The sequence below is a fragment of the Carassius carassius genome, chromosome 49 (genome assembly GCF_963082965.1).
Source record: "Carassius carassius chromosome 49, fCarCar2.1, whole genome shotgun sequence".
NCBI lineage: Eukaryota > Metazoa > Chordata > Actinopteri > Cypriniformes > Cyprinidae > Carassius > Carassius carassius.
Genome location: NC_081803.1, coordinates 17,336,721 through 17,625,078, shown reverse-complemented (window position 1 = coordinate 17,625,078; position 288,358 = coordinate 17,336,721). Strand labels below are relative to the sequence as shown.

At 39.0% G+C, this 288,358-nt stretch overlaps 3 protein-coding genes, 1 long non-coding RNA gene and 6 pseudogenes across 9 annotated transcripts; 7 read left to right on the top strand and 3 right to left on the bottom strand.

Annotated features, from left to right (window-relative positions):
- The first annotated feature begins 3,909 nt into the window (after positions 1 to 3,909).
- Positions 3,910 to 4,968, top strand: LOC132132614 (trace amine-associated receptor 13c-like; annotated as a pseudogene).
- A 14,136-nt stretch (positions 4,969 to 19,104) lies between these two features.
- Positions 19,105 to 27,107, top strand: LOC132132844 (uncharacterized). The gene is made up of 4 exons (XR_009429091.1): positions 19,105 to 19,147; positions 24,768 to 24,826; positions 25,561 to 25,653; positions 26,623 to 27,107. It is a non-coding gene; the product is annotated as an uncharacterized LOC132132844 (long non-coding RNA).
- Positions 27,108 to 64,700: 37,593 nt separating this feature from the next.
- LOC132132697 (trace amine-associated receptor 13c-like) lies at positions 64,701 to 65,738 on the top strand (annotated as a pseudogene).
- Positions 65,739 to 69,059: 3,321 nt separating this feature from the next.
- On the top strand, positions 69,060 to 89,367 carry LOC132132321 (trace amine-associated receptor 13c-like; annotated as a pseudogene).
- Positions 89,368 to 109,887: 20,520 nt separating this feature from the next.
- Positions 109,888 to 117,686, top strand: LOC132132875 (trace amine-associated receptor 13c-like; annotated as a pseudogene).
- A 16,383-nt stretch (positions 117,687 to 134,069) lies between these two features.
- On the top strand, positions 134,070 to 135,114 carry LOC132132666 (trace amine-associated receptor 13c-like; annotated as a pseudogene).
- Positions 135,115 to 143,416: 8,302 nt separating this feature from the next.
- Positions 143,417 to 144,434, top strand: LOC132132320 (trace amine-associated receptor 13c-like; annotated as a pseudogene).
- Positions 144,435 to 145,895: 1,461 nt separating this feature from the next.
- LOC132132956 (ARF GTPase-activating protein GIT2-like) lies at positions 145,896 to 154,139 on the bottom strand. Of its 2 annotated transcripts, XM_059545581.1 has the most exons (20): positions 153,936 to 154,139; positions 152,877 to 153,010; positions 152,361 to 152,473; positions 152,170 to 152,275; positions 151,931 to 152,017; positions 151,465 to 151,595; positions 151,264 to 151,358; positions 151,128 to 151,173; positions 150,882 to 150,933; positions 150,664 to 150,736; positions 150,470 to 150,567; positions 150,266 to 150,377; positions 150,038 to 150,180; positions 149,814 to 149,966; positions 149,472 to 149,681; positions 149,187 to 149,276; positions 148,285 to 148,367; positions 147,997 to 148,188; positions 146,750 to 146,813; positions 145,896 to 146,622 (listed from the first exon to the last, which is right to left on the bottom strand). In XM_059545581.1, exons 1-20 carry the CDS (start codon positions 153,988 to 153,990, stop codon positions 146,443 to 146,445), a joined length of 2,217 nt encoding a protein of 738 aa, XP_059401564.1. In that variant the 5' UTR covers positions 153,991 to 154,139; the 3' UTR covers positions 145,896 to 146,442. The 2 variants fall into 2 exon arrangements, with proteins under 2 accessions (XP_059401564.1, XP_059401565.1); XM_059545582.1 differs by lacking the exon at positions 149,187 to 149,276 and having other exon boundaries at positions 153,936 to 154,137.
- A 4,426-nt stretch (positions 154,140 to 158,565) lies between these two features.
- Positions 158,566 to 223,535, bottom strand: LOC132132135 (protein Aster-B-like). 5 transcript variants are annotated; one of them, XM_059544420.1, is made up of 22 exons: positions 205,826 to 205,942; positions 198,013 to 198,565; positions 196,061 to 196,138; positions 171,495 to 171,711; positions 170,753 to 170,773; positions 169,691 to 169,711; positions 165,119 to 165,203; positions 164,802 to 164,905; positions 164,471 to 164,566; positions 164,320 to 164,400; positions 164,112 to 164,227; positions 163,176 to 163,329; positions 162,821 to 163,013; positions 162,578 to 162,724; positions 162,374 to 162,492; positions 162,121 to 162,263; positions 161,875 to 161,978; positions 161,180 to 161,383; positions 160,998 to 161,088; positions 159,880 to 159,987; positions 159,372 to 159,492; positions 158,566 to 158,821 (listed from the first exon to the last, which is right to left on the bottom strand). In XM_059544420.1, exons 2-22 carry the CDS (start codon positions 198,375 to 198,377, stop codon positions 158,738 to 158,740), a joined length of 2,652 nt encoding a protein of 883 aa, XP_059400403.1. In that variant the 5' UTR covers positions 198,378 to 198,565; positions 205,826 to 205,942; the 3' UTR covers positions 158,566 to 158,737. The 5 variants fall into 5 exon arrangements, with proteins under 5 accessions (XP_059400403.1, XP_059400405.1, XP_059400404.1 ...); XM_059544422.1 differs by lacking the exons at positions 198,013 to 198,565; positions 205,826 to 205,942 and adding an exon at positions 223,142 to 223,535; XM_059544421.1 differs by lacking the exon at positions 170,753 to 170,773.
- Positions 223,536 to 227,952: 4,417 nt separating this feature from the next.
- On the bottom strand, positions 227,953 to 287,496 carry LOC132132235 (CXADR-like membrane protein). The gene is made up of 7 exons (XM_059544571.1): positions 287,203 to 287,496; positions 239,427 to 239,584; positions 238,205 to 238,403; positions 236,631 to 236,798; positions 234,466 to 234,588; positions 230,670 to 230,811; positions 227,953 to 229,183 (listed from the first exon to the last, which is right to left on the bottom strand). The coding sequence occupies exons 1-7, from the start codon at positions 287,231 to 287,233 to the stop codon at positions 228,832 to 228,834; spliced, it is 1,173 nt and encodes a 390-aa protein (XP_059400554.1). The 5' UTR covers positions 287,234 to 287,496; the 3' UTR covers positions 227,953 to 228,831.
- Between the last annotated feature and the right edge of the window lie 862 nt (positions 287,497 to 288,358).

The following is a 288,358-nucleotide window of genomic DNA, read 5'->3' as shown; positions in this document are numbered from 1 at the left end:
TGCAGATTCCCTGCTGGACAGCTGCCCAGAAGTGGTTGACTCTTCCACTCTCTGGTGTATGAACAACTCTGGTGGAGGCACTTCTGGGTCACAGAAAGGAATGTTCCTTTTACAAATTTGATCACCTTGCAGACTCTTGAGCAGGTGGGGCAGATTTTAAAAAGCTCAAGCAGGCACTCCTCATATATCAAGTATTTCACCATGTCCTGTGGTGGCTTGGATGGTGCTCTATTGACAAAGGAAACCACAAAAAAAAAGTCTTGTAACAACTTGTTTGTATTTTTCTAATTTCTCAACTTCATAGTAAAATTACACTACAATCACATCAAAATCAATTCAAATTATGCTGAGGAAGAGATTGTTCATATGTTTGATTAACAAGGATCTACAACAAAAAGTTAACTAACTGTTCACTGCTGGTGTCAACCAATTCAGACATGCTGGGGAGGTAGGTGGAGTCATCAGGATCTGCCATGTTGAAACTGTTTACGGAGTCCTGAAAAGAGGGAAACTCTAAGAGAGAACGCTTTGGTGGTCTATCAGGTGATGCTGCTTTCCGCTTAAGTGGAGTTGAAGAGCAGAGCGGAAGAAGCTTGGCTGTGGTGTTGCCAACAGCAACACTCTTTGTGGCCACCTTAGCTTGAGAACCTGGAAAATATGAGGATAGTAATAAAAGTTATGTATAGCATTTATATTTGTAAGAAAGGTGGAGCTATGTAAATAGAACAGATTTAAAAGAAAAAAAAAACATCTCTGTACTTGCAAGATTTCATATGACGCATTACATTCATCAGAATGTTACTAGAAGTAAAAAATGAACGATAACCGTACTGTCTGTGTTCCTTGGTGTAAGATAGTGGTCCAAGGAATCACAAAACTCACAGTTCGGATCATATTACTTTTTATGAGCCACAAATCATCATTTTTCGGATTAATAAGAAAAAAAAAATCATACTTAAAGCTTTAGCTGCTACTCTGATAGAAGAGCATAGACTAGTAGCCTAGCTAATAAAGTTAAAACATTATCAAAGCAAGTAATCACTATAAAATGCATTAATTAAGCATAGATAAATACAATATAGTATATCGAAGCTACAAATAAAGTAAGGTTTACTCTTTTATTTCAGGTACAAAAATGTAATTATATGTTAAAAAAAAAAAATAATAATAACTCGGTGTTCACTCGCTCTCTGAAACGCGCCTCGGGTTTGCGCGGCAGTGAGCACACAAAGCGCGCGAGCTGTGAGAACGGAATTAAATTACCTTTTTCCTCTTTTAGCGATGAAATGGTTTGAAATCTATTGAATGTGAAAACAAGCAAGACAACACGTACAAACTAGGCACTTTACCTCTCAACATACCTGTATTCTTTCTGTTGGCTAGTGTTCTTTTAGACAGTTGTGTGGCCACAGTCCTTTTCCCCACAAAGTAATCTGTCTGACATCCAACTTCTCGGGTGACTTTTTGCATGTTGTCACACTGGAACTCTATCTCTCTTGTGGTTGGAAGGGACTGCTTTGTGAAGAGATCATAGTTGAAATTACTTGACTAAGGAATCATATTGATGCATAAACAAACAAGAAAAAAAATCACGTTAGAGAGTTTTACAATTTAGTAGTTACGGTGGACTACCAACTATAATTATAACATATTAAGCAAGCACACAAGGCAACTTACACTCATTGGTGGGCACGCACTGCCGATGATGGCACCAGTTGTCGGTGCGACGGGAGGATGAAGGCCGAGGCGGGAGATAGTCGGTTCGGCCCCATTCACCAGTAACAGCGGATTATCAGTAAATCCCAGTTGTCTCCGACTAAAGTTAATAAAACTATCTGGTGTAAAATGATCACTACAGAGGCGGGTTTTGGTGGTGATCCTGAACTCTCCATCAAGTTGGCTCTTCACAAAATTAATCCACCTTTTCTTGATGTGATCGTTTTTCGGAAATTTAAACAAGGACACCGATCTGTTTTGAACGCGATCGCATCCAGGTAGTGCGCATTTCCGTGACGAAGGCATAGCTAGTTAGCAAACTGTAAGCTGTAACAGAGAATGTAGAAAGCTGTAGTATGTAATACTGACAGTAACTCGCGATTGAGCGGCAAACTGATGTGAATCTGCTCTATTTATATTGTTAGGGGAGGGGCCAGCGTCAGGGGCTCCAGTGCGTCATCAAGTAGGGGCGTGTCCAATAGCCCAGGGGGCCTCAGTGCGTCATCGAGCCCCCGTTTTAGCCCCGCCCAGAAAATCCGTAACACAGCAATGGTGAAAAACTGTTTAACGGTCTAACGCCACAATTCAGCACTTCACAGTTCACAGTCTTTGTAATATGTTTTAGCAATACATTTCTAACATTTATAATGTGTTTAGAATTTTTTTTTAGAATTGCCTTTACAGGGTCTTTAAGAACAAATACGGAATATTTAAAGCAATCTTTCTCCAAAGGTTGAAATCTCTTTCACTAACTTTGTGTGGGCGGAACAGCAGCGTGGCCTTCTCCAGCAGTGATGTACTCTCCCTTTGGCCCCTTCGGTACCAAGGTCAGTGAATTTGCACTGGGGCTTTGGGAAGGTTAGGACCTTAAGCATAGCTTTTGTGGCACGCCATGGCTTGTCGACAATTGCAGAGCCGCAGGGTTGTGACGGTGTTCATGTTGTGGCGTTTTCCACAGGACCCCATATGTCGTTCGACATAACTCGTAGTGAGTTAGACAGATAGGGAACGTCTCGGTTACGTACATAACCCTCGCTCCTTGATGGAGGGAACAGAGACTTTATGTCCCCATGCCACAACCTTGAACTGGTCGCTGTTGCCGGGACACGTTCTCGGCTCCTCAGCGTAAAACCTAATGAGAGGATGCTCCTGTCGCCCTATTTATACCCGTTGGCACGGGGAGTGGCTCAGGTATGTTAAATCCACTAGCCAATTTTCATTGTTTTTTTTTCTTAAACTCAGAGATGATTGGCTTCCCTCGTTCGACATAACGTCTCCGTTCCCTCCATCAGGGAACGAGGGTTACGTACGTAACCAAGATGTTTTCTAAATACATGATACAGTTACAGCTGTGATGTGTATATCAGTATGTAGTATACCCATATGCCACACTCACTCACTGTTTGAACTGTGTTTTCATTCTTTGCACCAGTTCACTTTGTTGCCATTGTTGTTAACTGTGACATCATACAGTTCAAAAATTAACCTTATTTTACAAATATGGGATTACAGTATATCTTCCGGTGTGTGTGATTAATAAATTGATTAATAAAATAGTGTTTCAATTGAGTATATATTTAATTTATTATTTAAATGATTTAATGTTACAGTAGCCCTTTAAAAAAATGAATTACTGTATATAACTATATATTTTCGATATAATAACTATGTATAACACTCATATCAGTTAAATTGCTATCCAGAGGCTAGTTAATATCGGGAAATACCCTACCATTGTGAGTAGTGTTATAATGTACAGTAAATAATTAATATTCATACATGTATTTGTTAAAAAAATACTTTAGTTTTTACCCTTTATTTTAGAGTCCCTTAACTAGTTGCTTATTAGTATGCATATTATCAGAATATTAGCCATTTATTAGTACTAATTAAGCAAATATAAATGCCTTATTCTACATGACCTTTTTCTAAATCCCTAATCCTACTCAATACCTAAACTTAAAAACTAACTAAGGAACTATTAAGCAGGAAATTAGGATTTTATTGAGGGGAAAGTCATAGTTAATGCTAAATAATTATTCCCTATTCTAAAGTGTTACCAAATGCATTAGTATGGGCTGTTAAACAGATTACTGTGTGAATAAATGAATACATACAATAACTAATTAAATGTCATGCAGTATCAGAGTGGGCGGTAGATGGGTTGGTCAGTCTGATCCAGACACTGTATAAATGAAAGGACAGTAAGGAAAGCAGAACAAACTCCCAAAAGGAGGAGACTCACACATGGCCTATGAGACAGAGGATCATGAGACTCAATACTGCTTTCCTGCTATCAACTCATCGTGTATCAGGGGAAAACGGTCCAGACATGAATCCAATATCATGTATATGTTTTCTTCATTGGTGTCAGCGTGGACTATGTTTCTGAATCTGCTGGTGATCATCTCCATCTCTCACTTCAAGAAGCTTCACACTCCAACCAACCTGATCATTCTCTCTCTGGCTGTGGCAGACATGCTTATTGGACTTGTGATGCCCATAGAGACCTCGAGGCTGATTGAGATGTGCTGGTACTTTGGGCATACTTTCTGTGGACTGTTTTTGACAATAACATGGCTGCTTATTTCAGTATCTCTAAGTAATTTAGTTTTAGTTGCTGTTGATCGTTATGTGGCTGTTTGTCACCCTTTACTATACCCACAGAAAATAACCACGACTAAAACATTAATAAGCATATGTTTGATTTGGGTTTTTTCCTCAACTTCTAGCACTGCCTTTGCAATTGGTAACGGTTATTTTGACATTTCACGCAAAACAAATATGTGTTATGGAGAGTGTTCTGTTATGATAAGTTTTGCTTGGAGAGTCACTGATCTGATCTTGTGTTTTATTTTTCCTTGTATTCTGATCATATCTTTATATCTGAGGATTTTCTATGTTGTACATCAGCAAGTGAAAGTTATAAACACCCTGATGAAGGGTGGCAAATGTGTAAATGAAGGTTCAGTGAGAAGGAAATCTGAGAGCAAAGCTGCTCTGACATTAGGAATCATTGTCACAGTTTATCTGCTTTGTTGGATTCCTTACTATATCTGTTCCATATCAGCAGTTTCTTCAACAATCATAAATGTTTTGACATGGGTCATGTATACTAACTCAGGTCTGAATCCTATGGTCTATGCTTTATTTTATCCCTGGTTTAAAAAGACAGTTAAACTCATCTTAACTCTGAAAATATTTCAGCCAGCATCCTCTCTGGTCAATATTTTTACAGAACATCAATTGTAATTAAACTGATAAAGCCATCATTCTGAGAAAATTTTCACAAAACCTGCAATGGTCATAAAGGTAAATAATCATAATGGTTCTAATTTACACTACATGCATTTTAGTATCATTGCTACTGTACAAAATTGTTGCAGGTTTTGTCAGAATTTAACAATTAAGCAAACTTATTTTTACACAGTAAGTTTAAGTGACAAAATGTTCAGTTGTGTTGCATTACCTTAGGAAAATTGAATCCCAAATCTTCAGACTAATGGAATAAAAGATAAAGATGGATATTATATACTTTATGCAAAAACATAATGACAGACACAATGGCTATGTTTACATGGAACCAAATAATCCGTTTGTAATCTGATTGACTGCTCATTCAAACTGAAAAGCCTTCATGTAAACACCTTAAATCGGATTGAAGCGGGTGGTTTATTCCTCTTCTAATACGATTGAGAGTGCATATAAGCACTCGATCAGATAGAACCCAGAAACTGAAAGGACTGTAATGACGCAGAAATAATGTTATACTGATGATGCACGGAACGAGTGGCTCTTCCTTTTATATTTAAAGTGTTGTATAAACGTGTCCTGTCATTATAAAACTCTCCTTTCACTCAATAACTGTGAAGTGGAGCAGGACAACCTTGTTTCAGATACTCATCCACAGGGGCTTTTTTTGTGATTATTACAAGCAGCACAGCACAGTGGTCCATAAATGAATAAATATTAATTCTGCTGTCAAAAACAAATAAAGAAACCATGTAGGAGAGTGGTTATTATGTGCAAACAGTGAGAAACTCTATATTATCTATATGTCATTTTCACTTTTCACTTTCAAAACTGATTCCGATTTGAAGCCTTTGGCATAACATGCACATCAACCCGATCACTTATTTAGCATTCGTGAAAACGCTACATTCAGATTCATCAATCGGAATGAATTCAGTCCAATTGAATCAAAAATTTGCATGTAAACATAGCCAAAGAGGACAGTCATATAGAAGTATGTGTAAGTGTCAAATTTATTACCGTATCATGGTGGTTTATCACAAAGTGAATAATTAAAATGGCTCACAGCACACCTCAGATTAAAACATCTGAAACAAAGTAACTTAAGATTTATCCAAAATGCATTTAAAGGCAGGAGCTACACACAAAGGTAAAGCCTAAACATACAAATATTAAATATTTTATTGTAACTTTTCAAGTAAGTTGAAGTAATATTTATTGTTTCATTTAAACTGATGTGAATAAATACTGTAACTGCTAAACATCACCTCATGTAGTCCGATTTGTTTTTTAATCCAAACAATGGCTAAAATTATGCAAACCATTGTTTTGAAAGCTCACACACTTTTATTTTATTTTTTTATTGGTTTAATGAAATTTGTTTATGCAGTTTAAGTTAAAAAAAAAGAAATTAAAAAACCATTCCACATAATGTACATTATTGTTGCTCCTCTATGCCTAAGCCTTACTTTCTTCCCGATATCTGCCAGGGTGGCGCAACTCATCCTGAAACCGTTTTTGCGCATCACATTGATATTCCGTACTCATATGCTGGAATCGATGGATGCGTATGAAAAATGACTTCTTCCTTTTCTAGTCGATCTCAGAATGGAGATCAGGAAGAAATGGAAGGCTCACTTGAGCTGGAGGGCAATGGCCAGAAATATAATGCTCATAGAGATGACCTCGCGGCATCACCTTCTTAGAACGCTTCCACGGCAAGTCCAACCTTGATCCATAACCTCCAGCATAAACAAAAGGAAATTACTGATAGGAAGAAATTTCCCTTCAGATCCTTTCCATGTTCTCACAGCGACACAATGCGCAGCATGCATTCTGCTCTAGTGGGAATTAAACATGCTGCGCCCACTCGCTAGATTACAACAGAAATCAATGGCAGAGAGAGGTCAACATGGCGGCACGTTGATCGCACGCGTTTATCTGAGCTCTCACAGCATGCGGCAATTTCATTCTTAAACAGCCTCACATCGTTCTGAAACTGAAAAAATACATATACGTTAGGTCACTGTAAACAACTCTACTACAAAAAGACATCGCGAACAACAAAGAAAAAACATGCAAATCAAGACGAATCCAATGTCGAGTCTGCTAATCCTCATGCTAACATGGCGCCTGAGGATGAAGAAGTCAGCACAAATAGGCTTACTGATAAAAAATCAAGAGAGCAACATTATAAGTGCAATTACAAGCATGAGAGAAGACTTTTCAGTCCAATTTACATACAGGAGGTTCAACAAGAAGTTAGGGAATTTTCTGACAGACTGTCAAATGCGGAACAACGTATCAGAGATACAGAAGACCAGGTGTCCGTTTTGCAAAATACTGTAGACACTCTTCAGCAACAGGTGAAACTTCTCGGAGTTAAATTGGAAGACCAGGAAAATCGAAGTCGTTGTAATAATGTGCGTCTCGTTGGCCTCCCTGAAGGCGCTGAAGGCTCAGATATGGTGGGTTTCCTTGAGAGATGGCTGCCTGAGGTACTGGGACCAGAGTCTTTTGCCAACCCGATAATCATTGAAAGAGCTCACCGCTTATAAGACCGCCAAGATCGGAACGCTCCCAGAATACTCATTATGCGCTTCTTGAATTCTAAGGATAAAGACAAAGTGCTGCAAGTCAAGTCAAGTCACCTTTATTTATATAGCGCTTTAAACAAAATACATTGCGTCAAAGCAACTGAACAACATTCATTAGGAAAACAGTGTGTCAATAATGCAAAATGATAGTTAAAGGTAGTTCATCATTGAATTCAGTGATGTCATCTCTGTTCAGTTAAATAGTGTCTGTGCATTTATTTGCAATCAAGTCAACGATATCGCTGTAGATGAAGTGACCCCAACTAAGCAAGCCAGAGGCGACAGCGGCAAGGAACCGAAACTCCATCGGTGTCAGAATGGAGAAAAAAACCTTGGGAGAAACCAGGCTCAGTTGGGGGGCCAGTTCTCCTCTGACCAGACGAAACCAGTAGTTCAATTCCAGGCTGCAGCAACGATCATCGTTTCAGGACCACTGCCCACGTATCGACGAGGACATGAAAGGTTCAGTAGACTTTTTGCTTTAAATGAATGGTTGTTGTCATGGTGTAAAGAACAGAAACTGCTATTTGTTAATAACTGGAATCTTTTCTGGGAGCGTCCTAGGCTGTTTCGCGCTGATGGTCTGCACCCCAGCAGAGTCGGAGCGGAGCTGCTTTCTGACAACATCTCCAGGACACTTCGCTCCATGTGACTAGTAAGACAATTCTCAAATAACTATTATGATGAGTTTTGTTCCACCAACTTAAATGATAAAAGTACTTGCGCTTTAAAAACTATTAAGACTGTGTCTGTTACCCGAATAGTGAGGTCAAAATATAAATATAAGGTAGGATCTAGAAAAAATCTTATCGTGATTAAACCAGAAACATGTAAAGTAAATGAACAAAAACAATTTTTAAAGTTTGGGCTCATAAATATTAGATCACTCACACCCAAAGCAGTTATTGTAAATGAAATGATCACAGATAATAGTTTTGATGTACTCTGCTTGACTGAAACCTGGCTAAAACCAAATGATTATTTTGGTCTAAATGAGTCTACTCCACCAAACTACTGTTATGAGCATGAGCCACGTCAGAATGGTCGTGGCGGATGTGTTGCAACAATATATAGTGATATTCTCAATGTTACCCAGAAAACGTACTCGGTTACTAAACGTAACCTCTGTTCGCTCTAGAAGAGCGAACGAGTACTGCGTCTTAGCTAAGACGCTACGGGAAAAGTCTCTTTTCACGAAATACTGAAGCAAAAAATTATCCTTAATTTTGTATTTTTGTAAAGCGCATTTGCAGCAGTACACAGCCATAAGCAGGACGGCTCGTTCGCTCATTGGCTTGTTCTGCGGCAACTGCACAGCCTATCGAGCGCGGGCTAATGCAACATCAGACCAATAAGGGCGCTTCGCGCCCTTCTTGCCACTTCCCGCCGAAACGGGTGTGGCCCAACCTATAAAAGGAGCTCGAAAAGGCTGACTCACCTGATTTATTTCATCGCCGAAGCGAACCAGAGTGAATTGTGCGCACGGCAGAGAACGCAGTACTCGTTCGCTCTTCTAGAGAGAACCGAGGTTACGTTTAGTAACCGAGTACGTTCTCTTACGAGAGCTCTCTTGTACTGCGTCTTAGCTAAGACGCTATGGGAACCCAATGTAAAACGCAGTGCGCGCAGGGATCACACACCAATAAACCTGAAGCAACGCCCAGGATTTACAGTGCACAGTCACCTGAGGGACTCACAGAAATTCCAGGACAGAAAAGGGAAAAAGCCCTCCGTCCTATATCTAGCAGCATCCGTAGATGCGGCAATATGACATCACACAGCCGAGGCAAGGCCTGACCAATGTGGCAATGCGGGTCTTACGCAATACTGCCCATATAACAGTCGGCAGCGCATAGCGCTCGTGAACTCAGAATTCCCCTCTGGGCCCTGATTCGACTATACCGACAACAGCCTTGCTTGCAAGGCGGGGACCTCCAGGTTATAGAACCTGATAAATGTAGACGGCGAGGCCCAACCTGCCGCCATACATATATCCTGCAAGGAGATCCCAGTAGACCACGCCCACGACGAGGCGACGCCTCTTGTGGAGTGTGCTCTGACGCCCAACGGGCACTGAAGGCCCCTGGAAGCGTAAGCTAACGCTATGGCGTCAACTATCCATCTGGATAGAGTCTGCCTCGAAACAGCCATTCTCTTGGAACGTCCACCGAACGAGACAAACAGCTGCTCCGTCTGCCGAAAGGCAGCAGAGCGAGACACATAAGCTCTTAAAACCCTGACAGGGCAAAGAAGACTCGAGTCTCCATCCTCCCCTGACACCGGCAGGGCAGACAGGGCAATAACCCGAGCCCGAAACGGTGTGTTGAGGGATTTCGGCACATAACCATGCCTAGGTTTGAGTATGACCCTTGAGTCATTGGGCCCAAACTCCAAGCACGACTGGCTCACCGAGAGCGCGTGCAAATCACCCACACGCTTCACAGAAGCGAGAGCCAACAAGAATACTGTCTTGAACGACAGATGCTGAAGGCTAACCGATTGGATAGGCTCAAAAGGGGGACCCTTCATGGCCTCCAAAACCGCCGCGAGGTCCCGCATAGGGACTGACGGAGGTCTGGGAGGATTCAGCCTCCTAGCTCCTCTGAGGAACCGGATGACTAAATCGTTCCTTCCTATTGACCGACCGGACGCCGTTTCAGAAAACGCCGCGATGGCCGCCACATAAACTTTGAGCGTGGATGGGGCTCTGCCCTTATCCAACAGCTCCTGTAGGAAGGAGAGGACCTCCATCACCTCACAACTAAGGGGTGAATAACCTCGAGCTGTGCACCAGCTGGAGAACACCGACCACTTCGAGGCATACAGACGTCGTGTCGATGGAGCTCTAGCCTGAGTGATGGTATTTAGCACTCCCACTGCGAGATCAGCGGGTAACCGTTGAGCGCCCACACATGGAGGGACCACAACTCCTGTTGAGGGTGCCAAATCGAGCCCCTGGCCTGCGAGAGGAGGTCCCTCCTCTACGGTACCTGCCACGGGGCGACATCTGCTAACTGCATCAAATCTGGGAACCATGGTTGGTTCTTCCAAAGAGGTGCTACAAGCAGTATTGAACATCTCGTTTCTCTCACCCGTTCTATCACCTGCGGAAGGAGGGAGACGGGAGGGAATGCATAAAGCGGGCAGCACGGCCATCTCCGTGACAGCGCGCTTTCGTTCTTGGAAAAGAACGCGGGGCAGTGAGCGTTTTCGTGGGACGCCAAGAGGTCCACCTCTGCCATGCCAAATCTCTCCTACAACAGCCGGACTATTTGCGGGTGTAGAGACCATTCGCCCGTAAGAACATTGCCTCTGGACAGCCTGTCTGGACCCAGATTCTGCAGTCCAGGCACATGCACTGCTCTCAGCGAGCGCACGTTGCGCTGAGCCCAAACGAGGAGGCGTTCATTCAGCCTGCACAGGTTTCGGGACCCGAGACCGCCCTGGCGATTTATGTAGGACACCACTGACATGTTGTCCGCACGGACTAAGACATGGTGATCCTTGATATGGGGACAAAAGCGCGTCAGCGCGTTCTCCACTGCCAGTGTTTCCAGGCAGTTGATATGATGGAGCTTTTCCCATTCTGACCATAGGCCAAAGGACGGTCTGCCTTCGAGCAGCGCTCCCCATCCCGAAGTGGAGGTGTCCGTCGACACCATTTTCACACTCGGGGAAGTCCCCAGGCTTACACCTGATCGGTACCAGCCGTTCGCTGTCCAAGGTGCTAGAGCCGCAACACAGCTCTGATCGACCTTGAAATACAGCCGGCCAGACGCCCACGCTCTGCGCGGCACCCGAGCCTTCAGCCAGAACTGCAGGGGGCACATGCGGAGCAGGCCCAGCCGCAGAACCGGAGACGCTGAGGCCATGAGACCCAGCATCTTTTGACAGTGTTTGAGCGACACGGTCGCGCCGCAGCGGAAAGAACTCGCTGCGCGCTGAATGCCAATCGCGCGCTGTGGTGACAGCCACGCCGTCATGGAACACGAGTTCAGAACTATACCCAGAAACAGGATCGTCTGACTGGGGTTCAGCGAACTCTTCGCCCAATTGACACTGAGGCCGAGCTTCTTGAGGTGATCGAGTAAAACGGCCCTGTGGTCCACGAGCTCCGCTCGTGATCGGGCCAGAACCAGCCAGTCATCCAAATAATTCAGCACTCGCATGCCTCTGAGTCTGAGAGGAGCGAGCGCTGCATCCATGCACCTCGTAAACGTACGAGGAGCCACGGAGGACTGTAAACTGGTATGCCTGGCCCTCGAAGGCGAATCTCAAATATCGCCTGTGGTTTGACGCTATCTGTATTTGAAAATACGCGTCCCTCAGATCTATTGACATGAACCAGTCCCCTCTGCGAATCTGCGCGAGGAGTTTCCTGGTCGTAAGCATTTTGAAACTGCGTTTCATCAATGCCTTGTTCAGCTGTCTTAGATCCAGTATGGGCCTGAGACCCCCGTCTCTCTTGGGCACCAGAAAGTATCTGCTGTAGAGCCCCCCCCTCGCTTTGAGCTTGAGACACAGGCTCTACAGCCCCTTTGCTCAACAGTTTTGATATTTCGGCCCGAAGTATGTGTGATACTTCTATTTTGACTGATACTTCTGAAAAGCGCGGAGGGTGCGAAAAAAAAAAACTGTAGCGAGTAGCCTCTCTTTATAATGCATAGCACCCAATCCGAAACCCCTGGCAGCGCTGACCATGCATCTGCATGAATGGCTAAGGGCTGGATGCGAAGCTCGCTCTGTTGACCGGGCAATGGCGGCGCTCGGGTGTGCTGCGCATTTGAGGCGGGGAGCGCGCTGATCACAGCGGGCAGATCGCTCCTCCTCGACCCCGTCCCAGCGCTTAACCGACTGGGGGAAGGCTGAGCAGGTCCCGTGGGACTCGATATGTCTGTGAGTAACAGTGGGCTGCATATGTGCACATTTACCACTTTCAACTCGCTGTCTGCCTGTGCAGAGCATACGTGCACGGGCCTCGTTTTTACAGAAGCCACGCGCCGTATGTGACATAGTGTATGTGGGCACTGGGGAGTGGGCACGTTTACTATGCGGCGCGCTCGACCGATCTGTGTCGATCTTATGTGCGCGAGCCCTGTGTGCAGGGCTGTGCTTACATGTGGATATGGGCACTGAGGAGTGGGCATCGTCACTGCATTTATAGCACCATCGGCCGTGGCCGGACGAGCGTGCACGGGTTTTGTTTTTTACAGAAACCACATGACGCGTGTGACATAGTAATTGTGGGCACTGAGGGGTGGGCACGCTTACTATGCAGTGTGCGCGATCAACTTGAGTCGCTTTTATGGGCGCAGGCCCTGTGTGCAGGGCTGTGCTTACATGTGGAGATGGGCACTGAGGAGTGGGCATCGTCACTACATTTATAGCACCATTGGCCGTGGCCGGACGAACGTGCACGGGTTTCGTTTTTACAGAAACCACATGACGCGTGTGACATAGTGATTGTGGGCACTGAGGAGTGGGCACGTCTACTATGTAGTGGGCGTGATCGACTTGAGTCGCTTTTATGGGCGCGAGCCCTGTGTGAAGGGCTGTGCTTATATGTGGAGATGGGCACTGAGCAGTGGGCATCGTCACTACATTTATAGCACCATCGGCCGTGGCCGGGACACCAGAAATTACACCTTTTTCGGGAAATATCTGGGTAGCCGTGATAACGGTTTTCGTGTGCAGGCAAGCGGGCAACCGTACAGGCTTGCGCATTGCAAAAAACGCTGAAACAGTCACAATCGCTGGAACTGAAACAGCGGCGCGCTTAGGTGAGAGCCCGGCCACAGCGGAACTCGTACACCGGCGCTTCGATGAAGCAGCCATCGTGTGTAATGCCGACGCAGCGTCATGCAGCATGCGTAAATGGCTTCCCTAGGATGGCTTCGGGGCTCCCGGCCTCACCGTAATCCTCTGCCGCGGTCCCCGCGGCGCGGGGCGACGGCCGGTAGAGCGAGAACGGGGGTCTCGAGCTGCGTTGCTGAAGCTGTTGTGATAACGGCATTTGTGTGCAGGCAAGCGGGCAACTGTGCAGGCTTGCGCATTGCAGAAAACGCTGAGACAGTCACAATTCCTGGAACTGAAACAGCGGGGCGCTTGGGTGAGAGCTCGGCCATAGCGGAACTCGTACACCTGCGCTTCGAGTCAGCCTTTTCGAGCTCCTTTTATAGGTTGGGCCACACCCGTTTCGGCGGGAAGTAGCAAGAAGGGCGCGAAGCGCCCTTATTGGTCTGATGTTGCATCAGCCCGCGCTCGATAGGCTGTGCAGTTGCCGCAGAACAAGCCAATGAGCGAACGAGCCGTCTCGCCTATGGCTGTGTACTGCTGCAAATGCGCTTTACAAAAATACAAAATTAAGGATAATTTTTTGCTTCAGTATTTCGTGAAAAGAGACTTTTCCCGTAGCGTCTTAGCTAAGACGCAGTACGCGAGAGCTCTCGTAAGAGAACAGGATACAGGTTTAACTCTTTTGAAATACTTCTGCTAAATGTTACACTGTCAGACATGCAAAAGAAATCTAATGTATCTCTTGCTCTGGCAACTGTGTATAGACCACCAGGGCCGTATACAGAATTCCTAAAAGAATTTGCAGATTTCCTCTCAGACCTTCTAGTTACAGTTGATAAGGCGCTAATCATGGGAGATTTTAATATTCACGTTGATAATACAAATGATACATTAGGACTTGCGTTTACTGACCTAATAAACTCCTTTGGAGTCAAGCAAAATGTCACCGGGCCCACTCATCATTTTAATCATACACTAGATTTAATTATATCTCATGGAATCGATCTTACTGCTATAGATATTGTACCTCAAAGTGACGATATTACAGACCATTTCCTTGTATCGTGCATGCTGCGTATAACTGATATTAACTATATGTCTCAGCGTTACCGTCTGGGCAGAACTATTATTCCAGCCACCAAAGAAAGATTCGCAAATAACCTGCCTGATCTATCTCAACTGCTATTTCTACCCAAAAATACACATGAATTAGACGAAATGACTGACAACATGGGCACTATTTTCTCTGATACATTAGAAACTGTTGCCCCCATCAAATTGAAAAAGGTTAGAGAAAAACGTACTGTGCCATGGTATAACAGTAATACTCACTCTCTCAAGAAAGAAACTCGTAGTCTTGAACGCAAATGGAGAAAAACTAACTTGGAAGTTTTTAGAATTGCATGGAAAAACAGTATGTCCAGCTATAGACAGGCTCTAAAAACTGCTAGGGCAGAGCATATACACAAACTCATTGAAAATAACCAAAACAATCCAAGGTTTTTATTTAGCACAGTGGCTAAATTAACAAATTACCAGAAGCCACCTGATTCAAATATTCCACCAATGTTAAATAGTAATGACTTTATGAATTTCTTCACTGATAAAATAGATAACATTAGAAATACAATAGCGAATGTAGATTCTACAGCGTCTAACACTTCAGTTTAATCCATCGCACCCAAAGATAAACTGCAGTGCTTTACAACTATAGGACAGGAAGAGCTAAATAAACTTAGCACTGTATCTAAACCAACAACATGTTTATTTGATCCTGTACCCACTAAATTACTGAAAGAGTTGTTACCTGTAGCCGAAGAACCACTTCTCAATATCATTAACTCGTCGTTATCTTTAGGTCACGTCCCAAAACCATTCAAGCTGGCGGTTATCAAGCCGCTTATTAAGAAACCAAAACTAGATCCTAGTGTACTGGCAAATTATAGGCCTATTTCAAATCTTCCATTTCAAAAAGTTCTGTCTGCTCAATTGAGCACCTTCCTGCATAAAAATGATCTGTATGAAGAATTTCAGTCAGGTTTCAGGCCCCACCATAGCACAGAAACTGCACTTGTTAAAATTACAAATGACCTGCTTCTTGCGTCAGATCAAGGCTGCATCTCATTTCTAGTCTTACTTGATCTTAGTGCTGCGTTCGACACCATAGATCATGACATACTCATAGATCGATTACAAAACTATACAGGTATTCAAGGGAAGGCTCTAAGATGGTTTAGATCCTACCTGTCCGATCGCTACCATTTCGTTTACTTAAATGGGGTGTCATCTCATTTATCATCAGTAAAATATGGAGTGCTACAAGGATCCGTCCTAGGTCCCCTTCTATTTTCAATATACATGTTGCCCCTTGGTAATATTATTAGAAAATACGGAATTAGCTTCCACTGTTGTGCTGATGATACTCAGCTATATATCTCAACGAGACCAGATGAAACTTCTCAATTATCTAAGCTGACAGAGTGTGTAAAAAATGTAAAAGATTGGATGACAAATAATTTTCTCCAATTAAATTCGGATAAGACAGAGATATTAATTATTGGACCAAAAAGCACTACACAGAATCTTGTAGATTACAATCTGCAACTAGACGGATGTACTGTTACTTCCTCTACAGTCAGAAATATGGGTGTTATATTAGACAGCAATTTGTCTTTTGAAAATCACATTTCCAATGTTACAAAAACTGCATTCTTCCATGTTAGAAACATTGCCAAGCTACGAAACATGTTATCTGTTTCTGATGCAGAAAAGCTAGTTCATGCATTCATGACCTCTAGACTGGACTATTGTAATGCACTTCTAGGTGGTTGTCCTGCTTCATCAATAAACAAGCTACAGGTAGTCCAAAATGCAGCAGCTGGAGTCCTTACGAGGTCAAGAAAATATGATCATATTACCCCAATATTACAGTCTCTGCACTGGCTACCTATTAAGTTCCGTATCAGTTACAAATTATCATTACTTACCTATAAGGCCCTAAATGGTTTAGCTCCTGCGTACCTAACTAGCCTTCTACCATGCTACAACCCATCACGCACCCTAAGGTCACAAAACGCTGGACTTTTGGTAGTTCCTAGGATAGCAAAGTCCACTAAAGGAGGTAGAGCTTTTTCACATTTGGCTCCCAAACTCTGGAATAGCCTTCCTGATAATGTTCGGGGTTCAGACACACTCGCTCTGTTTAAATCTAGATTAAAAATGCATCTCTTTCGCCAAGCATTCGAATAATGTATCTCTTAAATTATGAGTGTAGTTGCATCTGATCAAATGTGCATTTTTATTCATTAGCTTGGGTTAAACTAATTTTACTTTGTTGGATCAGCAGCTATGCTAATGATGTCTCTATTTTGTTTCTATGTTTTGCCACGGGATGTAACTAGGATTTACACAAGCTCCAGTCTGGATCCAGAACACCTGAGAAGAGATGATGCTGATCCTCAGAGGACCTCAGATGATGCTAACCCTGACACAAACAGAACTAACAAATATTGCTACATGTGTGACTGCATCATATAATAATTATTAATTAATAATATTAATAATGTTCATCGTCTAGCTGACTATGTCTTGTATTAATTTTTTTCTAAAAATACTGTCAAACGTGCACAAACTGACAGCCACCACCATAAGCTCCTACTAAATATTGTAGAAACATAATTTTCTGTAAAGTTGCTTTGTAATGATTTGTATTGTAAAAAGCGCTATACAAATAAACTTGAATTGAAAGTCAGATTGTGCAGAAGAATCATCTGTTTCCTGTGGTCTTGTCCTGGTGGTCGTCTGAGACAAGGTCTTTACAGGGGATCTGTATCTGGGGCTCTAGTTGTCCTGGTCTCCGCTGTCTTTCAGGGCAGTAGAGGTTCTTTCTAGGTGCTGATCCACCATCTGGTCTGTATACGTACTGGATCCGGGTGACTGCAGTGACCCTCTGATCTGGATACAGACTGGATCTGGTGGCTACGGTGACCTCGGAATAAGAGAGAAACAGACAAATATTAGCATAGATGCCATTCTTCTAATGATGTAGCAAGTACATAGGGTGTTATGGGAAGTGTTTCCGGTTCCGGTTTACCTAATTAATGCAGCCTAAAATCCTTTAACGGATTTGGATATTAACCCTCTGAAGTCGATTAACGCGGATACGCGTTAGGAGTCATTTTCTCCTGATAACCCCCGAAAAGAACTTAAATTACACTTTCAGTTTTAATCGTACAGATAAGAGCAATACATCAATCGAATCTGTAAAGGGTCTACTTTTTTTTGGATACAGATATAATAACAACAAAACTTTGTGCACTCATAAAATAAAGATAACAAACAAGGTGTGCTGTCTGCAGCCTTTGTCTCCGCTGATCTTCATGTACAAACACGTCATTAAAATGAACTGTAACTCCGTGAATACTCAACAAAGAGACATGAGAGAGATATCTATAGAAAGCTTGACATGTCTACTTTTAAACTACACTCAAAAAATGAAATCTGGGTGTTGTTCGATAAAAATAAATAGAGCATTTTGAAACAAATACAATTTATCAGTTTAAGGGATGTACACAATTATTTTAAATCAGTGTGAACTAAATCCATACAACCTTAAAAGAGCTCAATTCATTTGTGTCGAAACAACGAAAAAGAAAGATTCGAATCAAACTACTACTTTTGCGCATGCACAGATGACAGGAAATCCACGTGACCTCGTCAGTTACAGCGGGAGCCATTAACGTGGTGGAGTCCAGTCTATGGTGGAATGCTATAGAATTGGTAAGTTCAAAAATCCTTTATCGTCTTTGTCTGCATTGTGCTGATAGAGAGTAAAAATATTATATTATTTAATATTTGAACTACTCTATTAGTCACATGTTCATACTCGATAAAAACATAGTAAATCGATATAAACGCCTGCTTGTATGTACATATTTTAACATTAATGCGGTAGTCGCTTAGTTCTAACTCCTGTTGCAAGCGTTATTTTACTAGATTGTTTCAGTTAACATGTTCGGGCGACTGTTGTTGAGCGTGCTGTAGATGATGCTTCTGTACAAGTAAAGACGAGAACACTGCGAATTAATGTAAAAACGAATTAAGAAACAATGATGTCAATGTAAATACAATTATATGCTTGATGTAAATCAACAAGCAGCCAGGCGGTGTGGAATACAGTATAGAGCACATGCGCACTAGGCCTGTGTCATTTGACTATGGTCGCACAGGATTAGGATGCACACGTTTTAATTTCGCACAGATGATACTGTGACCGTAAGTGATTCCCTCACTCCTGTTACATGTTCAAATTCATAATGTGTTATAGTTATGATCTTAAACGTAATATACTTTAAACTTATCACTGTGTGTTATAATTGCCACTGCACATTATTGTATTACATTTTATTATTGTTACAGTTGCTGTAAAGAAATGAGCATGATTTAAAGACAAATTGATATTTGTTTGTATGAAATATAATGATTGAAACTTGTCTTCCGGGCAGCATTCACATTTTATATTGATTTCAGTTATAATGCATATTGCACAGGAAAATGTGACATTAATCCTCGGTTTCATCGGTAGAGGAGGATGGCCCGTTTTCTTCATATATATATATATATACAGTTTACAGAGTTGCTGAGCATGTAATAGGTGAAGCATCTGTACAGGTAAATACAAGAACACTGAAAATTTATGTAAACATTTTTTATTTTATTTTACAGGTTTTTACAAGGGCTCATTAAACTGCTTCCTATGCTTGGGTTGTAGTCAACTTTTTCACGTGGTAAGTTTCTTAACCCTTGTGGATTGTTCAAATTCACTACCCTTTCAAGTTGTTCGGGATGAAAACATCCACTCAATTAAACTGCTGTAAAAATGTATCAGATTCATATTTTTTTCAATTTTTTTTTTCATAAATCTGTTAATCAACCTCAGTCCTGATCAAAACTACCAAATGTTTTTAAAAAAATCCAAGATTTTAACTCTTTAATTGCCAAGTTCATAAATGATGTCACTGATTTGGGGGAAAAAAACACACAAAATGACTTATTTTCAATATAAAAGTAATTGTGGCTGGATTTTTTTTTTAGTTTTTATAACAGTCTTGGGCATGTCAAAGTTTAGTAGCAACATTGGCTTTGATGCATTTTTAGTTTTTGTGCAACATTAGATTTAATTTTTTTCTCCCTAATTAGTTGTTGGTGGCTGTTTTTGCCCCATTGACTTCCATTATAACGACATTTTTTGATTGCAAAGCCATGACACCATGTAATCATGCATTCTTGATTGTTTGTGGTTTTCCCTTTTGGGAAGAGGTAAAATTTGTTAATTTTACAGTTGATCACTAGGTGGGACCATTAACCCTTTAGATAGGCCTGTGCAAAAAAAGGCTTAGTTTCTGGCTTGTATATGGAGTTATATGGAGTATAACAGCAAATTATAGTGTTTGTGTGTGTGTGTGAGATTCTTGATTGTTGGTGGTTTTCCCTGTTGGGAAGAGGTAACATTTGTTATTTTTACAGTTGATCACTAGGTGGGACCATTAACCATTTAGATAGGCCTGTGCAAAAAAAAGCTTAGTTTCTGACGTGTATATGAAGCTATATGGAGTATAACAGCATATTATATTGAGTGTCAATGTCAATGTCAATGTCACCTTTATTTATATAGCGTTTTAAACAAAATACATTGCGTCAAAGCAACTGAACAACATTCATTAGGAAAACAGTGTCAATAATGCAAAGATGATAGTTAAAGGCAGTTCATCATTGGATTCAGTTATGTCATCTCTGTTCAGTTAAATAGTGTCTGTCCATTTATTTGCAATCAAGTCAACGATATCGCTGTAGATGAAGTGTCCCCAACTAAGCAAGCCAGAGGCGACAGCGGCAAGGAACCGAAACTCCATCGGTGACAGAATGGAGAAAAAAAACCTTGGGAGAAACCAGGCTCAGTTGGGGGGCCAGTTCTCCTCTGACCAGACGAAACCAGTAGTTCAATTCCAGGCTGCAGCAAAGTCAGATTGTGCAGAAGAATCATCTGTTTCCTGTGGTCTTGTCCTGGTGCTCCTCTGAGACAAGGTCTTTACAGGGGATCTGTATCTGGGGCTCTAGTTGTCCTGGTCTCCGCTGTCTTTCAGGGATGTAGAGGTCCTTTCTAGGTGCTGATCCAGCATCTGGTCTGGATACGTACTGGATCCGGGTGACTGCAGTGACCCTCTGATCTGGACACAGACTGGATCTGGTGGCCACGGTGACCTCGGAACAAGAGAGAAACAGACAAATATTAGCGTAGATGCCATTCTTCTAATGATGTAGCAAGTACATAGGTTGTTATGGGAAGTGTTTCCGGTTCCGGTTTACCTAATTAATGCAGCCTAAAAATCCTTTAACGGATTTGGATAATAAAAGCATATTAGTATGTTATGTGTATGCCAGGTTAAAGAGATGGGTCTTTAATCTAGATTTAAACTGCAAGAGTGTGTCTGCCTCCCGAACAATGTTAGGTAGGTTATTCCAGAGTTTGGGCGCCAAATAGGAAAAGGATCTGCCGCCTGCAGTTGATTTTGATATTCTAGGTATTATCAAATTGCCTGAGTTTTGAGAACGTAGCGGACGTAGAGGATTATAATGTAAAAGGAGCTCATTCAAATACTGAGGTGCTAAACCATTCAGGGCTTTATAAGTAATAAGCAATATTTTAAAATCTATGCGATGCTTGATAGGGAGCCAGTGCAGTGTTGACAGGACCGGACTAATATGGTCATACTTCCTGGTTCTAGTAAGAACTCTTGCTGCTGCATTTTGGACTAGCTGTAGTTTATTTACTAAGCGTGCAGAACAACCACCCAATAAAGCATTACAATAATCTAACCTTGAGGTCATAAATGCATGGATTAACATTTCTGCATTTGACATTGAGAGCATAGGCCGTAATTTAGATATATTTTTGAGATGGAAAAATGCAGTTTTACAAATGCTAGAAACGTGGCTTTCTAAGGAAAGATTGCGATCAAGTAGCACACCTAGGTTCCTAACTGATGACGAAGAATTGACAGAGCAACCATCAAGTCTTAGACAATGTTCTAGGTTATTACAAGCAGAGTTTTTAGGTCCTATAATTAACACCTCTGTTTTTTCAGAATTTAGCAGTAAGAAATTATTTGTCATCCAGTTTTTTATATCGACTATGCAATCCATTAGTTTTTCAAATTGGTGTGTTTCACCGGGCTGCGAAGAAATATAGAGCTGAGTATCATCAGCATAACAGTGAAAGCTAACACCATGTTTCCTGATGATATCTCCCAAGGGTAACATATAAAGCGTGAAGAGTAGCGGCCCTAGTACTGAGCCTTGAGGTACTCCATACTGCACTTGTGATCGATAGGATACATCTTCATTCACTGCTACGAACTGATGGCGGTCATATAAGTACGATTTAAACCATGCTAATGCACTTCCACTGATGCCAACAAAGTATTCAAGTCTATGCAAAAGAATGTTGTGGTCAATTGTGTCAAACGCAGCACTAAGATCCAATAAAACTAATAGAGAGATACACCCACGATCAGATGATAAGAGCAGATCATTTGTAACTCTAAGAAGAGCAGTCTCAGTACTATGATACGGTCTAAATCCTGACTGGAAATCCTCACATATACCATTTTTCTCTAAGAAGGAATATAATTGTGTGGATACCACCTTTTCTAGTATCTTGGACAGAAAAGGGAGATTCGAGATTGGTCTATAATTAACTAGTTCTTTGGGGTCAAGTTGTGGTTTTTTGATGAGAGGCTTAATAACAGCCAGTTTGAAGGTTTTGGGGACATGTCCTAATGACAATGAGGAATTAATAATAGTCAGAAGAGGATCTATGACTTCTGGAAGCACCTCTTTCAGGAGCTTAGATGGTATAGGGTCTAACATACATGTTGTTGGTTTAGATGATTTAACAAGTTTATACAATTCTTCCTCTCCTATGGTAGAGAATGAGTGGAACTGTTCCTCAGGGGGTCTATAGTGCACTGTCTGATGTGATACTGTAGCTGACGGCTGAATGGTTGCAATTTTATCTCTAATAGTATCGATTTTAGAAGTAAAGTAGTTCATAAACTCATTACTGCTGTGGTGTTGGGAAATGTCAACACTTGTTGAGGCTTTATTTTTCGTTAATTTAGCCACTGTATTGAATAAATACCTGGGGTTATGTTTGTTTTCTTCTAAAAGAGAAGAAAAGTAATCGGATCTAGCAGTTTTTAATGCTTTTCTGTAAAGCATTATGTGTGTATGTGTGTGTGTGTGAGAAAGAGAGAGAGAGTGTGTGTGAGAGAGACCTTTGCGCACTTACCTTAATGTATTTCAGAAAATCACAATGTACACCTCAGCTCTTAGAACTACATGGAGTAAACAAAAGTGTATTTATACACCTGCTGCCTTTTAATGGTGGTGAAAGTATTCGGTTGTTAAGTGATGACGTAAGAAGCGCAGTTTCCGGGTCCAGGCCTCAACTTGCTTCACTTGAGAATATGACCTCAGCAGCCGTTTATGAGCACTGTTTATTCATATTGATAATTTAAGTTAAATGCTTTCAAACTTACGATATACACTACAGTCTCCGTGCTCACAGCGTCCCAAACACAAATAATTTTTAGATATTTTTTTTATATTTATATTTTTATTGTCTGGCTATCTGGTACTTCGGTATGGAGTTAAAGGTTAATATTATAACTTTTTCGCTAGTATTCTATCACATTGTGAGTTTATATTAGCACCTTTTGTTGTTTTCTTGTGGTAACTGATAGAGTGTTTGGACACGGAAGCACTGCTACGTGACGTCGGATTTAATAAGCGAATAGACTAAACAAAAGCAAAGTACGTGGATTTAAACCCTTGCATGCCATCGTGCTGGATATTTAATGGTGAGAAGAGCAGCAAGCAACACGAGAAAGGGCTTGACTTTTACCAAAGTTTTAGAAATGATTATGTAGCGTGACCCCTCCAGCGAGCTGCAGCTTATTTGAAGTTGGTATTGCATTTTGGTTCATAATACATTATGTTCATAAATTTGATGCAAAGTAGATTTTTTTACAGGATTTTAAGGTTTTAAACTGGCTTTACCATCAAGAAAAGAAGAGCATTTCACATATAGGCCATCTGTACTTTTCACCATCAAAAGGAAGCAGGTGCATAAACACACTTCTTTTTTTATTGTTTACTCCATGTAGTTCTTAGAGCATGATGTGCATATTTTGATTTTTTCAAATACTGTACATCAAGGTAAGTGCACAAAGGTCTCTCTCACACCCTCTCTCTCTCTCTCTCTCTCTCTCTCTCTCTATCACTCACACACACACACACACACACAACCACACACACACACTATAATTTGCTATTATACTCCATATAACTCCATACAAGCCAGAAACTATGCCTTTTTTTGCACAGGCCTATCTAAAGGGTTAATGGTCCCACCTAGTGATCAACTGTAAAAAAAAACAAATGTTACCTCTTCCCAACAGGAAAAACCACCAACAATCAAGAATCTCACACACACACAAACACTATAATTTGCTGTTATACTCCATATAACTCCATATACAAGCCAGAAACCAAGCCTTTTTTGCACAGGCCTATTTAAAGGGTTAATGGTCCCACCTAGTGATCAACTGTAAAAATACATTTTTTTACCTCTTCCCAAAAGTGAAAACCACAAACAATCAAGAATGCATGATTATATGGTGTCATGGCTTTGCAATCAAAAAATGTCGTTATAATGGAAGTCAATGGGGCAAAAACAGCCACCAACAGCTAATTAGGGAGAAAAAATTTAAATCTAATGCTGCACAAAAACTAACAATGCATCAAAGCCAATCTTGTTACTACTTTGACATGCCCAAGACTGTGATAAAAGGTAAAAAAAAATCCAGTCCACAATCACTTTTTATATTGAAAATATGTAATTTTGTGTGTTTTTTTTCCCAAATCAGTGACATCATTTATGAACTTGGTAATTAAAAAGTTAAAATCTTGGAATGTTTTTAAAAATTTGGTAGTTTTGATCAGGACTGAGGTTGATTAATAGATTTATGCAAAAAAAATTGAAAAAAATATTTATCTGATACATTTTTACAGCAGTTTAATTTAGTGGATGTTTTCATCCACGAACATCCCGAAAGGGTAGTGAATTTGCCCAGAGTGTACCGTTGAGTTTTTTAAAAATTTCAAACACAGAGAAAGTTGTGGCCAAAATAAGACTCAACTTTACCCCCTAGTGGACGAAAACGTCCCCAACAACCCACAAGGGTTAAATGGGTTTAGAAAAATTGAGATTTCTGTTCAGGTAAAGATGAGAACACTGCAAATTTATGTAAAAATTATTTTGATATATTTTATTTTATTTTACAGTTTTTACAAGAGCAATAAACAGCATCCCATGCTTGGGTTTTAGTAAACTTTTTCAAGTGGTAAGTTGTATTAGTGATGTTCTTAAAGGGTTATTTCAGCCAAAAATGAAAATTCTGTCATTAATTACTTACCCTCATGTTGTTCCAAACCCTTAAGAATTTTGTTCATCTTTGGAACACAAATGAAGATCTTTTGATGAATTCTGAAAGATTTCTGTCCTTTCATGAACAGCGACACAACTGAGACTTTGATGCTTTAATAACTTCGATGTTCGAAAGTGTGATAAACAGATTTAATTTAGGCTTTTACTTGCATACAAACATTGATCAGCAAACATAAACAGAAGGTCAACTGAACCTGCTTGATGCCCAAAAACAGAAGATCAAACTTGCTGCGTAACGAGAATGAACCTCATTGGTTCTCGCATGTCAAACAAACATGCTTAAGCTTCCGTTCACCACAACTGATGTGCGAGTTGATGAATGATTATATGTGAATAAAAACCTAAATAAAATCTGTTCATAATATAAAGCGTTTTCAAAGCTTTTTGAAGTATCAAAGTCTGTTGCATAGCTGTTTATGGAGGGACAGAAAACATTCAGAATTCATCAAAAAAATCTTCATTTGTGATCCAAAGATGAACGAATGTCTTCCAGCATGACACGAGGGTGAGTAATTAATGATATAATTTTTATTATTGGGTGAACTTTCATACAGATTGTATGTACTGTTATACTTGGTTATCGATATGCTATGGTCAAATAATCAATGTTTTTGTGCCTTTTTTTTACAGAATAACAGCATAGACATGGAAAGAGAATGCATCCTCAAAGCAGGGTGTGTATACTTAAAGGAGGACCATGTACAGCTGTTCAAGGAGTAAAATGTAAGCAAAAGCTTTTCTCTTCTTCACTTTCATGTTTACGTTATGTTTTGTATGCTTGTTACAGGTTTCATATGTTTACTAGGGGTGCAACGGTTCTCCTTAAAAAATCGAACCGTACCGTTCTCTACTTATGGTTTGGCACGCACTTGCACCGTGGTCCACCTCGAATGACGATGCATCTGTAGGCTAATACAGCTCTAACGTCCAGTCATTAACGCTGTTGCTATCTTTGTTTAAACTTATTTAAGCCTTGCTAACTTAAACATTCAGGAGCAAGAAGCAAAAGAGAACTGTGAGATAATTTGTGAGTACACTCATACAAAGCGTGCACATGCTTTTTTCAGACAGTGTGCAAATACAGTCTTGTGTTTCAGAGGCCAAATTCACACAAAAATTATATCAATATGCCCATCTTGGTGAGTATCCTAGCAAATATTGTCTGTTATGTCTTAAGTGAAGTTATATTAAAAGATGTTTAACAGTATGTACTGGATCGTGAAAAAAACTATTCCTGCTGCCTGTGTTTTTAATGTTAAATCACACAACAAATGACAAATGAATCACTAACTTCTCTTGACTGAATAGGTTATGCTACTTCAATAATGATTAATCTTTAATTTATTCAGTGAAGATAATATTCAGTGTTATTTTATATTTGATTATCCATTTTCTGTACCTAAAAAAACTACTGTTAGATACCTGAGAAAACTGAAAAGCACTGTTTATTTTATTTGAATCTTTTATCTATTGTATTAATTTGTAATGTTGCTTGTAATTTGATTATTTGTTCTTATTTTCTTAATTTTTATTTTACAGTAGTCCTATTTTCCCTGAACATAGCACATACTGAACCGTACCATGATACGAACCGAACCGTGAGCATTTTGAACCGTTGCACCCCTAATGTTTACTGTCATTAATAAATATTGTTGTTTTACACGTGAAACACATTTTATTTGTCTTGCACAGGATTGCGACTGGGTGAATGCTAAAGAAGCCATAGAGCAGATGGTAATGGGGATCTACATCGTCCGATCCGGAGGACACCAAACAGGAGATAAACCTGTGGACGTTGGTATTGTGATTGAAGGGACTGAGGTTCTCTGCTCTTTGAAGAACGTAGCTGTAGCAGTGGCCATGCTGTTTGGACTTACTTACGCCTTGAACCTCAGCTACCCACGAGAACGCAAAGCTTCATTTGAGGTCATCCGGAAAGTGTTCTTTAACTTGGATGGACAAAAACTTTCACCAAAGGTACAAGCCCTCAAGAACAAGATGCTGGAGTAAGTTACCTTATGTGTGTATTCTCCAAAGACTAAATCTTGACTTCAGAAGGTATTAGCTGTGAATATACATTGAAATATCAATATTGTTCATCTTGGATGATATTTTTTGTATTTTTTACCTGAACATTTGCCTTGAAATAAGAATAAAGAGAAACTTGTGACATTCACTTTGAGAACATTTTATTTGTCCATTAAATTACATTTTGATAGACATATATTATATATTTGATTGACAGTCAATAATTAAACATTTGTTCGAAGTAAATAAAGTTGTACAATTAACTTAACAGTAGTAGTTGACACTATTCCTGTTTTTCTAAATTAAGTGATTAAGATTAATTGGCTCAACAAGATTAAATAGTTTACAGATAAATTCCGAAATATGATTAAAATGAAAATGATTTGATCTTGTTGGTTCAAAATGAATTTTGCTCTTGGGTTCCATTTGCCTAAATTAAGTTGAGACAACACCATTTAAATTGTGGAAATAGGTGTCATAATTATATTAAGATAGACCAACGATTTATTTTTTTGAGTGTAAACAAGTGCCACCGAAAACAGATATTCTGTGATAAAGTAATCCATATGAAAACAACGCGATGTCCGTTTTTCATGTCTCCCTTCATTATATCTAATGTGACCACGCCCCCGCGCTGAACGTGCTTTTCAGATTCAAACTGAAGCGCGCGGCTTGAATACGCCCACACAGAAGAAAAAGCAGCGAGACTATTCTTCAAGTTTTTTTATTTTACTGTTTGCTTCACGATGAGAGGAATGAGACATAAATCACCCCAAAAAGATGCGATGTGGTTGAGGATTTGAGAAATGGATTTCCTCAGAAAAAAAAAGAATGAAGCACTTTATTCAGCAGAGATCATAAACATGAGTAAGTCCCTTTTTATTTATTTATATACTTGTACTAGTTTTCACATAACGTGTAAACATTTTACTAGTTAGACTTTTTCCAAACTATAACTCCTGACTAAATGTATAATCAAATGAAACATTATGAAGTTTCAATAACAATATACAATACTATTCAAAAGCTTGGTGTAAATAATATAAATTTAACAAATAAATGTAACTGTTTAACTGCCCCCCCTAAGTGGATATTAAATTATGTTGTGGGATAATTAAATATATTCTAAATAAACTACAAACATAAAATTATATACATTTATTTTGTTCTCAAATTCTTTCTTTTAACACCTTCCTCACAGTGGCACAGCTGACTGAAAGGCTCATTATGCAGCTCATTATGCAGGCCTTTGTCTTCTCAGGTGTAAATCACAATTATATTCATGATAGTTGACGCCTACTCGCATATGACTTTTACCAACAAAAAGTGTCTTAGAAAATTTAAATCAATATATTGTTTTCTGTAAGTGAGTAAACAAGATGATTTTCACATAATTTAGAAAGAAAAAATCTAGGCTACAAGCTCCAGTTCTCAAAAATCCCGGGAACCATTGTTCTTTATGTGTTTTTTTGCCTTATTCAAGTGTTTTAACATTTTTTGTTTTTCACTAACCACGCATAACATTTTTTTTCTCAAAAACAAAATCATGTACATACATGCTGCTCACATATTATTATAGCCCAGTTTGTGCTGATTACAGTGAGATTAGACTTTAACCATTTAGATATTTATAAGAAACTGAAAAAAGCACAAATTTCAGGGCATGACAAAACTTCTCCAGGCCCCAAAAATACCCTTAGACTCCAGAGGGTTAAAAGCATATTAGTATGTTATGTGTAAGCCAGGTTAAAGAGATGGGTCTTTAATCTAGATTTAAACTGCAAGAGTGTGTCTGCCTCCCGAACAATGTTAGGTAGGTTATTCCAGAGCTTAGGCGCCAAATAGGAAAAGGATCTGCCGCCCGCCGTTGATTTTGATATTCTAGGTATTATCAAATTGCCTGAGTTTTGAGAATGTAGAAGATTATAATGTAAAAGGAGCTCATTCAAATACTGAGGTGCAAAACCATTCAGGGCTTTATAATTAATAAGCAATATTTTAAAATCTATACGATGTTTGATAGGGAGCCAGTGCAGTGTTGACAGGACCGGGCTAATATGGTCATACTTCCTGGTTCTATTAAGAACTCTTGCTGCTGCATTTTGGACTAGCTGTAGTTTGTTTACTAAGCTTGCAGAACAACCACCAAATAAAGCATTACAATAATCTAACCTTGAGGTCATAAATGCATGGATTAACATTTCTGCATTTGACATTGAGAGCATAGGCCGTAATTTAGATATATTTTTGAGATGGAAAAATACAGTTTTAGAAATGCTAGAAACCTGGCTTTCTAAGGAAAGATTGCGATCAAATAGCACACTTAGGTTCCTAACTGATGACGAAGAATTGACAGAGCAACCATCAAGTCTTAGACAGTGTTCTAGGTTATTACCAGCAGAGTTTTAAGGTCCTATAATAAACACCTCTGTTTTTTCAGAATTTAGCAGTAAGAAATTATTCGTCATCCAATTTTTTTTTTCGACTATGCATTCCATTAGTTTTTCAAATTGGTGTGTTTCACCGGGCCCCGAATAAATATAGAGCTGAGTATCATCAGCATAACAGTGAAAGCTAACACCATGTTTCCTGATGATATCTCCCAAGGGTAACATATAAAGCGTGAAGAGTAGCGGCCCTAGTACTGAGCCTTGAGGTACTCCATACTGCACTTGTGATCGATATGATACATCTTCATTCACTGCTACGAACTGATGGCGGTCATATAAGTACGATTTAAACCATGCTAATGCACTTCCATTGATGCCAACAAAGTGTTCAAGTCTATGCAAAAGAATGTTGTGGTCAATTGTGTCAAACGCAGCACTAAGATCCAATAAAACTAATAGAGAGATACACCCACGATCAGATGATAAGAGCAGATCATTTGTAACTCTAAGGAGAGCAGTCTCAGTACTATGATACGGTCTAAATCCTGACTGGAAATCGTCACATATACAATTTTTCTCTAAGAAGGAATATAATTGTGAGGATACCACCTTTTCTAGTATCTTGGACAGAAAAGGGAGATTCGAGATTGGTCTATAATTAACTAGTTCTTTGGAGTCAAGTTGTGGTTTTTTGATGAGAGGCTTAATAACAGCCAGTTTGAAGGTTTTGGGGACATATCCTAATGACAATTAGGAATTAATAATAGTCAGAAGAGGATCTATGACTTCTGGAACCACCTCTTTTAGGAACTTAGATGGTATAGGGTCTAACATACATGTTGTTGGTTTAAATGATTTAACAAGTTTATACAATTCTTCCTCTCCTATAGTAGAGAATGAGTGGAACTGTTCCTCAGGGGGTCTATAGTGCACTGTCTGATGTGATACTGTAGCTAACGGCTGAATGGTTGCAATTTTATCTCTAATAGTATCGATTTTAGAAGTAAAGTAGTTCATAAAGTCATTACTGCTGTGGTGTTGGGAAATGTCAACACTTGTTGAGGCTTTATTTTTCGTTAATTTAGCCACTGTATTGAATAAATACCTGAGGTTATGTTTGTTTTCTTCTAAAAGAGAAGAAAAGTAATCGGATCTAGCAGTTTTTAATGCTTTTCTGTAGGATAGGTTACTTTCCCGCCACGCAATACGAAATACCTCTAGTTTTGTTTTCCTCCAGCTGCGCTCCATTTTTCGGGCTGCTCTCTTTAGGGTGCGAGTATGCTCATTATACCATGGTGTCAAACTGTTTTCCTTAACCTTCCTTAAGCGTAAAGGAGCAAGTGTATTTAAAGTGCTAGAAAAGAGAGAGTCCATAGTTTCTGTTACATCATCAAGATGTTCTGAGGTTGTAGATATGCTAAGGAATTTGGATACATCAGGAAGATAACTTAAAAAGCAGTCTTTTGTGGTAGAAGTGATGGTTCTTCCATACTTTTAACAAGAAGTAGAATTTACAATTTTGGCTATATGAAGTTTGCACAGAACTAAATAATGATCTGAGATATAATCACTTGGCTGAATAATTTCAACACTATCAACATCAATTCCATGTGACAGTATTAAATCTAGAGTATGATTTTGACAATGAGTAGGTCCTGAAACATGTTGTCTAACCCCAATAGAGTTCAGAATGTCTATAAATGCTGACCCCAATGCATCTTTTTCATTATCAACATGGATATTAAAATAACCAACTGTTATTAATATTAAAACTTTATCTGCAGCCAGAACTAACTCGGATGTAAAATCACCAAACTCTTTAATAAAGTCTGTATGGTGCCCTGGTGGCCTGTATACAGTAGCCAGTACAAACATAACAGGGGATTTATCATTAACATTTGTTTCTCTGGATAATGTTATATGAAGCACCATTACTTCAAACGAGTTATACTTGAAGCCTGCCCTCTGAGAAATCCTGAAAACGTTGTTATAAATTGAAGCAACACCTCCCCCTTTGCCTTTTAGACGCGGCTCGTGTTTATAACAGTAATCTTGGGGGGTGGACTCATTTAAAATAATGTAATCATCAGGTTTTAGCCAGGTTTCTGTCAAACAGAGTACATCTATATTATGATCAGTGATCATATTATTTACAAAAAGTGTTTTCGTAGAAAGGGATCTGATATTCAATAAGCCAAGCTTTATCATTTGTTTATCCATATTGCATCTGTTTTTTATTTGTTGAACCTCAATTAAATTGTTAATCTTAACTTGGTTTGGACATTTTTTGTATTTTCTAGTTCGGGGAACAGACACAGTCTCTATAGTGTGATATCTAGGTGAAAGAGTCTCTATGTGCTGAGAATTAACTGACCTCTGTGACGTGAGGCAGCTAGCAGACGGTCGGTTTAGCCAGTCTGTCTGCTTCCTGACCTGGGCCCCAGTTAGTCAAGTATAAACTCTAAGACTATTTGCCATATTTCTAGAGAGAAGAGTGGCGCCACCCCAGGAGGGATGAAGACCATCTCTTTTCAACAGGTCAGGTCTGCCCCAAAAGCTCGTCCAATTGTTGAAACCTATCGGGCACCACTTAGACATCCAACCATTGAGTGATGACAATCTGCTATGCATCTCGTCACCACGGTAAACAGGGAGGGGACCAGAGCTTATTACAGTGTCTGATATCGTGCTTGCAAGTTCACACACCTCTTTAATGTTATTTTTAGTGATCTCCTACTGGCGAAGTTGAACATTATTAGCGCCGGCATGAATAACAATCTTAATGTATTTACGTTTAGCATTAGCCAGCACTTTTAAATTTGCCAAGATGTCAGGCGCTCTGGCTCCCGGTAAAGCAAGTCATGCGGGCCAAAGGCAAGTTAAAAAATGACGAACGCGAAGTAAAGTTTTTTCAGGATATCGCCAGAGAAACGCATCTGAATAGAAGAAAATTCTATGAGGTGAAGCAACAGCTTAAAGCCATGGACATCCGATATGGAATAATTTTTCCGGTGAAGTTGCGCAACACCCATGCAGGACGAGACCACATTTTTGAGAATCCAGCTGAGGTGGAAAATTTAATTCACAACCTAAAGGATTCAAGCTCTTAATCCTTCAACCAAGAAGACCGAATACAGAAGAAAGGCACTGTCTTGTAACGAAATATATAAACCTATATGGGTTTATTATTTTTTACGTTTGGGACTGATAATGGATGGAAATATGATTGACAGTTCAAAGTAACTTGGCTGATGGAATCCGGTGAGGTTGTGGTCAGTGACTTCTAACTTTTCATATTTGAATTTAGTAGTTCTCTTTATTATAATTCGCTTAATATTGTTAACTTGATATAATGTTTTTTATTTATTTATTTATTTTTCTTTGTGGTTATTCCAGTTTCTATTATAGGCTGTTCTATTTCTAATATGTTTAGCCGCTTGTTTGTGGGAGCATATAGCAGAGAATATGCTTGTGATCCGTGTTATGCTGCTCCTAGTGGTAGGCTCGGCGACACAAAGTGTTGAATCTTCAGTTAATGGGTATGTACGGTTAAAGCACTGGCGAGTTCAGGGAGCCAGCGCTAAGAGAAGCATCCTATTTATTTTTTACATTTTTTCAGTAACAGGGGCAATTGCATTTTACTGTAATAGGCTAGGGCACAATCTTGTAATAATAAACAGCTCTCGATTTAGGCACTAACACTGTAATGGGCTCCAATTCAGAACTAAAAATAACATCGTGAAATGCGAGAGGTTTGGGGAAACTAACTAAAGTAAAACAAGTAATGACCAGAATTTAACAACTTAATCCCTCAATTGTATTTTTACAAGAATGTCATATATCTTCAAATGACATGACACCAATACAAAGACGATGGAAAGGCCACATTTATTCAGCTTTATTTTCTTCTAACTCTAGGGGGGTTATGATTTTAATACACAAGTCAGTTCCATTTCAATTATCCAAGGTTGTACAGGACACAGCAGGATGTTACATAATAATTCAAGGATCCATTCTTAATGAAAACATTATTTTGGCAAATGTGTATGGCCCTAATACAGATTGTCCAAGTTTTTTTGAAAAATTATTTCTTTTACTGTCTTCTTTATCAGGAAAACTGATAATTGCTGGAGACTTTAATTGCACATTATCTCCTAGCCTTGACCGCACAACAGGAACAGATACAACCCACATACAGTCTAGAATAAATATATGGAACTATATAAGAGAACTTAATCTGTGTGACCCATGGAGAAGGTTATAAAAGAACATATTCATGTTGCTCTACAGTGACGAAGGGTCATTCTCGTATTGATTATTTTTTAATTTCTAATGACCTTTTTCCAAGAGTAGCAATTTGTCAGTATGATACTATTGTCATTTCGGATCATGGACCAGTGTCTTTAGTTTACAAATCAATATGCGATATGAAAGAAACTCGCAGAAATGGCTACATGATTGTGATTTTATCAAATTTATTGGACAACAGATAGATAATTTTTTCAAAGAGAATAAAAATGAAACATCAGCTACTATAAGGTGGGAAGCATTTAAAGCATATATCCGAGGTCAGATCATTTGTTTTACAAGCTCAAAAATGAATAAAATAAAATTGGAATTAGATTTATTGGAAAAAGAAATTAAGATTTCAGAGGGAAAGGCTTATTTAGACACTTCAAATACAATACATCATGAACTTCTTAAACTTAGGGCTCAGTATAACACTCTCTCCATAACAAAAGCTGAAAACAGTTTAATAAGATTGAAACAATCTTTCTATGAACATGGAGAAAAAGCAGGGAAATTATTAGCATGGCAGATAAAAAAAACTGGACACAGAAAAAGCCATTAATAGTATTCAAATGTTGAATGGAGAAATAACATCTAATCCTTTAGAGATAAATAATGCCTTTGTTTTGTTTTATAAATATTTATATAAATCTGAATCGGCACATTTTACTGAAGACCAAACTCGGTTTCTCAATGATCTCCAGTTTCCACTTATATCAGAAGAAGATAAAAATTATTTAGACCGTACATTTGAAGAAAGTGAAGTCATGGAATCTATATCAAAGCTGAAGAATGGCAAATCAGCTGGCCCTGACGGTCTGCCAATTGACATATATAAGCTCTTTAAAAATAAATTGGTTGGCCCCCTGAAGGAAATGTATATAATGTAATAATAATTTCAAAATGGTTATTTGCCACCAAATTTGAGAAATGCCTTAATTACTTTAATTTTGAAACCTGAAAACTCTCCTACCAAGTGCGAGTCATACAGACCAATCTCTCTGCTTAATACAGATGTAAAGATCGTTGCTAAAATCTTGGCATCAAGATTGGAAAAATGTCTTTCATCTGTAATAGGTTTAGACCAAAATGGATTTATTAAAAATTGTAAGGATACTCATAATGTTAGGTGCGTTTTAAACATTCTGTATGAAAAAAGGGAAGCCCATGAAACATGTATCCTATCACTTGATTCGGAAAAAGCGTTTGACAGGGTAGAGTGGCTGTATATGAATGAAGTATTGACTCGTTTTGGTTTTGGAGATTCATTTCTATGATGGGTCAATATTTTATATTTTATACCAATAGCAGAAGTTAGGACTAATAATACAGTATCAAGACCTTTTAATATATATAGGGGCACACGTCAAGGATGCCCACTGTCGCCAATGCTCTTTATTCTTGCATTAGAGCCTTTAGCAATTGCGGTCAGAAGTAACTCTATCATCAAGGGCATTCAAATTAAAGATAGTGATCACCGAATAGCACTATATGCAGATGACACTATCTAACAAGGCTTGAGAGATCCGTTCCAGCACTACTCCAACTGATTGATAGATTTAGAAAATGTTCTGGCTATAAAATTAACAAGACCAAATCATCAATACTGTTTTTAAATAACCAGGAAAGACATCAACAACCAGTTGGACATCCATTTATAAATGCAATTAATGGCTTTAAATATTTAGCCATAGTTATTACCCACACAATTGACAAGTTAGTTTCTGCCAATTACAACCCAGTTATAACCAAAGTCTGTGAAACTGTAGACAGATGGTCCTCCCTACCAATCTTGTTAATTGGTCATATAAACATTATAAAAATGAACATTCTTCCCAAATTTTTATATTTATTTCGTTCTATTCCACTTTCTCCACCATTAGGCTTTTTCTCTAATTTGAAAAAAAAAATTACCAAATTCATCTGGAATAATAGACGTGCAAGACTTCGCCTAACATTGTTATATCTCTCTTATGACAGAGGAGGTTTACGTTTACCCAATTTGCAGTGGTACTTTTGGTCTGCCCAGTTGACTTGTGCCACTTATTGGTTCTCCTTACAGCCGAAATTACCCTGGGTAGAAATAGAATCTATAGTTGCAAAAGGTATAGGGATGGATATGTTTCTGTACTCTGACTTGTATAAAAATCTAAAAAAGACTACCAAAAATCCCTTGTTAAAAATACTTTGATAGTATGGTATGATGTTCCACACACATTCGGAGTAGTCCCAACTATTTCCTACTTCTCTCCTATTTGGGGCAATAGGGACTTCAGACCAGGAGAAAATGACTCTGGCTTTAAACAATGGGCAATAAAGGGCATTCGTAAGGTTGGGGATTTGTTTGAGGGAGATACATTGATGTCCTTTAAAGATCTTAATGAAAAATTTGGAATCCCAATGAAACACTTTTTTAAATATTTGCAAATTCCCAGCTATATCAATGTCAAGCAAAATCATTCACTATCTAGACCTCTACTAACAGAATTAGAAAAGGCTATGTTTTATGAGTACAAACCAAATTTCACTGTTTTATTGCAAATTTGTAAACAGTTCTAAGGAATCATCTGATTCCAAGAGAATTGCTTGGGGTATAGATTTGCAATATGACCTTCCAGATTCAGAATGGAGCCAGATATGTGTTAAAGCCCAGAATTTGTCAATTAACACTAGATTTAGGCTGATCCAATACAACTGGGTAATGCGTACATATGTCACCCCTGAAAAGTTAAACAGGTTTAATCCGGAAATCCCAGATATCTGTTTTAAATGCCAAAAACATAAGGGAACATTCTTCCATTGTATCTGGGAATGTGAGGTGATCAAGACATTCTGGCAAAAAGTGACAGCACTAATTTCTTCAATTATTTCAAAACTAATTCCAACGACCCCTGAAATTTGTGCTTTGGGTTTAATTCCTGTAAGTCTATCATTATCAGGTTATCACACTAAAATGATTGACATTTGTCTCGTTATTGCAAGACGTTTAGTAGCATTTTACTGGAAGAACATAGAAGGTCCATCTATTGATCATTGGTTAAAAGATCTGTCACATTGTATTGCATTGGAAAGAATAACCTACAGTATAAAGGGCAAACTAAGAGGTTACCATAAAATATGGGATCTTTTTATAAATTTTCTGGAATATAACCAAATATCAATACAGGCAAAATTAGATACCTCTTAATCCACTGATTGATATGTGTATATATGATGTGCTTATTTGAAAATATGTGGACATGTCTGTCTTAGCCTTTGTATAATAACTATTCCTGTGTAACTGTTTTTTATTTTATTTTTTTGTTTTTTTTGGGGGATGCTGTGGGTGGGTGTGGGTGGGAGTGGGAAGATATATATAAAATGTTTAGTTTTTTTTGGAAATGTTATTGTTATGGCCCATGTCTTTCAATAAAAATATGTAAAAAAAAAAAAAAAAAAAAGAAATCAAGGGCAAACAAAAACTGCTGCTGCATATGCATCGCTATTCCCGTGAGAGGCGAACCCACTCATGAAAATGTTGCTACAAACTCTGGTAAAATATGATGAAATACTCATATCCCCTCAGAGTCTCACGAATGCATCACAATGAGCGCAGCAGAGCTCATCCAATTTCTGCGAGAGCTGACCCTTATGAAAGGAAAATATATTTACCAATATATTTCTTAAAATATATTGTGATATATTGTAATATATTATTTGCCCTTTTTATTTTCTAATATTTTATATATTTGAATACATTTAATAATATATTGATGATACATATATTATATAATATATTGCAAAATATACAAATGATTTCAGCTTTCAATATATTGCAATATATTGGAAAAAATACATATAAATAAGAATATATGCCTAATATATTACATGATATTTTCCAATATACTGCAATATATTTTTGTTTCATAAGGGGAACTCTTGCGTTTACTCTTCACTAAACACACACACCACAGTATGCAAGGCATGTGAACTGCAGGTATCAGAGCAAAGCCTCTGGCGAGAAACATGCACTCCTGCTGTACACTTCAAACAAAACAGTCTATTATCTATAGTCGCACCGGTAGTGACATCAGGGGCTGTCGTCGGCCAACTTGTTGGTGTTTTTTCAATGTATGTTTCAGACACTGGTCAAAATTTACCATAATGCCCTGAATCTCTACTAGTATTTGTAAAGGAGGATTCAAATAGGCCAGATATAATTATATTGTTTTTACAAACAGGTAAATTCAAACCACAACCTTTTTCTCTTAGTTGTTGCAACAAGGGTTCTATAGTAAGTGAATACAACATTCCAGACAATGAGCAACCTTGTCTTATACCACTAGAGACCTTAAAAGGAGTGCATAAGCCACTGTTTATTTTCAGTACACTTTCAACGTCACCATAAAGTACTTTCAATTCATCAATAAAATTCTGAAAAGGTTCTAGACAAATAAAAATGTTCAACCCTATCAAAAGCCTTTTCTTGATCCAGTGAAACAAGACGATATTAAAACAAGACAATATTAATACCGAGCAACTTGGAGAAATCAAAAATATCCCATAAGGGTAATATTATCAAAAATAGACCTACCCGGAACACAATAAGTCTGATCTGAATGCACCACCTGATCTATTATCTTCCTTTGCCTATTAGCTAAAACCTTCAAAAGTAATTTATTTTCAGAGCACAGAAGTGAAACAGGATGCCTGTTCTTGATTTCTAAAACATCCCCTTTTTTAGGGAGGAGTGCAATGACAGCTCTACTGTTACTCTCAGGCAACCTGCCTGTGGCCAAACTATCATTAAGCAAAGAAAAAAGATCCTCCCTTACTACGGTCTATAAAATAATTTATAAAATTCAACTGAAAGTCCGTCAATTCCTGGCACTTTTCCAGAATCCATACTTCTCAGACGTACAAAAAAAGGACTCTCAGAATCCCAACTTGTACTAATTTTCATAAAAATTACAAGCTCTTTCACGTATTTCTGCATAACTAGTTAAAATATTAACTGTCTCAGAGTGTAAAGCATGCAAAAAAAAAAGTTTTTGTCCTTTTTTTTCAAGACTAAACATTTTTTTAGATGTGCATCCATCTGTTCAAGACTTAAAAAACGAGAAAGAATCAGAGCTCCTTGTGTTTTCAAACCCAGCAGGTCTGCTAACTGTGTTTTTCTATTCGAAATCATCTCAATTTTGATTACTCGCTACATCAGCTAAGTTCTGGGATTTAACTATCTCTGTCTCCAAGGCTTTCATAGAATTATCTAAGTCTTTGGTGACATTGCAAGTGTACTGTTGATAAGTCTTATTTGGACCTTTCCAAAATCCCAACACTGCTTTAAATCTTGAAACAAACCTTTTTCCTTTTTAAAATCTTCCCAAAATACCTCAAAGACATCCTTAAAATACTTATTATACAATAGATTTGTTTTAAAATGCCAATAGGCACTCTGAGACCTAATTTGATTTAGAAAAAAAGAGCACTTACTGAAGAAATAACACAGCTTTTAAAAATACCCAACTGATGTTTAAAACTATAAAAGCGATCTAATCTTGCAAGAGACAGAAAACTATCACAAGCATGAGCCCATGTATACTGTCTCTGTCCATCATGAAAATGCCTCCGAATATCACATAGATCATTCGTGTTTATGACCTTAATAAGATGTTCACAAGAAGGCATGTGAGGCTCAGTATGATTCCTGTCAATATGACTTTCTGTCTAATTAAAGTCACCACCTAAAAATAGATATTCTTAAGTTTTACAATTTAGTAACGTGAAACCTAGTGTACCTGGGAACAACAAATCTTACCATTGCTGATGTTGGAGCATAAATGTAGATAAAAATTAGAACATATTTTTAAAAAATTGAAGAGTCTTCCTTTCACAATCTCAACAACTTGATATGAAACCAGACAAAAACTTTTTTAAAATAAAAATGGAAAATTTTTATTTGAAAATAAAATTCCAACACCACTGCTAAGTGTGGTGTTGTGACTTAGAACAGAAAACCCATCCCATTTCTGCATCCAGTCAATAGCATTTTAAACATCACTGTGTGTCTTTTGAATGAAAGCAACGTCAGTTTTTTTTTCTGCTTAATAACTTCAAACAATTCAGTTCTTTTTCTGCTATTTCTTCCACCATTCACATTCAAAGATGCAATACATACTTCAGTCATGCTTAAAAGTAAAAAACAAAAAGACAGACTGCTTTGAATCATATTCATTGATTTAAACTTTTTCACTGCCATCATTCAAATCTACATTAAGTTTCCTCACTATTTTCCTTAACCAAAAATGCCCTTCAGCCATAAAACTATGAGTTTTTTCCACAAACTGTCCTACATCTGGGAAATTCTCACTAACTAAAACTCCTCTCTTATTTTTCATTGACTTAAGGAACAGTTTGATGTCATCTACATCATAATTGCGGCTGGAAAACTCACTCTGTGACAGAATAATATGAAGGTATATTAATGCCAAATAAATATATATTTTGTAGGCAAACATCAATGTCTTAAAACATCAATGCTTGTTAAAGACTACTCCTGCTGCCACATTCTGGTTTAGCTGCAGAGGTTCCCTTGTGAAAAAAAGTGTGTTTAATTGTATTAAAAGTTCACTTTTTGTGTACTTCAGATCTTAAAAGTATACTTTTTAAAAGTACATTTGCAGATAATATCATATAATTTAAATTAAAGGCCACTTAAGTGTACTTAAAGAGAATACACTTTAATGACAATAGGTCTTAACATAAGTGTACTTTATAAAAATTTACTTTAAGATAATGTCTAATTAAGTATTACTTAAGCATACATTTTACATAATTATGATTTTATTGTGTTTTAAATAAGTACACTTATTTTTATATATTTATCAATATACTAAAGCACATGTAAAATAATTTATTTTAATTTCAACTTAAGTGTTTTCTCCAAAATTGCATTTGTTAATTTATTTTAAATGTATTTCTATTTAGTCTATAATGGCCTGGTTTCAGAGACATGGCTTAGCATAAGCCAGGAGTAGGCCTTAATGTGTACTAGTTAAACTGGGGCATTTAAGTACCTTTCATGAACGTGGCTTAAAATAATCTTAGTTAGTCTGAGACTACAGAGTCCTGGAGTAAATTAAGTAATCTTAAATGAAAACACCTGGGATAGGCCTGATTAAGTTGAGTATAAGCACATGCCGTTGGGCTGATGGTGCTCATAAAAACCTGGAATGGACCAGAAAACATTATTATCGGTGTACATTTTGACACAAAGCAATGGCAGATGCAAAAAGAATTCGTTCCAAAAATTTCAGTGAGTATGAAAATACACTACTGAAACAAATTTTGACCAACCATCCAGTTATTGAAAGTAAAATCCACACTACTGCTAGTGAGCAAAAGAAAAGGAGTGCTTGGAATGCAATTTGCAATTAATTTAATGCAAATGAAAATGCAACCACAAGAACAATACAACAACTTCAGGTGAGATTTCTTAATTATTATCATTGCTCATTTCTCATATTCATAGTTTTGGGACAATTTATAATTAATGATTTTTGCCTGTATAGACTCTGTGGAAGAACCTTAAACTGGCTTTAAAATGACAGAATGCAGAGATCAGAAGACGGCGATTTACTACTGGTGGTGGACCACCAAATAAAGACAAAACTGATGAATTGAGTGACTTGCTGTCTGGAATAATACAGCACCAGCAACCTCTGTATGGTATACCAGATGATGATCACTTGAACAGTTCAGAATTCAGTGGTTCCCAACCACATTCCTGGAGGCCCCCCAACACTGCACATTTTGCATCTCTCCTTTGTCTAACACACCCATTTCCGGTCTTGGAGTCTGTACTAATGAGCTGACGAACTGAATCAGGTGTGTTTGATTAAGGAGACATTGAAAACATGCAGTGTTGGGGGGCCTCCAGGAACGTGGTTGGGAACCACTGGTTCAGATGAAGATCTGAGCACAAATGGTATGTTAGAAAGAAATCGATTTCTTCCTTTGGTACATATGTTCCACTCTGTCAATTTTTATTCTTCTTTCATTGTAAGGATCATGTGAATTTATTTGTGCCTCTGTTTTTCCCCACAGAAGAAAGGAATCTGAACGGGTTGGAAAAGCCAGAGCACAGTGAGTGTGTGCCTTCCACATCTGCTCCTGCATCCCTGAGAAAAGATGCTGCCACCACCTTTCAGCAGAGAACAAGCAAGATGACCATCCATGAAAAGTTAGCCAGAGAATTTCATGAGGAAAAAATGAAATATCTGAAGGAAGAACATGAAATAAAAATGAGAATTCTACAGGTTGAATTGGATCTGAAGTTGGAAGAAAGAGGTATGATCCAAAAACGATACAGTAAGGAGGCAATTGTGATTACCAGCCATGGTGAACAATATGATGTATAAACAATAAAAACAAAAATAAACCTTTTGTCATTTAGATATTCATGACTGAGTGTATTTAAACAACCACAAACTACATTTTCAACCAGTATTGGTTTAGTAATTTTTTTTAATTTTGCTGCACACTATTTTAATTTTGTACAGAACAAAAATTATCAAGGCAAAATAAGGCATAATGAATACATTCCATATTGAAATACATCTCATCTAGCTGCAATGTGAAAGCAACTCTGTGTGCAAGTTCTCGTTGGTCACTGGCTGCCTCAGTCATGGGCACATCTGCTTCATCGTCATCTTCCATTGGAGGATCAGGACAGCAGCGCTGCTTCAGGTAGTTGTGCAGCACCGCTGTAGCAATGATGACCTTGCAGCATCTCCCTGGCCTGAACCGAAGTGTATTACGTAAAGACTGGAATCGATTTTTCCATATTCCAAACATGCGTTCAACCATGCCTCTTGTTCGGATATGAGCTCTGTTGTATCTTTGCTGCTCAGCTGTTGTGGGATTTATGTATGGAGCGAATAAAAAGTTACTCTGACCATATCCACTGTCACCAAGTAGAAGTCCACTATACTGTCCACTCTGAAACTGAGCACATAATGAAGAGTTGACAAAAATCCTTGAATCGTGAGTTGAACCTTTCCAGCGCGCAACAATGTTTGAAAACTCTAAATTAGGTGTGCATACACCCTGAACGTTGATAGAAAACCAGTTCTTACGGTTCCTGTACTCCTCAGCATCAGGGGTTGATGGACACTTGACAGGAACATGACATCCATCTATACAGCCAATGACATCTGGGAAGTGCCCATATTCATAGAATTGCACTTTATATTTGGCTTGGTCAGCAGCATCAGGAAACTTTATGTAAAGACTCCTCAGTTCACAAATGGCTCTGCTGACTTTGTGAACTATTCTACACACAGTTGCTTCACTGGCACCACACAAATCACCAGTTTCACGGTGAAAGGTCCCGGACGCAAAAAACCTCAGTGTGAGCAGAACTTGGAGAGAAATGGGTAAAGGCCTTCCTCTCAGAGACAGACAGGAAAGTCTAGGCTCAAGCAAAGATATTATCTCCACTGCATTTTCTTTGGACATACGAAAGCGGTCTTGAAAAGCTGTGTCATCAAAGTAATGTAATGGATCACTCCTATCCACAAGTACTCTGGCTGGCCTCTGTTGTGCATGTTGGTTTTCATTTAGATATTCTAAATATTCCATGCTCCCTCACAAACAGTACTAAGCAGGAGTTAAACCTGCCTCTTTGAAGGATTAATTTAAGATTCAATTTAGTCATAGACTAGCTATAATCCTTCCTCTTGCAATCGGCTTTGTTTAATCCAGAACAGGCTAAATCTTTGACTATTTTAATATATATCTGTGCAAGTCGCTTTGAGTTAAGACAGCTCAAGTGGGCAGTTTAGTCTGGGACTAGGCTTAAGCCATGTCTGTGAAACCGGGCCAATATATACTATGTGCATTAATTCAATTCATGAAAATAAACTTCAATACACTTTCTTATACAGTATACGCCAATAAAACTTATTGTTGAAATCTCCATCACCAGCTCCTGTTCTATGAATTCTATAAATGTAATTTTCTACATAATATTTGACATACAGTGTCTTTTATGAGAGTACTGCATTTGTATGTAATAGTACTATAATTTACATCTGTGTACAAAATACTTTCAATATCATTATGTTGTTTTAAGTCACTTAAACACATATAATTGCATTAATTGCAAGCAAAACTTTAACAAATCTAAACCATATTAATTTGCCTTCAAATAGCCTACATTTGGTTTCTATTATAGACTAAACTGCACTGTAAAAATGACTTTTAGTTAGGTGAATGAGTCTAACCATAGTCTTTGGACTAACCACACAACTAATTAAACGACTTGAATTTGAATAGAAAAGGACAGCTTTAAATAATAGGTAACCACGCAGTGTCTCTATTGTTTAATGTGCGCCAAATTATTACATCATGATGGTACACTACTTCACCAGATTTTGAAAAATGCGTCATGCACCATGTTTGCGTAACCGTGTTGTGTGAGGGAACAAACAAGAAGAGAACAATGGAGCATCATGACATTATGTACTGCAGACGACGAATCAAGTATATCTTGATATAAGTTTTCTTTATTTTTAATTTAGTCTTGTCATTCGTGCAGCTTTCACCATAACGTGTCAGTTCTTGCTAAATGAACTCAGGAGGTAAATTAATCGCCTAATTTATCTCTGACTGCATTCTGATATTGGAATATTATCGCATGTGTGGACCAAAAATAAACTGCCTGCTGAAAATACAATATTTTATTTTAACTGAATGATTTAAGATAAGATTTTACGTTACTGAACAAAATTCTGAGATCTGATCTTGTAATATTCAATGTACGTTATCAATATTATAACCACCAGTAATATTCAATATATCAGCCACCTCTAGAAATAATGTGAGATGTTCCGTTACAAATTGTGTTTGTAATATGTAGTATTTTTTCAGTTATCTGGAGTTATTAAATTTGCAGGATCAGTACAGTTTTGTTACTGGAGATACAGTGTGGAGACTCAGACCAGTACTGAAGAGATGATGTTAGAAGTTTTTAAGTTAGTTGTTTCCTAGTCAGCTCACCCTGATCACACATGACAAGTTAAAAATGCTATATTAAGTCACTATACCTATGGATTTGAACTGCACACACCTGACTGAGAGGCTCATTATGCAGCTGGGTCATTATACAAAAACGTGCCATTTTGTGTCCCTCAGAAAAAAAAGTTCTGTAAATCTTAATATACCATAAAACAAATAAAATATTTTATAATTTAGTTTCCATAATATGTCTCATAATATAAGAATGAATAAATTTCTGTTTCTTTTGTTTTTAAAGGATTTTAATCACATTTTTGTGCAAAGCATCTTGCAGAAATGTTAAAAATGGCCTGTCCCTCAGTATGATTTTTCTATTACTACTTGCTATCGAGGCCAAAAAAGTCAAACTATCATAAAAAAACATATAATAGTATAAAGCCTTAAGTGTCAGTTCATTAGTCATGAATGGATTTTATTCTTAACGTGTCAAAAAAAAAACATTTTAGTCGGGTCCCTAGGTTCTCGTCAACCCTGTTACTTTTTTAAAGATAACGGACTGTTCCAAAAGTTGCATCAGTTCCAGGAAGTGACATAATCTGCCTTTCATGAAGTTGATGGTAGAAGACAAGTAAGTGTTCTCTTCTTTTTAATGAATTTTCTTTGAGTTTATGTAATGTCTGAAAGACAGGGACACACTCATTGTGTCAGCCATGTTACCAGAAAAGCATACCTTAAAAAGTTATTTGTACATATCTAAAAATGTACATATATAACAACATTTAAGCCTCTCATTAAGGCACATAATGTGGTGTCATTTCCTATACCTCATGGCTAGTAATGGCCGCCAATAACCTATTTCGTCAACACTGTTACCATCAACACTGTTACCATTCCAGGGTAACGGGGTTGACGCAAGTATGCTTTTGTGTGTCTTACCATTGTTGTATACCCAAGAAGGGTTAAATCAAGGGCGACTGGACTTGGTTCTTCCATATTTGAAGATATTGCCTCTCATCCAAGGGGTTTCTTCAGTTCTAAATGACTGATGGGGAATGCCAGGTTAAGTAGGTTGACAGCCTATTTCGGCATTCGCGGCGGTGCCACGGCATTAACTGAATTCAGTCGTGTGTTAAAATAATTTGCTTAACTACCGCCAGGTGAAGCAAAGGGACGAATTTTGAACTGACTGTAATAATAAAATGAGGGTTTGTAAACGAAGATGAAAGGACAAGTAAAGCATCAATAGCATTATATTATAACATTTTAACATCCTTAAAAACCATTATAAAATTTAAAGTAAGAGTTAATTAAAAACATGGGATAGTTTTAGGCTGCAGTAAAAATGTAAAAGAAAGACCTTTACACAAAGCCTTACTGCATGCTATTGTCATTAAACAGTCGTTACTATATATATATAAACAAACCAGAATAAAAATATAAAATGTTCTAATCCGTGTGTGTTCCTATATATATATATATATATATATATATAGCCTATATATATTTATATATATATAGGAACACACACACAAGGATTAAAAATATATATATATTTTCATTCTGGTTTGCTCTTAGCAAAAATAAATAAATAAAATCATTCAAGTTCCATATGAGGAACGAAATGAGAACGGTCCAGCATTAAGACCGCACTAACAGCAATAATTCTTATTAACTGCTATTGTTCTTGATTTTTCAAACTGTCTCCAATTATGCCTTAACTGTGTGAGCAAAAATTGTGTATGGTATATTTCAGCTGTTTTATGCGCTGGTGTCTCACGCGCACATGTTCATTGTAAACAGCGAAGTTCAGCATGAGCAGCGGTCTACTGTGGCATATTTTTGCTCATTATAATATTTTTCCGTCGATACTGAAACACACATGAACCACAAAGCCTATTTTACCTAATAAATAATAGTTTAGCTGCAAATACGCAACATCACGAATATGGAAACATTTGGATGGGTCCCAAATGAGAGAGTTAAACCCAACAGGTAAGCTAAGTGGATACTGTATATCAATTTATTTTATTTACTTATTTATTTCGTGTTTATCACATTTTTTTTCATTGCATATGAAAATTTAAGAATAAAAAAAATCCTCCTACCCCCTAAAAATTCTCTTCACATTCACTTGTGCGCTCTTGCACAATACCTTCCTCTCGCATTGCTCAATTGTGGATGACGTAAAAGTGTTTGATATAAAGGTTGCTGTCCCATTTTATACATGAATTTGTTCATTAAAAAAAAATTGAATTATTCTGTTAGTTTCATAGTAACATGCAATCAAGGTCTTCTGTTATATAGGCTATATTTAATATTCACTGTGGCATTTTCACCCGTTTAAACTTAAAATTCCATGAGATTTTAAATTCAGTTTAACAGTATTAAATATTCTGATTTAAACTAGTATAAAAACACATTAAATTGCTTAAATTATTTCTATAAGTTAAAGTAGCCAACCTTAAAAATGTATTGTCATATCATTATATTATTATGTTATACATGTTTGTTTATTTATATGGATATTGCTTATGAATTGCTGTCATTTTAATTTTTTAATTTTTTTATGAATTGTTCGAAATAAAGATTAATTCAATTCAATTCAATTGTCATGACTTTTTCATCGTATTTTTTTTTACAGTCTGATAACAAGCTGTATTCGTTTTCCTTTTTTTTAATTATTTTTGTTTTAGTTTATCGAAAATAAATTGGCTAAAATAGAAGCAGACACGTTTAAATTAAAACAACTTCAAAAACATGACTAGTCTTGAGGGAAATATAGGTTTTATTATTTTTATCAATCGCAGATCTCACAGACGAACGTCTTAATATGATCGCACATTAGAAATGTTTGGTGAGATAAAATGTGCACGATAACATTAAGCAAATCTCTTCACCATCGTCACTCTTTATTATTAAGCAGGAGTTTACGTACAGTTAATGCCTGTGCGTGCTCCGCGCTCGTTGTGGTGTGTGTGTGTGTGTGTGACTGACAGACAGCCTCCGCGGCGTGCAATAGAGATCTCGCAGATCTCACAGACAAACGCCTTAATATAATCGCACATTAGATATGTTTGGTGAGATAAGATGTGCATGATAAAATTATTAAGCAAAAATACATAGTACATAATTTTTTTTTCCCTTGTTCCAGTACCGAAAGCAGAACCGATAGCGTCAGATCTTCGCCTACTGATATGGTCAGGGCCGGCTTTGCCGACAGGGGCGACACAGGCGGCCGCCTGGGGCGCCATCTGCTGGACGGGGCGCAAAATTGCAGAATTAAAAAGAAGAAAAGTTAATTAAATGCATGTATCGTATAATGAAAGCTGCGCACACGCTGTACACTTTTACTGTGCACTGTACGGGGGGGACTCTCGCCTTGGGCACCAAATAACCTAGAGCCGGCCCTGGATACGGTCTTTCATAATTTAGCCCCAGGGCCAGTTTAATACCGGGTTTCGGTACACATCCCTACTTATACCTGACTTATATTTTTCCTCTCACAAACTCTGATTTATTTTTTAGCGTGTAAAAAAAAAACATGCAGTAAACAGAGAATAGGTGATGAATCCGTTAAAATGCAACTATAGACGACTTATATATTTTTTTCCTCTGACAAACTTAATTTATTTTTTAGCGTGTTTAAAAAATAAAAAATAAAACAGACATGCAGCAAATGAAAATAGGCGATTAATCCGTTAAAATTTTATACTTCAGAGCAGAGCCTGGGCCTATAGGCTATCCAGGTTTTTTTTTTTTCATTGCATCTGAAAATTACTTGATCAGCCTCCCGCGATGCTCAGCTGTGGACGATTTAAAAATGTTTGATATAAAGGTTGCTGTCCCATTTTATACAGGAATTGTTCATTAAAAAAAAATCGAATTATATTGTTAGTTCTAATTATATTGTTAACACAAGTTCATTTAGACTATTTAACATGCACTGTGACATTTTATTCTTTTTTACTTATAAACTCCTTGAGAATTTAAAGTTAGTTTAATAGTATTTAAATTCAAGTTTAAAAATAGGTTTTAACTGCTAAATACCAACAACCATACTGCATGTTAATAAATAAAATGCATACTTTTCATAACATTTCATTATTCATAAAATGCATAACGTTTCTGGTGTTCTGGATTTGTACTTCAATATACTTTGTACTCTCTTTCTCTATTTAACAGCATTAGCTCAATTAAATACGTCTTCCTTCAGGTAGAATTAATGTTTTCCTGCTTGCTAAATGTTGGTCTCATGATCAATAAGTTGTATTCGCCTCAATCTGATTTAGTAAAACCGCGGACAGTGAAGCTGCATTCCGCTTGGTCTGAAAGCCTTCCTCAAACATCCACGATCACAAATAACAATGATTTTCGTAAAATAATTATTAATTATTAATTGATGATTTGTTATTATCATTATGGTCTTGTGAAAATATATATATACGGATAAAAAGCTAAATGTTTTCATTTCATTTTCACTTCGGTTCATTCTTGGTTTTAAAAAAAATCTTCAGGTTCCATATGCAGAGCGAAATGGGAACGGTCCAGCATTTAGCAATAATTATTATTAACTCTGTTTTTATTCTTGATTTTTTCAAACTACTAACACTTTACATTTTTGAATTATGCCTTATGTGTGTCCAAAAATTGAGTATTTTCTGTTTCAGCTGTTTGTTCGCGCTGGTGTCTCGCGCACACAGGGCCGGCGCGTGCCTATAGGCGAACTAGGATAAAAAGCGGATAAAAAGCTAAATGTTTTCATTTCATTTTCATTTCGGTTCATTCTTGGTTTAAAGGGCGGCAAGAAAGAGAGAATGTGAAAATGTAAGAGAGCGAGAGAGAGAGAGAGAGAGAGAGAGAGAGAGAGAGAGAAAGAGAGAAAGAGAAAATTATTAATTTATTTGTTTGTTTTACATTAGGTTACAGTTATCGCACTTATATCAAAAGCATTTTTTTTACCCACTCCATTAGTATAAATTTAAATTCACTTTAAATTTAGAATAAAAATTCCTGCCCGGCCGCGCTCTATTAGTATATGCGTGCAAAATACTTTAATGTATATTCAAAAATGTCAAAATGAATAAAATTAGGCTATCTGGTCATGAGTAAAAAAGACGACCGCTTTTAAATGAGAAACAATGAGGCTCCTTTTTTAAATTCATTGCCTCCGTTCTGTGAAAGAGCACTTTTCGCTGCTTCGAGACCATGGGCGCGTATTTGGATTTTAAAATGACATCGCATCCCTCAAAGAAAAGGAGAAAACAATAGTTCTTCAGGATTGCTTAAGACTCTTCAGGATTGCTTAAGACTGGAAAAGGCCCTGACTCATGGAGACTCGCGGGACGTTGATGGGCATGAATTGTTCGAAGAGCTGACTTTGGGCAGACGCCTGGTTGCTGGAGCCTGGTTGCTAAACCACTGGATGCGCTTAAATTCCTCTGTGAAAAAGGGATGGAATACATTTTTCCAAATGTTTTTGTAGCATTGAGAGTGCTTCTCACTGTCACTGTGATCTCTGGAGAACGCGGTTTCTCAAAGCTTAAACTGATTAAAAATTATCTCCGACATACAAGTTAAACTCAAGGACGCAATCAAAGCATTTGTCGCTGCGAAAGCCCGACCCGGCTTGTTGTGTGAATGTGTGTTTGTGTGTATCAGTCAAGAGAAAATCGAAACCTCCAGTACTTATGAGCTAAAAAGTTGTGTGCATATGTTTAGTTTTATTCTATAATAATATGAGCTGCAAGAATATAATGAATACAAAGAGTAGTGCTGCTGAGTGCAGGCATGTTTCAGCCCAGTAACACACCGTTCCTCAGAGCCAAAACACAGACCGAATTCTGTTCAGCTGGAGGGGGTTGGGTTTTTGGGGTTAGTTATGTGTGGCTTGTGGGGGTCGAGATAAAGGTGTGAATTGCTCTTTCAAATGGACAGTGTCTTATAAGGCTTTCAAAGTTGCTGAACCGGTTTATATAGGACTGTTGTTTTGGTTAGACAAAAAAATGGTCTGTCCCCAAGTAAGATTCTTCTAGTTCTAGTCGTTCATTTGTTATATTCAACTAATCAGAGGTTTATATAAAATGTACATAATCAAATCTTAATATATTCCGCGCTCAAGCACATCCATTAAGTTTGCCACAAAGTACATGAAGTAGCCTAATAATTGTGAAAAATGAGACATTTTAATTATTTATTAATAAACAAATGTTTTCTTGTCTGCTGCAAGATGAAATTCACAGTGCTGGCTCTCTCCGACAGAGAAATGGGGTTGAAATGCAGCTGCAGTTTTTTAGTGCTACTACATTATCAGTATGCTATTTGATTTTGAAATCTTGAATAAAAATTAATCGATCTGTTTAGATAAAATAACTGACAAAAATGTACTGTTATTTTCCTCACAAACAAAATTTGCACAGCTGATGGGCTAGTATTAACAAAAAATAAATAATAATAAAAAATAATATACAATAAATAATAATAATAAAATAAAATAAAGGTCTTTCCAGCATTAAGGTAATAAAATCACAGTTGTTTTATCATCTTGTCTCAGTTATAAGTTTATAACTATATTAAAACTTGTTTTGAAAAATGTCTTTGTCATTTGAATATTGATTTTAAAATCGATTTAAATCATAAATCGGATTTTTTTTAGGCCATATGCTATCGCCCAGCACTAAAAGCAAGTAAAGAAGGCTCCCTTTAAAATCACTTATGTTGTCAGTTAATGAAGCTCTTTTTTTACATCGTGTGTATTTTGTTGATTATAATGAGAGAACTTGAGTTTAATCGTGAGGACAGTTTATTAATCCGTCCATTTATTAGAGTTTCAAAGATTTAATCGTGCAGGTTTAATTTTATTCGTTTCTTGTTTTAGGCTAATTAGGCCTAAATAATGGGAGCGAAATTATACAGTGCTTCATGTTTAAACATGCAACAATTTCTTAATCAGTTTACAGACAAATGTTTTTTCCCCAATAAGTTAAAGGACAGGTAACGAATAGCAAAAATGCATGTTGTTTTATTAAAGGAAAAAATATATTTATACTGAAAATATAAATTAAAATATAGGCATAATATATGAAAATATTGACATTTTGCATATTAATCCATGTAGCCAACCCTCCTAAAATAGGCTACCACTTTTAATGCTCCGATGCAAATTAAACCACAATTTCTTTTGAATAATATAACGCATAATTAATATAATATAAATAATACTGCACACCTTTTAAATGTGTCAAATCTAAAATATGGTTTAATACCATGTAGATTAGAGAAAATATAATCACAGGTTCAGGCACAGGCTTGACATTTATCCTGCTTGAATTCGTTCTAAGAAATGCACATAACTTCATAAGTACCAAACTTTCGTCTGTGGATATTAAATATTAAATATTTTAACTACAGTGTTTTTCTTTCATTTTCCCTGACTGAAGCCATCAAATCTAACACATCAGTGAGGCAAAACTGATGTCTATTAGCGAAAATGTGCTTTGATGCGCTTTTTTGATAACTTTTGGTTAAAGCGCCACTCAGCGGTCAAAGGTTGCAAATGCACTTTATACCGCCGCCGCCGCGGTATGTGTGGCGGTAAAAAGGGCCTTTTGGATGTCTACTTAGTGTATTTAACCTCTGTGGGGTTGTCACCCCTGAGCCAACCCTTCTTGGATAACTATGACCTGGATGACTGAGAATTTTTACAGACGTACTTTTCTTACTAATAGTATTTACATAATATACATGTTTTTACAGTTTTCATCCATAAAAATCATGTTTTTGTATTTATTCTACTGATAGGTAGGCTAAAATGTGTTGAGGTTACTGATCTATACTGATACACACAAGTGCATTGGGTTTTGTGCTTTATAAACCAAAAGTCATTATCATTTTTATTATGTGAAGTCAATTAATTAACAAGTTTGTGTTTTATGTATTTGTATTTTGTTAGGATGCCTCTTTCTTCAGCTGAGAAACAGCGCAGAGACAGACAACGTAGAGATGCTGATCCTGAGAATATTTAGGAAAAGAGAGGGCAAAATGGAGAAAGGACTGAGACACAGCGAAAAAGCAGTCAGTTAGTGAACTAAATGACAAAGAAGGGAGAGCAGAGCGGCGGAACTGGAGAGCAGCACAAGTGAAAAGCAGAACAGCCAAAGCAGCAAGTACAAGTGTGTGTGTGTGTTCACTGCTCTGTGTGTGTGCACTTTGGATGGGTTAAATGCAGAGCACGAATTCTCAAGTATGGGTCACCATACTTAGCTGAATGTCACATTTTTTTCACTTTCATTTTAAAGTTAAAGTTCATGCAAACAGATATTAATAGGCAAGTTTTGGTTTTTACCTAAATTTACCATTTATATGCTAAAATATCTCAATAAAGCTGTCTACAAAATATGCTGATTAGTCATGCTGAATTAAAGGAGCATTTCACCCGTGGGAACATTGATCTTCATTGAAAGTGGGTCATATATGTAGTCAAAATCTATTAAAATTTTCGAATTTGGTGCCTTTTTGACCGAGTTATTACAGAAAGTAACTTTAGGGCTCATTTGTATGGAAAACCACAACTCCCACAATGCAACACATTTGCACAGCTTCACAAGCCACTCCCACTCCCAAGACATTGAGGACACAGTTAGCGATAATAAAAACACTTACTTTACAGTTAGACGTCCATTTGTCCCTGCAGGATTCGGCTTTCGTTTCCAGTTTACCTTCGGAATTCTGAAATATGTCTCCAGGACGCCTCTGTCCATATGCGGGGCGAAACTAGGATGGTTCACAACGCAAACATCCGTGTCCTTGTCTGCCTCGGACATTTCTTCGAGGAGAAATTGGCATCTTTGAAATTCTTGGCAGCAGACGGACTCTAGCTCTGTGTCCGTAGGCGCACAACGAGAGCACAGGCACCACCAGTCCGCGCCAGCTCGAGCACGCCCGGGCTCCTCGGACGCAACAGGCAGGTCTCCGGCCTCGGCTGCAGCCGCCGCCTCCTGTTCCTCCTCTGCGCTATATTGTGGCTCGTATAGATAGCCACGAACATCTGTTTCGAGCAACAGACTTTGAAAATCCTCTTCTTCCATATCATGAGTTGTTCCTCCAGCCATTCTCGTAAATCTGACTCCATAAGTGCTTGTTAGCTTAGCTACATAGCTTCCAAACAAGATGGCGGATTTTCATTTTCGTTTCTGTAAGTTTAGTCCCACCCACTGATCTGTAAAAGGCCTGTAGGGTGAGTGGGTCCCACCCCCTGGAATAATAATAAGCTAGTGTCTGTAGTCTATACACTTTTCAATGAATTTTGACTTCCTGCTTATTATGACGCAAAATGATGATTTTTACGTCATAATAAGCAGGAAGTAAAACACTTAAATCCTTATTTCTCCCATCTCAGGGAAAAATAAAGGAAAAATCCATGATCATTATAATATATGACTGGGTTTCTAACAATACAAAGCTAAATGCAAATGGGTGAAGTGTTCCTTTAAAGGTTTATGAATGTCCAATTAAGACTCCATTACAACCATAACTGTAACTCAAAACAAGCAGTATAACCAATACGGTAACTGTTGTCAACCCTGTTACTTATGTGCCAACCCTGTTACTTGTATAATATTCTAATATAATTTAAAAAATTAAAATAAACATGTAATCAACTAATTTTAAATGTTTAGTAAGAGAGGCTAATAATCCACTGAAAATTGAATTGAGGTGTTTTATTTTTGTTTACATACATTTTTTCTTAAAACAGAAGATGCTGGGAGAGAGACATTTGGAAATTAACATATTCATCCACTAAAAAAAAAAAAAAAAATTCAATATTCTCAATTCACAAACATTCTTAATGTAACAAGGGGGGGGGTTATCTTTCACAATATATCAGATTTGTTCTATTTATGTATTTAAAACATTTTCAGAAAGTAATGAACATGTCAGTAACAGGGTTGACCAAGCACAAACATTTAAATTGGTTATATGAAAAAAAAAATAATAATAATAAGATAGCTTGAGATGGCACGTCACATTTTCCTGAGAGGTAAGGATCTACTTCATCCAAAAAGGGGCTTAAAGATTTTCAAAACAGTACTTTGAAAATCAAACATTAAAAGTGGGAAATGGCACGTTTTCGTATAATGACCCAGCTCATTATGTGGGCCTTTGTCTTCTCAGGTGTAAATCACAATGATATTCATGATAGTTGACGCCTACTCGCATATAACTTTTACCAACAAAAAGTGTCTTAGAAAATTTAAATCAATATATTGTTTCCTGTGAGTGAGTAAACAAGATGGTCTTCACATAATGTAGAAAGAAAAAATCCAGGCTACAAGCTCCAGTTTTCAAAAGTCCTGGGAACCATTGTTCCTATGTTCTGAGCAGACATCGTGCAAAAACTTAAACCCTCCTCCTCAAATGCTGTAGCTCATTAGTGTGGATAACATAAAGTCATTAAGACACTGTGCTCTGCACTGTGGGAGTAAATTTGGTTTGTTTTCACTTCCAAATGATGAGGCTGTGAAGAAACAGTAGGTAAAATGAATCTTTACTACTTTACCACCTGTCAATTCACTGATGACTACTTCTGTAAACTAAGTTAAAGGGGTCATATGATGCTATTTTAAAGATCATTATTTTTGTATTTGGTGTAACAGAATGTTGACATGCTTTCATGTTCAAAAAACACATTATTTTTTAAATACTGTACATTATTGTCGGTCCTCTATGCCTATGTTTTCTACAAAATCCCTCCTTCCGACAAGCACAGTATGCTCTGATTGGCCAGCTGACACAGTGCATTGTGATTAGCCAATCACAACAAGCATGAGACAGGAAATGTAAAACCCCTTTCCATAATCATGAGCTTCAGCTTTCAAAGTAACTTTAACCCTTTTAACTGTCACCTCCCATTTTTTTAAATAGGCATTAAAGTGCACTATCCAAACTAATATAATATAAACCTAAGGTTGGTCTCTTTTTAAAGAAGAAATTTAGCAGATTTATTTTTTTTCAAAAAAAATAAATTATCAAAAAGTTCTAGAAGTTCAAATGTACTGTAAATAAAATGTGCTATATTAATTTTATTTTTTATTTATTATAAATATTTTACATAACAGGTTTTACTCTAAAATTGGTATAAAATCAAAGCCTTGTGTCTAAATAAATTAAAAATTGAGGTTCCTGTGAGATTTTATTTAGAGGCGTCATACCACACACAACCACTGGGTGTCATCAAAACTACTTTGAATTTTGCTTAATGAAATTTTCTCTAGATTTCTCTGTGAATTTACTTCTATCTCAAAATAACCACCAAATATGAAATCCTGAGACTCAAGACCTTTCCAATGATATGTTTGTTGCCAAGATTATAAAAAGTTTTGATTCTAAAAGACCTTAATGCATTTTGTAATATGACACTTGACCCTGCCCACTAAGGGGGAGGAGACCGCCATAAGATTTTGAAGTACCATTTCCATGGTAACGCAATGTCCGATTTCAAAAGGGTTTTCACAGGATGGATCTTGGGCTTCTAAGCTTTCAAATGATATATAATTGATGATTACTAAAAGATTTTATAGAGAAAAAGACAACAACAACAAAGAGTGCCAAGCGTCCCACAGGTGGGACGGTGACAGTTATGGGCTTAAAGGTTGTGATTTAGAGGAGCAAGCTGGTCAAAACAATTTTTTTTTTTTTGCAAATCTTTTAAGAAACTTATTTTATGGTGTCATATGATGTGATTTCTATTTTTCCTTTTCTTTGGTGTGTTATGTAGTTAATATGATTAATAATTGATGCTTTAATGTTCTGTCCTGTGTGCAAAATATGTAATTTGTGTGTTAAGTATTCAGTCAGTGCAGCTGTAAGTCTCCAGGTAACTCGTGTTGTAAAGGCCACAATCAACAACCCGATCAACTATGCGAAGGATATGTGTTGCACTGTGTGAGGCAAATGGTGGTCATAACAGATACTGAATGGTTTTTAGACCCCCTAATACAGTAAAACTGCACATTTTAGAGTGGCCTTTTATTGTGGCCAGCCTAAGGCACACCTGTGCAATAATCATGCTGACTCTTAACAGGGCATAATAAAACATAATTTGATGGGCATAATTTGATTAATTTAAAACCAACAAGTGAAACAAAGAGCATCTCTCCGGGGTGTCCCAAAGGCCAAAATAACAAACAAAACAAATCTAAAAAGAAAAAGAGAATAATAAATAAACTAATCGAGTAACAAAAGTAAAATACATTCTTCTTCCTAACACATATACATTCAACTTCCTAACACAAAACAGAACCCAAACAAGATAGCCAAAACAAATCTGCAGGACACGCCTTTGCTCCACGTTCTTAGTACATAATACTGAAAATGAATGAACGTGATCAATAGATTTTACATTACACTTAAAAGTAACAAATCTGATCATCGGCCGGAGAAGGGATCCAGGAGCTCTCAACCCAACCGCGTCCGAACCAAAAATGAGCTCACCATTGAATGCCGGCAGGGTCCTTTTAAAGCCCACGCCTCATCTCCACCACCAATGGTGATCGTACATCCCATCAGCGGGGATCCTATCAGATACCAGAGAGAGTAAGAGGGAGGAGAAAGAACACACACAACGACACTACAAGAAACGAAGGTCGTAACACCATATGTCACACTCACTTACTGTTGAACTGAGTTTTCATTCTTTGCACCGGTTCACTTTGTTAGCCTGGTTTTTAATTGTTTATTCATTTAGTTTTGGTGTGCGTGTCTCATTATCAGTTCAGTGTCAGTTCAGTTGTCTGGTGCCATCAGTGTGTACCAGGACCTACTCATTGTCAAAATCATACTCTAGATTTAATACTGTCACATCGAATTGATGTTGATGATGTTGAAATTATGCAGCCAAGGGATGATATCTCAGATCATTATTTAGTTTTGTGCAAACTTCATATAGCTATAACTGTAAATTCTACTTCTTGTTACAAGTATGGTAGATCCATCACTTCTACCACAAACGACTGCTTTGTAAGTAATGTATTCTTTGTTCCTGATGTATCTGAATTCCTTAGCATATCCAAAACCTCAGAACAACTTGATGATGTTAAAGAAACTATGGACTCTCTCTTTTATAGCATTTTAAATACAGTTGCTCCTTTACACTTAAGGAAGGTTAAGGAAAACAGTCTGACACCATGGTACAATGAGCATACGCGCACCCTAAAGAGAGCATCCCGGAAAATGGAGCGCAGCTGGAGGAAAACAAAGCCAGAGGTATTTTGTATTGCTTGGCAGGAAAGTAATCTATCCTACAGAAAAGCATAAAAAACTGCTAGATCTGATTACTTTACGTTTCTTTTAGAAGAAAACAAACATTACCCCAGATATTTATTCAATACAGTGGCTAAATTAACGAAAAATAAAGCATCAACAAGTGTTGACATTTCTCAACATCACAGAAGTAATGACTTTATGAACTACTTTACTTCTAAAATCGATACTGTTAAGAGATAAAATTGTAACCATGCAGCCATCAGCAGTACAGTATCGCATCAGACAATGCTCTACAAATCCCCTGAGGAACAGTTCCACTCATTCTCTACTATAGGAGAGCAGGGCTCTGAACTGGTTCAAGGAACAAAATGGAACGGAAACAAATGAAATTTTAACAGGAACAGAAACAGAAACAAAATCAAATTTTATAATTCCGAACAGAATCGAAAATTTGAAATGGCCATTAACCGGTTAATAACGTTATTTTATCATTCTAGTTAATATTTGAAATTTGAAATTTTCAACCAATCACGGATTCCAGCAGTACGGCATATGCAAATGTGACACTGAAGCCAATAAGTGAAATGTCTGCTCAGCTGTGAACTTATCATAGGCAAGTCTCAATGGCAATGCACCGCTTTCAGGGCCGGATTAAGACCAAATTGGGCCTGATGCTGCAGCACAAAAAGGGCCTATTTTTTCTCTGTGTTGGTGCGTGTGCATTCGACACTCAAGCGCCAGCATGCTTAGCTTTTCCTGCCCAACTGAGGACCGCAGCTCTCCTTTGATTAATTAATGAAGTTATATCATTTTGACAAGCTATCATTTTGAGGAAAAAAAAAGTCATTTGTTTGAGATCTTGTTTGTAAGCTCTTTACACAAGTGGATATTTTAATCCTATTTTTTCCACCAGAGTGACTGCCATACTTTCTCCTATAATATTAAAATCCAGTTTTTAATTTAATTTTATAAAAATTCATATAGTAAATGATTTAATATTTCATTTGATTTTTTTTCACTTAATTTAACTATTTTAACCAATTTCTCATAATTTTAGTATTTTTTCCATGACATACCTCTTTCAGTTTAGTTTTTTATTCTGTCTGATGTATTTACACTTTTTGTATGAATTGATACTCAACTCTATTTTACTATCAATGTAAATATGTATAAGAATAATTATTTATTTATCTTTACTTCTCTTTATTATTTTGTCTGCACACATTTTTATATATATTAACTTGATGCCTTGCTCTCACTTCTACTGCACTGATCTCAGAAAATGTTATCCTTCTCTTTCACACAGACATCCAAAATGCAAAAGCCTATTAAAGATCTTGATTTAAATTTTATCTAAACTATTTTCCTAAACACATTCACTTCTTCAAATTCTTTCATTTAGACAAGGCTAATGCTTTCATTCTATGTCCCATTATTCATAGGGCTCACCATTCAGTCATACCTCTCGGTGTGGCAAGAGCTTGTCACGGTTCATGGATGCACCGTCTCCTGCTAAATTCATGTTATGTCATGTTGCTTGTTTCATGTGGGTGTTGCAGGTGCAGCTCATTCCAACAGCCTACTTAATGCCCTGTCTTTCGTCTCTTGTTTGTTAGATCATTGTTTGAGGTCCTCCGTGTTGATGTCAGTTCAGTCTCTCGTGTTCCTGCCCTTGCTTTGTCTCCTGTTTGGTCGTCTCTGGATTGTATCACTCACTCACGGATTATCTTCACCTCTCACGGATCTACCACCACCATCATCTCTAGCAGCGCACTCAAACCACCTACTCACCAGTCTGTGCTGCCGTCGAGGTCCCTGCGTCACTCTCCAACCTTCATCCATCACACCTCTTGTCAATAAACTCTGTTTACTCGCATTTGCCTCCTGTCCTCCATACGAGTCGTTACAGAACGATCTGACCATTATGGAGGCAGCGAGTAGTCAACATTCCGCCCTCGAAGAGTTTCTCAGCGCCAGTGTTCGGAGGATGGACTCCCAGGAGAGGAGTCTTAACGAGACTGGTTGCACGGTTCAAGCCTTGGTGATGCAGGTGTCCGAGCTCACCCAACAGTTCCAGCTACTACGAGCTCCCACTGCGCCGCCCACACCGCCTGTTCTACCAGTACCATCGGTGACCCCCTCCCAGCCGGAACCACGTCTCCCGATTCCGGAGACTTACTCGGGTGAGCCCAACTTCTGTAGAGCATTTTTAACCCGCTGTGACATGCACTTTTCCCTTCAGCCCAGAACCTTCGCCAATGAAAGGGCCAAAGTGGCCTTTGCGCTAACCCTGCTTTCTGGGAGGGCGGCATTATGGGGGACAGCGGTGTGGGAGAACCAGGATCCATGCTGCGCCTCGTTTCAGGCTCTCTCCGCCGAGATGAGATGGGTCTTCAATCGGGCCGCCGCCGGGAGGGAGGCGGCCAGGAGGCTGGCGGAGTTACGTCAGCATGAAAGATCCGTCTCAGACTATTCCATCGAGTTCCGAACCCTGGCGGTGGAGTGCCATTGGAACGAGGAGGCGCAGTGGGACATGTTCCTGCATGGGCTGGCTGACCGCGTCCAGAAGGAGATCTACGCCCTGGATCTCCCCACGTCTCTCAATGGGTTTATTGAACTGGCTTTGCGGGTCGACGCACGTCTGACGTGGATAGAGAGGAGGAGCTTACCCAGCACCACATCCAGAACACCGGCGGACGTGCGATTCAGCAGCAGGGACGCGGCCAGCCCCTCCTACGATCACGAGCCCATGCAGGTAGGGCGAGCTCGGCTTTCCCAGGAGGAGGAGAGGCGGAGGTCCCTTGGCCCTTGGCCTGAGCCGGACATCAAGCCTACACCTGTCCGGTAAAAGGGCCAAGCCCGGTAGTACGTATGAGGCTACTATCGGGTGGGATCTCCGCCGAGAAGACCTCATCATCATCTACGCTCCTCCCGGTAAGACTGAGATGGTCAGCACAGACCCACCACTGTCAAGCACTACTGGACTCAGGGGCAGAGGGTAATTTCATGGACAGCACACTGGCACACAGACTCCACATTCCCCTCAGAGCCCTTCCGCACCACATCACGGTTCACGCCCTCAATGGACAGAAACTCCCAGCCATTTCGCACATCACTGAAGACATCACCCTCATCACGTCAGGCAATCACTCTGAAACTATTTCCTTCCACATTCTTGACACTCCCCTGGCACCCATAGTCCTCGGTCACCCTTGGCTCCTCCTCCATAAATAGACTGGTCCTCCAATTCCATTCTTTCCTGGTGTAAAAAGTGTCATGAGTCTTGTTTAGTGTCTGCCTGTCCGTCTGTGTCTATGTCTGTGTTACAGGAGGAGACGGTGGATTTGTCTAACGTGTCCGCGGAGTACCTCCATCTGAAGTAAGTGTTCAGTAAGTCTCGTGCTGCTTCTCTTCCTCCGCATCGTCCCTACGACTGTGCCATAGATTTATTGTCAGGTAAGTCTCCGCCTAAAGGCAAATTATATTCACTTTCTGTTCCGGAAAGGGAGGCTATGGAGAAATATATTTCTGATTCTCTAGCTTCGAAGTTCATCCGCTCTTCCTCTTCTCCTGCGGGGGTGGGGTTCTTTTTTGTGGGAAAGAAGGACGGATCACTGTGACCTTGTATTGATTACAGGGGACTGAACAACATCACGGTAAAGAATACTTATCCTTTGCCGTTGATGTCTTCGGCCTTCGAGAGGTTGCAGGGAGCGTCAATTTTCACAAAACTGGACTTATGCAATGCTTATCATTTGGTTCGTATCAGGGAGGGGGATGAATGGAAGACCGCCTTTAATACCCCCAGAGGGCACTTTGAATATTTGGTCATGCCCTTCGGGCTTTCCAACTCCCCAGCGGTCTTCCAGGCACTCGTCAACGACGTGCTGCGAGATATGATTGATCAGTTCATATATGTCTACCTGGACGACATATTGATTTTTTTCTTCTTCTCTCCAGGAACATGTGCAGCACGTCCAACGAGTGCTTCAGAGGTTGCTAGAGAATGGGCTTTTTGTCAAGGCGGAGAAATGCAAGTTTCATGCACAGTCAATTCCATTTTCTGGGGTATATCGTGTCGACTGAGGGAATACACATGGATCCCGAGAAGGTTAAGGCTGTAGTAGAGTGGTCAAGTACAGATTCCCGTAAGGCCCTACAGAGGTTTCTGGGGTTCGCCAACTTCTACCGGCGTTTTATTCGCAACTTCAGCCAACTAGCCGCACCTCTGACCGCCTTGACCTCCGCCAAGACTGCGTTCAGGTGGTCAGACACAGCTGAGGCTGTGTTTGCCAAACTGAAGAGCTGCTTCGTTTCAGCCCCTATATTGATCACCCCTGACCCAACACGTCAGTTTGTGGTGGAGGTCGATGCGTCAGAGGTGGGGGTAGGAGCGGTGTTATCGCAACGTTCTCCCTTAGACGACAAGGTCCACCCTTGCGCGTATTTTTCATATCGTTTATCTCCTGCCGAACGAAATTACGATATTGGTAACCGAGAATTGTTGGCAGTTAAGATGGCATTGGAGGAATGGCTACACTGGTTAGAAGGATCGGGGGTTCCTTTTATTGTATGGACAGACCACAAGAATCTAGAATACATTAGCACTGCCAAAAGGTTGAACTCCAGGCAGGCTTGGTGGGCACTTTTTTTCGGACGTTTTGACTTTACTATCTAGTACCGCTCGGGTTCCAAGAATATTAAACCCGACTCTTTGTCATGTATTTTTGACCATTCCGAACGCCCGTCCACTCCCGAGTGTATTTTTCCTGAGACATTAGTGGTCTCCACACTCACATGGGAGATCGAATCGAAGGTCAGAACGGCCTTAGAAGGGGTAACGCCTCCGCCCGGGTGCCCATCGAATCGCTTATTTGTGCCGGAGGGATTAAGGTCCAACGTTATCCAGTGGGGACATTGCTCTAATGAAGCTTGCCATCCAGGGGTTAACAATTCTGGTGGCAACTTATGGCTCGCGACATTCACAGTTTAGTTTTGGCTTGCTCGATTTGTGCCACTGGAAAGACTTCCAATCGGCCCCCGGATGGGTTACTTCAACCGCTGCCGGTCCCTTCGAGACCCTGCTCCCACATCGCTCTAGAGTTTATTACCGCCCTCCCGCCCTCCCAGGGCAACACGGTAGTTTTAACCGTGGTGGACCAGTTCTCGAAGGCAGCCCACTTTATTCCCTTGCCCAAATTACCCTCAGCCAAGGAGACAGCGTTGACCGTCGTAGATCATGTCTTTCGTTTACATGGCCTCCCGATAGACGTGGTTTCCGACAGGGGACCCCAATTTGTGTCCAAATTTTGGCGAGAATTCTGTAGATTGCTGGGAGTGACTGTAAGTCTGTCCTCAGGGTTTCATCCCCAGAGCAATGGTCAAACCGAGAGAGCCAACCAAGATTTGGAAAGGGTGTTGCGATGTTTGGTCTCCAAGAATCCTTCCTCCTGGAGCCAACAATTGTCTATGGTGGAGTACGCCCACAATACCTTACCAGTATCAGCTATGGGCCTATCTCCTTTTGAGTGTAGTGTAGGTTACCAGCCACCTATTTTTCCCAGTCTGGAATCCGAAGTCGCGGTCCCCTCCATTCACGCCTTTGTCCAGAGGTGTCACCGCACTTGGACTAGAGACCGCAAGACTCTACTCCAAGTGGGGGCGCGCACTAAGGCCAAAGCCGATCGCCACCGGTCTAGGCCTCCCGTATACGTCGTGGGTCAAAAAGTGTGGCTTTCTACTAAGAATATTCCTCTCCGCTCCGTATCTAATAAGTTGGCTCCCAAATTTATTGGCCCGTTTACTGTCACCAAGATCATCAACCAGGTCCTCCGTGTTGATGTCTGTTCAGTCTCTCGTGTTCCTGCCCTTGCTTTGTCTCCTGTTCGGTCGTCTCTGGATTGTATCACTCACTCACGGATTATCTTTACCTCTCACGGATCTACCACCACCATCATCTCTACCAGCGCACTCAAGCGCTTTCTTACTATATCTGCTTCACGTTTATTGCCATCCCGTTTAGGCCCAGTCTACAATAAACATAGACCATTTCATGCAATGTATTTCTGCCTACACCATCTAGTTTCAATTTAGGTCTCCTGTCAAGGCTTTCCTAACAGTAAACCAAATATCTGCATGCAGTTATTTCTTCTGGAATAAAAAAACCCTTTTTCATTTATTTATTTAATCATTTATTTCTACATTTGGAAGAGCAGATCCTAACCAACCGGCAAGCAACACACTCTTATTATATAAGCAAAAATGCTTCCCTTATTTTATGGTGGCCACCGTTGTTTATGTTACTCGTCAGTCAGTTCAAAAGTGGTCCTCCATTCTGCTGCTCTTTTCCAGTCCCATCTGAGGTGCCAAAATGTAGTGTCGTCTGCCGCTAATCTGAAGAATCACACTCAGTCTTGGGGTTTTGTTTCCAGAAAAGTAGACTTTATTTCAAAGAATTTCTGATTGTTATTCAGCTTCTCCTTTTATATAGTTTTTTTTCTGTTTATACAGGGTAAGGCGTGTTCTATACATTTCATAGAGTTTTCATTATGCACACAATTCGATTACTAACTTACCTTACTAACTATCAATAAGCAGCAAATTAGGAGCTTATTGAGGGGAAAGTCATAGTTAATGTTGAATAATTATTCCCTATTCTAAAGTGTTACCAAAAACAATATTATGAGCTGTTGAACAGACTACTGTGTGAATAAATTAATACATACAACAAATAATTAAATGTCATTATGCAGCATCAGAGTGGGCGGTAGATGGGTTGGTCAGTTTGATCCAGACACTGTATAAATGAAAGTATAGTAAGGAAAGCAGAACAAATTCCTAAAAGGAGGAGGCTCACACATGGTCTATGAGACAGAGGATCATGAGATCCAGTACTGCTTTCCTGCCATCAACTCATCATGTATCAGAGGAAAACACTTCAGGCATGAATCCAATATCATGTATATGTTTTTTTCATTGCTGTCAGTGTGGACTGTGTTTCTGAACCTGCTGGTGATCATCTCCATCTCTCACTTCAAGAAGCTTCACACTCCAACCAACCTGATCATTCTCTCTCTTGCTGTTGCCGACATGCTTGTTGGACTTGTGATGCCCATAGAGGCCACGAGGCTGAATGAGATGTGCTGGTACTTTGGAGACACTTTCTGTGAACTGTTTTTGGTAATAACAGGGCTGCTCATTTCAGCATCTCTTTATAATTTAACTTTAATTGCTGTTGATCGTTATGTGGCTGTGTGTCACCCTTTACTGTACCAAAAAAAAATAACTACAACTAAAACTTTGATTATCATATGTATCTGCTGGATGTGGTCTTCAGCATACAATATTTCCTTCGCAACAGATCCATCAAGCAGAACACATGGGTGTTATGGAGAGTGTTCCTTAATGTCTAACTATGCCTGGAGTATGACTGATCTGTTCTTGTCTTTCCTTTTTCCTTGTACTGTGATTATAATTTTATATCTGAAGATATTTTATGTTGTACATCAGCAAGTGAAAGCCATAAACACCCTGATGAAGGGTGGCAAATGTGTAAATGAAGGTTCAGTGAGAAGGAAATCTGAGAGCAAAGCTGCTCTGACATTAGGAATCATTGTCACAGTTCATCTGCTTTGTTGGATTCCATACTATATTTATTCCATATCAGCAGTTTCTTCAGCAATTACAAATGTTTTATTATGGGTCTTGTATATTAACTCAGGTCTGAATCCTATGGTCTATGCTTTATTTTACCCCTGGTTTAAAAAGACAGTTAAACTCACCATAACTCTGAAAATATTTCAGCCATCATCCCCTCTGGTCAACATTTTTACAGAACATTAATTAAACTGATAAAGCTATCATTCTGAGAACAATTTCATGAAGTCATAAAGGTAAATTATAATAATTATAATATACATTCCATGCATTTTAATATTATAGTTTGTTTCGAATATCATTGCTACTTTACATAACTGTTGCATGTTTTGTCAGAATTTAACCCCTTTGCTGTCAAAGATCATCAACGGCCCCAGATTATTGTTGTATCACTTTCACAGCATGTTAAACATCACCTTCTGGACAAACTGTGCAATCAGTAGAAAGATTAAACACTCTAGCTTTGATATTTGAGTACTGTTTTGGGAAACTCTATATTATCTATATGTCACTTTCACTTTTTACTTCACTATTTATCTATTCACTATTTAATCACTATTTATATGCAGAGTGTGCATGTATTGTAACTTTTCAAGTACATAAGTTGAAGTAATGTTTATTGTTTCATATAAACTGATGTGAATAAATGAATACTTTAACTGCTAAACATCACCTAATGTAGGCCGATTTATTTTATGATCCAAACAAAGGATAAAATTATGATTCGTTTTCAAAGCTCACACACTTTTCCTTTTATTTATTATTTAATATTTGTATGCCACTTTTGGATTAATTTAGTGGATTTATTAAAGGGGTCATAATGTTTTGCTAAAAAGAACATTATTTTGTGTATTTGGTGTAATGAAAGTGTTTTTGCCATTATGTTCAAAAAACATTATTTTCCACATAATGTACATTATTGTTGCTCCTCTATGGCCTGCCCTTCTGAAACTAGTTATTTTTTTTTTACAAAGCTCATTGTTCTGAAAAGCTATGTGTGCGCTGATCTATCCAGTTCATTGGAATTGACCGAATACTTCAAGCATGTGACGGAAATGATATGCCTCTTACCATACTGTAATGCTGCCTGTGTCCCAGCACAATGGCAGAAAACCAATAATAATAATATGAAATGTGTTGCATCCAGTGGGGACATATATATTCAGTAATTCAACTCAAATGTGAAACTCATGTATTAAATAAATTCAGTGCACACAGACTGAAATATTTGAAGTCTTTGGTTCTTTTAATTGTGATGATTTTGGCTCACATTTAACAAAAACCCACCAATTCACTCAACAAATTAGAATACTTCATAAGACCAATAATAATAATAATAAGAGTGATTTGTTGGCCTTCTGGAAAGTATGTTCATTTACTGTACATGTACTCAATACTTGGTAGGGGCTCCTTTTGCTTTAATTACTGCCTCAGTTCGACATGGGATGGAGGTGATCAGTTTGTGGCACTGCTGAGGTGGTATGGAAGCCCATTTCCCTTTCGAAAGGGAACCCCACGTTGCATCCTGTAGAGTGCACTATGGGAATGCTGGCAGCGTGACTGGTGCCTGAAGCATGAATGAAATAACAACAATAATCTTGACATTGGCTGGCGGAAGCCTATGATCACATCATCCTCTTTTTTTGTCTTTAACAGACTTTGTGTACGAAGCACATATATGTTTGACTCACAAGAGAGAAGGATGTTGCATTCGCAGAGCTACTAGAGCAGAGGTCTGTACTCTAGCTTTTTGCCAGCGTTTGCACAAGAAAATGCCTTTTCTTCCAGAATTCCTTTTTGTTTCAATTTTTTACAGAATAGGAACAGTGTATAATGTGGGTTATCTACAGTACATTACTGGTGAAAGAGGCTCGTGACTTGAGCCTCCTCATCCTCTCAGCACAGGTTGTGATGCTCTCTGTGAGCCTCCCTGATCAACTGTTCTTGAGACTGGTACAGAGTCAGCGTCAGAGCAGATCTACACTGTAAAAAATCCAACTCACAAAAAGTTAGACTAATTATTATATTTAAGTTAACTGGACAATTAAATGCAAAAATGTTGGCTTAACTAGTGAAAAGTCGTTGGTTCAACAATTGTTGAACAGTGGAAAGACGAATGAGCCATTTTGACCATCAGCGTGCGAGACCTACGGATTTACTTGCATCCAACGTGTTTCTTCTCAAAGTCATCATTTTATGTAAGTAATAAGTAGAATATATGCATTATTTTGAAGTTGTTTGTAAAATTAGTATGTATTATTGATCGCAAAGCCCTGTTAACGTATGCATGGTATGATTTTTTTTTTCTACGAGCAAGATTAACTGTTAAACAAGTCTCCTAACTTCAGCATTCGGCATGTAAAATGTTTATAATAGAATCTGAGGTAATCGTTTTGAGTTAAGAAGTTCGAAATCGCCACTTATTTTAAACTAACTTTATTTAGTTTGGGAAATTTTTGCAATAACGTGACACCAAAGAAATATTTTAAAGTCGACTCTTTATCTTGAATTTATAGGCTAATGTTATTCACACACGCGCTGCCGTGGGCTAATATAAATTTCCCATTTCAGACAACTCAAAGTCAGTGAAAATCTGCACATTTTGTCCTTGTGCCCTTTGCCTGGCTAGGCATTGTCACGTGTTTCTACTCATCGGAATCGACAAGACTGCTGACAAGACTGCTAAGTTAACGGCTCATTTAAAGTAAGTATCATTTTATGTAAGTAATAAGTAGAATATATGCATTATTTTGAAGTTGTTTGTAAAATTAGTATGTATTATTGATCGCAAAGCCCTGTTAACGTATGCATGGTATGATTTTTTTTTTCTACAAGCAAGATTAACTGTTAAACAAGTCTCCTAACTTCAGCATTCAGCATGTAAAATGTTTATAATAGAATCTGAGGTAATCGTTTTGAGTTAAGAAGTTCGAAATCGCCACTTATTTTAAACTAACTTTATTTAGTTTGGGAATTTTTTGCAATAACGTGACACCAAAGAAATATTTTAAAGTCGACTCTTTATCTTGAATTTATAGGCTAACTCCCTACGTTGCTAGGTTTACGAGAGAGTGAGTTCTTTTGTTCATGCAACCAAACTTGCTTCGCCAACCTCTTTTTCTTTCGGCGAAGATTTTTTTTTATCGAACGTTTCAACGTTATATCGAATGCGTTTTTTCTTGATATCGATTACGTGTCTATCGCAATACATATCATTATTGTTTTATCACCTAGCTCTAATGCTTTTGTATTCATTTTGGGTTTTAAGGTTACATGCATACAGTTCTGCTCTAGCAGTGTCCTTATGTTTGCATTTCAGATTTTGGCACTCATCAGCACATGCAATGCAAAATTTGCTAATTTTCCCACTCTGCTCAAGATGTCCTTCTGAAACATATTAGTCTACGACATGGAGAAGGAAGAAATTGGCCCTGTTTTTATGACAATTGTGTCTGCACCTTCAAAAACCCAAGTTCACTTAAATCACATCTTTCCAAAATACACAACATGGTAGAGGAAATGAAGAAGAAAACCAAGAATGAAGTGCTTATCAATCAGAAAATGAGCTTGACTTTCTCCCTCCGACGAAAGGAGATTGTGGAAGTAGTGCCAATGGTATCTGAAGTGCTGGAACGATGCCCTGCCCTGTTTCTTCCAAATGAGGTAAAATGAAGATGGTTGAAGTGAAATTATTTGGGTGTAGATGATCTTTAATGCATTTTATTGTTCTGTTGCTTGTAAATGTCTGTTGTAAGCCATTTGAAGCCAGTTAGTCAATGTTTCAACCAAGACCTGTTTTATTTCTATCAACAGTTATGTAATGAATTCAAACGCATTACCAGTGTGGACCTCCTCGATACTTTCAGATCAGCAATACACCAGCACACTCCACAACTCCTCAAGTTGTACAGAGCAAGAAAGGGGGCATTTGGAAACGAAATGAAAGATCTTCTCAACAAGCTTGATCAGCAGGTAACTTGTTAAAGTTACCAATAGATAGATGTTTTAAAAAAACGATTTATAAGAGCCATTTGCTATTTTATTTTCAGAAGATATTTTTGAAGAATTATGACAATGTATGTCAAGTGTTCACTAGCTGATTAGATTTTGGTTCTGAACTTACTGCATACAATACTGATTTCCTATTAAAGCCATCTATTTTGATTCATGGGCTCATTAGCAGAGGCTCTGTGACTTAAAAATACATGCAAACTCATAACAAAATTAAATTAATAACAGTGCATTACAATATTTTTGTTGTTGTTTTGTACCCATTTTTTTTTTTTAGACCACAAATATTGTGTCTCATAGAAGGCAAACCGTCCTGGAAGGTCTCCCAGTGTTTCTCAGAGAAGACTCTTCAGCACGTTTTAGAACATGCCAGGTGAGTCATGTTTCATTACTTATACATCATCTTGCCATGGTAATGGGATTTTTTGTGTTAAAGGGATGGTTCGGAGTAATTTCAACCTTAGGATCCTTTGCACCATGACCTTGAGCCAGTGTTATCCTGAAATCAGTGTTGCCTACACGTGTTATCCTCTTTTTAAAATTTGCACCCTGTTGACTTAAATGGGACTAGTTTTAAACCTGCTTTTAGCCTCTTAACATCCTTGATATGACATTTCAAGTGCCCAGCCATTATGAGTGATTCCTTCAAGAGGGAGTACGGTGAATATGACTGACTGCATTAGATGTAAAAGATATGAATAAAAGTGATGTTCATTCAGCCAGCACACACCGTGTTTACATCCTGTTTTCGGTCAACTGTTCGACTGTACCCAACAGTGTACACTGTTCTATGTACTGTAAAATTATCTCAATGTTAAAATTGACTGAAGTTCTCCTTTAACAACAAACAGATTGTTTTGATTATTCATTAGTTATTGATTTAAAGTATATTTTTGCAAATACACCATGATTCAGTCAATGATTTTGTATGCAATTTGTTAATCTCTAATATTTTGAATTTTAATGAAACTGAAAATATACCATCTTGGTTATTATAATTGCTTTTTTGTGATGTAGCTTATTCAGGGCAGTACTAAATTGAAAAATAGCCAATTGTATTTTGTGTATTTATGTACTTTATAAAATTATTAACATCTTGCAGATTCTGCAGGTGGGATTGCAAAATTTAGAGCACATCAATTACTTAATAGTTCCTTTTTTGTTGTTGTTGTTGTTGGTGTCAAGTGATACTGATTAATTCTTTTTTTATTATTATTATTATCATCAGGAAAAGACTCCAGAGGACAGACAGACCAGAGGGATGAAGGTGGGAATCCTTATTGTAATTGAAGATGATGCCTGCCCCAGCACACTGCCCAGTGTCATCAAATTTTCTGTTGTGTTGGAGGAGGTAATTGTACTGAAAGATGCTGCAGATTTGCAGTCTGCACTTGCTTACCTCTTCGGCCTTCTGTTTGCCTTGGATTTTGAGTACCCAAAGCAACTAAAATACACTTTCGAGGTTATTGAGAAGGTGTTTATGGAGATGGGCAGCACTCATTGTCCTCCTAGGGTAATGTCCCTAAAAAATAAGCTATTACTGTGATGTTGCATTTATCTTAAGCATTTAAGATGCAAGTACATAGTTTTTTTTGTATTTTTTGAAATGTGCTTGCACTTTGTTTGAATTTAAAACATTTTTTTAACTGTAAACTTGATTGTGATAAATATTGTGCCACTCTTTCAGCACTTTAAGGCCAAACGTTAACCTGCACTTGCATATACTTGTTCGGCTTTCTGTTTGCCGTTGATTTTGAGTACCCAGAGAAACTGAAATACTCTTGAGGTTATTGAAGGTGTTCATGGAGATGAGCTCTCATTGTTCTGCTAGTACCTCAAAACTAAGATTTTACTGTGACTTGTTTTTAAACTGTAAACTTGAGGTTGTGAAAAATTGTGCCACTGTTTCAGCAATTTAAGCCCAAACGTTAAAGGGACATGCCAACATTTTAGGCCATTAGCTTATTCACAGTATACCCCAGAGTTAAATAAGTCCATACATACCCTTCTCATCTCTGTGTGTGCTGTAACTCTGTCTGACGATCCCACTGCCAGCCTAGCTTAGCACAAAGACTGGAGGCAAATGGCTCCAGCTAACATACTGCTCCCGATATGTGACAAAAAAAACAGACCTTGTTATTTATACTAGCTGTAACTATACAAATCTTAACATGTAAATAGGAAAATGTTGGTGTTAAGTCAAGTCTTTCTCGAATGCATGCTGCACTAACCTGGCCTTTCTCTCATGTAGCATTGTGCGTCTGTGCTCCGAAAAAACATTTTTCAGAGTGGAGAATGAATTGTCACACATTGCTGTGGATGCACCAAATGACAATGCATGTTTAAAAGCAGTCAGCACACTGGGCATGGCAATCAGATGGTTGTGGTACGTTGAGATGATGTGCTGTATGGAAGACCGTGGTACTGGTGGTCATGGCCGGAGTATCTAAGTCTGCTGATTGACGAGGCTGCGAAGGTCTAAACCATTTTCGTAAATACAATTTTTTTTTGTTGCAATTTTTAAAATTATCTGCTAACAACTGTCTATAATATAAATGGACAAACTGTTCTTCAACTTGAAATGGATTTTGCATGCACTGCAAATCAAATGTAACAAGTTTACTCGGCGACCAATAAGCATTCACCATGACAAAGCCTAGTAACGTGCCATGAACAACCAAAATTATGCATTTCCCCCATTCCTTTTATTTTATTTAATTTAAGTTACAGTTTAAACATTTAATATTAAAATAATAACTAAAAGGGATATTTTTGGGGGGCCACGCCATGGCCTGTAGGAGGGGCATCAATGAATGCTGGGGGGGCATGGCCCTCGAATGCCCCAACATAGCGCCGACGCTGGACTGGTAGCTCCCCTCCTTTGAGGGTTGCTATACTGAGATCACAGTTCCTAGTGCTATCTGTTCACAGATCTGTGGCCCCTCATCTGAGGGCCTTTGTGCCGATTTTGACACTTAGGAGCATGGTTAGTACTCTTAGCTTAGTACTCTAGCTTCTGAGTCTTTGGCAGTGTACTCCACTTCCTAGAGCTCCACTTAGACAGAACTATTAGTATGTAGGCTCTATTGTGAGCTTCACTAAATGTGTCTAGCATTTAGTAGTCAGGTCTCCTCTCATTTTAGAGAGTCGTTTGGTTGAGACCTCCACTCTTGAGAGCTCCTCAACCAGGTTGGGTGTTGTTAGGCTTCCTCTCGTTTAAGAGAGTTATCCCGCTGAAGCCTCTGCTCCTTATATCTCCGATTAGACAGCACTTTTGATTTGTAGGATCCTTTTATGTGAGCCTCACTAATGGTCTTTAGCGCTGAGTGTTGTCAGAACTCCTCTCGCTCTAGAGAGTCGTCATGCTGAGGCCTTCACTCTTAAGAGTTTCTTTAAGAGGGTTGAGTGCTAGGCTTCCTCTCATTTATGAGAGTCATCCTACTGAAGCCCTCGCTCATTAGAGCTCTGTCATGGGCAGTGATATGAGTTGTAGGTTCTTTCTTTGAGCCTCGCTAACTGCCTTTGGTGCTGAGTGTAGCCAGGTCTCCTCTCGGTTAAGAGAGTCGTTATGCTGAGACCTCGACTCCTAAGAGCTCCCCTACCAGGGTTGAGCATTGTTAGTTTTCTTCTCATTTTAGAGAGTCATCCTGCAAGAGCCTCCGCTCCCCAGAGCTCCGCTTAGACAGTTCCACTGGTATGTAGGCATCTTCTTGTGAGCCTCGCTAACTGTCTTTAGTGCTGAGTGTAGCCAGGACTCCTCTCAGTTTAGAGAGTAGTTATGCTGAAACCTCCACTCTTAAGAGCTCCCCTGCCAGGGTGAGCATCGGTTTCCTCTCGTTTTATAGAGTTGTTCTGCTGAAGCCTCCGCTACCCAGAGCTCCGCCTAGTCAGTAAAAGAGGGGAAGTTGTGTCCTAGTGGTTAGAGAGTTTGACTTCTAACCCTAAGGTGTGGGTTTGAGTCTCGGCAATCCGTGACTGGTTGTAGCCAGGTCTCCTCTTGCTTTAGAGAGTCGTTATGCTGAGACCTCCACACTTAAGAGCTCCCATGCCAGGTTGAGCATTGTTAGGTTTCCTCTCATTTTAGAGATTCGTTATGCTGAGTCCTCCACTCTTATAGCTCCGGGCGTGGGCATGAGAAGGCAATGCATGCCCTTCTGCAGCCGTCTCCAGAGTGAAGGCTGCTGCTGTGGCCGAGCGGGAGCGGCGGAGACCGCAGGGGGGCGGCCTCGGCGACGAGAAGGCTGAGGTGGCTGAGTCGGCGGCAGAGGGCAGCAGCAAACCACCGGGGCAGGATGGCCTCAGACTGCTTCTCGACAGCAGAGAACTGCTGGGCAAAATTCTCTACCGCGTCGCTGAAGAGGCCAGCCTGGGAGACCAGGGAGTTGAGTCCGATCAGACTCCCTCATGTCTTCCAGGGTCAGCCATAGGTGGTGCTCCTGGACCACCAAAGTGGAAATCACCTGACCCAAGGAGCACATAGTAACCTTCGTCGCCCGGAGAGCGAGATCGGTAGCAGTGCGCACCTCCTGCAAAATCCCTGGGTCAGCACTGCCCCCGTGCAGCTCTTTGAGCAGCTTGGTCTGGTAGACTGGAAGGGTGGCCATGGCGTGCAGGGCAGAATCGGCCTGACCCGCAGCTCTGTAAGCCTTGGCCACAGCGTGGATGAGAATTTACAGGCCTTGGAGAGAAGCTTGGGACCACGCCATGCAGAGGTGCTCTGAGGACACAGTTGCATCGCAACAGAACACTCCAATGGGGGAGTCCCAGCATACCCCTTCTGGTGCTTCCTCCGCCTTCGCCGGCCCTCGATGGCAGAGGAAGCACCAGAACAGTTTCGGGCAGTTAAAGGTGCCCTCCATGAACTGGACACTCCCTGGTGCACTTACGGAAAGAAAGAAACCAGGAGGAGGTGATGGCGATCAGCACGAGCAGCCCCTAGGAACCAATCATCCAGCCTCGAGCACTCAGGGCAGAGTGGAGGATTCCAGTCAAGCCCGATGCTCTCAGCTGCCCGGGAAAGCCCGGCTGTCAGCTCGGGATTGGACTCGGGCAATGCTGGCACTCCCGAGGGAGGCAATGCAGCCGAATCCTCATCTCCCAAGGACTCAAGTCCATCTTGTGATGCAGCGATCGACCGCACCCAGAAACACATGGGTGAAATTACGTCTTTAAAAAGAAACAAATTCAACCAGTTACTTTTTTGTGAGAGAAAAAGCTCTTTCAGTGGCGCTGAAGCACTCAGGGGAACGCGGGAGCTGACTGCAGGAAACCCAGACGAACCACTGAATCGCGCCGTCACACCAACACCAGCTGACTCACTTCTAAACACTCTGGTGAAAGCAGCAAGCGATGTGCTCGGCTCCGAAGCATAAGCTTGACCCATTCTGCCGGGCGGAGCTCGCGATGCAAATTCCACAGACCAAGGTACTCGGCGTACCATTGGCTCATTTTTTAACCACGCAAAGGTGATTGGGCTCTCGGGCGAGATCCCATTCGTCAGTCTCTTTCTGGCCTAATGTAGAACGTGACCGACTGAAAGGGAAACATGGTTACATGCATAACCTGAGACGGTTTCTTTTATAGTGGCCTTCAGCTCATCTTCATTTTTGGTCTCTTGTTTCTCAATTTACTCTTGACAATATCCCATTGATTCTTTATTGGGTTCAGGTCTGGTGAGTTTGCTGGCCGGTCAAGCACACCAACAACATGGTCATTTAACCAACATTTGGTGCTTTTGGCAGTGTGGGCAGGTACCAAATTCTGCTGGAAAATGTAATCAGAGTCTTCAAATCTTCAAAAAGCTGGTCATCAGAAGGAAGCATGAATTGCTCCAAAATTTCTTGGCAAATGGGTGCAGTGACTTTGGTTTTAAAACAAAAACACAATGGACAAACACCAGCAGATGACATTGCACCCCAAATCATCAAAGACTGTGGAAACTTAACACTGGAGTTAAAGCAACTTGAGCTATGAACTTCCTCCAGACTCTATGACCTTTGTTTCCAAATGAAATACAAAATTTGCTCTCATCTGAAAAAAGGACTTTGCACCACTGGGCAACAGTCCAGTTCTTCTTCTACTTAGATGTCTCTGACATTCTCTTTGGTTCAGGAGTGGCTTAACAAGAGGAATATGACAACTGCAGCCAAATTCCTTGACACATCTGTGTGTGGTGGCTCTTGATGCCTTGACCTCAGCACCAGTCCATTCCTTAATAATAATAATAATAATTCATTATATTTATATAGCGCTTTTCTAGGCACTCAAAGCACTTTACATAGTCAGGGGGTATCTCCTCATCCACCACCAGTGTGCAGCATCCACCTGGATGATGCGACGGTAGCCATATTGCGCCAGAACGCCCACCACACACCAGCTTATGGTGGAGAGGAGACAGAGTGATGAAGCCAATCTGCAGATATGGGGATTGTTAGGAGGCCATGATTGTCGGAGGCCAATGGGCAAATTTAGCCAGGATGCCGAGGTCACACCTCTACTCTTTTCGAAAGACATCCTGGGATTTTTAATGACCACAGAGAGTCAGGACCTCGGTTTGACGTCTCATCCGAAGGACGGTGCTTGTTTACAGTACAGTGTCCCCATCCCTACACTGGGGCGCTAGGACCCACACAGACGACAGGATGAGCACTCATCCTCACTAGCACCTCTTCCAGCAGCAACCTAGTTTTCACAGGAGGTCTCCCATACAGGTACTGACCAGGCTCAGCCATGCTTAGCTTCAGTGGGAAACCGGTCTTGGGCTCCAGGGTGATATGGCTGCCTTGTGAAGTTCACTGAATTTTTAATCAATTTTGCTTTGAAACCTTTGCAGCTGTTTTGAATTGATTAGCTGATTGGCATGTCACCATATTCACCATATTAACCAAAGAATACCTCTTTGGTTTTGAGACTTTAGTCTTTGCAACTTTAAGGATCTTATCTATGCACAAATAGCTTGTAACACTCCAAAGATAAATTAAAACTTGAAATTGCATAATATGACCCATTTAATTTCTACAGTAGGTGGACAAACAAAATGGGTAATACCACTGCATGTACTGTTGCCACAGGGCCAAGGCATTAACTGCAAGTCAGTTGTGTGTTAAAATCATTCGCGAAACTACCAGTGGCGCAAAGGGACAGATTCCAAACTGAATGTTATTGTAAAATGTTGGTTTGTAAACGGAGGTGAAAGGAAGATGTAAAACAACAATAACTTTATAATATAACATTGTAACATCCTTAAAAATCATAAAATAAATTACAGTGAGTTAATTTCAAAACGTGGGATAGTCTTAGGATATAGTCTACACATCAGAAATTAAAAGAAAGACCTTCAAACAAAGGCTCTTATGCATGTTATTGTTATTAAACAGTCATTACATAATGCCTATACAGGCCCGTGCAGAGACCTTCGGTGGGGCAGGTACTCAAAGTATAAAAGGGGCACATGGAACAAGACTTTAAATAGCGCGGTTAAAAATTGCAATACAGCAATATAATGTGATGCATTCCTTGTCGATTCGCGTATCGATATTGATGATTATGTATTGATACGGCAGCAAATGCTGTGATGCAGTTTTGAAAAAGAAACAGATTAGAAGAGACAATTTTAAGTTTAAAATTTAAAAAAAACAATTATTTCCACCTAATAATAACTCTGGGATAAGAAGCTGAAATGTCTTAAATTGTCCCAACCTGATGGCCTTTCTTCTCTGTTCTACAGAATAATTAAGAACAGCTGTTATAGTGAAAACTATAGAAAACACTTGTGCCTCTGCATTTTCCTCTTTCTCACCAGCCTCTGTCTCCTGGCTCCTTGCTGTTCCCTGCTCTCTTTCTGTCACTTGTGCCTCTATATTTCCCTCTTTTTCTTCCTCTATCTCCATCTCCTCATCTGATCTATTACTCTCCTCTATCTGTCCATCTAGGAACAAGGCTCAATTTACTATTTCAGCATTAATCTATTATTTTAACCATCACTACTACTCTTGCACCTAATCAATAGGTCCACCTTAAATATTGATACAAAACATTAAACAACCGATACACTGGAATATAGTGATTAATATTATTATTACTGTTGTAGTTGTCTAAAATTTAACATGTTTGCAATGTTAACAAATGACAGGCTACATGTGTTATTCATCTCCTTGACACTGCACTTTGATGGCAGGTCAGGTATATTATTAATTTTATATTGACATTGATATTTGTAAATTTATTTCCAGAGAGATATTGAGTTTACAGGCTAAAGTGGTCTTGCTGTCGTAAACACTGTTGCTATTGTAGAAAAAAAATATTTGTGTCACATTTAAAATATAATTATATTTTAATTCATTTCTGAATTGTTTTTATTTTCATAATGATAATTCAGAGAATGGGAAAATCAGAATAAGCCTTACCAGTGTTGTGATAATTATTTTTAAGGCACTCTACGTGTTAAAAAAATAAATAAATACTGTACTATAATAATAGTTTAGTCAAATAACATAAAAGACCAGACCCCTCGATCAGGGTGCCTGCAGTCATGATTTTTGAGGGGGCACATTGGTGGTGGGGGGGAAGGGTTTTGGTTATAAGTCATGCTAAGAAAGCACTGTATAACTGATATAGGCTTATGTTTTATTTATTTTTCCTTTTTATTCAAAACAATTCCAAACATGCTTAATATATCAGGAAATATCTCGATTCTCAAACGTGTAAGTAAACGCGTTTTGCACCGTTATAGATTGTTATTTGATCAATATATGGAAAAGTAGTGTAATGACCCCAAGAACTAGTTAATTATAGACCAATCTCGAATCTCCCTTTTCTGTCCAAGATACTAGAAAAGGTGGTATCCTCACAATTATATTTCTTCTTAGAGAAAAATGGTATATGTGAGGATTTCCAGTCAGGACTTAGACCGTATCATAGTACTGAGACTGCTCTCCTTAGAGTTACAAATGATCTGCTCTTATCATCTGATCGTGGGTGTATCTCTCTATTAGTTTTATTGGATCTTAGTGCTGCGTTTGACACAATTGACCACAACATTCTTTTGCATAGACTTGAACACTTTGTTGGCATCAGTGGAAGTGCATTAGCATGGTTTAAATCGTACTTATATGACCGCCATCAGTTCGTAGCAGTGAATGAAGATGTATCAGTATGGTGCAGTATGGAGTACCTCAAGGCTCAGTACTAGGGCCGCTACTCTTCACGCTTTATATGTTACCCTTGGGAGATATCATCAGGAAACATGGTGTTAGCTTTCACAAAAAAAAAAAAATTAGAGGAAATTTTGCTTTGACAAAAGGGCACTTTGGGCACCAAGGGGCAAAGGGGCAGGTGCTCAAGCACCCAACGATGATTAATAAGTAATGAGTTAACATTTTAGTAATGTTTTATTAATTCAGTTATAAGTCACTTATAAGTTAATGGTTAATGATGAACGAATCATTTACAAAACATAACTATATGTTCATAAATGATTAATGAGTGGTATGCTAGCGATTTACAAATGTGTTGTAAAGTCTTAAAAATAGTTGAAATGATGAAATCATTCAAACCGATCATTAGTAGATGGTTTATAAGTTATTAGTTGGTAACATTATTTATCACTTATAAATAACTGAAGTATATATGTCAAAATCGTTTCGTATGATAATCTCAATAAACAATTGTTAATCATGAACAAATGATGAACAAACCATTAGTAAATGATCAGTAAATGATTTATTGGCGAATTTTTTAGCTGGTCTGTGTTCAAAAGCACAAATATGCAGGTATGCTAAAGAACTATTTTTAAGAGTAACTCATTTGTTTTGAAGTGGATACACATTTAAAAATGCCTTAGTCAGGTGATTCCAGTGGCTTGTGTTAAATCCTTTCTCTCATCAGCACAGACTTGTGTTCTGTGTGTTCAATTATTTGTATATGTACACAAGTCATTTATAACACTTTCTGCATCCCCTAATCTAAAGTGTAAACTATTCATCATTTCTAAATGTGTAATATCATTTGGGGCAGGGTTTCATATCTTAATGAAGCACCCCTGGGCACCGCCATTGGCTAGCAGACCGCCACCTGCTGTTAGCATTCCATTGACTCCCATTCATATTGACGTCACTTTGACAGCGAATAACTTTATATCTGAGGCGTTTAAAGACTCCATTTTTCCATTAATCATTTCTAAAGAAACACAAAAATGTAAGATACCATTACCTTGTATTTTACGTTATGGTCAGGTTGCTCACGTGACATCTACGTCATCAAGCTCAGTTTGAGTCTGTGCAGTACGCTCGACCCCCAGGAAGTGTGTGCTTCTAATTAAGTTCACTTGTCTCCGTTGAATCCAATGGGGTTGCTGTGTCCATTTCTTTTACTGTCTATGGTTAAAACTTTCAAAATTGTCGCTTCAACACAACGACACTTGTTTGCGGCAGTGATGTCAAACCTCGCTCCTTATTGGCTGTCACTTGTGATTTGCGACCACCATAGATTGTTTGCGACATGCCAAATTGTGTTTAGTGAGATGAGGCGCGACGCTTTGAAGGGTGGAATGCTGATCAGGAGAATGTTTGCAGCGATTAAACACTTTAATTTCATTCTGTAACTTACACAAAATTGTTTTGCTGTCAGAACATTGGTAATGTAGCACACTCGTCATTTTATGTGTTCTTTATACTGCTTTCTGTAATGTTTTAAATCAATTATTGTGACTAACGTACATTTATCTGCCTGTTACACTTTGTATATTGTAATGGTTATGTTTAAGATTATAGAGTGGAGTAGGGAGATTAAAATGATATTTTTAATACAATAGTATATTAACTAAGATAATAGTCTCTGTCAATATATCTATAATGTGTTTTTATTTTTGTGAAGTGGCTAAAAAGTTGTGTATAAGGAGAGAGTTAGAGGCTCAAAGATATCTATATAATAGTAAAATATATTTGCATAAAAATATGTATAATTTAAATATAAGGGATTTGCATATACTGTAACAGAAAGGTATACCAGAACCTTTGCATATGGCAACTGCAGTTTGTACATAATTTATAAAGATCTGCAAATGATATGTAACACATTTAGAAGTGATGAATAGTTTACACTTTAGATTAGGGGATGCAGAAAGTGAAATAAATGACTTGTATACATATACAAATAATTTGTAACAGGTAAGAAAGGTCTAAGAGTGATATGTAACACATTTAGAAGTAATGAATAGTTTACACTTTAGATTAGGGGATGCAGAAAGTGTTGTAAATGATTTATTCTTGCATTTACACATCATCTATAACAGGTGTTGAACAGTGTGTAGTGTGTACTAAGTACTGACTGGTGAGGATATAGACAGCTGTCTTCTCTGATACACATGGAGTCTTTAACTCTGTGCACCTGATGTGAGCTTCAGTGGAAGGTAAAAGCCAGTTAAGAGGTTCACTTCATCACTAGATCCCACACACTCCACACAGAACACAACTCTGTGCTGATGAGTGAAAGGATTTAACACAAGCCACTGGAATCACCTGACTAAGGCATTTATAAATGTTTATCCACTTCAAAACAAATTAGTTACTCTTCTTAAAAATAGTGCTTTAGCATACCTGCATGTTTGTGCTTTTGAACACAGACCAGCTAACAAATTCGCCAATAAATCATATACTGATCATTTACTAATAGTTTGTTCATCATTTGTTCATGATTAACAATTGTTTCTTGAGATAATCATACAAAACGATTTTGACATAAATTCTTCAGTTATTTATAAGTGATAAATAATGGTATCAACTAATAACTTATAAACCATCTACTAATGATCAATTTGATTTATTTCATGATTTCAACTTTTTTTAAGATAACTTACAACACATTTGTAAATCGTTAGCTTACCACTCATTAATCATTTATGAACATATAGTGATGTTTTTTAAATGATTTGTTAATCATAACTTATAAGTGACTTATAACAAAACGTTATTATAAAGTGTTACCCAATTTTATATCAGTTGAAACAGCTCAGAATTGCATTTTAGTCTGGGGATAGTCTTAAGCCATGTCTGTGAAACCAGGGGTACAAGTAACCCATTTTGGTAATGTTTTACAATAAGGTCTCATTTGTTGTATGTGGAATGATAATTTTCTTTATTTTTTTTTTTGTATTAAGTGTATGTCTGTTTGTGTGTTAGTAATCCTATATGTTATGGCAACCAAATGACACCACAAGTATAGTAATACCAGTACTTTTTGACCTTGAGGACATTTTTAGGTCCCCGGTGAGGAAACAGGTTTACACATCTTAAAGAATGGTGTTTTCTGTGATGGTGAAATTAGCATTTTTCTCCAGACTCTTTCTAATAAGTGAGTTGAAGTGTTGTAACTGTAGAGTGTTGGGTTTTTCATGTGCATCAGCAAAAAGCATTTTTGTGTATTTGTTTTAGAGATTGTTTTTTTTTTTTCAACAAATGTAGAGGGTTTTCCATTTTGTGTTTTTGCGTTGATTGTAGCTAGGTTATTAAGAGGTTATTATTATTATTTTTTAATATACTCAATTTCAACTTCATTGCTAGAGATATAGTACATTGAAGTATATTTTAGTTCACATTAATTGCTTATCAGAAGTGCATATTTACCATATTTCAAATCACATGTAAAATATACTAAAGTCCCATTTAAGTGGTTCAAAAAAATCACTCAAAAGTTAAACTAATTGCAATTAATGTAAGTTTAAATTGTAATATATTTTAAATTAACTACAAATAATATGCATTGGTGTGGTCAAAAACATTAGATTTAATTCAAACTTAGGTTTATTGTTAACTGACATTAAAATACATTTTAGTTCACATTAATTGTTTGTCAGTACATTAGTAGTACACTTTAAGCATATTGCGCTGATCTTCATTTACAAACGTGTCATTAAAATGAACTGTATCTCAGTGAATACTCAACGAAGAGACACGAGAGATGTATCTATAGAAAGCCCTGGCTAAATGTATAATCAAGTGAAACATTATGAAGTTTCAATAACAATATACACTACTATACCATTCAAAATCTTGATGTAAATAATATAAATGTAACAAATAAATGTAAATGTAACAAAAGTAACAAAAAATGCTGTTCTTTCAATTTACCCCCCCCCCCCCCCCCCAAAAAAAAAAACCTGCAAAAATATTCTCAGCTCTTTTCAACATTAATAATAATAATGATATATGATAATAATAACAATAAATGTTTTTGTTTGTTTGTTTTTTTTTTTGTAGAAAATCACATTGTTAAAAGGATTTCTGAAGGATTGTGTGACTAAAAAAAATTTAGTTTGAAAGTCAGCTTTGATTGTTCTTAATAAACTGTTTAACTGCACTCGCAAGTGGATATTAAATTATGTTGTGGGATAATTAAGTATATTCTAAATAAACTACAAACATAAAATTATATACATTTATATACATTTATTTTGTATTTATTAACTCAGCCCTCTCAGTCACACAGCTGACTGAAAGGCTCATTATGCAGCTCATTATGCGGGGCTTTGTCTTCTCAGGTGTAAATCACAATGATATTCATGATAGTTGATGCCTACTTGCATATGATTTTTACCAACAAAAAGTGTCTTAGAAAATTTAACTCAATATATTATTTTCTGTAAGTGAGTAAACAAGATGATCTTTACATAATTTAGAAAGAAAAATTCTAGGCTACAAGCTCCAGTTCTCAAAAGTCCCGGGAACCAATGTTCTGTATGTGTTTTATGGCCTTATTCAAGTGATTTAAGATTTTTAGTTTTTTACTAACCACGCATAACATTTTGTTTTCTCAAAAACAAAGTCATGTATATACATGCTGCTCACATATTATTATAGCCCAGTTTGTGTTTATTACAGTGAGATTAGACTTTAGCCATTTAGATATTTATAAGAAACTGAAAAAAGCACAAATGTCAGGGCATGACAAAACTTCTCCAGGCCCCAAAAATACCCTTAGACTCCAGAGAGTTAAAGACACTAGAAGCAATTATGAACATATAATTGTACTCATAAAGATGTTCTAAAAAGTCCCACTTTTAAGTCCCACTTAAGTTGTTCAAAAAATCACTCAAAAGTTCAACTTATTGCATTTAATATAACTTAATTTTAATTTTCAGAAATGTGAAATATTTGAAATTAATTACAAATACAATGTACTTAAGCGGCAAAAATAACATTTAATTTGCACTTATGTGTGTTCTTTTAAATTATATTATTTCCGCAATAAGTACACTTTATAAAAGTATACTTACTGTAAGTGCACTTCTTTTCACAAGGGTTTGACAGAACTAGCCGGAAGACCTGCAGAGAGTGCGTTGCAATAATCCAACCTGCACAGAACAAGAGCTTGAACAAGGCATCTAAAATATAATGTGTATAATGTGTGCAAAATATGTAGTTTGTGTGGTGAGTATTCAGCAAGTGCAGCTGTAAGTCTCCAGGTAACTCATGTTGTAAAGGCCACAATCAACAACCCGATCAACTATGCGAAGGACATGTGTTGCACTGCGTGAGGCAAATGGTGGTCATACCAGATACTGAATGGTTTTCGGACCCCCCAATACAGTAAAACTGCACATTTTAGAGTGGCCTTTTATTGTGGCCAGCCTAAGGCACACCTGTGCAATAATCATGCTGTCTACTCAGGATCTTGATATGCCACACCTGTGAGATGGATTATCTCGGCAACGGAGAAGTGCTCACTAACACAGATTTAGACAGATTTGTGAATAATCTTTGAGAGAAATAGGAAATGTACATAGAAAATTTGTGTACATAGAAAATGTCTTAGATCTTTGAATTCAGCTCATGAAAAATTGGGGCAAAAACAAAAGTGTTGGGTTTATAATTTTGTTCAGTGTAGTTTTGCTAATCAGCTGTGGGACTGCTTTTGTGTAGAAATGTATCGATTAATATAGAGTGTCTGTCATTTTGATTATCTGGAGTCATGATAAAGGATAAAGTATGGCGCAATTGGTTTACAAATGGCAGTGCTTTATCAGTACTTCCTGTCTGTGTCCAGCTAACGCATACCGTTATTGGGTCTTTACTACCAGGCTGTGGATCCGGTTCACTAACATAAGTGTAAAACAGCATTTTTTCCTCAGATTCTTTCTTTTTAGTATAAAAAATCGAATCGACGTGGCGGATGTTGACTTGGTGGGCAAGTGAAGTAAACAGTGTTGCGGCTTAACACCGGTAACACCATCAACGCCGACTATCGGAGCAAGCCTAATCCTAGCATCTTTTAGCAAAAAGTTTGTCTTTGTTTTAAGCTCCTTATGTGAGTGGCATGTGCGGCAGGATTTGAAGAGCATCCTAAATCACCCCAGAATATCACCAACTGGAACTGACGGTGTGCGTACTCTCATAGATAAAACACTAGGGGTGTAATGGTACGTGTATTCGTACCGGACCGTTTCGGTACAGGGCTTTCGGTACGGTGCACGTGTGTACCGAATGACAGAGTGCAATATTTTGTACGCGGAACAAGTAAATTTTCGTGTTTCCAAACGAACATATTAAGTCGCGGAAGTCTCCGCGTTCAGCGCAAATCCCGCCCTGCAGCTGATTCTAAGGCCGGCGACATACTGGATGCGTGGCTTAAGCGTCTCAACTGCGTGGCGTGTCCGTTTTTAATTCGGCTCCCATATTAACAGGTTAGAGCTTGCAGACTGCCTGCGTGAGACGCGCATCTCAGGCGCGGCTCGAGCCGCGCGGAAAACGTGTGCATGCTAGAAATAGAACCGACGCCTATTTTTCACGCGACACGCAAGCATGTTGGAAGCGTTTCCAGGCAAAATAGAATAGGAAAATATGTTTATATGTCATTTTGTACACAAATACATATTAATTCATGACACTTTGATGTTTGAAAGTCTATAGGTTGACATACATTCAGATATAAATATAATTTCAAAAATAAATTAATAATTATCGATTTTCAGATATTGCACCTGTCAAACATAGTCTATTTTGCCGTAAATACTGTTGACGGTGTGCTTTATCAGTAGGCTTTATATTTATGCTCAACATGATGTATAGATATTGTTGTCATGAAGACAAGAGCCTGGTCTGTCGGCGGTCTCCCTGTCACCTACAGCAGCAGGCATGGCACGGTTCTGGTGAAGCAGGTCTACAAGCTGGGATTGGTAATGCTGCACTGTAATCATATTTATTTATAATTTACATTATATTTTATTATATGATATTGGTTTGAGACTGAGAGTATTTTATTTAGAGGAGAACTTTGCAGCAGTATTTTATTTCTTATTCTTTTTTTTATTTTATATATATTTAATTAAAAATGATTTTTTTTAAAAAGTGTATAGTAATAAACAACCTGCAGTTTAGTGTTTGCATTTCTTTCCCTTACTGTGCCGAAAATGAACCGAACCGTGACTTTAAAACCGAGGTACGTACCGAACTGTGATTTTTGCATACCATTACACCCCTATAAAACACAGTTAAAATTTTAAAGATGTGGCACGGCCCATCGCTTCTTGTCTGGTGTATGACCCCCATAATCCTGTTTATTCTGGAGAGAAAATATACCAGCCTTTGAAATTCTTACCTACATATCCTTGATCAACACTTCACGTGTAGGTTGAGGATGTTTGCTCTGAAAAGTATTTCCTGGAACATGGAAAATAACCAAAACAATCCAAGGTTTTTATTTAGCACAGTGGCTAAGTTAACAAATTACCAGACGCCACCTGATTCAAATATTCCACCAACGTTAAATAGTAATGACTTTATGAATTTCTTCACTGATAAAATAGATAACATTAGAAATACAATAGTGAATGTAGATTCTACAGCATCTAACACTTCAGTTTCATCCATCGCACCCAAAGATAAACTGCAGTGCTTTACAACTATAGGACAGGAAGAGCTAAATAAACATATCTCTGTATCTAAACCAACAACATGTTTATTAGATCCTGTACCCACTAAATTACTGAAAGAGCTGTTACCTGTAGCCGAAGAACCGCTTCTCAATATCATTAACTTGTCGTTATCTTTAGGTCACATCCCAAAACCATTCAAGCTGGCGGTTATCAAGCCTCTTATTAAGAAACCAAAACTAGATCCTAGTGTACTGGCAAATTATAGGCCTATTTCAAATCTTCCATTTATGTCTAAAATTTTAGAAAAAGTTGTGTCCGCTCAATTGAGCACCTTCCTACACAAAAATGATCTGTATGAAGAATTTCAGTCAGGTTTTAGGCCCCACCATAGCACAGAAACTGCACTTGTTAAAATTACAAATGACCTGCTTCTTGCGTCAGATCAAGGCTGCATCTCATTTCTAGTCTTACTTGATCTTAGTGCTGCGTTCGACACCATAGATCATGACATACTCATAGTTCGATTACAAAACTATACAGGTATTCAAGGGCAGGCTCTAAGATGGTTTAGATCCTACCTGTCCGATCGCTACCATTTTGTTTACTTAATTGGGGTGTCATCTCATTTATCATCAGTAAAATATGGAGTGCCACAAGGATCCGTCCTAGGTCCCCTTCTATTTTCAATATACATGTTGCCCCTTGGTAATATTATTAGAAAATACGGAATTAGCTTCCACTGTTATGCTGATGATACTCAGCTATATATCTCAACGAGACCAGATGAAACTTCCCAATTATCTAAGCTAACAGAGTGTGTTAAAAATGTAAAAGATTGGATGACAAATAATTTTCTCCAATTAAATTCGGATAAGACAGAGATATTAATTATTGGACCAAAAAACACTACACAGAATCTTGTAGATTACAATCTGCAACTAGACGGATGTACTGTTACTTCCTCTACAGTCAGAAATCTGGGTGTTATATTAGACAGCAATTTGTCTTTTGAAAATCATATTTCCAATGTTACAAAAACTGCATTCTTCCATCTTAGAAACATTGCCAAGCTACGAAACATGTTATCTGTTTCTGATGCAGAAAAGCTAGTTCATGCATTCATGACCTCTAGACTGGACTATTGTAATGCACTTCTAGGTGGTTGTCCTGCTTCGTCAATAAACAATCTACAGGTAGTCCAAAATGCAGCAGCTAGAGTCCTTACGAGGTCAAGAAAATATGATCATATTACCCCAATTTTACAGTCTCTGCACTGGCTACCTATTAAGTTCCGTATCAGTTACAAATTATCATTACCTACCTATAAGGCTCTAAATGGTTTAGCTCCTGCGTACCTAACTAGCCTTCTACCACGCTACAACCCATCACGCACCCTAGTCTGGACCCAGAACACCTGAGAAGAGATGATGCTGACCCTCAGAGGACCCCAGATGATGCTAACCCTGAATCAACAAACAGAACTAACAAATATTGCTACATGTGTGAGTCCTTTAACTAGTTGCTTATTAGCATGCATATTACTAGAATATTAGCCATTTATTAGTACTAATTAAGCACATATTAATGCCTTATTCTACATGACCTAATTCTACATCCCAAATCCTACCCAACACCTAAACTTAAAAACGACCTTACTAATTTAACAGAAAATTAGGAGTTTATTGAGGGGAAAGTCATAGTTAACGATGAATAAGTATTTCCTATTCTAAAGTGTTACCTATGGGCTGTTAAACAGACTACTGTGTGATTAAATGAATACATACAATAACTTATTAAATGTCATTATGCAGCATCAGAGTGGGCGGTAGATGGGTTGGTCAGTCTGATCCAGACACTGTATAAATGAAAGGACAGTAAGGAAAGCAGAACAAAATCCTAAAAGGAGGAGGCTCACACATGGCCTATGAGACTGAGGATCATGAGATTCAATACTGCTTTCCTGCCATCAACTCATCATGTATCAAGGGAAAACACTCCAGGCATGAATCCAATATCATGTATATGTTTTTTTCATTGCTGTCAGTGTGGACTGTGTTTCTGAACCTGCTGGTGATCATCTCCATCTCTCACTTCAAGAAGCTTCACACTCCAACTAACCTTATCATTCTCTCTCTAGCTGTGGCAGATATGCTTGTTGGACTTGTGATGCCCATAGAGGCCTCGAGGCAGATTGAGATCTGCTGGTACTTTGGGGACACATTCTGTGGACTGTTTTTGGCAATAACAGGGCTGCTCATTTCAGCATCTCTTTATAATTTAATTTTAATTGCTGTTGATCGTTATTTGGCTGTGTGTCACCCTTTACTGTACCAACAAAAAATTACTACAACTAAAACTTTGATTATCATATGTATCTGCTGGATGTGGTCTTCAGCATACAATATTTCTGTTATAACAGATAACAGATATTTTGATCCATCAAGCAGAACACATGGGTGTTATGGAGAGTGTCCCTTTATGACTAACTCTGCCTGGAGTATGGCTGATCTGTTCTTGTCTTTCCTATTTCCTTGTACTGTGATTATAATTTTTTATCTGAAGATATTTTATGTTGTACATCAGCAAGTGAAAGTTATAAACTCCCTGATGAAGAGTGGTAAATGTGTAACTGAGGGCTCAGCGAAGAGGAAATCTGAGAGTAAAGCTGCCCTGACATTAGGAATCATTGTGAGTGTTTATCTGCTTTGCTATATTCCATACTACATCTTGTCTCTTACAGTGAATACAGTAATTTCGCTCAAAATATTACGATTTCTAATATGGATTGTGCATATTAACTCAGGCCTGAATCCTCTGGTCTATGCTTTATTTTACCGTTGGTTCAAAGTGTCAGTTAAACACATATTAACTCTTAAAATATTTCAGACAGCATCCTCTCTCAATAACATTTTTACAGATTATAATCAGAGTTTATAATAGATCATAATTGTTGTTATGATCCCCCCCCCCCCCACACTTTTTATTCTTTACTGATAAAGCACAAACTGATGTTTAAACCATAGATCCTAGTCCTGTGTTTTGTTGTTATTGTTCTAGTCATGGCTTTGATGTTTATACAGTAGACATAAATACTAACAATAATCAAAAGAATTATTCAGCATTGCGTTAGTTCAGGTAGGCCACTTCAGTCAAGCTCACATCAGCTGACAGTCATCTGTTCCTGACCAGTCTATTTAAATTCCAATTCTTCAGTGTCTCATCCATCGCAACGCTGCTTGCAATTAACTCCCTCCTCCAACCCCAACAAATTTCTTTAGCCAGTTTGTAATTTGACAACATCATAAATATTTTCAAAATCTGAGGAACTCTATTTTTTATTTCACACATTTAATACAATATTCAGTGGAAGATTATTTCAACATCAATAATACATGCAAAACATGAATAATACCAATTATAATTGTGTTTCCGAATTTTCACATCAGTGATCTTTTCTGACATCATAGTAAAGTGTAAGCCAACTGAACAAAGACAAGTCCATGTAAATGATCAGTCAACCAGAGGTGGAAAGAGTACAAAAATATTCTACTCAAGTAAAAGTACCATTACATTAATGAAATTTTACTTAAGTACAAGTAAAAGTACCAGTCTAAAAAATCAACTCAAGTAAAAGTAAAAAGTAGCTCATTTAAAATTTACTCAGAGTAAAAATGACTTAGTTACATTTTAACAGTGGGAGGGAGTCAAAATGGGACAGGCCAAGGGTGTCAAACTCAGTTCCTGGAGGGCCACAGTCCTGCACAGTTTAGATATAACCCTAATTAAACACACCTGATCCAGCTAATCTAATCATTTAGGTTTATTTGAAAACTAGATGATATGTGTGCTGGAGCAGGGTTAGAACTAAACTATGGCTATGGCCCTGCAGGAACTGAGTTTGACACCCCTGGGATAGGCCTATTAATCTCAAACTAGTAGTTTTTAATTAAAGGAATCAGTTATTTAGAATAATAAAACATTTGGGCTGTTATCTGGCAAATCAGTATCAACAAACTCATCTTTTAATGCAGAGGAAATGCAGAAGATTCATTGGAAGTGGCATTTAGATGTATTTACACACTGTTTAGTGCAGGACAAGAATGCCTTTAACCTGCAGTTACAAATGCATGAATAATGTTTTGATATGCCAGACATAAAATGTTGAATACTCATTTGAAATTATAAAAACTTAATTATAAAAAAAAAAATCTAAAGATACTTTAAATGTGAAATTAAAATGGCCAGTATGTGTCAGCAAGTCACTATTAATAAGTGAGTCATTGCGATTGAACCAAATCATTTAAACGGTTGATTCATTCAGAAACGAAACACTGTCATGTTGCTCAGAGATGCAAAATTTTGCTTTGGTGGCTGTGTTTGGAATAAATTTTTGTAGTAGAAATAGAGCAAAAACCGGCAATATGGTGTCTAAAACGCAAGTCTCTTAGTTTACTGTCCTGTTGTAATATATATATATATATATATATATATATATATATATATATATATATATATATATATATATATATATATATATATATATATATCAGTGGCGGCTGCTGGTCTTTCAAAGAGGGGAAGCTCATTTTCGGCCTACATTATAACCCTCTGATGGTCTTCATTTGTAGTCACACTCGGGGTCTTTTTGACCCCAGACAATAACATTTCATTTTGTAATAGTAAAATATTTAAATTTTTTACAAATATAATTTTGCTCTGTTCATTTATGTTTTTACTAAACTTTGTACAGTTTTTGGAGGATTTAAATCTTTTACATTTCTATAAATAAATAAATATTTATTTAAATAGGCTTTTTTTTTTTACAAAAAAAGAAAAAAGCATTTCAGGTAAAATTCACTTCATAAAAGACCCAGATTTCTAACTTTCATACATGGGGATACCATGGATAATTTTATAAGGTTTAATGTAAGATTTTTGCCCATTTTTGGGGAAATTCAGTTTAAAAATTGTAATAAATCACTTTAACCACTAGATGGCTATAGTGTGTGTGTGTGTGTGTGTGTGTGTGTGTGTGTGTGTGTGTGTGTGTGTGTGTGTGTGTGTGTGCGCGCGCACATTTTCAATCTGTCTTAGTTACCATTTCAATTTTGTGGTGGTTCTGCATTTTACAAATATCAAGAAATATTGCCGCAGTTTGTCTTTCAAATACACTTGAGAAATCCGCGATCATGGGACTGAGCGTGAAACAGCTTCACCGACTTCTTATGGTGCAGACCGCTGTCAGTCAAAAGGAGATCGACAGATCCTCCAATCATCACGCGGAAGCCCAGTCTTCATTCACCTCCAGAGACGCTGAGCGTCCGTGGGCGGGACATAATCGCAGCATTTATCCAATGACCGTCTAGCTTCGGAGCACTGAAAAAAACTGTTCAAAGCAGCCCCATTGAAGTCAATGGACGCTCGGCTTCAACAGGGAAATGCACTGTGACGCTACGGGAATGTATGAGAAGAAAATCGAATCAGCCGACATGTAGCTGATTAACACAATACATAATAGTACATATTTGGCCGATGTTTTTTTTTTTTTTTTTTACATTAGAGGGGAAGCTGAGCTTCCCTTGCAGTCTTAAAGAAATCCCCACTGATCTATCTATATATATATATATATGTGTGTGTGTGTGTGTGTGTGTGTGTGATTATGATTTTTAGAGGAAAAGACAGCATTCTTTGTGTGATTTTGATTCTAAATGATTTTGATTGATTTCATTCTAAATGCATTTCAACAGACTGAATCACACAGTGAAAGAACACTCTAAATGCGCGCGTACATCATTAAAACAACAATTATGATATTATCGCAGACGATATATATCGCACACTCCGCACCAGTCTTTTTGGCTAATTTGTGCAAAACCTCTTGCTAAAATATCAAAGCATCATTTTAACCACCAATGCAATGACGCAATTATTTAGCTCACCTCTATATGCTTACGTGGGGTTGATGTCTTGTCGAGATTTTATAAACTGCTAGTTTGGTCTCCCTAGGCAAGCACAGCATACACAGCATAATAGAGTATAAATATGGGCAGGGGTTCACTTCATTTCCTTGAGTTCAACTTCAGAATATGACGGGGTTTCGTTTTCAGCGGTGTCTGCACCACTAACGCCTGTTTTGTCCGTCTGCATCTTTCTTGTGATTTTAGCGCCAGTTTGCCCTCCTGCCCATTATTTACTGACATAGCTTCCAGGGAGCGATTTTTTTTTTACTCAGTAATTAATGTGTTTTAAAATGTAGCGAAGTACAATACTTCAAACAAAATATACTTAAGTAAAAGTAAAATTACAGATTAAAAAAAATACTTAAAAAAGTAGAAGTACACAAAAAAGCTACTCAATTACAGTAACGCGAGTAAATGTAATTCGTTACTTTCCACCTCTGCGGTCAACCCACTTGACTTCCTCGAGAAAAGTCTACCCACCCTGTTAGATCTTAGTTCTTAAAATAGTTCACCCTGCATCCACTTTGATTGACATGAGTTTTATAATATCATTCATGATACCTGAAAGACATTAATAAATAAGTAGTTAAATATGCTGTGTACAAGTTCAAGGTAAGCACATTTCATATTTGCACAATTGTTCATTTTTGTCTTATAAATGTTTATACTTGCTATTAAAGAAATACATTTTGGTATACAATTATTTTACCTACTAGCCTGTTATTTGGTTTATTTTATACTGAATAGGTTCTGTGGAGTAAATTAAATTGTCTGACTTGAACTTGTCACTGAGTTTGGTTACCATTAACAAAACCTATTAATGATTAAAAGAATGTTATCATCAAATCATTATCATTATTTACACAGTCTAATAGTAGAATATTTATCTCAGTCACACATTCCAAATTTTCCTGCAGAATCTAGTGACCAAAAGAGCAGTATCAGAGTGGTCACCATAAAAACTGTATAATCACTATAATCACAATAAAGACCTCTACAAATTATAATTAAGATGTTTGTTATGTAATTTATGACTATTAAGACTTAAAATTCTGCAGGGACTTGGTTAAGGTTTTTTTTTTTTTTCTTGCTTCTTAACATATTACAGATGCACGCATCTATTCTTAGCAGCAAATGCGATTGAAATGCTAGCACTGTTGTGTTTTACTACTGTAGTCTGTGTGCTACAGTCAGTGGCTGTTTGGAAACAGTAAAACTGTACTACAGAGACTGTCACAAACACGCCAGGTTCCACCTCCACACAATCACAGCGCACACCCTCACCTGAGTACTAACCATCACCACCTGATCCTCATCACCAGGCATCCACCACAGCACCATAAAAGCCACACACACGCACCCAGTCATTGTCCGGTCACATTCGCGACAAGATCATTCCTGTGCGCTAACTATTAGGACTAACTCCTCTTTACCTTCTCTCCAAGGATGACCTCCGAAGACTCTTCTTCCATCTTCTCTCCAAGGATTGCCTCCAAGATCCTCCAAGCCCCTACGGTGCGTGTGTGTGGTCACTACCTTCCCGGCATGGATCCCAACACCCATCCACTCCTCATTTCCCGCTCCTCTGCTTGTGTCTATACAATAAATACTAACTTCATCTGTTACTCCTCTGTCTCCGAGTGATCCGTAACAGATGACCGGACCAACACCGAGAGACACAAGCATGAGCCTCACAGCCAGCGCCCTACTCTGGTTCGGCGGAGGAATGCAGCGATTTGCTGCTTTAGTGTTCACTGGTCCTGGAGATGCAACCGCTCTCATATCCAACGGACCGATCCAAGGTAGCTTTCATTATCTCCCAGTTACAAGGCAAGGCATTACAGTGGGCAGATTCTCTCTGGACCCACAATAACCCTGTAACCCAGTCATATTCTAGCTTCATCGAACATTTCCGGGAAGTTTTTGGCAAACCTGTCTGGGACTCCTCGATAGGTGAGAGACTTTACAATTTGAAACAAGGGAATATGTCTGTCAATGATTATGCCTTGCAGTTCAGAACTCTGGCGGCCTCTAGTGGGTGGAACGAACAGGCCCTTCTCACTACCTATCGCCAAGGACTGGAACCCAGAGTGCGGTTGCATCCCGCTGCATACGAGGATACCATCGGTCTCGAGCGATTCATCCAGCTGTCCATCCACTTCGCCACTCGTATGCAGTCGTGCTTAGAAGAGCACCAGGGCCAGGCTCATTCCTCCACACCGCTCTGCCGACCAGAGAACGTCAGCTCCCCAGAACCAGCCAGCGAGCCCATGTTAGTGGACTCATACCGCCTCACGATGGCGGAGCGTCAAAGACGGCTGCCCCAGAATCTTTGTCTATATTGTGCAGCTTCGGGGCATACCATAGCTGGGTGCCCCGTTTGTCCTCCTCGTCCCATGGTGAGTGCCATCCTTCCTTCACGATACCAAATGAAACCACTCACCACTGTTGTGACACTTACTGCGGCTGATGTGTCTCTTCCAGTTTCCGCCCTCCTCGATTCTGGGTCAGCCGGCAACTTCATCTCCGGCGCTCTGCCGTCAGCTCAGGCTCCCAACCGCGGCCACGCCGGCCGCTTACTAGATCCACACAATCACCGGCAGGCCGTTAAGCAAGAAGTATGTACGCCACTGCGTGGGCCCTATCACCCTTCAAACAGGACTCCTACATCGCGAAGACATCCATCTGTTGGTCCTGGAGGATTCCACCGCTGACGTCATCCTAGGGCGCCCATGGTTGGAGCAGCACAACCCGGTGATCTCCTGGAAGACCGGAGAAATCCTGAAGTGGGGCGAAGCCTGCTTTCAATCATGTATCTCCGGCTGTCCTGTTCCAGTGGAACGTCCCCCCGAACCACTACCAGTCTACTCCACCTCTATTGAAATCCCTGTCGAGAACCAGTCCATCTCAATACCCCCTTCAGTGACGTCTTCTGCCCAAGCGGGCCTCCAAGCTGCCTCCACACAGGCCGTGGGACTGTGCAATAGATCTGCTGCCGGGTGAACCAGTGCCTAAGGGACGGATCTATCCCCTATCCGTTCCCGAGGAGAAGGCCATGGAGGATTACATCAGGGAGGCGCTGGCTCAAGGATACATCCGCCCATCTACCTCCCCTGCTGCTTCCAGTTTCTTCTTCGTGGCCAAGAAGGATGGAGGTTTACGGCCATGTATTGATTATAGAGCCCTTAACAAGATAACTCAGAAGTTTTGTTATCCTCTTCCCCTCGTCCCAGCGGCCCTAGAACATCTCCGTGGTGCCACTGTGTTCTCCAAGTTGGACCTCCGCAGCGCGTATAACCTCATCCGGATACGTGAGGGGGACGAGTGGAAGACCGCCTTCATCACCCCTACTGGTCACTACGAGTATTGTGTTATGCCGTATGGGCTAGTAAACGCCCCCTCCGTATTCCAGGACTTCATGCATGAGGTGCTCCGGGATTTCCTCCTAGTCTATATCGATGACATCTTGATATACCTCTCGTTGCTACGGGAACGCTTCTGGTGGCCCAACATGGCCTCGGATGAAAGAAGGTACGTGAGTGGATGTACCAGCTGTGCCATGTCCAAGAGTCCTCGCCATCTACCATCTGGCAAACTCCATCCTCTGCCCGTTCCCAATCGCCAGTGGTCACACCTAGGAGTGGATTTCATAACAGACCTTCCACCCTCTGAAAACAACACATGTATTCTGATTATTGTGGATAGATTTTCTAAAGCTTGTCGTCTTCTTCCTCTGAAGGGTCTCCCCACTGCCATGGAAACGGCAGAACTGATGTTTAACCATGTCTTCAGGTACTTCGGCATTCCAGAGGACATAGTGTCGGATCGGGGTCCCCAGTTCATCTCCCGGGTATGGAAAGCATTTCACTCCCTCCTAGGTGTGGCCATCAGCCTGTCCTCCGGCTACCACCCACAGTCCAACGGGCAGATGGAAAGAAAGGTCCAGGAGATCGGACGCTTCCTCCGTACCTTCTGTCAGAGGCCACCAGAACTCCTGGAACCAATTCCTGGGGTGGGCCGAGTACGCACAGAACTCCCTCCGTCAACCCACCACCGGGCTCACACCCTTCCAGTGCATACTCGGCAACCAGCCACCTCTATTCCCCTGGTCTGGAGAGCCCTCTGATGTTCCCGCGGTCGACTATTGGTTCCGGGAGAGCGAGAGGGTCTGGGACGCGGCCCATCACCAACTGCAACGGGCGCTCCGTAGACGCAGGAAGGCAGCCGACCTTCGCCGTTCCGAGGCTCCCCAGTATCAACCCGGTCAGAAGGTCTGGCTGTCTACCCGGGACATCCGCCTGCGTCTACCCTGCCGCAAGCTCAGTCCCAGGTTCATTGGCCCGTTCACAATAACCCAGCAGATCAATCCGGTCACCTACAAACTTCAACTTCCCCCCGAGTACCGGATTCACCCCACTTTCCATGTCTCACTCTTAAAACCTCACCATCCTTCTGTTCTTCCCTCCACAGAACCTGGCCTCTCCGGCTAAATAATAACTGGCTCCTATAAAAAAAAATTAATTAGGCACCAAATAATTTAAAGTGCCACAGAATAAACTTTTAAATAATGTTTTATTTATACATTGTTTTAACCACTTTAACATTTCCGTACTGTTTTGTGTTTATGTCTCCCCTCCTTTTACACCATCAGCATTCAAATCCCTTTTATAGATGTCCTGGGAACTAAGGTTTACTTGAAGTGTAACGATTGCTGCTGGAAGGAACACAGAGCTGTGGAATACACTAAATAGTCTTTATTAGATCCAAGAAATGGGTAAATCCAACTCAGTAACTAGGAAAGAGGAATGACACACAAACACAACATGGTAGACCCACAAACACAGACTGAACAGACTCGAACTAAAGTACACAACTTATTTGGGAGCAACAATGCATGCCTGGAATCAAATGAAACAATGAACATTGGAAAACTAGGTCAAAGAAGGCACATGGAGAGGGAAAAACACACAGAAAGAGTCCAGGAGCATGATATATCCTTAGAAATGCACTCCACACATTGAGGAGATGGTGGGCTGGGCACTAGGGGCAGGAGTGGAACTGAGATTCTCCTGGGAACAGGCAATGAACAGAGGTCCATATCTTGCCATTGTCTACTCCACAAAGGCAGCAAAAATAGCTCGAGGACCATCTTGGGACGACAGTGCTCTGCACAAGATGTTTAAACTGACATTGTAGAACGCATTGAGCATGTCATCCGTGTAGCTGATTAGAGCAGCGAAGACCAGGAAGAGTCTGGAATGGCCCTCGAGCATTCGATCCCCCACTCCAGCAGGAGGAGGTGGTATTCCAGATTCCAGACAGGAGAAGGGATCCATAGAAACATAATGAAAAAAAAAAAGAAAACTGAAACAAAAATGCAGGGAACACATGGATTAAACAATACAATACATTGCTTCCGGCTTTGCTACCGTTCGGACATTCTAGCTTACTGCTCTGCGCTTTGCTTCTTATTTCTGTACTTTTCTCTGATTTTTCTAAGATTTTTACTTCAGTAGATCAGCACAGTGCTCAAACAACAGATTTTTGGCACAAACGCTAAAACTAAAAACATTGGGACTGGAATAATACTACAAAAAGAAGACTTTGCCCCTCACTGCCAGCAGCTTACATCCAGGGACAGGATAACAACTGCCTACATTCAAACAGAAGAGAGAGAAAATGCCTCCTGTTGGATCTACTTGTTGCATGAACTGCTGCAAACTTCTACAAAGGATTGTGATTCTTGAAACAAAGTTACTTTCTGGACTTCCAAAACAGACGGAACACTCAGCAGACCGTAGTCATGGACCCCCTTAGCATACAGCTGGTGAGTCCCATTAATCTTCTGAATCTAAACAGTTTATACCAAGTGTAGAGGAACAAGCCGAAACTGATCGCCACACTAATCGATGGCACAAACAGGGAGCAAGACCCAAAGGAACACGAGATATCAGATTGTCACAAGTTTCTCGTATTGCTGCCATAGCTTCCTCTACCCCAGATTTGACTATGACAAGGCTTGTAAATACTGGTATTCTATAACCCCCTATACATCTGGAGAACTGATTTGAAGCATTAATAAATGTGGGTGAAGAATCCCCAAATGTGATTAAACATGGATCGGATCAGCCAGCAGCTAACATCGCTACTAACAGGCGCTCAAGGTCGGTCAGACAGCGGCATTCAGCTCAGAGCGCAGCCGAGCCCAGGACTCTGATAGTGGGTGACTCTGTTTTCACAAACATTAGTAGCAGGACTACAACAACATGCTGCCTTCCTCAAGCAACGGTCTCTGATTTGAACAAGGAACTTAAGAACATTCTGATGAAGCACAAGACTGCAAATTGAATCATCATCCATGTGGGAAAGAATGATATTCGGAAAGAGCAGTCAGAACTCCTTAAGAAGGACTTCAGTGAACTCTTTGAAACACTTCAAAGACTCAAAGTTCAGTCATTCATCAGTGGACCACTCCCAGCAAGGGGAACAAATATGTTTTCACGGATGCTTGGGCTGAACACATGGCTAAAAAAGATCTTGTAATATAAAAGGAGTGAATTTCATTGACAACTTCAATCTTTTCTGGGGCCATAGACAACCATTTAAACCGGATGGCCTCCACCCAAACAAACTTGGTGCTAGAGTGTTTAAGGACAATATCTACTTATCCCTCCATCATCCTTCAGCAGAGTGTGTCAATCCATTCAGCACACACACACCGGGTCCGAGTCATGTGGTTGACATATCCCACAAGGACACTGATAACACCACGCAGCACAAAACAAGCACTGCTCATGGACACTATCCCTGCTGAGCCATGCCCATAGAGCTCCTCACAGACAGACTGTGATGTATCAAAACAGCTACAAGATTCACAACCCAAGGACGACTTTCTGGAAAACAGCCAGGGAAACACATCACAGCCACCGGAAACACCAGAGACACAGCCCATCTCACCAGACACATTATCCCTCTCTCCAGCATCTCCACTTCTGTGCTAGCCCACAGATATCAACAAAAAAACGGCGGGCCCCCAATCCACCAAAGCCTGTGGGCCCTGTTCCTATGAGAGCTCTCCGACCGCTGCCACAACGCCAGGGCCCAAACCCTCTGTCTGCTGAAGGTGAACCAAAAACAACTGATAGTAGCTCTCAGTGATATGTGTTGGGTCCCCGCTATAATAGCAGCAACATTCACAAATGCTTACAGAACAAGCGGGAACCCAGTGTGCCTGTATCTTTCTCTATTTCAGTTTTATCACGTGATAGAAAGTCTAAGGCCTTCTCAAGCCGAAGGGCAAACTCATCTAATCTGCGGCCTATTATGCATCAAACTAAGATTGATGTAAAGACACAAAGCACTGCCATCAAGTTAGCACTTTTAAACATTCGCTCACTAAAAAATAAATCATTTCTAATCAATGACTTTATAACCACAAACAATCTGGATTTTATGTTTCTAAATGAAACATGGCTAGAAGACAGCTGCAGTGCAACAATCCTAAATGAAGCAGCCCCTCCTAACTTCACTTACATGAGTGTTTGCAGGACTGTTAGGAGAGGTGGGGGTGTAGCTGCTCTATTTAAATATGTCTATCAATGCAAGCAAGTGTCATTTGGTCAGTACCTGTCTTTCAAATATCTAGGGATTGTGCTGAAAGGTGCCCCACGCATTCTGTTTATTATTATTTACAGGCCTCTAAAATACTCTCCAGCCTTTGTTGAAGAGGTCACAGAAATGTTATCAATAATTTCCTGAGAGTTTGACTGTTTTGCAATTGCAGGGGATTTTAATATTCACATAGATAATGCAGAAAACAAAACAAGAAATGATAACGGTTCTAAACACTTTTGACCTGATTCAGCATGTGCATGGATCCACACACAAAGGTGGACACACTCTGGATCTAATCATCAGTAGGGGTCTAAACATTTCATCCATTGTTACTAAGGACATAGCACTATCTGATCACTTCTGTATTTTCTTTGATATATTGATCTCTGCTACCACTGAACCTAGATCTGTCGCTGTCAGAAGGAGATGCATAAACGAGAACACAAGTGTACTATTTATGGAGGCTATATCTTTAACACCAAGCATTTCTGCAGACTCTGTTGATATTCTCCTTGATTCCTTCAACTCAAAAGTTAAGAATGTTATTGATTATATTGCACCAATAATAGTCAGTAAGAAAACAAACAGACAGAAATCAGTTCGGAGGAGATCAACAGCAGTTCAGACTATGAAAAGACAATGCAGAAAAGCCGAACGGATGTGGAGGAAGACGAAACTTGAAATTCACTATAGCATCTATAAAAACAGCCTTCATGCTTTTAATGTCAAAACTAGCCACATCTAGACATAATTTCTTCTCAAACCTTATAAACAGTAACTTAAATAACAATCGTACTCTTTTTGCCACTGTTGAGAGACTGACAAACCCCCCAAGTCAGATTCCCAGTGAAATGCTATAAGACAGCAAATGCAAGAGTTTGCTTCCTTCTTTTCTGAGAAGATCATCAATATCAGGAAGGCGATTAGCAAATCCTCAAGTAATGCAGAGGTCAGACAGATTCGGCCACAATATCAAAAAGATACTATGTCTATTTTTGAAACAATTGATAGCAAAATTCTGTAAGACATAGTGCAGCAACTAAAATCGTCAACCTGTTGTCTTGACACACTTCCCACATCTTTTTTCAAAAGTGTGCTTAACTGCTTAGAAGCAGATCTCTTAGAAGTGGTGAATGCCTCACTTCTTTCTGGGACATTTCCAAACTCCCTAAAAACTGCAGTTGTTAAGCCCCCCCTGAAAAAGAGCAATCTTGATAACACAATTTTGAGCAATTTTAGACCAATATCTAATCTTCCTTTTATAGGCAAAATTATAGAAAAGGTAGTTTTCAACCAGCTGAACAAATACTTAAACTCAAATGGATACCTGGACAATTTTCAATCTGGTTTCCGACCGCATCACAGCACAGAGACAGCACTCATTAAGATAATAAATGATATTCGCTTAAATTGTGACTCTGGCAAAATATCGGTGCTGGTATTGTTAGATCTCAGTGCTGCGTTTGACACTGTCGATCATAACATACTACTAGAGAGACTGGAAAACTGGGTTGGGCTTTCTGGGATGGTACTCAAATGCCTCAGATCATATTTAGAAGGGAGAGGCTATTATGAGAGTCTAGGAGAGCATAAGTCTAAGTGGATGTCAATGACAATACCAATCAATACCACGACTTAGGTGCCCTTGAGCAAGGCATCGAACCCCCAACCCCCAACTGCTCCCCGGGCGCCGCAGCATAAATGGCTGCCCACTGCTCCGGGTGTGTGCTCACAGTGTGTGTGTGTGTGTGTGTTCACTGCTCTGTGTGTGTGCATTTCGGATGGGTTAAATGCAGAGCACAAATTCTGAGTATGGGTCACCATACTTGGCTGAATGTCACTTCACTTTCACTTTCACTTCAAGTACCACAAGGCTCAATTCTTGCACCGCTCTTGTTTAGCCTGTATATGCTTCCACTAAGTCAAATAATGAGAAAGAACCAAATTGCCAAATCACAGCTATGCTGATGATACCCAGATTTACCTAGCCTTATCTCCAAATGACTACAGCCCCATTGACTCCCTCTGCCAATGCATTGATGAAATTAATAGTTGGATGTGCCAGAACTATCTTCAGTTAAATAAGGAAAAAACTGAAGTCATTGCATTTGGAAACAAAGATGAAGTTTTCAAGGTGAATGCATACCTTGACTCTAGGGGTCAAACAACTAAAAATCAAGTCAGGAATCTTGGTGTGACTCTGGAGACAAACCTTAGTTTCAGTAGTCATGTCAAAGCAGTAACTTAATCAGCATACTATCATTTAAAAAACATTGCAAGAATGAGATGTTTTGTTTCCAGTCAAGACTTGGAGAAACTTGTTCATGCCTTTATCATCAGCAGGGTGGACTATTGTAATGGGCTCCTCACCGGCCTTCCCAAAAAGACCATAAGACAGCTGCAGCTCATCCAAAACGCTGCTGCCAGGATTCTGACTAGAACCAGAAAATCTGAGCATATCACACCAGTCCTCAGGTCCTTACACTGGCTTCCAGTTACATTTAGGATTGATTTTAAAGTACTTTTACTCGTATATAAGTCACTAAATGACCTAGGACCGAAATATATTGCAGATATGTTCACTGAATATAAACCAGAGCACTCAGATCACTAGGATCAAGTCAGTTAGAAATACCAAGGGTTCACACAAAACAAGGGGAGTCCGCCTTTATTTACTATGCTGCCTGCAGTTGGAATCAGCTTCCAAGATTGAATGTGCACTGTGCAATGTCCGAACTGATTGCACTAGATTTTCACTGTTTTTTTATTTTATTTTATTTTTTTATGTAAAATCATTTTCTAACTGTTTTTTAAAGTTTTAATCATTTTCATGATTATTTTACTTTCTTTTATGTAAAGCACTTTGAATTACCATTGTGTACGAAATGTGCTATATAAATAAACTTGCCTTGCATTGCCTTGCCTTGCCTTGCCTAAACGGTCAGGCTTGGTCTTATTCAGGTGGGTCTTCTGTCACGATCGCTGCCGGAGGGAACATGGAGCAGTAGAATAAACAAAATAATCTTTATTAGACCAGAGACACAGGGATAAATCCAACTCAGGAACTAGGAATTAGGACAAATGAACACAACATAGTAGACCTGAGAACAGACTAAACAGACTCAAACTAAAGTACACCATTTAATTTGGGAACAAAGAGACACACCTGGAATCAAATTAAACAATTGACATGGGAAAATTGACGTCTGAAAACTAGGTCAAGGCAGGCATATGGACAGGGAAAAACACAGAAAGAGTCCATGGGTGTGACATAAAGTGGGAACTAAACATTGTTGCCAACTAGAGAACTATATACAGTCACAGGGAATTGTTTATTACTCTTTGTGCCAATATCATGGACCATAATTTTGTCAGCATCACTTGGCCGTTGAGTGTAGTTTGGGCTCCTCCTCAATGCATCTTATAAATGTTGTCAAATTGTCTTGCACACATCCAGTCTGTTTTTCTTCATTAGTAACATGTGGAAGAGATTGTTGATTGTTCGCACTCTGAAAAACTAGACAAAGTCTTTAACAAAAAGAATCAATGAATCAATAAAGACTTTGTCTAGTTTTTCAGAGTGCGAACCATCAACAGTCTCTTCCACATTTTACTGGTTTTCACGCACCTGGACTTACAACTAGCCTTCATCTGAGCGCAACAATATTCCCTTGTCCTCTTCATTAGTAACATGCAATTATATAAGAGGAGGTTGAGTTTAATTTTATCTATAGCTTCTTTGCATTCATTCTTATCATGTAGACCAGTGCTATAAGTGGACCAAAAGAGGTGCTGGTACTCTATTATAGCCTATATACAGTACAGACCAAAAGTTTGGACACACCTTCTCATTCAAAGAGTTTTCTTTATTTTCATGACTATGAAAATTGTAGAGTCACACTGAAGGCATCAAGGGTTATTTGACCAAGAAGGAGAGTTACGGGGTGCTGCGCCGGATGACCTGGCCTCCACAGTCACCGGACCTGAACCCAATCGAGATGGTTTAGGGGTGAGCTGGACCGCAGACAGAAGGCAAAAGGGCCAACAAGTGCTAAGCATCTCTCGGGGAACTCCTTCAAGACTGTTGGAAGACCATTTCAGGTGACTACCTCTTGAAGCTCATCAAGAGAATGCCAAGAGTGTGCAAAGCAGTAATCAAAGCAAAAGGTGGCTTTTTTGAATAACCTAGAATATGACATATTTTCAGTTGTTTCACACTTTTTTGTTATGTATATAATTCCATATATAATTCCACATGTGTTAATTCATAGTTTTGATGCCTTCAGTGTGAATCTACAATTTTCATAGTCATGAAAATAAAGAAAACTCTTTGAATGAGAAGATGTGTCCAAACTTTTGGTCTGCACTGTATATATATATATATATATAATTTTTTTTTTTGATGACCCTCATCCCCTGAGGTAACAACAACTATATTGAAGTGGTTTTATATACAGCAGTCAACAGACGACCTTATAAAAAAATTATAAATCCTTTCATTAGTTTGTGGATTTGCTTGAGCTAGAAAGAGCTACTGAACATAAATAAAATGTGCAAAAAGATTTTTGAAAAAATACCCTTAGAAATACCTACTGACCATAAATAAAATTTGCAAAAGTATTTTGAAAAAATACCCTTAGAAAGAGCTACTGCATTACTTCATTAGCTTGCGTCTGACCTGCAGAGATATCATTCTGGCTTGGTGGGGTGTCAGCCAGCGAGTCATCTGATTCTGACCGTGTTCTTTTAGTACTCAGAGTCTGAAGCCAGGAAAGCATATTAAGTGTTGTTCACTGTACTTGTATTTTTACCGAACCCAGTGTGCGCGTTTCACACACCCTCTCCGGCCACGTTGAGTTGTTGACAGCGGCTTGTAAAACTCAAGGGTGTATGGGTAATGTAGTCTCTGCTCTCGGTAGGACGAATTAGGAAGCTTGCATTGTGAAGGGCGCTCTGAAAAGCGGCAGCGCAGGCAAAAGATTTAAACCTCTATTAAAACAGAGTTCCAAATGAGCGTACTCGTACGTTAAAAGCACGTTCAGGGCGCACGGAGAGGTGGCGGTACGCTCAAGAGCTATATTTGGAAGTGGCGGTACTGAGTACCGGTGCGTACCGGCCCACTTAAAGCACTGATGTAGACAACAGGTTAAGTAAAAATACAAATATGCAATATAGCGCATACATTTATCAAAATGTTTTTCCTATCAAATGTAACAGACCACAAAGCTTATTGTAATTATTTGATGCCAATATTACTACAAATAATATGAAGTTCACACATTAACAGAACACAGCATTTAGACTAAAGATCTTGTTAAGAAAAAGTCTTATTAATATAATTATAAACTAGAATTGTTAACATCCACACAGCTGACAGCTTTGCCTGTTGTAGTTTACTCAAGTTGTGCATGAAATAGACCAGTGGTTTTCAACCTGTGGTCCGCGGCCCCCTAGTGGGTCGCGGTGGTCTTGCAGGTGGGCCGCCAATTACTCTTAAAAGAAATAATAATTTTGTTAATATATGTAAAAATGTCTAAGTCATAACATAAATAATTTCATTTATTTAATTAAATAACAAAAAAATATTAAACTGTAACTATGCTTCCACTATTCAAACCCACTGATTGGTTTAAGAATAAACCACCAATTAATATATTTGCTGCATATGCTACAGAACAACAAATTCAAACATGCATAAATGGCTGTCAACATGTTCCCTCCTGACTGCTTGCTCCACTGACTGTCTACCCGCTGCCGAGCTCTGGCTGGATCTGGTTTTCCTGTTTTGCTGAGCGGTGTCAGCACGAGTTATTCTCGGTTATTCGCCAGTTCAGTTTTCTCAAAACCACGATTTGAGTGTGCGCAATTTCTAAATTTATAGCACGATTTTCCGTGGCCCTGACCTCCCGCAGTATGCTATCCGATCCAATCAAAATGCAACGCGTCTAGCGTGAGAACAGAACAGACTGGGCATATGCCTAACTCCAGGTTCACACACTGTCTGTGATGATCCCATATTAACGGATCAGAGCGTTCACACTGCACGCGGTAAAAGGCTATAAACAAAATTGTGCAAAAATTATTAATATTTAGCACATGCGCATAGAGAGAGTTGTGAGTGCACAGGACGCAGTTTAAGTGAGATGAGACATGCGAGAGCAGCGTGTATCTGAGCAAGCACGTCTGGTTTTGTGACAGAGCAAAGGAAATCTGTGTCACGGTTCATGAATTCACTCTCTCTCTTTCGTCTAGCGTGCTGTTGTGTGTGTGTGTGTGTGTGTGTGTGTGTGGGCGTGGGCGTGGTCACTGATCAGCGATGATCAGCAGCGCCAGCTGGTTTCAATTGTTTGTTCCTATATAAGTTCAGTAACTGGTGTTTCATGTTGTCAGATCGTTGTTTCTCCCCGGTGTGCTCCCGTGCTGTTCCTGTGTCCTTTGGTCCTGCCTAGTCTTCCTGTCTTCGTCGTTCGTTCCTGGATCGTCACTCAACACTGGATTACAGCTTCTTCACAAGGATTACTCACTCACCGGGATTCAAGGGATCGTCACTGGACCGAGCACCACCACCTGTTGTCCACCGAAGTCCCTGCGTCATCTGTCCATCAGCCTAGCGTCCGCCCGCCTGTGTCTCCTGTGATCTTGCTCATTACCTGACCTTTGTGCTGTTTGTCAATAAATACGCCTTGCGTTTACATCCTGTGTCTGTCATACGTTACAATCTGCGAGCATACAGAGAGATTCGCACTCGTGCATTATTTTAAATGTGCTTTCACGTTACATTAATGCACTCTCGCTGCTGCTTCTGCACCGCTTACACATACTGTATACGCACTGCAAACGGAGTACGTGTGAACCTGTATTTCTATTTCAACACCTGAGGAACCGCTACAATTAATGAGCAAAAAAGAAAAAAAAAGTCCCTGGACACGGGATTTATTTATATTTTTTGCCATAAGTCTACATTTTGTTACACCTTTACTATAGTGATTATTTTGACCTATATTGAAAATGCAAAAAATTGAAGAAATCGCGATAGATTTTTTTTTTTCCCATATCGCAAAGCCCTAGTTCATTCAATAAATACAGTTAACAGTCTAGCTTCTGAGTAATAAGTTATTAACCCAACAATAGCGGGGACAATTCCCTTTTGTTTTTTTCTTATTATTATTTTATTTTATTTTTTTGCAGTGGGCCACGCAAACATATGTGTTTTGTTGTCTGGGCCATGAGTTGAAAAAGGTTGGGAACCACTGAAATAGACAATGTTTTTTAGCACTTTTACTTTTTACTTTTCGCTGTTTGTCTGTCATTTCAATCTCAACTGTATCAACTGTAGCCTACTCTTTTAGCAGGTGTGCCATCAACAATGGTGTTTGGCAGAAATTAGGAATGTTTGAAAGAACAAAGAATTGACTGAATGTTTTTTTTTTTCACTAAAACTTTAATGTGGCAACATTACAAAATATGTGATTGCAAAACAAGCAGGAATTTTTTTTATAAAGTTTATAACATGTTAATTTATACAGGTACATCTCAATAAATTAGAATGTCGTTGAAAAGTTAAGTTCAGTAATACAACTCAAATTGTGAAACTTGTGTATTAAATAAATTCAATGCACACAGACTGAAGTAGTTTAACCCCTGTTTTACCACGCAAGCGTGAGCGGCGCGCGAGCAGCGCATATTTTTTTCGGCGTCCATGTTAATCAATGAGTGCATTCACACCGGGACCAGGAGCAGCGCGTGAGCGTCAAGCAGGAGCGTCGCGTGAAAAGCAGTGAAGCGGGGGTTTCGGCGTCCGGTCTATTTTTGCTGTGCTGCTCACGCTCAATTAAAGTGAAAGCAAACTTTTGATGGAAAAATAAATATGATTTTACACAAAACTTGTTCAAAATGCACAGAATAAGCATGTCAAGACTTTTAACAACAACGACAATGTCTAGTGTTTTAACAATTATGCCAGAAAATAAAATTAAGTATAACAAATATGTATTTACCCATTTAAACTTTTTAATTAATCGTTTTGGGTGAAAGTATGGTGTATTGTTATAAAAACAAATGTTGAAAGAATTATACACATTGTTTGAAATGGTTATATTTTCTGACGAACACGCTTTGCAGCCGCTGCTCTGACGCTGTACTTATACACTTTCAGTGTGAATACTCGCGAGAGTCTGCTGCTGCAGTGACGGTGTAGTTGCGCGGACGCGCTGCTCGCTCGCCGCTCATGCTTGCGGTGTGAAACAGGGGTCAGTCTTTGGTTCTTTTAATTGAAATGATTTTGGCTCACATTTAACAAAAACCCGCCAATTCACTCAACAAATTAGAATAGGGTGACATGCCAATCAGCTAATCAACTCAAAACACCTGCAAAGATTTCCTAAGCCTTCAAAATGGTCTCTCAGTTTGCTTCTATAGGCTGCACAATCATGGGGAAGACTGCTGACCTGGCAGTTGTCCAGAAGAAAATCATTGACACCTTTCACAAGGAGGGTAAGCCACAAACATTCATTGCCAAAGAAGCTGGCTCTGCACAGAGTGCTGTATCCAGGGGCGGACTGGCCATCTGGAGCACCGGGACTTTTCCCGGTGGGCTGCTGGCCAATGTGGGCCGGCCCACCCGGTACACAAATATATATATTTTTTTAAATGACGGAAATCATAATATTACATATCTTTTCTACGCAAATGAATGAGTGAGTCGATCGTGCGGCCAACAATTAGTGTGTTTTGTTTGCATGTGAGTGTTTTGTCCTCCGTCCCTGTTTAGTTTGGTCTACTCCATTGCGTATCTTGAAACACGCCCCCTTTCACGTCGTCTAATTTACAGAAGGAGAGAGACAGATTTATCCGGTACAGTGACTTTCTCTGAGCATCAGGCCACTGTATAAGTTCACTTAAAACATAACCGACTGTGTTTACGAGAATACCTGCAGAGACAATTATTTTGAGATAATTGTGTGTGTATGTGTTCATTCAGAAGTTAAGATGCGCGAAAGATTAATTAATTCTGTGTATGCGTATTGTATGAAATGCTGCTCGCAGCGCGTGCTTTGAACGAGTGTGCGCAAGCTCTGAATTGTTTAAAATGCTTGAATTGGCAAGATTTAGAAACTAGTGCAAATGATCAACTACGATCCGTTTCACCCCTTCAAGCGAGTGAACAACGCGAATCAAGTTAGGAATTTTAAATCACTATTCACAATAGCCCGTCGGGCAGGGCGGTGATACATTTTGGAGCCCGACTGGAAAACACAATAGCCCCGGGACGTTGGGCTGGCGATTTTGCGAGCCCTGCACCTCAGATGTATCCAGTTTGTAAACCATTGGTTTCCACACTGGTTTCGATCAACTAAATAAATGATTATTTTAAAAGATTGACACAAAAGAATCAACTGTTCACAAATCGGATCATGAACTTGTATTATCAAGTCAAAGATTATCTATTATTGAACATCTCGAATAAATAAAGACTTCAAGTTCATCTGTAAAGCACATAAAGCTATCGTTTGAGTTTATAAACTTCTATTTCATGCATGATTCATATGGATCTGTTAACTGAATGCAAAGCACAATGTTGGAGACCTTTTGGGCAAAAATGAAAAGTTAAAAAAATATATTTTTTGGTTCATTATGGAACTGTGGTGGAACAGATAAGACTACTGGGGGCCACCCATCTAGATAATTAATGGGAAAATAATAATTACAAAAATAAAAATTGATCACAAGAATATAGCAGGAATACTGTATAGGTCCTAAATAATGTGTCTAAATATCACATCAGTCACATTAAGGTTGAAAGTGTTGAAGAAAAATAATGTCATTATGCAGCATCAGACTGGGCGATAAATGGGCTGATCAGTTTTATCCAGACGCTGTATAAATGAAAGGACCGTAAGGAGAGTAGAACTAACTCCTAACAGGAGGAGATTCACTCATGGCCTATGAGACAGAGGATCGTGAGATTCAATACTGCTTTCCTGCCATCAACTCATCGTGTATCAAGGGAAAACGCTCCCGACATGAATCCAATATCATGTATATGTTTTTTTTCATTGTTGTTAGCATGGACTGTGTTTCAGAACCTGCTGGTGATCATCTCCATCTCTCACTTCAAGAAGCTTCACACTCCAACCAACCTGCTCATTCTCTCTCTGGCTGTGGCTGACATGCTTGTTGGACTTGTGATGCCCATAGAGGCCTCGAGGCTGATTGAGATCTGCTGGTACTTTGGGGACACTTTCTGTGGACTGTTTTTGGCAATAAATGGGTTGCTCATTTAATTGCTTTAAATGCTTTACACTTTAATTGCTGTTGATCGTTATGTGGCTGTTTTTCACCCTTTTCTGTACCCACAGAAAATAACCACGACTAAAACATTAATAAGCATCTGTCTGAGTTGGGTTTTTTCCTCAACTTCTAGCACTGTCGAGATCACGTGACCCATCGACAGCGATGCCAGCATAGGTTTCGGCTCTGCTCACATAATCTTATTTTTTTCAATAATCCTTTAAAACATTTGCAATACATCGACATCTATCTCATCATGATTCCTTCCCCAAGCAAAGAAACAAGGAAAAGGGAAAATGAACAATCGCCTATAAAGAAAAAATTTAAGGATTCTGCCATCTCCAAGGAAGAACTCGATGCAGCTATTGCTAATGGCATAAAGCTAGCCCTCCAAGAACAACAACGTGGTCTAGATTTGGCCGTAACCTCCGCTGTCAGGGAAGCTGTGGACTCCATTCTGGTCCCAGCACTACGTGACTTGCGAATGGAAATCCAAAAAACTAATGACACCGTGAAGGAGATCAGGAGTGAACTTGAGACGGTAGCCAAATCTAACAAACGGACTCAAGACCGTGTGGAATCTGTTCAGGCGGCTGCACGAGAGGACAGGCGATCGGTTATCGAACTAAAGACACAGCTAGACCAGCTCAATACAAAGTTGACAGACCTGGAAGAAAGGGGACGAAGAAATAATGTAAGGCTGGTTGGCTTACCAGAAACAGTGGAGGGTTCGGATGCAATCGGCTACTTGAAAGATAATCTTCCCAAGTGGATACCCTCATTGGTTGGCAGAAACATTGACATTGAACGGGCACATCGTGTGTATGATGGAGGAGAGGCTAAGTCCAACAAGCCGCGCACCCTCATCTTCAGATTACTGCGTTGGCAAGACAGATCGGCTATCCTTAATGGGGCACGTCAAGTTTATCCAGTAAAGTATGCTGCTAATGGCGTGCGCGCATCATCCACTCACCTGCTCACGCCCCTCGCTCATTCTTCGGCGCCGACAGCCGGTGGTCAGAACACCGGCACTATCCTGTTCTTCCCCGATTATAGTCCAGCGACAACAGCAAAGAGAAAGAGCTTCAGTTCTACCATGAAGAAGGCCAAGGGCATGGGCCTGGAGCCATTCCTCATTTATCCTGCGCGGATAAAGCTGCAGTATAAAGGCGAAAGGAAGATGTTCGACTCCCCTCAGGCCGCCGAAGATTTTATCAACTCTCTTCCGCGGAGGTCTTCCCTTACACACGTACAGCGAGACGGTGGTTCTACTGACGCAGCGTCACACCCGACCAAAGAAATCAACAACGGTGATTCTCCTCATGACAGAGAAGGCAATTTAGTGGACATGGCGGAATAATCTTAGATAACAAACTATGTAGCAATGATCAAACTCCGGGTCTTCGCTACAAGGTACGATCTAAGAACAAGTAATGTTAAGCAAAATTGGCCTTATTTACCCAGTTCGAGAGTTGACGAATGTATTCATTCTAGATGTTAGGATTGTGTGGGTTTATCTGATTCTATTGCCATGCGTTGGGGTGGATTGGTCACGTATCAGGCAATGTTTTTGTTCTTACAGACCTACGGATTTCTTCCTGTGCGGTCTGTGTTTGCTTTTGTATATAGTTTTTCCCACCCCCTTCCCTTTACAGACATATTCCTACTCCTTGATAGAACAACAGCTTTGGGGCATCCGTACGGTAATTGGCAGGATACGCTTCTGTTATATCTAATACTAGCACGTTCATATTTTAAGACAAATCTTAGTGGTATATGTCGATGCAGTCACTGAATATATTATCACTCAATGTGAATGGCCTGAACTCCGCTATCAAGCGCACCCGTGTACTTGAGTATATATATCGTAAAAAGGTAGACATCGCCCTGATACAAGAAACACACCTAAAACAATGCGATGTGGCACGATTTCAAAATAAACATTACAGATTAATTGCATCATCATGCGCCCTAAATAAGACCAAAGGAGTATGCATACTTCTTAACCGAAAAATATCATGCAATATAAATATTACTGGAAATGATGAGAATGGAAGACTTGCTTTTGCCCGTGTTTGTATATTTAATCATAAATTAGCTTTCACATCCATATACTGCCCAAATGAGCCTGACAAAGACTTTTTTTCTTACATTGGAAACGTATTGTTAGAACAAAATGACTTTTCCTTAGTGTTGGGAGGTGACTTCAATCCAGTCCTTAATCCGTCTCTTGATAAATCTAATTCAGATGCAATAGGCAATCCTTCATCTATCTTATTGAAATCGCTTCTCAAAGATTTTAATCTTGTGGATATATGGCGTATACAGAATTCTACTGCTAGAGATTACACATTTTTCTCCAATAGGCATAAAACATTTTCCCGGATAGATTATATCTTTCTTAGCCCAACCCTTATTGAAGGACATACATCCATTAATATTCTACCAATTCTATTATCTGATCACTCTGCACTTTTATGCAACATCGATCTGCCCAACATTAAGACAAAGGCCCCCAGGTGGCGCTTAAATACATCTTTACTAACTAATTCTGGATTCCTTAGTTCATTAAAAGTACAACTAAAGGATTTTTTAGATACTAACACAAAGGAATGCTCTAATCCACAAGTTCTATGGGAGGCCACAAAGTGTTTTATTCGTGGTTTCTGTATTTCATTCTCCTCAGTTTTAGCTAAAACAAAAGCGTTCCAGATCACAACTCTTGAAAACAAAATAGAATCATTAGAGAATCTACAAAAACATAGCTTTTCAGATGACCAGTCTAAACTACTGGCCTCTCTCAAAGATGAATACAATACACTGGCCATATCAAAGGCGGAATTTATTTGGCATAGAACCAGACAAAGGTACTATTTTGAAGCAGAGAGGCCTAGTCACCTACTGGCTCTTATGCTTAAGGAATGTGAAACAAAAGCTCACATTCCAGCAATTAATACACCTCAGGGCAAAATTACCACTAACCCCCAGGCCATTAATAATACATTTTTAACATTTTATGAAAATTTATATAAATCCGAAATCTCTGATGATGATGCTACCAGTAAACATTTTCTTGACAGGCTAGAGCTTCCCTGCCTCAAGCAAACTGAGCAAGATGATCTGGAAGCTGCTTTAGAGCTGAATGAATTACATAGAGCTGCAAAATGTCTTAATAAAGGCAAATCACCCGGCTTGGATGGCCTCCCTCCAGAACTTTATTTAGAATTATGGGACATGGTGGGCACACTCATGCTGGATTCATTTAATTTTGCAATTAAAAATGGGACATTCCATAGAGATCAAAAAACAGCACTCATCACTTTACTCTTGAAAAAGGGAAAAGATCCCTTCGAGTGCTCTAGTTTTAGACCAATATCTTTACTTACAAGCGATCTTAAGATATATGCCAAAGTACTCGCTCTACGCCTGGAAAAAGTTATTCAGTCTCTAGTCAATGAGGATCAAACAGGATTTATCAAGGGGCGCTATGCATCTGATAACATGAGAAGGCTGCTACACATTATAGAGGCTGCGGAGACACACCCAAATCCTTGTGCCGTCTTTTCACTCGACGCAGAGAAAGCCTTCGATAGGATAGAGTGGAAGTATATGTGGGCAGTCTTGCAGCATTTTGGTTTCAAGCATAATTTTATAGCAATGATCAAGGCGCTATACCACTCACCCTTAGCATGTATTCTAACAGGTGACATAATCTCCTCTCCTTTTACATTGCAGCGTGGTACAAGACAAGGGTGTCCACTCTCACCACTTTTGTTTTGTCTGTCTCTGGAACCTCTAGCGCAAGCCATTAGGCAATCTACGGCTTCCCCTATGGAAATTGGTCATCATAATCATATTATATCTCTGTATGCAGATGATATAATTTTGTTCTTAGACAACTTTGACACCTCCATTCACCCAATTATTAAGGAATTCGATAATTTTAGCAGCCTGTCAGGCTACAAAATTAATTGGATGAAATCTGCACTTATGCCTTTAAATAATGTACACACTAACGTTCCTGTTCCCATCTATATTCAGCTCAAAAGCTCTTTTACTTATTTGGGCATTACGATATATAAAAACATACATAAAATTACTAGAGACAACTTCAACACTACGTTAAGTAAAATAAAATCAGACATTCATAGATGGAGAAATCTAAAAACATCTCTTCAAGGTAGAATTAATACAGTCAAAATGAACATATTGCCCCGTTTCAATTTCCTTTTCTTTATGTTACCACTCTGCCCCCCTTCAAATTACTTCAAAGACATTCGTTCCATGATTTCCAGTTTTATTTGGGATGGTAGACGGCCCAGGGTTCGTCTGAATACACTGCAACGACCCAAATTGCTGGGTGGTCTAGCAGTACCAAATATTGAGCTTTAATATTGGTCATTTCAGATCAGAGCACTCAGCACATGGTTGGACCCACAGTCTAACACTGCATGGCGATTGATTGAATCTGCTAAGATTTTTCCGCACAAGCTGCAAGAAATACTATTCTCCAGTGTAGCAAACAAAACAATAAAAAACAAATTTGGGCCCATCATTGCTAACTCTATTCAAGTGTGGAAGAAAGCAGAACGGTGGATGGGCGGTTCACCTAAAGTCTGTCAGAACACGCCACTATGGCACAACCGGAATTTATTATGTGGCAACAAACCATTTAACCAACCATCTTGGTCATCCCTTGGGGTGAATACATTAGGTGATATATATGATACTCAAGGTCTTTGCTCCATTCAGGATTTAAGAACACGCTTTTCCCTTCCTGCTTCCTGCTATTTTGTTTATTTTCAACTAAGATCAGCCTTAAAAACATATGGAGTTCCATGGGACTCTCCTCTCCCTGTACATCCCATGTTGCAATGGATTGCACCATTACTGGGTAGACCTTCTGTCTCTCTAATATATAGTATTTTGATTCAGCATAGCGCTAAGGTTTTACCAATTGAATCAATATGGAACAGGGAGTTGGAGAGTTTAAATATAAACTTAGATTGGGAGAGAATATGGTGTAATCTAAGCATGACTTCTAAGAACCTAGCTCACCAGCTAATTCACTTTAAAATCATACATAGAGCCTACATTACACCTTATAAGAGATTTCAGATGAAATTACAACCTACTCACAACTGCCATATATGTAACATTGCTTCACCTGGAACATTTTTGCACATGTTTTGGGAGTGTCCAGTTATCTCCAAGTTCTGGTTGCATGTTAATTCAGTTTTAGCAGATATACTTGACATTTTTTATGTTCCCAATCCTGGATTCTGTCTCCTTAATGATAATTCAGATATAGATCTAAAGCAAATTCAGCTCAAAATGGTATATGCCGGGTTTACCTCTGCAAAGAAAACAATTTTGAAAAACTGGTTCTTTCCGGATATGTATATGAAATCGTTCTGGATCCATAGTCTTGTCAACATTGTCAACCTTGAACATACAACTGCACGACTTAATAAGGCGCGACCAGCAACTGTACAAGCTTGGAACTCCTTTTCATCTAAGATAATCTCTTGGACCAGAGTCAACAGCTAGGCAATCATAGTTGTGATACACCTGCCGAACATGTCTCTGTGATCTTATGCACTGTTTTACCATTGTGATGGTTTTATTATTTTTTTTTTTTTCCATATAGTTGCATATGATTTTGGATATGTCTGTAACCCCCCCCCCCCCCTTTGGAAAGCAATAAAAATGTTGATCACAAAAAAAAAAAAAAAAAAAAAAAAAAAAACTTCTAGCACTGTCTTTGTAATTAGTAATGGTTATTTTAACATTGCACACAAAACTAACGTGTTATGGAGAGTGTTCTCTTATGGTGAGTTTTGCTTGGAAAGTCACTGATCTGATCTTGTGTTTTATTTTTCCTTGTATCCTGATCATATCTTTATATTTGAGGATTTTCTATGTTGTACATCAGCAAGTGAATGTTATAAACACCCTGATGAAGGGTGGCAAATGCATAAATTAAGGTTCAGTGAGAAGTAGGGCTGTCAAAATTGCTCAAAAATGACGTTCGAATATTCCCTCTAAAAAATACACGAATATTCGAACTATTCGAACATCTGGTTGCGCATGTTGTCAATGACACGCATTACGTCAATAACAGGCAAAAATAATACAAAGAGACATAACTACTTGTATAGATAGTCTATTTAAGTTTAAACATATATGACAACGTATTACCTACACAAAAACAAGGTAATCAACTAATGGCCAAGACTGCAGACCTCACGCTCTCTCACCCTCACGTTCTCTGCGCATAATGGTTTAAATGAACAAACAAATTTTTGTGCAAGCAATTTAAGGTCGCGACTGTTGTCCCAAATATAGCAGGCTTCATTTGGTGATTGAAACAAATATTATTGATATTAATTGAAGTTTTACAGCATATAGAACTGACATTGAATGCTCCGAGCGAGCTGTGCTGTGGTAAACATGGAACTTTTCCTTGACATGAAACGATAAATAATCAAACCTCGGATCCATTGCTTGACAGAACTCCCCGAAGCGTGCCCCATCCGCGATACTGATCGGTCTCATGTCCTTACAAATGAACGAAATTATTTTATCCGTTATGGCCTCTTGTCATGTTGCAGACAGAGAGCTTGTGGCGGGCGATGCAAAGTAACGTTAAGTGTCAAGACGTGACTGTTTAGCTGGAGTTCCACACATTATGCCATGCTCATTTGGGTGCACATTTTTGAGATGTGACCTCATGTTGCTAGTTGTCGAATGGTATGCTAACTGTATCTTAAATAGCTTGCATACAACAATCTCGCGGGTCAACAATTTTACCTAATTTTCTCTGCTGCGGTCGAGTTGGGCTCTGCACTTGCTGGCATCTTCCATGAAGACGCGTCAACTTTCAGCAGTGATGCTGTGCCAGACAGTGCGACTCCTGTGAGGCTGTGACCTGTCCCTGAACCCTCAGGCGCGCTAGCGCGCCGACTCGCACAGCAGACAACCACGCCTCTATTACCGCGGACCTTTTTTTCCACATTTTTTTAATTAATTAATTTTCACCTTCGAAATTCGTTTTTTTTAAACTATTCGAATACATATTCGAATTTAGAATATTCATTGACAGCCCTAGTGAGAAGGAAATCTGAGAGTAAAGCTGCTCTGACATTAGGAATCATTGTCACAGTTTATCTGCTTTGTTGGATTCCGTACTATATCTGTTCCATATCAGCAGTTTCTTCAACAATCACAAATGTTTTATTATGGGTCTTGTATATTAACTCAGTTCTGATTCCTATGGTCTATGCTTTATTTTATCCCTGGTTTAAAAAGACAGTTAAACTCATCTTAACTCTGAAAATATTTCAGCCAGCATCCTCTCTGGTCAATATTTTTACAGAACATCAATTGTAATTAAACTGATAAAGCCATCATTCTGAGAACAATTTCTCAAAAACTGCAATTGTTATAAAGTCATAAAGGTAAATAATCATAATAGTTATAATATGCACTTTAATGCATTATAACATACATTTTAATATTATAGTTTGTTTCTAGTATCATTGCTACTGTGCATATCTGTTGCAGGTTTTGTCAGAATTTAACAATTTTTATACAATAAGTTTAAGTGACATGTTCAGTTGTGTTGATTTAGCTTAGGAAAATGGAATCACAAATCTTCAAACTAATGGAATAAATGACAAAGATGGATATTATGTACTTTATGCTTAACTTTTATATGTCATGCTGAATCTGTGTTGATATAAATCAAAAACATAATGACAGACACAGTGGCTATGTTTACATGCAACCAAACAATCCATTTGTAATTGGATTGATGGCTCAATCAGACTGAAAAGCCTTCATGTAAACACCTCTATCGATATGATTGAGCTCAATCGGAATGAAATTTCAATCGGATTGAAGGGGGTGGTATAGTCCTCGTCTAATACGATTGAGAGTGCATGTAAAAACTTGGATCGGACGGAACCCCGAAACTGAAAGAACTACAATGATGCATAAATAACGTTACGGAACCAGCGACTATTCCTTTTATATTCCTAATCCTCAACAACTGTGAAGTGGAGCAAGACAACCTTGTTTAGTATAATCATCCACAGGCAACCCCATTTGGGCACGGGGAGGTTTTTTTTTGTGTGCGTGTGTGTGATAAATACGAGCAGCACAGCAATTTATATTTATATTTATCCATAAATGGATAAATATGAATTCTGCTGTTAATAACGAATAAAGAAATTGTGCAGGAGAGTGGTTATTATGTGCAAACACTGAGAAACTCTATATTATCTACTGTATGTCACTTTCACTTTTCACTTTCGCTATTTGTGCAGAATGCGCATGTAAAAAAAAGAAATTATTCCAATTTTGAAGCTTGTGACATAACGCGCACATCAACCCGATCACTTATTTATTTAGTATACATGTTAACACTACATTCAGTTTCATCAGTCAGAATGAATTTAGTCTGAGTGAACAAAAAATTTGCATCTAAACGTAGCCAAAGAGGACAGTCAGTTACAACTTTGTGTAAGTGTCAAGTATATTATGGTGGTTCATTACAAAGTTAATAATTAAAATGGCTTACAGTACACCTCAGATTAAAACATCTGAAACAAAGTAACTTCAGTTCCCTATCTGTCAGTCACTACAAGTTATGTCGAACGACATATGGGGTCTCACTTGGGAGGCCAATCAACTCTGAATTTAAGAGAAATCACCAATGAAAACTGGCTAGTGGATTGATATACCTGAGCCACTCCCCGTGCCAACGGGTATAAATAGGGCGACAGGTGCATCCACTCATTAGATTTTTGCTTCGGAGCCGAGTAGTTGATGAGAGCAGTCACAACAAAGCCAATTCATCTTTGTTTTGAGGAGCTGTTCCTGGTCGGTGTGACGGCGCGGTACAGCGGTGTCCCTGTGATGGCGATTCCCCTGGGCGCTTCGGCTAAAAGAGACAGTTTCTAAAAGAGCAAATCACGGACGATTCGTGTCTTTTTCAAGATGCCGTTTCGTCCGTTTCCTTCTGGATGCGGTCGTTTCCTGTCTTCGGTTGACGGTCACGAGCGTTGTCTGCAGTGTCTGGGCGTCCAACACGCTGAGGCTGCGCTCGTGGATGATTCATGCGTCTACTGTGGGCGTATGAACATGGCAGCGCTGCGATCGCGTCTCTCACTCCTCAAGGGGAGTGCAGCAGACCCCTCTGCCGCCACCCTTCCCGGTTTATCTGGCTCGAGCAGAGGACCGCCGGCTGGCGCTCTGGGAGATCTGAGGGTTACAGTGAGAGTTGTCGGCCATGCTTGCCCAGGCAGCCGTGAGTATCGGGCCGGAGGTGACCACACCTCCCAGTCCCGAGCCCTCACGGCTGGATGATTGGTTTCTCGGCGTGAAACGCAGCTCGCAACCTCGTTCTGCTCCGGTGCCTTTCTTCCTGGAGGTGCATGAAGAGGTGACGAAGTCGTGGACAGCCCCTTTCCGAGAGGAGTTGTGCGATCACAGTGACTTCGTCTTCCGGCACCTCAGTCAGTTGGGGCTTCAGGTCAACCGGGAGAAGAGCAAGCTCTCCCCTGTGCAGATAATCTCTTATCTCGGTATGGAGTTAAACTCGGTGAGTATGACGGCACGTCTCACCAGCGAGCGTGCTCAGTCAGTGCTGAACTGCCTGAGTTCCATCAGAGGCAGGACAGTAGTACCATTTTCAGAGGCTCCTGGGGCATAAGGCATCCGCAGCCGCAGTCACGCCGCTCGGGTTGCTTCATGTGAGGCCACTTCAGCACTGGATGCACTCCCGAGTCCCGAGATGGGCATGGCGCTGCGGTACACATCGTGTCACCATCACACCGATGTGTCGCCGCCTATTCAGCCCCTGGTCAGACCTTGCCTTTCTACGGGCCGGCGTGCCCTTAGAACAAGTGTCCCGGCACGTTGTTGTCACAACAGATGTCTCCAACTCGGGCTGGGGCGCGACATGCAACGGGCAGGCAGCTTCGGGGTCCTGGACAGGACCTCGGCTGCTTTGGCACATCAACTGTCTGGAGTTGCTGGCAGTGCATCTAGCTTTACGACGGTTTCGTCCGCTGTTGCTGGATAAGCACGTGTTGGTCCGCACAGACAACATTGCGGCGGTTTCGCACATCAACCGACAGGGTGGTCTACGATCACGTCACATGTCTCAACTCGCCCGCCATCTCCTCCTCTGGGGTCAGACGCAGCTCAAGTCGCTGCACGCTATCCACATCCCGGGGGAGCTCAATCGTGCAGCCGACGCGCTCTCACAACAGCTCACTTTCCCCGGGGAATGGCGACTCCATCCCCAGATGGTCCAGCTGATCTGGAGTCGATTCGGGGAAGCCCAGGTAGACCTGTTTGCTTCCCACGAGTCCTCCCACTGCCAGCTGTACTATTCCCTGTCCCAGGCCCCCCTGGGCACAGATGCACAGGCACACAGCTGGCCTCGGGCTTTACGCAAGTATGCGTTTCCCCAAGTGAGCCTGCTCACACACAGACACTGTGCAAGGTCAGGGAGGATGAGGAACAGGTCCTGTTGGTTGCGCCTTATTGGCCCACCCGGAACTGGTTTTCGGAACTCATGCTACTCGTGACAGCCCTTCCCTGGCGCATCCCCCTGAGGAGAGACCTTCTCTCTCAGGGGCTTGGCACCATTTGGCACCCACGTCCAGATCTGTGGAACCTCCACGTGTGGCTTCTGGACGGGACGCGGCAGACCTAAGTGATCTGCCCCCAGCGGTGGTAGACACTATTACTCAGGCTAGAGCCCCTTCGACGAGGCAGGCCTATGCTCTGAAGTAGAATCTGTTCACGAATTCGTGTTCTTCTCACCGAGAAGACCCCCGGAGATGCCCGGTCAGAGTCGTGCTTACTTTCCTGCAAGAAAGGTTGGAGCATGGGCTGTCACCCTGCACCCTGAAAGTGTATGTGGCTGCCATTGCAGCCCATCACGATGCAGTGGACGGCCGGTCCCTGGGGAGGCATGACCTGATCGTTAGGTTCCTGAGGGGTGCCAGAAGGTTACATCCTCCTAGGACACCCCTGATTCCCTCCTGGGACCTCTCTATTGTCCTGGCGGGACTTCGGAGGGGTCCCTTTGAGCCGCTGGATTCAGTCGAGCTTAAGTTCCTGTCTCTCAAGACAGCGCTCCTGATCGCGCTCACTTCCATCAAGAGGGTCGGGGAGCTCCAAGTATTTTCGGTAAGTGAAGAGTGCCTTGTATTCGGGCCAGCCTACTCTCACGTTGTCCTGAGACCCCGGCCTGGATACGTGCCCAAGGTTCCCACCACTCCCTTCCGAGACCAGGTGGTGAACCTGCAAGCGCTGCCCCTGGAGGAGGCAGATCCAGCCTTGGCGTCGCTGTGTCCCGTAAGAGCGCTTCGCATATACGTGGACCGCACCCAGAGCTTTAGAAGCTCTGAGCAGCTCCTGGTCTGCTTTGGAGGTCAGCGGAAGGGGAAGGCTGTCTCTAAGCAGAGGTTGGCCCACTGGATAGTGGATGCCTTGGCTTACCATTCCCAAGGGCAAGCCGTGCCCCCTAGGGGTGAGGTCCCACTTCACACGGAGTGTGGCCTCCTCCTATGCGCTGGCGCACGGTGCCTCTCTGGCAGACATCTGTCGAGCTGCGGGCTGGGCGACACCTAACACCTTTGCGAGGTTTTACAACCTCCGTGTAGAGCCAGTTTCTTCCTGTGTGTTGGGTAACAGGTAATTGGCGGGAAGGGCTGGCTCGGTGTCAAGCTTGCTGCGCCATTCCCCCTAACACGGGGATGTGAGCGCCTTTCTTCTCCCAGTAGAGTTCCCCGGTTGGCGTACCCTGGTCGAGCACCCTCCAGCACCCTCGGTAGTCAGACTTGGCGGAGCTGTCTGTCACCAGGCCCAGTACTGGCGTTAGCATGCCCGGAGTTCCGGTCAGCCCCTGTACTGGGCTAGGTGTTCATATGGCTTGGTTCCCTACTGGTAATCCCATATGTGTTTTCTTCCATGGTAAGGTTTCCCTCTTGGCAAACCCGTTCTGTCAGTCTTTTCTGGCAGCCGTTCCATCCCTACTCCAAGGTAGGACCTGCCTCAGAGACCCCGTCCATATGTAGTACTGCCCCCTGTGTCAGTCCATATCGGTATATCCACATGTCACCTCCCTACTGGTAGGATGTGGTCTCCGTAGCGACCTTTTCCTAAGGCTCGCTTCCCCATTGTCTTGCCAGCTGAAAGAACAAATAGGGAAGATTTGAAGCAATCTTTCTCTGAAGGTTGAAATCCCTTCCCTTAACTTTATGTGGGCGGAACAGCAGCGTGGCCTTCTCCAGCAGCGATGTACTCACCCTTTGGCCCCTTGGGTACCAAGGTCAGTGAATTTGCTCTGGGGCTTTAGGAAGGTTACGACCTTAAGCGTAGCTTTTGTGGCACGCCAGGGCTTGTCGACAATTGCAGCGCCACAGGGTTGTGACGATGTTCAGGTTGTGGCGTTTTCCATAGGACCCCATATGTCATTCGACATAACTCGTAGTGACCGACAGATAGGGAACGTCTCGGTTACGTACGTAACCCTCGTTCCCTGATGGAGGGAACGGAGACGTTATGTCCCCATGCCACAACCTTGAACCGTTCGCTGTTGCCGGGACACGTTCTCGGCTCCTCAGCGTAAAACCTAATGAGTGGATGCACCTGTCGCCCTATTTATACCTGTTGGCACGGGGAGTGGTTCAGGTATGTTAATCCACTAGCCAATTTTCATTGGCGTTTTCTCTAAAATTCAGAGATGATTGGCCTCCCAAGTGAGACCCCTTATGTCGTTCGACATAACGTCTCCGTTCCCTCCATCAGGGAACGAGGGTTACGTACGTAACCGAGATGATTTATCCAAAAGGCATTTAAAGGGTGGAGCTGCACAAAAAGGTAAAGCCTAACTATAACAATATTAAATATTTTATCCTAACTTTTCAATAAAGTTGAATTAATGTTTATTGTTTCATATAAACTGATGTGAATAAATTAATACTGTAACTGCCTAACATCAACTCATGTAAGCTGAATTTTTATCATCCAAACAAAGGCTAAAATTAATGCAAACCATATTTTTTTTCTAATCAAATGCTTAATTATATAGTTATGACAGCTAACACACTTTTCATTTTATTTATTATTTAAGTTTCTATGCCTCTTTTGGATTATTTTAGTGGACTGATTGTCCCACTTTACATTGTGGCACTAATACCTGTGTACTTAGTAACTAGATGTGTACATAGTATGTTACCACAGTGTAAGTGGTTGGTGTCCAGGGCAGGTTTCCCGCTAATGATTGATCGTAGCGCTTAAAGGGATACTTCACGCAAAAATCATAATTATGTCATTAATAACTCACCCTCATGTCGTTCCAAACCAGTAAGACCTCCATTTATCTTCGGAACACAGTTTAAGATATTTTAGATTTAATCCGAGAGCTCTCAGTCCCTCCATTGAAACTGTGTGTACGGTATACTGTCCAATGTCCAGAAAGGTAAGAAAAACATAATCAAAGTTGTCCATGTGACATCAGAGGGTCAGTTAGAATATTTTGAAGCATCAAAAATAAATTTGGGTCCAAAAATAGCAATAACTAAGATTTTAATCAGCATTGTCTTCTCTTCCGTGTCTGTTGTGAGAGAGTTCAAATCAAAGCAGTTTGTCATATCCTGTTCGCGAACGAATCATTCAATGTAACCGGATCTTTTTGAACCAGTACACCAAATCGAACTGAATCGTTTAAAACGGTTCGCGTCTCCAATACGCATTAATCCACAAATGACTTGAGCTGTTAACTTTTTAAATTTGGCTGACACTCCCTCTGAGTTAAAACAAACCAATATCCCGGAGTAATTCATGTACTCAAACAGTACACTGACTGAACTGATGTGAAGAGAGAGATGAACACCGAGCCGAGCCAGATAATGACTCGTTCACGTTTACAATAGTGCACCAACTCCACCAACTTGAGATACAACTCCTCCCACTTTACATATCTCTAAACCTACCAATCTCTACCTCCTGGATCCCATTTTGTGTTTGCCTGTTTGTTTTGCACCTTTAATGAATGATTGATGCACTTCAGGATCCTCTCTGCATGTAGCACAGGTGTTAACAGCACCCTCAGGCGCACATTTTATAAATAATAAGCCATGATGTCCATAACAGGGCTTCAGAGTTTACTGTAATCCATTTCTTGATAAAACAACCCATGAGACTATAGGGAATGTTTGTAGAGTTTTCATTTAAATAAGATAATCAAATTACACAAATTTGAATTAATGTTAATCTATTAATTTGATTGATCAATATATATATATATATATAGAGAGAGAGAGAGAGAGAGAGAGATTTATTTATTTATTTTTATTCAGGGTATCATGGAATTATTGTCTTTCAGGAATTTACAGTTATTGTTCATTATTGTGCATGGTTATTTTAGTAAATATATTTTAATTAGACAAAAAAAAGAAAATAAATGTTACTGCTTTTTATTAAAAAAATTTGAAAACTCATGAATGAAAGATTCTAATGCCCCAGTATTGAAAAAGGAACTATAATACATATATACAAGTCTGTTTTCACTAAGGAGTCATTTGTTTTACCCCAGTTCTCTTTCAGTCGGTCATGTTTTACGTTACGTCAAAAAGAGACTGATGAATGGGATCTTGCCCGAGAGCCCAATCACCTTCGAGTGGTTACAAAACGAGCCAATGGTACACAGAGTACCTTGGTCTGCGGAACTTGCATCGCTAGCTCCACCCCGCAGAGTGGGTATATAAGGAGCAGTGCAAGCAGCTCGCACTCAAGCTTTCGCTTCGGAGCTGAGCACATCGCTTGCTGCTTTCAACGGAGTGTTTACACGCGAGTCAGCTGGTGTTAGTGTGACAGTGCGATTCAGCAGTTCATCTGGGTTTCCTGCAGTCATCTCCTGCATTCCCCTGAGCGCTTCAGCACCACTGAAAGAGCTTTATCTCTCATTAAAAGAGTAAACGAGTTGAAATTGCGTCTTTTTAAAGAAGACATTTCGCCCGTGTGTTTCTGGGTGTGGTCGATATATCGCTCCTTGTGGCAGCCACGATCGCTGTGTCACGTGTCTGTGCTTTCAGCACGCTCAGACTGAGTTTTTGTATGACTCATGTTCTCATTGCGGGAACATGACCATCTCGGCGTTAAGATCGAGACTCGATTATCTTAAAAGGTATAGAGTCCCCTCTACCACACCCCATTCTAGCTCCTTTTCTCATAAGAGGGCTACTTCGGCTGGTGGCCAGGGTGATCTGAGGGTTACCGTGTTGTCTTCCCCGACGAGCCAGCCTCCTTGGGCCACACCCCCTCCACAAACACCGCAGCCGGTTGAGTTTCTGGATGAGTTTGCTGGACCCTCTCAGGCTCCTGACATCTCACTCGGGGCTCAGGAGGAAGACCTTATGTCGATCGCCACATCACAAGGCGGGCTTGAGTCCTCGGGAGATGAGGATTCGGCTGCGTTGCCTCCCTCGGGAGTGCCAGTGTTGCCCAAGTCTGATCCCGAGCTGACAGCCGTGCTTTCCCGGGCAGCTGAGAGCATCGGGCTTGAGTTCCTCCACCTTGTCCCGAGCGCTCGAGGCTGGATGATTGGTACCTGGGGGCTGCTCGTGCTGATCGCCAGTACCCCCCGCTGGTTCCTTTTTTTCCGGAAGTGCACCAGGAAGTGACCAGTTCATGGAAGGCACCTTTAACTGCCCGAAACTGTTTTGGTGCTTCCTCCGCCTTCACTCAGAACGGAACGGCGGAAAGGCCAAGGGTATGCTGGGATTCCCCCAGTGGAGCGTTCTGTTGCGATGCAACTGTGTCCACAGAGTGCCTCCGCATGGCGTGGTGGTCCCAAGCTTCCCTTCAAGGCCTGTAAGTTCTCATCCACGCTTGTGGCCAAGGCTTATAGAGCTGCGGGTCAGGCCGCTTCTGTCCTGCACACCATGGCCACCCTTCAGAGCTGCACGGGGGCAGTGCTGACGCAGGGATTTTGCAGGAGGCCTGCACTGCTACCGACCTCGTTCTCCAGGCGACAAAGGTTACTTCGTGCTCCTTGGGTCAGGTGATGTCCACTTTGGTGGTCCAGGAGCACCACCTATGGCTGAACCTGGCAGACATGAGGGAGTTTGATCGGACTCAGCCTGCTCGCCGAGGGCCCCCCCTGCGGCCTCCTCCACTCCCGCTCGGCTACAGGAGGCAGCCTTCACCCTGGCTGCACCAAGGAGCAGGCGCAGCCCGTCTCTGCCGCTAAACCTGCCAAGCGTCAGGCCAAGCGCCATTCCTGAGATGGGCGACCCTTAGATGGGGACGTCAACTCATCAGGAGATGGTAGCAGGACCACTCCTTCCCCCAGAGGAGGGCGGGGGGAGAATCCTTTGTTCTGGTTTTCTTTTTGTTCCGCCACTGGCCCCGTGGCCAGTCGTACCCAAACCTTCACTAAAAGAGCTTTTTCCTCTACCTCTGGGTCCCAAGAGGCCACAAACGACAGTTGGCGACGTGCTTCCTCGCCGCTCTCGTTCTCCTCTCCCCATGCCAGTTTCCATGCAGAGCTGGCTTGAGAATGCATTGCCTTCTCACGCCCTCTTTGCCACTTGGAGTCAGACGAGTGCTTGGACCCCACCTCCGCTAAGGGAAGCTATGCCTCCCATGGAGGGATGTCTGCTCCACCTCACTGTCCCACCCTGGGTACGCCTGTAGTTCTCTTGACCACGCTGGATCGGTTCCTGGGAGCCTGGCTAGAGCTCCCCAGGCCATCCCACTGGCTCATCCGAATGATCAGGCTCGGCTACGCGATTCAGTTCTAATCCTGGACTTGCGAGCCTTGAATTGAGCTCTTCACAGACTTCCGTTCAAGATGCTAACGCCCAAGCGCATTTTCTAATGCATTCGTCCGTTGGATTGGTTTGAAGCAATCGACCTGAAGGATGCGTACTTTCATGTCTCCATGCTTCCTCCATACAGACCGTTTCTTCGGTTTGCTTTCGAGGGGCAGGGGCAGGCATTTCAGTATAAGGTTCTCCCATTCCGGTTGGCCCTGTCTCCCCATGTCTTTATGAAAGTCGCGGAGGGAGCCCTGGCACCTCTCATGGAATGAGGTGTCCGTTTCCTAAACTACCTTGATGACTGGCTGATTCTAGCTTACCCTCGAGCGCGGTTGTGCGAGCACAGGGATCTGGTGCTCAGACACCTTGCCCGGCTGGGTCTTCGGGTCAACTGGGAAAAGAGCAAACTCTCCCCTGTGCAGAGGATCTCTTTTCTTGGTATGGAAATAGACTCGGTTGCTGTGTTCGCGCAGCTTATGAACGAGTGCGCGCAGTCACAGCTGAATTGCCGGAGACCATTCGAGGGCAAGAGAGCGGTTCCACTGAATAACGCTCGAATTACTCCATATTACTCCCACTTCATCACTGGCTTCACGACCCAGTCCCGAGATGGGTTCGACCTCTCATTTCTACGGGCTGGCGTTCCCCTAGAACCTGTGTCCAGACATGTTGTGGTGTCAACAGATGCTTCTGCCAGGGGCTGGGGTGCCATGTCCAATGGGCATGCTGCGTCAGGCTCCTGGACAGGACCCCAAATTCAGTGGCATGTCAATTGCCTCGAGTTGCTAGCAGTACGTTTGCTCTGCACCACTTCAGTGCCCTGCTGAAGGACAAGCATGTTCTGGTCTGTACGGACAACACTGCAACTGTAGCGTACATCAACCGTAAGGGCGATCTACGCTCCTGCCGCATGTCGCAACTCACTCGCCATCTCCTTTTGTGGAGTCAGAAGCATCTGAGGTCGCTTCGTGACATTCACATCTCGGGCAGGCTCAATCTTGCAGCCGATGAGCTGTAGTCTCGTCCCGGGGATTGGAGACTCCACCCCCAGTCGGTTCAGCTGATTTGGGAAAGCTTCGGAGATGCTCAGGTAGACCTGCTTGGCTCTCCAGAAAATTCCCCACTGCCAGTTGTTTTACTCCCTGACCGAGGGCACCCTTGGCATGGATGCTCTGGGGCACAGCTAGCCGCTGGACCTGCTCAAGTATGCATTCCCCCAGTGATCTTTCTTGCACAGACGTTGTGCAAGATCAGGGAGGACGAGGAGAAAGTCCTCATGGTTACGCCTTTTTGGCCAGCCGGACCTGGTTTCCCGAAATTGTACTCCTCGCGACAGCCCCTCCCTGGCCAATTCCTCTGAGGAAAGTCCTTCTTTCTCAGAGACGGGGCACCCTCTGGCACCCACTTCCCAATCTTTGGAACATACATGTCTGGATGGGTCACGTGAGGTTTAGGTACCTTGCCACCTCAGGTGGTAGCTACCATCACTTCAGCTAGAGCCGTGTCCACTAGACACACCTATGCTTTGAAGTGGAACTTCTTCGTCGCTTGGTGTTTTCACGTCGTGTGGACCCCTGGAAATACCCGATCAGGTCAGTGCTTTCCTTTCTTCAGGAAGGGTTAGAACGAAGGCTATCTCCTTCCACCCTGAAGGTCTATGTGGCTGCCATTTCGGCTCACCATGACCATGTTGAAGGTAAGTCTCTTGGGAAGCATGATCTGATCATCAGGTTCCTGAGAGGAGCCAGGAGGCTCAATCTGCTTCGCCCACAACCAATTCCTCTGAGGAAAATCCTTCTTTCTCAGAGACGGGGCACCCTCTGGCACCCACTTCCTGATCTTTGGAACATACATGTGTGGGTTCTGCATGGGTCATGGAAGGTTTAGGTACCTTGCCACCTCAAGTGGTAGCTACCATCACTTCAGCTAGAGCCGTGTCCACCAGACACGCCTATGCTTGGAAGTAGAACCTCTTTGTCACTTGGTGTTCTTCATGTCTTGAGGACCCCTGGAAATGCCCAATCAGGTCTGTGCTTTCCTTTCTTCAGGAAGGGTTGGAACGAAGGCTGTCTCCTTCCACCCTGAAGGTCTATGTGTCCGCCATTTCGGCTCACCATGACCCTGTTGAAGGTAAGTCTCTTGGGAAGCATGATCTGATGATCAGGTTCCTGAGAGGGGCCAGGAAGCTCAATCCGCCTCGCCCTCAGCAAGTTCCCTCTTTGCAGTGGTTCTATCTGCACTGCAGAAGGCTCCCTTCGAACCCTTGCTCTCAGTAGAGCTAAAGTTTCTATCATTGAAAACTGTGCTCCTGGCGGCTTTGGCTTCAGTGAAGAGGGTTGGGCCCCTGCAGCCATTTTCAGTTGACGAAGCATTCCTGGAATTTGGTCCGGCCAACTCTCACGTTATCTTGAGACCCCGGCCTGGGTACGTGCCCAAAGTTCCCACCACTCCTTTTAGAGATCAGCGGGTGAACTTGCAAGCGCTTCCCTGAAGGAAGCAGACCCAGCCCTGGCACTGCTCTGTCCAGTATGTGCGCTCCACACTTACATGGACAGAACTCAGTGCCTTAGGACCTCAGACCAGCTCTTAGTTTGTTACAGATGCCAGCAGAAGGGAAGGCTGTCTCAAAGTAGAGGTTATCCCACTGGATAGTGGATGCTATTGTCCTGGCTTACCAGGCTCAAGACCTGCCATGCCCCCTAGGGGCTAAAAAAGCTCACTCAACTAGGAGTGTAGCCTCCTCCTGGGTGCTGGCGCATGGCGCCTCACTAACAGAAATCTGTAGAGCTGCGGGCTGGGCGACACCTAACACATTTGCGAGATTTTATAATCACCTTGTCCTCCCGGTTACTCACCCATTCGGCCAGTAAGGACCTGCTCGGTGTCAATATGCTTGCTGCGCCATTCCACTCCATGGACTGGATGCTTGCGCTATTCCCCTCAGGTGAGTTCCTCATTTCAGAACCCTGGGTTCCTCCAGCACTGTTGATGTCCAGCACTTGTGTGCATGCCCTTTCGGTCAGCCCTGTGTGGGACTAGGTGCCTTCATGTGTTGTGATACCCCTTTCTGGGCAATACCACATGTGTAAGTCTCTTCGTAGCATTTATCTTTCCCTTGGTAAGCACCTTGCCAGCTCTGTCATTGAATCTTCCATCCTGCAGGCCTGGGTACCTCAGAGCTTATGTGTATCACCACCTTTTGGTTGATACCTGCCTTTGTAAGTCCTCCTACGAGCAGGCAGCCTGCTAGCATACGTCCAGCTGGAATATGCTACCCAGTGTATTCTGTGTTAGCTATAGGCCCTCACTCATGCTGGCCTCGCGACAGGGTGCTATCACTCACACGGGTCACTGGAAGACAGCCACGTCGCGTTTTGTAAGGGACCTCATGCGTCAGTCTCTTTCTGGCGTAACGTAGAACATGACCAACTGAAAGGGAACGTCTCGGTTACGTATGTATGGGCTGCCATCCAGGGGAAAACCTGTGAGCTGAGCAGCTAGCAGCTCCTAAATGTTTTGCCCAGTCATGTGTTTGTCATGGTGGATGGCACAACGCTTTGTGTAAAATTAAGCAGTTGGACACTGCAATGTCCAGGAAGTGCTGGAAAATTGTTATGTACCCCTTCCGTGTTTTAAAGTGCACAAACTTTGTTCTGAGCATCTTGTTGGAGTTGTCTACTCCTCCCATGTACCCACGGCCCATCTAAGATGGTGTTATGTGCGATGTGGACGGCCAATTTGCTTCTTCGTAGGTAACTGGAAAAGACACATTGGGGAAAAAAATAGAAGCATGTGTTACAAAATCACTACAAATTCCTAAAAATATTTTTCATTATAAAGGAAATTATTAGAGCAAAATTGTAAAAAACAATAAAAACTAATAATAGATAAATAAATATAATAATAATACAATAACAATGAAATAATCAAAATAAAGCCTACAGTTACTTAGATACACATGCAACCACACACATACATGCACATACACACCTTTACAAAAACATGCAGATATACACATGCTTGCATACATGAACGCATGTACACACACATACATACATACATCTTGTTTGCAAACACAAACAACAATGTGGTGAGAAATCTGGAAAGGAGTAAGAAATTCACATGGCCTGATGTATACCCTGAAGAAATAAATAAGAATGTGGGTTTGATGGATCTGCCAAAAGTGAGAGACCATTTTCCAGCACTTCCTGGCCATTGCAGTGACTAACAGCTTCATTTTACACAAAGACACGCATGTACACATGCACACACACTTATATACACACACACGAACATGCACATAAATACACCCATACACAAATATACAGATATAACATTACACATAAATGCATGCACGTAAACACACATTTGCATACACACCATATACTGTATAAGATACAGATGCACACTCACCTTTACACACATACATATATACACATTCACACACACAAACAAAGATATACACATGGACACATTCAAACACATAAACATACAGATAAACATATGCACATGCCCGTGTGACCTATAAGCACAGAGAGATGTGCATGCACGTTCATACGCACAAACATGCATGCACACCTATGCACACACATAACGTTACACATATACCACATAAGTGTGTGAAACAGTGCTTTATCTAGCTGAAACACACACTATATGACTATTTTACTCACATGTCTCATTGATTCATCAGAAAGAAACATAAGCTTCACTTATCAGTCCACGTCTGGATCAATGCCAGCAGCATATGACATTCGAATATTTAGTTTATTTTTAAGAAAATAAACTAAAACCTGTGGGAAATAAATGCAGAACATGTAAACATAGGACACTATTAACATGACTATATGCATGAAACCATTCAGAAAGATGTGGGCACAAATGGGTTAATATTTAAGACTACAGTATAATGCACACATACACATTGCCTCTTGTACATCCCTGGGTAACTTAATTTTTAAGAATACAGTGTACTTTCATGCACATTATTTTCCATTTTATAATCAATTCTACAGTATAATTTATATATATATATATATATATATATATATATATATATATATATATATATATATATATATATATATATATATATATATATATATATATAAAAATATAAGAATTATATATATATATACAACCCGAATTCCGGAAAAGTTGGGACGTTTTTTAAATTTTAATAAAATGAAAACTAAAAAACTTTCAAATCACATGAGCCAATATTTTATTCACAATAGAACATAGATAACATAGCAAATGTTTAAACTGAGAAAGTTTACAATTTTATGCACAAAATGAGCTCATTTCAATTTTGATTTCTGCTACAGGTCTCAAAATAGTTGGGACGGGGCATGTTTACCATGGTGTAGCATCTCCTTTTCTTTTCAAAACAGTTTGAAGACGTCTGGGCATTGAGGCTATGAGTTGCTGGAGTTTTGCTGTTGGAATTTGGTCCCATTCTTGCCTTATATAGATTTCCAGCTGCTGAAGAGTTCGTGGTCGTCTTTGACGTATTTTTCGTTTAATGATGCGCCAAATGTTCTCTATAGGTGAAAGATCTGGACTGCAGGCAGGCCAGGTTAGCACCCGGACTCTTCTACGACGAAGCCATGCTGTTGTTATAGCTGCAGTATGTGGTTTTGCATTGTCCTGCTGAAATAAACAAGGCCTTCCCTGAAATAGACGTTGTTTGGAGGGAAGCATATGTTGCTCTAAAACCTTTATATACCTTTCAGCATTCACAGAGCCTTCCAAAACATGCAAGCTGCCCATACCGTATGCACTTATGCACCCCCATACCATCAGAGATGCTGGCTTTTGAACTGAACGCTGATAACATGCTGGAAGGTCTCCCTCCTCTTTAGCCCGGAGGACACGGCGTCCGTGATTTCCAACAAGAATGTCAAATTTGGACTCGTCTGACCATAAAACACTATTCCACTTTGAAATAGTCCATTTTAAATAAACCTTGGCCCACAGGACACGACGGCGCTTCTGGACCATGTTCACATATGGCTTCCTTTTTGCATGATAGAGCTTTAGTTGGCATCTGCTGATGGCACGGCGGATTGTGTTTACCGACAGTGGTTTCTGAAAGTATTCCTGGGCCCATTTAGTAATGTCATTGACACAATCATGCCGATGAGTGATGCAGTGTCGTCTGAGAGCCCGAAGACTACGGGCATCCAATAAAGGTCTCCGGCCTTGTCCCTTACGCACAGAGATTTCTCCAGTTTCTCTGAATCTTTTGATGATGTTATGCACTGTAGATTTTTTAGCCATTTGTTGCCCCCGTGCCAACTTTTTTGAGACCTGTAGCAGGCATTAAATTTTAAATGAGCTAATTAAGTGGATAAAAGTGTAAAATTTCTCAGTTTAAACATTTGCTACGTTATCTATGTTCTATTGTGAATAAAATATTGACTCATGTGATTTGAAATTCCTTTAGTTTTCATTTTATTAAAATTTAAAAAACGTCCCAACTTTTCCGGAATTCGGGTTGTATATATATAATTCTTATATTTTATTGTTTACTTTTACTTCATTCTTTCATAATTGCACTTTCCATGGAGCGGACCCGACTCACATTTCACTGCTGGTTATATGTGATCTGTATATTTGTGTATGTGACGAATACAAATCTGCGTGCGGCCTACAGGTTGAAACCACTGGTATAGGTATTAAATAAGGTGTCTAAAGATCACATAAGTCACATCAAGGTTGAAAGTGTTGGAGGAAAATAATATAAATCAAAACACCTATACATCATGTTAAATCACAGGTATTCAGTTTTATGTCTTTAAGTTTTGCCTCTTAATATTGGCTATTTGACTGCCAAGGTTGAAACTACTGGAAGAAAATTATGTCACTGGTCAGCATCATTGTGGGCGTTAGATGGGTTGGTCAGTCTGATCCAGACACTGTATAAATGAAAGGACATTAAAAAGAGCAGAACAAACTCCTAACAGGAGAAGACTCACACATGGCCTACGAGACAGAAGATCATGAGATTCAATATGGCTTTCCTGCCATCAACTCATCATGTATCAAGGGAAAATGCTCAAGACTTGAATACAATGTTTTATATGTGTTTTTTTTTTTTCATTTCTTTCAGCATGGACTGTGTTCCTGAACCTGCTTGTGATCATCTCCATCTCTCACTTCAAGAAGCTTCACACTCCAACCAACCTGATCATTCTCTCTCTAGCTGTGGCCGACATGCTTATTGGACTTCTGATGCCCAATGAAGCCATAAATCTGATTGAGATGTGCTGGTACTTTGGAGACACTTTTTGTGGAGTCTATTTAATATTTATTGTAATGCTTCTCTCGGCATCTCTTTGTAATTTAGTTTAGCTGTTGATCTTTATGTGGCTGTTTGTCACCCTTTACAGTACCCACAGAAAATAACCTTCACTAAAACATTAATAAGCATCTGTTTGAGCTGGGTTTGCTCCTCAACTTACAGCACTGCCTTTGTAATTAATAACAGTCTGCGCAAAACAAACGTGATATGGAAGTGTTCAGTTATGATTGTTTTTGCTTGGAGAGTTACTGATCTGATCATGTGTTTTATTTTTCCTTGTATCCTGATCATATCTTTATATTTGAGAATTTTCTATGTAGTACATCAGCAAGTGAAAGTTATAAACACCCTGATGAAAGGTGGCAAATGCATAAATGAAGTTTCAGTGAGAAGGAAATCTGAGAGCAAAGCTGCTCTGACATTAGGAATCATTGTCACAGTTTATCTGCTTTGTTGGATTCCGTACTATATCTGTTCCATATTAGCAGTTTCTTCAACAATCATAAATGTTTTGATGTGGGTCTTGTATATGAACTCAGGTCTGAATCCTATGGTCTATGCTTTATTTTATCCCTGGTTTAAAAAGACAGTTAAACTCATCTTAACTCTGAAAATATTTCAGGCAGCATCCTCTCTGGTCAATATTTTTACAGAACATCAATTGTAATTAAACATCATTCTTAGAAAAATTTCACAAAAACTGCAATTGTCATAAAGTCATAAAAGTAAACAATCGTAATAGTTATAATTTATACTACATGCATTTTAATATTATGTAGTTTGTTTCATTGAGTATCATTGCTTTATAATAATACTCTGTTCAAATGCAGGTTTTGTCAGAATTGAACAATTAAGCAAACTTATTTTCACACAGTAAGTTTAAGTGACAAAATGTTCAGTTGTGTTGCATTAGCTTAGGAAAATTAAATCACAAACCTTCCATTTAATGAAATATATATATATATATATATATATATATATATATATATATATATATATATATATATATATATATATATATATATATATATATATATATATGAAGAGTTCAGATGCAAAAACCTCTAAATGCCATCTGAAATTTTCATCTAAAATTGGGAGATTAGGAGATTTTTTTTTTTTTTTTTTTTTTTACAAACTTTGTATATAGATAATTCTCAACTATTTTATAATGGAATGATTCAATATACCCAATATTTTAGGCTTCATTAATTAGGTAAACCGGAACCGGGAACACTTCCCATAACACCCTATGTACTTTAATGAATGGCATCTACGCTAATATTTGTCTGTTTCTATCTTATTCCGAGGTCACCGTAGCCACCAGATCCAGTCTGTATCGAGATCAGAGGGTCACTAAAGTCAGCCGGATCCAATACGTATCCAGACCAGATGGTGGATCAGCACCTAGAAAGGACCTCTATTGCCCTGAAAGACAGCGGAGACCAGGACAACTAGAGCCCCAGATACAGATCCCCTGTAAAGACCTTGTCTCAGATGACCACCAGGACAAGACCACAGGAAACAGATGATTCTTCTGCACAATCGGACTTTGCTGCAGCCTGGAATTGAACTACTGGTTTCGTCTGGTCAGAGGAGAACTGGCCCCCCAACTGAGCCTGGTTTCTCCCAAGGTTTTTTTCTCCATTCTGTCACCGATGGAGTTTCGATTCCTTGCTGCTGTCGCCTCTGGCTTGCTTAGTTGGGGTCACTTCATCAACAGCGATATCGTTGACTTGATTGCAAATAAATGCACAGACACTATTTAACTGAACAGAGATGACATCACTGAATTCAATGATGAACTGCCTTTAACTATCATTTTGCATTATTGACACACTGTTCTCTTAATGAATGTTGTTCAGTTGCTTTGACGCAATGTATTTTGTTTAAAGCGCTATATAAATAAAGGTGACTTGACTTGACTACCCTTTTTCTTTCTGCAAAATTTGTGTAAAATGGCCCTAAACAGGGTTTCTCATTACATACGATGTATCTATAAACTAAATCAAATTTGCATATTAATGGGATTTTGGGGCAACATGTAATGAAAAAAGAAGTGTAATAATGGGAGTAATAATTGACAAGATTTTCAGAATGATATATCATATTTCATAGAATATTGAAATATAATTCCCTGTTAATTTGTTGCGTCTCCCAAAATGTCTAATAAACATGCTTTTATTCCCGGTGTCCTCATATGAGAACATGTATGAAATCAATGTCCTGTTTCACAATCTGATTTGAAATCCTATAATATTTTCCTGAAATGTTGATTTATAACACACAATTAAAAAATTAGAGATTTAAATGATAATTACATATTATTATTATGTTAATTAAAACTATTAATGTTATTATATTTACATAATAGTGTCATTAAATTCATTTCAGACATTTTTGAAGACCAAGGAGAGGGAGTGGTCATGGTGAAACATCCAATCATTTGGTATCTCTGAAAGCCCTGAATGTGCTCTGTACATAACAAACAGATTTAAAACTGTGGTATGTAACGTCTCAGAGAAGTACATAAAAATAGAATGTGCTCATATTAGGCCGCAGGGTCTTAAGAGGTTAAATAATTCTTAAATCTCTGACTCTGCAGTAGAAACAGCAGCTGTAGCATCAGTGTGTTGTGTGTGTTTTGCACCTTTAATGAATGATTGATGCACATGAGGATCATCTCTGCATGTAGCACAGGTGTTAACAGCACCCTCAGGTGCACATTTCATAAATAGCAAACCATGACATCCATAGCAGGGCTTCAGGGTAAACTATAATCCATTTCTTGATAAAACAAAACAAAAGGACTTTGCATCTGTGTGTGTGTGTGTGTGTGTGTGTGTGTGTGTGTGTGTGTGTGTGAGAGAGAGAGAGAGAGAGAGAGAGAGAGAGAGAGAGACATTTACACCCATGAGACCCTGTGAGATACCTAAAGTGTTTTTAGTGTTTTGCAAAGCCATTTATTTACATTTAATTGTTGAATTACTGAATTAATATCAATCTATTATTTTATTAATCAGTATTATCCTTTAATATGCAGGTCACTTCAGATTAAATAGATGTTATGAAATGCTGTTTCTCATTTTCTGGCAGTTTTCTCTAAAATGAAAAGCAATTTACAATAAGGTTAATTTACATGCATTCATTAACATTTTTGCCTTGGGTATCATGAATTATTGTAAAATAGTTTTACAGAATTTATTAATTTAATAAGATTGATATATTACATATAATAATGTCTATTTTGTATTATTGTATATTAATAATCATGAAAAATGTTAAAAATCATCGGTATATACAGTAATTATGAATTAATATAAATCTAAATTAATAAATGCTGTAAAAGATAACACATTTTTACGAATTCAAGACAATGGTGAAGGTGAAAATGTATTATACCTCTGGAGTAGAAGTGCTCCAATAAGTTTTGCCTGGAGAGACAATGATCTGATTTTGTCCTTTGTGTCTCCTTGTAATCATATAACCACTAGGCCACAACTGCCCCTTTCACTTGCTGATGTACAACAAAGAAAATCCTCAAATACAAAGTTATCTGATTACAAGGGGACACAAAGGACAAAATCAGATCAGTGACTCTCCAGGCAAAACTTATTGGAGCACTGGACATTCTCTCTCCCCACCATCAATCCCTGCCAGACTTGACGCTCGAACCTGCAACCATTGGGTTTCAAGTCTGACCCTCTAACCACTGGGCCACAACTTCCCCCAATAACTCAAATCCTGAGGTAATCCTCAGCACATCTTCTTGGGGTGAATTATGTCTTATTCCTCTCATCGCGAAGCAGTAAAATAAATAAAATTTGAACAGTCTCGCTGCTTTGTTTTCTATATGGGCATTACAAGCCGTGAGCTTCATGTGAAACATAATCTCAATAGCGCGTTCAGCGCGGGGGCGTGGTCGCATTAGATATAATGAAGGGAAACGTGAAAAAACAGACATTTGTTTTGGTAGCATTTGTTTAGTTAAAAAAAAAGACATTTAGCTTTCTATAAATTTTTCTCTCAGGTCTCTTCGTTGAGTATTCACAGAGTTACAGTTCATTTTAATGACGCATTTGTAAATGAAGATCACCGCAGACCAAGGCTGCAGACAGCACACCTTGTCTGTTATCTTTATTTTATAAATGCACAAAGTTTTGTTGTTATTATGTCTGTATTCAAATAAAAATAGACCCTTTACAGATTTGATTGATGTATTGCTTTTATCTGTACGATCAAAACTGAAAGTGTAATTTAAGTTCTTTTCGGGGTTATCAGGAGAAAATATCTCTTAACGCGTATACGCGGGGATCGACTCCAGAGGGTTAAGAGTGTGTGTCTGTGAATATATGCATTCTACAATACACATTCTGATTTTAAGCATGATCAGCCATTCTCCATTAACATGTATAATAGGACAAATATCAACCACTATCGATGAACAGCTTGTCAGTTGATACATATCTGATTTGGTTTATAGGTATTGTATTCATGGCCACTGATGCACCAACAACATCCATGACTTCACATGAGTGTATGTCAGTGACTGTGGCACAGTTAAATCACTTTCATTCACTGCACAGTCAGTGGCTATTGGCTGCAGTAAATCTGTAATACAGCAGTACAGAGGCCTGCTTCATGAAGCAAGTTGAAGAAATTACAGTTAGTACAATTTAACATACAATTTAATAGAACTTAATAAAACATACAATTTAAGATACCAATGCAACTTTATAAAGCTTTAAGGTGTTCTACATTCACTACCATAATATGGACAAGCATGAGCAGCACTTTTTTTATTCTCCCTTTAATTATTATTGCTCACATTATCCATTGGGTAGACATCCTTAACTTTTTATGTGTTTTAAACAGTGATATACCCAGTCATTAGCTGCGTTTACATGGACACTACTATTCCGATCGTAATAGGGCTAGAAGAACCCGAAGTAGATAAATATCACGTGTGCTTTTTAAAACAGTATGCAACAGCAACAGGAAACTCTGTATATCCATGCAGTGTGCGCATGTCAAAAGAGTAAATCCGATCAGAAGCTTGTGACATGTAAACACGCACATCAACCCGGTCACTTTATTCAGCGTTCATGTAAACACTACGTTCTGATTCGTCAATCAGAATGAATTCAATCCGACGGAAGCAAAAGGCGTCCATGTAAACACACGTATTGATTGGCCAGAGATGTAGAATTAGTTAAGATGGTTAGGAACACCAAATTAAACTAATCTACCTTCATGACACTGAAAAAAATGGCTGGATCGAACTCTAATTCTCTTAACTGGGTAGTTAATACTTAAACCTGCTTCTTGAGATGGGACTCAGGGATTAACAATGCTCAAAGTATTTTATTTTTTATGCTTTACTGGCTGATAAATCAGTGTTTTTGGACTTCATTCTTACATCTACTCTATTAGTGTGAATATACATCATGTATATACAAATATGAATGACATCATGAATATACAAATGAAAGGACATTAAGAAGAGCAGAACAAACTCCTAAAAGTAGGAGACTCACTCATGGCCTGTTAGACAGAGGATCATGAGATTCAATACTGCTTTCCTGCCATCATGTACTCATCAACTCATCATGTATCAAGGAAAATGCTCCAGTCATGAATACAATATCATGTATGTGTTGATATTATTGTTGTCAATATGGACTGTTTTTCTGAACTTGCTGGTGATCATCTCCATCTCTCATTTCATGAAGCTTCACACTCCAACTAATCTGATTATTCTCTCTCTGGCTGTTTCCGATATGCTTATTGGACTTATTGTGATACCCATAGAGGCCATAAATCTGATTGAGACATTTTGGTACTTTGGACACACTTTTTGTGGACTTTTTGTAGTCTTCAGCGTACTGCTGCTTTCTGTGTCTCTCAGTAATTTAGTTTTAATTGCTGTTGATCGTTATGTGGCTGTGTGTCACCCTTTACTGTACCCACAGAAAATTACAAAAACTTTGACCAAAATTGACCAAAACTTTAATGGGCATCTGTATCTGTTGGTTTACTTGCTTCAGTAGCAATTTTGCCTTTACAATAAATTACCGATATTTTGACACTGCATAGGCCGGTGTGTGCTACGGAGGATGCTATTTAAACATTCCATATCCATTAAGGATCATGGATATATTCATATTTTTCCTAATCCCTTGCACCATGATCATAGCTTTATATTTGAGGATATTTTACATTGTACATCAGCAAATGAAAACTATAAACTCTCTGATGAAGAGTGGTAAATGTGTAAAGGAGGGTTCAGCGAGGAGGAAATCTGGGAGTAAAGTTGCTCTGACATTAGGAATCATTGTCACAGTTTATCAGCTTTGCTATATTCCATTCTATATATTGTATATAAGAGCTGTCACTACTGGTAAAGAAATATTTTCTTCAACAATGACGTTTCTTGCATTTCTTGCATGCTAATGCAGGAGTCAATCCTCTTATCTATGATTTATTTTACAGCTGGTTTAAAAGCTTGGTTTTAACTATTAAAATTTTTGAGACATCCTCTCTTATGGACATTTTTACTGATTATTCATGACTTTTGTAGAGAGATGGGGATTTATTTTAGATGTTTTTTTTTTGCAAATGCTAAAGCACACACTAATGTACAGTTATTTGTCTCAGTTAAAAAGATGTGAAAACACTGGATCTCAGAGATATACTTTCCAAAGGCAGATTAACAGAAAAAAAGTTATAATTTGTTATATTGTAAAGATGATTACACTGAAATTAACGAACTACATTTATGCTTTTATGGCATAAATAATCAGTATTCTCCATGACTAAGCCATGGAGATGTTGACATGTTTTTAACATGTTGATAGTCAGTTTGTAGGCCTATATGTGTTTCATGTACTTTCAGTGTGTTTGGTGTTAGTATATATGGTCCAGACGCACACACTGTTTATAAATATCATAACTTGACAACACTGTCTGTTGCTTGTTTATAATAAACATATGATTATGTCAGCGTATATTTTGATCGTAGTGTCTGAAGCACTGTTGCATCAGTGCAGTAAGTGAGTGTGTGTGTGTGTGTTTGTGTCTTTACAGTATTTCACACCTTTAATGAACAGTTCCGTGGAGGAAGCAAAAATACATGCAGAAATAAAATCATAACAATTATAATTGGTCCTCAGAGTTGACACATCATTGATGTTTTCTGACATCACTAAAAGTAAACAAACTGAACAACGGGCCTCGAGAGAGGCCTACCCACACTGCCATTTGGAAAACCCATTGTATTTTACGTTACATGATACTCATTTCTCCTTTAATATTATTATTATTATTATTATGAAAAAAGAAACGAGTGACCAGGCTCTAATCAGATTTTAATTTACAGCATAACCATATTCAGATCTTTCCCGTTATAATTGCAGTTCCACACTTAGAACTAATTATTAATTCAGGAGTGTCTCTTATTTGTTAGGATCTATTAAATCTTATGAACATGTCAACAGAAACTGAGTCACTCAGTTTCGTAATCTGTCTTATGGCGACGGCCTGCTCTGCACACGGATGACGTCACGGACACTACGTCCATGTTTATATCAAGTCAAGTCACAGCACATGTGCCTTGTTGACTGAAAGTCTTTTAAGATTGCTCCAGAAATTGCAGAAACAATTAACATATAACCATACAGACTTGACAACATACAGACAACAGGTGAAAATGTGCAATATGCACATACATATAGTCAGTACACACAGTGTACTATTATACATACAGTTAACAATACACATTATACACAATATGTATATACACACAGTTAGCACTACACATTATACACTATACACAGAATGTACACGTTCTACATTATGTAAACATGTATAAGCATAAAAACATGCTAAGGTGCAACAGAGTGTACGTGAACTGGATACAGAAATGTCATGGATGTGCATTGGATGGTATCCAGCGGTAACGTGTAGGTTATGGTATTAATGCAGTGTGTATGTATAGTCCAGTGTTGAACTGTTGAAGTTAAAGTGCAGTGTGTGGCATACCATATTGTGGGAGTATGATGTAGTGTGTATAAGTTCTTACTGTTCATCAGTCTGATAGCCTGAGGGCAAAGGCTATCCCTTAGTCGGCTAGTGCGGGATCGGATGCTACGGAGACGTCTTCCTGAGGGCAGCAGAGAGAGCAGTCTGTGGAAGGGGTGGCTGGAATCACTGATGATCCTCCGGACTTTCCTTATACTCCGCCTGGGGTAGATGTCCTGGAGGGAGGAAAGCTCTCCTCCAGCAATGACCTTTGGATGTATGTAGCGATTGTAAGATCACCTTCTATATGTGTGACTTTAGGAATCATTGTCACAGTTTATCAGCTTTGCTATATTCCATTCTATATATTGTATATAAGAGCTGTCACTACTGGTAAAGAAATATTTTCTTCAACAATGACGTTTCTTGCATTTCTTGCATGCTAATGCAGGAGTCAATCCTCTTATCTATGATTTATTTTACAGCTGGGGGTAGATGTCCTGGAGGGAGGGAAGCTCTCCTCCAGCAATGACCTTTGGATGTATGTAGCGATTGTAAGATCACCTTCTATATGTGTGACATTAGGAATCATTGTCACAGTTTATCAGCTTTGCTATATTCCATTCTATATATTGTATCTACCAAATCAATATTTCCCTATTTCCTTAGTTTGGAATTGGGTTCACCTCTGTCTTCTGAGTTTCTAAATACATGATACAGTTACAGCTTTGATGTGAATATCAATATGTAAGAGCACTCATATGTCATACTCACTCACTGTTTGCACTGTGTTTTCATCCTTTTGAAATTAATACATTCAATAGATAATTAAATGTCATTATGCAGCATTAGAGTGGGCGGTAGATGGGTTGGTCAGTCTGATCCAGACACTATAAATGAAAGGACACTAAGGAGAGCAGAACAAACTCCTAACAGGAAGAGGCTCACTCATGGCCTATGAAACAGAGGATCATGAGACTCAATACTGCTTTCCTGCCATCAACTCATCATGTATCAAGGGAAAACACTCCAGTCATGAATACAATATCATGTATGTTTTTTTCATTGCTGTCAGTGTGGACTGTGTTTCTGAACCTGCTGGTGATCATCTCCATCTCTCACTTCAAGAAGCTTCAAACTCCAACCAACCTGATCATTCTCTCTCTGGCTGTGGCCGACATGCTTGTTGGACTTGTGATGCCCTTAGAGGCCCTGAGGCTTATTGAGATGTGTTGGTACTTTGGAGATACTTTCTGTGGACTTTATTTAATATTTATTGCAGTGCTTTTCTCAGCATCTCTTAGTAATTTAATTTTAATTGCTGTTGATCGTTATGCGGCACTGTGTCACCCTTTACTGTACCAACAAAAAATAACTACAAATAAAACTTTGATTATCATATGTATCTGTTGGATGTGGTCTTCAGCATACAATATTTCATTCATAACAGATAACGGATATTTTGATCCATCAAGCAGAACACATGGGTGTTATGGAGAGTGTCCCTTAATGACTAACTCTGCCTGGAGTATGACTGATCTGTTCTTGTCTTTCCTGCTTCCTTGTACTGTGATTATAATTTTTTATCTGAAGATATTTTATGTTGTACATCAGCAAGTGAAAGTTATAAACTCTCTGATGAAGAGTGGTAAATGTATAAAGGAGGGTTCAGCGAGGAGGAAATCTGAGAGTAAAGCTGCCCTGACATTAGGAATCATTGTGAGTGTTTATCTGCTTTTCTATATTCCGTACTATATCATGTCTCTAACAGTGAATACAGTAATTTCTTTCAAAATAGTAAGATTTCTAATATGGATTGTGTATATTAACTCAGGCCTGAATCCTCTGGTCTATGCTTTATTTTATCGTTGGTTTAAAGTGTCAGTTAAACACATCTTAACTCTTAAAATCTTAAAGACAGCATCCTCTCTCATTGACATTTTTACAGATTATAATGAGAGTTTATAATAGATAATAATTGTTGTGGGATTTTGTTCTGTGGAGTAAATTAAACTGTCTGACTTGAACTTGGGCAAACTGAGCAGCAGTCACTGAGTTTTTAAAACACAACAAAAGATATTTTACAGATGCACACATCTATTCTTAGCAGCATATGCGATTGAAACGCTAGCACTGTTGTGTTCTATTTGTGGCCATGTGAATGTGTACACTATTAAAGAAACTCAAACACTACCAAGCATCTAAAGGGGTTCTTTATTTCTGACCGCGTATGCATAATACACAGCATTAATACTATTGGCTTCCAGTTGGGTGTGAAGAGGCACTGACTGTCTAAAGACCTTAGTGAGTTTAGTGAAGCCACCTTAGGAAATCATTCCAGCATTATAAATACTCTTCCTGGAAATATTTACAGATTTTCAACCAAACACACACAATATATAAATATATATTTACGTCATTATATATATATAACTAAAATGTTATAAAAAAAAATGCTTAAGTGAAAACATTTCAACCGACTTTAAACCTTGTAGTTTCAGCTTGCATTCAGACAGAGCAGCTTAAGTTTGGATGTCATACAACAGTAAAGTATAAGGTACAATTATTTAAGGCAAATAAGAAAGGACATGATTTAAAAATGACACGTTTTAGCTTGAATACAGATCAAATTTATTATATTGAGTAACAATACTTTTATTGAAGCAGCATCAACTGTGTGATGCATATCCCATCTGAAGGCCAACGGGACCTTAACTGAGCTGGTAAGAGCATCTGTACACATCCGGCAGATATTAAGAGCAGGAAATAGGACAAACTTGCACCAGATTAGTTGCATACATGACTGACAACTAGCAGCTTACATATATAAGTTATATATAAATATAATACATGTACTTAATAATACAAAGCGATACCACATAATACCGGAATCACTAACACATTAGCTGGTGGCCGTTAGGCAATTTTTTGTGTTATTTGTATTATTTCAGACAAGGCAACACATGAACACATTCTTTGGACATGGAAACTAACACAAGAGCATCCCTAACACATCAGCCGGGCTGAATTCATAGCAACAGGACTTCGTTTTGCAGTTGTCTATGAATAAACTCTCATTCTCTGATGACCTGGACGAATGAAAACCTTCACACACACACACACACACCTAGGATTAAACTGCAAAGAGCACATAAACTAAAATGGGATACATTTGGATTAGATAGTGATGAGGAACATATGAATGAAAAAAAAAAAAATTACATTCTAGGGAAAAACTACAAACATGACATTTTAAAATAAGGAGCAACAGAACATGTCTGTATTTGTGAGTGGCTATATATTTAGGGGTATAACACACACACACACACACACACGAGTGAGATATAACAGCTCAAATACTAAAGCGCTCCATAATAAGACTATACAATCTGAATACTTAATACAAATGTAACACCAGGACAGGTAAGGTAGGATTTTGCAGCGAGGCTTAAGTTATTTATTGCACAAGAAATGAGGCATTGTGTGTCCCGACATCTACGTCACTGTCACATTTTGAGAAAGCTGGTTTTCAAGACAAAGAAACACTTAATTCACCAGCTGAATTTCAGCAATAACAGCCATTTATGATTTCCGGTTTAGACTCACTTAAACTTTGTATGTGGTATATGTGAAATGTGCAGGTATTAAATGAGTAAAGGCCTTGTTCTGTTTTACCACAAACAGAAACAAAAACAAACATAACAAATTAGTTAATTAGCACCATAGGAAGCAAAACAAATATTAGTTTACATTTAAAAATGGTACCATAAAGAAATAAGGGCATTGATTATCAAGGCTTAGTGCCCCAAAAGGTATGTTAGTGTATGTATGCATAAACTTAAAAAACAATTCATTATTTGCAGTAATACAAACCAAATTGTGCTGTGTTGATCATCAATAATACTGGATAATATGACAGCAAATAAAAATACATGGTGAAACATTAAACAGGGAAGGGGCTAACTTGTACTGTAACTCAGTTACTGTCTTTGGTAGTCGCAGTAACTAGCTGTTTAGCCGCCTTGGCAATGTCGTAGGCACACTGAATAACCTGCTGGGAGTCATGTGATGTGGCCTTTTGACATTCGCCCTGCAGACGGCTGGCACTGGAGGTCAAGAGGCGCAAGGACCCACGAACAGTCTCAGAGGATGGCCTCTGTAATTATTCATAAATATAATTAATAACCATTTAGTGCTTGCTTTGGATGCAAAAACATTAGACAATGATATAAATATATATATTCTTCATTAAGACAAAGTATACTTTTTGGCTCAAGGCTTACCTTAGGGAATACCGTAGCCATTTCTGTCACTGCTACGAGAATTCTCTCTGAACACGGGACGAAGCTTCGACAAAGAAATATTATATTGATAAAAAGGGTCACTTTTAATTCTGACTCAAATATTACCATTTTAAAATATTATTTTAAAATATTATTACTTTTTTATTATTTAGGAGAAGTAGAAACAAATATGAAGTGAAGTGACATAACAGCCAAGTATGGTGACCCATACTCAGAATTCGTGCTCTGCTTTTAACCCTTCCAAAGTGCACACACACAGCAGTGAACACACACACACCCGGAGCAGTGGGCAGCCATTTATGCTGCGTTCCCCGGGGAGCAGTTGGGGTTCGTTGCCTTGCTCAAGGGCACCTCAGTCGTGGTATTGCCGGCCCATGACTCAAACCCACAACCTTAGGGTTAGCAGTCAAACTCTCTAACCACTAGGCCATGACTTCAGCTCTCCTTTCACTGCGTAAAAAAACCCCCCACTGTGGTTGCTTTGGTGTTCTGGGTGGTTTTTACCTCTAAGAACAACTAATGATTAAAAATGGCTTTTCTTACCCTTGATATAAACTTGTAATTCTAAATATGATGGATGCTTAGATAATTTTCTTTATTTAAGGCTGAACTGAGTGTGAATCAAGTATGCATCTAATCTAAAAACCACCCAGAACACCAAAGCAACCACACAGTGGCTTTTTTTTACACTGTGAAAGGAGAGCTGAAGTGCAGATCTGGGTTAGTGTAATGCTAACCTATCGTATTGTTCTCCCATGAATGCATAATGATCTGCACTGACCGGAGACTGAAAACCAGAACAAATCAAGCAGTGTTCAGTATATATATATATATATATATATATATATATATATATATATATATATATATATATATATATATATATATATTATATTATATTATATTATTTTATATATATTGGATCCAAAAAAATGTTTCTGATACTTATGTGAATACTGAACATACTGCATGCTGTAAACTCACCAAAAAAGAAACAAAGCATGTGCCATTTGTTAATTTACATGTGCATCCTTCCATCTTGGTCATGTGTTGTTATATCCCAGCTGTGTTGACACAATCCCATTACTTGCTTACCATATAAAGGAGACACTGTGTCCCTGGAGCTAATACCATTGGAGTTTCCAACTGGAGACTGGGTCCTTTCACCCATTTTATGCCAGTAAACCCACCCATGCTGTAACCACACAAAGGCCTAATTTTCTTACCTCTCATGTTTATTCTCTTGTGCAGCTCTGAGTAATTCCTGGATGTTTTTAGTGATCAGCTCCGTTTTGCTGATGACGTCCTCCGTGCACGGTAGAGACGAGTCACACTCAGCCTCAGATGAGTTTTCTGACTGCAGCACTGTACCATCGCCAGGCCAGCCGCTCACCCTGGAGAAATTATTCTGCATTGACCTGTGGGGAAAGTGGAAGGGTTCAGTGTATATATAAAAAATAAAAAAGCATTTGAATATATATAGTTTTTAAAATAACAATAGGTTTAAGACAAACCCAGACTCGTCCATCTCAATGTGGTTCAGTGCATTGTCATAGTCACTTTCTGGCATGCTGCTCTGGCCGTCTAATGTGGATCCCTGTAACAGGAATAGCGTCACAGTGAGCTTTCTGCAGAAACAAGGGATGCTACCTGTTACTGAGAACTGGTGCTCACTCAAAGCTCGAAGACACAACATCATGCTTTTGGTGTAGAATCAAAACATCAGCATAACAGAGCTGTAAACCAGAAACATACTCCACGCAAGCAGTCACAGGCAGATACTTGAACAACATTTTGTAAATACTTAAACGTGTTCTCACATTACCAATCCAGTATCAAACCCTCAAAACACAAGGGGGCGATGGAGTTACCTTCAAACATCTGCCTTATTAATCTGCCCTGCATTATTATACAAATAGCTAGCTATAAACTTGTTAACAGTTCATCTGACTTTATCAACAAGACTCTCTTCAAACCAACTAAAGAAGACAGCAAAGCAGTGCACTAACAAAACCAAGGTCATGGGTTCATAAAAGAACTAACCAAATGTATACCTTCAATACAATCTAAATTGATTCGTATAAAACCATCTGCCGAAATGTAAATGATCGGATTACATTCTGATACATTTCAAAATGAGGAACGACATCAAACTTGTGTAGCTAGAAGCATCTGCATTCATGTACTTGCGCGGAGTATGTTTTGGATCTGAGAGCCAGTGACTGCTTTCAAGCAGAGTTGTGAGTAATGTTAAAAGCTGGCGTCTCTCGTGGTGCGTACGGTTTAACGTTAGTAGTCCAGCTGAGGAACAAGATGTCAATTGGTTGGATAGATCGGTGGTTCATGCACTGGGTGAATGGGGGACAGATAAAAGAGAAGCCCTTTCAACAGCCTGTTCACTGAGCAGGTACTTCACCCTTTGGGTTATCTCATCCCAGGACCAGGACAGAGTTGAGGGGAACGTGGGAAGGGATGAGAAGGCAGTCACCGGGGGACCCTTCCCAATCTAAAAAGGGTTCAGATTATGTTTTAAGTGGGCAAAGGGATTTTTTTTTTTATATATGAATGCACAAAAAGAGAATTGGGGCTATCAAAGCATACCTGAGGTGATGATTCACTGGGTTACTAAATGAGTTAAAACCAAGGGAATAATGAAACAGGAGCGCTGCTACAACCAATTCCGGATTTGGTTTGTACTTACATTTGATGGCAGTGGTTGAAGAGTCAGGGTTGTATCAGGGCAGACGGTTTCTCCTCTAGGGAGGTACTGTCTCAGACCCGAGCCGGTCTCATACATCGACATGGCCCTACAGCCGCGTGGAGGTGACCTGTGCGGGAGGTCCTGCGACCTTGCCAAACTGTTAGGTGTATGCCATTTCAGAGTGCTGTTCTCATTCTGGAGGGAGTTCAGCTGAAACGAAGGCACCAAGCAGAGTCAGGCATTTGGAGCAAAGATGGGAGTGTTGAGTAGGGCTGGGTGAGATGGCAAAAAAATAAAAATGGAAGTTTTAAAATCATGTTGAGGTGTGATCTGACTGCTTACCTTGCTCTGCATGAGTCTCAACTCCTCACTAAGATGGCAGTTGACCTTGAGGAGCTGCTGGATCTTTGCTTCAGAGGCGGTGAGGGCACTTTTCACTTCCATCAACTCCTGCACAGTGATGAGACTGTCCGACAAGTCTGAGGACTCTGAGCTCTGAGAGGAGAGATCACAGTTAAAATTTGGTCCCACGCACAATTACACACCCAGGGGAACTACTGATGTACCTTGGTCCGCTCGTCTTTTCCAGATGTTGGTTCTTGCTCAGTATCCTCATCGGATGCCACACTGTCATAATCAGGCTGATCCATCTCTGGACTTTCACTGCCACGACGGTTCCCAATGTCCTTCAGAATTAACTCTACATTGTCTGGACAGAAACCAAGGGACAAAGTTTAGCTTTATGCATTATATATTTCATGATAAAAGAAAAACCCCAAAACCCCCTTCATTACCTTTAAAATTATCAGTAGAATTTCCTTGTTGACGGCGCTTGGCATCAGTTAAAATATCGACAACCAGCGTCGCAAACTCATGTGCATTAAACCTTGCAAGCTTCTGACGTCCCTGCATCAAAAACCCCGGACAGAAGGAAACTCAAACATCATTAAACCAACTCCATGATTTTAGAAGGTGGGTACACATCTTTGTCAATGTACCTGATTCCTAGTGGAAGAATATTCAGGGTTGACAGGGAGGAAAGGTACCACCGTGGTGTCAGTTACCAAGGTGCTGTGGTTCTGAGTCGTAAGCCAGGCTATAATCACAAAAGAATGACACCATTCCAAATGTTAGGATAAAATCAGGATATGAGGGGAAAAGTGGACAGAGATCAGGATATTACACTTCTAACCTGCATCCGTTTCTCTTCTGTCAACTTCATCATAAACATCCATAGCTAGTTCTTCAAACTGATGATTACTGAGCTGAGAGCAGCACAACAAGGTTATTATACAAACAGCAAATCTCAGGTATTAAAAATAAATATATTTTTATAAACAACCCTGAATGTGTGAAGACAAACTCAGGTTCAACTTTACCAAAAAAACAGCAAATTACTGTACAACTTACTGATTGAAGCTTCTTCTTCGCTGCTTTGGCCAATTCTGACAAGTCAAGACCGCTGTATGTAAAATTAAATGAAAAGAGCTGTTATCATCTGATCATAAGTTAGTCTAGTAAGACAAGCAGGTTCTACTTCCATACTTACACATTTCTTATCCATATGGAGCCAGCAAAGAAAACAAATTCTGCAATTAAGTTTTTAATCAAAAACAGATAAGAGATAGGTGTGATACAAAAGCGAGCTTATCCTACCTGTCAGCTAGCTGAGGAATTATAAAGTGTTGACCATTTTTATGATCTGAAAAAAGAAAAAAAAAAACAGTCTTTTCAGGCTCTAAAATCTTTGAGGTACATGTTGTACTGTTTTAAGGAGATACTGCGGACTGACCTGGCTTTCTTCCACACAGATAGAACGCTAGTCTATCGGTCAGCTCATACTGGATCTCCACCAGTCTGTCTGCAAGTTCCTGGTGTCCTGCCTGCCTATAGTAGGACATAAAAGATTACAGAACATTAAACATAATCGAAAACTTCTAGCGACATATAATTAATTCTTTGTATTGATCTCTCAGATCTGCTTCTCTCTCACCTGGCGTAGTCAATAGGAGTATTCCCAGAACTGTCTGGTGCTCCGGGATCTGCTCCATACACAGTGAGCAGCTCTGCCTGGAGCAGCTGGCCTGCTTTAGCGGCCACATGTAATGGAGTATTTCCTTTCTCCTGAAGAAAACAAATGATGTGGCATTCACTGGAATAATTCAGTTTAGGACAATACAGCTTCCATTACATATAGAAAAAAAAGGTAATACAATTAAACATTATTCAACCTTAGCAGTAGATCGACACAAAGATATCTATATACACTGTCATGCAGAAAACAGTATTTTCATATTTGGTCAAAACTGATTTCTGAAATCAGGTATTATCAACTAGATTCAGAGATGTTTTTTTTGTTGTTTTTTTTTGTCAGTGTTGGTATAGTTATTGTTTTTAATATTTTGTTTTAATATTACATTCCCTAGAAAAGAAAATGTAGCAATATCTTTAAAACTTACTGGATGGAAAAAGTTGGCCTGTGCTCCCAATGACAACAGCCTCAGACACGTTTCCAAATTTCCGGTTCGAACGCTAGAGTGAAGTTGCTGGGGGAAAAAAGGGCAAATTCATGGTTTATTTGGTGTCATGAACTTGAAGATCACATCAGACGTAGATCTTTGATATGCCTTGTTTGAATCTCAGTTTTATCTTGGAGGTTCTTGTCCACTCATGTTATTTATTATTATTAATATATTACCTTGCTGAGGTCTTTAGCTGTAACGCTGTCGTCTTCACGACATGGCATTCGATGAACAAATGCCAGCATTTGATATTTAGCCTTTATGAAATCTGTTTTGTTGGGGCTGAGAGAGAAGATAAACAACAAAGTGAACATGTTTATGTTGAGGGATTTGCTTGGTACTAAACTTCACGGTGTATGGGACTCACTGGACTCGGTCCTGAGGATTGGCTTTACGTTTTCCACTCATGATGGAAGATGGATCCAGAAGACTGTGTTCCCAAATTGAATTCGCTCCATTATTGTACAGGGACTTCACCATCTGTGAATAAACCCCAAACTTCCACTTTGAGACAGAAAGCGAACACATAAAATGCTGCAATGGCATTTCTGAGACTCCAACATCAGACGCACGAGAAGTTTCGAGACGGATGTTGTGGCGTCTTATGGAAATAACCATAGGTCTGAATTTAGCCTAATGAAGTATGTTTTTAATATGACTTGTTTAGCTCTTCTGGTAATTCAAGATGCTGGACGTGATGTGTACTTATTTAATCTTTTTAGTGTGATGCATACAAACAAAGCTAGAATGGGAAGCTGATAAGACTGCGGTGTTCTACTCCTGTCGGAGGAACTGAGGTTCAATGCCTCATTTCCTTTTAATCAACCACAGGAAATGCAAAGCTAAGCGGCTCCCCATCAGAGCATGCAGCATGGGTCTTCACCTGGAGCTGTGAGGGGGGCCACAGAGTTTGGGTCAAGTGCCGGACCTGAGAACTGTGGCGGCCCAGACCTCGGTGAATACTGCAGCATTCGTCACAGATCAGAACTCCACGATTGATCGAGGCCCAACGAGGATCTGAGAGTGAGAAAGAAAAGCATTGTGAGTCACAAAGTATTGCACAACACAGTTACAAATTCCCCTGAAAAGGCAGATCCTGACATTATTTTCTAGTCTTGCTTCCCTTTGTCACATAATGACCCTTACAAATCTTTGAGCCATACATCTGCCTTTATACATGTGAGTCTTTTGAACAAATAGACAGATGTGCTTGTTTCCATTGAAGCACAACATGTTCTTTAGGTCATACATTATAATTAGAATTCAAGTGCTGCTGTCAATAAAGTAAAAGATTATTCTCTGGTGTGCAACAAATAGCATTTTAACAGTCAGATATAGTGCAAAATATAGGTTCAATATATGTAGATCAATGAGACCAGTTGGATCACAAACAATGCTATACAAATATAAGCGCATATAATAGTTCCAAAAACTAATAATAATCAGAACGCTAAATAATAATAAGTGGTACATTTACCCCACTTTTTTAGTAACAACTGTTCCATAACCAAGTTATTTAAATTGTATGTTTTATTATAACAATAACTGTTACGGTAGTAGTAACTAGATATTTTGATGGAAACTGGTTTCCATATATTTTTTAAACGTCTTCCCTTCTCATTAAAATAAAGATTTCTCAGTAGAAATTGACTAACTACAATTCATTGGTTAATCTGAATGTAAAAAATATGATTATTATTTTTTAACAAGGGCCTGAACATCATCAGTTAGCGGTAACGTTAATTAACATTATTCTATTCTCCAGTGGGAATATCAGGATTGTTCTTTAACCGCGCTGCTTTTATTCAGACACCGATATCCATGTAATTTTTACTGTGTTTGCTTCGGAATAATTTCAAATCATTTCCGTTTCTAAACATCTGTCTGAATAAAACCCAGCAGGAACACATCTGTTTGTTTGAATTTTTGTTTTGTTTCTTACCGGGCGCGCTGCAGTCCGCGCAGATCTCTCTGTTTCGCGCTCTAATGGACATCATACAGCTGCGTCACACGACAATCTCAAATATTAATGTGATTAACACATTAATTAGGGAAAGGGACAGATGTGAGGAGGACGCGTTTCTCGTTTCTCCTTATTTGACGCCTTTTTTACTTCCTGGAAAAGGAGGAGATCGCCAGTTATGGGCGGGTGTTCTTCAACATGACGCTGAAAGGCGAGCGACGCGTTTCATTTTTTTTAATGAAAAACAAAGTATTGTTTTTTTTATACGTTTGAATGTCACTAATAATTAATAAATATGTATTGGCTAAAAATATCTGACGGTGAAATATGGAGAACATAAACTTTTTGGCCACTTGATTTGCCTTGCTCTGCTCATAAATTACAAATTGACATTTACTTACCTCAGTGATGTTTGACACAGTGATATTTTATCATCTGTAGCAACCTTTCTTTGTTCTGTTCATCAAATATATGGGTCATTTTGTAAGCCTCGAAGGAATTTTTCTCCCTGTAAAACTGAGATTAATTGGGGCGTTTAGAAGAAAAGGCCCTAGAGATCTCCAAGTAGAGCATGTCTCTAAACGAGATGTTACTGCAATTTACCTTCTATGTCTTTGAAAGTCATCTTCGTAGATAAATTACAATAAAATAATTATCCATTTAAACATTATTGGATAAAGGGAGTACCATGTTCGCATCTTAATAGTAGAGTTAATTCAGGTAAATTTGAACACTTTTGGCATTGGAGTAAATTAGTAGTTTATACAGATTAATCCTACTGAAACGTATTTTAAAAATGTACAATATGTGCCACAGCCACAAGGTGGAGACACACACTAACAGAATTCAAGCAATACAAATGTTATTTTAGTCCATTTGATATTATACACTTTATTGCATGTATAAATATTGTTGAGAGGAAATAATACAAAAAAAAATCAGAAAATGTAGCAATTGATAAGAAATGCAATACAAATATCTTTTAAATACTTTTATTCATTCCGCCCATTCTTGACAACACAAATTGTATAGTTATTTATTAATTTTTATGAAAGGTTTTCAGGCATCCTACAGTCAGCCAGCGCATGTAGGATGTGCACTGTACACAACATATACATACATTGCAGTATCATTGTGTAGGCTATATACATTTTTTAAAGAAATGTTTAAATAATTACAAATTAAAACCTCACTGTTGTAATTAAATTCCCCCCCCCCCCCCCCCCCCCAATGTTTCAGAAAAAAAAAACCTGGTGTGTTTTTACCTCAGTGTTTTGCTCCTGGCTTTGACATGGCCTTTAACAAAACATCATAAATGAATTTTCCATCTGTCTCTAGACCATAACAGTCATGGCCATAGGAAAGCAACCATCCTGTCTGTGTACATAGGCTACAGTACAAAATAATAATGTCAGCAGAACTTGAAAAAATACTTTTAGGGCCTGACAGTGAGCAATGTGGTACCATTGCTGTGGCCTCCCTATGCTTGACTTCAAAAGACATTATGTCTTCTAAATCACCCGTGCTTCCAAAACCAGCAGGTTATGTCATCGTATACCTACAAATACATTCACACAGACGTTTCATGTGGAGTTACAGCAGTACTTACACACTCTACTTGAAAACGCATTGCACATTTAATACTGCCTTTTGGTTTAATGACTATGAGGATGAATACAGACATGAATGAACCATAGTCCCTTTTCTGGATTGATTTCAATGATCATATGCATCAAGAAAATTAATTTTGTGTGTGGTCTGCCCTTAAAAGCTAACCAACCCCTAGCATAAACAGTGGTAGCTGATCACTACAGCCTGCAGATGTTATTTTTAGTTATCTACCATTTTCTAATTGCCCTTGTTGCTTAAAGTAGGATAAGGGGTCTGCCAGTAAAGCCAACAGGGGGCTGCCGAGGCTCCGAAACACACGTCCCCAGAATCTCACAGGACAAAATGATCATCTAAGATCTATTTGCTTTGAATAAACTGGACTGACTCAGAGTGACCACATTAGACCAGTCCATCTGAGCCAGTTTCACATCACATAAGATAGCAATCAGCTATGTCTCTTCTGATATTTAAATTGCCAAATTGCTTAGAAATAGATCAAACCAATTAAATACATTTCTAATTTTATTTCTAGCCAGTTTAACTATTCTTGATGAGAAGAAAACGGAGGGAACAGGAAGCTAGACTCGAACCCATGTCACCAACATGAGCACCAATGGCTCAATATCAATAAAGGCCACTCTAGGACTGTAGTTCCAACTATAAATACCATCAACTCCAGTACTTGTGTGTGGGAGTTTGTATAATAAAAGCTTTTGCGTATGAACCTCAAGAGGATAGAGCTAACCTTTTTATGAGGTTGATTTTTTTATTATGTAAGTTTCTAAACAGTTTCTCTTTATTAATTCAAGCATAACATGGATTTTTCACAGTTCCGTCTTAACACACCAACTGTTGGTCTTTCTGTAAGAAAACTTCAAGATATAAGTATCTCCAGCTCTACTACACTTATAAAACCATACTTTCTCACATCACATGACCAATGTGCATCTATCACCCGTCCAGCAGCTGGTTCAGCATCAAAACACAAAAACAACTTACAACATGAAAAAGAAAAAAAAAATCATGGAATGGTTTTAAACTGAAAGCTTGGCAATATGAAGGTGTGTACAGCTTCCCGCAGGATATAAACAAACCCTGAGGAAGAACAGAAACACATTCATATAACAATAACTCATTAACAAATGCATGGATGCTATTGGCTGGGTTGGACCTGCTGTAGATAACCACTAATGTTCCACAACCGTTACTGCAACCCATACTCTTCCTCACAACAGAGTGCTGAAGTGCTGAAATATTTTTGCAGGACCTAAGTTAGCATCACCCTGGTTCCCTCACCAAAAACCCATTAGGATTTTTCCATCGGCTTTAGGTTTATTGCAGAAAATAAGCCCTGTGACTAAAAGTTTACGATCATTATCATCTTCAAAAGCGATCATAAAACCATCTTTTTAAATAAAAGTTTGGGTCCTGCCCCAAACTCACGCTATTGTTTGAGCCAATGCAGTGTCAAGATGGTTGGGATGTTTTGATAGCACCACAGAGCCACAGTGTTTCACTTTTCAGGGAAATCAACCTGATCTCACAGCAATTTGAACATATTTTAGGAGGTGGCTAATTGAAGTCATGAGGTCGTACAATTCGTATAAATTTGTACGAATGACCTGCACCTAACCCTGCCCCTAAACCTACCCGTCACTGGGGTCTAGACAAATCATACAAAATCGTACGAGTGAGGTCATTCATACGAATTCATACAAATTAGCCACCTCGTAAAATACGTATGATTTGGTCATGAGATAGCGTTGACTTGCGTTTCCACTGCAGTTTAGTACGTATGATGCAATTGACTTGAATTGAATTGAACTGAATTAGTACCGCTTTAGAGTGGGCGGGATTATTCATGTCATTATAGTTGCGTCGCCTCTACTTCTGCAACTCCTAAAAAACCTTTTAATTCTGTGCCACCCCATTAAGCTCTCGCTGGATCCGCTCCTTGACTATCAACGAGTGGGACATCTGTACTTCTTCAACAGACCACGATACAGCCATTTTTGGGTTGTTAAAAAAACGCATTCAAAACAGTTGCGTTTGATCCTTCGCTGGCTGTGCTGATTTAAATCTAGCGGTTCTGTTGTATTTGTGTCACAAGTTCAGTGACGCAGGTAGTGATGATTCTTTCCAGCCAATCAGTGATCAGCAGAGTATACACGTAACATTTTGGTAACGGTATGGTTCACTTGGAACCTCAGCTGAGGTGGTACTGAAAAAATTTACAGATACCAGGTACTACCCAGTAATACCCAGTAGAAATCCCCCCAAAAGTGAACCGTACCATGCAGTGGAAAAGCGTTTACTCTGCACCAGACACTATTCCAGAATTAGATCACTGAGGCTGCTTCTGAAGTTAGTTAGGGTGCTCCTTCTAGACTTAATATATTTTTCACCCATCCATTGCTATGGTTATCACTTTGTCACTAAGTGCTATTTCGGGAGTTTATCCTGTATAAATATGCAGAATCATTCCTGAAACTTTGGGAACACAGTATATGGTTCTACTGTTCAATCTAATTGACTGTGGCTCTTTCGCCATTGCTAATAAACCAATCAGAAGAAGTTGTTCCTCCTAACAGGGGAGGATAAACCAGTTGCATATAGTTGATGCACCATGGCTCAAGCTCTCAAGGAACCAGCCTTGATTCTCCATGGAAGCCTGTTACAAATGTACTCTGGCAACAAATATAGCTCTACATAGAAATGTTTTCTTCATATTTATCATAGTATCATTCAATTCCATATTTTGTTTTATAAATAAATGTGTACATGTCCATGTAACTTCATATTTACTTTCTCTGGTCCCAGAATCCAAAAGGTTTTTTAAAAAAAAGGATGGTGTCGAGTTCCAACATCTGCTGAAGGTTTCTGAGTGTTTAAACCAGAGAGTCTGTGCCCGTTTTGCAGTAACAGTTGGATTGTTTTGGTTGAGTTTGTTTTAGCCCTGGATAAAAATACCAATCAAGCGACTGCTTTTTCTCCCCCCCCCCCCATCTCTTTCTTCGCAGAGAAGACAGAAATTACAGTACTGGGTTTCCTTCAGTGTCTGCTGTCAGCAGGACTGTGAGAGGCGCTCAGTCAGTGCCGGCTCGGCTCAGCTCATCTGAACGCTTCCGAAGATGATCTTCACATTCCCTGAGACGGGACTCTGTTCAGGGTCAGTGATAGCGACTCTCTCCACTGTCTGAATTGTAGTCGTTTATCTCCATACCTTTCTGTAGCTTCATTAGAGACTCTCTCATCTGTAAACACACAAACACATCTTTGAAATTCTGTAGCGATTGCAGTTTAAAGGAATCATTTGTTATAAACATTTAGAATATAACCATATGGACCACTTTCTACCAGTTTTAACCTATTGGATTCTACTGAAGCAAGTCAGGCATATGGGTTTAGAATGACATGAAAATGTGTAATTGATGACAGAATTAAAACATTTTAAGTGAACTATCCCTTGAAGTTTCTTTATTCCTCATTGTTTGACACTGTATATTATTTATTAATATTGAAAGTGAAAGTGAAAGTGAAGTGACATTCAGCCAAGTACGGTGACCCATACTCAGAATTTGTGCTCTGCATTTAACCCATCCGAAATGCACACAGACAGAGCAGTGAACACACACACACACACACTGTGAGCACACACCCGGAGCAGTGGGCAACCATTTATGCTGCGGCGCCCGGGGAGCAGTTGGGGGTTTCGATGCCTTGCTCAAGGGCACCTAAGTCGTGGGATATATATTGTGCAGTTGTGAAAGTTTCACATTTTCTCAAACTTGTACTCGATCTTACCTCATCTAACAAAAGCACAGAGGACTTTATTATTTCCCTCCATTTCTCCAGCTCATTTTCATGGAAATGTTGCTGGGATTCCAAAAGCCGAGCCCATTCAATCTGTGTCTCTGGAAGTTTACTGCAACACACACACAGAGCGGAAAACATTCCTCACACAAGTATACAGTAGCTCATGTTCAAATTATGAAAATATGTTTCATAATCAGTATTTTGTCCTAGGGAAAGCTGACTTGAAAAGCAAAATCAGAAAAAGAAAGAAGATAATCAAATTTTTTTGAAAATATGTTGAGTTAGGTTTATAAAAATAAAATAAAAAATACAATTTGGTAATAAAGTATGAACTTCCATCTTATGCAATGCTGCTTCTCAATTAAACTGATGTTGCAAGAAAACAAACAAAAATACAGATTACTAAAATCATGCTTTGCAGAGTGGCACAAATAATGCAGGAAAAGTTATAAAAAAAAACAAACAAACAAATAAACACATTCAAGGATCTAGTTACCTTTCATGAGATCTGAAACCCTGCCAGGAGGTCAAACTCTGAGCCGTGTATTCCAGCATCCATAGCTTATAAAACAGCATCATGTTTAAAAAGACCAGCAGCACCAGGCTGAGGAACAAAAGACGAATTACTAAACCAATCAGCTACATCAAAAAACCTTGGTACAGCTGAAAATGTTTTGACAGCATTTATACATCATCATTAGCATCAATTTATGTTTCTGCCATGTTTTATAACCATGTTTTGTGTTTTTATTCAAATAAAGTTAACACTGGCCACTGGCCTTGTCTCATCCATTACTCATTTGAGTATGAATCCCTATAAAATATGTGGATTTTATTCCCAAAACTCTGCAGCATGTATGTGGCCGAAAAAAAAAGTTTTACACAAATTCTGAATGGATAATATATAGTAGGAAAGCATACAATGAGCACTCCTTTTATAATAACTAAAAAGCTGTCCCTTGTGTTAGTTCATCCCGATCTCATGAAGTTTTTTTATACTGTAATGAGAGGATTCGTGAGCTTCCAAAACTTAGCAACGATGTAAACAGAAACCTTTTGACAATCTCCAGAATGCAAACACAAATATACACTGGATAGTTTGCCAGATCTGTTTCGCCAATATGATAGTGAATAAAAAATATCTCAAGTTTTTCCCACGGGATCGGTTCTTATTAACATTCATACAGATGAAAACATTGAATACCTTACACAAATCCTGCAGGATGCAATGAAAACAGAAGAGAGAAAAAACATGAAGCCAGTGTGTAGTAACAAATTCCAGCTGCTCAACAGTCTGAGTTACTTATACAGTCACTTTGAAACATGTGAAAGAAATGGAGAAACCTTTTAATTTGACACAGTATGAAGATTAATCAGAATGATATCAGCTCAAGACACTGAATGAAACATGCAGTGATGACTTTAAAAAGTCATACTCTATACTTTTGTAGCATGGTACAATATGCATACATCAAATTCTTGTGTTATACCAGAAACATCCTTCATAAATGAGATGCACGTGCTAAAAATGAGCAGTTTGGCAGAAAAGGTGGAAGAAAATATTTTTTTTGTTGTTTAATTCCTGTGATAAGGTTTCCCACTGAGAATACTCACACAGAGCTGATTATAAGCAGGAGTTTGGAAACACTGTAGAGAGCCAGGCCTTCAGATCTGTGCTCTGGGATGTGTCTGGTCTGTGTGGATCCTGCAACAACACATGCATTATAATCAGTAACATAGAGAGAACACTTCAAAAATACAACAGAACAACATTATTATGCAAAGTAATGTCGCACCTGCCACGTGTTTGATGCGATGGATGACACTCTTCTCTTCCTCAGGTGTGGTGACGGGGCTGAGCACCTCATCCAGGTGCTGCTGCCTCATGTGCGTCAGCTGCCGTTTCCTCCGCCTCATTGTAGCTGTGCGTAGCGCTTTGGATTTGGGAGACTGTTTGTGAGGTTCAGATAGCACCAGCTGTACCTTACTCAACTCCAGCTCTACACACACAGAGCAGAGAGAGAGAGAGAGAGAGAGAAACAGATATTGTTTTCATATTTATTTTTTCTATCATGTTCTGTGCATTTTTTTGTTTGTTTTATTATTTTAAGGTCTTTTACTATAAAATTAAATATAGATTTTTTTTTTTTAATTATGATCTGATTCTAATTTCATTTCAAGTCCATTATTGGCATGAACATTGTTTATCTTCATCATTTTTATTTACATTTAGTTATTTAGCAGACACTTTTATCCAAAGCGACTTGCAAATGAGGACAATAGAAGCAATCAAACCAACAAAAGAGCAGCAATATATACGTGTTGTGACAAGTCCCGGATAGTCTACCACATAGAAAAATATATATATAATCAAAATAAGACAAGTGGTTAGAATAGAAGAAGAATAGAGAGTGCAAGTGCTAGAGGGTTAGCCTTAGATTTTTATACTTTATTCAGCAGTGTTATTTTATTAGTCCCTGCCAAAACTTACCTAGATACCTAAAATATTCATCCAGGCCACTCCAGAAGTTTCGCTCAATGAAGCCCTTGACCAGTCCCCATGGCTGCTTCCTGTAGCGTAGTTCAGCTGATACCCTTTTAGATTCGTGAGAAAAAACATAGCATTTTATCCTCACATGCTATAAATGTTTTTGTAGATCACAGATCATTACACATTATATTTATATTTATTGGACTGTAAGGTAAAGAATTAATAAGTATAGAGCACAAGCTTTACCTCAGGCGGCACTTGTTCTTGGCGACTCTGGTTAGCATGTAGCGGTTGAGCGTGTAAAAGTAGTCGTGATACGGGACATTGTGAGTTATCACCTCAGCGTCGATGATGTAGCACTCGCTCACTTGACTGGCCTTGTGCAAAGTCTAGAAGAAGAAAAAAAAACAGCTTTTCACAGCATCATCAGAAGACAAAACGACATGAAACATGTCCCGTATACTGTATGTGGCTTGTTTGTCTGCTCTGTTGAGCTCACCTGCGTCTCTGTGACTGTGGCCGTCTTTGGGGCCAGTGGATTGGAGAGGGAGACGGTGTACATGATCTCTCTGGTCTGATTACCAGTGTCCTCTTTCTTCCACGGGTGATAGACCACGTCTGAAAAGAGTAAAAAATGGTTAAATCAAAAAGAAAGAAAGGAAGGAAGGACGGACGGACAGATAGACAGACAATAACGGTCAACCTGAAAAGCGTCTCTGCTCCAGAAACTCTCTCATGAACTGGGATTCAGTGAAGAGGATGTCATGCAGTTTATCCACACTGAACTTATACACTTCGTTAATGTACAGTTTCCCATTCAGATCTTCCTGGAAGGCTTGCACTTCCCCTGCTGAGATGACAGAAACAGGAAGAGTCCGTGTGTCACACCAGATATGGTGCGGTATATAGAAATGGTAAAAATCTATTTTTGAGAGAGCGTACACACCCTCATCATGTGTTTCCGAGGAGTCGCTGAGTTCAGTGGGAAGGTCCTCATTGTCGTTGAAGTCAAGAGAGGGTGAGGGGGTGGGGACATGGGCGGAGCCACTAGTCTCTGGCAGCTTGTTGTCAGGTAACGGCAGGGGTAGGAGGTCTTCAGGGACACAGCCACTAAAGTCCTCCACTGGGGGCACGTCAAACTACACAGACAGAAAGAATATCAATCACTCAAAACATACGTTTTCCATTCTAACATTATGGTGTAGTGGGCAGGTATGGCAACCTTAAACCATAAATGTCACACAAACTACTATTCCCACAGTAATGCACTGATATGTTGTGTGGAGGAATCTGGTGCTTACATTGACCGGACCGTCTGTGCTGTCCGTGGAATTCAGACTGTTGTTTGGGAAAACCCTCCTATGGAGCTGGGGGCTTATGTCCATTTTGGCGTCTGGGGGTTTGGGGCAGTTGTCATTGGTCTCGTTGTCTTCAGTGGGAATCTCCTCACAGTACCTGCACCAGGGAGAAGGGCAACAGCTGCAGGTCAAGATTACCAGCTCGAGCAGAAGAATATGCCCTCTCCCACAGATAGCAATGGAATGGGCCGATGGATAGTGGGTGAAAAGGAGATATGAAGATGTCTAAAGCAAATTAATTATCATCTGAATATTGGATGCACCAAGTCTGACTAGGTATATCATATTGGGTACTTTTGATTTGTTGATTTTGATGGTGTTTTCAATTTATTGAATGGTGAGGGGCTAAATATATATATTAAAACAAATCTCTTATGCATAACCAAGGCTGCATTCATTTAATCAAAAATACAGTAAAAGCAGTAATAATGCTAAATATTTTTACAATGTAAAATAACAGTTTTCTATTTTAATATATTATAAAATGTCATTTAGTTCTGTTGTGCAAAGCTGAATTTTCAGCATCATTACTCCAGTCTTCAGTGTCACATGAAAATTGAGAAATCTCTTAAATGACTGTTTGCTAGACCTCTTCCTACAAAGCTGTGAGAGAGGGTGAAGATTTGTAAATTATGAATCACCTAAATCAGGATTATTCAAATCTTGCCCTGGAGGGCCAATGCGGTGCAGAGTTTTGCTCCAACCCTGATCAGAGTCACCTGCCTGTGATTTTCTAATGATCCCAAAAACATTGATTAGCATGCTCAGGTGTGTTTGACTAGGGTTGGAGCCAAACTCTGCACCGCATTGGCCCTCCAGGGCAAAATTTGAATAACCCTGACCTAAATAGTTGAACATTCATGATGGGGGGAAACTCACCCCATGGTGTTGAAATCGTCATCAGGAGGTACATAATCTTCATCATCACTGGTCAGACCCAGTTCATTCCCATAACACTGATGGACAAAGTGCCACAGCTCTTTGGGACACAATGGCTAGATAAAAACCAGAGACACAGTGGGTGAACATGGCAACCAAGCATTTGTTTTCAATGGATCACTGGATATAATGCCATGTCTTATCCAACCTTTTCCAGTAGGGCATTTTGCCAGAGTCTGAACATCATCATGTACGTCCGATCTCTTGCCCCAAATGAGGTAAAAAAGTGCTAGAGGAGAAAATGTGGATATTTAGTGTTGGTACACTACTAAAAGTCAAAGGCAAAGGCCTGTGTTTACCTTTTCACCATCTGTGCACAGCTGGATGGCATTGGGGATGAGTCTAGCCGTCTTCTCTTTCGTCATGGAGCAAACATCTTTCAACCTCACAGTCAGCTACACACACAAGAAAACATCAACTCAACAAACCAGCAGCAGCCACATCTCAAAACAGTATGTTCAATGTATATCACTCTATTTCCAAAGCTAAAAAGACCAACAAAATAAAGGTGGCAGAAATTAGCTGCTTCCCTTCACACAGCTTTCAGATTCAGCGGTTCAAGAATATGGCATGAGTTGACGACTGATCGTAACTGATGCCCTCTGAAATGAGAGTAATTCATCAACTCACCAGCGTTTCCCAGCGGAATATGTTGCTATAGAAACAGAGCCAGTTTTCAGAGAGGTAGAGGCGACCCTGCAGGAGGATATCTCTCTGCAGGGCACAGGAGTAGTCTGTCAGGATGAGGCGAGAGGTCAGAGGTCACGAATGTTAAGATACAGCAGCCCCTTTCATGCATATTTTTTTACACATTTTTTCCAAACACACACACCAAAAATGTAATAGGCTATAACTAGTTTGAAAAAAAAAAATACACATTTAAAGTAGTGAAAATTGTAATACCTACAGTATTATACCGTAGCATAAAGATCAAATATAAGACTCACCCACAATGAGGCGCTCTGTGTCAGGCAGCTGCTTAAAGAGCTTCCTGAAATCTTCATTTCGCTGTTTGTATGTGGGACTCAAAACCTGAAAGACAAGAGGAGAGAGAGAATGAGAGACATAATGTAGAGTACACATAAACATATACAGCCACAAACATCCAAACAGAGACAAAACATTCAGCATTTCCCAAAAGGTACAAAGGAGACAAACTGTAAAGGGTCATTCTAAAAAAACAGGTGCCATTTGTGTCCCCCATATACAACATAAAAAGTTTTTACAATATTTTTTTTTTCAATGCTCTGCTGGCTTCATTATCTACACAAAGGTACTGGATAAGTACTTCAGATGCTCTGCAGGCATGTCCTGACTGAAACCACAAACAGTTTGCGAGATGTTCATGATCTAACATAACAAAATCCAAACAAAAGGAGGGAGATAACTCTTTTCTCTACTCCTCTCTGATTGGTTGCTTACAGCAGGAACGCTCTCAGAATCCCAGTCCGTCCAATCACACGGAGGCACTTCGGTTTGTTGGACCGCCTCCCAGTCATAGAGCCAATCAGACTCTGCTTCAAAACTGAGGATTTCCATCGCTCCTGTCCAGTGTTGGAGACGTTGCCACTTGTCTCAGCTCCTGACAGTGGTGCAATGCTTCACAACATATGTGCTGAGATCCAGTGCAGTTTCACCATGCTCTGAAATGACCTGGAGTAACCTGTGCAACTGTACTTTGGCATTACCAATTTTGTTGTTTAAGTAAGTCTCAGCACCTAAACACCAGCAAAACAATCTTTCACAGACAGCAGGAAAAATCCTCACACTGAAATACACACATCGCTCTTGACAATGAAAATGGAGCACGTTTTCCTCAGGAAATGAGTCAAATTTTTAACAAGACACAGAGGACAGTTAGTGGTAACATGGAGCAATGTCCGTCCTTTGGAATTGATCACTTGATGCTCTCAGAATGGAAATGTCCCTTGGAGCTGCTCTCTTCTTGTTTTAGGGTTTACACCTGCTGATCCACCAAATTTACAAAATACAAGAAGCAGTTCCAGATCCAGTCAATAACTGAGGAATGTTGCCACTTTACAGTGTTTCAGATCCAAATGGTTCAAGGTTTTTCAATCTGGTTATCTAATGCATGGTGAGAAAATATCAATTCTGGCAAGAAAAACTAAATTGTTACACTGTTAACCTAGAAATATCCAGAGGCAAACATTCGTTTACACAAATCCAAAAATATAAAAGTGTGTGACTGCTTGAGGAATCCCCAAAAAACAACCACCTGTTGAAAAAAAAAACAAAAAAAACTCTTCTCTTCAGACAAAAAAAATTAATATATATATTATTAAAAAAATCTTTCTTCAGCATGCATATTCAAAATAGCATGCATTAATATCCTTGCAAGCCAAGATGCGTTCATCTGCTACGAGCTGTTTTGAGTAAATTTCTTCCCAGAGGATGCAAAATTTGTCTCCAACTTGAGCTGGAGCAACCCTTTACTATGGCAGGAAAGAGTTCTCACTGAGACTTTCTACAAAACAATTCTGCCAAGAGGAGTGGGAGCGGCCTGAGAGAATGTTTGTGTGTGAGAAACAGGGAGGGGGAGGAGCTCGGGAAGCCAGCCGGCCAACAGAACGCCAAGGAGACGAGAGAGGAGGGGCCGTGTCAGATGTAGTAAGCTCCTTGCTTCAGGCTGTACATTTTTCTCACTCATGATCGAAGAGCTGTGAGATTTATACACTTCTCCTAGGACTGTCATTACACCCCTCCCCATCCCGGGTCAACCTAGATTTCACATCTCTCCAGAAATGTAGCAAAAACACCATTTATACTGCAGTGATAGTCAGTTTCCTGAAGACCCTGAGGCGCTTAATGACTGAACAAGACATTTCAGCTTCCACAAATGTTTTCATTTCATCAAAAAGCCCAAAAAAGTAGCATGAAAAGGAGAAGTTTTTTTGGTTTCATGAGGTGGGAGTAATAAATCAAAACAGTGGGTGGTGGAGAAAAATATAGGATGGCGAGATAAAGAAAGTTTGAGACAGAATCACAGAGGCCCCCATTGTGCACAAGTCATTTTATGGTGTAAGTGTTTAGGCACGGCCAAGGACAACGCCTCAGTCTTCCTTCTCTCCCTCATACTCGCACTCTCACGGGGTGAACGAACTCTAGTTAACTTCCTGCACTAGAGGAAGGGGGCGGTGAGGGGATGCCAAATGGGTGAATCATCTCTCATTCGGGCCTCTCCTTCAATCCCCTTTCAAGCAAAACATCTGAGGCAGACTCATTGTTCAGCTCAGGAGCAAGACACACTTAGTAGAACCCTATCATTGCATTTGTTTTGAAAGCTCTAAGAAAGTCCCTTATTTGAACAATTTTGGTACTATGTCGGGTTGTCACTTGATGCCCAATGTCAAGCCTGGGTCATATAGGTATTTCATTTGAGATAGTTACCGAAATCTAACCAGGTGTGGTTGTTGGAGATATAGAAGGACGACTCCTGTTCTTCTCAAGATTTTTCTTCTGCTGGGCTTAGCGTCATGTGGAGTTTTTTTCTTTTCTTGCCACAGCTGCTCTTCGCATGTTCACTCAGGGTCTGAAGGCCTAATGCATCATTTTCTGTAGAAGCGCTTTGAAACATAATGGATTGTAAAATGAGCAATTCAAATAAAAATGACTCAACCCTCCCCGCGACCACATGGGATTTGATTATAGTATACAGTCCTAGTTGAAAATGTTATTTCTTTACTGACGCCCTAATGGAATGGATGTCAGAAGAGTGTTTACAGTTGACATCTTACAGCTTGTGTCTGTCTCATCTGTCCACTCAGGAAAAACAAAAATGAGCAAAGTTGAGTATTTTCTGATAAGCGCACACTTGGAGAGAGTCTTAGTATCATTGTTTCCTGCTGATCTTTATTAACAGGGACTGTTATCTGTTATCACACAGCTGCTGGTGTCCACACATCCTGTTTTCTCTTTGTTTACGGAGACATGCAAAAGCTTCATTCAGACTGCCCTTGTACCTCCCTAACATTTTTAAGCCAAGTTTGAACCATCATCCATTCAATTGTCAAAATTTGGTCTGCTCAACTGAGTGATTCTAGGGAAAATGGGATAAAATGTAAAAAAATAAATGTAAAACTAAAATGTAGGGATAAAATGTAGACAATGTGATTACATTTCTTAAGATTTTTCTTGCAAAAGAGAGAGAGAGAGAGAAACAATTCTTTGACTTGAGTTTTAAGAGAGACCTCAAAATCTCATCAAATTCCTCCAGAATCAAATTATCTGAGCTATACCATGCTTAGAAATTTGTATATTTATTATGTTCCAGCAGTAACACAGCCTAATCCATGGCAGAAAAAGAAACTGTTTATTTGAGAGAGAGAACACTGCAGTCTTTGTTCTGCTGTTCTGCAGTGCACTTTCATCGAGATGGCCCAGAGGTTATGACCGACCATAACACACTGACAAAACATCACAAAGGCACTTGTGAAATGATGAAAAAATGTCGTGAAGAGCTGGCTGACCCGAAGAAAAAAAATCAATTCTTTCCCACAGGAAAATAAATGCTGGGAAAATCAGGTCAAACATCCAGCTTTAGAGAAGAAATAGGTAATTATTTCCAACATGTCTGTGAAAGCAGTTGAACTCAAACAACACTGGGAGGCGACATCATCCTACAACCAGTAAAGCCATTCCCAATCCTGCCCAATGTTGTGCAATGTAACAATGTTTATAGGAACCCCTGAGCATTCCTGTAAAATTTCCCTAGAATGCCTACAAAACGCATACCCAAAGTGAACTGCAAACTGTTCTTGAACCATTTGGAGTATAAAGTATGCATGGTTTTGGTCTCTTTTGAAAGGTGACACTCTGAGGTTTGTTCTGTTTAGGAAAGTCACTGTAAGAACTTTGAACTGAAAAAGGGAAAAAAAATATTTTGCCTATTTTTTTTTTTTTTTCAGAAACAGATGTTGACTAGTCTCATATAGTCTCTATAGTTGACTATAGCTGAAAGCTATTAGCTGAAAAACACAATGGGATCACAGCATGAAGCCTTGTTGGCAAAGACACTGATTATACCTGCTCTGTTGATTGTATCTTAAAATGCAATCAGCTTTCCAAAGTTATAACTTTTTTTTTTTTAAGTTGTATGTCACAAAGTTACAGTGGAACACTAACAGGTTAAAGAGAATAAAAGCAAATATAGTGAAAGTAACCATGTGGCTTATGGGCTATTATGTGCAAAAAGGTGCTAACATATATGAGAGTATATCTCATATTTAGGACAAACTGGATAATGCACTTTCCCCGCAGCAGCTCTCTCTGTGTCCTCCACAATTTTTCAGATCAAATTTTTATCAAACTAGGCCTACTGTATATCGATATAGATGATATTGCCTTATACCATGTCATTTATGAAAATATATATTGATATATCGTACAAACTCAATACACTGTCCAGCCCTAAATGCCAATATCATACAAACACACAACACTGAATATTAAAAAAATCACTGATATAAATAGAACATAGAAAATAATAAAAATAGACTTACGTTATACCAGCTTTGACTTTTCTGTGAGTTTGAAGAATCCGAATTTGATGGTGGAACAAACAAGAGAGGAACAGAGGAACATTAGAGTGGGTTTTTAAGGGAGTCATTCAAATACATAAAAAAATACATAAAAATACATACATTTGACTATCTACATATTATACACACACCACAGGGTTTAACTCTGAATGTGCAGGTATACCTGTGTGTTGCATACATATTATCTATCTATCTATCTATCTATCTATCTATCTATCTATCTATCTATCTATCTATCTATCTATCTATCTATCTATCTATCTATCTATCAAAAAAGTTTGATCAGCACAGGTATAAGTGCACTTCATTTGAGAATATCCTAAAAGGATCGATGGTGCTTGTACCATTGCACATTCCTCATACACAAAGCTTCCACAAGGGGGCAGTATTTACACTAAATTAAACTTTTTCTTTAAAATGTTGCTAACCGTTTTGTACATTTTATAGAGAACCGATCTACAACATCACAAGTACCTCAAAACAACCTTAGCAGTGATTATGATACAGTTTTATGGTACATATACGCAAATAAAGACCTAGAAGCAATCTCTGCAAAACTCTCTTTCTCTGACTCCAAACATCAGCAGAATGGAGACAGATGTGTAATGAGAGCATTGGACAGAGCATCAGGACTCTACAGTTCTCTACTGCGGACTCTTCTCACGGGACTCAAGGGTACACATATTGAGTTCTTACTTTAATCAGGTTTAATCTGTCATACTGGAGAGAGAGTTCATCAGGAGTAAGAGGTTAGGTGTGAAATGTTTTACTAATATATGTTTTTCTGCCTCTGCAACACAAGTGATGCGTCTCTAATATGGCATCGTTAACTGAAATCTGATTTGGTTTGATGCTGCCTCGGTACAGTTTGTTGTCTATTACAAGTGAACTTTTTTCAAAGTGTTTCAGACACACTTGAATACATTTAACTTGGCATTACTAGCTAGCTTCACACTGGGTTTGTTTAGTATGTACTATGTAGCAGGGTGGAAGTACAGTAGAGAAGAAAAGAGTGATGCTTACTTTAGACAGTCTCTTGTGTGACTAGCATGCATGAGAGGAAGAACAGATATCAGAAAACAAAAAAAAAGAAAACTATGAATAAGTGCAGAGAAATGAAAAAAAAAACTGTTGGGTGGTAAAGCTTCTCCACATAACACGATGTGCTGATGGATATGACATGAATATACAACGATCGCTAACTTCAAATCAGACCAGAATTCAATGTGCCCCACATTGTGACAGGCATAAAGTATATCTCAAATGATTTCCTCTTGTAAAGCATACTTTTTCATAAAATACATTGTTCTTCTTGAAGAGGAGAACTTAACCTTTTATCTTGGAAATGAAATCCTTTAACAGATGCAATGATATGAAAATGAAAGCAAGAGCTCGGTTTCAAAATCTACTGAGCTGCCACGCTGCCTACTGTACACCTTTAGAAGCAAAATATTTAAGTACAAACTTTGTTGCTAAACTTATGCTCTATCAAGTACTAGATATATTGTGTAAAACAGTCAATTTTTCTAGTAGGCAGCTCACTGGGTTTTGGAGTCAATGTACTGGAAAACTAAAACTGCAAACATCGTTATCATGTATGAACATGTGGGCTATCATCTCTATGAGTACACATCATCTGCAATTTTATAACGTGATGCAGAATTGAGTTTAAAAACCTGCACGATAAGAAATTGAATCCCATAGTAGCAATAAATGTGAAAACGAAAAGAGCAGAAGTACAGTAAGTACAGTCACACATGTTTACTTTGGAGTTCTTCCCTGCGGGGCGGCTGCTGTGAAGCGACTGGCTGTAGGTGCGCTGGATGGCCTGTTCCGGGGTGGAGGGGGCTTTATCAGAGCAATGATCAGAGCTCTTTTCCACCATGTTCTCTCCCTCTGGACTCTGGGGTGTTGGGGAGCGCAGGCGTTTATGCAGGACAGGCGAGCAGGCCGGCGAGCTGCGGTTCGAGTTACTGGCAGTGCTACAGAAACAAGACAAATATCCAGTAAAAAACAGATTCTAGACTTCAAAAGGAATACAAATGTTTGTTGGACAGTAAGCACATGACTTCCAGACACACTGATCTGTGGTGCTCATGTGGGAGATGGTTCAAGTTTTCTTTAAGCCGGCAAAACAACAGAAGTCAACCACCAAAACAAACGTGTACACACTATACGGCTGTTGATTAATCGAAATCGATTTGAGCGTGCGCGATTTCTAAATCGCTTTATAGCATGATTTTCCGTGGCCCGGCCTCCCGCAGTATGTTAACTGAACCAATCAGGATGCAGCGCACCTAAGTGGAGCGCGAGAACAGAGCAGACTGGGCATATGCCTAACTCCAGGTTCACACTCTGTCTGTGATGCATAGCCTTTTTTTTTTTTCGAGCCCATGTTAACGGATCAGAACGTTCACACTGCATGCAGTAAAAAGATGAGAACTGAAAAGGTTATAAATAGAAAGATGCGAAAAGATTTAATATGATTCTTAGCACGCACATCTGGTTTTGTTAACAGAGCAAAGACAATCTGTGTGCGAGCGGATAGATTCGCGCTCGCGCATGATTTTAATGTGCTTTCGCCTTAGAATAATGCGCTCTCGTTGCTGCTTCTGAACCACGTACACATAACTTACTTTATACACACTGCAGACGGAGTACGTGTGAACCTTGGGCAATAAATATATTGGGCAAAACATATAACACCTGAGGCACCGCTACAGTAAATAAATAAATCCCTGAACACGGGTTTTATTTTATTTTTTTATTATAATTTTTTGCCATATGTCTAGACATTTTGTTTGACATCTTTACTTAGTGATTATTTTGACTTATGTCTGTTCTAGAGACATGTTACAACTTTTTGATAAAGCTCTAATTGTTTTTTTTTTAAATATGTTTCAAATTTATACTGAATGCATTTATTACTGTAAAGCATTTCCATGTGTGTCAAAATCCTGATTAAAATCGAAATCGCAAAATTGATAAAAAAATCGTGATAGGTTTTTTTTGTCCATATTTGCCCATTTTCCACAAGTTGATATGATTCTTTAGAGTCTTAATGAAAAGTCTGTAACATAGTTTGGGCAAAATTTCTCAGTGGTAGTGTAAAACAATGCCCTTTTTTACCCTGTCAAAAACAGCTCTTTTCAGAGCAAGCCGTTTTGTAGATTTTCCCTTTAAATGTTAATTAGCTTTGCTGACCCCGTCCCCTCTTCAGAGTTAATCTCAGAAAGACGGTTTACTTTAGCCGCATTCATCGTGAAACTTGCTAATTAGCACATTATTGGGAAAGGAGATTTGCAAAGATTCATTAAAAAAACATATACTCGCTTCTTCTGTTGGTGAAGCTGGATCACGAATGATTCACGCGGACATGGACGTATTTAGGTAGACCGGGTATGTGTGACGTGTGGGTAGACGTCTCTGTGACGTCACACAGATAGGCATCTGAGATCGGCTCGATTTGAGAAAGGGGAAATGGTTTAACAAGATAAAATACAAAAACCCCTAGGTGGATTTTTATCATTATAGGGTGGTTGTGTACACAGACTGCCGACACACACTTCAGTTCAAGCAACTTGTAAAAGTGCATGTAGCATCCGATGACCCCTTTAATGCAGTTCTACTTTTGTACTGCCTCATTTTATTTCTCCAAAGAGCTTTCAGGAGAAGCATCAAAGCTGGCAAAGTTAATAAAGCACATACTGTAAATAAAGCATAACTGAGAACTCCATTAATTCTTCTATAATGAAGAGTAACCTCTAGACATGTGTAACCTCTATAACCTCTGGCTGACCTCAAACACACAGAATTGCTCACAAAGGTCAAGATCATGTTAATAACACAGAAAATGAAAAGGTTTTTTTCAGTCAGAAGGGGAAGCACTTCATCTATCTCTATCTCAATCTCTCCATGCAGCAATCCTCCATCTTCCTGCTGTCAGCCCTTCATCTGTCCATCAGAACGGGCACCGATCTTAATTATTAATGTTCTGTACCTGAGCTAAGAGCTGCCCGTCTGGAAAAACAAACACAGTGTGACAAAAGAGAGATAAAGGGAGAGAGAGAGAGAGAGAGAGAGAGAGAGAGAGCAGATAAAACAGCAACTCATAAAACACCTCACAATATCTCTGGTTTCATATCAGCCTAATGCACTCAGGCAGCCATTCCCTCCCAGAACACACATCCACATGTTGTACATGGTTCTGACGGCAAATAAATCACTGCAGATGAAACCTTTACAGAAACAGTGGCATCAGATTACTAGTGCATAGGTCTACATCTGTCATTCTGTCAAGAATCTGTTAGATCAGCTGCTTAAATGTTTTCTTGTACATCATCAAATTTCATATACAAAGTGAGGATGAGAAGCACAGTTCTGGCAAATGAACTGCTAAGTTGTTGATTTTAAATTCTGTTGTATTTATGTCTAAATAAGTAGTCTAAATACTAATAAAAATCATTTTTAAATGCCATTAGTGAATTTAGGCATCACAACTTTATAAGGTACAGTATGAAAACCGTGATCTAAAATGTAAAAACATACTAAACAAGCATGCAGAATTAAATAATCAATATTGACTGATAAATTAATAATATATATTTAAAGAATAAATTGTAAAAAAATATATTTTTTAAAAATATTACTCACCAGGATTATTATAGTAAACTAAAAATAAAACCATAAAAACATTTTCATTACATGAAATAAAAAATGTTAACTATAATAATATAAAATAATAATAATAATTTAAAAAACAAAAAACATTTCAGCTAGTTGACAAGGCGACATTTCTTATTTTCCTTCAGATTAACTTAACTAAAATAATGTTAACTGATATAAAATAAAGTTATATAGACATTTTATAATTCTCTGGACATATTCTTCTGTACTCTTTTTTTTTTCTTTTATTATTATGTATGAATTATTCCTCTTACAAATCTGAACTGTGTACCTTTTTTCCGGGGGGTTTTTATGGTTCCTTTTTATATTTGTGCTATAATCCCAATTCAGTAAACATAATTATTACAAAACAATAATAATAATACAAATATGAAAATAAAAACTCAAATTCAAAATTTTACCAAAAAACTAATAGTGTCTCTATGTTGCTAAAATAAAACTGCTACCCACTAGTTGTGCACTAGATAGTACATATATTGTGAAAAGTGTGTGAATTAATCTTTTTTTTTTAATCTACATTACATACCACAAAGAGTCCAATAAGCAGTTACCTCATAATCCATTCAAAACATGTCTTCTACAAAAGCTTTGTCCATCATGTTCAACACCTGATGTTAGTGATAAAAAGTCTTTATCAAACACTCTATAGAAAGAAAGCAGTTATTATGGGTGGCTGTCTGGCTCTCCTCACCTCTCACCTGTCATAGCGGCGCTCATTAGGGACCTAATGACAAGCCACTGAGGCGTAGTCACATGTATATGTGTGAATGCAGTTTTCACATTTGTGCTTAAATGTTGAGACTAAAAACCAACACACATCTAAGTGTGCAACACACTTCTGGTCTAAGACATTTTCTCCAACCACCAGTTGGAGGTTAAAGCTCTCTCACGCTAGCCTACATCACAGAGAGCAAAAAGCAGTGATAAACATCTTTCTCACACTTGTTAAAGGGGTGAAAACAGTCATATGTGATGCAAAAAAAAATGCTTGCAACATGCAGAAAATGTGATGCATTGCTCTGGTCAAATGACTGGTCAAATGTTCTTCTAAAAACATAATTAAATTCATCCAGTTCCAAGAAGCACTGCTTAGATGGGTTTAAAGATGCTGGTAGCATCAAAGAAATCACTCAGTTAAATATTGAAAGGTGGCAAAAGCATCTGTGATAACTAAAATACTGGAAATTGTCGCTAATGGATATGTCAAGTGCGGCTGCCCATCATGCAAATGCAAAAACAATGACTTCCCTTCATGATTTTCATGCAAAAATCACACACAGACAAACCTGGTGGCCATGAGGGGCTACATGAAAGCGTTGGGCTCTGCTTCATTCATTCAGTGTGGCTGCAGTGTGGGGATGGAGTGATATGACGAGAGAGGAGGAAAAGAGGAGGCGGAGCATATCTTCTCTGAGTCCAGCATCCTTGTTTTTTCAAGCAGTCTTTCTCATTTTCTCGCTCTTCCGCATGGCCGTTTCCTCTGCTGTCCTGTTAGTCTCACGCTATCATTCTGTCAGGGTCAGCGGGGACAGGAGGACGGTGAGCTGGTGTGAAAAACGACTCCAGAGTGGCGGCTGGGGTTGATATAATATGCATGGGTTTCTTGAATGAAGCCGCTCACGTCAGCAGCCTGAACAACAAGCCAATCTCTGGCTCTCTACCCCTCCCCCCGTCCAGTCACACCACTCCCCTCTCACTCTTACTCACTCGCTGACTCTGTCCTATCCTGATGCATATGCCAGCAAATCCTGCACATATACATTTTGGACTGCATAACTAGTATTGTAACCGATAGTACTTTTGCATATTGCATATGTGTGAATGATGGCTAAAATCCTCATTGTTGTTGAAGAGCAATGTGCTGTTATTTTTCTGAACAATGACAGTTTTTTTGGTGGATGATAAAAGAGGCAATTCCTGTGATAACAAAGCTGAATTTTCAGCATCATTACTCCAGTCTTTATTGTCACATGATCCTTCAGAAATTATTTAAATTTAAGTTATTAGAGGCCAAGAACCGAAGGTGCGATGGTACCTATTATATCTGTTGACGTTCTTCTTTTTCTTCTTCTCAGGGAGTCTATGGCAGCCCATAGAACCACTTTTTGGGAAAGTTATGAAATTTGGCATGCAAATAGAGGACAGTCTCAACATTAACCGTAGCAAGTTTGGAGTCTTGAACTCAAAAACCCTAGCACCACTAACAGTTCATAACTTTCGAACAGTAAAGTTTAGAAGCAAAATATTTTTTTCCTCTGATTCCTTGGGTGCACACCAAAATGTAAAATTCTACAGGTCAAGACTTCGGTCAAGACTCAGATCTTCTTCAGACCATGCTGGCTAAAAGTTCTCTAGTTCTAGAATAATGTGCGAACGAATCTGGACAGTTTCTTCGGAGATATGAAAAAATGGCTATTTTTGCTTAGAACTTCAAAATGATTTGGACAAAACTGGTTTCTTTAGATTCAGTGCAGCATGCCGAGTTGAACCATACCCAAATTTCCCATGTCAGTCATTTTGGGTGTTGGCCATTTTGAATTTTGTCATAAAATGCTTTATTTTATAAATGCATTACTGTATCATTACAAAACTCGATATGTGTCTTGGGCACCATGCCCTGATAGTCCTCAAAAAGTTTCAGGGCAGCACCACCTTTTGGTAAAGAGCTATAATGAAATGTCAAAAAAGGTAATTACTTTTGAGTATATTAGCCTATTGTAATGACTCTATGCCATAGTCGGCTAAACCTAGTTTTTTTTTTTTTTACCTAAACCATTTGTCTGATTTTCAGCAAATTCAAGGCAGATCATCTTCAGACTGCTGACAAAAAGTTTAAAAAAGAAAAAGAAAAAAAAAAAGCTCTGCAACAAAATTGAGGGATGATGTCAAAATGACTGTGAGTTGTCAACTCACACTGACCATTCCTGAAGGCCCTGTAAAGACCTTGTCTCAGAGGAGCACCAGGACAAGACCACAGGAAACAGATGATTCTTCTGCACAATCTGACTTTGCTGCAGCCTGGAATTGAACTACTGGTTTCGTCTGGTCAGAGGAGAACTGGCCCCCCAACTGAGCCTGGTTTCTCCCAAGGTTTTTTTCTCCATTCTGTCACCGATGGAGTTTCGGTTCCTTGCCGCTGTCGCCTCTGGCTTGCTTAGTTGGGGTCACTTCATTTACAGCGATATCGTTGACTTGATTGCAAATAAATGCACAGACACTATTTAACTGAACAGAGATGACATCACTGAATCCAATGATGAACTGCCTTTAACTATCATTTTTGCATTATTGACACACTGTTTTCCTAATGAATGTTGTTCAGTTGCTTTGACGCAATGTATTTTGTTTAAAGCGCTATATAAATAAAGGTGACATTGACATTGACATTCCACATCAATTTATTAGCAGTGCCACCTATTGGGAAAAAGTGAAAAACCAGTATTACTAGTGATTATGTATATGATTTGTCAGCCATTTTGATTAAATCATCCTAAAATGGTTTTAATTACTCACTGTTGCAAGTGGTCTGATGCTCCATGCCATGCTTATCTCCTCACTTTGCTTTTGTTGTGCTGCCCCCTTAATTGCTGCTTGCAGATGTATTTTTTTCCATTATAACTGGTTATTAATAATGGTTCTGACTTTTATAAATGCAAAAAACTATTTTACAAACTTTCAATTTTTGAAATAGAAATCTTTTGCAAAATTTTAGGCAGCACAAACGGTTTTTAATATTGAAAATAATAAATATTTATTTAGCAAAAATCAGCAATATAATGATTTCTGAAAGATTATGTGACACTAAATACTGCAGTAATGATGTGGAAAATTCAGCTTTGCACCACAAGAATAAATTATGTTTAAAAATATTTTCAAACAGAAAGCAGTTATTTTAAATTGCAATAATATTTCACAATATTACTATTTTACGGGGTTTTTTTTTTTTTTTTTTTTTTTAAATGCAGCCTTGTTGAGACATACAAAAATTTAATCATTCTCAATATTTGACTGGAAGTATACGTGTATTAGACCAGAGTCAGATCAAAATCAGAATATATTAGGTTTTGATTAGATTAGAGAGTCTAATAAGATCAGAAAGGTCTGTTTAAACTGTCATCTGTTCAGTTTAGGTGTCAAAAAAATTGCATCAGATCATGATTCAGTTAGATTATATTAAATCAGATCAGAATCAGATCAGTTGTATATAACTATAGTACATTTAAATTAGGGTCTTATCACAGAGACCCTAAATATGGGTCACATCAGATTGTAATCATAATTCAAGAATATCAGATGATTTGCTATCACAACATCATAGAAACAGAGACAGGAATAAGACAATGAAAATAACAAAAGAACAAATCAAACCATGAATGTGTGAATCAAATCAAGCTAGTCGGATCTACACTGAATCAGAGAGAGAGAGAGAGAGAGAGAGAGAGAGAGAGAGAGAGAGAGAAAGAGAGAGAGAGAAAGAGATTGAGAGAGAGAGATCTCTGATTAAAATAGGCCTGCAACATAACTGGAACAAACAGCCCATCTTTACTATAATAAAAGCTTTATAACAATCAGTAGCCTATGTATACTGTGAAAAGCATGCAAAATTTTGTTTGCATAGAATACCCAGCTCACCTACTACTGTACAATTTACAACATGAACAGTATGCATCAGAGCACACTGCTTGGAATGGCGTATCCCACAATGCAATGCACTTGACCTCTATTTTCCATGAGAAAAATTAACCATAAGGCATCAATCATAATAAAAATGTCTTTCTTATTATTTAATCCAGCTGCCTGACATATTTTAAGGTGCTGTATGTAATTTTTTGACTGTACTAAAGCATAAAATACCTTAACGTGTTTGCAGATATTTAGGAAACATGTCAAGGTCGCATACTTGCTTTTCCGAAAAAACAATACAGTACAGACAGTTATTCTGCTTTAAATTGTGCAATGAATCCATGCCAGAATGTATGTTTTTGTTTTGTGATTCCACCCACTGCCAGTTTATCCAATTGGGTTCTGACATCCCTAGTTGCCAATTGGTGGAAAACACAGTGTATTCTAGCCATGGAAGCTTTCAAATGAACTGGGTCAGAGATAAAAAGCTTTGGCGAACATTTAAAAAGTTATTACATTACATTGTAAAGCTTGTCACCTTCCATTGTCAACTGTGCCCGTTCCTGTTGTGTGTCCTCAATCTGGCAACCCACATGAACATCTAGTTTGAGGAAGAGGGGGCGGAATGACAGAAACATCTCCGATATTTTGAATTTGGACTGGGGGACCCATTTCAACCACTAGCTGTCAATATTACATATTACACCTTTAACTATTGGACACCATACAGTCAGATCATCTGTCAAGTAATGTAGCCACCATCAAATGTTTATCATTCCATACTACATACGCACACAGTAATTTTTTTTATCAGTGTGCAGTCTGTGCAGTATAACTGAAACACTCTAACACACTCGCATTCTTCGACTGTGACAGAGCTGGTCATGTGACCACATCTGCCTTAGAAAGTACATCCTCTTTATACAGTATTCTACAAACAGATGCTATAAATCTGGATAATCAAACAGGATTAATTTAAAAAAATCATATAAAAGTAAACAAAATGGCAAATCTGTGATGTGTTTTCATGAGGGACTCATAATTGTTTATCAACCTGTCTCTTGGATTTCACTGCAGGAAACACACACAGATGGACACAGTGAAGACCCAATCCAAGGACACACTCTGCAGTGCTCATTTAACAGCGCTGGGAGCAAGAGTCCCACCGGAGGACACAGCAGCACACAGATGCTGAGACTGTCCACACGGTTACCGCAGAGCGGCTAATGAGCAGAAATCTGTACAGATACACCAATCTAGGGAAAACTGTCTATAAACAAATTACAAAATATACAAAAAATACCAAGGTATTCCATGTTTTTGTAACAGGTATTATTGTAATATCCTGTTTCTTTTGATATGTACTATTGTAATTCCATGAAATACACTGCAATACAATAACAAATACCATTGTATCTGCTGATTTTTAACGTAACCGCAGATGTAGCTATTTGCAACTTGCATGTGCGTGGCTTCCGGTGTAATCTGCTACCAGTTATTTTAGTTATTCAAGACATCTCGTTTGTACAAGACAAGACAAGGATGGGAAAGTTTCTTTGTTTGACAAATGACAGACAGGGGGAATTTCTGGAAATCTCAGACTAGAACTAGACACCTTGAGGCCAAGATGCAGACCAACAGCTTTCCAGACCGGGCTATTCATTTAGAATTAATAACGAAAATGCTCATTACTATATATATATATATATATATATATATATATATATATATATATATATATATATATATGTATGTAATAATTGTCTTAGTATTCATCAAATATTACATTTAGTGTATTAATGTAAAACCTGCAGCACATTTTCTTGCAAATTCTCTGTACAGTAAAGATGTCATCTGTGTTTGAGGTTTTTATCACACATGACAGAATTTTTTTCTCTCTCTCATGAATTTGAAATGTCTGTAGACTACAAGACTGAGACACTAGCTCTATCAGATAAGACATCTTAACACCAAGTTCTTCATATACAAGCTTTATCAACTTCTGATCTACTGTAACGTATTTGCAGCACAACATTATTGACAAGCATTTGCATTTAGCATGTTTATCAGATGGAAACACACAGTACTGTATTACAAATGACAAGAATGTGTCCAAAACACAGTTCAGTGTGAAAAACAATTAAAACTCTTTACATAGAGCGACTGCTTCATAATGCAAACTGGCAAAGTTTTTGTTTTCCCAATTTATAAAATTGCATCCCACCATGAAGCACCTATCACAAATAGCACACTAGGATATTTTGTTTTGTTCATATGTAGCAGTGTATATACATGAAACAAGAAAAAGGAATATGAAGATATTATCACATGAAAACTGCACTGTCACTGTCACTTCAAAGACTAATCTGTCCTGAACTCAAAACCCCTAAATAAGCTGTCACTATCCAACACTATTTAAGAGGGCACTGTTACATAACCATTAAAAGTTTGACATTAAAGTCAACCATCTCAGCCTCAGATTTGTGATTGCCAATCGCTTGGAGCTATGGAGAATGAATTCAGTCATCAGAGCAAGTCGACACTGTACTTGGTTGATTTAAACTAATGGACATTAATACGTCATTGCAGATCTCTGACAGCGACAGATTCAGAGTGCACACAGCATAATGCAGGTGTTTAGGATCAGCTTGGCAAGTCAAAATCTCTTTCCTGCGACACTAAAATAAGAGGTACAGAAAAACGAGAACTGCACAGAGAAGAGAGGCCCATGACAGACCAGTGGCATCTATCCTTCTATCTTACCAGGCGAGCTTGAAGCCTTTCATTGATGCAGTAAAAGCAGTCCAGATCCCACAGTTTCATCTTCCCATTTCACGAGCCGCCTTTCCCAAGGCATCCTGAGCTGGATGATAATCCGGGTCGGTTCGGGTGACCCAAGCACAGGTGATTAGTCCGACTCAGAATGCCTTATTCTGCATGAAAGTGCCGGGCAAAGCCATACTTCCACATCCTGTGTGTGAAGCGCTCATGTGCACCTCTCTGAAATGCAGCAGCCTCTGTCTCTCTTCCTGCAGATGAGGGCATGAACGGCTCTCGTCTCAATCCGGTACCCACTGAGCATGCTCAGATCCTTCAGGCCACTCCCCCCTGCTTCCTTCCTGACTCAAAGAGATTCATGTCTGGTCTCACTGCTGCTGCTGTGTGTGAGGGATGAGGCAGTCGACAGCTGGTCCGCTAATCCCTTAATACAGATGAATGGTAAACACTTTGAACAGAGTGTGTGTGTGTGTGTGTGTGTGTGTGTGTGTGTATGTGTGTATGTGAGGATGACAGAAATGCATTGTTTGGTGTCCTGTTCTATCCTAGTTTGAGCTGCTATATGCCACACACATACACACTGCTGATATTATGGCAAATATATTGTCAGGTGTGCAGGCTAGCAGCATTTCTCTGATCCCATTGACTCACAGGTCACTGAAACATCCACAAGCTGTCTGAACACATAAACGTCTTATAAATTTTGATATGTGTTCGGAAAAAGGGCTTATTTTTTCAGTAAACGGCAACGGCAGTTGCAGACTAATTTTTGATGGATGTGGCGTTCAGCTTTGACTGAGTATAAAAGACAAGACTCTGCTGAGTCAGTCTCCAGACACTCTTAAATACAGTGACCATGATTTTGCAAAGTAAGAGATGTTCCTGAATCAACATCCTTGTTGGTCCCAGAACAACATTTATATCAACCAATAATTGTTGAGGGTTAGAGTTGGGTTTTTAGGCATGAATAGTATTCTAGCTGATTATTTCCCTCTTATTTTAGAGGTTAGAAAAGTAGTTTCTGTACCGACAAAATGTGTTCGTTTAGTGATATTAGGTAACATGAGATAACAATTGTTGGGGATGTATGCAAATACACAGTGCAGAACCTACCACTGGAAGTGCAGACATTAAAGTGTGTGATTGTCACCCAGTAACAAAAAAACAGAACACACCTTACACCGAATAAAAAGGTAGAAACAATTTTCATTCAGAAATTGCTAGTAAATTCCATGAATTGTAACACATTTAATTCACTGTGAAATTCTTAAGTAAAAAGATACATATTAAAAATACACTTTTTTAGGTTTTTGAAGAGACTAGAATGAAGACACCTGAACCTGAAAGTTTAACTGCTATTTCGGATGACTATGATACTACTTAAAAGACCCACATGCACATTATAAAGATTGCTAAACACATCCATTAAACTTAAAAAAATTGCCATATAATTCCCATTTTCCAATCCTGCAGCAGATTCTGATTGGCAGAGGACTGGACAATCAGAATGAATCCCTGTAAAAGCATTAGCCAATCAGAGTGAGTGCATGTCATTGTGGTCCTGAATGGACAGCTCCCTCACAGGCTCTGAATGTGAACCCAACACACCACCGCATGCCATCTGAAACACAATTTTATTTGGAAATTAAATGTATGAGTCTAGTTTTGTGAAGACAAAATTAAAAATGTTCACTCCACCTTGGGATTAAATTATATATGTGGCACAGACTATATCCTTTCATTAATTAATATTTTAATTCTTATATGATCTGATTAGCAATGTTACTTGTCCCAAAGGCAGTTGAATATGGAAAAATCATTTTAAATAGCCAGCAGCTATCACTCTGCAGCTCTCATCTGGTTGCCCACTGAAGCTAAGCAGGGTTGATCCTGGTCAGTACCTGGATAGGAGACCCCATGGGCAAACCAGGTTGCTGCGGGAAGAGGTGCTAGTGAGGCCAGCAGGGGGTGGTCTGCATGGATCCTAGCACCCCAGTATAGTGACAGGGACACTACAGGTAACAAAAGCACCATCCTTCGGATTAGATGTTAAACCGAGGTCCTGACTCTCTGTGGTCATTAAAAATCCCAGGATGTCTTTAGAAAAGAGAAGTGTTGTGACCTCAGCATCCTGGCCAAATTTGCTCATTGCCCTCTGACCATAATGGCTTCCTAATCATCCCCATATAATGATTGGCTTCATCACTCTGTCTCCTCTCCACCAATAAGATTGTGGGCATTCTGTTGCACTATGGCTGCCGTTGCATCATCCAAGTGGATGCTGCACACTGGTGATGGATGAGGAGATCCCGCTCACGATGTAAAGCGCTTTAAGTGCTATACTAATATAATAAATTATTATTATTATTAACTATTAAATTAGACTGTTTCATTAGCAGTGCTTCTAGAATTTCCAAGAACCCAATGGATGTATGCGCTGATGTGAAATACCAGCATTGCACATGTAATCGGTTGCGTCATTGGTTGCACATGTTTCTTTGCCCTTGCTGGGTCTCTGGGGGTCTGAGTGGGGATGCGCAGATGAGGATCTCTGGCTCACGCCAAAATTAGGCCAGTAGAGGCTGGAGTTTGTTTATGTGGGTCCAGTCATGCTATGTTTACCCTCACGGCCCAATTGGCCTCCGACAGCTTCCACATAGCCCCACCCCCTTGGCATCACTGCGCTCACTGCTGTATAGAGGCTGACAGGAGCCAGCCAATGAGAAGAGAGCATGAGGAGTCAGGTGATGAGGTGACTGTCAGGCTTAGTTAGTGAGCATACTGGAGAAAGTGAAGTGAGGCAGCTAATCCCTGCATGCATGCACACACACACACACACAGAAATGAACCCAAGCACTGCACACAACCCTGACTAACAAAAACAACAGAGATTATTATACCACTGAAAAGAGCTCAGAGGGTTAGAAGACATTACTCTTAACTATTTGTCAACTTCTGATATAATGCCAATATAAGAGCAAAATTATTAATAAAAGAATACTTATTTCATACAATTTTTACTGAAAATTCACACAAAAATGTATTTATAATTTCTTATTATGAGTTGACAAGGCTGTGGGTAGAAAAAGCTTTTTTAAGATGAAGGGGAAACAACAACAACTGTCCAAACTGAAACCGTTATTATTAGCCAATGCCGAGGCAAAATATTGGCCTAATAATTGGCCTGGAATATCAGTTTGTGACTCACAACCAAATTGTGAAAACCATGTTGCACTGACTGTTAGGAAAAAATAGGAGGAAAAGATAACTATGGCAAACTAACTGAAAATACACTATTATAGGCGGCTAAAACACATTTATTTATTTTTTTATTATTAAAATATGAAATATGCAGAATATATATATATATATATATATATATATATATATATATATATATATATATATATATATATATATATATATATATATATATATATGAAGAAAGCTCTACAGTTCAGATTTACAGATATGTAGAACTTTAGTAATGAATTGTGCTCAAAACCCATGGAAATCTGTTGAATTCATTGCAGATTCCATGCAGATCTACTCACACCTCACAGATTACTGAGGAGATGATTTATGATACAAACACCAAGGTCTCTGGTGTTTTACTGAGATTTATACAGCAGCACTGGTGAATCCCACACAAGGAGGAGAACTCAATCAGTTGCTCATGACCTACTTTCACTGGTTATATACAGCCCACTGTTCATGACAAAAACCCAAAGAACTCTGAGAGTTAGTTTAATCTGCAAGTAAAGCAACTCAGTGCCCACAGAGAGACAGACAGATGTCCACAGAAGACTAAGTTTACGAATGTCTGAGGAAAGAGTTCATTTAACAGTAAGTCATAAGTGCACATGAGCATAGTATGAGAGACGGGACTCTGTTTACAGTGGAAAAGAAAAAGCAGAGAGGCATGGAGAGAGAGAGAGAGAGAGAGAGCAGTATCTGATTGGGGTGTTAGATAACATCAGTCTACAGTTATCTGATGAATCATCAGCTCTGGTAACAGGACACTACTGCTGCAGGTTTCTGTCTAATCTCAGATGAAAGATGGCCTGCACATTTTTCACAGGGATCTGACCAATTAAATAAGAACACAAGAACAAATGAGGCAACCAGGGCACATTGAGCAGCCTGAAAAATTATTACAGGAACAATGTCCAGCAATAATGTGCTTTCACATTCTACAATTATTTTGATAGAGACTATCTGGATGGATAGAAAGATCAATCTCAAACTCAATACTGAACAAATCGAAACGTCTTGATCTACTTTAAGTGGTCATATACAGATTGTACAGTGGCTCCTTCAAGTATGTGATGCAAATGATGCAAACCGGTGGGTCGCAAGACTGTTCTGAGTGACTTGCAATGTGTATAGTCAAAGAAACAACATCAATAACAAAACATCATTCTACATGTTTTTTCTTTTTTCGTATCACAGACTTTTATTTTGAAAGACAAGCTGTTGACCAGTGTTGCCAGATTGGGTGGGTTTCCGCCACTTATAAAAGTGAAAGGACATACAGCCAAGTATGGTGACCAATACTCAGAATTTCTGCTCTGCATTTAACCCATCCAAAGTGCACACACACAGCAGTGAACACACACACACACACACACCGTGAAGCCATTTATGCTTCAGCACCCAGGGAACAGTTGGGGTTCGGTGCCTTGCTCAAGGGCACCTTAGTCGTGGTATTGCCAGACCGAGACTCGAACCCAACTCTCTAACCATTAGGCCACGACTTCTCTTATAAAGGAAATACATTTTAATAAATGTTTTAATAAATGTTTATGCATAATACATTTTCATTTAGTTTCGCAAATTTTTGTTTCTCATTTACTGTAATTACATGTACTGTATTATATCGGCCTTGTATCGGCCAATCGGCCATTCAAAATCTCATATCGCTCGACCAGCATTTAAAACCAAACTTAACAGTCTGGTTTCTACAACTTTAACTTAGGAACATAAATCTGCCTTTAAACTTGAAAATAATAAAGATCGTAAAAAATTTATCGTGATAATTATCAATATCAACTGATATGAAAAAATTTGATCATGATTTTTTATTTATATCACCTGCAAAGTCTTTATCCAGACTATTTAATGGTGCTTAGAGGTGGCATAAATGCATTTACAGCTATTAAAACTGTATACTAGAGGCTGAGGTGGGTCAGAACAGGCATCATTTAGACTGGCTTTAATGCAGTATTTCGTCTTCACACTACATTTTGAGCAAACACCTTGGCAGCATTAAATCATTCAGACATTCAGACACTTTAAAAGTATGCCATGCATATACTTTTTGTGGCCACGGTATCTGTAAACTACATGAAAATATGAAATTTTAAATATAGCAAGAATTTTTTTAGGGAGAGAAAGCCGTGAATAATGTATGCTTCCTGTTATAGGCTTGCTGCACTTTTCTTTTGCAGCATAAGCATCTCCTAATAAACTATAGCAAAAAGGGCAACTCAGAATGTTGCTGATCATGTCAAAACGAAATCCCTGTCCAATGTACAAGGTCTGACCTCAACTTAAATACACAGAGGAATAGAGATTGAGGCAGGCAGAGCGATTTCCTTGTTAATAAGTATGCCTTGAACGACTGCTAATTAAAGAACAGGAACACTAGTGCACGCACACATATGCACACACACGCATCTGTGTTCAAAGCTTTGTGCCTGAAGAGAAACAGATCTAGTTAGTCTAGTTACTGTGACAGGGACACAGTGACCCTGAGCTCACGTTGACCAGAAAAACATGACATGATTCTGTCACTCTCTCATCCTCTCACTTAATTATGTGTGTGTGTGTGTGTGTGTGTATATATATGTGTGTGTGTGTGTGTGTGTGTGTGTGAGAGAGAGAGAGAGAGAGAGAGAGAGAGAGAGATGTTCATTCTGTATAGCTTGTTAAAGAGATTCCGTCTTCATTGTATCAATCTCATGTCCTCTGTATGGCTTTCTTTCTTCTGTAGAACACAAAAACTGAATTTCTGAAGAATATCCTTGCTGCTCTTTTCCATATAATGAAAGTGAAGCTCCAAAATGCCAAAAAAAAGCATCTTAAAACAATTTAAAAGAAGTCCATATGAATTGTGCATTATATCCCAAGTTGAATTATCTGAAAAGTTCACATATGCTTTCCATGAAATAAGAATTTATGAGATAATACAACTGTACATGGAAGAAAGCGTTCAGTACATTATTCTACATTTCTCTTTTTGTGTTGCTCAGAAGACAAAAAGTCATAAAGGTTTGGAATGACACATGGTGAGAAAATAATTAAAGATTTTCATTTTTGGGTGAATTACTGAAATCTCATATGATACTGAAACCTTTTAAATTGTCCAACACAAGTCACACAAGTTCAATATCTTATAATGCACATTGTTATGCAATATATTTTCCTATAAGTCTATCCACTCCTTTAAACTGTTAACTAAACACATTTGATCACATGCTTTCAATGCAATGCATACATTTAAAAGTCATAACCATGAATCAGTATGTATTACAATTATATGTAATAATGCAAAACAATGTTTATTAAAAGGCACTATAGATGCAAATAATGCACAAATATGTGACTTTATGTTCTGAAGAACAAATTATTATTACACAAACATTGCTCAAATGTATCAGTACACTGAATAATCAGGAGTTTTATTCAACTTTCTGTCCTCTTGAAGTCTCTACTGTAAAAGATTGAAGTGTAATTCAATAGATCACTAGAAACAGTATCTGCTACAGTAATTCAGGCTGGATCAATTGACCATGAATTTCTGCCTGCCACTTACAGTCTGTATACAACACAATTCAAGAGCAACTTTAGAGCCAAAAACACAAAAAGTACTCACGGATCCCGGCGAAAATGCAGTCTTTTCCTTAGCGTGGACACTCGTGGGTGGCAGCCCATTTTAACGGGTGAAGTGCATGAGAAAATCCAGCTCTGAACCATGATGCTTTAAACTCTTATGGATCTGCACAGTGTTCACACATTAGTGGGATGAGGACTCCTCTTTACTAAACTCACTTCACCGTCTCCTTCTCTCTCTCTCTTTCTCTTTGCGGGTCATGTCTTGTCCTGCAGTGACCTAGATCCTGCGTTTTCTCAGTTTGTGTGCTGTGGATCAGTAGAGCTTGTTTGCTCACCTGAGGTGTGCTAGCAGTCAGACCAACAGCAGAGAAACTAATATGACCATCAGAGTCTCAGAGACACACAAGAGATTGCAAACTACTGGCCAAAATGCAAAACCAGAGACAGACAGATGTGATAAGGTGAGTAGATTTGGCTGTTTATTCGGCTGAACCTGAATCAAATTGGCAAGTAGGATTCCAAGTAGCATTTGTAATTGAAATTTAAGGATGTAGATATTCAAGCAGTCGTGTAGTTTTCATAATCATAATAATCAAGGTTTCCTATGGAAGAGGACTAGGGCCAAGCAATAATAAAAAAATAAAACCATCTCAAGATTTAAGTCATTATAATACGATATGTGGTATGTGATGAAAAAAGGAAGATGAGCGAGTTCGGCAAAAGGCAGACTCGAACTCTGGTCGATCACATATGCTACATCCACAAGCATTACTCTACGACTTATTCCACTGCAGACGCTGACTAGCACTGTGGGAGATAAAATTATTATGACACGAGTGTGCTTATTCCCGGCATTTTATTTAGACTTTTTTTTCTCGTAATTTAAGGAGTTTATTCTCAACATTTTATTTCAATTTTATTTCTTGAAAAAGAAATTCTCGAAACACGACGACTTTATTCTCAAAATGTGACTATATAATTCTCAACATTTTATTTATTAAATGTTGATTTCGTCAATGAAAATTATGACAAAATATTGTCGTCAACGAACTTTTATCACCTGATGAAAACGATACGAAACGCAACGTAAATGCTGGCCATGTGACGATGACTATAATTAAATGTATTATGCAATAATGTTGATGAATAAAAACGATACTAAAAACTATGCTAAAATGTCTCTTCATTTTCGTTGACCAAAACGAGACGAAACTAAATATTATAACATTATTTCGTCTCGTTTAGTCGCGTTATTATTATTATTTTGCAGTATTTCTGTTTCCTGTGTCTCACTTCAGGGGCTGCATCAGGTCGCACTGCGCAGATGCAGGCGACTTCACTCAGTCACTCAGATGTCACGACGTCAGGCCCCACTCACGACGACAACAAACAAAGTTAAGTCTGACACAGAGAAAGGGAATGATGTGTGTACTTCTAACATGTTTGGCTGGTAAAATAAATGTTGTAAATTCAAATCAGAGCATCTTCCGTGTCTGGAATGGATGTATTCTTGAGTCTATGAGGTAACAATAATATAATAAGATAGCCTTGTTTGAAATGGGTTTGGCTAAAATTAAATTTTGGTTTTGTCTATACTACTAGGTACTTATACTATATTGACTGGGTTAAATAGAATTGCATTGCTAAAAAGAGATTAAAAATAAAATGTTCATTGACTAAAACTAGACTAAATGTTATCCGTTTTTGTTGACTAAAAATAGACGAAAGTATACATGGATAATGCTGATTAAAAAAGGACTAAACTGAACAGACTTTTAGTTGACTGAAACTTGATTAGACTAAAAAGAGTATGAACATGACTAAAACTAATAAAAACTAAAATGACAGCACACAAAAACCAGACTAAAACTAAAATTAAAACTGGCTGCCAAAAACAACACTACTTGGCCCTAATCCTCTTCCATACTTTCTATACCTTTTGACTTTTTTTATCTTCTTATTTTCTGATTACTGGAGAAAAACATATTGTATACAGATTGCACATAAAAAACTTCAAGGTAATGAAAAATTAGACTAATAAACTAGCAAAACATATAAAATTCCATGAATTGTAAAGAACAGTTTTTCATGACCAGGCTTGGAAATCACATATTCCCTGATATTTCTGATACACATACTGGGGCATTTATATAGACATTTGATGAAATTACTCTAAATAACTAACTTATATCTAAAATGTATTATCTATGGAAACTTGTGTTAAATTCACATATATTTTATTATATTAATTATTATTAATTTTTAAATTATATTAAAATATTAAACATATTTACTTTATTAATTGTATTACATTAATTATATTAACATACTAATTAAAAACATATTTTCAACATATTTTTTATAGGTACTGAAAACCATATGACCAACTGAAATTCTTCTGCTAATCTTACATTTTGTATTTATTGATGTTAAAGGGATAGTTCACCCCAAAATGAAAATTAACTGTTTTGATTACCACTGACTTCCACTATGTGAAAAAAAAAAAATCTTATTTCATGTTCCACAGAACAAAAATAAAGTCATACAGGTTTGAACAGACATTAGGGTGAGTAAACAATGACATACTTTTCATTTTTGGGTAAACTATCCCTTGAATTGTTTAAACAGTACTGACAGTTTTATACTTCAGCTCCGAAATAATGTATATTCCATGAAAAATCAGGTACAACCCGAATTCCGGAAAAGTTGGGACGTTTTTTAAATTTTAATAAAATGAAAACTAAAGGAATTTCAAATCACATGAGCCAATATTTTATTCACAATAGAACATAGATAACGTAGCAAATGTTTAAACTGAGAAATTTTACACTTTTATCCACTTAATTAGCTCATTTAAAATTTTATGCCTGCTACAGGTCTCAAAAAAGTTGGCACGGGGGCAACAAATGGCTAAAAAAGCAAGCAGTTTTGAAAAGATTCAGCTGGGAGAACATCTAGTGATTAATTAAGTTAATTGATATCAGGTCTGTAACATGATTAGCTATAAAAGCTTTGTCTTAGAGAAGCAGAGTCTCTCAGAAGTAAAGATCGGCAGAGGCTCTTCAATCTGTGAAAGACTGCGTAAAAAAATTGTGGAAAACTTTAAAAACAATGTTCCTCAACGTCAAATTGCAAAGGCTTTGCAAATCTCATCATCTACAGTGCATAACATCATCAAAAGATTCAGAGAAACTGGAGAAATCTCTGTGCGTAAGGGACAAGGCCGGAGACCTTTATTGGATGCCCGTAGTCTTCGGGCTCTCAGACGACACTGCATCGCTCATCGGCATGATTGTGTCAATGACATTACTAAATGGGCCCAGGAATTCTTTCAGAAACCACTGTCGGTAAACACAATCCGCCGTGCCATCAGCAGATGCCAACTAAAGCTCTATCATGCAAAAAGGAAGCCATATGTGAACATGGTCCAGAAGCACCGTCGTGTCCTGTGGGCCAAGGCTCATTTAAAATGGACTATTTCAAAGTGGAATAGTGTTTTATGGTCAGACGAGTCCAAATTTGACATTCTTGTTGGAAATCACGGACGCCGTGTCCTCCGGGCTAAAGAGGAGGGAGACCTTCCAGCATGTTATTAGCGTTCAGTTCAAAAGCCAGCATCTCTGATGGTATGGGGGTGCATAAGTGCATACGGTATGGGCAGCTTGCATGTTTTGGAAGGCTCTGTGAATGCTGAAAGGTATATAAAGGTTTTAGAGCAACATATGCTTCCCTCCAAACAACGTCTATTTCAGGGAAGGCCTTGTTTATTTCAGCAGGACAATGCAAAACCACATACTGCAGCTATAACAACAGCATGGCTTCGTCGTAGAAGAGTCCGGGTGCTAACCTGGCCTGCCTGCAGTCCAGATCTTTCACCTATAGAGAACATTTGGCGCATCATTAAACGAAAAATACGTCAAAGACGACCACGAACTCTTCAGCAGCTGGAAATCTACATAAGGCAAGAATGGGACCAAATTCCAACAGCAAAACTCCAGCAACTCATAGCCTCAATGCCCAGACGTCTTCAAACTGTTTTGAAAAGAAAAGGAGATGCTACACCATGGTAAACATGCCCCGTCCCAACTATTTTGAGACCTGTAGCAGAAATCAAAATTGAAATGAGCTCATTTTGTGCATAAAATTGTAAACTTTCTCAGTTTAAACATTTGCTATGTTATCTATGTTCTATTGTGAATAAAATATTGGCTCATGTGATTTGAAAGTCTTTTAGTTTTTATTTTATTAAAATTAAAAAAATGTCCCAACTTTTCCGGAATTCGGGTTGTATAATCAGTCTAAATTAAGAATAAAATGTATGTATTTTTTTCATAAAACATTTGTAAATTCAAATTCCAATCCAACATCCTGTGAGATCTGGCCAATTTGATTCAAATTCACACACTGGCGAACTAAAAGGGTGCCTATGATGTATATGTACTGTATGTGTGTAAATGAGAGTTTAGGCACTTCGCTGTGATCAATTCAGCCTAATGGGACACAAACAGTCTGAACATTCATCACCTTTAATGAACATGAGCTGCTTTTACGTCACAACACAAAACCGATTTAAAAATAAGCTCAGGAATCAGCTGAAATCAGGTTGCTGAGTGTAGTCTCATATATATATATATATATATATATATATATATATATATATATATATATATATATATATATATATATATATATATAAATAAATATTAAATTAAATTAATGCATTTAGCAGACGCTTTTATCCAAAGCGACTTACAGTGCATTCAGGCTATCAATTTTTACCTGTCATGTGTTCCCGGGGAATCGAACCCATATATATATATATATATATTTAGTCTCAGAAGACACAATGGGCTGTTCTGCAGCCCTGCCATGGGAAAGTGATGCAAGAGTTGTTTTTGAAATTGCACAATACAGACAGTGAGATCTGTGGTCAGACTCAAAGCCAGATAACAGATGCAGAACTTGACACAGAAAGAAGAACAACTTCATAAGCAAAACGTGAACCACCAAAAACAGATACTTCTCAACCACACTTGAGAACTGACACTGAGACTAAAACCAGCTGCCTACAGGAAGTTTAAAACATGTCAGCATTACATACAATGGCAAAGACTGACATGAGAAAAAGTAACAATAGGATGAAAGCCCAATTCGCGCTATTTGTCATATTAAATACACAAGCATATTTCCACATCAGAGTAAAAAATAAATGTAATGACACAAAAGTTCACCCAACTATGATATCTTCCACTTCTGAGAGCCATGGAAATGTGAAAAGTGTCCATAAGGCCATCCTTAAAAATATTCTTGTTTGCCGTAACCCGACCGACCCTGTCAATTTAGGACAGACTCAAATGTTTTTTTTTGCTTTTAGTCTGACCGACTTGCCAGTTGTAAATTTGCGTTAAGACTGACCAATTTTTTTTTACTCTTTAAACAACTAATACAAAAGCAATAAAATAATATTAACTATATTTTAGTAAGTATTGTAAATACATAAATTGCCTAGGCCTACATACAAACGAAGGCTACGTTCCTTCTTTTAAAAAAACCCTGTGACGTCATCTGTTTACACGGATGTCACACTATGGTCTGTGCGTTCGCTTCGTCTCATACTCTCATTCACTGTCAGAGTCAAAGGTTCTCGCTTGGTAATGATGGTTGCAGCTGCAGTAAACAAAATGTTCGCGGTCACTGTTCAAAGTCATACGGGTTCGGGCACCATAATACATCTAAAGATTCATTAAAACAGATCGAAACTGTCACTTTATGTTCGAAAATCTTTGATTGGACCAACCAACACAAGTTTCAAAAAATGAAAAAAGGAAATTGATTTTAAAGACCTTCTCTCGAAGCGCATCCAAGTTTTTTTTGTTTAGTTTTTTTGGAGCGCGTCCAGATTTTTTTATTTTTTTTGAACACGCGTCACACAGCAACTGCAGCTTCGGACTGTGATGGGAGGAGCCAGCGACAGGCACAGTGGGCGTGGCGTCAGGCCTCGGAGAGGCTTTTATTAACAGAAAATCAAACAAGAGGGGATAAAGGTGGCCAAAGGGGGAAGTGTCCCAAAATAAACAGGGGATCTGGTGCCCTCGTCGTGCTGCAGGGTTCGTGTGGGTCGGGCAGTAATCATGGAGGAAGGGTCCAGGTAAAGGGCGGAGTCCGGTGGCCGCACACTCTCCCCTCTTCGGTCCGGGGCGCAAGGGGCGGCGGCTTCCTCTAGCGGCCGCATCACTCTCGTTGGCCGCGGCGCTGGCAGGGGGGGGACGGCCCGGCATCCTGGCCCGTCGGCCGTGCAAACGGGTGCGGTTCCCATCTGGATCGCGGGTCCGGCAGCTCACGTCTCTAGTGGCGCGGGAGTCCCTCAACGCACCATTCCTGGACCCGCGAGGAAACCAGTGTGCATGCATGGGGAAGAGACCGGTCTCCAGAGGAGAGGCGCGTTGGGCTTTTAAACAGCGGCGGTGATGAGGTGTGCCCCATCACACGCCGCCAGCCCTGACTCGTCCAGCGCCCCTCCTCTCACACACCCACTCCAGTCGGGAGCCTGGTGAAGGGCGGCGATTTAGGACGGGGTGCCGGTGACAATCAGGGAGGAGGCAGCTGACTCGTCACAGGACACACACGCATAACAGCAAATAATACTTCTGCACAATGTTTCTCTTTTTACAACAGAAATGTGAATTCTGCTGGTATTCAGACAGTCTCATGCATACAGATACAGATTCGGGCTAGAATCGCTTATGCGATTTTTTGTTGACATTTCTAATCGTAAACACAGCCATGTTGAAGCCTGCAGTAAATGTTTTGCATTGTTATGGCAGTCCACTCTGCTTATTGTTTTTCGAGAATGTTGCACTCCTGTTTGTCATTGTGCACGAAACTTCACGCCAATAAATCATCAGGAATATTGGTCTTCAATATATTGAAATCACCATCACCAAAATGTACTTTTTTTTTTTTACATTGAAACTTAAAAAAAAAAAAAAAGAACTACCTACCGACCCTTTTTTTTTTTTTTTTTTTTTACTGTTACTGCAAACCAAAATATTTTTAAGGCTGACCTAATGAGAAATTAGGTAGTTTATAAGAAGTCAAAAGATTTCAGATTTTTTGATTTCAGATCTATGCTAATATGGCTCACAAACAATTTGTGATAAGATATATCACATACGGTACATATGTTCACAAGCTAATAGTTATAAGCATACAAACTGGGTTCGGCCAGATTGTGAGCAGTCCAACTACTGACCCTTGTTGGACACATAAGGAAACTACGGTAAGATCAGTATAATGTATAAATATTAGACGAGTGAGATAAATATCTCAACTAATAAGCTTCCAAATACTTTAACGTAAAAACTACTGACAATGAAAATGACATGCAAAGCAGCCCGGAGTGTGTACCTGTCGTCGCGTGTGTTGGGGCTCAGGTAGCGTGTGGACTCTTCCTCATGGCTGCTCTGCAGGCTGCTCTGCTGACTGCTGTAACACAGAGCATCACATTACAATCACAACATAAGAAAAACACACACACACAAACACACAACAGATGTTCACTTATACTGAGAATGACACAACAGAAGGTGAGTTTGGACACACAGTGATGTCTTTTAATTGATATAACAAAAAATGCTCAAACAAGACATACAAGATCAATACACAACGTGTACATAGTTTGATAGTTTAGTGTTTATTTTAAGGACACTGTTTAGTCTTTTCCACTAGAGGACAGCAGAGAGTGTCCTATTTGACAAGAGTGCTATAAACTCAAACAACACAGCAAAACACACATTTAACCAGTAAACCTTGACATGATTATCAAGATCATTGTACAATGTGCAAAGTATGCTTAAAAAAAGAAATGGCAGAAAAACATCCTGTGCATTTGACCACAAAAGTGGTTCCCTGGCTGCATAAAAAGGAAGCAGGTGAGAAAACAACCTAACAGATCAACATAACAGAGTCATACACTGGTAAAAACTGGTGTATTTAAAAGGGTTTTCTACCAGCAAACACCTGACAGCTTACAGCTGATAACGGATTAATGTCAGTCATGTCAAACATCTGGCTACACGTTGGAATACAAATTCTAAATCATAAATGTACCCTAAAGTTTACACACACCTACCCATTCTTTATTAGAAGCATTTTAGGATGATAGTAAAGTCATGAAATTTCTGAAATGACAAACTTAAAGTATGAGAATTATGCAGATGTAAAAATAAAAGTCTATTTTTTCAAAAGAAATGAATAATTTTTGCTATTCCAAGGATACATTACATTGATTGAAATTGAAAGTTAAGACTTTACCATTGTTACAAATCTATTTCAAAGTAATGCTTTAATGTCTTTATAAAAGAATACTTAAAATTGCATTCGTTTTCACAAAAATATTAAGCAGCACAACTGTTTTCAACATAAATAATAATACTTTTTGAGCAACATGTCAGTATATTAGAATGATTTATGAAGGATAATGTGACACTGAGGACTGGAGTAATGATGCTGAAAATTCAGTTGGCCAAAATGTAAAATATACTAGAATAGAATCAGTTGTTTTAAATTGTAATAGTATTTCATAAAAATACATTTAACAGTATTTTTGATCAAATAAATGCAGCCTTGGTAAGCAGAATAGTTTGCTCAGAAAAGATAAATATAAAAAAAATTAACTGAATTTTTGTACAGCATCTCAAATCTTGCTTCAGTTATTTCTATTTTATAAATTAATAATTTATTTTTAATATTCAAGATCATAAATCTAAAATTTGAAATCAAGTGTGTCGAGACTTTTGACTGGGAGTGTACTTGAAGTCTAATTTCAGCTATTGTTAAAGAGGCTTAAAGTAAATGTTCAGGTCATAGCAGATACATATTTCGTATTTTTGTCTATTAAAAGCCAGTGAGAGTCATGAATATTTAAGACGTCCCCCGACAAACTCCTGTCAGCATTCCTGGCAGCTTGTTTTTCCCACCAGCCCTATAAATGTCACAGCAGAGACTTCAGTCCCTCCAGAGAAGATGGAAAAATCACACTCACAAAAAACACAAAGGTTTTCTGCTATCACTTATGTAGTAGAGCAAGCTCACACAAAGACTCTAATGAAGTGATGTAGACCCTGTTGAAAAAAAAACATTATGTGCTGGTGCATAACCAGTTTATAACCAGCTAAGGACCAGCTTAAGCCAGCTCAAACCAGCTGCCATGCTTCTAAACATACCTAACCAGCATACGCTGTTTGTTTGTTTTTTCAACATGATGGACAGCGACAATGGAGAATGGATGGGTTTGTGTGCTGAGATCAGGCAGTGCAGAGGGGTCGGGGAGAAGGGTTCGGTCTCGTGCTCATACAGACCTGCTCTCACTGCCGTGCTCTTTTTTCTCGCCTCCTCTCAGCCACTTGCGCAGAAGGAAGCGTCTCCGTTGGGGCGAGGCGCTGGGCGTCGAACAGCTCGACCATGCCGCGTCCTCATCGCTGGATGGCGTGATCTCAATAGACGGAAGCTGCAGGTACTCCTTGGAGCCGGAACGCTGAAGTTGTTCCTTCTCCAGTTGCTCTTTCTCACTCATGACGTTCTTCATACGGCGCATTTTAAAGCGTTTACGCCGCAGAGAGGGGCTGGAAGAGCTGGATAGGGCCGAATCCACCTCGCATCCGTTGCACTCCCCATCTACCGGGCCCTGGATCTGCAGCGCGGGCAGCTGGAGGGTTTCTGACATGATTCTACTTCTGCTCAGTCTTACATGAGTCCAGAACCAAGTACAGATGCAGATCAAAGAGCTCAGCGAGTCCACACCTGGGCTGAGCTAAGTTTAGCACTTTCTGTTAGACAGCTCAGTGCTGACATGTTGGGACTTACAGAAGATTTCCTTCAAAAAGCTTCTGTCCAGAAAACCAGAATAGCTCCCTAGAAGTCAGAGGAAGGTCATAGGATCTAATAGGTCAGCGGTTCTCAAACTCTGAAATAAAAATGTATGTTTTATTTGAATTTTTAAGGTTAAGTTTGGATTGCTGGAAGTACATACTGTAGGTTATTTATTTGTTTGAAAATGTGCTTGTTCCTGAATGTTCTGAGTTGATCAGAGGTGCTACTTGAGCTGAAGTGTTTGAGAACCACTGTGCTAGGTGGACAGAGCCTATACATGCACATAAACATGCACACAAGAGTTGAAAGAAAACATGAGGACTTTATAGCAAAGATTTCACAGAAAGGATAGCATAGAAATGCAAATAAGTCAGACACATAATAATAGGAAACAAAAATGACATATTTGCTCTCTCACACACACATGCTCTTTCCTGCTCTGGAGTATTACTGTAAAACCACTGTGAAATGAACATGATCACACCTTAATTTAAAGATTTCACCTCAAATTACCCCACTGGACATTTACCATACATACACACATTTAATTAAGTCACAGAAGTGATAAAGTAATTCATGCAAAATCATTTTTTGCTGTTTAATATATATATATATATATATATATATATATATATATATATATTAAACAGCAAAAAATGATATTGCAAACTGTGATATGCTACCATTCAAAGGTTTCAAAATGTAAAATAATAATAATAAAATGTATGGATGGGTTACATTTATCAAAAGTGACAGGAAAGGTTTTCTTTATTATTTAAAATAAATGCTGTTTATATGAATTTTCTATCTATCAAATAATGCTGAAAAATTAAATTATCATAACCATACTAAGCAGCAAAAACTGTTTTCAGTAATAATATGAAACATGATAATAACTGGGCAACATTAATAATTAATAATGATGGAGCACTAAATCTGCACATCATAATGATTTCTGAAGTATTACATGAAATCTGTAGTAATGACTGCTGGAAAATCAACTTTGTCATCACAGAAATAAATTACACTTTAAAATATATTATTTTAAACTGTAATAATATTTTACCATATCACTGGATTTTTTTATCAAATAAATATGTAAGCATAAGATATTTATTTCTTTTTTTAAATCTTAATTATTAAAAAGTTTTGACTTGTAATGTATATTTATACATTTCATTTTTTCCCCTAAAGTCCACTTCAATAATTTCAGTAGATACTTGTTTCACTAGGAGGGAAGTTTTGCATTTTGACAGTTACAATATATTTTCAAAGTACAATGACTCTTGTCTAAAAAAAAAAAAAATCTAGGAAGCTTGATTCCTCAGGATATGTCCCTAATAAAACATTTTAGATTCAGCCATGCATGCCAGTGTTAATATACCAGGCGTCACATAGCGCTGCACTTCAGACGTGTGTAAGGAATTCAGGCGTAAACATGCGAGTGAGTTCATGTTACAGGAGGAAGTGCAGTAAGCCGCAACCTACTGAGAGCAGACACACACTCACGGGCTGCCCATCTGCCTGCTCAACACATCATATAATCTGCTGACTGACCCCTACGGCGGGTTAGTAACCTGCCACACACAGTTAGATCACTCCTACTCCTGCTCCACTGGAGATGGCCAGGTTTTTTTTTTTTTTCTTTTATAAAAATAAGTCTCTGTGGTCTTGTCCTTAGCAGTAAATGCCAAATATATGAGTTCTGCATTCTTAGACTGAGATTATATATAAAAACAAATCCAACCATGTCCACTACAAGTGGTGCACCGGAAATGTGCACACTGTACCACAATGCATAAACTGTACTGCACATATCTTACCTGTAACTTTTTGTAAAGTTAGGTGCTAAAATGAGTCCATCAACCAATTTTATTTTTTAAGAAATCACAAAAATGCATTAAAAATGCATATGAATCATGTGCATTGGTGTGCAATGTATTATATTTTACACCTGTATCTCCACCTGTACCATGGCACTACCAAGGGTTTTTGGACCTGGCACCATAGTAATACCAGGGCATATTCTTGGCTATTTCATATGAAAAGTGTGGTACGTTAATTTAAGTTCCAAAGTATTTATCAGATTACTATGGTATTATGAAAGTACCATGGCACTACAATATATTAGAATAATTTTACCATAATAATGACACAGCACTTTTTGTATTAACTTACCATGTGGCATTATAATGCATTTGATACTCTAAAGCAAGGGTGCCCAACCAGTCGATCGCGGTCTACCTGTCGATCGCGGACTGCTTTCCAGTCGATCGCGAGAGTAAATTGTACTCTGGTTTGCCCTTTCTCTCTCTTCACCGCTCCCGCGTCTCAGACATCAAAAACATAAAAAATTAACCTTTACAGACATAGTATTTCTTGAGTAAAGAAAACGCTGTATTTCTTTTTTTTAAAAACAACAACATCGCGAGTGGTTTTCTGTTCAGAGAGAGAGAGAGAGAGAGCCCCGGCCGCGCGCGCACACTCACTATTCAGAGCGGTCAAGCGTCAAGCTTCCTCGTACTTTTTGACAAGCGTCCTTGACAGGACGACCAGAGTTTGCAGCTCAAGTCGGCGGCGGTGTGTACGTACAGTTAACGCTCTATCTGTTGACAGCGCTGAGGAAAAAGCTCCACTGGAAAAGCGGTCGCCGCCCATTTATATCAGAGAGCAAAGCCCGCGCACCCATCCAAGCCGTGCAGAACGTCTTCAGCACTCGCGGATCGTGCATACTCCGCCGCTGGCCAGGCTGCTTCTGCTTTACACACTATGGTCGTTCTTTTCTCGCGAAAAGGAGTTTTATATATATATATATATATATATATATATATATATATATATATATATATATATATATATATATATATATATATAGGCTATATTTCACCCCAAGGATAGAAATATTCCATATATTTCTCACATTTTGATCAATATATATATATATCGATATTTTTTTTTTATTATTATAGCCTACATTTAAAATTTTGCTCTGGACATTTTTTTTATGTTTGTATTCAACATAATAGGCCTACCTTATTATCTCAATTAAAAGTACTGAAATGAATGTATATGTGACAAAAAAAGGCTGTTTATTATTTTGGCCAGTAAAAAAATATGCTTGCTGTTGGATATTTCATCTACCAGTCCCCGTGGCAGGTGAGCCAAAAAGTTAATTTATGACCCTGGGGTGGGGGAGGTGCGGGGTCGCGGGGCAGCAGCGCATTTATCATGGGGGTCGAGTAACAAGATTTAACACAAACTGTTTTAATGCTTTTCATTGGTTGTTAAATATTTGTAAAATTCACTGACATAAAGTTTGACCTTTATGAAAAAAATAACAGCGAAGAAATTATGGGCTGAATTCGAAATCGCATACATAGCCTACTCATACTATTTCAAATATATGTCAGCTAATCTGAATTCAGACAGGATTTTAGCTAGGCACGTTACATTATTAGTAGCTCGCTGGCATTCTAGCTCGTTGACTCAGCTCACTGAAAAGAGACGGCTCTTTTGGGTCACAAACGGCTCTTTAAAAAATAAATGTTTTGACTTTGACTATGATAGGTGTGAAAACAATTCTAATTAAATTATTTAACGAAATCATACTCACAATGTCTAACAATTTTTTTTAAATGCCTTGATTTGTTATTAAAAAAAAATACTAAACCTTTCCATTTAAATTACATATTTTTAATGTATAGAAACAACATTCAAAACAATAATATAATAGAACCCATATTAAAGAAAAAGATAATAAATATTCAGAAAAATAAATAACTGAAAGGATTAAACTGGTCCCTCTTTTTCTTTTTTCTTTATTGCCATGTTATAACCAGCACTCTAGCATTATAACTTGCATGAACACACAATATTATTTTAAATAAAATTATTCAATATTTCATTATTACAGAATTATTTAATTTCTATAGGCTATATTTTTTAAAATAGTCGGCTCTTCAGATATGCGAGCTCCCGCCGTTCACCTCGAGCCGCATCATTCGCGAATTTCGCGCCACTATTCATTGTTACTAGGGAGACGTTGAGAGAGCTGCGAGTCGCGACATCAGCAAAAGAAAACACAACTATGGCAGAAGCCAAAAAAAAACGAAAACATATCATTTTCATTCTGACTGGGAAGAGGATTACTTTTTTGTTTATTCAAATTCGAAGTCCATCTGTCTTATTTGCAATTCAAGCGTGGCCTTACCGAAGAAGGGCAATTTGGAGCGGCATTTTAAGACCGTGCACAAAAGCTATGACGCAGATTTTCCGGCTATATCAGCTCTACGCACCCGAAAAGTCCGGGAATTGAAGGGGCAGTTAGCAGCACAGCAGTCCATTTTTACCAGGCCAAGCACCAAGGGTAAGGCTGCAACTATAGCATCTTATCGTGTCAGTCATGTTCTTGCAAAACACAAGAAGTCTTTCAAGGACGGCAAAGTTGTGAAAGAAGCGTTTGTCGAGGCTGCAGACACACTTTTTGGTGACTTTAAGAATAAAAGTGACATCATAGCTGCCATTAAGGACGTGCAATTATCCCGTGGCACTGTTACACGGCGATGTGAGGAAATGGCAGAGGATGTCGAGGAGCAGTTAAGGAAGGATGTTGAACAGTGCGAATGTTTTTCTCTTCAATTTGACGAGTCAACTGATGTTGTTGATGTGGCACAACTATGTGTTTTCATTAGAATGGTTTTTGGAGACATGGGTGCAAAAGAAGAGCTGCTCACCATTTTACCATTGAAAGGACACACAAGAGGCGAAGATATTTTCCAAGCTTTCATGGAATTTGTCAACAAGACCCAATTGCCCCTCTTCAAACTCATCTCTATCACAACGGATGGTGCTCCAGCAATGGTGGGCCGTACCAGCGGATTCATTGCATTGTGCAAACAGAGTGAATTTTTCCAGGACTTCCTTAATTACCACTGTATAATCCACCAGCAGGCATTATGTAGTAAGATTTTAAACATGAAAGAAGTGATGGATGTTGCAATGAAGATTGTGTGTTCCGTTCGGGCCAGGAGTCTACAGAGAAGGTTATTCCGTGCTCATTTGGAGGAGACTGGTGCAGAACACACAGACCTGTTGCTGCACACAGATGTTAGATGGCTGAGTAGAGGTAAATTTTTAGCGAGATTCTCAGAGTTGTTGCCTGAAATCAAAGATTTTCTGAAGCTTTCGAAACACGCAGAATATGCCCAGCTAGAGGACTACCAGTGGCTATTGGATTTAGCGTTCCTGACAGATCTCACTGACCTGCTGAATGATTTTAATTTAGAGCTGCAGGGTAAAGACAAACATGTAATCAACATGATCAGTGCAGTAAACACATTTAAAAGCAAGCTACAACTGCTTTCAAATAGGCTGCAACGCTATGACCTACGGAACTTTCCTCACATGCAGGCAGAACTTCAACGTCAGGCCAAAGACTTTGTGCAGCTTGACAGTGCACGTTTTGAGGAGCAAGTTCAGAGCATCTTGTTAGAATTTGAGAGGCGCTTTACAGATTTTGGATCCATCGAGCCTGTTGCCAGCTATCTGTGTTTTCCATTTGGTCCAAGTATTGATGTGGATTGTATAGCCTCCAAAATTGTATCACTGTTCCACTTAAATAACACTGCTGTTGAGAATGAGATTCTCACACTGCAAAATGACATTGAGATCAAATCCAGGGCAACATCTGACATGAATGGAGAGTTCTGGAACTTACTGACTGAACAAAAGTATCACAACCTCAGAAAATGTGCTTTCAACTTGACAGCACTTTTCGGGTCAACCTACTTGTGTGAGTGTGCTTTCTCTCACATGAAAATCATCAAGTCAAAGTACAGATCTACAATGACTGATGACCACCTTCTGGCCTGCTTAAGGCTTGCAACCAGCTCTTACTGCCCTGACTACGAGAAACTAGCTGCCTCCTCCCAGTGCCAGAGGTCCCACTAAGGTAGAGAAATAACTTTATTATATGTTTTTGTTATTATTCATGTCTGAGCGTTTCTGGTTATTCTTGCCTACCCGTGTCTCTGACCCTTGCTATCTCTAACTCTCTCTGATTGTTCTGCCTGCCTACTGACCCAAAGCCTGTTTCTGGATTCTGATCGTTCTGCTGCCTGCCTACTGACCCAAAGCCTGTTTCTGGATTCTGATCGTTCTGCTGCCTGCCTACTGACCCAAAGCCTGTTTCTGGATTCTGATCGTTCTGCTGCCTGCCTACTGACCCAAAGCCTGCTTCTGGATTCTGATCGTTCTGCTGCCTGCCTACTGACCCAAAGCCTGTTTCTGGATTCTGATCGTTCTGCTGCCTGCCTACTGACCCAAAGCCTGTTTCTGGATTCTGATCGTTCTGCTGCCTGCCTACTGACCCAAAGCCTGTTTCTGGATTCTGATCGTTCTGCTGCCTGCCTACTGACCCAAAGCCTGCTTCTGGATTCTGATCGTTCTGCTGCCTGCCTACTGACCCAAAGCCTGTTTCTGGATTCTGATCGTTCTGCTGCCTGCCTACTGACCCAAAGCCTGTTTCTGGATTCTGATCGTTCTGCTGCCTGCCTACTGACCCAAAGCCTGTTTCTGGATTCTGATCGTTCTGCTGCCTGCCTACTGACCCAAAGCCTGTTTCTGGATTCTGATTGTTCTGCTGCCTGCCTACTGACCCAAAGCCTGTTTCTGGATTCTGATTGTTCTGCTGCCTGCCTACTGACCCAAAACCTGTTTCTGGATTCTGATTGTTCTGCTGCCTGCCTACTGACCCAAAGCCTGTTTCTGGATTCTGATCGTTCTGCTGCCTGCCTACTGACCCAAAGCCTGTTTCTCAACTCGCTTCTGTTTGATCCCTGAAACGGTCTATCTATGCAGATATTGACCTTTCTCTGCCTTCTGATTCACAACAGATTTATTATATATGGATTAGAGCTACTTTTCTGTTTGTTTTGAGCATATTAAATCTGCAGATGCGCTGTGAGTAGCGACTGGCTTTCTGTTTGGAGTGGTAGATCTCGGCACACTGATAAATCTAAAAGTAGATCTTTGTTCAAAAAAGGTTGGGCTCCCCTACTCTAAAGGAAAGAAACCAAATCTTAAGCACTGCATCTGACTATATCAGAAAGCAAAGTTTAAAAGTAATTATGCAACACCAAAGCGCATAACAATATTTCATGTAAAATATGCTATACTTCATCGTTTTAAGCGGAAAATACGGTTTCAAATGCTCTTTAAAATGCTATTGATCTGTTAACCATCGTTAACGGTACAGACAAAAAGTTGAAAATATGCACTAAAGGGAAATAAAAAAAAACTTACCTTTTACATTTCAGATAGCTAACCAAAACCTTCGTTTTTAATATGTACTCGTTGTCTTTAAGTTTTAATTGGCCGGAATGAATGAGGAACTGTTACGGCGTTTATTCCCATACTGTTCCGTTATCTTCACGTTTCCTTTTCCCCGGACGACTCCACTAGAATTCATGGGGAGAGATGCAAAGCAGAAACAAAATAAATGTTGTTTTATAGAACAGCTTGTACTAGGTTTGTTATAAGCGAAAGAAATGCAAACCTATGTCTGATTAAAATATCTGTGTGTGGTAAAAAAAAACGATCGGAAATGTCATATACGTAGATTTCGTGTTGCGCATCACCCCTCTTTCTGAGATCGGGGCGCCCCGGATCTCTCAGTATAAAAGCAACCGGTGCAGGCTTGTCGTTTAAAAGAGATTGCTTTAGCACAAAAAATAACGCAGAATATGCGATCACTTAAAACTGCCGTGCTTGTCTGAAGAAACTAGATTCTCACTCAAAGCGAACTACTTTAAACGTTAAAAACTTCATTTCTTGTCAGCTGGAAACACGAGTCAGAATGTTCAACTTGCTGATGTTAAATCATAATATTACACCTAGACAGCGTAAAAAACGTTACTTAAAAAAACGTAACGTTACTTTAAAAAAAAAGAACCATCAAAAACACATTATTTTCCGGAAATACCTGTCAAAATGTACAACCACCTATAACTGATGTGAAAACATCATATTCCCATCTTTGCAGTAGGAAATACTCGTCAAAAACATAACTGGGGTAAAAAAACAAAAAAACAAAAAAAACAAAAGCACATCTTGACAGCCAGAAATATTTCTAATAAAATGCCAGTCAAAATGTACCTAAAATTATGAGAGGCACATCTTGACATCAGGAGATACTGTACAACGAGGTAAAACTAAGGTAAAAGTATAAACTACAAATCTTGTCTGACAGAAAATACCTACCATGAAGTACTAAAGGGTAGTCCATCTTGTTATTTTAATCCAACAATTGTTTTGCACTAATACTCATATGATTCAAGCAGTAACAATATTTTATGTTTTGCCATATTTAATTTGTATGCAAATTAACACTAAAGTACAGTTCATTAAAGTTACTCCTCTATTGGCAATATTTTCTAGCACAAACTCTTAGTAATGTGCTTCAAAGCTTGATATTTGGGGAGTCTCTTTAACTGGCTCAGGAACATCAAGCCACAGGATGCTGGATTTATTTGGCAGATGACTACTTCAGTCTGTTCTGCGTGTGACAGTTCCCTCACCGCACCATAACGTTCCTGATGTATTCATTCACTACACCGGAGTGTATGTGCCAACTGGCCTTCTTTTTGATTCTGAATGAGACCGTTGTGCCATTAAATGTCACTGATGAATGATCAACCAGTCAAGCAGACTGACAACACCTGTCCATAAGTCATGCCATATAAGAGTGTTTGTAATTAACACCTTTGGCCATCTGTATTCACATCACGTCTTCTGAGAATAAAAATAAACACTTCTGGTTTTCAGAGTATAAATTAAACACCAAACTGTAATCTGATAGCTCCTTATGGCCCACCTGGTGATAACCTTGAGAGATGTTGTATTCATTTTGAAAGATGAAAAAGAAATAATTAGCTAGTTTCTAATATGCTTATCACAATATATCTAATAATCTAAACATATAGCAATAATTTCATTTGCATATAATTGGACCCACATTATTCAATATATCTTCTGAGCATATACCACACATTTTTTAAGTTACAGTAAGTAATTAGCTGGAATAGCCCACACATTCATATTCAGTGGCAAACTGTGCTTTTCTGCAGCTCTCCCTCACTCTGTAAGGTCTTACATAAAGTGGTCGACCGATGTAACAGTTTTGCAGATAAATCGGCACTGATAGTTGATTGCTGGAACAATGGGCAAAAATCCATGCCGATAGTTTTTCCGGGTTGCAGCTTTTGCTGGATTGTCTGAGAAGGCTCTTCTTTCATACGTAACAAGAGCGGCCTCTAGAGGCGGAATCGGAGCTGAGAGTAGTACTATTTATTCTTTTGTAGAGGTGGATGTAGTCTCAGCCTCCGGATTTCCGAGAGACATGTGTGTCATGTTCTTTAACGTTCCACCTGGAAACAAAGATTCCGTGCTGCCAAACTCCCTCACAAAAGAAGAAAGCCATTGTGTTTACAACTGTGACGACGAGCGCTTATCAGGATCAACTAAATGCTGGATATTCAAAACAAAAGTATGTGAGATATTTAAAGTTGGTGGCATAGAATCTTTCAAACATGTCCGAGAGTTTTACACACCGGTCTGTTATTGTGGCGACATTTCCACACCCTGAAACTTGACGCTGAACGAAACAAACTGTGATTGGTTGTTTGACATGTTGGTCAAACAACCTCGTGGGAGGGCCTTGGCCAATAAAGCTGTCATGGATTCCAGACCCTCAGCCATCAGTCTGAAGGTGTGGCTACACGAGACTAAGGTGGATGTGATTTATGTTTGGATCTCCTGCAAGCAAAGTGCATGTTGGACTGCTGCTATAGGGACTGGACGTCGGATGAAAGAGTGAATCCGCAGTGGGAACAACAGAAGACTCGTTTTGAGAAAACATCAAGACAAATCAACAGATTCTGAGAAGAATCATACAGATCAGTGATAGGGGGTGTGGGGTGATTTCAGGAGGGCCAGATAATAAACAGTCTGATAGTCTCTCGGTGTTGATACACTTTGAAGACATTAATTTACCAGTAGGTGAAGGTGAAGCTAGGATTTATCAGTTATGTGGTATGAGAGTATGTTCCCCCTTCTTTAAGTTTTACTAAATGTCAGAACATAAGACATATCCTACTGCTGCTGTTTGCAAAGGGAAAATGCAATGTGCATAATGTGGAGGACAGCATAATTACGGGCAGGAAGGAACTGAGATAAAGTTCTGCAACTGAGCACACCAAAAGCTTTAGAAACATTATTGGACTTACATAATTATTTATGGAATGAGTGTGTCCTTCCTAAGCAATGGAAAACTGCAATTGTGTTCCCTATACAGTAGCTAAGCCTTGGAAAGTAGTTATAGACATATCATTCTTACCTCTACGCTATGTAAAGTAATGGACAGAAAGATTGTTAGGTGACCAAATTACATTTTGGAGAAAAGGGAAGGGTTATCAACGTTTCAAATTTAATGTTTAAGGAAAAGTACAGTAGATGCTATGGTATTGTTTGAAGTTAAAAAAGCTTTTGTAATAAAAGAATACATGTTGGCAGTCTTTTTTATGACACTTTGTGGAGGGAAGGTTTGCTAATTAAACTGACCAAAATTAGAATAGGTGGCAAATTTTATAACTGGGTTTTAGACTTTTTATTTAAAAACACTTTTCAGGTTAAATTTGGAGAAGAAATATCAGCTCCTTATTACATTATAAATGGAACTCTGCAGGGGAGTGCAATTAGCCCAATTTTGTTTAATTTAATGATTAATAATGTTTTTGATACAGAAAAAAAAACAGGAATAGGATTAGCTCTTTAAACAGATGATGGGTCATTATGGAAGAGAGGCAGCAATATTAAAAATGCTACTAAAGGCATACAGGAGTTATTTAAAGAAGTAGAGGATTGGTCCCTCAGTATCGAAAACAAAATATATGTCATTCACAAAAGAACAAGAAGAACATTTAGATTTGAATTTGAATATTCAAACATTGGAAACAGTGCTCTTTTTGAATACCTTGGTCTATGGTTTGATGAAAAATGATCATGGAAACTGCATATATGTAAAATTGAATCAAAGTGTAATATGATCATAAATTGCATGTGTATGGTCACTGGTCACAATTGCTAGAGCTAGTCATAGTGCAATACTGTGCATGTATCAAGCACTGATTCATTCCTACTTTGATTATTGATACATTCATTGTATATGGGTCAGGAACCAAATCTTTACTGAAAAAAATTTATATCAGACAATCTGCGTTAATAAGTTAAAACATCCCCTGTAGATGCAATTGGGCTAGAAATGGGAGAGATGCCGATCATCTTACTCATAAAGTATACTTTATTATATATTGGAGGAGTGCTGGGAATATTTATATGATAGAAGACAGTTTTGGGTGGAAGAGTAGAACATGGGGTAAGGAATATGGCAGGTCTTCAATGGCTTTTTATGTCTTCGACCACTAGAAATGAATAAAAATAAATAAATTAATGACTGTAGTATATGATCAGTGTAATGAAATAGAAAAATCTCTAATCTGCTCTTAGAGCTTGTGAAGTATATGCCAAAAAAAATCTTGTTTAATAGTAATAATTTATCTAATCTATGTTATCATCTGCTATGTGAAATCAACCATCTACCAAAATTTGGGAGCTGTTTAATCAAAATAATTAATCTTGCAACAAGTGCAATGTAATACTAACTCCAGAGGATCAACATTTAAAAGACCAATCTTATATGAAAAACACAAGAAGAAATTAATTCCTAATCCATAACTCTGACTTCATCTTTAATTTCTCAGTGATGATTAACTTTGAGCTGAGATTTCATATCACACATAAAAGAACAGGTGCCCTTTGAAACTCACTATAATATGACCTGAGCAGTTCAAAAGAGAGAAATGATGCGCAGAGACCCTTCCTGAGTAATCCAAATAGGTTTGTGTGAATCATTTAGCAGGAACAACCACAGAAAGGACCCAAGTCACCGCATCCGGAAGACTAGACAGGAAAATACTTTTCTGGACCTTGACAGTGTAACTTACTTGGCATCTATAGGACAGTCATAAATCTCCCGGTTTGTATCCAAAATATCTTAAAAAATTTTCCTAGGACGAACAAAGCTTTTACGGGTTTGGAACGACATGGGGGTAAGTGATTAATGACTAAATTTTGCCAGAGGGTTTGAACTGTGTTTGCCCAGCATGATGCTGAATGAAGCAGTCTCAAAAGGCTGAAGAGAGACGGAGAGAGAGGTAAGGAGAGAAACAATAAAGGCCATCAGAAATATGATGCTTTTTATGGATACAAGACTTTGCAGGGCATCAGACGGATTCTTGGCACGGTCAAAAAAAAAACCTGGTAAACGTTCCATACCTAAGGCAGCAGAGAACGATTCAAAACATGCACTTCAATAAAGATGTGCATGAATTTTTAAGTGTTGTAGACTGATTGTACTCCAAAGCAGTGGAGGAATTTACTCTTAAGTCATGCTCCATCAACATACTGTTACGTCCCCAGAGTTCTGGGTTTGTTTTATAATTATTTTGTTCTGGTATTTTGTGGTTTGTGTATTTGTTTTTGTTTTTTTTACCGGGTAAGATGACTTCTGTGATTGTTCCGGCAGCTGATTGGTGGTTCAATGGCTGATTGGGACTTGGAACTCCGCCCACTCATCAGTGGCTGCAGCTGGCTGGGCTCTTTAAAAAGCTCCGTCTTGTTTCAGTTTGTCTCTCTGTTCCTGTTTTAGGTTTGGTTTGTACCCTGTGCGTGTTTTGGTTTTCTGACTTGATTTTTGATTGAAATGTTTGAGAATAGTTTTAAACTATTTCTATGTGTTAGTAAATCTAACTTGTTACATTTTTTTTGTAACTTGTAGTTGCAGGCCAGAGCACATGTGTGTTTGGTTTCTGACACGTTTGATTGAATTATGAGAATAGTTTTAAACTATTTCTTTGTGTTAGTAAATCTAACTTGTGTTACTTTTTTTGCAACTTGTAGTAGCAGGACAGAGCACTTGTGTTTGTGGATTCTTATAATTTGTATTAACTTGTTTTTCTTTTCCTTGTTTATAGGGAGTTGAGGAGTAGATTTAGAGCAACCCCGGGGTACACATATATCACCTATAGGTATATTTCTGTCTAGAAACACCAGCTAGACCTGGGAGGACCACCAGCTGTAAGTTTGGTTAGGCCACCTTGATCGTGTGCCAGATAGGGATTGTATTTGTGTGCTTTAGTATATGTTAGGGGTGGGGTCCTTTTTGTTTATTTCTTTGCTTTGGTCCATCCAGTCCTCCCCTTTTCCCAGAATATTGTTTATCATTTATAATATATGGTTTATTTACAGTATTACCGTGGTTAAGTAAAAGCTTTTTTATACGGTATTTGGTGTTTGTGTCCTTTTCTCACGCCGCAACTCCATACCTCCTTTGCTGGTATCAGTGGGCCGAGCAGTGGGTTGTCAGGATCCCCTCCCTTTGGGGAGCTAGAACGTATCAATACACAAAAGTTTGAAACGCTGTGTAGTCTAAACATGGAAAAGAAAAATCGGAATCCTCAAATATGGTAAATGCTCCTGACAGAATGTGCACTGAGTGGGAAGTCACTGGCAGTTCACATGTCATATCCTGTCATGACCATGCCAGTCACTGTGTCATGTCATAGATGTGCCAGACAAAGAAAATTGAAATTAGACACATTTCCATGGGTTCCATACTGCTCAATCATTACAATAAACATGTTTTGTCCTTCATCTAAAACTATTTTATTGACTAGGATTTATTTTACATTACAAAAAAAAACATCAGCATTATTTTTGTATTATATATATATATATACACTTTTTATTTCAATATTTTTATTTAGTTTAAGTTTTAGTAATTTTGTTCTTTCGTCATTTGTCTTTATTTTTTAGTTAGCTTTAACTTTTTTCAGTTTTTGTAATTTAAAGGGATACTCCACCCCAAAATGAAAATGTTGTCATTAATCACTTACCCCCATGTCGTTCCAAATCCTTAAAAGCTTTGTTCATCTTTAAAACACAATTGAAGATATTTTAGATGAAAACCAGGAGTCTTGTGACTGTCCCATAGACTGCCAAGTAAGTTAATAACACCAGCTATTTTGTTTATTTTAAATTCATCTTCTTCAAAAACAAGAACATAATGATTCCATCATATCAAGTAATTCAGAATTAATAATTCAAAATGATTTATTCTGAGAGTTGCACATTATTCTGTAGTAATCAAATAAACAGACATTTTGTAATTATTTAAACATTTAAAATTAATTTTACACTTCAAGACTTGCAGAACTGCAAATGGTGCATTATCTAAAATAACACATTCTCTCTAACCTAAACTTTAACCTAAAACAAATGTCCATGCTATCTGTCAACTACCCTACCCAATTATATAAATCAATTCTACAACTGTGCATACATCCATGCACATCCTGATCCTGATTCCTGAAGACAAGTTCAACAAACAACATTTTTCTGACTGTGAATGAAGCGAGGGGACAAACTGAGTTTTTGCCTCTTCGCAACCAAGCTCTGTCCAATCTTATAAGAAAACATACTACTCAACACAATGTTACCATGACAACCATTCTCAGAGTCTGATGTGATGTTTTGGGAACTTAAGAAAGGGAAGCTTTGGGAGTCTCCAACCATATGGATGAATAACAACTTACAAGGGGAATGTGTGAGCATGAACCTAAAAATGTCCCAGCATGAGCTGCAAAAGAGCAATGGTCTGCAATGCATTGGTTAGTTTAGTATTTGACAAGCCGACCTTGCATTCACAAAACAAAGCAGCCTCGCTCTGGAATACATGATTGCTGGGAGCTGAAGTACATTTGATTGACAGTGCTTACTGAATACATTTGTCAATTCTGAATCACATTTGAAAGGCTCACTTTAGAAAACCGCTAGACTGTAAAATGCTGCTGCATTTAATCATTAACTTTGAATGAAAATATGCACCAAGAGTGTGAACATCATCAGAAATGCCATTTGTTTGATGTCATTTTATAAATGAGCTAACCTGGAGCACTAAACGGCAACAGCATTATAAAAATCTGTGTTAATTTGACACAATGCATATAATAAGCAAGAATAGAATGTAAAAATAGTGTCAGCATGAATAGAGAAATATAAATCAACTGTAACAGGTGCATGACGTCAAAATGTTATGAAACAGTCCCCCTGTAGAGAACTCCGGGTCTATTCAGCACCAGGCGGAATAAAATCAGGACAAATAATTGACTGCACAATAGCAATTTATTTATTTAATTTAAATTTTTTAAATTTTAAATTTTAATTTTAATTTTTTTTAAATGAAAGGCAGTGGGCAAAAACAGCACTGGACACAATGGGGAAAAAATCCACAGAAGCAAGTCATAGAGGTTTGATTTTTATGTATATTTTTTTTATACTTGTCTTTAAATTAATACATTTAAATAAATAAATGAAACCCTACTTATAAGAGTGTACAGTAAGTCTATGGGCAAAGGCCAAAATAAAACGCATATTAAAATACACACCATTTACAGGTAGGTACTAATAGCTGAAAAGTCACAAGAATGTATGTGTTAACATGATGTTGGTGTGATAAAGTGGCTTTATATTTTGCAAAATATAACCATATTAACTCCTATGCACTATATCCCAAATCTCGAATACTTGTATTTTTATCAAATGTTAACTATATTATCGACTGGCTCTAATCTGCTAACACATGAAGATATTAAGACATTATAAACATTAATGTCATGATATTGCTGATTTGAATATATATATATACTGTAAAAAGCCCTGTTTAAATACATTTTGACATTACTTGGACAAAAACATTTCTGCATATTTAATGTCACATCACCAGAAAACATCCTTTGAGTAAACAAACAGATAAGACACACTAATCTGGTCTTCAGTAACAATATAAAAATGCATTATTAAGATGATAAGCGATCTCAGAGGTGCAGTGATATCTATCTCAAGTCAACTCATCTGCATGGACGCAGGACCGTCCCTGTCTCTAACAGCTGATTGGACCAAGACGTGGACACAATGACCTCAGCGGGAGGCCACAGACATTAGCCTGGCATTTCAGGGATATAAACATGTGATCTCATGAATATGGAAGAAGTAGCTGCCAGAGGGTTTGAACTGTGTTTGCTCAGCATGATGCTGAATAAAGCAGAGTCTCAAAAGGCTGAAGAGAGACGGAGAGAGAGGTAAGGAGCGAAACAATAAAGGCCATCAGAAATATGATGCTTTTTATGGATACAAGACTTTGCAGGGCATCAGACGGATTCTTGGCACGGTCTAAAAAAACAACTAGTAAACGTTCCATACCCAAGGCAGCAGAGAACGGTTCAAAACATGCACTTCAATAAAGATGTGCATGAATTTTTAAATGTTATAGACTGATTGCACTCCAAAGCAGTGGAGGAATTTACTCTGAAGTCATGCTCCATCAACATACACACAAAAGTGAAAGTGAACTGGAGTCCCACAGCGACATGCATGTCAACACCTATACGATTCATTTACATGCATTCAGTAACCTGGACATGCACAGCATTTGGATAAAAAGGCTTTACTGTTACCTGTCCCCAACCGTATGACACAACAGCCTCCACTTCGCAGTCCAACTGCATTAAGCCCACACGGAAAGAAACGGTGCAGCACTTATTCACGAGACACTGAGCACACGTCACGCTGCTGCCCAGTCAGCGCAGCAATCTCTCCCCCTCTCTCTCTCTCTCTCTCTCTCTCTCTCTCTCTCTCTCCGTCTCCAGGTGTTCTGCTCTCCTTCTGTTACTTCACTTATGAACACACTTAAACCTGCTGGGCTCCATCTCTTTATTTATGGTTGTACGGTTGCCTATCAGGAAGTTCACATACATCTAAAACACACACACACACACACACACACACATATATATAAATGTATGTATAACAACTTGTTTTTATTAAATCTTTTTTTTTTCAATTTTTATTTTATAAATCTAATTAATTTTTACAATTGTTTTAGAATAAACCTGTAACTTTTATGCTTTAAAATTTGCCAATAAATAAAAATAAGTTCATAAAATTACTAAAAATAAAATAAAAACTGTAAATGAAATATTAATTACATTATTTAATATGTTACATTAAAATTAAGATTTAAAATAAATATAATAATCTATTTACCTGCTATAATATTTATCTGTTATAATACACTGTTGTTTTACAAGTAATCTTGTTTGGAAGGTGCCCTGCACTCAATAATTTCTTCTTCTTCTTTTTTCTGATGTGATGTCATCTCATATTTATACTGACCTCTGCTGCTTTTTAAAATTTATTTTAAATAACAATAAACCGAGTGCAAATTTAGGTATGTTTGATTGAAAAGAAAAAAAAATCGTCCACACTGGTTTGGCTAAATCATTCTCACTGGTTTGGGTGGAATTGGTTCATTTCTGTGGTGTGGGTAGTCTGACTCTTCAGGGTGAGACAAAAATAAGTTGGCATCATTTAAAAGAGTTTTAGGTATCTTGGGATTCATTTGACATATTCATTCAAGCCCTTTAAAAATGTATTGAGCAGAGACACGTGCACATAGTCACAGTCTCATTTACTGTCGAAACTGCTCAGTGAAGGATCAGGTTTATTTTTGCCTCCAAACAAAAGAGTTTCTCTTCAGATGCTGCTGAAGCTAGTTGATATTTCCATTGTGCAAATAAAGGAAGTGTAACTGACTTTGGGCTCTACGGTTCAACCTTATTTCAACCATTAGCATATTGTGATAAACAAAAGCCCACACAACGTTCCTTTCGCAGCTCAGAGGGTGGACAAACATGCCTCTGCCTTCACTTCTCTCTGCACAGAAGCACACTTCAAAATACTGCTGTTGGAAAGTAATCAAAGTAGCATTTATTATGAACAAATGAAAAGCAGCCCATTAAAAATAACAGTGTTTAGGTGCTTCACTGAGAGTGGATCTCGCTCTATTTATTTCTCTCTTTGTCTCTCTGATCTAGAGAAAATAACATGGTTTGTCTCAACCTGTGCTTGGTGGCTTTTACCATAGTACAAAATCCCCCACACAGCGGCCCAATAAACATAAGGAACAGTGTGGTCTCAATCAGTTTCTCTCAAATGAAAAAGTGCAAGAAAGTTTCAGTAACTGTCTATAGGTCATGAATATCTAATGAGGCAAGTGCTTTAATGATTGTGTTTGGCTATCTGTTACCAAACAACTCCTCATTATATTCAAGCACTGCACTGTTTCACAAAAACATTTGGTGCACACAATACGAGGTTCATAACAGCATGTGTGAAGCACTAAAGTCTTAAAAAGGACATATAAATCATAATTCTACAAAAAGAGAAATAAACACACTCTCATTAATTGTTCTGAAAAATGTCTCTTCTGCTCATTAAAGCAACATTTATTTGATCAAAAATACAGTGAAAAAAGTAACATTGTGAATATTATTATAAATTAAAATAACTTGTATATTTGAATATATTTTAAAATATAATTTATTCCTTATTTTTATTTATTATTTTTAAAATGTATACTATATGAATGTTTTCCATTTAATGTGTTAAAAATAATTAACGCAATTAATGCAGCATCCATTTTATATCATGGCATCCCTTTGGCTACTGTTACAGACTATATGAACACATATTGAGGACGATAAGATGCAAAAAAAAGAGAATATAAATTGATGAGAATATAAATTTACTATATTAATATGTGATTAATAGCGATCGGTTACAGAAAAATGTGCGATTAAATAATTTTTAAATCAATTGACAGAACTAATTTCTTATTATTTATCATATATTATTTCTATTATATAAAATGTAATTTACTGTCACATTTGATCAATTCCTTTCTAAATAAAAGTATTAATTTCGTTTTTTTTAAATCTTACTGATCCCACACTTTTAAACAGTAGTGTAATTATCGTGGTTCCTCTATGGTTTCCTGGTCCAGAGGAAATGATTTCCAGCTCCGAGCAGCTAAAGGAACACACTCGATGTCTTAAAAGGGATTGGATCAGAAAGCATAATAATACAGTATCCCTCATGGGCTGGTGTGTCTAAAACTTGTGAAACTGAAATGTGAAATTCATAGTCCACCACCGCCGGCGTTAAGCTTAATGTGTGAAATAGCATTTGCCTTTGTGGCCTGTGGCACATTCATGAACTGAAAAAGGGAAAATGACACATGTGACCATGCACTTTCAGCCCAGCTTAGAGATGACACCATCAGTGAGGCTAAAACAAAAGATCAGCTAGAACTCTGAGAGCAAGGATTAAAAACATTACATTGTTTTATATATTCATTTTTATAAACCATCAGAAGTGGATTCAGAGGAGACATCAATGCATCTCTGCGCTAGTCTCAGCATCTCAGCATATTCACACCAACAGCGGTTAAATCAATAGAGGTCATACAGTCACTATACTGTGGGCTGCCAGCAAGCATTTGCACTCGGCTGAGCTTCACTCCCATTGACAGCTTCTGTGTCACATCGTTGTGCATTTGCGTAACACATCAGATTGACATCACTAAAAAATCCCACTTTTGTCTGAAAGTTCAAGCTCAATCAAGAGTATGCAGATTACTCATAATTTTGCTACTCTCTTAAGATGACACATTATGCACATATAAAAAAAGGACAAAAGCATCTTATTACCACAAACACCAAAGGCCAAGATAACTTAGAACCGAGACCATTCAGATGATAATGTATGGGTCTTCCTACATTCACATTACAAACTTATGTAACTGCATGAGTAACACCATTTTATGGATAGAAGAAAGGCTCTGCCTAAAAAATCCAATCATCTATTCATTTATTTGATGTGGCATACACCCACTCCGTGTTATTCATGCAACATGATTATTTTTTTATATGACCTAAATCAGTTTAGCTCTTTCTGAGTCACTGGCCTGATTCACCATGACAATAATGCCACATGCATGCACAAACAGAGTATTTCCTGTCTCTGGCCCTCCCTTTATTTTTCTTTAAATTAAGATGAACGTAATTATCCAGTAAATTACAATTTCAGTGTTATTATGGTATGGGTTTAATTCTTCTATAGTAACATATAGCACCTCTAAAGGTCTTGATATAACAGTTAATCAATATGAGATTAAGTTATGAACTATGTACAAGTGCTGCCCTCTGGTGTCCTGTAATGAAATCTACTGTAAATATTTTTATGTACTGTAAATCAGCTAATCATGTGACTGAATTCCCTCCTTTTGCACTAAGTTTTATATTTTATGTAGGCCTACATTCACTTCACACTAAATCTCAAATGCATGCATTTAGACAGACACTGAAAAATAAAAACATTAATACAGTGGGGTCCAAAAATGGGATCTTAAATAAAATTAAAAGACACTAAAATTCTCGCTCTCTCTATACTTTATTCATTATTCATCATGACATAATTTTTCAAAATCCCATTTTTGATATAAAACTATATATCAGTGTATGTATGTGTGTGTGTGTGTGTGTGTGTGTGTGTGTGTGTGTGTGTGTGTGTGTGTGTGTGTGTGTGTGTAAAATATTTATATTTACCTAACCTAAAGAAAATATTTAAAAACATTAATAATTTTTGATCTCAAAATAATCTCAAAATAAATGTCCATTCATGCTGCTAGTACATTTGTTGTGTTTTAAAAAATTAGTTTCACGTGAGGTAATGACCTCTCTGTATGTTAAATTGGGCCAAATGAGCATGTACAACTAAAAAATCACTATATAATAAAAAACAAAAATCCCTATATCCCTTAATAAGATATTTGCATTTCTAGGTCACTAATAAAATAATCATAACCAAGTGCCATTAGTTAACCAGTGAAGCATTCATGACTAATGTGAGGCTGCTGTCCATGGTGCTGATTTCGCTGTTATTATCTGTGTGTGTTATCTGGAATGCTGAAGGTTCCTGGGAGAGGTGGCTTTCTCAAGGCCCTCTACTGAATTTGACCCACAAAAACTCAACAAGAACACATTTCTGTGAGTCTGAGCAGCTCTTAAAGACAACCAGCATGACTTGCAAAACAGTGCCTTCATTTCATATTCATCATTTTTGCCTTGAAAGAGATCAGTCTGTCCTCTGCAAAGAGCCAGCCACTAAATTATGACAAACACAGAGGAACAGAGTTCTAGAAAACTCTTTTCATGCTCTTGTCCTCTGTTTCTACTAAAATGACTTATAGATTGCAGAGAGACTTATTATTTATTGACTATCTAATGCAAAATAAGCAAAATATGATATTATTCCAAACCACAACCAGAATACGTGGTCACCCATATCTAATTCTGGCAGGGTGTCTCACAGAGGTCACAGGTAATGGACTAACAATCAATAATGTGCATAAAACTGTAATGGGCCGCACTGCACTATGGATAAAGTGAGCAAGAATAGGTCTGAGGAGATAACGATCCAAACAATTTGATTTCACTGTATGTGTGACATCTTATTAATGTTTGATCATAATGTATTAAAAAACACAAACTATGCTGTAAATATATTTTGCTGAGTAGTTTATGCAAAGAGGAAAGGGTGCTGTGGTACTCTGGGTGGTTGCTAGATGGTTACTTAATAGCTAAAGTCAAGAGTAAACAAAAAACATGTCTAATAACATAAAAAAAGCAATTATGAAAGCCTCCAAAACAAAAAATAAATAAATAAAATAATGGTGAGATGAAGCCTAAAATAAGAAACACACGACACAATGTCATATACAAGGTTCCAATTATGAGACATATAGCTGCAATTCTGAATAATTATTTCACAATTAAAGATAGGGAGATTATCTCTCATGTTGTGCGCTGGTCATTTTGAACCAGAGAGGATTTTTATTTTCCCAAAAATACTAGTTAAATGTTATCGCATTGGACTAGAACCTACCAAATTTGCTCACACAGCGAACTTACTGTACTTTTAGGGGATTTTCCCCCCACCTTGTTACACTTGTGATATTGCCAGCCTTCAAGAAATTGCTTATAAATTTCTTGTTATGCAATATTTCTACTGAATATTGGATTTAATCTTTTTATCAAATTGTTTTCTTTCAATTTCTTTCAAAACAGTGAGGTGAATAAGCTTAGATCAATTAGGCCTATGATGAATCAGTTCCAAAAAGAAATACAAAACCTGTGCTAAGATGACAAAAAGACTGAATCCAATATTTCGTGATAAATGCAACATCATTTTAGATATACCAGCAATTTTTAAAAGGCTGGTAATTTTTGACCAGAAATGCCAAACTAGGCAAAAGATTTTCAGAACAGCACAAAAGTTGAGAAAAGGTTGCGAATACCTTTTTATTCTCAGCGAGAAACATCACTTTTATAAGCAACACAACATACTGGACACAGCTCATACCACATCAACATGCTAACGGATCAAGACCAAGATGCATGGATCAAGTGACTGAGATGTATCTGTACCAGGCAAGTTCCATCCTTTAGAAAGCCTTGTCATGATGCATCAGCCTTGGGATTCTCTGGAGAGAAGCCAAGGAAACGTCTTCTACAGCAGCAGATATAACGTCACGCATTAAGCATGCTGTCCTTGAGTTCCTGGCAATCTGAATGAGATGGTTACAAGAACAAATGAGCTGGGTAAAACTACAGGCTATATCCCAGTAAATTAATCATTTGATTTAGCAACGTCTGACCGATGATGACTTCAATTACTTGCTATAGGCCTACTGTGTGGTTTTGTTCGGTATATAAAGTGGGTAATCAAGCTAATAAAAGAGTTGATGTCTGCTACTCCAGCTGCCTAGCTCTTTCACCGCAGTGGTAGAGAGCCAGCAGTGTGTACAAGATTTGTAGGCCAAGATATTATAGTACAAGGACAAAAATGTGTTACTAAGCCATCTGACTTCAGCTCTACATGCTCTGATGATGAATCCAATGGCTGTCAGGATATAGTGAAAACCAGCACAAACCTTAAACATACAGTATAGAGTACAAAGAAGCTAAAAGACCCCTGAAGAAAAGTCTTTTTTAATGGATTTGTCACAAAGCATATGCAAGTTATTAATCTGTGAAATAAACAGTGAGTACAATAATTGATGCACCATTATTTGGAAGTATGTATTTAAATGAAATCCTGATCATCAATCAAAACTACATTCATATGGTGTCAAATTGCCAAACACTTAATCCATAATGTTTATTCATATTTAAATAATATAATTATAGTAATTACATTAACAAGTATGTTCATATATGCATATGAAATGCTAGTAAATTGGGTTTCAAATATTTTTTTGTAAAAATTAAATGTTGAAATATGTGTTAAATAATGTTCCCTCATCTTTCAGTGTAACAAATATATTAATGTAAAAATGAAACAACATACTTATTCTGATTTGTACTTTTCAAAAAATAGAAAAGAAAACATGTTCTTATATTTTCAGTTATTAAAAACTTCTTTCAGTGGTTTGAAGGATATTGCCAAAGATTGGTAAAGATTTTTTTTTATTATTAATTGCGGCTTAGGCTGATGATACATGGGGCAACATTTTTTGAGCAATGTTGCTGGGGCACTTTCACATTGAGAATGGGTAACAAATTTCTATCTGGATATCTAGATCGGTTGTGGGCCCTGTGTCTCACCCGTTGATGGGAACATTGAAAGTTGCCTGCAAACATTGCTCAAAAGTTGTCCCGTGTATCATCACCCTTGGTCACTAATTTTATCTTCTGTAAATCATGGTAAAAATGTACAATAGTCATAACTTTTTGCTTAGAAAACAAGAAAATGTCAGAAGGACTTATTTCTGACAAATCTGATATCTAGGTACATTTGCCTTTAAAAAAACACTGCAGCTCTCGTACCCTCTGCAGTGTCCTCTAAATACACCAGCTCAATGGTTAATCAATCCCAACATGAGGCTGCCTCAGTGCTTGGAATCGAGACTAACATCTAGTTTCACATGTTCCTTTCAGCTCAGACAGTCACCATGGTGAGAGGTGAGGCCATCATCGCTGACCCCAAACTAGGCTGGAAAATATGTGTTTAGCACATGTTTATTTACAGATGCACTAAAAGCTTTTGATTAAATAGTCCGCTAACAAGGTTTTGGAAGTCCTCTTGAGCATTTGCTGTAATTGCTCGCAAACTGATTTCAGCAGATTGCTTCTGCTCTTCTGCAAGCACAGAATGTTTGACATTCTGCAGATTTAATACAGCTGCAGAGATTGAAATGACTTCAAAGATGATAGAAAAAAATCCATTTAGAAGCTTCACTCATCTATTTTCCTCTTTTTTGAGGGTTCAGAAATGAAATGTGATTCTTAAAGGGAAATAAGTGGAGGATGTGTGAAATGGATGGCTTGTTTGATGGTTTAAGCAAAAGCTACAGAACTTTGTAGTTATAGTTACAAGACCAGATGTCAACATGATTGACACTTGTCAAAATGACTGACGTTTGTCTAAAAAGACCTGAGCCAACTTTACCTCAGCTGTTAATAGTTCCTATATAACCAAAATAAGCCTTAATGCGACCAAACTCATTTGATATTGAACATCTGGAACGTCGCACTGAATTCTTACCTCTGATGTTTCCTCGAGTTGAACGGGGAGAAGGAGGTTTTGCTCCACCGGCTGGAGATGCTCCGGGACGGGCTGCTGTCCTTCGTCGCCTCCTCTACGTTTAACTGCGGTATGATCCGACCGCCAACGGTACAAGCCATTTTTCTCGACTGCTCGAGTAAAGTGCATCTAAGCTCCAGTGAAATGGAAAGTTCGCCTCAGGACGAAATGAGGGCGGGAGGTGCTGTTTGCGGATCTGGACATGGGCTGGACTGCAGGGGTTGGGAAACTAGCGAACTGATTCGTGTGATTTTGTGACACTTGATTTAATCGTAAGAAATCATAATGAATTAATTCTAGATCGGCGCTTCATAATGGAAGCGTTCTGTGTGATACGAGCACGACGATTATCTTAATTTGTATTACTTTAATTACTAACTCAACATTGTTTTTCTCACATAAGTCTCGGCGCTTTAAATCGTTGTCCGCTTCGTGAGCGAATTGTTGTGATTCGGATCTTTTAGATGATTCAGTTTAACCGGTTCACAAAACCGTTCTGAATGATTCATTGATGAATTCGTCTTTGAACCGAAAATCCCATCGATAAACCGAGCGTCTCTTTCGGACATGTTTTATTGGTAGGCCTAATGATCCGAGAACTGTTGAGTTGAGCTGAGATATGAGGCATATGAGCTGGCTTTTGTAAATAGAATATTTTTATAATTATTATAAAGTTCTTTGAAAGATCTTTTGAACTAACGTTAGCTGTTCAAAAAGATTCTTGCTTTGTTCACCAAGTTCCCCAGCGAATTAAACACAAAAAGCTGTGTCTTTGACAAATGTGCTCAATTACTTGCCCTAAAACCATATTGGTCGGTGGTATAAAAAAAAAAATTTACTTTGAAAAATATGAAGGCAGTGAAATATAAGAACTAGTGTTTGGCAAATTTGAAATTGTCATATTGATATAGAAAAATAAATAAATAATTAAAAAAAATATATATAAAGTACAGACCAAAAGTTTGGACACACCTTCTCATTCAAAGAGTTTTCTTTATTTTAATGACTATGAAAATTGTAGATTCACACTGAAGGCATCAAAACTATGAATTAACACATGTGGAATTATATATGGAATTATATACATAACAAAAAAGTGTGAAACAACTGAAAATATGTCATATTCTAGGTTCTTCAAAGTAGCCACCTTTTGCTTTGATTACTGCTTTGCACACTCTTGGCATTCTCTTGATGAGCTTCAAGAGGTAGTCACCTGAAATGGTCTTCCAACAGTCTTGAAGGAGTTCCCCGAGAGATGCTTAGCACTTGTTGGCCCTTTTGCCTTCTGTCTGCGGTCCAGCTCACCCCTAAACCATCTCGATTGGGTTCAGGTCCGGTGACTGTGGAGGCCAGGTCATCTGGCCCAGCACCCCATCACTCTCCTTCTTGGTCAAATAGCCCTTGATGCCTTCAGTGTGACTCTACAATTTTCATAGTCAAGAAAATAAAGAAAACTCTTTGAATGAGAAGGTGTGTCCAAACTTTTGGTCTGTACTGTATATATATATATATATATATATATATATATATATATATATATATATATATATATAAACAAAATAAAAACGGCGAGCCATCTGTTCAGTGCCAGATCAGATTATTGAAAAAAGGGGCATGAAATTATACGACTATGTCTTCTTCATGCTCCTATTCAGCATTAAATGTTTTTTGTTCTGGATGTGATTTATTTTTTATTTTATTTTTTTGTGCCTGTAATAACTTCATGGCTGAATAAAAAAGAACTTGAACTTGTATTTGGGGTAGGGACATTTCAGAGAGTGTACGAGTGGACAAAAATATGTATATTTCAGGATGAATTGTCAATATTTTGATCCATTTTCCCTTAAGAGTGTGACTGACAGTTTAGCCGCTTATAGGTTGTCAATAGTACTCCACTCATGACTGCCTCAGCAACGGACTAAGAGCCACAAACTACAAACGTGCTCTACAAAAACACACAAAAAGGGCTATATATAGACTGTTAGTACAGTATATATAAATGATCTTTCCATTCCACATGCTTGTTTTATTTATTTCCCTATATTTTAAACTATTAATTCATTCAAGTGCAGTAAAATGCACACTGTGGCCAGTAGAGGGTACAATTGCACTAACACTGTAAACGAGCATCCTAAAACTCTTTACGAGATCATCTTGTTGCGTGAGGAAGGTGAGAAAGTGGATTTTAGATATTTTTTACGAGCAACGGCTGTGATCGACTGAAAAATAATGGATTATATTTTTGAATAGGAGATTTGGGTCAGTCTTAGCCTAACAGCAGTGTGAGGTGATCACAATCTATATGCTAATGATTTGTCAGACTGCATAGCCTACTGATGAAACATGTCTGAAATCATAGTGAGACTGAGAGAGCAATCAAACCACAATGGAGGGATTAATGAAATAATAATTAACTTCTTTTCTTATTTTCTCCTTTTTTTTTGCCCATATGGACAACCCCAGAAACTTGATCCAAACTAACTCGACTCTCAACTTTGAGCAGGAGCAATTGAATGGTTGCCACAGAATTATTTTTCTTTCTCAGCCATAAATACCTAAATAACATTTCAAGGGTATCTTTAAATTTAGGTATTAGTATTTTTACATTTGAGTTTGGATTTTGATCCATCCACAAAGACAAAAGGCAGCTTAACTCCAGAGAATGGAAACCCATGAAATGAAAATGACACCGGTTTCATTGGCTTGCCACTGAATGCTTTATTACAAACCAAAAGAAAATCATTAAGATACTGTACAAATATACATTTGTTATGAAGAAAGGAGATATGTACAATGTCTTTCGTCATTTGTCATCAAACAATAGCCAGTAATGTTTTTAAAAAATCAGAGCGACAGAAGGAAATGGCTCATGGTTTCCTTACTCATGCAGTCAAAACACCAGACTGACCAAACAAAATTACTGTATAGAGAGCACTTCTGTAGAAGTGCAATCCTTAACAAGAATGAGTTCATTCAATGTTTATTTTCGGTATAGTGAAAGGAGATGTATAAATACAAAAAGTATTTACATTAGTAACGTTTAATCAAAACCCTTTAATAATGCGATTCTTAGTATATAATGTACTGATATAAGCACTGAGCCAAAATATTCAACTTTCTCTAGCTATCGGAGTCATGCAGGTCCATTGCCAATAGTGTTTAGATGCACATTCTCTCAAGCAATTGTATGCAGGGTGTTTAACATTAGAGCTCAGCATTCAAACTGTTCAGCTGTGACTGAGCAAACACAAACTCAACTGAACCATGCGTCTCAGCACATATCAACAGCAGACTCAGCCGTACAGATACAGTGGGTAGCGAGGAAGTACTTGGACTAATATTACTTCATTTCCTCACTTTCCCTGCACATGGAAAGAGACTTCAAAGCCGGGGAATCGACCGGGCTGTGGGTTGAAGCTAAATCAATGGATCTGGGTGCACATTGTGTGTTATTTTGCATTGGCCTTAAGAGTTGTGAAAGATTGGATTTAGATAAATAAGGTCAGCCCTGGGTTACTTTACCTCTTCCAGCATTGTCATGATGAGACGCTAATTCTCTGGTTATCTGGCAAGAAGACATTGTTTTGAACTTAAGGGTGACCTGTCACTTTGAATATTTTCTGACATCTTGTTTGTCTATTTAATTAATTTCTGAAGACCTAAATAACAAAACTGTCTCTGTGAGGGGAATTTAGAATTAGAATTCATCAAAAATTGAAATCTAAGAGGGGAAAACCACTGAAAAATACAGAAAATATATTTGCAATGGCATTAAAGTAACCTGAATACAACTAGTATACAAAATAAAATTAAGGTATATAAAAATCTGCACTCATGAATTTAAAGCTTCTAACCTACTGCAGTTACAATGAAGTGTTTTTGCTAAAACAGCAAAAAATAAAATGCATCTTAAAACCTATTTGTTTAAATGAAGAAAAAAAGCACAAAATAGTCAGCTATACAATATCGAACACATTCAAAACTCATTTGCAGGCCCAGACAAAATTTGCAGACTTTTTCTTTTACATTTTTTCAAAGAAAATGATATACAACGTCTTAAACTGAGCAAAAAGTACTACATTCTTATTGGTGGCTGAAAGCATGAGCAAATTAATCTTAATATTTAATTAAAAAAAAAAACACACAAAAATTAAAGGTTATGTAGAGCAGTGACACTTGCAAAGTGGACACAGGATGAATAAAAATAAAAATAAAATTATATATATATATATATATATATATATATATATATATATTTCCCTCTAAATAACTATTGTTTTTATTTTAAGAACATTTTATTTAAGAACATTAGAATTTTGTATCTTCAGGAATCACAAATTTTGGTTAATGCAATTTGATATATCAACACTCCTGGTTTCAAAACAAGCATTTCATGACTTCAGCAGAAACCCAGCTAATAAAAAAAACTTCATTATGAAAACTTTATTTCCAAACATTCAGAACATCCAGTTTTTTTTGAATGTCCAACTAAAACATTTTTGTGTTAATTTTTTGGAAACAAAATTAAAGGCCTTGCCAGAATGTAAGCCAATGTTCTGAGAACATTCCTTGTTAGCTGGAAGAAACATCGCAATATAGATGGCCTTTGATTAATTGTGTTAAAAAATAAAGACTTAAGAGTCAAAAAGGTTGAGAACCACTAATGCATAGCTTTGTGAATGACAGCCATTCGAATTCTGCAGAAAAATGGAGCTTTCCATGCATGCATCATAATCATCATAATCATTTAGACACCAGCGCAGAATAACCTCATCATACTTGCATCCAATGGGATGCACTAACCAGACATCTGATTTCAATTGCAAATACCAAAATCCAAAGCGGAGCCAAACCATTTCCCCACTGAGACAATCAACCTCATTACTGAAGATACTGTTTGCGTTATCCTGAAGAATGTGAATGAATGATTTAAAGGGAATGTGCAAACACATTACGAATGCTGTTCGATACTTGAACTGAAATATTTGGAATTCCTATAAATACCTCTTAAATATAGAATATGTCTATTCATATGAAATATTTATAGCTCTAATGAAGAACAAACAAATTTACTGTCACCGTTTATGTTGTAGTGTTTTGATTACTCCTCATTCTGGGCCAGTCGCAGCATCTGTGCCCAGCAGGTGACCTGCCATTGGTTGTTTAGGTGTGATGCCCACTGGGCCGCCTGGTGAATGCTGATTGGCTGTGGAAATGAGTGGCAGATGTGAATCCTCGTAGGAGCGGATGAGCTGGTGCCGGAAAGAGTCCGCTTTTGTGAGTTTCTCCTCCAGTTCTGTAGCTGTCAGTTTAAACCCAGCGAGAATAGGAAGTGTGCGGTCAGGTAGACATGCTGTCTGTCTGGGTAAAGGCAGAGTTGTATCTCTGTTCACATCATAACAACACAAGTCACAGCCCCCTCCCCTGTCTTTACCCTTTACCCTCCACAAGGGGTCTTCTTCCACTTCAGTGTGCACATAAAAACAACAAAAGCATTTTTTTCCAACACAGTCGAATCTGTTGAATCAAAAATCCTGGCCACCTGGGTTTTCGTCAGGGAGTGGGAAATCTTTTGGGAAAATGCCCGAAACCAGATGTGGGATTTGATGCCTACTGCAGTGTGTGTGTTTATATATGTGTGTGTAATATTCTTACACAGTCTGGAATGCCTTGGTTTGGGTGGGGATCATCACTGGTGTGGCACCGATCCTCACCAGGTTTCCCGGGCTGAGCTTTGCCACGCTGGGACTAGGGCTCCTGCCAGGCTCCAGAGGTTTGGGGACCACATGGTTGTATGGTGGTGGTTGTACCGGAGGGAAGTTTTCGGGCTGCCCACTTTCTTTAAGGGCAGCCACGACAGGCAGCCGAGGCCTGGGCCCACGGGGGACACTGTTGTGCACCATAGACTGTGTGGAGGAAGCCCCGGAGCGAGAACTACCAGATCGGGAAGAGGAGAGAGAGTTCGGCTTCACCAGTTTGGCTTTGGGAGCCTCTGCATCTTCCCTAAAACATAAAGATAGAGACTCTGAAATTCTTTATCTGGCTTGGCCAGTGCATTGCAAACATGCAGTCTTGTATATACCAAAGCCCCTTTATGGCAAGTCATTTCACTCGGTGGCCCTCTTTGAAATGCCTCTCGGGCATGCAAGTGCAGCTCCTGTTTCTTTGAATGGGCAAACATCGCCAAGCTTACGATAAAATGCATATTTTAAATCACCAATTAAATCTGACAACAACTGTCTCATAAATGTTGTTTCTTTTGCTCAAATAGCATTATAAAAGCTTGTTCTTCAAGCTAGACCAGCCAGTGCACATGCACAGTCCGAAGTGCACGTCTCAGAATGCTGAATGTTTCTATAGCAAACAGGAATTCTAAGCCAGTTGCAGTGACGTGCTGACTTCAATTGTTCATCCTTCAGGATAGTAGTTGACTTGAAACTACATAATTCCTGTTATTATACCCTTTTCTAGTAATGCTACAAATGCAATGTGCATTTGTGTTAGCATGTTAATTATATATATATATATATATATATATATATATATATATATATATATATATATATATATATATATATATATTCTTTGTGTTCCATAGAAGCAAGAAAAAAAGTCATACAGTTTTGGAACAACAAGAGACTGAGTGGATGATAAGAATTTTCATTTTAGGGTAGTCTATTCTGTTAAATATACAGTAAATATAAATATAAACTAATGGATAAAATATATTTTTAGCAAGATAATGGAATATATATATATATATATATATATATATATATATATATATATATATATATATATATATAAATGAACAAGAAAAATATGAGGAAATTTAAGTAAAGAAAACTCACAGATGCTAAGTAATTATATGTAATGTAATTACAAAAATATATATATATATATTTAAAATGTATTTAAAAACATATCTGAAAATATAGGTTTGCCACATGGATTCAGAAACTAGCTAAAAGTGCATTTCTTAATGCATTTTCTAGACGTTTATGCTAAATCTACTAACAGTGACACCCAAAACAGATCAAAAGCTTCAGAGTTTGCATAGCTAAAAGCATTGGCATTCACAAACTTTTGTTTTGGGCCTTGCATTTTACAAAATGTTCTGATAATTACAGAAAATTTTTAAAACACTTCAATTAATACCTTTAAACCATTCGGGCTACTGGCTAACAAGTTCAGGGAAAGTGACTTCTGCTACATTGAGGCCTTGGTATTTACAGTATCTCTTTAAACTCAGTGAGATAAATATATGTGTATATCTCGCTGTCATCTGCATTGTTAATGCTCAGTCATCCTCCAAACCTGCATAATTCATCCTGACACCTGCAAATTAGCCTAGACATGAATGTAAGTGAACAAAGAGAAATAGAGCTGCTGCTTTAACAAGCATTATAAATGGTCTCAGGCTGTGATATGCTTTTATGTTCTATATGGTATTTAAAAATTTTTTATTTTTATTATTTTTTTTCTTTACCTTATTTCATTGGGTGCTTCCTCCTCCTCATATTTCTTCTTATCTTTCTTGCGGAAAACAAGCCAGACGATGAGGATAATGAGGAGAACGCCAAAGGACACGCCCACCACAGCTCCAGCCACCACGCCCATCCCCCGGACATCTGCAAAAAAGCAGGAACATCACACCTCGTCCTGTTTTATAAGAAGTTATGGTGTCTGATAAGGTAAATGTCACTGTTATTATCCTCAAGTCACATTTATATGTAGCGCTTTATACAACATAGATTATTTTAAAGCGGAGTCACAGTAATAAACAAGAAAATCACAGTATTAATGTTGCAAAATTCTTCAGTTATGAAACAAACACAATTTCAGCTGTAAAGCAGCTGGTTCAGAAGATAATAGTGTCATTACTCAGCTCAATTTAGTTAACAGTGTAAATGTTGCAAAGTTCATTAGTTATTAAATGAATTCAGTTCAGCTATAAAGCAGAAGATAATAGTGTCTTTATTCAGCTCAAGCTAGTTCAATACTGGCTTGCATATCAAATATGAAGTAAAAAAAATTATTCAGCTATAAAACAGCTCTACATAAGGCAATGTTTATATTTTTACTTAAGGGTAAAAAAAAATTAAGATTTAAACCTTGGTGTATAACTTGTCTGGAACCAACTGTTAAAAAAAAATAAAAATAAAATAAAATCATGAGATGACAAATGGAACGCCCTAAGGAATCTCTAGGGACCAAAATTCTATAGAAACTTAAAGTTAGACTCTTTTGACTTGGGCCAGTAAGCAACTACCAAGAACCACTCAAATTGTCTTCAGAGAATGTATAAATTCTATTCTATCCACAGAGAGCGAGAGAGAGAGAGAGAGAGACCCAAACAATTACAGAGGCATATGTGTGAGCAGTAATCTGGGGAAGCTGTTCTGCAATATCTTTAACATAAGACTCGTACACTTCCTCACTGACCACAATGTCTGCAGCAAAAGTTAGATCGGATTCTTACCACATTATAGAACATCAGACCACAGCTTCACCCTACACACCCTGATCGACAAATACATCAACCAAAACAAAACCAAAATATTTGCTTGCCTTGTAGATTTCCAGAAGGCCTTTGATTAAATTTGGCATGAAAGTCTGCTGTCAAAACTTCTTGAATCAGGTATTGGGGGTAAAACATACAATATTATAAAAACAATGTATTCAAAAAAACCAATGCCCAATTAAAATTGGAAATAAATGAACAGAATTCTTCACTTAAGGACTAGGTGTGAGGCCCTCTTCAATAGCTACATTAATTAATTAGCAACACTTCTGGAACAATCAGCAGCACCTGGCCTCACACTACATGACTCCAACATAAAGAACAACATAACCATTAAGTGAACCCTGATAAAGTCCCCTGATTCAGATGGTCCTGAAGCTGCAGAAGCAAACTAACATGAATAACAACATCCAGCATCAGGACACTGAAATATCCATCCACACAATTCGGCCCAACCAAATTATAAAAGCACAAAATTATCTAACTTATTGGATTGAAACAACAGAAAAACAAAGTAAACTTGAATGTTATTTGGCCCTAAATAGAGATTACACAACTGCAGAATATCTTAGTACAGAGAAACACTGTACATTAAGAAGACAAATAACGAGGTACAGACTGAGCAGTCATACTTTGACCATAGAGATGGGCAGATATCGACAGCACTGGCTGCCCAGAGAGAGACGTATCTGCCCTTACTGTAATCATGGGGAAATGGAGACAGAGACACACTTCCTCACCAGCTGTGCTAACTATGTAGAAATTAGAAATACATTTTATCCCAAATTTGAAATACTTTACCCTGACTTCAAAATGTTAAACAAGAAAACACAACTTCAATATTTATTAGGTGAAAAAACAAGATTGTATCTTACTAGCAGCAAGATACATTGATGCCTGTCACAAAAAGAGGGAAGAGTCGACCAATCAGTGATGCGACTACACACACACACACACACCACAAACACACACAAACACACCACACACGCACACCACATTGAATTATTAATTGTTCATAGAATTTTTAAATATTATTTGCTCTACTTTTTAAATGTATATACAGTACAGACCAAAAGTTTGGACACACCTTCTCTATGAAAATTGTAGATTCACACTGAAGGCATCAAAACTATGAATTAACACATGTGGAATTATATATGGAATTATATACATAACAAAAAAGTGTGAAACAACTGAAAATATGTCATATTCTAGGTTCTTCAAAGTAGCCACCTTTTGCTTTGATTACTGCTTTGCACACTCTTGGCATTCTCTTGATGAGCTTCAAGAGGTAGTCACCTGAAATGGTCTTCCAACAGTCTTGAAGGAGTTCTCCGAGAGATGCTTAGCACTTGTTGGCCCTTTTGCCTTCTGTCTGCGGTCCAGCTCACCCCTAAACCATCTCGATTGGGTTCAGGTCCGGTGACTGTGGAGGCCAGGTCATCTGGCGCTGCCCCCCATCACTCTCCTTCTTGGTCAAATAGCCTTGATGCCTTCAGTGTGACTCTACAATTTTCATAGTCATGAAAATAAAGAAAACTCTTTGAATGAGAAGGTGTGTCAAAACTTTTGGTCTGTACTGTACATGCATGTTTTTGATGCATCTATATCTGTTCTAAATTCAGTGTAAACACTATGCTTTGGCAATACATTGTAACAATTGTCATGCCAATAAAGCACAAATTGAATTGAATTGAATTGAATTGAATTGAGAGAGAGAGAGAGACCAGAAGTGAGTAAAACTATTTAAAAACTCACAAACTCAGTATCCATTACTGTATTTACGGAAAACACTTCCCGTTCTTTGAAAAGAGACACACAAAAAAACAAAGTTTCTGTGCTCAGAATAGTCTAACAGACAGCCTGTAACAAGCAAGCAGCCCCCTCTGCATTGCAGATACCTGAAGGAATGTATCGCACCATGAGGATCCTCCAGCAAACAGAACAGCATTAATCAACCTACCGCACTCACTACATTCCTTCCTTTAATAACATGACATTTTTTGCATGAATAAATGTCTCTTTGTCTTTTCTCTTATTTGTTCTAATTCCATCATCTGATATTTAATTATGCAACAGAGCTGTTTCAGAAAGGTTTGGAGGAAGGAATTAAATCAATGAACACTGTGATAAAGAAAAGGATGAACTCTTTATATGGATGTTAAATAGTGCTGAAAGATCGCACTGCAGGGCAGAACAGGTCAGGATCTCACTGCCAACTTCACAAAATATACAGTGGGTTGGCAATGTATTTGTTGTTGACGGTAATTAAATTAAGTGTCAGAACCAGGAAGAAAACAAATAAACTAGGACTAAGAATTTATGATTTGCATACAGCTTTTCATCAAAAAAACATGGCTACTTTCAGATTAAGTACATAATACTTATCATATTATATTGTTTCATGCAGCATTGCATGTGTGGAAATTTTCTGTATGCATGGGATACTTGATTACCTAATGTTTTCCACAATGCTTAGCAATGCACTCTTTTTGACGTGTTATTTACAACTTGACAAATAAAGAAGCAGAAAAAAAACAAACAATTTTCATATTTATTTCCAAGATAATGGAAAACTGGATGGCACATGCTAAATTAAAAGTGCAGCGCATTTATATAATGTGTCAACCATGTGGCATACTATGGTTTGACGCATTTATCACTTCATACTGTGCACTATTTTTAGAAAACAGCAGGTAATCATCACAGTATGCAACACTAGTATGCCATTCTGAACGCATCCATAAACACAGGGACTTACAGTGAACTTTGACCTCTAAAGTGCAGTTTTCTTCTCCGACATCATTGCTGGCAGTGCATTTATAAACACCCGCACTTTCCCTCGTAAGATTTTTCAGTGTCACAATCTCAGGGTTCTTCAGATCTTTAGGAAAAAAAACTCAAAGTTACTTGTCATTTTGAATTATCTAAGATAATAGACAAGCAATAAATCCTGTTTCTTTCATATTAATCTAACACATATTGGATGCTGGGTAGCCCTTCCACATAAAAATATGATTTTGCAAATTTCTGTTCTACCTTTTCCACCATGTTTGGGGTCAGCAAGAATTTAAAATTTCTTCAAGGTAAAAATAAATAAATAAACGAAGAGTCTCTTTTGCTCACCAAGGCTACATGTATTTGATATAGTGAAATACAGTTATACAGTAATATTGTTAAATATTATTATAATAAAAAAAAGTTTTTCTTGCCAAAGCTGAATTCAGCGGTCATTCCTCCAGTCTTCAGTGTCACATGATCCTTCAGAAATTATCATGTGCTGATTTTTATTGCTTAAGAAATATTTATTATTATTGTCAATGCTGAAAACATTGTTGTGAAATATATATATATATATATATATATATATATATATATATATATATATATATATACTGTACATACATACGCTCCAACCTATCCTCCAACCAATATGCTCGTATAGGTCGTTTGTCCAAATCCCTGAAATATGACCCATCAGAGCGTATACTACAATTGCGCCCCTATCGCCAAAAGGTCGTTTTCATATTAATGTGTTGTACTCTTTTATTTGCACTCTGATTTGTGTTTTGTGTAGCTCAGTTGGTAGATTATTGTGTTATACCTTGATATGCAATCATGCTATCATGGATTCGATCCCAGAGAACGGACGTGCACGTAAAATGTATATGCTCAATAAATCATAATTTGGCATTATTTCTATGAGGGTTAGGTTTAGGGGTGGGGTTAGGTGTGGTCATTCGAACGAATAAGCCCCCTTGTAAAATATGTACGAATTACTGTGAGATCAGTGTAAAAAGTCCACACACTGCATTTAAATAAACGTGCATTTTGATTGGTAATGACGTTATACGTCATTTCATGACGACAGACGCAACGCGTTACTGTCATTATTTTTATGCCCGCTGGAGGCCGCTTAACTTTAAATCCGTAAATATAGGTCGTAATAAGGTGCTTGCACAGACGACCTATATGGTCGTTTTTTTTTTGTTGGAGGACAGGCTCTTTTTGTCATTACTGACTCTTTTGATCACTTTTGGTCAATTAAATTCAATTTTATGAATCCTTACTGTAGAATTTTAATAATAATAATAAAATCTTCCTAACCCCAAACCTTTGAACAGCAGTGCAGCTGTATATTAAATATGCTCTAGTGGGTTGTGATTGTGTCATGTCAAGCTCCATTATCAAACAGTGAATTACGTGATAAATCAAAACACCAAGCATTCTACAAAGTGTTGCTTTTTATGGCTGGTTAGGACATGGACAAGATTTATTGCTTGTAAGTTCATCACAATGGGCCCGTTTAGAGCACGCTGTCACACTTCAAGCTTCAAGCACTGATCCTACAACCTTTTGGTTAGTGTTAATTTCATTGAAACTTCATTTCTGATGTGAAACAACTGAAAGTGTGCAGTTGAATGAACAAAGCATATTCTGCAAAATTCTCCATAAAGCCTTATGAATAGTAGAGAGCCCATTACATTGCACATATGTCACATCTTTAAGCCAATCTCATAAGAGGGGATAATTGAGGAGGTAGTGAAGCATGTGGGGTAAAAAATGCTGATGGAATTGATGTAAATTTAATTTGAGAACGCCTGCGGTGTTAAATTGGCCCTGTAGTGTCTTCATCTATTTTCTGCTCCTCCAGAGAGGAGATGTCCACATGATTTACTCCCCATGCTTGGAAGATAAACTTAATGCTGCATTTTTTTTTGTCTTCATGAGAAAGCAGTGTTAAAGTGATTGGAGCAGAGCAAGTCAGTTTAGTGTTTAAAAACATGGGCAACAGGTTACAGTCAAAATATCATGTTCACCTACATCACATTATCTAAATATGCACAGATATTCTCCCATAATTATTAGTAAAAATTATTAACATTTCCTCACAATTATGTATGTAAATATTTTTTAAGTGCTCACCTATGAGGGCCAGAGGTGGCAGCTTGCCAGCGTATTTTCCTTTGTCTAAGACTCTTTCCCACTTGTAGCTGATTGGGTCAGAACCATCTGTGGACTTGCAGCTCAGTCTGACATCACTTCCTTCCAGCAGACGACCCTCCAGCCAACAGCGTGGCTTGGACGGCTTCACTACATTGCAAAACAGGCAAACACACATGGTAAGGTAAATACTACATGATGGTATGAGTTATTTTGTATCAGTGTATAAGTATTTTAGCTATAAATTCAACAACAGAATTGGCTTATATATTTAATACCCACATGGTAACGGATATTTTGGGATAATCCTGTGAATTTTTTTCTTTTTTTGCACAATATAGGCATTTTAGCTGGAAATTCAACAAAGGGTTGTCATGCATATAAAAAAACACATAGAAATGCAAATAATTGGATAATACAGTGAATTTTCACAATATGGGCATTTTAGCTGGGAATGCAACAAAGAATTGGCTTATGTATTAAATAACCAGGTAGTAATGCATGTATTGTTAACAAAATGTTGTATGAGTGCAAAAAATTTAAACATTATGAAACACTTGAGTTAAAAGACTTAAAATCAAAGAGACTAATACAAAATGTAAAGGCTAGTTTTAATTCTAACTAAACTATAATGAAACAAGCATTTAGAGAATGTAAAACCAGATCTGTATACTCACACATGCACTTTTACCCTTTTTGCATTTCTACCCATTTAGATCTATTTTTCCTCACATATTGAACCTCTTCAAAAAACAGTGTGATGCCAGATAACATGAATCTGTAAAACAACCCGTTCACCATTCGGTCCTCGACCCCCTGCTTCTGGCCATTAGAATCTGCTCCTGCTGCCTCTCTCTGCTGAGCCAGGACAATTTTGCCCCGGCACTCACAGTGGGGGGATGCAATTACAGCTGCTGAGTGGGATGCAGGTCCCCTCCATCTCCCGACTCTGTCAGGATCACTTACAGCACACAGAGGAAGCTACATTTGCATCTTCTGCAAAACCATTATCTTTGTGTTGAACAAGACAAATGCTAATGTTTGCCCCTCGGAATCGAGCGTGTCGTTTGAAACCCATGGACTATTTGTACAAATGTATGCGTAAATTTGTGGCGCTCTAAAATGTCTTTATACAGCTGTTGCGAAGCGGTTAAGATGGAAATAGGGAATATAGAAAGAAACAATGGGGTGAAAACAGACATATAATGTAATTTATTCAACACATACTCATAATAATACACGTTGAATGAGGAACTGATTTATGGGTTTTGGAAGTTCGACTATAGTGTGTCTTGTAAATTATGTAAATTTCTACATGTGATGACTCCTTTTTCCCATGCTATCATGCATGATGTGTCATTCTTACTGTCACGCAGTCACTGAATGTAATTTCATGCCAAGATCAGGGCACAACTGGCACACTATGCCCAGAGACATCATCCTGGTGCTATTTTTGTACCTTTAACTCCGTGACATAAGCATCTGTCATGTCTTTATCATTTCCCAAGCCTACAAGAGGAGTTAATTAAAGCCAAGCTGCCGGGCCAAAGACTCACGGAGCACGATGAGTTTGACTGTGTTCCAGTAGTACTTCCCGCCGTTCTTGACCTTGCAGATGTATTCTCCAGAGTCGGTGAGCGAGAGGTCACTGATCAAGAGCGAAGCATCACCTTTCAGATAGTCTCCCGCCAGAGAAAACCGCCCAGATTCACTCTCGTTGGGTTTGTAGATCTTGCCCACAGAGTATGTGATGACCTGGTGAAAGAGGAAACATGCAGCGAGTTAATAAATACTGCTTTGATTAAGCTTGTGAAACTCTATGTGCTAAGGGCGCAATCCGGTGAGGGTTGAGTCACAGTGCACGCCTGCAGTAGGGGTCTGCTAAACTCTGATGTCACTGTGAATCAGGCCTTTCTTTGCTTGGTTATATTTGTCTTTTGGTGTCCCTGATACTCAGCTTCATTCTGAGAAGCAATGCTAAAATATTTTCCTAACAAGAAACTGCCCTTTTCATTTATAAAAGTTATTTTTTCATCATTATCTAACAAAATAATTAATAATTGTATCAAAAAGGTTTTGAATTATTTTGACTAGCATGATCACAAAATCATGCAATGACAGAAACGGACAGGAAATTTACAAAGTATTAAATGAATAAAGCAACATCAAAAGAAAAATCTACATATTAGAATTATTTCTGAAGGATCATGTGACACTAAGGACTAGAGTAATACTGCTGATTTTATATATTTGAAAATCTATTTAAAAGAAAACAGTTATTTTAAATTGTAATAATATTTGACAATATTACTATTTTTGATCACGTAAATACAGACTTGGAGAGCATAAGAGACTTCTTTCAAAAACATGAAATCTTAAAATCCACAAACATCTGATTTGTAGAAATGATTCATAACTGGCAGGAAGTTCAATCGGCGAAAGGTTCGACCTCTTCTTGTTGGATATATTGTGTCAGGAAGGACCTCGGGGAGAAGCTTGAGCCGTGGCCAGATTAAAATGTAAAACTTGTCCTCGGGCCAATTCCACATTATTAGTTCAGAAAAGTAATTGTTTGGGGTGATCCGAAGCAAAGCAGTGACATTAAAAGTGAGCAGTTTTTACAGTTCTGATTGCAGCACCGGTTGATTTATGCAGTTTACAGAAAGACAAGCGGCAAAAAAGCACTGCACTGCAGATCAGGGACTGTGGCGGGCAGCAAAGGCCACCATCAGCAGCACAATGTCGCAGTGGCGGGAGATCAGACATGCGAACGCTCACCACTTTCTGCTGTGAGCTGGATTTATGCAGCATCCATTCGATGTCCAGCAGGGAGATGTCGGCTTGCCACAGCTGATGGTGGCACGGCAGCGTGGCATTGTCTCCGACCACCCTCTTCATCTCCGTCTGGCCATTTGCCTGAAGCACACTCAGCAATACTGTGGAGAGAGAGAGACAAAGAGAGAGGAGGAAGCGTTAAGGCCCAATACCAGGGAGTAGTTAGGACTGAAGGGCTTTAGTTGGCTTTACTGCAGGCTGCAGAGGTAGACTGAGATTTTTAGAGAGGGGCGTCAGGGATTAAATGCGACTGATCCAATGCGCTCTCACCCAGATCAGAGAGGAGATGATTCAGAGGCCAGAGGCTCCATTGTTGTTATATTCTCAGATAAATTCCAGGAATTGGACAACGGCTTAACGGCTAAGTGGCCACTTTTCACACTGAACAGGAAATAAGCTCGTTAACAGAAGGGAGTGAATGGACTATTACCGACTGCTGGAGATGAAGAAGGTTATGAGTCTGAATTTATTGAGGTTGAAGCTGAATCTGTGGGAGTACGGAATCTGTGCTACAACCCAAATTTCCCCCCATTCTGAACCATCACAGCCTCTTAGCGTTTCCCATCAAGACACATTTTCCACTCATTAAGCGATAAAATGTGGAGATTGGACGTCCCGCAGTGGTGCTACTGTACTTTAACTTGTGTTTGAACATCTCTGCACTAAAACAGGGAGGCAGCTAAATGAAGGCTAAGCTAATTAATTCCCAGCATGCATTCTGATTGCAAAAATAATGCCCACACAGGCAGATGACAAGCAGACAACTCTTCACCTCAGCCATATGGAACAGCCTTCTGCTTGAATAATGCGAGACAAATTATTAAATGTCTTTGCTTCTGGCAACAATCAGAACTGAGCGCACTGCATGATGTTTTATAAAAATAGTATGTTAACATATTGCAGAGCGTGAATGTTTCAAATACATTATTTCAAATGTATGCAATTTAATTCTAAACTAATAAAAGTCAGGGAGATGGTCCGTATCGCTTCTGGTTCATTAGTCTCACTAGATATAGAAGGTCAAACATTGCTGTGTTCTATGCAGTAATTGTATTCTGACTGTAAACTGCACATTTTTAGCAAATTTAGTAAAAAAAATGTAGTCTACTGGTTATTGAAAATGTGCATACTGCATACTACTTTCTTTAAAAAAAACACACGCAAGGTGGTATGACATTTTCAAAAAGTAAAATGACAGAAACACTCATAGCCTTGGCTACCATTTTTTAAAGCTTTAACAAAACCACTAATTACTACTGACAGTCTGTACTCTACGGTGTTAGCTAAATTATATTTTTTCTATCTCAGGTATTATCACTATAATTTTAAGAAAAGATGGATATCTAAAAATATAGAGCCTGCTCTCATTCGAACACACTCATCACCTTAATTAAAATCACAAATCTGTTAATTATCAGAATGGTGCATGTTGAACATTTTATTTTCTCCTCTTAATGAGGGATGATGTCATACCATGATATTTTAAGAACATCAACAAGACTTTCCTTGCTGTTTATTCAGCAAAAGTATCTCAGTATTAAATGTGTTAAAATGCATGCCGGCTAAAATGGGTTCTGACTGAACAGGTGAATTCTGCAGGCCAGAGATTTAATAGGGGACATATTACCATGATTAGGTTGTTCTGCAAAGCCAAGGAAATGATAAGATCAGATAAATCCTTATCTTCATGGCCTCACGGTGTCGTGGAAATCCATTTCTGATACGCAGTAAAATCATAGATATTTGGCATTTGCTGCCTCGAAGATAAGATTAAGAAAATAATGTCTGAGTTACAACGGTTTTAAAATAATGTGTAATAAAATAAAAATAAAAACTAGTTCTCATAACAAAGTGTGAAAGTACAGAATGGCACACTCATATTATATTCACAGAATACCTGGATGAACTGCTATATTTGTCTAAATGTTGAGCATTCTACTGTGTGTTGTATCCCATAAAGCAATGCTCCCAACCTGACCAGCCATATGCAGTGTGATCTACCTTTTCATTTGATCGGACTTTCAAGTATATATATATATTATTGTTTTATTAAATGAACAAAGAAACATTTACATATTTATTTTTATTATTATTTAATTATTCACACCTAAATAAATACATATTTTATATAGCACACTTTTCAATCAATTCATTTTTAATTATTATTAATATAAGGAGTACTTCCAAATATGAACACTTTGCAATCAATCAGATTAATACAAAATAAATAAATCTTAAAGGGATACTCTACCCCAAAATGAAATTATTTTTATTTTTCAGTTACCCCATTGTCGTTTCAAACCCATAAAAGCTTCGTTCGTCTTTGGAAACCAATTTAAGATATTTTGGATGAAAACCGGAAGGCTTGTGACTGTCTCATTGACTGCCAAGTAAAATACACTGTCAAGGTCCAGAAAAGTATGAAAAGCATCGTCAGAATATTCCATCTACCATCAGTGTTTCAAACTTGGGTTTCAAACGTAATGTTCATCTCATATTCTTCAAAATAAACCGCTGGTGGCAGATGGACTATTCTGAAGAAGCTTTTCATACTTTTCTAGACCTTGACAGTGAATTTTACTAGGCAGTCTATGAGACATCCGACATGGGAAGTCGTGGCCTAATGGTTAGAGAGTCGGACTCCCAATCGAAAGGTTGTGAGTTCGAGCCTCGGGCTGGCAGGAATTGTGGGTGGGGGGAGTGCATGTACAGTTCCCTCTCCACCTACAATACCACGACTTAGGTGCCCTTGAGCAAGGCACTGAACCCCCAACTGCTCCCTGGGCGCTGCAGCATAAATGGCTGCCCACTGCTCCGGGTGTGTGTTCACAGTGTGTGTGTGTTATCACTGCTCTGTGTGTGTGCACTTTGGATGGGTTAAAAGCAGAGCATGAATTCTGAGTATGGGTCACCATACTCGGCTGAATGTCACTTCACTTTTCACTTTCATCCAAAATATCTTAAATTGGTTTCCGAAGACGAACGAAGCTTTTACGGGTTTGGAACGACATGGGAGTAAGTGATTAATGACAAAATTTTCATTTTGGGTAGGAGTATCCCTTAAATTGTTGCATAATGCTCAATTTCACAGTGTATTTTTTAAACTGCAAGTAGTATGCAATGTAAACAGTATGCTAGTATTCCATTCTGAAAACAGTCTGATCACTGATTGATTCAAGATATTCATGTCAACCAGTCATGAGTTACTATATGCTCATTGGTGTACCAAAAGCATTTGGAAAATGCACATAAAGAGTACTACACTAGTTAGAAATCTTTGAAGCATACAGAGGTATCAATGTGTCTATTTTTAAACTGTAAGGAAGGTGCCTGTGGACCGGGTCATGTTAAGTTCTCAGCTGAAATAGGTTTGGATGAAATGGCCATGTTAATGCCTGCAGAGCAAGAAAGGTTGAGTGTTCATCTGTCATGTTCTGCCTCTCCTGGGTTGCCATCAGCTACAGCTTGTGATTTTCTAGCCCCTTTTGGCGCATTGTGGCTCAGGCTGAGGGGAAGGAGAGTGAAAGAGCGGCTCATTAACAATAGGAACCAAGCAGCTTGGCTGAGATGCACCAAAAGCTGGTAGAAAAGCAGATTTCTATGAAGATGCCCTAGGGGGAGTTGTGCTCCAGTAAATTCTCCTCCCCACAGTTCTCAGCAATCTTATTATAGAGCAACCAATAGCACATATCACATCCATACCCTTCAAGCTGTCCAAAGTCATGGTACATAGTCATCCCTGTCTTTACACTGGCAATCGGGCATCGCCACGGGAGAGAGCTGTGATCTCCCACCCAATATCAGCCTCCACAGAGGAAAACAGAGGAAAGATCTTGCAGCTGATATCTAATTAATGGTCCTTGCATCACTATAACTATCACTCATACTGAGGGTTGGGGTTCAAAACTTCAGTGAGAAACATTTTCCACACCATTTGTGCTATAGCTATTTTTTTCCCCAACAAGTTGCTCAATACAATGCATGAAAAACTAGCGACAAAGCATTTTGTTATGTATTCTACATTACTAATTCATAACCACAGCTCTACAGTTGAGCAAGATCAAACCTCAGTATCGCTCCTCCCTCATATGAGGCTGAGAAGTCCAATTCATTTTAGTGAGTCAGTTCATTCAGACAGTTCAAAAACTGATTAATTGATTCAAGCTTCAGTTATATAAACTAGGTTGTCTAATTTATTTGTACACTTAAAATGGGGGGGAGCCTTAAAGGGATAATTCACCCAAAAATAAAATACAACTTCCAACCAATCTCCATTATTTTTTAGTGTTATAAAAAAATGTTTTCCAGTGCAAAAAGATTCTTAAATCAGTATATATTTACTTGAGAAGCAAAATGATACAAGATAAGAATGAAATGTGAAACATGAACAATTATTATTAAAACATGAACAAACATTTGCAATCTTCTTAATTCATATTTGCTCTTGTTTTTAATCATAAACTCACTTGTTTTCAAGGCTTCATTTTACATTTGCATGTCATTAAGGATTTTCAGATATTTATACTGGAAAACAAAAATGCAGAGGAAGATTTAATTATTATTATTATTATTTACAATGTATGCAGCATTTAAAGCAATGACTTTATGAATTTAAGACTTGCAGAAACCCTGACATTCCAAAAATCTATGACACAGTTTATTGGAGTATGTTTTACTAGAAAAATACTATTTCACTCTTCAACTTCAAAATTTCAAGCTTAATTCAATGTGTTACTTGCCATTTCTTTATAATTATTTGAGACATTCAAGCAATTTCTGATTGAAAATTGTAACATTTAAATCCAAAAAATTGAAAAAGTAAATCATACACCATACAGTACTGGACTGGAACTACACGTCAATCACAATTTCTTCAGAAAATATAAAAGTGTAGTTATTCCTCCTTTTCTAACTCTCTGCAAAAAACATCGAACGGATAGAAACGGGAAGGCAGGAATTATCTGATGATGTATGCTTGAGTGTATTTGGGGGTTGAGAGAAAGGAGAAAGGCAAGAACATATACAGATAAATGTGCTTTACCAAGCAGCACAGCGCATGGTTCATCTTTAGCCGATTTACACTGCATTTATCTGTCAAAGTTCAGATATCCTCTTGAAATATCACACTCTGCACAGTTTAAAAGTTTAATAATAAAACACAGCTTTAATGTGGAGTGTTTCACTCAAAGAAGATGTTGACATGAGACGCCAGACTTTCATGTCAACATCTTCCTAGAGTGAAACGCTCCACATTAAAGCTGTGTTTTATGAGTGTTTTATGTGTTTTATGTGTTCCATTGAGCTATAAAAAAGACAAAGACTGGTGCTGCATTTCAGCAAGTATCCAGAAACGCAGCAGTAAATACAAGTGCTCTTTGGCCGCAACGCTGACAGGTCAAGTGCAGGTTCATGGTTCTACTCTCTCATTCTCACACAAAACCAGACGAAAACTAATCAAAGAGCATTGTGTTCCTAGATTTGACACAAATAGTGAACTAAAAAAATGAATGAGTATCGGAAAGTAGCCTGAAACTAAATCAAGCACTACTATCTTGCAGTTAGCGATCAATCAAATTAAACTTTTTTTAAAAAGGATAGTTCACCCCAAAGTTCACCATTTACTTACCCTTATGCCGTTCCAAAAATATAAAAAAAGCCACAATATTACCAACCACTCAGAACACCCTAGCAACAACTAGGGCTTTTAGAATGCTGTGTCATGCACTAAACACGGCAAAAGACATGAGCACTACGATCAAACACATCCATCTTGAGGGTTTACATAAGAAAAACAATGGAAAAGTAGCGCAATGGAATAGAAAATCAAGTTTTTTATGTGAAATAAAAAAATTAATAAAAGCTTGATGGTTTATCAAGACAAATTAATATTGAAATTCTAAAGTTGCGATGTAAAATCATTATTTTTATAAAAAAAAAATTTACAGCACGGTATTAAAATAGTAATTTTATTATTATTATTATTATTATTATCAACGTTTTAGCCAAATGGTAAAGCCCTACAAACAAGCACAGCAAACCTGGAGCTTTTTCAATTAGATTAGATCGCAATCACAATTTTTTTACAATCTAATTCAGAGTTTTCCACTAAATCACGCTGCCCTACTAACCATTTGGAACCCTTTAGCCAACACCATTAAGGCTTTTCTGGCAATCATCTTTCAAAAAATGTAAATAAGTAAACTTTCAATACACACACTCACACACAGTATTAAATCTTACATATACTGTATTCATCTGATATGATGTTCAGTGATCACCTCAGGGACATTCAGCTCAGGAAAATATCAGATCTAGAGAAAGGAATTTCCTGCTTAAAGATCTGAGCTCATCTTCTTTGTTGAGCTCATCTACCTTATGAAATCACATCACATCACTAATATTTCACAATCAAATATTCTGCATAAACACTACTTTGCCTTCTACTGGCCTGCCGTTGTGAGGTGAGAAATGTTTCCTTCCCATTAAATCCTAAGTGTTTCTTTCCAGTGACTGCAGGCGACACTTTGATGGCAGGAATAATTCTCTAATCCCATCCTGCTGCTGACTAGATTCCAGCTCGTGGCATCAACACCCGTGAATGCTACCTGATGCCCTGGTTCCCACTACGCCGCCATCCAAACCACAGGGTGCTTGGTATACGAAAATAAAAGGCGGCACATCAAAATACATAACACTTCTTGAGGCAGGGATTTGACTCCTCTCTTCGCTCTTTCTGGTTTTCAGCTGGGAGGCTGATGAGCATCTCATTTGAATCGGAGGTGTTCAAGCAGGCGATGACACTCATGTGAAAAAGCTCATTTTCTCCAGCTGAACACCGCATGTGTCAATCACTCTAGGTGACATGCAGAGAAAACAACATGATCATCTGCCTCACTGTTGGTACACACAGAACACAATGTGACAAAGAACACAAGGAACTGAGTTTTATAATCAAACTTTTGCTCTGTGAACTACAGTAGCTCCACAGCTTAGTTTATACTGTAAAAGCTTCTTGTACTCTCTTTTAATCCAAACTATTGTGTGCCTGCATCATTCCTGGGCTTTCACAAGAAATAATCACTTTCAGTACCATAACTTTTTGGTTCAACTTCTTCTGGTCCAGGGCACCTACTTGATGTAACGTGTAATATTTGGATGTGGGTGCATCTGAAATCTGTGGACTAGCTTGAAAAAAATATCTAGTTTACTTGCCTCAAACCAAATCCATAAATAATGAAAACATTTACTTGCACACACATTGTCTGTGCTGCAGTAAACTATTTGGCTGTTGCAAGACCACCCTGAACTATTCTTACCAGCTACAAGTTCTTCTTTAGGCACTCACAGAAGAAGTCAGGAATGGGAAGGTCAATGAGTGCATGTCCACCAGATATCGTCTCACAGTGCTGGTCATCCAGAAAGAAGCTGCCATGTCTCTGTAAGGCTCACTGTTCATTACAGAGTTCCTCCTTCAGACGAACACACACAGCTGGCAGATGAACACACACGCTTTCATAAATCCACACTACTGTATATGCTGTCCTGCTCTTCTTTAATGAGGAGATGTTGTAAAAAGCTGCAGCACCGCAGAGCAGATCCCTCCGGGTCAAGCTCAAAACAGCATGAAACGCTGCAGTATATGCAATATTTTACACATCTGGACTAAAAAGAATTCTGGCATACATCACCTCACCCCCTCAGCAGATCGAACAAACCCTTCAGGATCTCCTGCAGTACTGATGATGAAAGCAGAGGAAAGAATGAAAAGGAAAGATTGATCACAGGAGAACTCTAAAGACTGGACTCAGCTTTCTCTCTTGCCACCTGGTCTGGATCAGCCACAGGATCAAAGCCCAAAGGGAAACCTGATTTCTGATGTGTCTGACAACATCCACCTTCCACAAGTCCACCTTGCTACTGCTACAGTCCTGTCTAACTGACACTTTACTTTATACATGTATGTATGCATGTATGTATATATATATATATATATATATATATATATATATATATATATATATATATATAATTATCCTTTTTTCCTAGTTAGTGTAATGACAGATAATCATTGCTATTCTCTTCTAGCAGTGAGAGCACTTCTACTTGACAGCAGTAATTCATGTGATCAAATGAGAGAGAAAAAAGCATCATGTACATATCAAGATATGCACTGTAGTCAATTGCACATTCAGCATTGTAAATAGCCAATTCAGGTATCTGGATCACAGTGGTGGAGCAATGTTGTATAGTATAGCATACAAAGTGTGCATTTTCACGTAATTACTTTAGTGAACACAGACATACAGCACTTGCAAATAAACAGGGCTATCAGAGACCACAATTACTTCTTTTTAAATTCCCCCCTCAGTTTTAAAGACATTTCATCTCTCATAAATATCTTTTAGCCAGCGCAAATAAATCATTTTGACATTTTCCTCTACTAGAGACAACACAATTGCATCTTAATCAATAACCACACCACTATTCCCACAGAAATCCTCAAATCAATAGCTAAACATATCTATCAATACCGGACACAAACAGTCACTCAGAATCAAAGTGTAAACAAAATAGCAGACCAGACTTGCTCCTGTTCCACTGTCTGCTTGATGCACAGCTACAGTTTGCCACTGACCTGCTCCGATCAATACTATAATACACTTTTTATCCTGCCACGTCGATTTTGCTGCAATTTGCAACTGTCATGCCCATTAGGTAGAAAATTTAGCTGACTGTGGGGGAGAGCGGGAGAGGGGAAATGCATCTTTGTCTTCCCGAAACCATTGCTGACTGCTTAACAAAAATAGCTCGGCCGATACAAAAGCTAAATTACTGTAACCCTTGCGGTCACATTGAGTTTCCTTTTCATGTTTACTATGCTAGGGGTTAGACAACATGGCTTGGTTTGTTTCAGCACATGTAGAATGGTATAAAAATATTAATAAATACATACCGTGGACAACAATGTGTAGTAATTGGAATTTAAGCCTCGAAGTCTAAACAGATTTGTTATAAAATTTGCTAGTACACGCAATTAAAAAAAAAAACAAAAAAAAAACTGTGGTTTGGAACATCTGGTTGGACCTCGCAGTCTGCGATGCAAAGAATGACAGATGCTCTTAAAATCGTGTGGTACGGGCAAACCACTTTAGTGACAAGAACAATTTGTCTGGTGCCTTTCACTGGTATGGGAGCAAGGTAAACCAAAGCATTATGGGTGTTCATGAAGAGCAATGTGGAAACAACTCAACTGCTGAACGTTCAACATTCCACGCTAATTAAAAACAGACGTTTAGTGCTCTTATTTGTATACCGCAGCACTCAAAAGCAGCACTTGCATTAAAACCAGCTTTAAGACCAAACCATTAGTGATAATTCATTCAAAAGTGGGTTTGTCATCATTTTCTCACCCTCATATATGGGAAATAAAATCAGATATTTAGAAGAATGTCAGCTTATTCCCACTTAAAGTCATACAGGTATGGAATGAGGTAGAGGTCATTAATTTAAGACCTTGTTTATGATTCAACTGAAGCCTTGTGATCACAGGGTAATAAACTTTTGTAGAGCTCTGAAAAATATAGCACATCAGCGTAACTCAGTAAATATCCAGCATCTCTCAGTGAAATGTAACATTCTTCTTATCTTCATGTATTTAGCATCTCCTCTGCAGCGGTTGGCTTACACAACTTTTAATATTGGCAAAAAATACTTACTGTTGTAATAAAACTTAAAGTCATCTAATATTTAGTTCTGAATCGTGTTCTGTCACAATGGCATCATGCCATGCACAGATATGCTGCACAACTGAGATTAATGCAGGGTAACTGCAACACTCTGCTTGCTTCTCTAACAAATTCACTTTTCATAGACATTTCATAGCATTTTTGTAGCAAGATTTCTTTCAGTGTTGCAAAAAAAATCAAGATTTTGCCATTTTAATTAATAGATTTAAAAAGCTGTATTTTGCCTGATGTTCTCCTCCAAATAATGTGCAAGTTAAAAGATCAAATCTAATATATTTAAAACACCATATTTTGAATGTAAGCAAGAGCACAGCCATTTTTACTGTGAATGTGCATGGTTTCCAGTGTCAGACACTTGCAGTTATTTTGGCTGTACAAAAACAGTCTTTTATGCTTTTTGATACTGACACTGGTTTGTAGTACAAATAATTTACTGTTTAAAGCACTTAGTTATTATTCTAGTTATTTACATATGGTTTCTAGGGAATTGGACATCTTGCACATTTACAGAAATTAAAAGTGATCTAGGTAAAAACTCTTTGTCTTAAACAAAAAGTACAAACTGCACAGCAAGTTTACTTTTTGGTGTTGAATTAAATATACTGCAAGTACATTTAAAAAAAAAAAAAAAAAAACGTCTTGCGGCGTCTGATATCATGGATGGATTTTTTTTTTTTCCACTGAGCTTGTTACTGTACTTTCTGGAATTGCTATCTCCATGAAGGATACATGCCGGAATTTGGCAAGGCATCTTAAAAGAGAGCATAATTATGATGAATATCATTTGGAACAGCCTTTCCGTTGGGTGAGTGCCAATGATGCCCACTTGTTTTGGAACAGAGCCTATATGTAAATGTCCTTTGTTATGACTGGCTAACATCTCTGCATATGAGATGAGTGACAATAGCACTGAAGATTGGAGCCTTGTGTTCAAAAGAAAATTCAAAAGAACAAACAAATGCTTTTTGTTGTATGATGTCCTCTCTAAAAAAATAAAATAAAAATATAAAACAGCATTAGAGTTGGATTCAGACCCAAACCAAGCCATTTTTAAGCTCTATCGTCAACAGGATCATGACCTCTTTTGGCCTTGAGGTAAGCGGCTCATGACCGTGATGCACACCATTCTCCACATGCGAGGATTCCAAAAGCATGCTGGGAGCTTGGAAGCAGATGAATGAAGCTCTCATGTTAAGCCCTCGCTGGGCTAGTGTTTCAGCCGTTACAGCTAGATTAAAACAATGTGTGGGGAAAGTGGGCTAGAGCCTCTCGTTCCTGCAGAGCACTGGACAAAAAAAACAACCTTCTACCTTCCCCACACAGCAGTTATGATAGAGATGTAAAATGCTTTGCCAATTTGTCTAATCTCTTTTCCAGTAAATGTGAGCTCCAGCAAACAAGGCAAACGTGAAGACTCTGTAATATAGCACATTTAAGTAGTGTACTATGTACAGAGAAAGAATCAGTCATGCCATAACAGTTGTGATTGTTATCCATCCATCTTCTTCACCCTCACCATGATAAAAAAAACAAGCACCTCCATCACGATTCATCATCAAATCCACAGCCGCAAGACAACGGTCGAGTGCTCGAAATATCACGAGCCATCAAATGAAATCAGTCCGGAACCTCTTTCCTCTCTGAGATGCTGCTCTCAAACACAACAGAGGGTATAAAAAAATAATAATTTCAGCTTGGATGTGCTGAGCACTTTTGTTGTTCACTTAAAAATAACAAAGACCGGTGTATAGATAAAAAGTATAGTGATCAAACTGACATGTTTGTCTAGAAGATATGGTTTGTCTACAGAGAAAAAACAGGGCCACTTGTTGGATGGTTTATTAAAAGTAATGTGCAGCTCGTAGTTATACGATTTAAGCCATTTATGATAAACAAGGCTCAATTTAATTGATTGGAAATACAGTAAAAACAGTGAATAATATTGTGAAATTACTATTTAAAAATCATTATTTTATTTGTTTATATATTTTAAAATATAATTTATTCCTGTGATGGCAAAGCTACATTATCTGGTCACATGATCCTTCAGGTGCTGATTTGGTAAGAAATGTTTCTTATTATGTTGAAAAGAGTTGTGCTGCTTAATATTTTTGTGGATACATCTTTTTGTGGATACAAATCAGGATACATCTTTTTTCAGGATTCTCTGAATAGAAAGTTCAAAAGAACAATGTTGGAATCTAAACTTCTGAAATGGTTTGTATATTATTAAATGGTGCACATAGCTCCATAGACCTTTATTACAAGCGCTATTTTTGCTCATTTCTACAAAGCGAATGATGATTTGAAATTATTTTCCATGTTTGGCTTGCAATTAAACCTGGAACAATCCTTTAAGAGTCTCCCATTGCTTAAAACTGCCCGCAAATAAATAAAACACAATCCCAGAATCAGTGCAAAACAAACACTACATATTCTCTATACTGCAAAAATTACCTTAGACAATAAAAAAGGGCACAAATCTGCAAAGGGAACAAAACAAAATGTACTTAGATTTAAGATATTTTCTGGAAAGTCTAATATATAAAATGTTGCTTCTCAGGAATGTTTAAAGAATGTATACAGACAGACAGATCAATTTAAACAAAAAGCACTAAAAACAAATCTTGTCCATGCAGGACTAGATGTGCTTGGATCTGGGAAACCAAAACACTCACGGTCAGATTCACAGAAGCAAGTAGTATTAATTGTGTTGTCATCACTTAACTGATTAACAGTAAATCAGCCTCCTCTCGTTCACAGCCACTGAACTGTGAGCAGATACATCAAGATGGTGCAATCACTCATGGATAGGTGAATGACAGAGACGTGACAGCCACAGTTAATGCCTGTCCACCTGGTTGATCGACGCAGAAGAGAACAGGTTTGTTTTGAGCTGAAATCTTTCTACATCACTGACCACATTTGAAATCCCCAATGGAGACTCCATAGAAACCCAAAGAACAGAACAGAAATGTTGCATGTTACAATTACTGTATTTTAAGCCGCGATGTGGTGTAGCACAGAGCTGACAATCCCTGTCATCCTCAATCAGGATTCATGGGCTATGATGCAGCCGGCCGAATGCCAAGACCAAGATGACATGTTTCCCCTGATTCAACAACAACAAATGATTAAATCACTGCTAGAGAAGCTATGGTCAATGAGAATGAACTGCAGTACAGGCCAAGCTTTTACCATCAGCCATTCCAATATTTATGCTGTACCACACTGGATTCCTCCCCTTTAAGCCTTTTAGAGCTCTGCTATATATATATATATATATATATATATATATATATAGACATACACACATACACAGTGGAGATCAATATTAGAGAACAACTTCCAAATTCCTAAATTGCAAGGTCATTGCTTAGTCCTATTTAAAGTGCAGTTTTTTAAAGCATTTTTCATAAATTAATTTTATTCTGAAACACTGTTTAAAAAAACTATGAGATATATGAAAAATACCTCTGATCAAAATTAGAGCACACTTACAGATAACTTCAAGTTAATGGTGTTAATCTAGCAGCTGGTGCTAATTTCCTCAATTATCAGACAAACCCTATTTAACTGGCAGCATTGCTTCAATTTTAAGGTAACTTTGGCATTGATAAAGCCTTATGAATTTTTTTCTTCTTCTTTTTAATCCATCCACTTGTGCCTGTCCACAACTTTATCCCAGAGATCTTTTGACAGCGGCTAGTCACCCATACTTGGTTGTTTACATCAGTTGCACTACTAAGGACTGAAATGTGATCCTTTTTCCAACTCAGCAATTTTTATTTATTTTGTTATATCTTTCACTTGGATTTTATAAGTTGCACTGAGTAAATGCAACTGGATAAAACAAAGACTGTGTCTGTCTTCATTTCAACAAAACTAAATTGATTATTTTAAAGGGGGTAATTATTTTCTGTACCCATGGTTTAGAGAGAGAAAGAGATGACACATCAGTTCCAGCTAATAAGGTGGAAAATATAGGCTTCATCTTTTAAAAATGCTCAGCCATGTCACACCACATTTCTTCACAGCGAGAGGAGTCAGTGCAGTTGACCTTACAGTAAGGGTGGAGACAAAATTTCTGCTATGTTTTTTACAAGGAACATAAACCACTAGTGGTTAGAGAGTATGACTCCTAACCCTAAGGTTGTGGGTTCGAGTCTCGGGCCGGCAATAACACGACTGAGGTGCCCTTGAGCAAGGCACCAAATCCCCAACTGCTCCCCGGGCTACGCAGCATAAATGGCTGCCTACTGCTCCGGGTGTGTTCACAGTGTGTGTGTGTGTGTGTGTGTGTGTGTGTGTTCACTGCTGTGTGTGTGCACTTTGGATGGGTTAAATGCAGAGCATGAATTCTGAGTATGGGTTACCATACTTGGCTGAATGTCACTTCACTTCACTTCACTAAAGATCTTCAGTAGAAGCAGGGTCTCTTAGGACAAGTCCCACTATACATCACAGATAGTGTTTGTGTGGTGGAGGACCCCCAAGACTGGGCTGTTAACCAAACTCAGCGATGCAATGTTGCAAGCCCCCACCCAAAGCCTGTCCTGCCATACACTTGAGGCCGTTTATCATCCGGGTTTTCTAATCTGTGCTGACTTGCACCTCGTCCCTGGAGTCTGTCAACTGTCAGGCCAGGAGGAAGGCAGCTCTGACGAGGACACCATTAAAGATCATTTAAAACATGTTTACAAAGTTCAGGTTCCTGTGATAAATTAAATGCATCATTTCGTTCCATAAAATCTGTTATCATAATGACCAAATTAAGCATGAATGTCAATGACTATAATGAGATGAGGAGTAAATGGCAGCATCATTTGTGACTGCCATCTTTAAAAAGGAATAATCCTGCATCCTATTCTGGCTGTATTCAGTCAGTTGAAGAAACTGGCAACATCATAATGAGGATTTGCTTCTGGTGTCTCTGGAAAAGAAGTAATTTTAGAGCCAGTAAAAAACTAGTGCTTGACACAGCCAGCAAACACAACCTGGCCTCCAATCACTAACATATAATGAAGCTATTATGAAAAAAAGAGGATATCAATTGACACTTTATTTACCCAGAAAACCAAAAAAAAAAAAACAAGAAATTTTTTTTTGCTTTTTCTGACTGTACTGTATGTGACTCTAGCAGAAGGTGTAAACTTATACATCTGTAACTTTTTACAGCATATAGTTCCCCTCTGCCATGGTCCTGAAAAGACAGTACACATTCCAGCTGTGTTTGGACTACTTGACCTCAGGAGACAGTGTAGATTGGTACGAACCATCACTGCTCCTACATGACTGCAGGACGCTGCCCTTACAGAGGCATCAAGACAGTGATTACTGGGGAAGTTGTTCAAGAAAGTCGTTATTTTCCAGAGCATTTTCACTTTAAATGGGTCATTTAAAGCCGTCAGACTGATAACTTTAGTTTGACTTGACATGCTTGATGATAAACACAAGCAACTAAATAACACACTACCAGGCTTCAGAGGTGAAGGTTTGAAATTAGAAAGCATTTTACACAAAAATGTACATCCTGAATTTGAATTGCAGAATTGTAATTCTAATCGAAGGGACTACAAATATTACATTTACATTTAATCATTTATCAGACGCTTTTATCCAAAGCGATTTACAAATGAGAACAATAGAAGCAATCAGACCAACAAGAGAACAAGAACAGTATACAAGTGCCATGACAAGTCTCAGATAATCTAGTACAGAACACGTAGCCAGCAGGGATGGGAATTAGCACCCACCACCAGCCTAATGCGGGTGATTTTGTTTTGTGCCGGGTAAAACTTGCTTCACCTACCAGCCACCGTGGCAGGTAAATAAAAATAGCATACTGTTTCACCCGGCCGGTGGACAAAAAAGTTAATTTCCATCCCTGGTGTGTGTACAACATGCAATAAAGTGTAATATCATCTGAAGCAGCTCCGTGGAGAAAGACGGTGTAAACCGGGCTTGAAACAGCGGCGTTGTTCCAAGTACAGTGTTTGCAGCTGAAGTTAGTGCCGCTGGCAGAGTGATATATTTGTTGGTTATTTACAGTACGTTTTATAGCACCCGTTCATGATATACAAGATCGCGTGAAGAGTTGAATTTGTTATCGCGCACACATTTCAGCATACTGTCAAATCTCTGTCAAACCCCGGTAAGTTCATTCTCCTCCAGCATTCGGCAACATTTTAGATTATATGGACAGTTTGTGTTTATCTTATTGTTTTTAACGGCATAATAAGCAAACTAACAAACAGTATTATCGGTCGCGTGTCCGGGGGATGCATTTTATTTCCAGTCTTCAAGTACTTTTTCAGAAAGTTAACTCTGTGGCTAGTAAGTTGTTACGCTGTTCATTTTTGTTTGTAGAAACAACATTGTATCGCTACACATGTTTGACAGCTCTGGCGTGACGAGACGCGTAAAAATTATGTATTAAAAAACACTGTGCATTCGTTTGTCGACGACGTAAAAGTTTGCGAGCCAAGATTTCTTTCAGTGATACAGTGTTGAACAGGGGACTTTTCCCTGGGACGTGTTCCCTCAACCACAAAAAAAATAAAATAAGTACACTTGTACTGGTGAATCCTTTCCTTTGGAATTAAATACAACATTATTAATATGTATGAAAACTGTTTAGAATATTGCAAAAATGTTTCTGTTCATTAAAAAAGTTCAGTGCAGTGTATCATCCGGTTGGGCTACGGAGTTGAGAGAATGAGCTACTTCAGCAAGAGTCGGCTGTTTCAAAACCTAGTAAGCTGCCTAGATGGGCAGCATTTTTGAGCATCACTGAAAAGAAATTGTCAGTATTTCATTGAGACTTGAGATTAAATAAACTGCTTAAGTCATGGATCACCAACCCTGCTCCTGGAGAGCTACCATCCAGAAGACTTCAGTTTCTAACCCTGCTCCAACACACCTGTCTGTAATTATCAAGTAGCCCTGAAAACCTTGATTAGCTGGTTCAGGTGTGTTTGATTGGGGTTGGAGCTGAAATCTGCATTACGCCTGGTTCACACCGGACGCCGAAGCGAAGCGGAAGTGGCGCGGAATGGAAAATCATGCGCGGTCCGGCGCCTGCCTGTTCACACCAGACGCGTATTCTCCGCGGCGGTCGACAAGCGCTTCTGCTCAGTTGTTGTTTATTCAGAGCACATCATGGGTACAGTAATAACCCCCACCCTCTCCCACCCGCCCTGTAGTCCGGCCACTCCCATTGCTCTGTGTGTGGATGTGCGTGCGTGTTGTGTTTTTTTTTTTTTTTTTTTTCTAGTCTGTTTAGATACACAAATATGATCGCATTTGTCACTCGCGGTATTTTAATTTGAAAATTGCTTATATTTTGACAATTGACCGGATTGTCTCGTGTTTCTTGGTGTGACTTCCTGTCGGAATTGACGCGGATCGCTCGCGGCTCGCGCAAAAAATAGACCAGACGCCGAAACTGGCGCTTCACGGCGCGGGCCGTGCCGCTTCCGCGTTGCTTCGGCGTCCGGTGTGAACCAGGCCTTACAGTAGCTTTCCAGGAGCAGGGTTGGAGACTCCCGGCTTAAGTATTGTACATCTTGTAGTATTAATTTTCACATGCAGTTACACATTGTCGGTTAAAAACAAGAAAGTGGCTGGTAAAAACATTGAGTGGCCGGTGGACAAAAAAGTTAATTTCCATCCCTGGCAGTCAGGTTGTTGTTTTTTTTGTTTTTTTACCTCTAGAATCTGATAGACAAGAAAAGAAAAGGTAAGTACTAGTATTAGTTGGTTAAGTGCTGGCGAAAAAGATGAGTCTTTAGATGTTTTTTGAAAATGAGTAAAGACTCAGCTGTTCGAATTGAGATTGGGAGGTCATTCCACTAGCTGGGCACAGTCCAGGAATATGGAAAAAGATTAAAAGAAATTCTATTAAATGCTAGTATAGTCTCGGTTACGTATGGTAACGTCTCGGTTACGTATGGTAACCCTCGTTCCCTGAAGGAGGGAACGGAGACGCCACGTCGGTGACCGACGAATATGGGATATCGCTTCGATAGACCAATCTACTTTGAGTGTAAACTAAACGAGCCGCTGATCACTCCGTGAGTATAAGAGAGCAGCAGGTGCAATGCATACCAGTTTTTCGCTGAGGAGCCGAGCCGGGGACCCGGCAGCTCAGCGGCGGTACAGCAACCATGGCGACGGGACGTGGCGTCTCCGTTCCCTCCTTCAGGGAACGAGGGTTACCATACGTAACCGAGACGTTCCCTTTCAGTTGGTCACTCTCGACGCCACGTCGGTGACCGACGAATATGGGATCCCTATCAAAGCGCCATGGGTGCTGCCCCTTCCAGTGCCCTGTGCGAGCCGCCTGCGCCCCTATTAGGTGTAGGCCGGGGCTCTGAACAAGTAGCTCCACTCACCGTTGTCAAAGCACTACCTCACTGGGTGAGATTGGATAACACTGGGAAAACGTACCCGGTCCGCTTGGAGCCGGGACGCTGCGGAAGCCCCATCCTTCCTGAAGGAGGTCTCGGAGGCAAATACACATATAGCATCCGTTTAGGAGTATACGGAGAAATTTGAGGTGATTAGAACCCTCTTGGGAAGGCAGAAGTCTGCCGGGGAAACACGGGCTCTAAGGCTATACTGTGGACTATACACATATGAGTACCGCTTAGGTCTCAATATGGAACCCACCCTTCCATGGTTCTCACAGATTCATCATGAAGGTCTGGCGCCGGACGTTCCGCTGCGTCCAGCTGCTTAGGTTCATGGAGGATCTCAACAGGGTCTACAATACGGACACTCTGGAGCGGTTTAAGCAAGCCGACACTAACCGGGGCCTCTCAGTGCCACTACCCGTTTGAGGTGAGAACACAGGAGGATACCGGCTCTACACGAAGGCTATAGAACCTAGCGAACGTGTTAGGGGTCGCCCAGCCCGCAGCTCTACAAATATCTGTCAGAGAGGCACCACGAGCCAGCGCCCAGGAGGATGCAACACTTCTAGTTGAGTGAGCTCGTAACCTGAACGGGCAGGGCACACTCTGAGCCTGATAAGCCAGGGTTATGGCATCCACAATCCAGTGGGCCATCCTCTGCTTAGAGACGGCACTCCCCTTCTGCCGGCCTCCGTAACAGACAAAGAGCTGGTCTGAGGTCCTGAAGCTTTGTGTCCGGTCTACGTAGCACCTTAATGCTCGGACGGGACAAAGCAAAGCCAGGGCTGGGTCTGCCTCCTCCAGGGGCAGCGCTTGCAGGTTCACCACTTGGTCTTTGAAGGGTGTAGTGGGAACCTTGGGCACGTAGCCAGGCCGGGGCCTCAGGATTACCTGGGAGTCAGCCGGCCCAAACTGTAGGCACGAATCGTCGACCGAAAATGCATGCAGGTCCCCTACCCTCTTGATGGAGGCCAGTGCAAGCAGGAGCAGAGTTTTCATTGAAAGAAACTTTAGCTCAACTGAATGCAAAGGCTCGAATGGGCCCTGCTGTAGTGATTTAAGCACTAGAGACAGGTCCCAAGAGGGTATACGGGGGGGCGGGAAAGATTTAACCTCCTGGCCCCTCTAAGGAACCTGACGATGAGGTCATGCTTACCCAGAGACTTCCCATTCACGGGGTCATGGTACGCAGCAATAGCGGCAACCTGGACTTTGAGGGTGGAGGGAGACAGCCTTCGCTCCAACCCTTGCTGCAGAAAGGATAGCACGACCGCAATCGGGCATCTTCGGGGGTCTTCTCGGCGAGAAGAACACCACTCAACGAACAGGTTCCACTTCAAGGCGTAAGCTTGTCTCGTAGACGGTGCTCTCGCCGAAGTGATGGTGTTCACTACCTCTTGGGGTAGGTCACCTAGAACCTCCGCGTCCCGTCCAGGGACCAGACATGGAGTTTCCAGAGGTCTGGACGCGGGTGCCAGATGGTGCCCCGTCTCTGAGTCAGTAAATCCCTCCTCAGAGGAATTGGCCAAGGAGGGGCTGTCGCAAGGAGCACTAGTTCGGGGAGCCAGGTCCGAGTAGGCCAGTATGGCGCTACTAGCAAGACTTGCCCCTCGTCCTCCCGGATTTTGCACAGTGTCTGTGCGAGAAGGCTCACTGGGGAAACGCATACTTGCGTAGGACCCGTGGCCAGCTGTGTGCCAGTGCGTCCGTGCCGAGAGTTCCTTCGGTCAGGGAGTAGAACAACTGGCAGTGAGAGGTCTCTGGAGAAGCAAACAGGTCGACCTGAGCGACTCCGAACCGTCTCCAAATCAGCTGGACCGTCAGGGGATGGAGTCGCCATTCTCCCGGGAGCATTGCTCGAGACAGCTCGTCGGCTGTACGATTGAGCAGGCCTGGAATGTGAATGGCACGAAGTGACCTCAGAACCTTCTGACTCCAAAGGAGGAGGTGGCGAGCGAGTTGCGACATGCGACGGGAGCGCAGACCACCTTGTCGGTTGATGTACGCAACGGTCGCAGTGTTGTCCGTTCGGACCAGCACATGCTTGCCTCGTAAGAGACCTTTGAGACGGTTCAAGGCAAGTTGTACTGCTAGCAACTCTAGGCAATTGATGTGCCAATGCAGCTGCGGGCCCGTCCAAACCCCTGAGACTGCATGCCCGTTGTACGTGGCCCCCCAGCCGGTGGTGGAGGCATCCGTGTAAACCACAGCATGCCTGGAGATCTGCTCTAGGGGCACCCCTGCCTGGAGAAATGCAAGATCTGACCACGGACTGAGGGTTCGGCGACAGGCCGGTGTAACTTGGACCCGGTGAGTGCCACGCTTCCACGCCCACCTCGGGACCCGGCCATAAAGCCAGTGCTGGAGCAGTCTCATATGTAACAGGCCGAGCGGTGTAAGTGCCGCCGCGGCCGCCATATGCCCCAGGAGCCTCTGAAAAAGTTTCAGTGGGACCGCTGTCCTGCCCTTGAACGTATTCAAGCAGGCTAGCACCGACCGCGCACGTTCCTCTGTGAGGCGTGCTGTCTGTTCGACCGAATCCAACTCCATACCAAGAAAAGAGATCCTCTGCCTCGGCGAGAGTTTGCTCTTCTCCCAGTTGACCCGAAAGCCCAGCAGGCTCAGGTGCCGGAGCACCACATCCCTGTGCTCGCACAACTGATCTCGAGACTGTGCTAGTATCAGCCAATCGTCTAAGTAGTTGAGTATGCGAATACCTTGCTCTCTGAGGGGAACGAGAGCTGCCTCCGTGATCTTCGTAAAGACACGGGGAGACAGGGACAGCCCAAAGGGCAGGACCTTGTACTGATATGCCCGTCCCTCGAACGCAAACCGCAGAAAAGGTCTGTGGCGTGGAAGGACGGACACATGAAAGTACGCGTCCTTCAGGTCGACCGCTGCAAACCAATCTTGGGGACGGACGCAGCTGAAAATGCGTTTCTGTGTCAACATTTTGAACGGTAGCCGATGGAGGGCCCGATTCAAAACTCGCAGATTCAAGATCGGTCGTAACCCACCGCCTTTGTTGGGTACAATGAAGTAAGGGCTGTAAAACCCTGTCCTCATATCGGCTGGAGGGACCGGCTCTTTTGCGTCCTTCGCCAGTAGGACTGCGATCTCTTCCCGCAAGACAGGGGCATCGGACGCTTTCACTGCAGTGAAGCGGATACCACGGAACTTGGGGGGACGCCGGGCGAACTGAATCGTATAGCCGAGGCTGATGGTTCGCAGAAGCCAGCGAGACGGGCTGGGTAGCGCTGACCAGGCGCTTAAAAACCGTACAAGCGGGACCAGCGGAACCACAGCCGTACCCGCAGTGGGGCAGCGAGGTGGAACACAGGGACCCAACTCGGGCGGCTTGTGAGCAGGCCGGAGTGTGGTGCGAGTGTGGGGTGCAGGGCTCACCTGGTTCCACGGGTTGGCAGAGGGAGCGTGAGTAGGGCCTTCGTTGACGCTCTCGAACCGCCCGCTGCTGCCATCTGGCGAAGGAGGAGGATGAGTGGGGTCCGGAGCTTGGCCGTCCGCAACTCTCCGTGCCCCCTTGGGACCCAGAGATAAGGGAAATTTATCGAGTATTTGGGTACCGTCGGCCGTGAGGCCAACGGCGGGAAAAAATGGAACAAAAGATTCTCCACCCGGCCCTCCTCCGGGGGAAGGAGTGGTGCGTTCACCATCTCCCGAAAAGCAAATCCCTCCATCTCTGGGTCGCCTGTCTCAGGGCCGCTTGCCCTTCCGTTTACCACCAGGTTTGGCGGGGGCCTGGACAGGCGGGGCTGCCCGCCCACGCCCGGCTCCACGGCGCTGCTTTGCTGGAGGCTGCTGCGGATGCGGCGCGGGAGCGGGAGCGGGGGCAGACGCAGGGGGCCGCCCTCGGCGACGTGCAGGCTGGGGCACTGCGGCCGGCGGACGGGAGGAGGCAGCAGGTGCCCGCCGGGGCAGGATGTGTCCTATCGCCTCAGTCTGCTTCCGGGCAGCCGAGAACTGCTGGGCGAAGCTCTCGACCGCGTCGCCGAATAGGCCAGTCTGGGACACGGGGGCATTGAGGAACCGGACCTTGTCGGAGTCCCTCATGTCTGCCAGACATAGCCAGAGATGGCGTTCCTGGACCACAAGCGTGGACATCGCACGACCCAGGGAACTCGCGGTGACCTTCGTCGCTCGGAGCGCGAGGTCAGTGGCGGTTTGGAGCTCCTTTAGAACTTCCGGGTCATGACCACCCTCGTGCAGGTCCTTCAGTGCCTTAGCCTGGTGCACCTGCAGTAACGCCATGGCGTGTAAGGCGGAAGCAGCTTCCCCGCAAGCCGTATAGGCACTGCCGGTCAGACCAGACTAGTGCCTACAGGCCCGGGAAGGAAGCACCGGGTCTCCACGCCAGGAGGAGGCGGACTTAGGATACAATTGCATCGCTACCGCCCGCTCCACCGACGGGATTCCCGAATACCCCTTCGCTGCACCGCCATCGAGGGTGGTGAGGGAGGAGGAGCCCACCGGCCGGTTTCTGGCAGTAAAAGGTGCCGTCCACGACCTGGTGAGCTCATCATGCACTTCCGGAAAGAAAGGCACTGGGGTGGGGCGCTGAGAACCAGCGCGCGCCACCCCGAGAAACCGTTTGAGGTGAGAACACAGGAGGATACCGGATACCGGCTCTACAAGAAGGCTATAGAACCTAGCGAACGTGTTAGGGGTCGCCCATCCCGCAGCTCTACAAATATCTGTCAGCGAGGCACCACGAGCCAGCGCCCAGGAGGATGCAACACTTCTAGTTGAGTGAGCTCGTAACCTGAACGGGCAGGGCAAACCCTGCACCTGATAAGCCAGGGTTATGGCATCCACAATCCAGTGGGCCATCCTCTACTTAGAGATGGCACTTCCCTTCTGCCGGCCTCCATAACAGACAAAGAGCTGGTCTGAGGTCCTGAAGCTTTGTGTCCGGTCTACGTAGTACCTTAATGCTCGGACGGGACAAAGCACAGCCAGGGCTGGGTCTGCCTCCTCCAGGGGCAGCGCTTGCAGGTTCACCACTTGGTCTTTGAAGGATGTAGTGGGAACCTTGGGCACGTAGCCAGGCCGGGGCCTCAGGATTACCTGGGAGTCAGCCAGCCCGAACTCTAGGCACGAATCGTAGACCGAAAATGCATGCAGGTCCCCTACCCTCTTGATGGAGGCCAGTGCAAGCAGGTTCCCTGGTTCCCTGCGGGGTTTACCACAACTGTGACCCTCAAACCGCCCGAGCCACAACCGGAAGTGGACCTCGTCTGTCCGCCAGAACGAGCGGCAGATCGCGGCAGAGGCAGCGGGACTCCGCCCCCCTGAAGGTAGCGGAGCCTGGTTCGCAGCTCCAAGATGGTCATCTTCCCGCAATGGGAACATGACGCATCCACGAAAGCCACCTCAGCGTGCTTGATGCCCAGACACGTGAGGCAGCGATCGTGAAAGCTTCCCAGAAAGCATGCTGAACTCGCAGTTCACCTTAGACACATTTCAAGGTAAGCAGAACGACACTGTCACTCGGCTTCGAAGCGAAAAGCTGGTATGCATTGCACCTGCTGCCCTCTTATACTCACGCAGTGATCAGCGGCAGCTGGATGCAATACTTGCATGCCAATGTGCATTGGCTCGTTTAGTTTACACTCAAAGTAGATTGGTCTATCGAAGCGATATCCCATATTCGTCGGTCACCGACGTGGTGTCGAGAGTTACCGACTGAAAGGGAACTTTCTTTTTTCAGTATGAAATACCCATATTGGATATTATTTTAGATGCATTAAAATATCAATTAATAGTCTATGTTTGAAATTCCAACTACAGATTTTTTATCACGATTTTCTCAAAAATATTAAGCAGCACAACTGTTTTCATGTGATCATGATTATGTGACACTGAATCAGTGGCTGTTGAAAATGTAGCTTTAAATTACATTTTAAAATATATTAAAATAGAAAAGTTATTTTAAATTGCAGTAATATGCACAATATTATGGATTTACTGTATTTTTGACCAAATAAATGCAGAATTGGTGAGCAGAAGAAAACATAAAAAAATCATACTGGCCACAATCTTTTTAACAGTAGAGTACATTTTATTACAAAATTAGAACTGCGATTAAATCAATTTCTCATCCTGCTGTTTCAATTCAAAACATTTATTCGAACATCAATTCAAATTCTCTTCCCATGACCTTAACGATGGGTATATTCTTATTTTTCTGCCCAGCCCTGTTCACTCTACAGAAAAAATATAGGAAATGCAACACTCTAAAGCTTTGCTATTAGAGCTAAATCAAAACATGGAGCTGCATACAGTATTTAATTCAGTGGAGATCGTTTTAACACAACAAATCATGACAGACCTCTACCAAAGCATATCACAGCAAGCCACAGGACTCCCACAGGACTGTTCCCACCCATTCCTGCTGTCGCTCCACCCCGGGATCAACTGCATCTGTGGTTACCCGGGCCACCTTTCCTCCAGATGAATTATTGGGTAATGGATCTCCAGATTTTCCAGCCTCAGCACTTCTCTTCACTCTGCTGGCCTCCGTTTATTAGATGTGGCCCCTGTAAATTTCTTCAGCTGGATCTCTGGCTAATGTTTGATTCATATCACCAGCAAAGGTCAAGCTATCCACTCTCAATAATTCAATATCCACATATTCTCGACTCTGGGTCATATTAAACACGGAAAAGGGGAAGATGTTCAGCGAGCCATTGACTGTCAAAACTGAATTTCTCTTCCATTATAAAGATGTGACTAAACAAAATCCTTCACAGGAATGCTGCAATGCAGGCAAAACATTTGGGAAATATCTACTGAAAATCTCATGCTGGTTTATTTAGCATATACCAGGCTTGATAAGCATTTGATTTCCAGCCAGAATTTCTGGTCATGCGGACTGACCAAGGATAACCCAAAAAAAGCCTACTGTATCATATTTGATTCACAAATCTCTAAATTTTGCTAAAAAAAAAACCCTGTAGTACACAAAACACAACATGCCTTTTGTCATCTAATTGAAAGTTCATACTTATTTTATTTATATGCATATGTTTTAATTACAATTTTTGAAAAACATTTTTTTCAGTGTAAAAATCACAGAACTATTTTCCTCCTTGAGTATGAGATCCACATATATCATATTATATAAGGCATAAAACCCTCTTACATTAAACATGATACTCAACAAAAAACATGTGCAAACAAAAGAAATTTGTTGGGATTGTGGTCTTTTCAGAAATTGGAGTGGAAATTCTGGGTTAAGGAAGAAAAAAACAGACTAGCTAAGTATTTAAGAGATAGATATTGGGATATTTGGTGATCTGAGGCACTTTTACAGCACCCAGTAAACTGTCCCATCATGCACTATGCTGGGGCTTCATATCCTGCCAAGTTTATGACTCAGACTGCACTCAGATTTATGTTCTACCACCAACCACTGAGACACACTGTAACTTAAGCGCAAATGTGCTAGTAGACAATTTTTGCTCTTAATTTTTTTCTCCATTCCTCTCTCTTTACCAAAGACAAATCCAGATTGCCACCAAAGATGTTTTCCACTACTATTCTTTCATAACCTGAGTCTGCATTCACGCAGAATGACAGAACGCTCTCGGGAGATCTATGAGGAATGCGACAGAGCGCCGCTGACCTCAGCTTCACACCATCATATGGAACCAGGCATCGCTTCCTATAAAAAAGCACCTCTGGCTATTAAATACGATTCATCACATAGTATTTTAATCAGGCCGGAGCGATTGATAGTCACAGCTTGTCATGTTAACTGTGATCGTCATTCAGAGCCCTGGGCATTCCACGTCTGTTACGTGGGCAAAAGACTCCAACGCCTGTGTGAGTTAGGACTCTCAAACCTGAGCATAATCTGCCTCTGCTCACAACTGAGGCACGTATAGATCAGGTCGTGCCGACGGCGCTGGCACCTTATCCGAGAGAGAACCGGTTTTGATGGATATGGAAATTGATCTGGCTTCTGAACAGATCAGAGGTGGTCTCCGTTCTGAGATGCAGTAAACTGCAATCAACTTTACTCACAAATAGACAAGTGAAACCAATCAAAGCAGGATATTATTATAAACCGTTATAAACTGGATCCTTTTACTTTCAAGGTAAAATATTTTTAAAAACATGCTGCCTGAAACGTCACTGGAACTACGTTCTGGCAACCAAAAATGGTCACTGTATACAACAGCATATTTTTAACAACAGTTTATTCTAAAAACAGACACATTTTCTTGTTAAACATAAATGTATACATTTTCACTGTTCTATAAAACACAAAATTATTTTTTACCGTACAAACTACCATTCAAAAGTTTGAGGTTGGTTTACAGTAAAATTTAAGGTAACTTATAGTACAGTCTTCTGTTTTAATATATTTTTTTAATTTATTCCTGTGATCAAAGCTGAATTTTTAGCATCATTACTTCAGTCTTCAATCTCACATTATCCTTCTGAAATCATTCTAATATACTGATTTAAAATATTTTAAATCAGGACCACTTCCGTCAAGTATATTTATGACAATTATATTGCATACAGTTAGTTTTGGCGGTATGGTTATGTTCTGGGCAACACTCCACACGCCTGTCCATGCAGCCATGCTTGGACAGAGCGGGGAGAGCAGCAAGACAACCCCCCCCCCCTGGGGTACAGAACATAACCATTATGAGTATACAGTACAATTAACAATTACATGAGTTGTAAACAAAATGTGATAGAGACTGCTTCCAATGAAGAAACTGTAAAGAAAGAACAAAGTTAGATCAGATTACAGGTTCAGTTGGTGGAGTTGGGGTTGGAGGAGGGAGTTATTTGCAAGCAGCGATGCGATGGAAGGGACACTAAACAATGGGAATTTAAATAGACCTCATGTCATAGGTGTCAAGACTGGATTGGTACACGTCAGGAACAGCTGATGCAAGCGTGACTAACGTGGCCTGACTGAACTAACGCGATGCTCAATTTCTTATTATCAATGTATGTGTTTTTTCTGTATGTTTTGAGCCTAGAAAAAATATGGGTTGAGAGAAAGCATCAGATGAGAAAAGAATGATGTTGAATATCTAGAAACATAGGAGAAAAGGCAGTAGTGATGGAAAACTGTACATGTAATCAGTTCATCCATCTATTTTACTGTTAAAGGTGTCGAATTACCACGTGGCAGATGGGAAACACCTCAAGCTGTGTGTAAAGAATACTCACTGCACTGCACTGAAGGTTTCCATGAATGTTAAAAGTTCTTCATAGAACCATAAATGCCAATGTAGAAACTTTATTTTATAGGAGTGCAGCAGGAGCTAATAGTTTGCGGTCGCCCCAGTGGTAAAACCTGTATCAATATCAGTGAAATTGCAATATTCATTATTAATACTGTCAAAACTTCCTGAACATATTTATTCCTAAAACACTTCCCTAATGTGCTTCATGTCTTGCTTTAGAAAATCAGTATTTTCAAGAAAATGTCCCATCAGCGTCATTGTGCGTTCCAGCCATCAAGATTTATCAAATCAGCATGTTAGTAATGAGAAGCCAGTTTACAATCCAATTATTCTTTTTTCCAGGACATCTGCATTTACAGTCAGTGCTTACAAGATACAAACAACAAATCTGTTTTCATCTGATGTTGTTTTATATCCATTACATACAGTACCCACCTCTGATGGTCCAGAAGCATGGCACCAATAGCTGGCACATGTGAGGAGTGCTGGCCGGTATGTCTGTGAACATATGTGACTTCAGATGCTCAGGCTGTGGCACACGCTTGTACAATCATCAGAAACATGTTCTGCTGAACCCTCCAGTCCTCTTTGAGTCAATGTGCCATGTCTGGAGAGCTAACCATTTACACTGCCAACACCACTGGCCACAGATCATGAGCTTACCGGATTCATACTGAGCCCCACCGAGGCCAGCTTGACTCTTTCTCACCTTCTCTGAAACTAATATCCGGTGGTGGAATTAACAGAACTAACAGTAACTAACAGAAGTGACACTTATTTCCAAACTACATGCTCAGATGCATAGCAATAGCCCAGCTGATTTTAAAATAGTGCAACATTTCAGTAAAAACAAAGTTACTGTACAGTAGAGTAGCATAGTATAGCCAAGGATGCAAAATAAATTGCTATATTATCGGTCGATATATTGGTTGATATTGGATATTTAATTGAGCATTTAATCATGTTTTACATTTCGATAACTTTATCGTCTAACACTTCTAACTAGTCCATCTTTAAAAAAAACTAATAACCGTTCAATTAAATGTTAAAAATGTAAAAAGAAAAAACTTAAATCTCAACATACAGTGGGTATAGAAAAGAATCAACCCCTTTAAAATAATCACATTTTACTGCTTATTATAACATCCAAGTGAAAGATATAACACAAACATGTAAAAAAGAAAAAACAGATTCACTCAGGCCATGTCCACACGTACACAGGTATTTTTATAAACAGTTTTTCCTTCTTTCGTTTAAAAAAAATCTCCATCCACATGAAAACGCAAAAGCATGCTATGAAGCACCATCAACAGCATGCCAAACCAACAGGTGGCGATATAAACTCAACCATAAAGCCATGTTAGCCAATCAGAAACCTGAAAAAGTTTCCAGTAGGTGGAGATAACAGCGCATGCTCCGACGCCACAAGTCAAAATATCTGATTTTGCTGTCTACACGATAATGCTTGCAACTGGAGTTTTTGGATATCTTCACCCTGGCAGGAGTTTTCAAAAATGTTCGGTTTCAGTGACCTGGTGCTGCGTTTGCATGTGGACGAATGGCCAAACCGCATAGTAAAAGCCGCGGTTTTGAAAATACCCACGTTTGTGGGTCTGAATATTTATGACCACTTTTATTGGTCAAACAATAAAGCAACAATACAATAATTGTAATAATAATAATAATTTATATTAGGGATGGTAATTTAACGCATTAATTAATTATGGAGAAAAATGACAAGTTAAAATTATTAACGCATGTAATGCACTTGCCCCATCCTAGACCTATGCGTATCATCTGCCATTTCATACAGTCGATTGATGACTAATATGAGGCAGGGCAACAACTTACTGTGTGATGGAGCCTAGAGAATATCCCTAAAATTCAAGATATGGGGCAAAATGCCCCTGTTTGAAATTTTGTCTCATATTTACATCAAATAGTTAAGAAATATCACACGAGCTGTAGGCTAAGTGCAATATCACACAAATGCAAATGTGATACTCATTTAATTTCTTAATCCACGTTTTGAACGAATTGGGTGAACCATTTGGCGCGTTGAACCATTGGCCATAGTCGCTTTAAATTTAAAGTGGCGCTGCACAGACTGATCGGTGTATGACATCAAAGTAACGTGAGAGTGGTACTTCAAAAGCACAAGGAGTCGTCTGCTCTCTAAAGCTCTTGCGGTTCTTTGATGTCACACACCAGTCGGTCTGATGGTGATGGTCCGCTTCAAGTCTATCAAGCCTAATGATTCAATGAACGATTCATAAAGAACCCTTTACTTCACTCCTAAATGAATCAGCCATTTGAACGAATCAAATGAATGACTAAATGACTCGATGAGTAAATCATTAAGACATTTACCACCACCTACTGGTAGTTTTAGTTTATTATTTAGAGTATCATTTCATTAAAGAAATAATATAATATTTTCATAGTAATAATAATACAATTAAGAAAATAAATTATTAAAGTTATAGTTCACACAACCAAAAATACTCACATGGTCCAAAAGAGTATATGCAATAAATTTGATCAAACAAAATATTTCTTGCTGAACCTACTTTTTGTAATCTCTGTTTGATGCTTTGCACAACAATGACTTTACTTTATGTTTTCAGAGTAATTTCTCCAAATGTTGATGTGTGATTATTTCGATTAATTAATCACTACAGCATGTAATTAATTAGATAAAAAATTTTAATTGCTTACCAGCCCTAATATATATCAGTGGCCCTTGGCTTGGTATCGTTGGCAGAATTTGGCCCCCGGGGAAAACTAATGGAGGAACCCTGGTCTATACGAAACCACAAATCGATGTAGTATACATGCCAGACCAGTTCCTGACACTGTAACTCTGCCACAGAGATACACTTAAAAATGGAGAAGAAGACTTGGACTATGCGCATAAAACTTTTATGCAATATACAAACAAACATGGAACAATACATTTATTAATCTGTGTTAATGTTAGTTAATAAAACATAGCGGTGTCTGATTTGTGGTGAGACGTGGGCTGATGACGTCATCGTTTCAAAAAATGTACGGATTCACTGTCCAAACAAAAAAGCTGTGTTTTCAGATTTATCCACTCTGGGACCAGGTAACAAAAAAAAAAATTGGTTTCACTCTTCCAAAATGCCAGATCCATGTGGATGAAACACCTATACGATAAAAAAAATTTGAAACGTGCCTCCGTGAGGACAGTGCCATAATGTGTTTTGCTACTGCCTGTTCACCTGCCTTCAGTGCCTTGTGGAAATGTATTAAACTTTGAGTTTTGGAACTTTATTTATTAGGTATGTTTGCATTGTAATCGGTTTTAAAGTCCAATCCGAATGAAAATGCTCCATATAAACACCTCAATCAGAATAAAAATGCCCAAATCCAATGGAATTGTATTTGTCTGAATTCCTGCAAACACTGACAGTACACTTACAATGTTGTGATTCCTATATTCACCTGTAGCTTGTAAAATGGTTTTACAAGCTAACAGTTAACTGGTTTTAGTTTAGTAGTGTTTGATTTTAAAAAATATATATATAATAATAATAAGCATAGCATAGCACAGCATAGCAAAGTTAAAATACCAACAAGTATAACTAAACTTCTATAATAACCTTTAATCCTGTGGAAGTACATGAAGATGAGCAGTGTTTCAGCCCCATCAGGACTCCTCGTTCCATTCAAGACAGGCTGATCTTCGTGGAATTTATTGAACGGAGTAAAATTTTTGCAGTGCTCAGTAGAACGCTCAGTCTACAGAGAAAAATATAATGGACACTGTTCTCTGTCTGTGGACGATAAATGTTTGAATCATATCGTCAAGCAGAATTATGAAAGAAATGCACTGAATTAAAGCAGCATAAAGGAGCTGTATTCTAATGAAGAGCTTTTCACAGTGGAGAGCCACAAAGACGGTTATTACTTCTGTTGTAGCATCTCATTAATATCACAGAGAAAATGTGTGAGGAAAACCCAAATATGGAGAGTTACTAAGACAGCCGTGTGCTTTCAAGACACGAAGACTGACAATGAAAGAGCTCATTTCTACTGTTGCTCTCTGAATGGTCTTGGCTTTTGCTTTCATTACACAAGAGACAATATATGAAATCAAACAAAAACTGCAGGGACAATATTCCTCTTCTATTCCACAAAGAAGTAAATGCCTCTATCTTTCAGGCCACAAAAGGAGATGTTTTGAAGAACGTATGAAAAAGAATGGTGGTGTGAACCAGGGTTATTAAAGTTCACTAAATCAAATCAAATAAACTTTGAATAAAATTTTTAATTAAACTTACTTTATTTCAATAAACAATTTCAATAATTAAGTCAATATAGAGATATTTACAAAAAAGTAATGAAAAGGGCAAAAACAACAAGAGTAAAATAAAATTTAAAATATAAAAATTATAATGTAAAAATATTTTAAAAAAACTAAAATAGTAACACTGGCCTGAACTATGGGAAAATTCAGTGTCCAGTGACTGTCAAGCTCCAAACAGTAGTCCAACTACAGTTTTGTCTGAGGAACTAAAATGAAAGATGCTATTCATTGAAAATCTTGCCCTAAAAGCTTATAAATCTAATTTGTATATTTGCATATTCAAATTTGATGCATAAAAACATTTTGCACCAGATTAGACGTCCAAGGGGCTTTGAGTTGCATTTGATAGCTATTACTGAGGAGACGTTTTTATTTATTAAGAACTGACAGACTGGGAATACAGTGCACGAGTCATATGGATAAAAAAAAAAAAAGACATAAAATGATCTCAATGCAAGAAGAGAAAACTAAATCTACCTAAATTCATTGGGGTGAAAAGCTGTTTTTGTTAAATATTCATTTGGAACCCAAAAATGCCTGAGGAAAGTCTGTAACAAAGCAGCTGCAGCATAAATCATTTTATGGGACTAATAGGAGGATAATGGAAGCTCATTGTGAAATAATTTGAAATACTTTTCCAACCACCTCTTAATAAACGCTGTGGAACTCTGGGAAAAAGAGCAGAGAACTTAAAAATACAAACAAATCTGCTCCTCTGTGTTTACTCTCTGTACCATTAGGTGCCACTCCATTCTGTTTAGGTTTCTAATGAGCTTTAGAGTTAATTGGCACTCTGACGCCTCTCGTATTTGCATAAGTTCAGGAGTGCAGAGTTTTGGAGGACCCAAAAGTAGAACTAAATGAATCACATGAGTGAACTCAGAATAGTGCGAGAGAACTTCAAAGGCCTGTGCCAACATCCACTGGAGACTGTAGAGAGATATGAACATTTTGGGAGTTATTATGAGCAGGCACAATAGTGTGAGCTCATTACAGAGCCATCACAACAAACCTGAACCCAATAGAAGAAAAGAGAGAGAAAAACTGCTGCTGTTCCCAAAAATATATAAGTCGACACATTATGCATGCATTATGTATTAGCATCAGGAAGGCTTCACAGCAAGCAAACACCTGGGCACTGACATCATCTCACCCGCTGCAGCTCGCCAGACCATGGACTGTGTGTCATTCGTTTACCACTGGGATGATGGGTAATTAAGATGCCCTCCACCATAGCTTTTAAATGCAGCTTTGGATGCTGAGATGTGTTTTAGTGAATAACAACATCAATTTCAGTCTGTTCCTCACAAAATGTAAAAAGCACAAGATGTCACATGACCTCATTACACTGCATGCCAGTTATAAAAGTGTTACTTTATTTATACTTTAAAACCATTTTTAATTAATTGTTGTGTTAAAAAACTTGTTTTTGGCAGTCTGATCAAGTAATTAGTCAAAAAAAAGATAGTAAAGATATTGCCTGTGTTTTAAAAGAAACTAAAGAACAATTTCTTCAAAAAGACAAATGTATGACAAAATATGAGAATTAATGCAAAAAGAGTGCTTACTTCAATAAACTCGAGAAATTAGTCAATATTTATTAGGTTATTTTCTTTATTCATTTTCAATTGATTACATCATGTTGGTAATTGTTCGCTAGTGCGCATTCGTCATGTTAAAATTAGTCAGAAGCTTTGGGGATGTACTTAAATCCTGTTACTATGGAAATGAGCTCAATAAGTGACCTTTAGCAATTAGAATTTATGTTTTATTGATTGTGTCTCAAAACCCAATTTATGCAAAAGCATGTGGCTTTAGTGTTGATGCACACTTCTTTTCTGTAATTGAACACAGAAATAAAGCATTTAACTGGGGTTGAGCAAAAATTCAGTCATAAAGGTTATGTTTCTGCTAAAAAGGACAAAAAGTTCAGGGTCAGGCTGAGTGTGTCTTTTTTCTGGTTCACTTCTCTTTCTTTCTCCCATACGTGAGACTGGAAATAAATAAATTAGCGCAGCAGTTTTGCATTGATTTCGTAAGGACCCTTGCAGCATTAATTGACTTGAGCAAGCACATCTCTCTCTGAGCACGAGAGGTAAAACAAACAAACATAAAAAGCTACATAAATTAAGAAAGCTGCTGAATTCAGTTGAACTGATAAATGAGCTGTAGCTTCCTATAACTCTAATTGTGATTTTACAACTATAGCACCTTGGGTATGACACAGGTATTACAAGGAGAGGGTGACTAATGAGGACATAACCCATGTCCCCATTTTTCAAAACGCTTATAAATCATACAGAATGAGTTTTTTTGAGAAAGTAAAAATGCACAAAGTTTCCTGTGAGGGTTAGGGTTAGGTGTAGGTTTGGTGTAGGGCCATAGAATATACAGTTTGTACAGTATAAAAACCATTACGCCTATGCGATGAACCCACTTTTTTTACAAAAACAAACGTGTGTGTGTGTGTGTGTGTGTGTGTGTGTGTGTGTATGTGTGTGTGTGTGTGTGTGTGTGTGGGAGAGAGACTCTGGACCACAAAACCAGTCATAAGGGTAAATCTTTTGAAATTGAGATTTATACTTCATTTGAAAGCTGAATAAATAAGCTTATGGTCTGTTAGGACAATATTTGGCCAAGATACAACTATTTGATAATCTGGAATCTGAGGGTGCAAAAAATCTAAATACTGAGAAAATTATCTTCTTGGAACATGATCTTTACTTAATATACTAAAGATAAAAAAAGATAAAAGATAAAAAATCTATAATTTTGACTCATACAATGTATTTTTGGCTATTGCTAAAAATATACCCCAGCAACTTAAGACTTAAGTTTTGTGGTCCAGAGTCACACACACACGCATGTGACATTGACACAGAAGAGAAGAATTGTTGAATAAAGTCAAAATTTATGTTTTCTTTGTGCATAAAAAGTATTCTCATAGCTTCATAAAATTACAGTTGAAACAGTGATGTCACATGGACTATTTTAATGATGTCCTTACTTCATTTCTAGGCTTTGAAACAATTTTCAACCCTTTAAAAACAAATATTATATATATATATATATATATATATATATATATATATATAATTAGATTATGGTAATGAAAATTTGTGACTAAATTATTGTAAAGTACATGCACAAAATGCAGAATATCTTAAAGGCTCTAAAAAGGCTTTTTTCAACGAAATGTAACCTGGATTTATTTCCATTCGATCAAACAGGACAGTAAGTGTGGGTGTGTGTCCTGTGATTACAGTCTCGCTCTGCCTCTCATAAAAGTGTCACGGACAGAGGATGTGATCATGCTGCATTGATGGCATCTTTAGTCCAACTGACATTTAAATGTGGAACATGACATGCTGTAATATAAATGTGTGAGGGGAGGGGTCCGGTGTGATGTCCTCTGAGATAAAGCTCTCCAGCTAAGGCAGAGTACTGCAGAGAGGCAGGAGGCCAGGTAGGCAAACGGGAAGGTAAAGAAAGTAGAAGAGAAAGAGACAAACCTGCCAAACACCTGGCTCTACTTAGAAGAGAAGACAGTGGCAATTTGGCAGATAATGAAAGAATTCAAATATTCTAACTTCTGCCTATATTGTACTATATCCCACAAAGCACTGTGCGCAACATCCATCCATTCATGAATAAATCAGAAGTATTATAGGCCTTGATTTTTAATGCAACCTTTGAACTCATTATTAGATCAGACTGCCATTTTCACACAAAAACTTAAAGTAAAATGCAAAATAATTATAGTTTTTTACTGTGATTAATTAGAAGCAATTTACAGAATTAAACATGGAATTCAGTTAACTGTTGTTGGAAAGGTTTGTTGCATAATACATACTTAAGAGTCCAAAATTGACACATGCCCAGTGTTTGGAACAGCAGGGTCAGTAAATAATGACAAAGGCCTAATAACATTATTTATAAAACAAAATCTAAATTAAAAAAACACTGCTGGTAAGAAACGGCTGTAATATTTCCAAAGACATACAACCCGAATTCCGGAAAAGTTGGGACGTTTTTTAAATTTTAATAAAATGAAAACTAAAGGAATTTCAAATCACATGAGCCAATATTTTATTCACAATAGAACATAGATAACGTAGCAAATGTTTAAACTGAGAAATTTTACACTTTTATCCACTTAATTAGCTCATTTAAAATTTAATGCCTGCTACAGGTCTCAAAAAAGTTGGCACGGGGGCAACAAATGGCTAAAAAAGCAAGCAGTTTTGAAAAGATTCAGCTGGGAGAACATCTAGTGATTAATTAAGTTAATTGATATCAGGTCTGTAACATGATTTGCTATAAAAGCTTTGTCTTAGAGAAGCAGAGTCTCTCAGAAGTAAAGATGGGCAGAGGCTCTCCAATCTGTGAAAGACTGCGTAAAAAAATTGTGGAAAACTTTAAAAACAATGTTCCTCAACGTCAAATTGCAAAGGCTTTGCAAATCTCATCATCTACAGTGCATAACATCATCAAAAGATTCAGAGAAACTGGAGAAATCTCTGTGCGTAAGGGACAAGGCCGGAGACCTTTATTTGATGCCCGTGGTCTTCGGGCTCTCAGACGACACTGCATCACTCATCGGCATGATTGTGTCAATGACATTACTAAATGGGCCCAGGAATACTTCCAGAAACCACTGTCGGTAAACACAATCCGCCGTGCCATCAGCAGATGCCAACTAAAGCTCTATCATGCAAAAAGGAAGCCATATGTGAACATGGTCCAGAAGTGCCGTCATGTCCTGTGGGCCAAGGCTCATTTAAAATGGACTATTTCAAAGTGGAATAGTGTTTTATGGTCAGACAAGTCCAAATTTGACATTCTTGTTGGAAATCACGGACGCCGTGTCCTCCGGGCTAAAGAGGGGGGAGACGTTCCAGCATGTTATCAGCCTTCAGGTCAAAAGCCAGCATCTCTGATGGTATGGGGGTGCATAAGTGCATACGGTATGGGCAGCTTGCATGTTTTGGAAGGCTCTGTGAATGCTGAAAGGTATATAAAGGTTTTAGAGCAACATATGCTTCCCTCCAAACAACGTCTATTTCAGGGAAGGCCTTGTTTATTTCAGCAGGACAATGCAAAACCACATACTGCAGCTATAACAACAGCATGGCTTCGTCGTAAAAGAGTCTGGGTGCTAACCTGGCCTGCCTGCAGTCCAGATCTTTCACCTATATAGAACATTTGGTGCATCATTAAATGAAAAATACGTCAAAGACGACCACGAACTCTTCAGCAGCTGGAAATCTATATAAGGCAAGAATGGGACCAAATTCCAACAGCAAAACTCCAGCAACTCATAGCCTCAATGCCCAGACGTCTTCAAACTGTTTTGAAAAGAAAAGGAGATGCTACACCATGATAAACATGCCCCGTCCCAACTATTTTGAGACCTGTAGCAGAAATCAAAATTGAAATGAGCTCATTTTGTGCATAAAATTGTAAACTTTCTCAGTTTAAACATTTGCTATGTTATCTATGTTCTATTGTGAATAAAATATTGGCTCATGTGATTTGAAAGTCTTTTAGTTTTCATTTTATTAAAATTTAAAAAACGTCCCAACTTTTCCGGAATTCGGGTTGTACATTTTGGACCCTGTGCATGCTGTTTTAATTTGCTAGCTTAAAATAATAGAAAGTATATATTATATATTGTTTATTGTGCAGTGAGCAGAAGCCTAGTATTCCTTTACACATAGCCTCTTTCTTCCTCTGCTTTTCTGAAGATCACACGCTGATGGCAGAATGCACTGTGCCTTTATTTCAGATAACCTTGACATCTGTCTCTCACACATTCATAGCATGGAATGAGCAGTCACACACACACACAGTCGTTCCCTCCAGCTAACTTTCCGCTCACGTCTCCAGGATGCACATAGAATCTATACAGTAATTCCCCTTATGAAGAGTGAAGTGTTACGCGTATGCATAGCGCAAGGTCATCTTGGACCTTTCTAATGCTGATCCATGACATCAAAAATGCAGACTCATTATCAACAGATCCCTCATGCATCACTCATCTCACATGAGTCAGACAAGATCGGACGACGCTGTCAAAGTTGATCAAAATCTCCTGTGTCATGTAGATCCTCGCACGTTAAAGAGGAACTTGCCCTGAAGACACCTTTCAACTGTTGTTTTATGTTTAAAGTGACTGTTTAGGTTTTTAGATGCATCACTGACACACTAGATTAAAACAATCATCATTAAATGATCTGTGTAACAGACAGATAAATGCTGCGATGTGCTAATGCAGTTCTTTCTGTTGGTCTAGCCAAACTTTTGACTACTGGCATAATGTCTGGTCCACTTACGGTTCAGTCTGAGGTCTGTAATTAGTTTTTGTTTTTTATTTTCTTAAAGGAGTCTCTTATTCATTCCAAGGCTGCATTTATTTGATTAAAAATACAGTTAAAACAGTAATATTGTCAAATATTATTTTTTTCTATTTTTATATATTTTTAAAACACAATTTATTCTTGTGATGGCAAAGTTCATTCAGTAATGCAGACTTCTATTATGCTGATTTGGTGCTCAAAAAAACATGACTTATTTTCAGTGTTGAAAACATTGCATACTGCTTCATAAAAATCTCTATATAAATCTCCTTTTCTCTGTGTCACACAAGTAATGTCATAGAAGCTCTTCCATGCGAATCTAAAGTCAGCATGTTTGCTGAGAAGTCCTCTGCCTACCAACAGCTACTTTAAAACTGCAAGCCACTGACTTAATTAGCTCATTAAGGGAAGGCAGTGGAAACTCTGCCCTGGTTTCAGCATTAGTTAAAGTCACAGGAACAGTACAGGGGAGAGGTCAATGGAGAGAGAGAAAGAGACATACGCTGTTGACATGAGTAACGTTTATTTAATCAAGAGACGTTCAGCCGATGGAAGATTCTTGTTATTCCATACCATCCTGCTCGCCTCAATGGATTTCTTGTTATTGTGACTTCAGGAAAGACTTTGGCTATGATGTTTCCCAGTGATTAAAGAAATAGGCATTACTTGCTCATCCTACTGTTGTTCTTTTTTCTGCTCATCACAACAGATGGCTGGCAGTAGGTTCATACTGAAATTTGCTGCTACTTTTTTACAAGGCAATCGGTGCTGACTCCGTTTTTATTTTTAATAATTTGTTGTGCATTTGTCATTTTTATTAGCTTTTTTAACGTCTATGTAGTTTTTTTTTTTTCAGTTTTATTATTTGATGTTATTTTTGTACATCGTTAAACTAAATAAAAATGTTTCCTTGGCAACTAGGCGAAATGAAATGTAACATTTTCTATATATTTCTTATTTTATTTCAGTTAAAGGGATCTCCGGTTAGTTTGACAACTTAGCCTTATTGGGTTAGCGATACCATTTGCGCCACAAACGTGATATAATAACACACCCGATGTTTACGTTGTAGCGAGATATTTTTAAATAAAGTTTTTACCTGTAAGCCGCCATTGTTGTTTTTACCCATTGCATTCTGGGCCGTGACGTAGAATGGTCCCAGGCCCAGCGCGCTACAAACACAAGGCGCGTAAGCGAAATGTCTGCCGTTCACCCTTTTCAGTTTGAGCCTGAACGTGTCGCAAATACGGAGGAAGGTTCACAGGATGATAATAATCTCGTAGCCGTAGGTGAGGATGAGCAGGAAGAGAGAGTAGGGCACACGCATTGGTGTGGTTGTGGCAATTGTTTACCGATGCTTACTGAGAGGGAGAGTGTTTGCTGTAAGGAACTCCACTTCATATCAGCAGCAGTCCAGGGTAAGGTAGCAGCTAGCTAGCTAGGGAAGCTATATTGGCCTGAAGAATTTTGAAGTAATCTACCACAGTAAATGCATATTATAGCCTAAAAACAGGATACTTGTTTGCAGATTTACCATGCATCATTGCCCATCCTAATTTTGAGGCAGTTTGTCTCAATCCAGATGTACTGTGGGCTGCCCTCGTCAGTCTCCATGACAGATGGAGCGCTGGTTTACCCAGCCGCGATGCAGTTACTAACAGGCAGGTCTAACATGAACATATTTGTTTAGAATTATATAACATGTTATTTCTTGATAACAGACCGCTGCGAAGTATAACACACCATTGCCATGAAAACAGCGCGTTGCTATGGACGCGGAACGGACTATTTTCTTTTGCGGAAGCAATGCAATCGTTTTAAATCAATAAACTCCCGTTTAAATTTATAATTTGTGTCAAATTATTTATTTATTTTGTAGGTAGCCATGTAATAAGCGGGATTATGTATAGCGAGGCGGTTGTTATAATTTGCGAATAACAACCCCTTCAGGCTGATTCAAGCTCCGCTTCGCGTCGGGGTTGTTATTCGCTATAAACCGCCTCGCTATACAAACCGCTCTCGTTTGTCTTCGAATGGGCATCACAACCAACAGCAACACAGTGTGGCATTTTATCTCTCTAGGTGTGTCCAACGGAACTGTAGAAGAAGAGTGTGTCGAACTGCCCGCGTTTTAGTTTGGCGCTCTGCCGCGCTCAGGACCGTCGTGCGTCATCAACAATCGACGGCCCATAGTACAGAAAAGCTGAAAAAAGTAGTGATCGCACTTTTTTATTTTTCTTAATCATGAACGCGTTTCATGTATTTTTAACTAAGCGCCTTACTTAGAAGGGGTATTGACATCATATCTAGACCAGTTTGGCAAACTAACCGGAGATCCTTTTAACAAAGTACCATCTGTTTATGGTTTTAGTCACAGTTAACTGTAATAACTCAGGTCTTTTTCTCTCACAAAGCGATCACATATTCTGTGAAGCTGCTTTGCAATGATTTGTATTGTGAAAAGCGCTAAACAAATAAACTTGAATTGAATCAAATGATTTAAGATAACTTTGAATATAACGAATGGACTACATTTACTTACAAGCACTTTCATTGTACGCTGAAAAGAGCAGCGTTAACATACTGCTAAACTTCTCCATTTTGTTCCACAGAGGAATTAACATCATACAGGTTTGAAACGACATTTTTTTTTTTTTTAATGAAATATCCCTTTAAACCACCTTAATCCTCAGAGCCAATAAAGCGTAATATCTTTCTATTAGAAATTCAGCTTGGTCTATAAATGATAAAATAAAACAAAACCAACCTCATCAACATAACCTTTATCCCATGCCAGATTTCTCCCAGGATCTTGTTTTTCCTCTGCTGCTGGATGCAGTAAATGACATGCCTCTTTTTAAATGCCAGATTTGGTCTCACGCTGAGGAAGACCAGGCATCTGAGCGAGACCTTCACCCTTCATCTGTTCCAGTAGGGATGCACACTGCAGTTAAGCTGTCACACCGCATGAACGCCAAGGTAAAGCTGCTCAGAATAGACGCAACAGGAAACAGCAGCCCAACACGTGGCCGCAGCAGCACCTGTATTGACTCGTCCTCTTCCGTACCGCAAATAACACCAGACAGTCCTTTTAAAATACAGTTTTCACAGCACACACACAAAGCCCTCAGTATTTTACTAACAATAGGAGGAAAGTGTCAGCTCCTGAGGGCTGGGGAGGCTGAACCCAAATTTTACTGACAAGAGACTCAGGTTATTTCAGGCAGGCCCTTCAGAGGCAGTTTAGAAGCAGAAACTGTGTGAATTCAACCTGTTATGTTTTTTTTAAACTATTTCTTATATGGCTCATATCGAGTTTGCAATAAAATGTATGATCTGGCCATTTTTACGCAATACTGATGAATCAATCAGCCTATCACACAGCAGCAATAGACATGACAAATACCAGTCAGAGCATGTCACTAATACGTCGACATGCGTGTCTCTGTGTGAATGAGTGGCAAACTCAAACCCATGTGATGCTCACTGTGTCTCCAGCATCTGTCGTTTCATGTACTTCATCTCCAGAGCTGCTCTGAGAGTCACTTCACAAAAACATTTCATTTGAAATGTTTCCACTTCCACCAAATACACACTGAAATGACCCACCAATATATAAGTTAGGTTTAACTTCAATAAATTACTATTGCAAACTGAAATGTACTTCTCGAAGTAGTAATAATAGTATCGTCATTTTAAAGGAATATCATACCACCAAAACATTCTTCATCCACATTTTTATACACTTGTGTTGTGCAGCATAATACATGACAAAATATAAAAATGTAAAGTTTTGTTGTAAAGTAATTGTTATTTTTTAATCTGATTACATTTTAAAATATGAATTAATTTGTTAAATGTTTATTGATTCATATCATTGGTTTATATCAAAAGTAAGTTTGTATCAACAACAAAACAAAGCAAAATCTTGTTTACATTTGTTAAGATCTAACAAACATGCGCATTTCCATCACCATTAATTGTTACTAAATATAAATATTGACATACTGGGATAATATTTTTGGTCATATCACCCAGGCCTAATTTCCTATACAGTGATTTAAGATGCACTAATTTTAAATTTGCATAATATTTAGGATGGGATGCAGCAATGGGATTGATTTAGTCTGTGCCATATTCTAATCCCATTCCATCTGTCTTTCCACTGCAATTTCCCTTCAGTCTCATGCTATACAGCATTAAAGTGTGGCAAAAGCCCAGAAACAACATATAAAATGAACTACCATTTTCCCAGCACTTTCTGTGCTGTATTATGTTCAAGGGACACTGAATATTAAATACATCTTGAATCCTGCACCATAATCAGAAAGTTGCCAAACACAGTCTGTGGGTGTTCCTTCTGGGTGTATTAGCCGTGAAGGAATGAGCGATGTGAGATAGCAAAAACTGCTGCTGCTTTTGTTTCTGTAGGTGCGTAACAGAATGCATTGATGCAACAGGAGCAATTAGAGCAAAGAAAAAATCACACATGTGCAGTGCAGTGAAACGGCTCAATTTCATTAAGAAGTTATGCCTAATGACTTGTAAAAAAACAGAAGTGCTGGTGCCATATGTTCTGAAAAAAAAAATTATAAATGTAGGGAGAGAAGGAGAAAACCTCATTAGCTTCTTCCAGTATGTGAGCCAACTACAACGTTATGTGTCAGAAATGCATAACCAGAAGTTCGTCTACGGAGAAAAAATATTTAGACAGCTCAAAAAACTATTCACATAAGTGCTTTTAAAAAGAAAAAATAAATAATCAAGCTTCATATTTCTGCTTTTCTACCCTCCAGCCTGCTTGCCAGGTCTCCATTGTACACTATTACAAATTAGTTTTTTTTATTATTTTCTGTGTTAATCGACAGCAGATGTTATTCATAGACACTGAATTGTAAGTAATGTGCAAGATTAATTAATACATTTAAACACATCCATCACTCTTTGTTTGTCTGGCTTCGCATATTAAAAGGTTCTGCTCATTTATCAAATGCACGACATGTTTCAGTGGACAGCAGAGTTAATAAATGTTTAGAGTGAATTCAGTTTTCATTCTTGGCACTAAAATCTTAGAAAAATATTCCATACTAGTCCTTGTTTTCCCAGCCCGGTTTTTAAAGAAACGTGACTCTTACAGAAATATCCAAGGGGATGAATTCATCTTCAGGGTGGTCAAAAGTAAAAGAGGAACTCAAACTAAAGACATAGATAAACTGAAAAAAGTATAAGAAGTGTTTTCTCAACACTCACCCTGCAAATCATTGCCAGCGCCTCTCAGGTAACATTGTCCCAATGCGCCGCTTATAAATACAAAGTTAATGCTGAAAATCAAACCACATCCAAATATTTTTGAAAGAAATTCTTTGGTTTTTCCACAATGAAAGCATGAGGTGAGAGCATGTGGTTTGGATTACAGTAAATCTAAACATTTTCACAGTATCTCAGGAAAACCAGGAGGAAAGGAGAACCTTCCAGCTCTGGACCTGAAATGCTCCTCTGCAATCTGCTGGCCGATTTCTTCACTCATGTCCCTCAGTGCTGAGAGATTTGTAGGTCAGAATGGCCTGTGTAATGAGACACTTCAAAACAATGATGATTAATACCCTAACCCTAACCCTAACCCTAATCAAAAAAAGATTTATTAAATATACATACAGTAGGTAAAAAAATCCAAATATCCAGATGTAGGTTAATAATAATAATAATAATAATAATAATAAAATCTATTGATAAAAAACATTGTTTCACCACTAATTCAATAATAAGTCTAATCAAAACATATCTTCACTTTACACCAAAAAAACTATCCAGGCAAAATGTCACTTGAAACACCTTTTTCCCGTGTGTGTGTGTGTGTGTACAAACTATAAAACAATTGTAAACAAGACAATTTATTGGAGAATGTTTTACAAGAAAATACTATCTAGTCTTTCTACCCAAAATTCAGTTTGTCACTACTCATTTTTTTATTATTATTTTTTAAATTGTTTATTTAAAAGAAAAAAAAATAAAGAAAGGAATGAAGGAAGGAAAGAAAGAAAGAAAGAAAGAAAGAAAGAAAGAAATATTTGATATTGTTTACTAAATATCAAATAAAAGCAGTAATGCTGTGGGGCAAAAATACTATAATTCAAAATTATAGTTAAAAAAACTATTTTCTATTTGAATATATTTTAAAATGCAAATTATTCCTGTGATGCAAAGTTGAATATTCAGCATTCCGCCGGTCTTCAGTCTCACATGATCCTTCAAAAAAATTTCTAATATGCCGATTTGCTTCTCAAGAAAAATTAATGAGAAATGTTTGTTGAAAAAAGTTGTTGAAAAAGTGCTTTTCATTTATTTATTTATTTTGAGAGTACTCTTTATTAATTTCATCTTCTATTCATCACTTGTTGTTCTTCAAGGGTAAGTCAGTAAGACATGGTTCACATGGTATCACACATTCATGACACCCATCACAAGAGTCCATCACACTCTCACACATACAGGAACACTGCCGGACTGTTTTCTGGATGTGTTGTGCACATGTACAGCTGGGTGATTGATATCAGCATGTGTGTGGGTCTGTGCATGTTAAACTGTGTGTGTGTGTGTGAGTACAGAGGAGGTAAGTGGCTGGTGCTGTGTGTCTGATGGGAGAAAGGATGTCACTGTGATTTCTCTGAATGGAATGACACAGCTCTCAGTGAGGGCCGGCCCTGCTGTGATCTGCTGTACTTATTAAAGACAGGGCTGGGGCCCCGTGGGGACGCACACACACAGCTGACACGGCCCATGTAAAGCCAGCCTCATCAGGAGCTACATAAGTTAGAGCTAGTTGCTGGAAAAAAAACACACTACAGTTTCTGACTCAAGTTACTAAATTACCAGAGCCATCCAAAATCATGCAAACTCAGGCTAGTCACTCCCAGCTTTTTGTTGTTGGAGCTTTAATGTGGATCCTAATCCTGTGGGAAGTGTATTGAGTTTCTTTGTACAAATGGTTTCATTACTGAAGCCACCATACAGTATTTATAGTATATAAAAAAGTAATGCAGGGACATCCATTTAGCAAGCATAAATTAATAAATGATAAACAAACAATTAAATATTCATGTAATTTTGCCATGAAATATTACAGAGAAAACCATTTACTATGACACAGAGAAATATTTTTCTTTCACAGCATGCAAGTGATCCCATTATCTCATTGCATTTGTTTAAGTAAATGCTGGTGGTGAATGGGCAGTGAATGGGTTGTGGTCTCATCAAGGGTAGGGTTAGAGACACGGAGGTCAAGTAAGGAGATACTCCATATTTCAGAACGCTACATGCAGCTTTTGTTATTAAAGTGTGTTTGACAGCAACATTCACAGGGCAGAGAGAGAAAGACAGAGAGAGAGTGAGAAAAAGAGGGAAGGCAGCACACAGCAGGATGTCACTTCCTGACCTCTGGTTCTAGATGCCCATGTCATCTTTATACTTGACAGATACTTTGCTGCCCCCAGAGATCTGTCTAAAAATAGACTGATCTAAGATCTGCTTCATAACGCACCCTTTATTTGAGAAGCTGCAACAAAAGTGGATGTTAAGCAATGCAAAAGCTTTTGTTTATATAGGGATGCACCCATATTATAATTCCAGCTCATACCGATAACGGAATAATTATTTTATGGATGATAATTAAAATGAATAACAGGCTGATGTTAATATTCAATAATACTTTGGCAGAATAAATTAAAAATAAAACACTAAAACCATTCGATTCAAATGCTACAAATGATTTGTGTGTGTAAAATACATATTCTTTTTGTGATTTATATGTTATTAAATTATTAGCGTTTTTTATTATTATTATTTATTTTAGTGAAACGATGGCAAATGTCATCTAAATATATACAGTGGAAATGAGCATGCAGGACTGAATAATACTGAATACTTAAAACTGAATAATATTAGTTTCAATAAATCTCTCCAGCCTTTCTAGAATATGTGAGCAACAGTGAGTTGAGAAAACAATCAAACAAAAAGACAGGAGTGATAATTGCTGCTACAGGGAATAGGATGTTCTTTACTATTAGACAATGATCAATTATTTACAGAAGAAAGCCCGAACCAATGAAAATTCAATGCCATTAGATAGCCAGTTGTTTTGTCATGGCGTATCTGCATGGTGTGGAAGATGGTGTTGTTTGCACGGCTTGTCTAGCACAGTTGTTTTAATGCAACTAATGAAAGTGCTCATCATGATAATTGCTGTGGCGTTTGCTCCTTCCTGTATGTGCGTTATAGTCTGGGGTTCAAGCGCCTCGCATCTCTCTCTGCCGCTTATTGTCTAGTCACAACAAGCACACAGGTTGTCATTACTTCCTTTAATTACATATTTGTAGTCTTATTACGAATAATTTGTCAGTTATTTCAAATCAAACAGTGCTTGTTACAGCAATTTTTCATCAAAGTACAACAACTTGCTCTGCCTCTGAAATGTGCTTTTCGTCATCTGACATCAAGCCATTTTAATTTTCACCCATTCTGCTCCAGACGACTCTTAACAATTTTTACAATACAATCACTACCCAGTGGATAAAACCGAGTCTCACCCTATAGATTCCCTCCGAAATATATCACATAACCAATAAAATGCCTTAGACACACTTCAGGCTCATGTATTGATTCTCACGCAGCTGGAAATAAGACACACATAAACATCATGATGACAACAGCAAAGTTTAGGGCTGGTGCGACATTATATTCACACAGAACCAAAGCCTAAAACTTAAGCTTTCCTAAAACTATGCTATTATTATTTTGCTGACATGCAACTAAGAACTGCCATTTCCTTAAGAAAATGCAAATCTAGTTACAGTTTATCTAGAATGATGCCAGCAGGCAAAATGTGCTATATAAGGTTGCTGAGTCACATTTCTTTAAAATTCAATATCCAAACACTTCAAACTATTCTAAACACGTTGCCACAATATTCATCAAATGATGTGATTTGCTCTGTGTTTGCTAAGGTGTGCAGGACAAATCATTTTACAGAGGACTGAAAGGAAAACGTAAGATACCCTGACATGATAACAGCAACATTTCACATCACATATCATTCTTTGTTCACAATGCTGGTTTGAGTCACTGGCCTATTTTATTTTAACTGAATATATTGGACAGGCATGGTAAGAGACTTTTGACATTTAAAGAGCTTTTGGGCTTAAAAGTAGTTTTTTTGTTTTTCTAACATAAAATGTCTCAACTGTAGAAGTATAAAGAAATAAAGAAAAAGTCAAAGTAATTCACATTAAACTTCAAATTCATGTATAAATTAAAATATTGCAATGCAGTTTTCATGCAAAGGCTGAAATTACATAATTTTAAGACCACTTGCGGACAACAAATGAAAGCATAACTTAATTAATGGAATAGGCCTACTTCAAATACGTAGTCAATAAAAATAGATATAATTTAAATAAACGACGGCCTGCCACAATCTGATCGCTTTTCGCTATTGTGATTTACAAGTCACATTAGTAAAAACAATCGATATCACGAGCTATATCAACTATTATAAAGTCTACAGCTCTTCTAAATATGTACAACACTTGAAAGGATCTGCAAAAACATCACTCACAAGCATGAGGAGGAAACTTACCTAAGAGCAGGGCACGCGAGCTGGCAGACATCACTTCTCCGTGTTGAGAATCCTATAGAAACGTCTCCTTTGCTTCTCAAAACGAGCACATTGGGTCATTGAAATGGTCTCTCAGTTTTGTTCTGACCATGGACGGAGCGATATCACCGGCTGAGACCCTCAAAAGCATCCCCAAACGTCCTGAAGCTCCCTCACAAACGCCCGTTTCCTCCGAAGAGAAGTTCTCCTCGACTTCAACAAGGATGCGTTTCTACGATCTCCGTCCTCTCCTCCGCCTCTTGCTCAGTGTAGGAAGGAACCACGGGCTGGTGAAGGTGTGTGAGGGGTTGGGGAGACCTCTGCAGTTAAAGGAGAACACTTTCCTTTGCATATTTCCTTACGGGACACGTGTAGATGACCACTGAATGCGAGTCTTTTACTGCAATTATAATAACCAAACAAACATTGCGTTTAACTAATGCATATTCAAATAATTATATAGCCTATAAATAAAAAGGTGAACCTAAATTTAATGACATTTTTAATTAGTAATTAATGATATAAGCAGGCTATGCTGCTAACAGTCAATTAAACATGTTATAGGCTAGTCTAAAAAGTTATCAGCTGAATAAATAGAGATACGAATGGATACGAATACGAATTTGGCTGGTGATATCAATCATTTAATGTCACTGTAATGTGGCAATTAAAGAAATAGGCTACTTCACATGAAAATGTAAATTCAATTTCCAAACGGTAAAACACCATAAACGTAGTCCATATTGTAGCATATTCTAATTCTGTAGACATGTGATAGTTTTTTTGTGAAGAACAACATGAAAATTAAGACCTTGGCTATAATCTCTTTTGTCATTTTTAGCGGCAAACCATTTTCGAGCTCGGGTGTCACGTGATCAACAATTCGCAATAGATCACAGATGTGGACACTAAGAACAGTCCTGGGTAAATATTATTTTAATGAAATCTAGAATGTTCCACAGAAAAACATATCAGGAATAACATGAAGGATGGCATATAATATAATTTTCTTTTAGATTTGTTTTATTAGATTATATTAGATTTATTGTCTTGATTGTCATTGTCCAAAAGTGCACATACAAGGCCAATGAAATGCAGTTAGAATCTAACCAGATTTGCAAATATCCAAGAGAAGTAT

What these genes read in the sequence shown, in the direction of transcription:
- LOC132132235 (XM_059544571.1), bottom strand. Translation starts at nt 287,233, where the DNA reads ATGTCTGCCAGCTCGCGTGCCCTGCTCTTAG. An exon ending in GCCACCTCTGGCCCTCATAG is followed by an intron (nt 234,589 to 236,630) that starts GTGAGCACTTAA and finishes TTTTTCCTAAAG; the next exon opens with ATCTGAAGAACCCTGAGATT. An exon ending in TTTAGAGGTCAAAGTTCACT is followed by an intron (nt 230,812 to 234,465) that starts GTAAGTCCCTGT and finishes GCTTTTTTGCAG; the next exon opens with ATGTCCGGGGGATGGGCGTG.
- LOC132132956 (XM_059545581.1), bottom strand. Translation starts at nt 153,990, where the DNA reads ATGATGTCCATTAGAGCGCGAAACAGAGAGATCTGCGCGGACTGCAGC. An exon ending in TCTGTGTGGAAGAAAGCCAG is followed by an intron (nt 151,174 to 151,263) that starts GTCAGTCCGCAG and finishes TTCTTTTTTCAG; the next exon opens with ATCATAAAAATGGTCAACAC. An exon ending in TTCTACTGATAATTTTAAAG is followed by an intron (nt 150,181 to 150,265) that starts GTAATGAAGGGG and finishes GTTTCTGTCCAG; the next exon opens with ACAATGTAGAGTTAATTCTG.
- LOC132132135 (XM_059544420.1), bottom strand. Translation starts at nt 198,377, where the DNA reads ATGTCAGAAACCCTCCAGCTGCCCGCGCTGCAGATCCAGGGCCCGGTA. An exon ending in AAAATGCCCTACTGGAAAAG is followed by an intron (nt 164,228 to 164,319) that starts GTTGGATAAGAC and finishes GTTTTTATCTAG; the next exon opens with CCATTGTGTCCCAAAGAGCT. An exon ending in AAGAACAAGTGCCGCCTGAG is followed by an intron (nt 161,979 to 162,120) that starts GTAAAGCTTGTG and finishes CGAATCTAAAAG; the next exon opens with GGTATCAGCTGAACTACGCT.